The sequence below is a fragment of the Cynocephalus volans genome, chromosome 16, assembly GCF_027409185.1.
Source record: "Cynocephalus volans isolate mCynVol1 chromosome 16, mCynVol1.pri, whole genome shotgun sequence".
Taxonomy (NCBI): domain Eukaryota; kingdom Metazoa; phylum Chordata; class Mammalia; order Dermoptera; family Cynocephalidae; genus Cynocephalus; species Cynocephalus volans.
In genome coordinates, this window is record NC_084475.1 from 14,096,556 (window position 1) to 14,382,874 (window position 286,319).

Below are 286,319 nucleotides of genomic sequence, written 5' to 3' on the forward strand. Positions count from 1 at the left end.
TCCCGATGTGGCTGAGGAACCCATCTGGGAAACACTATCCCCGATCCTACCCAGCCTCGGGGGGACAGCACCCCCTCTGCCCTCCCCAATGCAGTAACTATCCCTGGGTCATAGGTCATACAGGAAGTTTGGAAAAGAGCTAACATTTATGGCGCTTTTAGTCCGCACCAAGCACTGTGCTACATGCTTTACTTTGATTAAATTGACTTGCTTTTATTCATTCACAGGTAATATATTGTTCCAGGCATTCGAAAGCCATTATCTCACTTATTCTTCCCAACAACCTTAGGGAGTTATCATCCTCAATCCCATCCTGCAGATAAAAAAACCCAAGGCTTAGAGAGTTAAGTGATTCACCCAAGTCACAGAGTTATTAAAGAGAGAGCTGAAAGAAGAATCCAGATCTGCCTGATTCTGAACTCTGGGCTTTTCCCACTCCACTGTATGGGATCAGGGGAGAAACAGAAGCATTGTTGGAGCCCAGGTCTTGGAGATTTGATGAAGACCATGGATGCATGCACGCCCACCGGCTGCGCACAGTTTTGCATATAATTCAGGTTAAAATCTCCCTAGTCTGGGTACCCCATTCTCTACCACTCCAGAGAAAGTACAGATGAATCCTGGGAAATACAGACCAACGTGTCAACCCAGCAGGCTCAACCTGTTGGAAATCCTGTCCTGGTGGGCTGGGGATCAGCTGTTCTCCACTTGGCTCCCCCATCTTCGCCCCCCATCCACCTCCATCCTCATCCCAGATCAAAATGCCTTAGGCCAGGGCAAGGAGATCAGCAGGAAGGTGACGGAGAACGCCTCCCTCACTGCCTAGGAACTGGAGAAACTCAGAGAAGGGAAGGGAAAGAAGCCAAGACTTGAGAATGCCAGGAAATGACAACAGAGGAGTCATGAAGATATGGAGCCAGTGACTCATGGACTTGCAGTGACTTTGCGTGTGTACAGGGCCCTTCCTGGAAACACATTTCCCGGAGCCCACCACCCAAGCAAGCCGCCATCACAGAGGGGAGACCAGGGAAGGTCCCTGGGAGAAGGTCTGGGAGACCAGAGGGAGAGGCGGGAAGGGTGCCCAATGTGGGGGCCCCACTACCCCCATGCAGGGCAGGTCTCCGTCATCGGAAGCGGCCCTACTGCTGGACAGACAGCTGGGCTCCTCCCATCTGCCTCTGTCTCAGAAGGAAGCGGCTGTGCTTGAAATCAGATCTGCCAGGCCTTGTTTGGTTTCACTTTGCTTCTTCCCCTAGAAGCCCAGGCTGGAAAATCTTCCTTCTGGGCCTTGCTAGAACATCTCCCAGTTATGAGTTATTTGTGCCTCAGTTTCCTCTTTTGTTTTTTTCAAAGTGATTGATAAGATCGTGTACCTCCCAGCCTTACTGTGAGGATTAAATCAGCCAATATATGTGAAGCACTTGGCACAGCACTGCAGAAGAGGTGAGCACTATTACCTGTGCGCTGTGATGGTGGCCTTCTAACAGGCTCTGCCTCTCAGCAGGTGCCCTGTGTCTAGGGAGGTGTCGATATAGGGAGGTACGGGGGAGAGTTCCAGCGTACCCAGTGACGCTGTAGCTACTGCCACTCCCCTAAGCTCAAACAGGACACATTATTAGGTACGCACACCTGAGGACACCAAATCCAAAAGGCTCCGGAGTGAGGCATGGGTTGAATCCTTTCAAGTCTGGGGGTCCCCAGGATAATCTGTTGCAGGAGGAAGAGTTCTCTGAGCTGCCCAGGTATAGATTCTGCCCTCCCTCTGTAGTCCCTACCAGAGGTGGAGTCCGGTGGCACTTAGATTCGCTTTCTTTCCTGATCTGACTTTCCTCTTCCCTTCTTTCCCCTTTAACCTTTAACAATGCAGGATGGAGGAGCCTGGCTTCTCTCAAACAGGATTTAAACTCTTTCTGGTTTCAGTTCCATAAGGAAGGGGAGGTGGGAAAAAGGAAACTCCTGCATTCCTCCCCGGGATAAGGGTGTAAGATAACTCAGGAATTTGGGGGCCATGGGTGCTACCAGCTACAAATAATGCACAAAACCTCAACATGATCAACCCCCAATAAAATACTGCCTGTTCCTTTGGACCCAACCAGATTCTCATGAGAGCGATCCATAAATTGTACTGCTAGCCCTTAGGTTCCTTTTGGGCTCTCTCAGCCTCTCTACTCTCTACCGTTTGATCAAGTCTTGAGCCCCATCCCGGGTGGGGGCAGTTCCCTTTCTGCTGCTTCAAGACAGGAGCAACAGCCTAAGGAAAGGAGAAGAGCTGTGCCAAGTGCGGACCCAGGGTAGAAGCTTGCGGGATGGAGAGGAAGGAGGGGCAGGGAAGAGACTCCAGAACGTAGACCTGGCTTCATTGTCACATGTGGGGAGATGCAAAGCTGGGATCTCCAGTGAAAGGAGAATCCAGAGACCCTCACAGGGAGGCCACCCCAGCTGATCTCATCTGCCACTCTGATGGCCAAGGCAGAAGCTGGTGACCGGGGCAGCTGTGGCTAAGCACAGAGATGCCCAGGGATCTCCCCTGCCATGGCCCTGTTGCTTTTCAGATGCCCTCAGCCCCTGGGATGAAGCAAGGAGGAAGAAACACCACATGTGCAGAGCAGTTTCTTACAGTCTGGGTAAGAACTGAAAGCCTTCATTCGTGAACACACCCCAAACTGCCTTCACCTGAGCCCTGAAAGGGAGACGCTTCCTCAGCTCAGGAGGCTGAGTGGAGACCACCAGCACCCCTGTTCCCAGCAAAGGAGGGCTCTGGATGCCAGCATTGCCACCCTGGCATGGAGCCCAGAGCTGCAAGCTGGCAGTGCCTGGGGGAGACTCCAATGTACGTTAGCTGGAAGGAAGCCCAGGGCTCCTTGAGGAGACGTACATGAAGCTGGAGCTTCGCGAGCATGGGGAGCGAGTGGGAATGCGGGAAACTAACGGCTGTGCTTCCTTCACCATGCGGTGCAAGCACAGAGGGCGACGTGCAATCACACTTGAGAGCTCTCCCAGCACTACCGTCCAGTTCCCTGCCCAGAGAAGGCTGGCATGGGCTTGGCCTCCCTGGAGCACCCCAGAAGAAGTGGCTGGAGTTGGCCTTCAGGACACTCTGCCAGATGACTCCTCAAAGTGTCCTCTGGGTCCAGGACCCAAAGCTTAGCTCAGGTCAGCTGTGTCAGCTTCCAGGGCAAGATTGCTCAACCCCCTCCCTCCACCCCCAGGCCTTATCTCTGGCATCAACCCAGCTCTCTGCTCCTCCAAGGGACAGGCTCCTCCCTCCCCCCACAGGGACAAGCTCTCCTGAGTCTGTGAAACATCCAGCCAAAAAGAAAGCTGGAGTTGCTGCCCAGGAGCAGTCCTGGACCCTCTGGCTTCTGATCCCTCCACTCCCAGCCCAATCCAAATAGGGGTGGTAGGGGGGAGAGAAAAAGGAAAAGAGAGAGAGAGAGAGAAAGGGAGAGGCCAGTGTTGAACACCTTACCCGCCATACCTGGGCACAGCCTGTCCTACCCACGGAAATCAATCAACCATTCCAGAGGTGAAGGGGGTTGGAATCCCTGAGCCAGAGCCAACCTGAGGCCCTTCTAGAAAAAGATCCTGACTCGAAAAGAAGGGTCTAAGACTCCTCTCCCAGTTCAACACTGGCCCACCCCCCACCCCTGCTTTATAGATGAGACCCTCTCTGTCTCGTGACTCGCTCTCTGGTCTCCAGTCCAAGAGGCAGCTGGACAGAGTAGGTTGGGTACACACATCGGATTGGGACAAGCATTGGTGGGTGGGCATGAAGAAGAGAGAAATGAGGGGGAAACAGAAGAGGGGTCAGAAAAGAGTGAGAAAGGGGCCGGCCTGTGGCTCACTCGGGAGAGTGTGGTGCTGATAACACCAAGGCCATGGGTTCAGATTCGATATAGCGATGGCCGGTTAGCTCACTAGCTGAGTGTGGTGCTGACAACACCAAGTCAAGGTTTAAGATCCCCTTACCAGTCATCTTTTTTTTAAAAAAAAAAAAAAGAAAGAAAAGAGCGAGAAAAAGGTGGACACTGCAGGCAATGGAAGAAACGCTCAAAGTGGAGGCCTGAGCTACACGGCATACATAAGTGATCAGTCCTCAATGAGCAGGGACACTCTGAACTCAGGGAGACATCAGAGGGGCTGAGACAGCCCCAAATCGCCACTGCTTGAGAATAGGCTCACTTTATTACAGTGGCCCCTCCTAGTCCCTCTAGCGATCACCAGGATCCTTGGGAAGACCCACTCAGTATCTCCCACAGTTCAATGAACCCCCCCTTGTGGAAAGAAGCAGCTGTCCCCAAAAACAGGAGGCTCAAAGTCCAAGTTCAGATGAGATAAAGCACACCAATCAGTCAGGCACACGGCAGCTGATGAGTGTGGGAACCCACAGGGAACCCCACACTCAGCAGGGTCCAGCCACCCAGCAGGGATGGAGCCTCACCAGACTCTGGGGGGTGCCCCGGTATTACCTCGGGGAGCCCTGGGGCTGCCTAGAGTCCCAGCATGGCTTGACTCTGGTCTAGCAAACTCCCTATTTCTGGGAGAAACCCACAGCTCAGCTTCCCCCTCTCTTTGTGCCCTGTTCTTTGTTCTCTTAAAATTCAGTCCATCCTACTGGTGGTCCCCTCCTCCACCCCAGCCTCAGAAAGGGGGCGGGGGCTGCTGGGGCGTTATTAGAAACCCAGACTGTGCAAAGAAGTTGCATTGCAGGAGGTCCCCTGTAACTGGGCCCCTCATTGTTTACACTCCCCGGATGAGGACAGCTTTCTCTGGTCCGGACGGCTGCTGGGGGCAAGAATGAGGGACATTCTCCCCCTAGCACCCAAACCCCTCTAGGGAGGGCAGAGGTCTTCACAGCGAACGGGCCCCCAAGGACTCTGTCACTATTCAACTACCTGTGCAAAGAATGGGCACCGTGGATCCAGCGAGGGATGCGAGAGCGGGTCCGATTGAAAGGGGTGGGTGGGGGCGGTGGCGGGGGAGAAGTTCCGAGACTGAGAAAAGAAAAAGCATTGTATTTCCCCTCCTATCTCCCAGGGAGAAAAAGAAAACTTCCAAAGCCCCGGCCGCAGTATCTCACCAGACAAACACAAGGAACCTGGTTTGAGTTAGCGGCGAGCACCCCTCCCCCTCAGCCAGACACACACATGCACACACATGCACACACATGCACATGCACGCACGCACGCGCGCGCGCGCACACACACACACAGACACATCAGTGTTCTCCCAGGAAGCCAGCCCAGCTCAGCCCTGCAGCCCCGGCTCGCGCTTCCCGCCCAGCTCTCCAGCCTTCGCCGGCCGCCGGGGCACTCACCGGCGGCGGCCCGGATCCCCAGCCGGCAGGGCAGCTCCTGGGGACGCACCAGGAGCAGGGGGCAGTTTTGTACCCCCAGGTGGGGGCGCTCCAGCGAGGGGGCGGAGCCGGAGACGGCCGATCCGCGCTCAACCGCCCCAAGCGGCCGACTGAATCATTAACCAAGCGCTCCCCGCCCGCGACCGCGCCTGGAGCGCTTTGCTGGCGGCGCACCGGGCGCACGGCCCCTAGCGAAGCCGTCTCCTCGGCTCCAAAGGGCGGCCGGCCCAGTTGGGCCCCGCCCCGCCGAGAGGAGCCTCGGCCTCTTCCGAGGGAGGCGGGCGGGCGGACGGGGCGGGAACCTGGGGGGGGGAGGGAAGGGCTCGCAGGGCGGGCGGGGGGTGTTGTTCCCTTGGCCGTTCCCTTCCAGGCAGCGCCTTCCCTTCTTTCTCCCGGCCCGTGACACTGGGTGGCGTGTGCTGCAGTGTGTGTACGACAGCGAGAGCGCGTGTACACGCCTCCGCCACTACAAGGAGAAGAATTCGGTTTTGGTTCATGGAGAACTCCGTGCGCTCACACGCCCCTCACGGGGAGAGCGCGGGCTGCGCGCCGCCGATCGTGGCGCTCCGGCCCACGACGACACACACCCCATTCCTGGGCAAGGGGGTGGACCTTCACCAGCCGGCACCCGCGCCCCACCCCTCGCAGCGCCCTTGGCCAGACCCGCTCTGCTGGGACACACGGTGCGCGGCTCTGGGTCCCAGGCACCCGAGCCGCGCCGCACGCGCCCTGGCCGCAGCCCTGCCACCCGGGCGGGCGCAGAGGACTGAGGGTCTCTGCGCCCTTCTCCCCGCCCCGCGCTCCCCATCCCCGGCGTTTTCAGTCCTCTCCGCCGCATACGGGGGTTCGAGCCCACCCAGGCCTCGCAGGGCGGGGCGGCTGCCACGGCCAGAAGCGGGTGCCCGTGCCTACCTCGGTCCCCGGAGACCCCAGCGCGGGGCCCGCGCGACTGCGCTCTCTCCTCCGTGGGCTCCGCTCGGCGGCCCATGTCAGCGCCCGCGTTTGTTTCCCTCTCGCTCTCGGGCTTTCGGGGCTGGGAGCCGCTGGGACACTCCCCTTCCAGGCTCCTCCCGCACCCCTCCGCGCTGATGTCACGGCGCCGCCGCAGCCAATGGCCGTCGGGAACCTCAGCCCGGCCGCTCGGCCTCCTCGGTTCAAATCTGAAAGCCTGAGGCTCCCCGGGCTCCATGTGGAGCAGCCTGGGCCTGGGGCGCACCCCACCTCTGCGCTCGGCCTGGGGACTCTCTCCGGAGGTCTGGCGCGAGGCCCTCTGAAGGCTCTTCCCCATTGCGAGCAATGACAAGAAACCAGTAACCCCAGCTTGGGTGGCGTGTCTCACTCCTGCTCCCTCCCGGACCCGCAGACCACCTCCTGGCCCCAGAACTGACGGCAGCGGGTGGACTGGCTCTGCCAAGTTCGTTGATTGCATTCCAGACTTGTACTGGATACGAGAGGGGCGGGCAGGACCGGCTGACCTGTCTTTGATCGCCCTACATTCCCAAGTCTGTGGCCTTTGCCGCCAAGGATCTGCGGAGGCTAAGTTGTTTTCCAAGTGAACTTCAAGGGGGTTTAGCTCCTGCGTCCCAAAAGCCGGAATCCCATGAGAAGCAGGGCTTGGGCTCTATTCCTTTTAGAAGAATAGTTCCCAGTTGTAAATGATCCTTGCCAAAGTAATAAATGCCAGCGGTGAAATATTCAACAAAAGGAGTGTGACACAGCACGACGTGAAAGTTCCCCTGCCATTTGCAGCCCCCCTCCCACCTTGATTTTCAAAGGAAGTGGAGGTGGAGGTGGCAGAGATTCCAGATTCCCTTTCCCCAATGTGGCAGTGGGGTCCCTCAGCCTCCTCAGCTCCCACTGGGTGAAACACTCTGCTTTCCTGAGACTTCACTGCCCTCTTTCCCTCTGCTGCAGAAAGCGACCTCCTCTGGAGATTTAACAGTGCGGCCACTCTGGTCCTAAGGTGAAAATCAAATCCAAAAGTAGGTACTTAGATGAGAAAGTGGGGTTCAGAGCAACTTGGGAACCAGACACACGTGGGTTCAAACCCTGGGTGGATTATCTGTCATGGGGGAGTCACTGGCCCCCACCTCCCAAAACCCCGCTGGTCTGGCTCTCCTGTGTCCAGGAGCATGGGATGCATCTACTAGCCTCCCGTGGAGGTTGTGAATGAATGAGATACTAGGTGTGAAAGGCCTTTCCAAACACAAAGCCTCCAGCAAACAGAGTAGGTTGTGGTCATTGACCGGGGGCGGAAGGTGGAAGGTGTCCTCAATAGAAATAGGAGCTGCAATAGAACATGGGGAGAGGCAGGTTTGGAGGCACCTCTGGCTTGGAATTCTAGCTGTGCCATTTACTGGCATCCACCAGCTTCTATATCTGTAAAATGGAAACAGCAGACTCTGCCTACCCCCTTGGGGTGAGCATTAAATGAAATCACCCAAAGAAGGCACTGGCCATTCTCTGGGCACATGTGGCCTTCATTGGGTCCCTTTCCACTGGGGCTTTCCTTCACATTGCTCCCAGGTGGAAGTCCTCCACCGTTCCTGGAATTCCAGGAACTTGCCTCCTGAAATCACACCTTAAGTCTTCTTTGTTCCAAAAAAACTTCCCTGATTTTATCTGAGACATCTCCCTCTTCCCTATCTCTTTCCTTTCATTCTTAATAAATTTTGCTTTTTTAGGATAAGCTGTTAGTAATTTGCTCTCTTCTTTACAGGTATCTTGGGTGTGGCCTTCCTAATTAGATTCCGTATCAATTAAGCATATCTCCAGGACAAAGTCTTCAGGTACCTTTGTAATTCTTCCACCCCTTATTCAAATTCAGGCTCCTCCCAGAAACATTTAACTTTAATGCAGGTTTGCCTGTGGGGACAAAGATGAATAAAGTCCAGTCCCTGTCCTTAGATGCCCACAGTAGAAATAGGCTGCCCAGGTAAGGAGCTGAGTAGATGCTTCCAGACTGCATCCTAGTACCCTGGGGGAGATGATTAAAAGAAAGTGCTAATTTTCCCTGACGTTTGGAATCCCAGACCTGTGGATTTCTTTCCTAAGTATCCACTGAGGCTAAGTTTTGCTTCAAGCTTCTAGGCTAGAGCTGTCTATGGATAATCAGAGGAAATTAACAAAATGAAAATCTTGAGGCTTGAATACCTACCTTGAAATTTCTGGTAAGCTCTAAGCCCCAGACTTTGGGGAGGGATTTGAGGTCTTAACTGCACCTTCAGTGTAACTTGACCTGTAAGCCTTTAGGCCTGGGCGTGTGTCTCTGCCTGTCTTGGGCCGCTGGGGCCTGCCTTTGGGATTTGGCATGCATGGCCCTTGCAGCTACATGGGCCTGCTCCTCCCCAATGTGCCCCCCCAACACATACCTGCCGGTGTTTGTTAATATTGGGTTCTGGGCATTTTTGTTCACATTATCTTGCCCCAGCCTTAAGAGGGTTGGATTGGTTAACTGTATTTCCTTACAGAGAAGTTGGAAGCCATACTTATTCTAGTCTGGTATTTGCCATACAGTGTGACTCTGGGCAGGTCATTTCCCTTTCCCTTCCCATGAGAACACTCTATGACTTTCCATCTCTATCATGAGACCTCCTCCCCCTACTGAGGTGAGACAAGATGGCCCTGGAGTGGAGACTTCAAGGTGTCATCAGCACAGCTTAGGGTTGGAGCCTTGTGTGCACTGACCTAATTCAGTAGCCATCAGCTGAGGGGCCTGGCCCTGGGCTATTCACTCCCATGCCTGCTGGATAGAAGCTCTTTCACTGCTTGGTTCCCTGTTCTTGGGAACCACCTGGAGCTCTTTCATGGGGTTGGGCCAACTTCTACTGAGCAGCTGGGAAAATCCCGAGGATACCAAGCAACTGGCAGAGCGCCTGGGGCTCAGGGCAGGACTGCTCCACACTGTGGGGAAAAGTACATCTGGAGGCTCTTTTTCCCAGGCTCCCGGCCCATGAACCTGGCCCTCTGAGGGAGTTAACACACATCAGTGCTCTGGGGCAGCCAGTACACACCTGAGAGCAGAACCACAGGTTTCTCCCATGAGCCCCTTGAGTGAGAATGGTGTCCGATTTGCATTTGATGTCCAGTGTGGGTTGGCACATAGCACATTTGTCACAGGGATGAATGGGCGGCATCCACAGCCCACGTTCCTCTCTTCTTCCACTTGAAACCCCGGTCTCAGACAGATCTCCGTTTGGTCAGTTCCTTCAGGAGAAGAGCTCTGGTGGCCATCCACAGGGTCAGACATCCTCCCAGATTGGCAGCTCCCAGGGCTCGCAGGACAAATGGCTCAGGGGTTGAGGGTGGCTGCTGTGTCTTAGAGGACCCCAGACCCAGAGGGATGCTGTTCCCCAGGCTGGGGACTTTCTGGGGGCAGGAGGTGACAGTGGAGTTGAGCTGGGCCCAAAGAAGGGTTGAAGTGGGTCAAGGAGTATTGGCATAGCAGAGAGACCGTGGATTCTACCAGGAATGAGTGCAGATTGGGCACGGGGGCCAGGACACCTGGGTCGTACTGACTAGGTGTGTGACTTTGAGGGAGTCACTTGGTCTCCCTGAGTCACATCTGTAAGGAGGGTGAGGTAACAACTCAGACCACAGAAGGTTATCCAAAGGGTGAATGGAGATAAAACAAGTGATCTTGCTTCCTGGACTGTCAAGTCCAACGTAAAACCTCAGTTACTATTACTGTTGCTAAGTCAGGCTTTAGGCTTCTGGGTACTGTGGCTACCCTTGTCTCTCTAGCAGGGAAAGGACAGATGGTGCGGGTGTCCCCACACCCTCTTAGGAGTCCTGTCTGCCCTTGTGCATTGTCATGTTAACAGGCTGCCCCTGACCACTGAGCCGGGATGTTTCTGGAAAGTGGGAGATGATATTAAATGTCTTGCCCAACCAGAAGGGAGAAAACAGTGGGTAGGAACAAAACAGCCAAAGCTCTGGGCTCCAGAGAAAGTTAGTGGAGACTTCAACTAATGATGGTGAGTCTTGGAAGCAGGGACCCAGGAAAGAACGTTTCATGTGGACCTCAGATTTCTGACACTCAGAGCTTCACCCTCTAGTGACTCCTGGGAAAAGTGGGAGAGCCCAGCCATGCTCCTCAGCAGAGGCCACCTCTTGGTGCTCCAAAGGCCCACAAGTCTGAATTAGAAACACAGGCCCTGGAGCCAGAGGACCCTGGGTTCGACTCCCAGCTCTCACTGTGTGACCTGAGAGAAGTCACTTGAGCTCCCTCCGGCTCAGTTTTCTCATCTGTACCATGGGGACCACATGGTCAGAGCTCAGCACAAAGCTCGGGCCACGCTGAGGATTCACTACTTGGACACCAGCTGGTTTCCAAGTCAGACCTTCGGGAGCAAGCTTGGTCCTAAATGTCTATCCTGGCCACAGAATGTTAATGTTTCCCAGAATTGAGCTAACAGAAGAAAATTAACAGCATTATCTGCAAGAGGCAGCAGTCTGGACTTCTGATAAGGAGTCCTGTCAGGCTCTGGTGGGCTCACCCAGAGTGGCCACGTCTTAAGTCCTTGTCTCCGGGGAGGCGCTGAGCAGAGACCCTGTTCTGCTGGAGAATAGCCCCTGATGCCAGAGCCCTCCTGGGCCTCCAGAGAGATGGAAAGAAAAGGAACCAGGTGAGAGGAAAGTGTTCTGTTGGTACCCAGGAAAGGCTTTTCTTCTCCTGAGAGCCCAGCTCGATGGCAAATGTGGCTTTGATAAGGAGCACTTAGAAAAGGCAGGGCTGCTTATTCATCTACTGAATACTTTACCGTATGTTAGAAATTCCACATCTCAAACCTATGGAGTAGTTACTTTTATGATTCCTATTTCTCAGATTAAATACAGAAAAGACTGAGTGACTTGTCCAAGCTTACACAGCTAGTAAATCTAGATCCAAGGTTACAAAAATGTAGGCAGTCAGGCTGTGGCCACAAAGCCACGAGACAGTAGGAAAGGAAGATTCCAGCTAAAGCATGAAAGATCTTGTTGCTATCCTGAGCCATAGGAGGCATGAGAAGGTTGCTAGGGGAGGGGAGACTGGGCATCGTCTTTACCAAGTGGACAGACTCCTCTCTGCCCAGGAAGGTACATTGTTTTGGGGAGAAAGAACTGACTTGCCCGGCTTCGAGGCACTTCTTAGAAGGCCGTAGTAATGGCTCAAATCACCACCTGCTCCCTTACCCTAAGCCACCCCAACCCCAGACCACCACCACACCAAAGACCCCAATTAAATCCCTTCCCAGAGCTCAACGCATGGCCCAGGGGTGAAGCAGAGGCTGACTGAAGCTGACGGTGTCAGTCAGCATCCTCGCCACCGCAATATGATGTGACACCTCTGCCCAGACTTAAAGGAGCCCGCTTAAAGGAGCAGCCCCTCAAATCAGGAGGTTCTGCTGCCTGTGCCTTTTGTTGGGGGTTCTCCTACCTTCTTCCCTCCCTTCGTCCTGAGGCCCCAAGATCCTAGACCCTTGGGCTGGACTTCTGACACTTGTGTACTTCTGTCTGACCCCAGGGCCTCCCTGTACTTTCCCAGTCCCCTGGGCACAGAAAAGGAGGTTTCTCTGGAAAAAAGGGGGCTTTAAGAGACATCTGTCTTGCCCTCCTGTCTAGACAAATCTGCCCCTGAACTCAAGCCAATCAGACTGTGTCTTGAGCCAAGAGCTGCAAAGAAAGGGAGACAAGGGAGAAGGGGCTGGCATGTCTGTGTCCCTCCTCACTATGGGGAGAGAGAGGAAGAGGAGCAGGAAAAGGTGTTTATGGGCTGGGTGTAATGGTCAAAGCTCACCTTTGTGGCTACAGAGTTTGTTTTCTCTTCTCTGGAGTTTTTGGTTTCCTGAGTGTTATTGTCTTGGGTGTGTGTGTGTGTGTGTGTGTGTGTGTGTGTGTCCTTTGGTCCTGGGAAGCCTTCCAGTCATAACAATAACTCATCCTAGTCTGATGTCAAGGCCAATTTACACTTCTCAGCTTGATGGGTTGATGCCGCAGGACTCAGCTTTGTCTATTCCCCTAGCCCTCTGTCACCTCCACAAACCAGTTGGTCTCCAGAAAGCAGCTGTATTTGATGGCAAAAGACATGTTAGGTAAGCTAGCAATGAGGAGTCAGGGAGCAGATTGTGCCAGGCCGGGGCCCCAGGCCCAGACCATCAGTATTTCCGAGTAGCAAGTGAAATCCTGGCTGAGCGCTTGTCCGAGGTCACCGAAAGGCAGCTCGGAGAGAGAGCGAGGGTGAGGAGGGTTAGGAGCCTTGGATTGAACCTATAATAAGCTAATTACATGGAAATTTGCAGAAGAGAACATTTCCCCCTTCTTTTGGAGCAAGTAGTTTGTCTGCTTTAGGGAGAATGACATAATGTTAGAGATCACCTAAGCCACTCACTTTACAGAACAGAAAATAAAATCCAGAGAGGTGAGGTGACTTGTTCAAGGGCACACAGCCAGCTGCTAGCAGAATCTGCGAGGAGACGTGAGCTCTCCTAACCCAGCCTGTGCTTGTTCTGCTGCATGGGTGGCTTCAAACGTCTTATTTTTGTAAGCAGGGGATTCCTTCCCCCCCCCCACAAGTGAAACTGTACAAGAGGTAAAACAGATCAAGATGGTCTTGCTGTGTTTGAAGCGGGGTGAGGGTCCCAGAGCCCCATCTGCTCTGCCTCTTTCAATGCAGTTCTTGGGGTACCCCTGGGAGAGACCCTAAGACTTCAGGACACTGTCTGAAAATCATAACACTAACCTTAACAATAGTGAGCTCTCAGTACATGTCAGTTTCCATAAGATTCGAGGCACGCTTCTAAAACTGTTAGCAGCTCCTTTGATCTCCAAAAGCAGGGTAAGGCCCCACACCAGCAGGGCTGCAGGACTTTTAAGCTTTGCAGAGCTCCCTCTCTACATGCAAACAGTGTCTGTTGGCACCTGGGCTCTTGAAATGGGCTCTTTGCTAGTTGAGGACTACTATTTTGTTCACGCACGCTGTCCCCACCTGGATAATTTTGTCCAGGACTCTACCTCATGTCCTCACCTCTCCGTCCCCCTTTTCATGTCACTACCTCCCCCTTTCCCAGAGGGTGCAGAGGTGGCCTGGCTCCATGCGGGGCAGCTTTTTAGCCTTGCAGAACCCACAGGCAGGCTTACTGGTCTTATCCCAATGCCGCCTGGTGGCCTGTGGGTTGTAGACAGCCTGAAGACTTACGACGTTTGGCATACATAATTGTTCCAGTTACTATTACTGAGAAACAAACTCCTCCAACATGGCCATTTTATTATGGTTTCAGATTTTATGGGTCTCAGGAATTTAGACAGTGCACAGAAAAGAATGGTTTGTTTCTGCTCGCTGATGTAAGGGGTCTCAGCTGGGAAGGCTCGAAGACTAGGGGCAACTCAGTGGCTAGGGACAGAAATCATCTAGATCGCTGTCATTCACATGTCTGCTGGTTGATGCTGGCTGTCAGCTGGGGTCTCGGCTGAGCCGTCAGCCAGAACACCTGTGTATGGTCTCTCCACGTGAGATAGTTAGGGCTTCCTCACAAGATGGCAGCCAAGTGCCAAAACTGAGAGTCCCAAGAGAACCAGGTGGAAACCATCACCTTTTATGGCTATATTAGTTTTCTAGAGCTAAAAAAGTGCCACAGGCTGGGTGGCTTACACAGCAGATGTGTATTGCCGCAAAGTTCTGGAGGCTAGAAGTCCAAAATCAAGGGATTGTCAGGGATGGTTCCTTCCGAGGACTGTGAAGGAGAATCTGTTCCAGGCCTCTCTTGCAGCTTCTGGTCACCTTTGGCATTCCGTGGCTTGCCAAGGCATTACTCCAACCCTCCATCTTTAAAAAAAAATACCTTTTTATATCACAAACTCACATACTGCTGTGTCTGGTCACATTCCCTCCTTCAAGATTTGGGCCTACTGTTAGCCACTTTTTTTATTTTTGTCGGCTGGCCAGCACAAGGATCCGAACCCTTGACCTTGGTGTTATCAGCACCATGTTCTACCAAGTGAGCTAAAGGGCCAGCCCCTCCAACCCTCCATCTTCACATGGCCCTCTCTGTCTTCACATTGTCTTTCCTCCATATGTGTCTCTGTGTCCAAATTGACCCTTTTTATGAGGACACCAGTCATATTGGATTAGGACCCACTCTAATGACCTCATCTTCACTTGACTGTTTGTGAAGACCGTATTTCCAAAGAAGGTCACTTTCCTAGGTAGTGGGGTTTAGGACTTCAACCTCTTTTGAGGGGACACAATTCAACCCATACAATAACCTAGCCTTAAATGTCACATAGCATCCCTTTCCTCAATAGTCACCAGCCCGTCCCCCCCAGGTTCAAGGGGAGGGAACATCGGCCCCACCTTTTGATGGGAGAATTGTCAAGGGTGTGCATGATGGGAGATATTGTTGCAGCCATTTTTAGAAGATAAAATCTGCCACAACAATGTTTAAAAAAATATATTTTTTTAGTTGCTAGTATTTAAGCATAAGGGGAATTTGCATAAAGCTTGATGCTGGGTCTGGAAAAATCAGAAGTTGACAACATCAGCCTCTCGTTTCCCCATGGCAGCAGCCAGGGAGAGCTGCCCCTTGTAGGAGGCCGACTGGTGGGTTCTCCAGCTGACCTACTTGCAGTGTCTCCAGCTCCTGGTCTAGTCACTCTGCGGGGCCGCTGTTTTCTTTACACTCAGCCCGCAAAGGAAGCTCCCTACGGCAGAACCCCAGGAACTGCCCCTAAGGTGAAATCATCTTGCCTTGACGTGAACAACCCCACCCCTACCCCACCTCTGATTCACAGCCCCAGTGTCTGCAGGCTGGTCCGGGCAGGAGGATGAAGCTGGACAAGCACAGGCAACTGGCTGATTACAGAGGCAAGGACAGGGTGGGGGTGGGGAGGCTGGCTGGAAAACTGCAAACAGATGTGGTCATCCTGTCCACCCTGGCAGGGGCCCACCAGCCGCCGCTGCCTCCTTCTACCCCTCCCCCACTGTTCTCCTTGCAAGAAGTGACACTGGGGCTACTTCTGAGGTAGCTTCCCTGACCCCCCCAGTCCCGTCCATCCAAATCTTCTAGAACCTTCCCAGATCTTCCCTGCTATTGACCAAATCCCTTTAGGACAAATGCCATGAAAGTAAACAATGCTGAGATTGCCAGCACTATTTCCATGTCATCCCAGGAGCTTGGAACAGAAGCAATACTTTTCTCCAAAGAAGAGTGCGTTGAACAGAAACTGCTTAGGCCCAGAGTCAGGGCATGGTTCTCCTTGTTCTGGGCCTCCCGCAGGACTGTGGACAAGTCCCTTCACCCCAAGGAGTCAAGTCCTCTTCATGCTCGGACATCTCATGTTTTGGCTGGGACAGTCCCTAGGTATCGGGGATGGGACATCTTAGCTCTGTTACCTTGGGCAGGTTACTTGTCCTCTCTGTGTATCTCGCTCTTGCCTTTGTAAGATTAAATGAGTTAATTTATGCAAAGTGCTTAGCAAAGTGTCTAAGTGTGAGCTGTTGTGAATAGGGGCACGTGCTCTCGATGGCATTTGGTTCTCCTCCACCTGGAGGTGTACTGTTGGGTTCTAATAGAAATGTGCCAATGTGGAGACTTGCCTTCCCCTTGTACTCTCAGAGGAGAGAGAGGGTGGCATGGCCCAGGCACCAGATAGAAGCTTGCCCTCCCTCCCCACGCACCAGGCAAGGTGCCAGGCCAAGAAAGCGACAGGTCCTGCCTCCACCCACAAACGGCCTGGCTGTGCCCTTTCTTCTCCCCCTGCCAATGTGCCCAGAGTTCTCATACTCCCTGCCCTTATCCAGAGACAGCTACAGAGGGTGAGAGCCCCGTCCACCCCCGAGTTTCCGTCACCAGCATCTGTGATCAGTATTTTGCAGGTTGACGGTGAAAGGACGAGTCGACACCAGTTAACGATCCACCAGAGAGGGCTCGTTTATTAGGCGGCACACACACACACATATATAGGGCTTTTAGGGAAGGCTGATTGGCTTAAAATACAATCCCTACTTAGCATACCGCATGGGGCTTGGGGTGAGCTGATTGGTGTGTGATTCGCCCCTGCGGGAAGGAGAGTAGAAGGGCAACCAGCACCATGATGGGGTGTGGCTGAGAAGGACTTATGTGATCAGGGTGTGATCCCTTGGGGCATTTGGGTTCTTACATTCCTCCCTTTTTCTTGTTTTAGGAAAGGGGACGTTGAAGTCATCGAGCTACTTCCTGCTGAACTGGGGCATTGTGGGGGGGGTGGCAAAGGGAGGAAGGTACATAAATACCCATTATGAAACCCCAAAGGAGGGTGGAGAAACAAGTAATTTCAAAAGGGGAAAAGTCCATAAACGTTCCTTGAAGCCACAAGTCGAATATGCACCGGTTCCATTGTTCGTAGTTGGAGACTGGAGGGAGCAGCCAGGCGTCGGTGGCAAGGGCGTGTAGGAATGCGTTTCCTCTGTAAGGTGGTGTCTCTTCAGCATCGGCTGAGGCGCTCACGAGATGAGGCAGGGGGTTCATCGGTACCTAGAAGCTGGTAGTTTCAAAGCAAAAGCTGGTTAAAGGCCTGATTAGAGATTTTTCCCACTTGGGTTTGAAGAAACCTAATGATGCAGGGCAAGAAAAGGCAAGTTATGAGGATAATGATTAGAGGTCCCAAAATGGGCCAAATCCAAGTTAGGATAGGGTTTAAGATAAAAGAAGAAAAGGGGTTAGAACTGGATGTGGTTCGTAGGCTGGAAGCTAAGTCGGTGAGTTTGATGATGTTTGTTTCTACCAGACCAGATTCATTGATATAATAACAGCATTCTTCCCCAAGGAAGACGCAAGTACCTCCTTTTTCTGCGGTGAGGAGGTCTAGTGCTCTACAGTTTTGGAGGGTGACCTGAGCTAAAGAGGTAATTTGTCTCTGTAGAGAGGAAAGAGATTCGGCAGTGGAGGTCAGAGCCCCTTCAAGTGTAGCATTTATGTCTTCGACTGCCCATAAACTGGGTCCTAAGGCTCCTCCCGACAGGCTGGCTCCGACCGCTGATGTTGTTAGGGAAATACCAACCATGATCGGGAGGAAGGCAGCCCTTTTTTTGCCTTGAGGGGGGATGAAGAAGATGGAACAGTTCTGAACTGGTGTACAGAGTGAGTTGAGGGACGATGGTGACAAGAAGGCACGGGGCAGTAAGATTAGGCAGGATGGAGGTAGAGAGGGTTCCATTGCACCAGAAGAAAGAGCCTGGTGGGGCGACGGTGTGGTTATGAATGATTGTGTTAAGATTACAATAAGACGGAGGAAAAGTTAGGGAGGAAGAGTTTCCGATGAAACAGTGATGGGGCAAAAAAGTGTTATTGTGTTTGTTTTCGGGCTCCCAGAGAGGGACGTCCGGAAGGTTAAGGGGTTCTGATGGTGGGGAGGAGGTAACATTGAGAGGAAGGGAAGTGTTTAAGGGGACGGCCGCCAGGAGCGGTCGCATGAGAGATCTGTTGCCAGGTGTAAATGGGTGACCCTGGGGAGCTAGAAGAGGGGCCTGAAAGCTCCCTGGGTGAAATGAAAAGAACAGGAGAAGGCCAAGGAGAAGGTTCATGTCTCCGGAATTGGGGGTAAGGCTGAGGTCCGGGATAGGCGGAGTTTGAAAGGGTCGGTAGGATGAGAGATACACTTAAAAGAATGGTGTGTTAAGTTCTTTTGCAGCTTGTTATTGGAGTTCTCGGTGGCCGAGGGCGGATCCTGAGTGTAAGGCTTCAGCCTGGAAATATGAATCCATGGAGTAACATGATTACCTGGCAGGGCAAGTTTAGCAGCAGTTGGAGTGCAAAGGATGACAGGACGTGGGCCTTCCCACTTAGGGGTTAGGGGGGTTTTGGGTTCTGGGGAAGTGTAGAATACTAATTGGCCTGGGCTGAGTGAAAGGTTATTTTCGGAAAGTGACGGATCTGGAAGTAGCCAGTCCTGGTACTTCCATAGCTCGGTGCGAAGGTGGGAGAGCAAGGATAAGGCCATGGTTGGTGGTATGGGTCCTTCAGTTGCTGTGATCCCTGGGGGTAGGAGGGGCCTACCATTCATGACTTCAAAAGGGGAAAGATTTGAGGGCCTTTTTGGGAGAGCTCTGGTCTTGAGTAGAGTGAGAGGTAGAAGACGGACCCAATCAAGGTGTAATTCCAGAGACAATTTAGTTAGTATGTCCTTTAAGGTTCTGTTGGTTCTCTCTACTTTTCCGGATGCCTGAGGTCGGTAAGGGCAATGTAAGTGCCAGGGGAGAGAGAGTGACTGGGAGAGTTTCTGTATTACCTGGGTGGTAAATTCAGGTCCATTGTCAGATTGAATGGAAGTGGGCATCCCAAATCGTGGGATTATTTGGGAAAGGAGAGTCTGGGCTACGGTGGAGGCCTTTTTATTGGATGTTGGGAATGCCTCTACCCATCCTGAAAAGGTATCAACAAACACCAAGAGGTATTTGAGGCGCCGGACAGAAGGCATGTGTGTAAAATCGACTTGCCAGTTGGCCGCGGGTGTGAGACCTCTGGCCTGGTGGGAGGGGTATGGCCCAGGTTTGAGAGGGGTGTTAGGATTGATATGCTGGCAGATTGTGCATGAGGAGGAAATTTTTTGCAAGGGGGCTTGGTCAGATGGGGTGATTGAGAAGAAGGCTTGTAAAAACTGGGATAAAGCTTGGGGGCTAGAGTGAAACAGGTCATGGAGCAAGCGAAAGAGAGAGGACTTATAAAGACATATTTGGAGTCAGTGTATAAGTTAAAAGTTTTTCCTTCAGCTAGAACACAGGCTCGCGTGGCGGCGATAAGTTCGGCCTGCTGGTTGGTAGTACCCTTGGGTAAAGGTTGGGCCTCTATAACCGAATTAAGGGAGACTATGGCATACCCTGTGTAATGAGTGTTTCCTTCCCTGAATGAGGACCCATCCGTGAACCATGTGAGATCAGCGTGAGATAGGGGTCCCTCAGTGATGGAAGAGAGGTAAGGTATAAAATTTTGAAGGCTTTCTACGCAGCTGTGCAAAGGGGTGTTGGGGGAATCTGGTATAGGCAGTAGGGTAGCCGGATTTAGGGGTGGGCAGGTAGTGATAGGAGGGTTAGGATTCTAGAAGGTGGGAGGGATTGGAGAGCCTTATAGGTAAGGAGGTCTTTTAGGTGATGTGGTGAGAGAATGTTGAGAGGTGCCCTAAATGTTAATTTGGATGCCTCCTTATGCAGTAACTGCCCCACTGCCAGGGCTCTTAAACAGGGTGCCCAGCCTTGTACAGTGGGGTCCAATTGTTTTGATAGGTATGCTACGGGGGCAAAGGAGGGGCCATAATTCTGTCCTAGAACTCCCAGAGCTTGTCCCGTATTTTCATGAACATAGAGGAAAAAGGGTTTAGTTAGATCAGGGAGATGAAGTGCAGGGTCTGTTAGAAGGGCCTGTCGAAGCTTGAGAAAAGGGCGCTGAGGTGAGGAGAGTGAAGGTTCTTCAGGAGGACCCTTACTCATATTATAGAGAGGTCGGGCTAGCAAAGAGAAATTGGGGATCCATGCTCTGAAATATCTGGCTAGACCCAGGAAAGATAGGATCTCTGTTTTGGTTTTGGGGATGGGCAGGTCAGTAAGGAACTGTTTCCTGTCCAGGGTGATTTCCTTCTTTCCCGGGGAGAGGAGAAAACCAAGGTAGGTTACAGACTGTAAGGAGATTTGGGCTTTGGCGGGGGACACTCGATATCCCTTACCCACTAGGAAGTTAAGCAAATGGGCAGTGTCAGCCTGGGATTGTTCCCATGAAGGACTGCATAGAAGGAGATCGTCCACATATTGTAATAAGGCAGACTCTGGATGGTTTAAGTGAAAAGATTTGAGGTCCTGTGCTAGGGTCTGCCCGAAAATATGAGGGCTATCCCGAAATCCCTGTGGCAGGACAGTCCAAGTGAGTTGTTCGGAGTGACGGGAGTGGGGGTCGGTCCATGTGATTTGATACAAGGGGGTGAATGGGAATGACAGCGGCATTAACAAGGCGGAGATCTTGGACAAGACGAAAGGCGCCATTAGGTTTTTCTACAGAAGGCAAAAATGTCTTGAGTATCGGTTTCCAGGGGTATGGAAAAGAAGGCATCTTTTAAGTCCAGAACCGAGAAATGAGTAGAGGTCGCTGGGACCTTGGAGAGAAGAGTGTATGGCGAGTATGGGAGAATTGAAAGGGGAGCGAGTGGGACGGAGATACCCCTTTTTAATAGGTCCTGAATGATGGGGCTTAACCCGAGGAGGGCTGTTGTGGTTAATGGATACTGAGCCTGACAAATATATTTGGAGGGGTCTTTTAGTTTTATGTGTACGGGGGAACACTGGGCCAGAGCAGGGCTGGCAGTGTCCCAAACTGTGGGGTTAACAGGGTGCGTTAGCATGGGTAAGGACTTCTTTGGAGGGGTGGGATTAGTAGGATCTTGGGCTTGAACTAGCGCTAGGAGGAAGGAAACAGGGGAAGAGGAAGAGGACAGGGGCAAAGTAATGGAGACTTGAAGCCGTGATAGAATGTCCCGACCCAACAAGGGGACGGGGCATTGTGGCATGACTAGAAAGGAATGGGAGAAAACGGATTGAGTGCCTTGAAGGCAGCAGGTTAAAAGAGGGGTTTTTTGGGAAAAGATTTGTTTACCTCCTACCCCGACTATAGGAGAGCTGCTGGAGGTGGTGGGGCCTTTATATTCCCTTAAGACCGAAAAGGTGGCTCCAGTGTCCAGGAGGAAAGATATTGGGTGGCCGTCCACAACCATGGATACCCTGGGCTCCTGCTTTGTTATAGAGATGGTCGGGAAGGGCCCAAGGCTCCTTCAGTCCTCCTCAACGAGGCCCACCATAGGTGGTGTCCACGGTTCGGGGGACTGTGGGGCAGTTGGTCCCTCACCCCTTCAGGCAAGGGGGCAATCAGATCCCCAATGTCCCTTCTTTTTGCATTTTGGACAAGGAGTGGTGGGTGGCCTGGGGGTGGGGCAAGCCTTTGCCCAATGCCCTTCCTTTCCACATTTAAAGCAGGCTCCAGGTGGAGGCTTAGAGGTGGAGGCTGTGGGAGGGCGCCCGGGGGGTTTGATAAGCTGGGCCAACATCTGGAAGTTGGCGTGGTCGGCCTTTTGTTTTCGACGTTCTTTTTCCTCCTCCTGATTATGAAAAACCTTGAAGGCCACTGACAGGATTTCGGTCTGAGGGGTTGCAGGACCCTGCTCTAATTTTTTAAGTTTAGTTTTAATGTCGGGGTAGGATTGTGCCAGGAAATAGGTCATAAGGACATGCCGGCCGTCTTCTGAGTTGGGGTCTAAGTTAGTGTATTGTTGAAAGGCCTGAGTTAATCTATTGAGGAACTCGGAGGGAGTTTCCTCCTTTTTTTGGACAATTTCTTGAATTTTTTGAAAATTGACGACCTTGCGAGCTGATTTTTTGAGGCCAATTATTAAGCAAGAGGCAAAACGGTCTCGAGCCTGGATTCCCTGGGCTGTGTTATAATCCCAATTGGGTTCCTGTTCTGGGACTGCTTGGGGGCCTGGTGGGTGATTCGGATTGGTACGATGGGTGTCAGTGGCATGCGTTTGGGCTGTATCTCAGTCCCTGCGGCGTTCCTCGGGGAGGAGGGTATTGGCTAGGAGCATGAAGATGTCATGATGTGTGAGGCTGTAGGCCTGCAGGATCCATTGGAATTCTTTAATGTAGGTGGTAGGGTTGGTAGAGAAAGAACCAAGTCTTTTTTCTAATTCTGTAAGGTCAGCTAGGGAAAAGGGAACATGGACCCTAACTACTCCTTCAGCCCCAGCTACCTCACGTAGTGGGGCGATTGTTAAAGGGGCGGGGGGAGGTCCTCGGGAATGGGTGAAAGGGGGGCTTAGTGGGTCAGGAGTAGGGGAGGGTAAAGATGGGGGAGTGGATGGCGCAGGAGGTGCAGAAGGTGACGCGGATGATGGGGGAGGAGGAGCGGATGCTGGAGGCACTGGGGGAGGAGGAGGTCGGTAGGGTGGGGGTTCATCAGCAGGGTCGAAGGTGGAAGAATCGAGGGGTGACTGTGAAGAGGGTTTACAGGCTAAAAGGACTTGAGAGGGATCACAGGAGGAGCAGAGGGTGGGGTTCTGAGCCAAGAGGCGAAAAGCCTCCATGTAGGGGATCTCCTTCCATTTTTTTAGGCGCTGGCAATAGTTAAAGAGGTCTCGTAGAATGTTAGGATCTAGTGTGCCCTCAGGGGGCCATGTGATTTGATTATCTAAAGGATAATAAGGCCAATCTTGTGTGCAGAATTTGGTGAGGAGTTTGGGCTTAATATCCGGCCTGAGGGAAAGGTTGGTGAGGTTTTTCAGAAGGCATCGAAGTGGAGAGTCCCCTAGGGAGGAGGAGGAAGCGCCCATTCTGGTCTCTTAATGGGAATTTAGACAGAAATCGGACAGAGATTTAGTGATAGGACAGATCCTTCGGCCTGTTGGGAAAGGCGGGATCCTAGAGGGCATCCCCAGTAGGTCACGTCAGTCCTGGCAGGTTCAGGTACGAACCAGGAGGAAAGAAGGGAGGTGTGGGTCGTCACTCAGACCTCCACTTCTCTAGGGCAAAAGCCCGGTGCCTGAAGGAACCTAGCGCCAGGATTTTCTGGTCGGGTCCCGGACCCGGGAAGTGGAGAGAAGAGGGTGGTGGACAGGAGGGTGAAAGAGAGAAGGAGAGAACAGAATGGGGCTTTTAACCTCCAACAATGAAAGTAAAAGTTTATCAGGGCTTTGGAACTTGTTATAGTTTGGGAATTTATGGTGGTCATGAAGACTGTGGTGGGGTGGGGTATGGGCGTTAGGGGCTACTGGACGATCTAGACTCCCTGTGGTAGCCTGAAAAAGGGCTGGTGCCCTTTAGGAAAGGGGGCTTACCTAATAATGAGCCGGTGGTGAGTGGAAGGAGCCAGCACCGAAAAGAATGGACGAGGGTGGACCGTCAATGGTGAGCGGTGGAAGGGAGGCCGGTCCTGGCGGGACGGAGTTCCCGAGGGGCGACTTGGAAAGTGCTGCCGCTGCAATTCGAAAAGTGTTACAGCTCGAGGGAGCCCTGAGGGGCGACTTGGAAGGTGTTGCCGCTGCAATCCGAAAAGTGTCGCCGCTGCCGCTCGAGAGAAGCTCTGTCCCGGGTTTTGGCACCAAATGAAAGGACGAGTCGACACCAGTTGATGATCCACCGGAGAGGACTCATTTATTAGGCGGCACACACACACATATATAGGGCTTTTAGGGAAGGCTGATTGGCTTAAAATACAATCCCTACTTAGCATACCGCATGGAGCCTGGGGTGAGCTGATTGGTGTGCGATTCGCGCCGGAAAGGAGAGTACGGAAGAGAAGGGCAACCAGCGCCATGATGGGGTGTGGCTGAGAAGGACTTATGTGATCAGGGTGTGATCCCTTGGGGCATTTGGGTTCTTACAGATGGCAGGTGAAGGTTTTTCCCAACCTCAGGGAATGATTGTTGCTTGGCTTTTTGTTAGTGGTGGAAACAATTTAAAGAAAGGGGTGGGGGGGGTTGGGAAGAAACAGGAAATCAAGCATACCACAGTTGCTAATTTAATTCTGGGCTGGCCTGACCCCTTGACCTTGGCGTTATCAACACTATGCTCTAACAAGACCAAGGGTGGTGGGAGCAGAAGGGAGGTGCGAGGTCCCAGAGGTGCCTGGCCCTGGGATCCTGCCAGCCTCTGCGGGTTCATTGAACTTAAACTTGCAGAGATAAAGATGCACAAGGGAGCTCCAAGGAGAGTTTCTTATTCATTCCCTAGGGCTGCTGTAACAAATCACCACAAACTGGGGAGCTTAAAACAACAAAAATTTATTCTTTTACAGTTCTGGAGGCTAGAAGACCAACGTCAAGGTGCTGCAGGGCCGTGCCCTCTCTGAAGGCCCTAGGGAAGGATCCTTCTTTGTTCCAGTTTCGATGGTTCTGGACCACCCTTGACATTCCTTGCTTCATGACTCTAATATCTGCCTCTGTCTTCACATGGCCTTCTCCTGTGTGTGTCTATGTGTGTCCTCTCCCCTTCTTATGAGGACACCAGTCACTGGATTTAGGGCCAACCTAATCCAATATGACCTCATATTAACTAATTACATCTGCAAATACCCTGCTTCCAAATAAGGTCACATTCTGAGGTTCCTGGTGGGCATGAATTTGGGGGGAAGGGACACTTCAACCTCCTACACTAACCTTGACTGCCTTATCTGGGGGTCACACCAGAACCCCAGAGAGGTTCCAGCAAGTGTGGGCTTCACGGACAGCCACTTCAGACTAGGTGTTGACAAACTCCCCACGCCGCCTGTTTCTGTATGGTCCATGAGCTAAGAACAGTTGTTACATTTTTAAGTGATTCAGAAAAGATAACCAGAATGATATTTCATTACATGTGAAGATTACATGCAATTCAAATTTCAGTGTCCAAAGATAAATTTTAATTGGAACACAGCCAAGCACATCCATTTATGTATCATCTATGGCTGCTTCCGTGTGACAATGACAGCAGTCCTGTGGTCTACAAAACCTGTAGTATTTACTGTCTGGCCATTTAGTGAAAATGTTTGCTGATCCCTGAGGACACTGTTATCCTGAAACAGATTCCTGCTTGGTCTGCGGCCCACCCAGAGTTTGCACCTGAGAGCCTTGGTTGCCTCCTCAGGTTCCGGCAGCATCTGAACCCTGGGCAAAGGCTGTTTAGTGGTTAAAAGAGGGGACACCATGAAGCCAGGTAGGCCTGGGTTCAAATCCTGGCTCTGGCACTTCCGTGGCAGGTCCCTTCACCTCTCCACAAATAGGTGTTCTTATCTGTAAAAGGGGAAGTGAAATTCCTTATCACGGGACTGCTGCAAGGATGAACTAAGGTACAGGAAGGGCCTTCAGTGCCATGGTGGGTATGGTGCCTGCTCAGCCACACTCAGCTGCTGCCACTTCATGCAGCTCTGGCCAGGTCAGGAGGTCGCAACAGAAAACCAAAGACCTCTCCCGTTCTGCAATGCACCAGAAAATCCCACCTATTCTGCTGGAAACTCCCAGCAAGACTTTTGGGTCTAATTTCACTTTTTATAGACATTGAGAAAAGAATGCAAGAAAGGTGCGTATCATCTGCTTTGAGTGCAAGAGTGGAACTTTCCATGGGGATACCGAAGCCAGTAGGCAGTACTGCTGTGGGCCTCTGAGTTGCTCCTCCTGTCCACACCCCACCTTGCCCCGGGCCCCATGGGGAGGCCGCCCCATCTGCCCTGCATCCCAGCACCCTCTGAATCCCCGCTGGTTTGGACGGTAAGTACCCAGGCAGGAGAATGGCAGGTGGCAAGAGAGCAGTGTATTAGCCCGTTTATGTTGCTTATAACAAAACACTTGGAACTGGGTAATTGATAAAGAAAATGAAACTTATTGCTTAAAGTTTCTGAGGCTGGGAAGTACAAAGTCCATCTGTTGGTGGTGACAGTGACCCAGGGGTCTCCCATTGCAAGATGGTGGAAACGAAGAGAGCAGAGAAAGCAGAGAGAAAGACAGACTCTCTTCTTTTAAAACCCTCAGAACCACACCCCTGACTATCATTTTTAATCATTCACTACTGCATGGTCCCTACAATCCAATCACCTCTTCAAGGCCCCACTTTTCAATTACCGTAATAGGATTCCCCACCCTCTTAACAGCCACAGTGGGGGCTAATACATAAAAATTGGGGGGACACAATTCAAGCATCACAATTCAAGGAGTTTTGGGGGGACATAATTCAATCCATTGCAAAAGGGGTTGGGAGTGGCTCATTCCCCAGCACCCTCCCTGCCCCTGTTTTTGGCATCTCTCCCTCCGGCCTTCTCTGTCTGCAGGTTCCAGTAACTTCTTCCTCCATGTACTGCATCAGAACTGGGATGGCAATGACACCCAGCTGTCACTGACCCTGGGTCCTCTAGTACCTGTTGTAACTTCTCAATACCTTACCTTCAGCTCCAAGAGTGGTCTCTTTATGAAACTCTCCTCAAATGAGCCTAATTTGAGTGCATCAACACTTCCCAGCTTGACTGATATACTCTGAAAGCCTGGTTTAGCTCTCTCCACAGAGAATGCCGAATTTCTAAAGATTCAGAAGTTTTCCCTTGATACCATGTCCAGCTAGGAAGGTCCCAGAGCCGCGTAGGACACGACTTGGTAAGGGAGTAGAAGTCAGGAATGATCAAGGTGGAACTGTGCCTAAAGACAGAAGCTCCTAGATGATTCCACATAAGTCATTTTATCCAGAAACAATAGCAGTAATCCCACACACATGAAGAGCATCGGATGGCTTTCAAATCGTGTTCACACAGGATCTCCTTTCTAACACCCACATGCTTTTCTGTAAGGGATTCAGAGTGGTGGTTATCAGCATCCCCATTCTCTGGAAGGAGAAAACTGAGGTTCTGAAAGGTTTGCACAAGCCCCCATGTGTGGCATAGGGCTGGGACTTGAACCAGGTGGCTGATTTAGCAAATAAAAATAGAGGACCCTCGCTTAAATGTGAATTTCAGATAAACAACAAATATATGCTTTAGGATAAGTATATCCCATGCAAAGTCTGGTTTGTATTTTATCTGGCAGTCCTAACTTGAGCCCAGGTTTCTGATGTTCAAGGCCTGTGTTTTCTGCTACATCAGGTCTGCTGACTGTTAAGATTCCTGAGAACAGCCTTGCACTGGTGTGGATTTACCCAACTTTCTACCAAATGTCAAAAACAATTGGTCAGTCTTGGGGAATGGGAGAAGGGATGGGGGCAAGAGAGATCTTATGGAAGGATGATGTTTTCTGCTTTCTTAACAAGACCCTGCATCGGAAAAGTCAGGGCAATTTCCTCCAGACATTACTGCATGTGTCGTGGAACCCTCTATAGGGAAATGTGGCCTGGGGACAGCACAGAGCAAGTGGCAGGACATAGGGTTTGAGAAAGCAATAAGAGGAATGAGGTTCACTCTGGATCTGGGGTTGTAGTATCCCATCCTGGCTGGACCAGGACTGAGTAGCAGATACTGGAAGAAATTTGACTCACTGGTTCTTCCGTGCTGCCTGCCTAGCCCCGAATCACAACTTGTATCCAGGAGATGGCCCCTGGAGCTCTCCCAGACCTTCGATTTGGCAGTCCCATGGCCCATCTGTGGGACAGGATAGAAGCTGGGCCAGCAGCCAGCTTACGTCACTCATTAGTAGGGGGACCAGAAAATGTATTGACCAAAGCGAAAGGGAGCATTATTAATAATTACACCTGGACAACAGGTGTAAACCAGGACCTAAGGTAACCCTACTCATCACCCACTTTATCTGGCTGAGCAGATCCCAAACCGAAGAGCCTTTTTGAGACTAAGTTGGTGCAGGCAGTTGGAGTGGACATGTGCAGAGGGGAGGTGCAGCCAGCTTCGAGCCCCATTACCCTGCAGCACACCCACCCTAGCTGGTTTAATGTGGGCACTAGGTTGGCCGTGTCTATGCAACCAGCCTCCACGGCAGATTTCAGGGGGTAATGAATGGCCAAGGATGTCATTGCATCTAGAGCTCTCTGGAGCAAGGGGTAATGTTCCTAGTCTTCGACCCCTGGTGCCCACTGGAGTAACCAGATCTTGGCTGAAGCTCCAGTTAAGTATTAACAAATCCCAAACCCAAAGGGCTTGGTTGACTTGTGCTGTCAACTTTGGGAGAAAGTGAATCAAACACTATGTGGTTATTTGCATGTCTGTTTCCCAGGGTGCTGCTTAGCTTCTGAGCAATTGTCTTTATACAGCCCAAATGGTCCCTAAACGGGAAGTGGTAAAATCTCCTGGATTTCTCTGGAGTCTCGCAGGGCCCACATCCAATAGGGATGGTTGCAGTATATGCTGGGAGCCTCGGAGCAGGCTGTGAGGGCTGCCTGACTTGAGTCTGACAGAGCCACTCCGGCCTGACCAACCTGGAGCTGACTGCTCAGGGCTACCCAGGGCTTACCTTCTTTACCTTCTCACATTGTGTCTTCACAGAACCTCCCATAATCTCCAGAGTAGGCTGCTTCAATCAATCCCCCTGCCAGAAGCTAGGATGTCAAAAATGCAGCCACTTTCTCCATCTGTTGACTCCAGCCAAGCCTCTTTGCCAAAGTCCTTTGCCGTCAAGGTCAGGAAACAGAAAGAGTAGCTCTGCTGTTTTGGGGCTTGACCTTCCATGTGAAGGAAAGAAACTGGGATGGGGGGCAGGGAGAACCCCTCAGGAGGGTACCTCTGCCTAACAGGCTACTTCTCTACACCTCACTCCATGAGTCGGATGCTAGAGGAGGCAGAAGGTGCACTCGTTCCACGGATGCAGGAGTGGAGGCTGGTAGAGGCTGACCTCAAGTTCAATCAGAAGCTGGAATTAGTGGGAACCCAGGTATGCCAACCCCATACTCTTTTTTGGTGAGTGCAGCTAACCAAAAGTGAGCTTTTTTGTTGTTGTTTGTTTGTTTTGTATTTTTCCCTTTTAGCAACTCCGGGAGTTTTAAAAAGAGAAACTCCACTGAGTTCTGAGAGACCTTCCTGAGTTTTTCCAGGTGATGTGACCTTCTGTCAGGGGAGAGTAGTCTATGTACAATGAAAACCAGGATGTTATCTCACAACTGTGTTTCCTTGGCTTTGGAAAGCATCATTTCCTCCCCCCACCTCCCCCACACATCTACTTCTTTAGCAGATTATTTATTTATTTTTGTGGCTGGCTCTACGGGGATCCAAACCCTGGACCTTGGTGTTATCAGCACCATGCCTTAGCAGATTTATCTTTCTCTCTCTCTCTCTCTCTCTCTTCTTTTTTCTTTTTTTTCTTTTTTTGGGGGGGGCCTAGGCGTTGTCCCCCACTTCCCTAGTGCATTTGACTGGATGTGAAGCTGTAAATGGCCAAAGTCCATGCCAACTGGCCACAGTGAGGGAGGTGCCAGCCTCAAAATGAATGAGGAAGAAGATTGTAATTAAGGAATACGGCGAGGTTTCTCAAAGGTCTAGAACAAAAACACTTTCTGTGTTTGCTGTACTTTTTGGCGTTCAGAGTTATTGTACTTGATCTTTATAACAATCTGATCTGCGGTAGGTCAGGGATCACTCATTTTCTCTGAGAAAAGGCACTTAGAGTTTCACTGTTTGCAAGGGACCATTCTAGAATCAGAACTCACTCCCCTGACTGCAGGTCCAGAATGTCGTCCATGTTATTATCCTTTAACCAAATATCCTCAGAGCAGGGGGCGTGAAGCTGCTTCTAATGTGGGGTGAGTTCCAAGTTATGTGTAAGGTGAGAATTATATGTAGTCAAAATTACCCTTGAAAAATCTTTTCATCAACTGGAAAACTGGCCATAAAGTTCAGTATACATGGTTTGTACTGTAGTGTATCCATAAGCTCTCTTATCTGATTGCCTCTTAACCAACTAGTCATATGAATTGATGCTCATTATGACTTCTGCAAAACATACAGCTGCCCGTAGTCCCCTGAATGCTGAAGGTGGTAGGCTGCTTTCTGCCATGGCTGTACCCTTCTGCTCAAACTAAATTCAGTTGTATGTTTACAAAGAGCCAATTATCACTGTTCCCAAGCTTGTTTATGCCAGTTGTACTTTTTATAGTAATTACATAATTTAATTAAATATGATGTAAGTGGATAAAATCAGAGTAGTTCTTTCTCTGAAAATTACATTGAATGCTTTGGAAAAGGGATGTTTTGGTAAAGGAAAGCTGCAATAAAATAAAATAAAATAAAAGTGTTGAATTAGCCATGGGCAAGAATTGTAAAATATTAGGAGAAGATCATAAAATCTAGGATTCTGCTCTCATACCAATCCATAATTTCTATATGTTCTTGCTTTACTTTAAAGAAACAGAAAATAGAATGCACTGATCATGCATTAGAATGTGATTTATGCAAGACAGACAATAATAAAGAACTCCATACTTTGATCCCATTCTCAGAAAAAGAATAATGCTATGGCCCAACATCAACAACAGATTGATGAATGAATTTGCATTTGTGTGTTTTAAGTAAAAATAAAGCATTCGTGGCACATATATATATATATATGTTCTGCACATATATATAATTTCTTGTTTAATTGTTTTGATTAGCTGAGCAGCCTCTATATGAATAAATGTCTGATGAACATCATACAAGAATGTAGATGATATAAAATCAGTGTACGCATTGAGTGGCATTATATACACTATTAAAATGATTTATCCTTCACTCTTTCTCTTAATTGAGTCATATAACTTAATTTATGTGAGAGAAGTGTGGCACAATGCAACACCACTGTACTCATAAATTCAGCCGACCAAGTCCCAACTCTAAACCTGGGTGGACTAACTGGGTTAGATTCACCAAACAACACAGTGTTTCTCAGGACATCAAGGTCACTGGGACCTAGGGTGCTAGCTTTGTAGAAATTAAAATAAAAAGGGGCAAAGAGCTTGCCTTAAAATATCAGAGGCAGTGTATGTCTCAAGAGCCAGACTATGTTAGTACAAACCCTGGCTCGACCACTTCCCCAGGGCAAGTTACTTAATCTCTCTGCTACGGTTTCCCCCATAGGGGGTTGTCACAAGGATTCCATGAGTTAATAAATGCAAAGAGATCAGAACAGTGCCTGGCACAGAGTGAATGCCATGTAAGCGTTAGCAATTGCTGTTGTTAGTATTATTATTAACTGCTACCATTTGCACAATACATCTGAGAGGCTCTTATCCTAAAAGTTTAAAATAAATAAAATAGTGCACTTCACTGGAAGCCACAGATTCCCACCCACCTATGAATTAAGAGAGCAAATATGTCAGACCCTTGAATCTCTGCAAAAGCACAGCATGGCTAAAAATGTGTTTGGGGAATGAACGGTTTGAGCATGATACTGGGGTAGGGGTTTCCATTCACCTTCCAGGGAAGAAAAGAACGACTGTTGCTTCAGAACTCCAAAAAAAAAGTTTATTTATAAAATACTGACAGTTTGACAGGACGTGGGACTTCTCGTGGTATATATTTCAAATCAATCTTTCTTACCTTTCATTTAAAAAATAAACCTGCTAACAAGCTATATGACATAAAGATATATATTTTTTTCTTACAGATAGACACCTGCCATAATGAATTCTCTCCCCATAATTTCTCGTTATATCTTTTAAATCAAAAAATAAAGATTTGTGTTGATTTTTGTTTTTGGAGTCTCTATGGGTGAAGAAAGGTAACACGTTTAAACGCTTTTGGTTATTCTTATGGAAACAAAGAGAAGCAGGGTGATCTCAGGGGCACCCGTGGTCAGGGTTGCTGCGCTGATGTACCCATGGTTGCCCCTGGACAGGACCACACAGAGCACTCTGGAGTGGGTGGTGGCTGCTCAGATGGTCCCTCCTGCACCCTCCTGCCCACTAGAGCCTCACCTAGGGCAGGTCCTTCAGATGTGCACTCTGCGGAGGTAAGGGAAGCTGCTGCCCAGAGTGGCATTAGAGGAGGCTCTGGCACCTTGAGAAGCACTGCCCAGGGAAGCGTGAGCAGCGACAGAAGGCCTCGAGGCAGTGTGTGCCAGGCGGGGCAGCCCCCCCACTGTGTCCTTGCTTCCTCTGAATCATGGCAGTGTCAGGTTTGAGGGAAGGGGGACAGAAGGGGAAGCAGCCTGGGTTTGCAAACTCCCTGGAACCGTAGGAGGAAGGTGCTTCTGGAACCCAGAATGTCTTTTTGGTTTGTCTTGGCAGTCTGGGTGTGGAGCTGATGTGAACTCCAGAGCCACAGCCAGGAGGGGAAAGAGCAGCCTGGTGTGTCAATTGTGGGCTCCTAGGTGCAACACCAGATTTCCTTAGGGCACAGCCAGCTAATGCCAAAGGTGCTAGGTGTGTCCTCATACGAACTTGCTTTGGGTGGAGTCACATGGGCAGGGGCCTGGCATCAATGACCCAGGAAATCAAAGGCCAGGAAGGCTCTGTTTTACCATGGGCAGTGTCAACCACACCCTTCTCATGTGGCCAGGTATCTGGGAGGAGGATTAGGAGCCTCCACTGCCCCAGTAGGTATGTAAACAAGGGCAAAGAGATATTTCCTTTAAAAATCTAGTGTTCCACAGCTGGGGACTTGGGCGTCCAGATGTGGCTGAGGTGGAGGCAACATTTCAGATGGGTTGGCAGTGACTCGGGGTGGGATTGCCACCTGGGGCCCAGCCTCACTTCATGGGCTCAAGAGCTCTGGTTTACACAGTGTCCTCATCCTCTCAGATGACAGATTCCAGTGGCACCCCAAGGGCAAGTGACCCAGATCACCTGTGCCTCACAGGGGAGAGACAGCTTCAGCCATCGGAGGTGTTGCAGGAGCCTCTTTGCTAGCACATGTAGATGTGTGTTCTGTGCATATCCGTGTGCACACACGTGAGCACAAGCATGCATGGACACCATCCCACGTGTGCATGTGTGTGTCAGCATGGGTGCAAATGAGCATTGGGGAGGGGGAGGGGGAGTATCTTAGTGCACCAGGTGATTCATTAAAGGCAAAGGAAAATTGGCCTCATGGGCAATATACACACATACACAATGTTTTACTCAGCCCTGCTTCCTCCCCCCAAATCCCTCACTGGGCTGGACTGAAATAATGCAATCTGGGAACTTCCTTAAATGGTTAAACTCTCAGGAGACAGGGAAAAGGACGAAGTTGTTTAAAAAAATTTTAAAAAGATGAGAGGAATGGAAAGAAAGCGCATCAGCATGACCACAGTGGCAGCTGCAGATGTGCTGCCATGGAAACGCAGATGCTGGGGCGGCGGCGTCCAGCGAGGCCCTGAGCACCTTACCTTCTGGAGGAGCAAACCCTCAGCTCTCTGTCCTCCTTAAAGCTTGTGCTTCCCTTCCAAGGACCCTTGGGGGAGAAGCCAGTGTTCAGGCACTGGAGCTGGGTCAGCCTGTCTGCTGAGCCATCTTCTAACATGTCCCCATTTGGGAGGGGCCCATGGCTGGGTGTGCCCCCTCAGGTCTCTGACCCTGACTTTCCTCCCCAGTCAGTGTCCACTGCACAGCAACCGATTTGGGGTTGGTGGAGAGGACTATGAGCTCACTCTTCCCTTGTTCCTCAAATCCTTCCTCTAACTCTTCTCACTCCTCCAAAAAGGGCATCTCCTCCTCTTGAGCTGGGCCAGCGGTGCCTGTGTTTGGCACACCCAGTGAGCCCTGCCCTGCTAAGGGCTCTACGCTGAATTAAACATCCTCTGCGGTGGGGGTGGGCCTCAGGCCTGCTTCATAGGCTGGCTGAGGTCTCCGGGGGGCCTCGGACAACCCAGGAATCACAGAGAAAGGCTTCCTTCCCTAAACCCTTGCATCTGGAAATATCAAGCTGATGGCACAATCCAGGCCAGCAGAAGTGGCTTTTTAAAGAACATTCCTTGGAGCAGATTCTGTGTATGTAAAAGCTTTTCCTCCCATCAGCTATTCTTGTCCCATCTGACCTGCCCCTCCTGGCCAGTCTAGTCATACATCTCGGTGTTCTGTCCAGTTGGACAGGGCCTTCTAACTGGCCCCTCTTCGCTCCCAGCCCTGGCTTAGCCTGGAAAATGCTAGTGGGAGCGGGGTCTTCTACTCTTTATAAACTGGGTGCTGAGCAGACTGGGCATGCTCTGGGCATTCCAGCCTCTGGACCAGGGACCGGGGTCGCCCCTCTGGGTTCCTGTGCTGCTGCGCTTAGAAGGCTGTGGGCTGACAGGGACAGGGACAGAGATCTGAAAGTGAATGTGCAGTTTGGCTCAGAGGACCTCTTGGAGAGAATCCCTAGGCCCCTTTCCTTGCACATGCATGGGAGATGTGTGTGTGTGTGTGTGTGTGTGTGTGTGTGTGTGTGTGTGTGTGTGTGTGTGTGTGGTGTGGTGTGTGTGTGTGTGTGTGTGTGTGTGTGTGTGTGTGTGTGTGGTGTGTGGTGTGTGTGTGTGTGTGTTAGGAGGAAGATATCTATCCAGGGGAGAGTGGTGTGTCTGCCCAGATGCCAATTCCTCATCTCTGCCTAGCTCCCCAACCCAGGCAAGCTGACTTTCCTTGTTCCAGCAAGTTCCTATTTCACTCCTCCTTTAAGGATGGGGCAGATGGTACCTGGATCAGAAGAAGAGAACAGTCAAAGCTTCATTCTTACGTTCCTGACTTCCTGCAATGCATTACACCTAATTATCCCACGGTGCCAGGCCAGTCACCTCAAACCTCTGCTCCCCAAACTTCACCTCTTCCTGTCTGTGCTCAGGAAAGTGAATTCCAGCCCAGGGAGGCAGGGATCGTTGTGGGGGACACTTTCCCCCACTCCTCGGGGACCTCTTCCTTGGATTTACTTTAAAAGAAATAGGAAGGAATAAGGAAGTAGCTAAGCAAATTCTCACCCTTTGGTTTTTTTTTTTTTTTCCTTTTTGCTAAATAAACCAAATGCTTGATGGAGAAGTTGAATGAGGGAGGTGGGAAGTGGAGGTGGTCGAGGCAGGGCAGGGGTCGGGCAAGGCCATCGGATGGCTGCCAGTGATGGCATGGATTGGGATGGGGTGGGATGGGGGCTTGGGAGGGAGGTGCAGAGAAAGAGGGTGGCTTTGCCCCAGGGGATACCGATCCTTTGAGCAGAGGAGCAGCGGGTCCTGGGACCTAGCCCATGTCGGGGGGTGGCAGCTGGCTGGATGTCTAGAAGCTTCTTCCTCCCTCAGCCATGCCGGTCTCACCAGCCCTGCAGTCTGTTGTCTTCTCTCCCTCTCTCTCCAGCGGCGCAGCCCAGGTTGCATCCACTGCAGCAGCAAAACGGCCACTTCCCCAGCTCAGTGCAATTCCCGCAGGAGCAGCGAGCCCCACAGTCGTGACACCAACCAGTTGCTGGCCACAGACATCTCTCGTGGCTGCTTCTGCCTCCCCCTCCACATCAGCCTGGCTGGCCCTGGAATCTCTGGAAAAATAAACTCGGGAGGTGAAAAGTTGACTTGGTTTCTTGGTGTTTTTGTTTTCTGGCAGGCGGTGCAGGGAGGGGTGACAGAGGAGTTTGGTGCCATTTTTCTTTCTTTCTCTTTCCTCTTCTGACATCAAACAAATGATGAAAATCCTGCTATAGGAGCCCGGGAGCCAGGGGCGAGGCTGCTGGGGGGGCGGTAGAGGGTGCTCTGCTGACTTGGGGGGTTCGGGGGGTTCTGGGGCGTTGGAGTCCGACTGGCCTTGGGTCGAAAGAGGCTACCCTGCTGGGTGCTGTTGCTGTTGGCGATGGTGGAGTGGTCCGGCTCGCCTGAGTCGCTCTCCGTGTAGCTGTACGCCTGGGCCCGCGAGATGCCCTTCTGCTGCCGCCGCCACGAGTTGTAATAGGTGGGGTCGCTGATGTAGTGGTTGACAAAAGAGTGGGCCTTCTGGTGGCTGGGGTCGACTTCATACTCACTGTCGCTCCCCTGGGGGGACAGAGAATCAGGGATGTCAGTGGCCCTGGGGGAAGGGTCATCGTGGTCAGGGCTGGAAGGCACAGAGCGCTCTGGTTTGAATCGAGACTTGGACCGTGGGCATCTCTGCCCCTCGCTGCCACGTGAAATCATGCCCTGTCGTGCCACCGTCTGCTTCCTTCAGAGCAGATCCTGCACCTGCAGCGTCTACCACAGAGTTGGCACTGAGCCGTAGACACTTATGTGCATTGGGAGACCTGAGTTCTCTCTAACCTTATTTTCGATCATGTTGATTCACAGAACATAAAGTTAATCATCTGAAAAAGTGCACGATTCACTGGCATTTAGCACATTGCAGTGTTGTGCAACCGTCACTTCTAACTCCAAAACACTTTCATCACCCCAAAGCAAAATCTTGTACCCACTAAGCAGTCACTCCCCATCCCCTCCCCTCAACTCCCCCTGCAACCACTAATCTGGTTTCTGTCTCCAGGGGTTTACCTATTGTGGACATTTCCTATAAATGGAGTCATACAATACATGACCTTTCATGTCTGGCTTCTTTTGACTTAGTATAACATGTTCAAGGTTCATCCGCAACACTGAGTCGCATTTTGGTCCAGCCTCTGATTTGCTTTGCGGTTGGGGACAAAGCCAGAGCCAGATTAATATCTTACGAGGCTCCAGGCCATGGAAAAATGCTGGTGGCTTCCCATGTGCGATCCAAAATAAAAGCCACACTCAGTTATAAAATAAACATGAGAAAAATATCAGAAAGGTTCCAAATTTTCACATGATAATGACTTTGAAGCTTTTTTCCTGGAAATATAAAATATTCAATTATTCTTAAATTTGGGGGATGCTTTGATGTCCTAGGCACATCTCCCTTTCAGGGAAATCAACTGCAAGGCAAGTGTCAATGTGGGTTGTAAAGGAAAATCAGAATTGTAGAGCTAAAAATATCCTGAACCCCTCCCCCACCAAGCTCTCAGCAATGTTTTGAGAACTAAATAAGACAACAGATGGAAGACCTTCAGAACTCTCTGGAAGAGATGAGCTCTGAGTTTTGTGAGCAGCACACTGCCAATGAAATATAGCTCAGGGACCCCACCCAGGCTTCTCACCCCCCTCCAGTTACTGCCCCTGCCTGGGAGCAGTGAGCTAATTATATCAACCGCAGTAAAACATAGTTTGGGGGATAAAAACTGCAGTAAGAAAACGCAGTTGGCCCAATACAAATGAGTTTGGGATGATCTGCTGTGTCCTGCTTTACAGGTAGAGAAAACAAAGCAGTGACCTTAACCACAGGGTCTGCGCTATGGGAAATGGACAGCACGACTTGTTCTCAGGAACTCAGAGTCCTCATAACAGCTAGACCCTCAAGACACACTGAAATAGAGCTCCCTACACCCTCATAACGTACACTGTCTGCTTCTGTAGAATTGCTTGCTTAACCTAAGTAACTCCATTTTGCCCCCTGCCTGACCTGCAGACTACCCCCCCCTTCTGCATGAGAAACCATTGACCTTCTCATAGAAACAAAAACCATTGCATAGGAACAGGAGCCATACACAGTGCATTATCACACGGGAACAGGAACCGTACACAATGAAAACTTGTATGCTTGAGTGCTCGAATGGCTCATTCTAGGCTCTATGACCTAGCTCCCTAGCTTGCTTTGTGCACCTGGTCAATCCCGTGTGCCAAGGGGATGTAGTTTTTGCCTTTAAATACCCTATAAGACCAAAGCCCGCGGCCGCTCTTCCTTGGTTGCTCCTTGGGAGACAGACGCTGGCCAGCTGGAGTGAATAAACTGCCCTTTTCTGCACGAGTGGCGTGTAAGTGCATTTCTTGTGGGAGGGTGCCTCCCAACAACACAGCTACCACATACAGAACTACAATGGTACCAGGACCAACGACCAGAGGAGGCACCCTGCCAAGCGGGAGCAAACGCTGCCTTGCATTACCGTATTTGATTTTCGCACCTCTGGGCTGTAGCTACTATTGCTACGTGAGTACTGATGCTGCGTGGGTACTGATGCTGTGGGAGTGCTGTTGAGAACACAAGTGCAGGAAGGCTGAGGGTTTGGCCCAAGGAAATGATCTAGCTGGGCTTGAACTCAGCTCTGCCTGATTTTCTAAGGCCCACGCATGCTCCCAACTTCTACACTCCTGCCTGGAGGCCACAAGATGGGAATGACAGCGCCCACCCTCCCAGTGGAGATCGAATGCTCCCTAGTCCATCTGCTAATTTATGTTCCCTGGCCCCTGCCCTCCCTCTCCTCACCCCTGCACAACCCCAGCCACTCTCCTGACTGCTGCCAGCCCCACCCCCCAGGACCTCAATCTTTTTGGCTGGCAGAGTGGCTGACCAAGACAATGGCAGGTCCCTCAGTGGCTCCCCCCATGACACAATGCAGCACAATACAAGCCCCTTTCTTTGCCTGCTGTCCAGCTGCCGCCCAGAAGAACAAAGGGGATGCACAAGCGGGGGGCTCCATATGATCAGGGTGGGCTCCTGGTCCTGGGGACGCGGCCAGGCTGGCTAGAGGCAGGAGCAGCTTGAGGGAGCTATGGTAGGTGCCCTGAGGCAGGAGGGTCTGTGAATGTGGGCACGAGGGAGGGGTACCCACAGTTCTCCTTACAGGTTAGGTCTCTCCACTCACTACTTGGCTTGAACAGTTGCTAGCAACATCTCCAGAGGTTCTAGAACTTCGGTAGCTCTAGGCCCCCGTCCTGGAGAAGAACCCCAGACCATGGCGGGCCCCTCCCATGGTAAATGAGTCTCTGGGGTGAGAGGTGATTGTGACATGGTGAAGCTCCAACTCTAACCCTTGCCAGGGGGCAAGTTTGGACCCATCACTCAGGATCTCTCAACCTCAGTATCTTTGTCTGTAAAACGGGTAGATCCCTGCAGTGCACAGGGTGAAATAAGCTAACATGAGAGTCCACTGTAAAAGGTATTACTAGAGAAAAAGTGAGGGTGGGCCTGGGCCGGAGGGGGCCTCGAAGCCCCCTTGGGAGGGATTAGAAAGGGCCTGGGAGCCAGGAAGGCTGACTCAGTGCTCAGGCAGCTGGAGAGTAAGAAGGTTCAGGGCATGTCTTGGGGGCAGGGTGGGGAGTGGGCCTCTCTGGCACTCCCGGGGCCCCAGATCTTAAGGCCCATGCATTCCAATCATCACTGTCCCATCAGCTGCAGTCTGTTGAGCACCTACTGGGTGCAGGCACTCTGTGGGCAGCATTCCTAATGGGGATGGAAGGCTAGAGAAGAGCTGGGAGCCCAACAGAGCCGGCGGCGATGGGGATGGAAGGCTAGAGAAGAGCTGGGAGCCCAACAGAGCCGGAGGCGGCGCTGCAGGAGGGGCCCGGCGCAGAGAGTCTGGTCTGCTCCTCCCCCAGCTCTCCAAAGCCCAAGGAGGGGGTCTCTGCCTAGGCTCCCGCCTCCATCTCCCTGAACATCTGTTTCTTTTCGGGGTGGGGGTGGGGTGAGAAGAAAGCAAGCCAGAGGGGACCAGGGGCTCCTATTGCAGCCCTTGGTAATTGAATGCAGCTTCCCAGTAATGGGCCCGGCACAAAGGGGCCTTTCAGGGGCCGTCCCTGCCAGGCCATCAAGTGACTGCCTCAGCTCCCTGGCCTCTTAACAGCTCCTCAAAGCCACTCAATCAGCAATTACTAAGGTCTGGGGAGGGGAGCACAGACTCCAGGCCTGGTGATGGAGCAGAGAGGGGGCCAGAGGAGGGAGGACCCTGAAAAAAAGACTGAAACAAAAAAGAGGGAGCAGAGCCAAGCTCTTTTGCTTCTTTGTTCATCTCTGGCTGAAAGGACTCCTGCACCGGACTCGGCAAGCGACGGAGTGGAGAGCAGTCCTGGGCTTGGGGACGGTGTAGAAACCCTGGGGCCAGGCAGGGGGCCCTTAACTTGTTGGATCTCATGAAGTCTGGGAGAAATGCGTTGCCCCAGATGACAGGGAAGTCACCCGTGCGTGCGGCTCCTTTGGAGACTGGAAGCTGGAGCTCTCACCCCATCTGTGGACCCTGGGGCTCTCCGCACCGATTCCAGGCTGAAGCCTGGCCCTGCATCTGCGCACAGTGCCCCAGCCTGACCTGTCGGGTGCCTTTACCCGAGAGCCAGTAGGGCCTCTCCTGCAGGGGCTTCAGTCTGCTCAGGATTAGAGACGGGGTGGGGTTGTACTAAGTGTCTCCTGGGCATCTCTGAAGAACTTCGCTGGATGTCTCCTTGAGACACTATTTTGTCAGGGCTCTGGGCTCCCTGTGCTGGTAATCTCCCAGGAATATCCTTTGAAAAGTGTCAGCTCAAACACTATGTCATGTGTGCTACCTGGGCCCTTACAGGTAAAGTGAAGCCAATGTGCGCCCACCCCTCAGCTGAAAGAGATGTCTGTGGTCAGGGGCTTTGTGGGAGGTCACTGGGGTGGGGTTGGGGCCAGCGAAGCCCTCTCTCTTTCAGTCTCCCCTCTGTGCCGGGAAGCTGGGCGAGGCAGGCTGCAGTAGACACGACCTCCAGAGCCAGCACCACCTAAATTTGAATCCCAGCTGCCGGCATTCTGAGCTCTGTGACCAAGGGCACACTGCCTGATTTCTCTGAGCCTCAGTTTCCCTATTACACGGGAATCATCCCATGTGCGTGGTGGGATAGTTAGACATTAGATGAGAATGTATAAAGCACAGGGCTTGGCACGTAGCAGGTGCCTGATGTACAGCTCTGCCTTCCTCTCCCTGGACTCTGTCTGCCCTGCAGTGTGTGTCTCCTTTGGCACAAGCTCAGGCTGTCAGGGGCTGTGTGGGTCAGGCTAAGGAGGAGCAGGAGATGAGGCTCTGCCGAGCCTGATGAACAAGGACAAACAGTGACAAGAGATCAGCGCCACTCAGCAGGAGGGCAATGACAGAACACGACCACCTCTCCAGCCTCCAGCAAACTCTCACTGCTCCCTTCTGTGCAGGACCCAGTCCCGTTCACACTGCAAGGCCCAGCTTGAATAAAGGCCACCTCCTCCAGGCAGCCCTCTGGGAGCCTCTAGGTGGAGTGGCCTTTCCCCCGGGCCTCCTCTCAGTGCTCTAGCTGTCCCTGCTCCACAGGAAACAGAAAGTCACTTGTTTGCCACTTTCTTCCTGAAGTTAGTTACTGTGGTTCTGTAATATTTTAATGGGAAATGGAAACATGTGATTACACACATGTGGTCTCCCCTAATAGACTGTAGCACACGGTAATGTAACATTCATAAGAGTCTGCCTTGCACACTACTGGAGCCACCACACATAAGCAGCGTCTGGTACTGTTTAGTGCATGAGCAACAAATAGTTGTTGTATAAATGCACCAAGGAATGAATGAATGAGCTCCATGGAGAGCCAAGCCAGCGCTGACTCCTCCCAGGTGCCACACAGGGACCGACCTGTGCATGGCGCACAGCAGGTATATAGGGCAGATGTGACAGGGAGCTATGGGGGTAGGGGTGGTGGCGCTCTCTGATTCACTATTCCTCATCATCATTATCTGAAAACAGCTATAACACCACCAGAGCCTCCCAGAGGACTCTGAGCATGAAGGGGCATCATTCACGAACCATCCTTCGAGTCCTTCCTGGCTCCTAGTGAGCGCCCCATAAATGTTGGCCAGTACGACTGGTGCTCAATAGTAATACGCAAAATACGACTTGTCCTATGGTTTCTTCTTACTTTGTCATTCAGGCTTAATGCCATTCCATGAACTTGAAGGGGCCGTCCATGATATTGCTAAGAACTGAATAACAAGATTAGAGGGTGTATACCGTTGCCTTGGAATTTCTTTTCCATTGAGATTTATTTGTGTGCCAAATATACTTATTTTTTTCTACCAAACTTGGGCTCTTATTTTGAGAATGGAGTTGGAATGCAGCCATACTGCATTTTTAAAAGCTCCATCAAACAAGCCACAGGCTCTTTAAATCTCCAGTCTCTGGGTGCGCTACTCCCTACGCCTGGAGCCCCTTCTCCTGCAACCCTTGAGGAAAAGCGACTTTGCGACTCCAACCCTACTCCAACCCTTCGCCCACAGCCGTATTATGGTCTCTCTCACACCATATCATGTGTGTTTGTTTATAAGTAAAATGGACTTTTTGTTTATTACCATATCACAGGAAAATGGCTGGGCAGATTTCCACCAGTTTTGGAGAGTAAGTTTTGGGTGGTCTGACTTAGAATGTAAACCAGGAGGCATATGCCAAACTCACTCTCCGAAGGCCTGGGGGAGGGAAGACTTCAAATAGATAGGCAGTCATTCTCCCCAGCAGCTGAAACCGAGGGGCCCCCTGTGGCTGCTAATCCTTAGGGACGTAACTTGCATAAACTGTCACGGGTGGGAGAACTACCAGCAGATCCACCATCAGCCCCAAATGAAAGTCACATGGCGGATGCCCTGCATTCCAGACACTGATTTGTAATCAAGCTGCTTATCACATGGGTGGGTACCAGCAGGATTTACTTATTATCGTGTTTAACGGGGACAACAGAGGAAGGCCAGCTTCTCTGTCTCCAAGTCTGTCCCCTCCAGCCCTGGGTGGCAGGGCCATATCTTGGTCTCAGAATGTGCCCAAGAGAGGAGCATTGAGAAGCCAGCACTGCCCCTCCCTCTGCACCCACTGAGCTGCCTGCACTGCCTTGGGAAGATGTGACATCCAGGTCTCATTAGCTGTTAAAGCACAAACTCCAACCTGACCCCAGAAGCACGGAAGAAAGAGCTCTGGCTGAAGCAGGGTCCTGTTTTCCCCTTGCTCTTGCAATTCTACAGTTGCAGAATCATACAGCACTCTGTCTCCGTCCTCTTGGTGACGCCCAGGGTGGTGGCTATTTACCAACAGGTGTGGATGCAATGTAACATTTTAACAATGGGTACGGAATACCAGTGCCCTGGAATGGGGACCTGGGTGACTGATGGCTTCCCAGGCTGAACATTCTCAGCGTCTTCCTGGGTGCTTCTATCTCTGAAGATGCCAATGGTCTGGCAGTAGCCTCCTGGAACCTAGACTCCCTAAGGTCACCCTAAAGCCAAGTGCCTGGTTTTCAAGAACAATTCTAGAGCGAACAGACCCAAATCATCCTGCATGCCTTTTCCAGAGCTGCTGTGTTGAGCCCGGCACTGCACCGGCTTGACTTCATCTCACTTAGCGGTCTTGTAGCGGCCCTTTGGACAGACGGTACTTCCGGCCTTGTGGGCTGTGAAGGGCCCTTCCAGGTCCCATAGTCATGGAGGGGCAGAGCTGGGATTTGAGCCCAGGCCTTACGCACCAAACCGCAACAACACCCACTTTTCAAATGTGTGTCTCCCCGCTAAAGCAGCCCTCTGAGAAGGCTGGAGAATCATCCCAGTGACCTCATTGTCCAAAGCTGCTTGGGGGGTCTTCTTAGGGAGCAACTTTAGTGCCTGTAGCACTGTCCTCCGAGTGTCTGTCTTTGTTCTTTAAGGGTGGGTTTGAGTTTTTTTGTTTTTTTCAAGAAAATCCATAGTTACTCGTCAAGTGTGTCAAGTTGAGGAGTGAAGTGTTTGGTTCTCTTGAGTGTCTTGTCAGCAGGTTCTGGAGGCTTTTCCAGAAAGGTCTACGGTGAGGGTGACATGACTGGCCCATGGGTAGGCTTTGGGACAGGGGAGAGGGAAGGGCCTGAGCCGAGCCTGCAGTCTGAACGCCTGTGTGCAGGGTCTGGCTCAGAAACTTGGGAGCTGGAATCTCAGGCTTGTACTTTCTGGCTGTTGGTTCTGAGCCAATTCACCTAACCTCTCTGAGCCTCAGTTTTCGCATCTGTACAAAAAAGACGACACCAACGCCTGTCTCAGAAGGTTGCTGCTGTGACATGTGTGGTGCAGCACGTGGCCCCTGGGGATGGGGCAGGTGCCATCAGTGTTACTGTAAAGGGGCCACACTCCTTTGAACGTGTGTTTGGGTGTTGGTCGGAAAGGAATAATAACTTTACACCACACGTTTTCGTTTCTCTGTCCTGCTACCCTGTACTTGGTCTTGAGTCTGTTCCGGTTGATTAGCTTCCCTGATGACTTCTCATTCTTTTAACAGGTGTTTATAGAGTGCCCACGTACTCCATACCTGGCACTTGACCTTGAACTTCTTGCACTGTTGAAGATGCTGGAGATACATCAGAGATCCAAAATGTCACAAGTTCCTGCCTTCACCCAACCCAGCCGAGCCCCAACTCAAACCCTGACCCATCCCAAACTCTACAGGCAGGCCTCGAGAGCCTGGCCTGCGGTCAACTGTCCCCCAAAAGAGCTTGAGCATTCCACTGTGACGACTGCCTTCTGGAACCCAGAGAGCTTCCTCTCTCTAGGGTATGTGCTCCATGGGAGTGACAGTGTTCGAGTGACAGGTCAGTTCTGAACAAATCAGAACAATGGCTAAGTGAAGGATTCCAGGCTCTGTCTGTCTGTCCTGGGGGTAACTTCTGATGTAGGATTGTCTTAAGCACAGGGATTCTTCACCCAGCAACTTCTTTAAGGCTAGGAGGCTCCGGCATGGCCTCATGGCCATAGGCTGACTCTGCGTTCCTGTGGGGGTCCTTCAGCTCGTGCAGGGATGGCGACCAAAAGCTGGTGAGATATACAGGCAATACCTTCTGCACCGAGAGGGCTTACTGCCTGAAAGGTCAGTGCCCAGCCAATGCACTCTGCAGAAGGTCGAGGGCAGCCGCACAGAGCAACACAGGAGGTCCCTCCTGCTGGCCCCTCTCTCCACTGATAGGAGCATGGCTCCAGGAGTCCCATGTTACAGCCCCTTGGGCAGAGGGAGCCTCTTTACATTTTGAATTCTACCTTGAGTGTCTAGAATCTAAATGCTGGTCATCATTTTCAGGGATTAAATAAAAAAAGAAAAATCACACTTCAGGAAAAGGACTCAGACCTCCATGAACCAGCCTTGGGAATTCCCAGTATCTATGTGGCTACGAAGAATTAAATACTCATAAAAAGATGCCATAACCTGAATCACATGGATTCAGAGCAGCTTTGTCTCCCCATCAAATCACAACTAAGCCAGGCAAAGTTGGGATCACTGTCCCTGCCAGCTTTGAGCGGGGGAGTTAGGTCCAGTCTTCCCGGCTCTGCCAAGCCCACTGGTAACCCTGGAGTTGAATAAAACAGCAGCAAATGAGACGTCCTCAGTCTGTGGCGCCTGCAACCAGACCCCAGGCTCCCTGGCACCTCCTACCCAGCGAAGAGCCCTGCTCCCTGCTGGCACCTCTTCCTCCTCTTCCTCTCCCAGGACCGGACAGAAAGGTCCAGGGTGTGGGAGGCAGAGGCCTTTCACGTCCCCTTCCTCAGCAACCACTGGGCTTGGCTGAGGGGGCTGGGGTGGGAGGCTGTAACATTGCATCACTGGAATGCACTTGGCTCCTCCACCATAGCCCGGAACAGTGTCCCCACATGACCCACCTAGTGGCAGCTCTCTAGAGTTCTGTGTCTCCTGGAGGCACCGTCCCCTCAGTTAATGTAAAAGCTGACATTTATTGAATGGTCCATGTGTCAGGCCCTGGGCTAAGGTCTTCTGTGCCTAATCTCAGTGAATCCTCCCCACAACCCCACCAGAGAACCTGTTGTCATCCCTGCCTGTTCTACAAATGGAGAAACTGAGTCTCAAAGAGGTCAACTAGTATACCCAGAATGTCCCAGATCATAGGCAGAAGAGCAAGGTCTGAACCCAAAACTAAATGCCTTGCCGGTCTACACAGCTTCCCATCCTCAGGGCTCTGGTGCACCCAGCCCGCTGTTTCTGGAGCTCATTCTCACCCTGAGTAGTTAAATTGAGCAGTTCTCCAGGCCTCTGCCCACTCAGGGCTGGGTGTCAACTTTCTCCTTGCCTTCAGCAAGCTTCTTTGCAAGCCAGAGCTACTGAGTAGCAGTATGTGGGGCCACTCCTGCCATTCAAGAGGACCGTGCTCTTGGAGGGTGGTCTGATATGATCAAAGTTCCAGGGACCTCAATAGCACTGTGCAAACATTGAGCAGAACTTGGGAGGTGGCAGCTGGCCCACATCTGATTTCTGCGTAGTTTCTTGGGCCCATTAGTCTTTTCAGTCGCAGGAAGGAAAGGCAGGAGGGAAGCTTATGAGATGGGCCGCCCACCTAGGCCTGCACCCTAAAGCCGTCCACCTTCATTGCCTCGCTCTGGGAAGGGGCTGCTCCCCTCCCCTCTGCAGGGCACCTGGGCTTCCTGCCCCTCACCTGAGAGTCAGAGATTTCTGAGGGTTTCTCAGTCAGGCTGCTGCTCTCCGCTGGGATGAGGTCATTATACTTGGTGACATCCTCATCAGAGTAGTGGAGGCTGCCCGGGCTGGGCCGGGGGGGAGACCTAGAGAGAGTCGGGGGAGTGGGGCTGAGAGGTGGCCTCCCACAGAGCAGCCTCCCTGGCTGGGGAGACCCCAATGAGGCCTGGAGGAGCACAGGCCCATGGGTCCCCTCCGTTTTTGGTCCCTCCTCCTTCCCAGGTCCGCTTTCCATAGGCCTGGGCCTTGCAGAGAGGGGCCTAGAGAAGGAGGGAAGAAATGGGGTTCTAAGCTACTGCTGCCTTGGCCACATGCTGGGTGAATAGGAGGGGGCATTGCCACCATGGCTGGGTTCCCATGGCTGGAGCCTGGGACAGGTTGGGTGAAAACGGGATTTCTGTACATACGCAGTGGTGCAGAGACACCCAGGGGCCTCGGTGTGTGTGCACTGTGGGTGGGAGAGGCAGGGCGGGGCAGGGGCAGGTGAGGCCACCAGTGAAATTTCCCCTTGTCACATGTGGCAAGGCCCTGGAGCCAGACTGGCGGGGCTGCCGTGGCCATGCTGGCCCCAGCTGGGCCTGCCACTGTGGCCTCAAACAGCTCTTTATTTGGCAGGCTGGGTTTGGCGGGGGATGAGAGCTGGCCTTGCCAGCCTGCGAGCCCCTCCCTCTGTCCTCCTGATGAACACACACATCGCTTCGTCCCTCCAAGACGGAGACAGAGAGGAGCTTTGTGAGGGCCCCGAGAGAGGCTTGACTCCCCCTGCTTACTGTTGCCCCCTCCGGTGAGCTGGGAATGTGAACAGCGCTGGGGCAGAGGCAGGAGCCCCTCCAGCTGCAGCCTGCAATCTCTCTTGAGCTCCAAGGGGCATAAAACTGCCACATCATATCAGGGGAGGGTCAGGTGGGCCCCAGCAGCTGTGCCTGCCCTTGGACACGGGCAGTCCAGTGGCCACAGGGAATGGGGCCGAGGAGGGGCCTGGGGTCAGAGAGAAGTCAGGAGAAAACAGACGCGGGGTGTTTGTTTCCTCACCGGCTGCATCCAGATGGATGCTGCCCTTGGGGTAGGATGGTGGTGGGAGATTGTCCCCTAATGGGGATAAATAAGGACCCAGGGGAGAGGGTTTCTACACTTTCCTGGATGCGGAGGAGGAAAGTATAGAAACCCTGGATACGGGAGATCCTGGCACCTTTCCCTGAGGTGTATGTGTCTTGGCTAGGCCCGTCTCACCTCGGAGCAAGCCACGATCTGCCTGTTACCAGAGCAGCTGGCTCCAAGCAGCAGTAGGTTGGTCTGCAAAATTTTGCAAGTTATTTGCATTCTGCTGTGATTGGCAGGAACCCTTAGTAGCCACCTCCTTGTGAATTTCTCCCCAGTGTGCCCTCAGCTCCAGGCTGTAGCAGGTCTGGTGGGACCAGTACAAGCCCCTGGTGGCACTGCCTGGCCCAGCTGTGTCTTTCTGGTGACTGTTCCTAACCCCTGAGCTTGAATGCTGTTTCCCAGGACAGGGTAAGGCCACGTGGGCCCTGCCTGCTCTGTGGCCCTCCCCAGCATTCTCCACACCCGGGCACTCCTGGCCCCCACACCTGGTCCCCACACCTCCATCCTCCCATCCCCCACGCAGAGGGCCCCCTACCTGGTGTACAGGCCATTCTTTCGGCAGAAGGAGTTCTTGACCGAGAGCCGCCGGTTGTTGAGTTCCAGGGCAGGGAAACTGCTTTCATCTAAGCTCATCATCTCCCCGTGGCCAAGGGCTCCAGACTTGGCACTGTTGCCTAGAGGGAGATGGACACCCTTTAGACCATGTGGCCTCCCCTCTCCCATTCCACTCCCCACGTGGCTGCACTGTGCCCTCTTTCTCTTGTTAGAGTTGGGACCAACATAGGAGACAGAGATTATGTAGGAACTCCAGGCGCCCCACCTATCAGAGCAGGTGCATGGCCAGAGAGAGACCTGCCCTGGCCGAAAGGGAGGCAGACACGTGACAGTCACGTCTGCCAGCAGGGCTGTGCTAGCTCACTCACCAGAGTCACTTTTCTTGGCATGCTTCTTGCTCTGGCCTCGGATGATGAGCACAAAGACCAGAAGCAGGATGAATATGAGGCCGACCAGGGCGATGACCACCAGGAACCACCACTCCTCGTAGAAGGGGTCGGCTTTCTGGGCTGGAACATGGATGGGAGGTCAGGTCCAGGGTACTCAGACCCTTCCTGCCTCCAAAGCCCTGCTGCAGCTGGGGCCCCAGGAACTGCTCACAGGGTTTATGGGAGGCAGGGTCTGTGCCCGCTGGACGAGGTACAACCTAGGACAAGGTTGGTAAGGACGGTTTCATCTCAAGCACCTGCTCTGATCCGTGACGACTGCCTCCAGGGCTGTTTTGAGAAAGGCTCTGAGGTTGCTTCCAGACTCACCAGGAAGAGAGCTGGGACTGATTAATAATGTCTGTCAGGGACACAGGAGGGGACGGTAGTAGTGTGCTAGCTACTTTTTCTTTCTTGCTTTTCTCTTTACCTAGGGGCTACCTTCATAGGCAGACCCATATTTTTGTGGGGAAAGGTGCTTGTCTGGCCTACAGAAGGCCTGGGAGGGCTTTTCCCAAGGTTCAGTTTGGACTGAATCTTTCTCTGGTGGCAGAAAGCAGAGGGACTCGGTTGGACACAAGGGTGTCTTTAGAATGCCTCTTCTGGGCAGAGCTCTCCTTCTTTCAAAACCCCCAGTGCTGTGCTTTCTGTACCCAGCCAGGACTAATCTGTGTTGCTGCCAACAGGGGTCTGGCTCTTCTATTTCAGTCTTGACATAGAGAACTGTGATTTGGTTCCATCAGTCTGGGCAAGAGGGAAGGTGTGTGGGAGGAGGCTGTGTTTCTGGAACTCATCCAGCACATAGAAATGTTGAGTTGTACCTCTGCCTCGGGGGAGGGGGGTTCTTAGTATTCAAAGTGGGTAGTAATTAGATTTTGGGTCTTGAGTTTAGATATCAGAGTCCTCTGTGAGCTCGGAGACATGCCAGATGGGAAGAAGCAGCAGAGGAAAATAGACAGGGTGGCAACCCTGCCCCAGCTGGGCACTGCCAGGGTTAGCTGCTGCCCCACGGGCTGCTGGCCCTGTCTGCTTTTTGGGGGGCAATTTCCATGGACACACAGGTCATGGCCTGGCATCCTTGAATCTCCTGGGTGATGAGCTCATGGGAAGCTCTCATGTGGGGCCCACTGTTTTACCCCTACCCAGAGCTCCTGGAGTCCTTAAAAGGGAACCCAAAAGACCCAAGGCCCCCAGTTTCCTGTAGAGTTGAGAGCTGACTCAGCACCAGTGCTCTGGAAACTGGAGGGGACAGTGCATTTTGGTCCCACCCAGATGTTTCTGCTGCTCCAGTGCCTCTCCTCTGTCCCTCACCACCCAGCATCTGTCACCAGTCTTACGTGGGGCACCCCCACCCCTCATCCCATAGACCGGTACCTGGCACAGACTGGGAGGGGCTGCTGGGGGTGCCAAAGCCGTAGTCGTTGACTGCGATGACCCGGAAGTCGTAGCTCACGCCTGGCTTGAGGATGTCCATGCTGAATGTGTAAGAGCTCACCTCCTTGGGGATGTCTTTGATGAGGATGTCCCACAGCCCCTCATCTGCAGGAGCACAGAGAGGGGGACACCCCATGAGGTGAGGGGGAGCCTCGAATCCTGCCCCAACCCATTCCTAACTGTGGCTCCCTGAGTGCAGGGCCTGCCTGGTCTGCCCTGCTCAACACTGAATCTCCGATGCCTGGTCCTCAGCTGATGTTTTTTAAAAAGACACATTTTGGAATGTCTGTCTCTCATTCTTTTTATGAAAACACCTGTAATACATTAAAGAAAAATGTACTATGCAGAAAATACTGTCACAACCAATGCAATACCACCATCCAGAAAAATGTACTCAACATTTTAGCACCTGTGTAGGCAGAACTCTGCATATTCTGTCTTCCATGTCCTTAAAAATGGTTGCTGAACGTCACTTTAGGAGGCTGCCTAAGATTTTACTATATGGGAATCCCTTCCTTTACTTAACCAGGCACCTATCTTTCTAATCCCTTTTCCTATTGAAAACATATATGTAGTGGCCTCAGACAAAAATAAGAGGACTTTACTTTTTATTTAATTTTTTAATACAGCTGCAGGAAAGATTTGGGTTGCCTGAGAGGGTTTGGCTAAGTTGTCTGGATTGGATGGGGCCCAACTTTGGCTATGTCCTTTCTTAGGAGCAGAGATCAGAGGACAAAGGGTGTCCACACAGGGCCAGAGGATCCCTCATCTGTTCTCCAGCCCATGTTGCCCCAGCCACCCTGTCCTTTGAGCTCCTGAGCTTCCTTTCAGGCCCCTTATCCCTTTGTCAGCAGCCCTATGGGTCTCACCCCTGTGGGACATAACTTATCCCCACCCTATTCAAAGGGAGCGGTGGGGGCACTGCCTGTGCAGGAGTAGAGGCAGGCACCACCCCAGCCGGGGCATCCATCATTGGGGGGCATCCATCTCGCAGTGGGGTCCTGGCCAGATGCTCTGGGTAGGGCCAAGGGGCCAGTCCTGCCCTTGGAGAGACAGGAGTCTTCCTGCTGGTGCTTGTGGAGGCTGACTTGGGAACCAAAGTGTCAAACCACTGGAGGTCCTAGTCAGATCCCCTCTTCATAGGGATAAGAGGCTAGTCTCAGGAGTACCTCACAGGTCTTCCCTCCTGTTACTTCCTCCAGGGAGGTCACCCAGTGGCTGCCAGGGAGCAAAAGACCCCTGACTCCCACCAGCACGCCCTGCCCCAGCACCTCAGCTTCACCCTGTCTGCAGCACCATCTCGTCTGTTTGCTTCTGAACTCCTGGTAAGAGCTGCTCTCCCAAGCTCTGCTCCCCCAGCTCCAGCAGGGCTGCTCCTGGGGGCTGATGGGTTTTATGTTTTCCTTCCCACACTTTTTTACAGACCCAGCCATGTTAATCAGTCAAGAACCTGAGCGGAGGTACCACACTCCCTGTCATGGTTTCTGAATTTGTCCTAAGTGTGTGCTAGGACCTTCTGAGAGCTGCCTCTCACCTTCCAGTGTAGACCCCTCCAATCTGGGGAAGGCTGTGGGGCTCCCGAGCCCTGGCCTCATCACTGGTCATTCTGAGCATCTGTCTCATGCACATCCCGTCTTTTTGTTTGGTGTCTCTCTGTCTCTCTCCTGCTAGGCTGTGACGCCCCCCAAAGGCAAGGATCATGCCTAATCTGTCTTCGTAGCCCAGCACCGAGCACAGGCACCTTCTCAGTGTTTGGTGAATAAGTGAGTGGAAAGCTTTCTTCCCGGGGATTTTCATAGCATGACATGCCCAATTTCAGTGTCTCATGCTTTGAAATGCAGGTCTTGGGGTACTTTGATTTCTCTTCGAATAGTGGTCATAGTGATGATGATGACACAGCCGATGACATTTATTCCTGGGTCATATGCACGGCAACGGTGAGGGGGAGGAACTATTGTCCCCATTTTACAGATGAGGAAACCAAGGCTTAGAGAGAGCTTAACTCGTCTTCCCAAGGTCTCACTGCTGTACGTGGCAGAGCTGGTGTTTCTACCACGGGCCGTCTGACTCCTGGCACCAAACTTCCCCTGGGTGCCCAGAATAGTACCGTGGACAATCGGGAGCAGAATCGGTGTTTGCCGAATGGGCTCTGCTCACCGAGGACACTGCTGCTGGCTTCCAGAAGCCGGGGCCTCCTGCCTGCTGTTCAACCCCCCTCCTTCCACTCCATACAGAGACAAAGGGTGGGGCTGGGGCAACCAGGCCAGGCCAGAAGCTGCTGGAATGTCATGCTGTGGCTCTGGCCTCCAGCCTGGAGGCTGGCTGATGTGCAGGGCCGGTTCCACTGCCCGGCCCATAAATCCCCTGGGTGAATCCCCCCTGGGTCTGCAGTGCCTGGCAGCTCTCTGGCTTGGAGAAAGTGAGCATGTTTAGCTTATTCTGCATAGCACAAAGCACAGACAATTCAGCAGGGAGTGTAGGACAAGAGTATCGTATCCTGAAGATGAGAAGGGTGTGCAGCCAGGGGGCACGGAGGGGAGGAGACGGCCTCCCTGTAATAACGTGCTGCTCTCAAAGAGTCTCAGGAAAGGCCGCAGCATGTCCTTGTCCACTCTCATGCCTTCCGTCTCCCTCCCCTTGCCTGGATACTGTCCTGTTGTCAGCTCTCTGGCACTGCTCCAAGTCCTGGCCATTCATGGGGTCCTGGCTAGGTCCTCCCTTTTATACTCAGTCCTTGATTCCACCTGTTGAACCAAGTCACGGCCTCCAAGCTTGGAACACCAGCATCTCATGCTGGGCCTCCCAGTGAACACTGGAAAATCCACAGGGCCAAGGCCAGGGCCAGCATTCCACAGCTTGGCACCCTGGTCTGCCAACTTGGGTGGAATAAACAGGCGCAGGCCTGGGTTGGGAGAAGCATGCTGTGGTCTCCTGGCCAACTCGGCAGCCGGTGCCGGAGGGCCAGGGAGGGGCCATCTGGAGTAGGGAGAGAGCCAGCCCCACGAGCATCCTCCAGCAAGGCGGTGGATCTGAGCAGCGAGATGTATTAGCTATTTGCAACTGCAAATTATTAGCACAAGATTAAGGCAATGATGGATGGTAGCTGCTTGCAGGAACTACTAGAATTAGGAACTCTTTGCTATTGGGGGTGATTAGCAGTCAGCTACCCGAGGTATTAACAGTTAGTCACTGGGAATTTCAATATTCCCCATTAGGAGTATTTGCTACTGATATGCTTGACAACTCCCCTCCTGATAATTATTTGCTGTTTGGGCTGGAGCAACAAAGTCTTTTTTCTCTTTCTCCACTTCAATCACCTAACCACGGATCCATGGAATACAAAGAACAAGCCTCCGGCTCCTGCTGACTCTGGCACCTCTGATTAACTTGAAAACCTAGCAAGACAGGGAGCGGGCGGGCAAGAGCTCCCGGGAGCCGGGAAGCTGGTGTCGGGAACTCCCTGAGACAGGAGCGGAGCGGGGAGCAGCCCCCAGTGGCTTATCAGTCGCTCATCTCCTGATGGCTCTGGAAGTTCTTGTGATTTGATTTCAGGCATGACAGGAGAGGTTGGTACAATTACAGGAGCTGCTGAGACAGCTATGCTGGCACAGACAGGACTTGAAGAGGCAGCGAGCACCTCCTAGGTTATGGGGCCTCGGTCGGTGGGGTCACGTGGAGGACGTGCTGCTTAACCAGTGTGCGCCAAGATCTCGCTCCTCTGGCTTCTTGAATGACCCTCAACCTGAGTTGGACCTCACCTGGTGCTAACAGCTGTTCCCTGGGGGCCTCCTGGGTGTTCCTTAACCAACAGGGAACCCCCGTTTCCCATTCCCCAACAGGACCCTCTCTAGCTTCACTGTAGGAACATAAACACCTCCTCAGGAGGGGGACAGACACATGTGCCCCAAGTGAGGGACTCAGGAAGGAGGGAGAAAGTGAGCCTGGACTCTCAGCCCCAGGGGAGAGACAGTCTAGCCAGGGAGGGGCCCAGCTGGGGTGGAATCGCACCTGAAGGCCGGGCCTCTATGACGTAGCGGGTGATGGGTCCTTTGCCGGGGTCTCCACTGGACCAGTGGATGGCAATGGCCGAGCTGTACCTCACAATGATGGGCACTCCAGGCGGTCCTGGGGCACCTGCAAACAGCACACGGTGGGCAAGGGGGTGTACACAGCCCAGATGGCCACCCAGTTGTCCATGTGCTTGAAGAGGAGGAGGGACTGGGCGGTGAAACCAACCCCAGCCGAAGAGCCTCTGGGAAACCCTGCAGGTGCCAAGGCCTGAGGTGTGTGTCCCAGGCCAGGCCGGCCAGGATCTGACTACTGTCCCTTCTGGGCCACCCCCACAGCCCCCATTCCAAATGCCAAGTCAGGAGAGGGCACCTGAGATGTTGCCAGAAAGATCTCTGGAGTAGAGTCGGGGAACATGGATTTTTAGTTCCAGCCCAGAAGTGGGTCTCTGCCCGTTTCCTCATCTGTGAGGGCTTTTGGAAGGTAAGGCTTGAAGGGATATGGCATGGGGGTCATAGAGGTGGGTGGGAGGACGGCAGAGTGGACCCATGGATAGATAGGAGGGGGTGGCTTTGAGAGGGCTGAAGGGCCCCCCAACAGCTCTCCTTGTGTGTGATGGTCATGTCCTCTCTGCCTCTTGCCTGAAACCTCCCTACTCCCAACTACATTTGCCATTAGGTTAGGCAAGGAGAGAGGGGGCTTGGGCCCTAGGAAGCCACTGCTTGGAGGACGGAGGTGGGAGTGGGCTTCCTGCCGGCTCCTAGTGTGAGGCGTGTCGGGGCAGCCGCCTGGTCCAGCAGCCAGCAGGGAGACGGAGCAGGAGAGGGGAGCTCACGTCTGCAGTACGAGCAGGGAGCCGGGTTATCTGTCCGTGAGGGGTCCTGAGCCCCTTCTTCTCTTGGGGGTGCCCTGCCAGTGCAAGCCCTGGTCCTATCCTCTGGGGTCTTGTTGCCCCCCGAGTCCCAGCCTCATGTGCTGTCACCCCCACTAGATGTGCAGCTCTGCACCCAGAACACAGCACACAGTAGGAGCTTCCCATGTGCTTGTGGGACGAGGAAACAAGCCAGTGCATGAGTAGGCAGGTAACTGTCTGGACAGACGGCCTCTATAGACACCCACAGGGACAAGAGCCAAGGGCTCAGCATCTCAGGGCACAGGAAAGCTGGAAGGCCAGGCAGAAGGCAGAGACTCTCCTGGCCTCTGTGTCTAGTCCTCCCTTCCTGAAGGAGCATCCTTCCTGCAGCCGAAGGGCAAAGGCTGCTGACAGACGGGGCATGGGGAGGCACAGCCTGAGGGAGATGTGGAAGGGCAGGGGTGGCCCTCAGGACAATGCTCAGGCCTGAGGGAGGGAGCTGTCCCTCTTAGACCAGAAGCTTCCAGTGCATGCAGCCTGGTCTGGAGGGAAAAGGACAGCCTGGCTGCGAGTTCTCCCTGCAGCCCCTCCTCACCCACGCCGACTGGGCGAGGCTCGGGTCTCTCTCTTTCGGAGTGCCCTCTACCACCTCATCTGCACACCTGCCCTCCTCTCCCTCTCCCCAGCCTGGGACACTTCCACCCTCAGGTTAGAACAGCCTGTCCCCTGGATGGACAGCCTTCCTCTGTTCCCACACTACCACCGCTGCCAGCTTCTCTTCCTGCTTTTGTTTCTCAGGGAAGTTGGCTCAGGTGCAGGGGGCAGGCCTGGGGCAGATGGAGGGGGGCAGCTCCCGGCAAGCTTCCTCCTAGGCCCTGCAGGCTTTGTTCTAAGGGAGCTTGGGAGCCGGAACACGGGGATGAGGTGACCAGAAAGGGAAAGTGAAGAGCAGCCAGCCTGAGCTGTCAGGGGAGGAGCCAGGCAGGCAGGTGAAAAGGTAAAAAGCAGGAAGAGGCAGGCTCCCCAGGCCCAGTGCACCTCCTGAGGCCTTCCAGGGAGAGCTGGCCGAGGAGGCAGGGTGGAGGAGGAGATGGGATTTGGGGGGATCTTTGGGATGGGCTGTGTACTTTCTTAGGGAGGGAAGTAGCAGGGTGGCCCGGGAGGTGGCTTTTGCATTCAGGATGGGACATCCTGCGCCGGTGATGGGGACTTTGGAGGGCTAAACGTTGATCATTGCAGTGGCTGGGGGAGAGGAATGTGGGAGGTGGGGGGACATTTAAAGGAGGTGGTTAAGGGACACTTCATGGGTAGGACACACAAATAGACCTGTGGAAATACAAAATGGCACGTAGTCTAAGAGCATCTACAGCAGAGGAGGCAGGGAGGAGATGGGTAATGGGGGGACGGCAGGGCCTGGCTGGGAAAAGGCTGCTGGCTCCTCCATCAAAGTGTTTCTCAAGAGGCCGCCTACTCAGAACCTGGGGCTCTGGTGATAAGCGCAGGTGGCTGGGCCCCGCCTCAGCCCCAGGAAGTCAGGATCTCTGAGCATCCTCCCTGGCAATGTGCATTCTCACAAGAGCACCCTGCAAAAGATGGGAAGATGGCTCTGGCCAGGCCAGAGGCAGGGGGACCTGCCAGGATGCATCCTTCTGGGGTGGAATAATTGAGGCCAGCATAATTGGGGGGCAGGAGGGGAAGAAAGGAGCAAGTGGCATGAAGAGGCCTGGATGTGTGCTCTGGGCCTAAGGAGTGGGAGATGGGGAGGGGCCACTCCAGTGTTTGTGGCTTGAGGAACACCGAGGCACTGATGCTATTAACCAGAGGGTAGAACCAGGAGGAGGGAGGCGGAGGGAGGGGGGCCCGGAGGCCAGGTGAGGAGTGAGCTCTGTCCCCAAGCTCTACTCTGTGTCTCCAGGATCTAGCACAGCTCTTGACCCCTGGGGGCCCCTTCTGACTTGAGGAGCTGAGCCACGGTGCAGAGAGCAGCAGCTCACATGTGGCCCCATTGCTCCCTTACCTTCTCCCGGCCCCGTGGTGACATTGGCTTCGATCTCCGGTCCGTAGGTAAAGGTCTTGGCTCTGATGCGGAACCTGTAGGTCATCCCCTCTGCCAGGTCCTTCACCTTCAGCCACAGAGGGCTGCTCCCCTTCACGTCCACGGTCACAATCTTGCTGACTCCTGAGGGGAAGCACATTAAGTGGGGGTCGTAGGGTCCACCGAGGCTGCTGGAGGCCATGGGGGAGGGGAAGCAGCAGTTGTCTGAACCCCAGAGGCTGGCTGGGGCCTCGGCCTTGAACTCAGGCTGAAATGTCCCCCTACCCCCCACAGCAACATCGCCCATGCTGCATGTCTCAGAACATGGCCCTGCAAGCTGTTCTCATGAGAAGGGGCTCCGTGGTTAAATGAGTTTGAGAAAAGCTACATACTGTCCGTCTATCAAATAACCACAGGGTCCTGTAACATCTGGAGGAAAAGAAACACCATCCTGTTTATTTATCCACTGTACCCCAGATAGATTTCACCCCACTTTTTCCCCCTATGTAACATCCCACAGAGCTAGAGTTCTGAGGGTCATCTTTCAGGAAGTGCTTTGTCAAGGTGCCATGAGTCCAGAGTCAGAGGGGACACACTTGCGACCAGCTCCTCCAACTGAGCCCCAGCTCAGCTCTCAGCTTCACGCCCCCATCCTCTCGTGCCAGTGACAGCCCGGAGCTCACGGTGCACCCTCCATCTCCTGCCCCCAACAGGCTTTTTAGGGCAAAGTGAGGGTGCCTCAGAACCCCAAATCACAGCACTAGGGGGGAGGCCTGGGCAAGCTTTCAGGAGGGGGGAGTCTGCATGGCACAGATCTAAACACTCCCGACTGCCAGCCTCCCCGAGCACTGGGCCTGGGTTTCATTTCCCGTGTCCTCTGAGCACGAAGGCTGACACTGAGAGATGAGCTTCGCAGCCAGTGGGCTGGGTGCAGACCCCAGCACAGGCCCCAGGTGTCTTCTGGCATGTCCCTTAGCCTGGCAGCAGTTGGTTCTACTGAGTGAGGGTATGTGCCCCTGGCACGTAGTAGGTGCCTGATTTATTTATCAAGTGAATGAATTATTGACTGATAGAACAATGTATGCTCAAGAGGGCCTTTCTGAGGAATAAAAGACCCCCTGGACCAGAAACAGAAACCCTGGGTTCCTGCTCCTTGACATTTCTGAACAAACCCCTTATCTGCCCGGGCTTTGGTTTTCCCTACAGGAAAGCGGGCTGCTGGGTGCTTGTGAAGCTGGGTTCTGCAGGCCTGAGCCCAGGGATGAAGCATGAACTGGGGTATAGACAATGTGCTGGCCAGGCCAGGCATCATCTGAGCACATTTTTTACATAGGCTTTTACAGGGAGGGCAGGAATACGTAAACATGTGCAGTCCATCCACGTGGTCCAGATCCTGCTGGATGAGGACACAGAAAGCAAAGGGCTCACAACTCTCAAGATGGGCAGTCCCTGGACAGGCCAAGTGGAGGCCCCTGTGAGGAGAGCTTGTCTTGGCCTCCTGCATCTTGTCTCTGTGACCTCTGTCCTCAGCCCTGTTTGGGTCCTGCACCTGACTGGATCTCCTCCTGGGCCCGGCTCCCCCTCTGTGTTCTAACACACAGCTCCACTTTGCAGAAGGAGCTGCTGGCACCCAGGTGGTGGCAGGGAAGACTGAGGGCCTTTGTTCCCTTGGCTTGACCTAGAACTGCTGGCTGCAGCCACATTCCCAGGGCCCCGCCCCTTGTTCTTGCCAGGCCTGGTTGTTGCAGGGGACTGAGAATGATGGGGGTGACCCCAGAGGCCAGCCACACCCCCAACACCTCACTGGAACCAGACCCAGGCAGTGAGGGGCCCTGTCGCCTCTGTCCTCATAAGATGGTTGCTGGTAACAAAATAGTGGTTTCTGGGCACTTGGCTCTCCCTGAGAGATTCACATCAACAGTGGCTAGGCAGCCCTTTGGGGCTAGAAAGCTGATTTGCATCAAGTGTCTGGTGTCCACTGTCAGGGTCAGCACGGCCCAGCCCGGGAGCCTGGAAATGGGACAGGGTCCTGGCTAGGGCCTGGAGGATGGGGTGTGGGGTGGGGGCTGTGAGGAAGGGGTCTGAAGATGACTCCATTAACAGGGGGGTTCAGCATATGAGGGAGATCATTTGCAGAGCAGGGCTCTGGATGAGAGGGTCACAGATGGCAACAGGGGTACAGTGACCCACAACCTCGTGCCTCCCTGGGGAGAGGTTCCAAGGCTTTGATCAGATTCTCAAACAGGTTCCTGACCCCCAAAAGGTAAAGAAGGACTAACCCGGAGTAAGGCTGGGAACTCTAGGGTTTGGGAGGTGGAAAGGACAGGGGAAGACTGTCAGGGGTGCCCCTTCTTTACGACCCATCTTGGGATGCTCTATTCTGCTCACATTTTCCTTCCTCTCTTCCCTACTTCGATGACTGACGGGGAAGAAGATAGTTAAAAATTCTCTGCCTGGACGTTGGGAGACCTGGGTTGCTGTTCCAACTTCCCCCTCACTTTGCTGTGTTTCACCACTCCCCCTGTCTGGGGTCCCCATTTATAAGATGAGGAGACCCTCACGGAATCTAACTCATGTGTAGGGACTGTGACAGGGACCCCAGATGAGAAAAAGCCCCTGTAAAGCAAGGGCCTGGGAGCCGTGATGGCGGGGTTCCCACTCACCATCCACTGGGGTGCAGGGCTCGTACACCAGCCGGTAGCCCTCCAGGATGCCATTGGGGAACTGTGGGGCTTCCCAGGACACGTTCACTGAGGTTGTGGTCAGCTCGCTGAACTTGACCGAGCTGGGAGCGCTGGGGGCTGCGGGAGACAGCACAGGGTTTGTGTTTCCTCCTCTGTGGACGTTCAAAGCGTCGGGTTTGGCTGCAAGGAACTAGCAGAGTGTTTGGGTCTGGGCCCGGGAAGCACAAGAGAGCAGCGCTTTGTGCAAGAAGAGAGAAGGAGGGGTCACTAGGGGCCACCGGTCCCCCTTCCTCTCCTCCCTTGATGTCGTTAGCACTTGGCTTTTCAATTTCAGAGTCCTGAGAACTGGGAAAAAAGGAAACTTAATTTTTTTCTAAAGTTGGAGAATTCAGGCTTCTTCTTGCTAAGTGGTTCTGAGCCCAGGCTACAGTGCGACAAGCCGTCACACTCCCAGGGTCACCGTGGGGCAAGGCCATTTTCTGGCTTTGTGGGGTTCCTCTTTTGGCTTCTCTGAGGGGAAAGGAAGCGGGTGTCTGGGCCTCAGAACATTAGGTGGGTGCCAGAACTGCAGCAGACGTGGCCTTTCTCTCATCCCTGGGCTCCAGGGCTCGTCACGGAGGCACCATGCTGTCACCAGGCGCCAGGGACAAGGACAGCCAATCCCTCCGGAAGAGACATTTTCTTGGACTGAGAATCCTGGAGTGACCCTGAAAACATCGGGGCGAGGGAGGGGGCTCTGTGGGGGAGGACAGGGAGAAGGGAAGGAAGCATCCCAGTCTGCAGTATCCCCAGTCCCCAGCTGGCCGGGGCAGGAGGACCAGGCTGCTATTGTCCAGCACTGCCCCCCACCGAGCCAGGGCTAATCCGACCGCTTCTGGCTCCAGCTCCGGGAGGCCACGTCAGTGAGCTGTCTTTGCAGGAGGGAGGCAAGCTCAGGGGGCCCTTCCTGCCTCCCCTGGGCTAGAGGGATGTGGGACAGAACACTTTGTCTGGCTGCCACCGCAACGGAAGCTTCCAGGCTCCCAGGGGCTCACATCCGGCCAATGACATGGACAGAGTGGTCGGAACAGGCAGACAGACAGAAGGACTTGCACATTTGGTAGCTCGGGCTCAGCCAAGCCTCAGCCAGACCCTGGGGAGCCAGAGGAGGGAAAAGGTTTCCCTGGAGCCAGGGCTTGTCCCTAAAGAGGATCATAATTAGGAACAGACTCTGTGTAAAGAGCCATTTGCAGCTCGTTAAGAGCCACATGTAATTGACAGTGCAGGAAGCAGCAGGTTAGAAAACACTCTTATGGGAGGCCAGGGCAACAGGCTTATCTTCAGATCCAGGAGGGGAGAACTCCTGGTGCTCCCAGAAACTGGGCTCCAGCCCCTGCTCCCCCACTGACCTGGGCAGGAAGCACGACTTCCAGGCGACGCTTGCTCATGTGCACTCTCTGCAGGGCTTGCCCTGCACACGTGGGCAGGGGGATTCTTAGCATCGCCCTTCGCTCTGCCTGCCCCACCGTCCCGCCTCCTCTCTGGCCTCCCTGCCCCCATCCTCCCCTCCACCAGTCTGTCTCCTGCACAGCAGCCAGAGTGATTTTTTCAAAACATAAACCAGATCCTGTCGCTTCAACCCTCTGATGACTTCCCATTGCGCTTAGAATTAATCCCAATCCTAAACCCCTAGACCCTCTGTGAGCTGACTCTCTCTCCTTTTCCTGCAAACCACCTGGCTTTCTCTGTTTCTCTAATTCCTCCGGCCACCAGGCCTTTGCACCTGCTGTTCCCTCCACCCAGAACCCTTCCTCACCCCGACCCCTGCCACCTACAGAACTTCCCATGCTGGCTCCTCCTCATTCAAACCTCAGCTCAGATGTCACCTCTCAGTGAGCTTTTGTGTGCACCTGTCCAAAGCCATCCACCCATCTCCTGTCCCACCCTTAGGTCACCAGCCCTTACCACCATCTATTTACGAGGGCGGGGACCTTGCTGGTCCCACTCACTGTTGTGTCCCCAGCATCAAGCAGAGTGGTGGCTCATGGAAGACACTCAACAAACATTTGTGGAATGAACAAAGGCAGGGAGAAATAAAAGTCAGGTGGGCACAGGCGGGGAGCAGAAGTGGGTTGGCCATCAGCAGGGAGGGATGCCTGAGACAAGGGGGGAGCACTGGCGAGGTCTGTGGCTTTTCGAGGCTTCATGGGGACAGCACTCTGGAGGGTGTCTCATGCGGCCTGGGTACCAAGCCCAGATCCTAGCAGAATAAGGCAGCTGCCTCTGCTCTTCCCAAAAGCCCAGACCCCAGGTGGGTCCTCCTGCAGCCCCTGGGGCAGATCTGCCCCTCCCCAGGGCCCTTCCCCCACCTGCTTGCTGGGTCTGGCCCTGGGTGGGGCTGCTCCGTGGCCCGTCCCCAGCGGCGTTGAAGGCTGCAACGCTGACCATGTAGGCAGTGTAGCCGGTCAGGTTCTTCAGCTTCACACTATTCTCAGCCAGGAAAAGCGTCTTCACCCGCTCTGTGAGGTTCTGCCGCTGGGCTTCCCAGAAATAAATCTGTGGGCAGAGAGGATTACGGGAGTGAGGGGGATGGAGACCCTGGGCTTCTCCCCTGCCCCTGCCTGATCCAGGGTCTTCAGAGACACCTTCAGTGTTGTGAGTTGCCCAGGAAACAGCATAAAAGTATTTGAGAGCTGTTTTAGAACCCCTTCCAGAACCTTCCTTTTCAAGACCAAGACCCTATTTGCTGCTAGACTGTAAATGCACAGCCCGTGTAACTGTGTTCACCGCCGTGCCTGTAGGATTTAGCACAGCACTGGCACATCAACCCTCAGAACAGAGCTCCTGGAGGCATAAGCCAATTCTGTCCCATGGGAGCCTGAGCCGGGGAGATAAGTGCAGTGTAGAGTCCCCAGCTGAGTGGGGTGCCAGGGCCGGCAGCATCACATCACCTGCGAGCTGGTGCGGGATGTGGGGTCTCAGGCCCATCCTGGGCCTGCTGCAGCAGCAGTTGCAGGTTAGCCAGACCCTGGTGATGCACCCACACACTACAGTTTGCAAAGCCCCCAGGGATGCACCTGCATGGTACAGTTTGCAAAGCCTGCTTCAGAGGAAGGCCTAGGCTAAGATGACAGGTGGCCTGGGGCTGAATTCTGGCTGCACTATTTACTAGTGCTGTGCCTTGACCAGGTGACTTCTCTGAGCCACAGTCTTGTAATGTAAATAGTCGGGTTAAGGACACTTACTTCCCAGGGTCAACATGAGGGGTGAAGGCCGTAAGGACTACAGAATATGGCACACTGCCTCCCATGGGGTACTTGGTCAGCCTCTGAAGGCAACGTGTGGCTGCAGAGTTTTAGGCCAGTAGCAGAGCAGCTGCTCCACAGTGCTTTCAATGATTTCATATTCAGCGGGGGTTAATACTCTTAGTTAGTGAAGCATGGAAGATTCTTAAACTAGTTTTAGAACTTTGAACTAAAGCCATCTAGAAAGCGGCAGGTCAGTCCCAAGCCACGTGGAGAATGGGAGATCGTTTGGTGCCACCTGCTGTCCAAAGAGGTTTCTGCGAGCTACTGGCTTAATTTCTCAATTTCCCTGTAGGAAGCTGAATAAAAGTGAGCAAGAGCTAATAGAAGTGTCCCCCACTGGCATGTGTGAATGACAGTTAGGACATCTTGCTACCATGAAATCCCTGCTTCTCTGCAAACTCCCCCAGCCTCTTTTTACAGACTCTTCTTGTATGGGTAGATGAGGTAGTCATTCATTAAGTCCCTCATTTGCCTATTCACAGTAATTGGGATACAACAGTAAACAAAGTTCCTGCTGATTTGGTGTTCAGGAGAAAGGTCAAGGCTAGCACTAAAACTCTGGGTGTTATCAGTACATAGGTGGTATTTGATGATAAGCGAGAGCTGGAAGAAAGTGTGAGGTCAGGAAAAGGCATTAAAAGAGGAAATATATTTCAGAATGCTTTTATGTCCCCTCCATGGGCGATACCCACCTCAGGGAAAACACAGTGATGTGGGAGAGGGAGGGTCAGTGGCTGGAGTCATGCTCTTAGTTAGGGGAGTGGTCAGCGTCTGGCGCCCTGGAGCAGCACCCGTACATAAGCAATCACCCTCCGTAGGTGCAGCTTACTTGTGTGCACTCAGTTCAGCAGACCTTTGCTAGACAATGACTAACAGAAAGAGGGACGAACACTCATGCAGAGGGCACAAAGGTGCTGAGACCAGCACAGCCGAGTGGTAGTGCATACCACTGGGTAACTGGGTGTCTGCTAGAATGCACGCTCCAGAGGGAAGGCATCTTCATTTGGCTCCCTGGGGACCCAAGCACCTAGACTCATGCCTAACACATTGCTGGTGCTGAATAAATATTTGCTGGATGAATAAATGCCTTACATAGACAAGGGCAGGCATAGGACTGTACCATTATAATCAACACCTTGCACCTGCTATTCTCAATGCCCTCCCCTTTCTTTTTTCCAGCTTTATTGAAGTATAATTGATAAATAAAACTAGTATATATTTAAGGCATGCAACGTGATGTTTTGATATATGTATACATTGTGAAATGATCACCGCAATCGAGATAATTAACTTATCCATCACCTCATAGTTACCCTTTATTTTTTTTCCTGTAGTGAGAACACTTAAGATCTACCCTCTTAGCAAATTTCAAGTGTACAGTACAGTATTATTAACTATCATCTCCATGTTGTGTACTAGGTCCCCAAAACTTACTCATCTGTAAAATTGAAACTTTGTGTCTTGGACTAACATCTCTCCACTTCGTCTCCCAGCCCCTGGCAACCACCATCCTATACTCTCTGCTTCTGTGCGTTTGATTATTTCAGATTCCGCATGTAAGTGAGACCATACAGTATTTAACTTTCTGTGTCTGGCTTATTTCACTTTGCCTAATGTTCCTTGGGTTCATCCATATGGTTGCAAATATTAGGATTTCCTTCTTTTATAAGGCTGAATAATATTCAATCATTGTGTATACAAAGGGTCTTCAAAAAATTCACGGAAAGATGTGTATGATGTTTTAATTCCATTTCTCCATGAACTTTTAAAAATACTCTTGTATATACCACATTTTCCTAATCCATTCATCCAACAACAGACATTTAGGTTGTTTCCACATGTTAGTTGTTGTGAATAATGCTGCAATGAACATGGGAGTGCAGATACCTCTTCAAGATCCTGATTTCAATTCCTTTAGGTATATACCCAGTAGTGGGATTGCTGGATCATATAGTAGTTCTATTGCTAATTTTTGGGGGGAGCCTCTATACTGTTTTCTATAATGGTTGTGCCAATTTACATTGCCACCAACAGGGTGCAAGGGTTCCCCTTTTTTCCACACCCTCGCCAACACTTACCTCTCGACTTTTTGATAATAGCCATCCTAACAGGTGTGATGTGATATCTCACTGTGGTTTTGATTTGCATTTCATAGATGATTAATGATGTTGGGCATCTTTTCATATACATGTTGGCCATTTGTATGTCTTCTTTTGAGAAATGTCTATTCAGGTCCATTGCCTCATTTTCTGAGTTGTTTTCTTTCCATTAAGTTGTTTGAGTTCCTTATATATTTTGGCTATTAACCCCTTATCAGATGCATGGTTTGCAAATATTTTCTCCAATTCTGTCGTTTGTCTCTTCACTCTGCTGATTGTTTCCTTTGCTGTGTCCCCGCCCTTTCTTGCTTCATGCATTTCTCTGGCTGTTTTTAAGATTCTCTCTTTGTCTTTGAGCTTTGCCAGTTTGACTCTATAATGTGTCTTGGAGAGGCCCTTTTTGGACTTAATCTGTTTGGGGTTCTTTGAGCTTCCTTGATCTGTAGGTCCGTGTCTCTCCCTATACCTGGGAAGTCTCTATTATTATTTAGTTGAATAGGTTTTCAATGCCTTTTCCTTTCTCCTCTGCTTCTGGAACACCCATGAATCAGACGTTTGTGTGCTTAAGGTTGTCTGCTAGCTCTCTTAGATTTTCTTCATTTTTAAAAAAAGTTATTTATTTTTGTTCACCTGGGTTATTTCAAAAAGATCATTTTCAAGGTGAGAAATTCTTTCTTCTGCTTGCTCTAACCTGCTGCTTAGGACCTTGGTTGTGTTTTTTTAATATTTTAATTTTTTATTCCTTCAGCTCTAGGAGTTCTACATTCTTTTTAAGGTATTAATCTCTTTGTAAATTTCTTCCTTCGTAGACTGGATATCTCATTTAATTGTGTTGTCTAACTGAGTCTTCTTGTATCTCATTGAGTTTCCTTAAGATGGTTGCTTGGAATTCCTTTTCAGTCATTTCAAGGGTTTCCTGCTCTATGGGGTCTGGTACTTGAGAATTACTGTATTCCCTTTGGTGGTGTCACATCTTGTTTTTTTTTTTTTTTCCTGTTTCAAGTATCTCTGCATTGATGTCTGGTCATCTGGTAGAGCAGTTGCTTCTTCTATTACTCCAGAGTGGGCTTTGAGGAGAGAGACTTCCTCCCGTAGATGCTTTATATCGACTGTTGAGTAAGGTATTGTTTTAGTATTGGATCCTGATAAACACTACAGTGTTGAGTACAGATGTTTTATATCAACTGTTGAGTAAGGTTTTGTTTTAGTGTTGGTTCCGGATAAAAACTATAGTAGTGTAGCCTTTGTGTGGGTACTTTGGCTGTATTCAGTGTTGGAGCTGTGTGGGTCTCCATGGCCTAGGCACCAGAGCACTCAGTGATTCCTTGCTGAGGTTAATGACACTGTGTTGGTTAACTGAAGATGTGGGTGAGCTCTCGAGTTCTTGGGAGAAGTGCCTAGGTGCTCTGTTGCTTTTTGGCGGGGGTGGGTGATCCTGGGCTGGCTTGTTGGCACCCTGGCTAGTGCCCTGTGACCTTGATGGGTTCACTGGGGTATACTAAAGCTCTCAGTTTGAATGGGTGACCCTGAGGGGCTTTCCCTCAGTTCTTTCCTACAGGCAGAGGCTCCTCCTGGGTCCTTGCTTCCCCTGGTTGGGGGATGGGTTGCTGGTGATGGGGAATTTTCTTTCTTACTCTACATAGGCATCCTGGGTTTCTGTATTCTTGGGGGGTTCCACATGTGTCTCTCCCCATATCAAGGCAGTCATGTGGGCTGCACATGTTTCTCCCACCCCCAGGTGTGCTGCTGCATGTGGCAGTGTAATTCTCCCTGTGAGTTGGGCCATTGGGTCATGGGTCTGTGTTTGCTCACCTCTTTCCCCAGGCTCTGCCGGTGACTCTCCTGTGTCAATGCAGTTGAGTGGTCAGTCGGCCACCTGCATAATGTCTGTGGCTGCTGCTGTGGCAGCGAGCTGACCTTTTGGCAGCAGTGGCTGTGGTGGTGGCTATGGCAGACCACAGGTGTGCTCCTGCCATCTTCTGGGCAGGGGTCTGCCCGTGGCAGTACCTGAGGTCCTTGGGCATGTGCATGCCATCTGCTGGGCCTACAATCCATGTTCTTTTCCATGCTTGATTCATCAGCAAATTCTACCAGCTCTACTACTAAAATGCAACCGGAGTGCAACCACTTCTCACCACTGCTGCCAACCTGTGTGAGCCACTATTATGCCTCACCTCTATGATTCAGCTGCCTCTTCATGGTTTTCCTGCTTTCCCCACTTCAGACTATGCTCCCCACAATAGCCAGTGTGACCCTCTAAAAATCCAAGTCCTCTGTGACTATCTCACTCAGAGTAAAATCCAAGCCCTGCGGGCTCTGGGGGCTCTGGACCTGGTCACTGTTCTTCCCATCACGTTCCCCCCAACTCATGCTGGGGACATACAGGGTCTTTGCACACTCCAAGCACCCCCCTACCCCAGGACCTTTCCTCTTCTTTCCCGTCTTTCTAGAATGTTCTTCTCCTCGGTCCATGTGATTCACACACTGTTCTCCTTTAGGGTTTTGCTCAGATACCACCTCATTAAGTTCTTTCCTAATGACCCTATTTAAAATTTCAGACCTCCATCTGGATCTGCCTCTCCCCTTCACCACTTAATTTACCACCATGTGGTGGTATTATTTGGTTTGCACATCGACGGTCTTCCCCTAAAATTTAGGCTCCTGTTGTCTCTTTGCTCACTGCTTTATTCTCAGCACCAAGAACAAACCTGAGCACAAAATAACTGCTCCCTAAACATGAGTCCTTGCAGGACTGAAAGACTAGATCTCTAGGAATGTCCATGAATGTGTATGTTGCAGCTCAGTCTGATGACCCAAGTGCAGTATCATTCTAGCTGTGCTCATTGGTTGATGATGTTAATTCATCATTAATGTGAATGAATGTTGACCTTAATCCGTTGGTTAACACACGTCCAGGAGGCAGCAATTCCCATCTCCCCAGTTCATGTTCATAGTTGCTGCTTGGGTTTGGATGATGTGTTTAGGAACTTGTAGATAGCTGCTGTGTTATAGAGGGTGGAGTGCACCCACACACTTCCTAGGTCTGTATGTTAACTTGCAACTTCCAAACCTCGACAGTCTGGTGCTGTCAAACTGTTGCTGGCTCCGCCTGGCCCCTTTTTCTTCCTGTGGGAGGCATATGCTAGGGGGTGCAATATTTAGTTTTCCAAGCTGGTGCTCCTGGGCAAAGACTTGAAGGGTATCATCCATCTTTACAGCTTCCTTGGCAAGACACCCTTTCCACCTCCCCACTCCTTCATCTCCAATGGAAAGAGACTCCTATCCCAGATTCTGTCTTAAATCGGCACTACTTGTATGAACAAGCTGTGTGACCCGAGCAAGCTCTTCATCTTTGCTGAGACTCAGTTTTCACCTGCGGAATGAGGGGCTGGGCCAGGTAAACCATGAGGTCCCTTGTGGCTCCCACATCCCCCATCCTGGGCCATTACACTGGGGCTATTCTCTGGAATAACATCCGACTGCGAAGAATTAATGTCGGCTGGATGCTGGTGCAGGAAGCTGATCTCAACATGGCCAAGGGCTGTGAGTTCCAACTGCTCCAACCAAAGAGACACATTCCTCTTTCTCTTGTTTCTAACCACTTCCTCTAGTGCTTGTGTGTTCAGTGCTTCCTCTCCACCCCTCGCAGGCTGACGGCCGGCCGGTGGACCTGGAGTCTGACTCTCAGCTACCAGCTATTTTTGTAACCTCACCAGGCCACTTAAACTGGGTCTTTGTTTCCTTATCTGTATATAGGGCATACAAATCCATAACCTACCAGCTTTATAGGACTTTCAAAAAGATTAAAGAGTTCCAAAGGGCTCTAGTGGATATTAGAGGCAAACTGAATCCCATGATAACACATGACATCACCCAAAATCTAGAAATGATTTTTAAACAGAGATTGCCAAATACCAGCCAGTGGTACTTTGCTCATTGGCCATCCAATTAGAAGCAATATTATAATTAGGGGGCCAAATGACCCCTAGGAGGGGTTTTAAGATAAGTATGGGGCTGGTGCTGATGGGATGCGGTGCTGCTCAGAGACATGTGAGCTGAGGTGTGGCTGGGGTTTCTTGCATCTGAGCTCAGTCTGCCCTTAGGACAGTGGAGGGGATCAGTGCTCCAGCTGCACAATACTTCTGTGAATTGGAGGCAAACAGCCAAGGAGGCAGGTGTACAGCAGGGCTGAAGGGGTGGGCACTTGGTGGAAGGTGGAAGGGCCTGGGGACCTCCCCTACTACCACCCATGGGTCACTTCCCAACCCCCACCCTGGCCCCTTGCCCCTCTGCACCCCTTTGCTCTGCTGGAGCACCCCATACCATACCTTGTAGCCCTGGATATCTCCATTCTGGCTGTCCAGTGGGGGTGGCTCCCATGTCACATCCAACTGGGTGGCCGTGGCACCGTGGACGGCCACATTACGAGGCGCTGCTGTGGGCACTGTGTGGTGTGGAGGGTGGTGAGTGAGTGAGTGAGTAGACTCTGGGGAGGGGGAGGTGGGATGGGGACCCCAGATCCTGCATCTCTCCTGGCTGGACTTGGTGAGGGTGGGAAAGGCATGCTGTGGCTGGACAGGGGACAGGGCAAGCGGTGCTCACCTGCCTCCCCTACAAAGACCTCCTGCGGGGGGCTCAAGGGCCCCTCGCCCACGGCGTTGTACACGCTCATCCGTATCTCGTAGCGCCGGTGCTTGTTCAGGTCTGTGGGGGAGAGTGGGGGAGGGGGAACACACAGAGGTCACCGTCCCTGCTGGGAAGGAGCCTGCCATGGAAGGTGGAGGCTGTAGGGGGAAGGATGAGCATCCCTGCAATTCTAGCTCCCTGTGTGAAGGTTCAGGAAAACATGGGCAAGAGGTGGGGCCTCCGGGGGGTGCTCAGTCTCCTGCCCTGAATCTGGACACAGGATGATGCTGGATGGCCTCCTGGCTGAGGGTGACCATACCATTGATTGCCCAAATGGACACTTTTGAGACTGAAAGGGGCAACATTAATATTTACACTGGGACAACCAGTGTAAACCACAACTGTCCTGAGCACAGCAGGCCACCAGGCCACGCCCTCCCGGTCTGTCCCCTCTCTTTCCCACCATGGCAGATGCCCAGAGTCCCCAGCTCCAGGACCCCACCCCCACCCCCAGCCCCATCCCCCAGGTCTTTATGTGGCAGTGGGGGGCTTCAGTCCTAGAGAAGAGGGCTTATTGGATGGGAATTCTGGGATAAAGAAACCTCATGTTTTTGCCAAGCCTGGGGTGCTTGGGTGGGGATGCCGGCAGAGGTCGGGAGAGGGAAACAGCTACAGGAAAAGGGACTCAGTCACCCTGGGTGGGGGTGGGGGTGGAGTGGGGGAAGCTGCCCCTGCAGGGGGTGGCTGGCGTGCTCTCCCCTCTCCACTGTCCTCTCTCTGGGCTCCCTTCCTCTTCTCCCTTCCCCAGGGTTGAAGTTCTCTCCTTCCACGGGACCCAGAACCAGGGGTGTGTGTCACCCTGGCTGAGCCGGCTCTGCAGCCTGTGGTGGCCACTGGTTGAGGAAGGAAGAAGGACGACACACTTGTGCTGTTTTCCCTCAAGCAGGAGGTCAAGGCTCTGGGCCTTTGGAAGAACCATGGCTGGGACTTCAGAAACAAAGCAAGAGCTGGGAAATGTGACCAGCAGGAGCACGGCCTTGGTCCCCGGAGAAAAGACAGAAGCTGGTGCACAAGACTGCTGCCTGCTCCCTCCAGGAGGGGGGTCTCAACGGGAAGGCACAGATGGGTGGAAAAGTGCCTCGGACGGTACAAGATGGGCAGCAGCGACGCAGGACCTGCCCGCCGGCCCACCCTGCAGCATCCAGCAGCACCTCCTGTGGACCTAACCTCACTGTCCACCGCCCACGGAGCACAAAGCTGCAGACTTTCCTCTTTCATCCCGCTCCCAACAGAGGCTCAGCTTGGAGGAGGCTGCCCCTGCTAACCACCCCTTGTGTGTGTTTGGGAAAAGTCACATGTGTTAAGGGTGATTCCATGCTTCAAGCACCCCAGGGTGCACATGGTGCACATGTTGCAGCCTGTGGTCAGATGTTCCCGAGGCCCCACTCCCCACCCCTGTGGAAGGCCTGGGCCCGCGACGGGAGCTGCCATGCAAGGAGACTTACTGTCCAGCTCGTACTGCGTGAGGCTGGGCCGGCTCAGGTTCCGCATGGAGTACAAGGCTATGGGGTGGGGGCGGCGGAGGGGGCGGAGGAGACAGCAGACAGAGGAGGTTAGTGCACACACATGCCCCGCCCACAAAGAAACCCGGCCAGGGGGACGGGGTGGGACAGAGAGGGGCTGGCAGCGGGAACAGGCAGAGGGAGAGTGTTTCTTGATCCCTGATGCTGAGTTAGGGGCCAGGATGGGAATGGGGGTGCTGGGGGGAGGCAGCTGGTAGGCACTGGCCAGAGGTCACGGGGTATCTTGAGCTCCTCGGAGCTCGGCACCCCTGGGGACAGCTCAGGGGGACCTTCTATTTCCAACTCCGCTCCCTTGTTTCAAGGTAGGGCTCCCGGAAAACCACCATGAAATACTAGAGTCGTTAATTTCCTCATATGAACCAGAAACAATTTTACTACCAGGAAATATGACTGCATTATACACAGGCAATATAAAATCACAATCACGAGCACATGTTGGCAGAAAAATAAAAAAATAACACAAACTGTTGGATCAGCGACTTCCAAGTTTTTCTATTAATATTCCTTTGCTATAGGGTCAATCATTTTGTTGTCTGCTAACACTTGCGAGAAGACGAGCACGAAAGGCTGAAGAGAATTATGGGAGGAAACACCAAAATGGAGAGGATCTTAAATTGCTCCCCCTCTCCTGCTAGTCTCTCTTTTGGTGAGTGGTGCCACCAGCTGCCTGGGTACCCAAATCCTTCAGGGCTCCTCCCTGTCCCCTCCACGAATCAATATGGCACCCTGTAGTCTGTGTCCACAACACACCATCTCCCAAACTGGCTTTCAGTTCCATCTAGAGCCTGCCACCTTGGTTCCAACCTCCTGCTCTCTGGCCTATGTTTCTGCAACAGCCTCCTCTGGCCTCCCTGCCTGTGATCCCCCAACTGCATCATCCTCATGCCACCAAAGTGGCCCTCCTAACACAGAAGTCCAGCCACGTCTTTCAAGTGCTTTGACTCTCCCAGGAATCCTCTCCCTGTGATTTCTACCTGGGCTCCATGCTCTCTTTCCTTCCTGCCACAGAGGCAGGCTAGACGCACAAGACCCCGGGGCAGGGCAGTGACTTCCCACCCTGGGGTCCTGCCACTGCTGCTCTTGGGGAGTGACCAGGGGGCTTTGTTCCCTCAGAAGCAAGGTGCTCCTTCCTACATGCTGGGCTCTCCCATCCCTTTGCCTGGTTAACTTAGAATCGTCCTCCAGTGTTAGTGCCAATGTCAATGCCAGGGAAGCTTTTTCTGACCCTGGGTTTAGGCTCTCCTGGGATATTTCCTCCACAGCTGTCATGCCAACGGGCCTTAGACATCTATTTCGGAGATCACTTCTTGAATGCCTGGCTCCTCCTTGAGCCTGCAACCTCCAAGAAGGCAGGGACCCTGTCTGTCTTGATCATGGATGTGCCCTCCAGGGTCTCGGGGCATGTAGAAGGTGCTCAATAAATGCTCGTAAGTGAATGAATGGGATGGGGACAGAGGCACACACGGGGGAGGGAGGCAGGGTTCCAGGTTAGAGTGATTCCAGGAAGCTGAGAGCTTCAGAGGTGAGTGTGCGCCCCCATTCTCCCCCATCCCCTTGGGATGTCACTCACGGGTAAGCTCGGCCCACTTGGCCCCGGGGTTGTTGATGCCTCGAAGAGTGAAGCCCCTCAGCCCTTCGTAGAGCAGCTCCCGGTACCGAATCCGGAAGCCCAGGAGGATGCCATTGACCTTGTCCTCGGCTGGAGGCTGCAGGGAAGGAAGCAGGGGATAGGAAGGCCCCAGATCACTGCTTGCCCTGCTCCGCCCCTCCCTCTCCCCAAGATAACGTTGGCCATCTTCAATTTACAAAGCACGTCCGCAGAGGTTATTTCGTGACCGCAGCGTTCCCTGTGAAGCAGGGGAGGGCAGAAATCACCATGCAATCCTCCTTTCACAGAGCAAGAAACTGAGGCTCAGAGATGTTAAGGAACGTCCCCAAGATCACACAGCATCGTTAGGGCCTGGAGCATGACTCTGGACACATAGTTGTTTTCATGGAGCCAGTTCATGGCCAGGAGCTCCCGCCCCGATTATCAGCCTCCCCGGGCCTCCTGACCCCTGCCTGACCACCTGGCCAACACTTCCTGGCATTTCCTGTGACCTGGGCCCTTTCCCTCCTCTTCAGCACATACAGGGGCAAGTGTGCCTGCCTGCACTGCACTCCCCAGTCCCCCCTTCACATTTTCTCCTTTGCTCCTGCTCCTGTCCACAGCTGGCTTGGAGAACAGGCTTCGGCAGGAGGTGGGAACTATCTTTATGATACCTCTTTTAAAAAACCTGCTGAAAGGGTTCAGCCTTTTATTAGCACCTTAATTACTTCCCTGGCTGCTGCTGGTACCTCCCTGCCCCCTTCCCCACACTGGCCCCAATCTGCTCCAGCCTCATCCTGGCTCACAGCTGTATATGGGTCATCTTCATCTCAGGGAGTGTCCCCTCTGTGAGGCTGGGGAGGGGCCACGGGTCCCTCCTCATTTTGTCTTCAAGGGTTTTCCCTTTAGCAGGGCTGCATCTGGGCAAAGGGTGGTGCCTGCCCCTCTGATCCTGAGAAGCAGGGGCGGGAGTTAGCTGCTCTGGGGCCTCCGTGGGTGGCCTGCTGAGCCAAAGGCTGGACTTTGGAGGGCACAGGAGGAACCTGAGGGCGGAACATGGGCAGCCTGTCTTTGAGGTTCACCCATTGTCTTCCTCAGGCCGTGGCAGAACAGGCAGTGCTCACCAAAGAGTGGGCAGCTGGAAGGGGCATGCAGGAAGGGGCGGGTTTTCTCTGCACCTGAACAATGGGCTCCAGCTGACAGTGACGGACACAGGTCAGGCATGCACACTTGTGCTTGTCTCTCTATTAGGAACCCCTTCACTCACCAGTGGGTCTGGACTTCAGGGAGACACTAGGGACCCTGAGAGTCCCAAGTATTTTTCAGTACACCTAAGGCTAATACACATGGCCCTGTCACTCACTAGCTGTATGACTTGGGGCTACTGGCGTCCCCTCCTGAGTCTCAGTCCTCATCTGCAGAAGGGGATGATAATAGCAGCAGCCTGATGTGAAGACCTGGAGAATGGAATGAGGGATGTGTGTGCGTGTCAGTGTGTGCATAGAATATTCTGTAACATGCACACTCCCGGATTGCTCATGCCTTCTGTGTGCTCTGGGGGCAGAGAACTTGGGAGCCCCAGGCAGCCCTGGTGGGGACTGTTGGCTTTCTGATCTCAGTTTGGGACCTCTCTGCCTGCCGGGTCTTACCTGCCATCGGATTAGCACAGAAGTGGTGGTGTGGGGCGTCACTGAGAGGATGGTGGGCGCTTCGTCAGGGGCTGTGGACAGAGGCACACAAGGGGGCTCTGGGGGCTGGAGCTTCAGCCCCATGCCCTGGGAGCCCACGTGGACCAGATTCTGCTGATACTGGACTGGACAACAGGTCCAGCTTAAGTCACCTTCAATGCCCACCAACCCAATTTCTGCAGAACACAGGGCCACTGTGGAGGGAGAGAGAGACTACGACCTGACCCCAGACCAACCCCAAGGATCCCAGAGCCCCCTCCGCTCTGCCTCTCGGAGCCACAGGCCTCCCCCTCCCACTCACTGGTAGCTTGTGGGACATCAGACACTAAGAGGCGAGGCTGGGCCTGGGATCCCAAGGCCCTGGCAAAGGCCCTTGTGGCCCAAACCTCCTTGGGACTCTGTGCAGGAGCTCAGGAGCCCAGCAAGCTGGTGCCCTTCTCATCTTTGGAGTCCCCTCCCCTTGGAAGAGAATGCCCAGTGCCCAGGAAGTAGCCAGTGAGCCAAGGGGAAGAGACGCAAGTGGGGGAGGGGGCACTGACCGGCCTGCAGGGTGGTCAGTGACTCTGACTCCTCGCTGAATTCGCTGTCCCCAATGTCATTGGTTGCCTTCAGTCGGAACTTGTAGGACGTGAAGGGCTTGAGCCTGTGAGGGGAATGGAATCAGATCCAATGAACCGAGCTGTCTCCTAAAGACCCTGTGCCACGCCTCCACCACAGGGTCTCACTGATCTACCCCTGCTCGGGGAAAGGGGCGGGGTGCCCACCACTACACAGACAGGAACACCGAAGCTCCGACAGGAGCTCTGCCACAAAGGGTACCAGGCCCCCCAGACCATGTCAGCTTGGGATGCCTTTAGCTCCAGTCACCGGCTATAGGTCCCCAAAAGAAATGTCTATACGTTTCCTACCTCAGAGGACCAGGCCACCACGAAAGTGCAAACTCCCTCCACCCCAAAACTGCCTTTCTTAAATTTAGTAAATTCAGGAAGGGTGGAGGTTCTCAAGGGTAACCAGTACTTTGTCTATCAGTCTCATTTCCTCTCCCAGCAAACATCTTTCTTTTTGATTTATTGGGGGTGGGAGAGGTGGGGAGGAAAGTATGGCTCAAAACTCCCAGTCATGTTAACTGGAATATAAAAAAATACAACCCACTGGGAATTAAATTGAAACCAGAATTTCAGAGTGAAGCTCCCCTCTCCTATTAAAGATGCGAGGAACTGCTGCCTGGCTGGGAAGAATCCCTAATGCAGGATGGCGGCTCGTCACTAAAGGGGCTTCTAGGCTGCAGCAATAGATCATTAAGATGCAACCCCAACCGGTTCAGAGAGACAGAGGGAGAGAGCTGGAGGGGGCCAGAGTGGATCAGGAGGCCTCCTGGGTGGTGCTGTCCAGGCTGGGGGGTCCGGGCCTCACCTGTCCACAATGAAGGTGGAGGTGTTGTGGCTCACGGAGGCGGAGTGCAGCGCCCACCTGCCGCTGGGCAGCTCGCGGGTCTGGACGGTGTAGTAGCGCACCGGGGACAGCCCGTCGCTGCCGGGCTCCCAGGACAGCAGCACGCTGCGCGCCTTCACGTCCTCCTGCTGCACCACCAGCTTGCTGGGGGGCTGCGGGCGGTCTGGGGGTGGCAGAGGGGAGGAGAGTGAACAGCGCAGCGGGGCCAGGTGCTGGTGGAGGGGATGGCTTTCTCAAGGGAGGGAAGGACAGCTCTGGGCTCAGGCCTGGAGCCACACTCCTCCTAGGTCCATGCGCATGGGGTCCTGCCATGTTCTATCCGTGTGCGCAGCCTGCACCTGTCTCCTGGTCAGAACCTCCCCTCCGTACACACACACCAAGGACTGGCCATGAGGACGTGTAAACACCCCAGATCCTCTGCTCCTGCCCCGCAGCAACGCTGAGATGGGACCTGCGCTGTCCCGAGTGGGACGGAGCCCACACTTCCCTCTGTGGGACTCTGCTTTACACCACGCCCTCTCTTGGCTTCCTTTTCTCTCCAGCCTCACTTGTCTACTCGCTACTGCAGAGACTGTCAGCCTCGGCACTGCGGCATCTGGGATGGAGCATGCTGCTCTGTGGGGCTGTCCTGTGCCGTGCAGGATGCCGAGCTGCATCCCTGACCTCTGCCCACTCATCGGCAGGAGCACCTTCCACCTGGTTGTAACCACCAAGCTGTCTCTGACAATGTCCCTTGGGGGGACAAAGTAGCCCCCAGTTTGGAACCACTGTCCTACTGGGAACATTTCTTCATCCATCACTTTCACATCAATCGGTGTCTCAGACCTGGGTCTGGGGAACCCACGCTTGGGCGAGATGCATGCCAGCTCAGGGCAGTGGGCCATGGTTGCCAGGGCTCAGGCTGCAGCCCCAATCCTCCATGCAACTGGACAAGGCCAGGGCCATGTGGGGGAGGGGAGAAGGGAAGGATGATGGTCACCAAGCTTCCCTTTAGAAAACCAGAGCAGAGCAGGATCCTAGGGAGGGGACCTCCCAGCTCAGCTCTGGAAGTCTCCCAGACCCCTTGCTGACCTTGACTCTGGAGACTAGAACCCACTTTCCATCTCAGGTGGGGCAGTGTGACTCCTAACTAACTGATCCCCAGCCATCCAGTGGAGAGGCTCCGAGCACCCGGATCGGCTGGGGGTGCCCCTTGGCCACCTCTCAGGCCTCCCCAGCTCCTTGTGGGCAATCACCTCTCTTCTCGGTGGTCACGACCAAGGCCTCGGCAGCCTCTCCCCAGCCCTTGCGGGTCTGGGCTGTGATGCGGAACAGGTAGACAGACTCTGGCTTGAGGCTGGTGGCTGTGTACTGGCGGGCGCTGGGTGCCAGCACCTCCACGGTGGCAGTGTTGGCTGCGGTGGTGTTGAGCCGGTGTGTGATCTGGTAAGCTGTGGGGAAGGAAGGACATGGAGCACACTGGGAAGCAGGGAAAGCTGCCCCCAGAGCCCCGAGGAAGGGTCATCCTTTCCTCAGTCATAGCAGCGTGTGCACTTAGGCCACCTGGGCTGAGGTTTGTGTGCTTGGAGCCATCTTGGTTACTCTCCAGTCTTTAGCTGCCACTTGGGGAGTGTGGATGGTGGGGGGCATGGATAGGCACTCTGCACAGTGTCTGTGAGCCCCATAACAGCCCCAAGTAAGGAAACTGAGGCTCGGAGAGGCCAGACCACCTGCGAGGAAGTGACTGAGCTGCAACACCAGCTTGGGTCTTTCCAGTCTAAAGCGCTCGCCCCTCCACCCCAGACTCTTGTTTTTGGAGGTGTGGCGTTCATCTAGGACAGGCATTGCATGAGGTCGGGACTGGGAACCACCATTTATTTCAAAGGTGAGGGGCTGAGGCCACAGGGAAAGCAGACTTGCTCAAGTTTATGTAGCTGCTGACTTCAACCCTGGGTATACATGTTGGGGGAACCTGGAATGTGAGATGCAGCTTCAGATCTGCAGCCTCCCTCCCCTACGCTCCAGGCCCTGTCCGCCAGCAGTGAGCTGTGCTGAGCCAGCCAGCACGCCCTTGCCTGGCCACACACAGGAACAGCAGCTGAGGTTTATCAGATGACCAGTGCACTGGGTACAGGAGGCATCTGAAGTCACAGAGCTAGCCAATGGTTTTTAAGGGACCTGAACCCTGACCTTGCCCTCCAGCAGATAATCTTACAGACTGATACTTCTAGCAGGAGAAATAAGAGTCAGATCCTGTTGCTGAGGAGATGTAGATACTTCCTGGGCCTTCTCTCCCACTTGCTGACAATGACTTTGTCTCTTTGACGTCTTATACTTCCTTCCTCTTCCTGCAGCCAGGGCATGGGAAAGGATGAAGGCTTACCAAGAATGATGCCATTGGGGGCAGCAGGGGGCTGCCAGATCAACCGCACTGACGTGGTCCTCACCTCCGGGAACAGGATGCCCATGGGTGGTCCTGGGACTGGAGGGGACGAAGGAGAAGGGGTTGAGGCTATGGCCGAGCCCCAGGCTGAGTCCAGCTCCAGCAGAGCAGCCCGGCGGGACAGATGTGGGAAGGGGCCACTCAGCTCTATAAATGTTTGTGGAGTGCTGCTCTGTGCCTGGCACAGTGTGAGGAACCAGGGACACGAAAATGAAATCAATGAGGTTTCTACCCTCAAAATAGGTGTTATTTGGAAGGGACCCAGGCTCCAGCTTCCTTTGGCTCAGTGTCTGTGTACACGCCCCAGGACTGGGCTGCTCTCCAAAACCAAGCAAGTGGGTCTGGACCTTGGTCTGTGCTTTAGAAGGTTCTGCTCTGACTTTCTTCCACCCATGGGGTAGGGTGGCTGTGGGGCAAAGGAAAGACCTGAGCCTGCACCGCCCCTCTCTCTAGGCCTCGTTCTGGAGCCCTGGGATCCTGCAACTCCCTGTCAGGCAGCCCCAAACATATTTCCAGGGTCTGCATGGGCCTGTTCCCGAGATTCACCCTCCTGAGGGTAGACTGTGCACCGCTGGGCTCAGAGATGGCCAAGGGATAGCTGTGTGGGGGATGTGGCTGGAGAATGTGTGCTGTGGGCCAAAGGAGAGGAAGGGAAGGGAACAGGGCAGGAGATGGGGGTGAGTGGCTGGGGGTGGAGGTGGGGGAGGTTTCTTCTTGTGTTGCCTCATTGCAGCACAGAATGCCAAGAAGTCTGAGCTTTGTGAACTTGAACTTGGCCTTCCTGGTCATTTTAAGGGTATATTTGTCAAGGCAGGAGAATAGAACATATTTAATTTAACAGTTCATTAGCTTGATTTATAACTTCAGAACATATAGGCACTTGGTATTTGGGCTTCCTTCTGCACTCTTGTCTGACCCTGCAAATGTTTGTGGCGGGCAGTACTTGGGTATGTGTGTGGGGAGAAGGGAGGAGCCGAGCACGTATCGGCCAGCTTTTCATGGGAGTTTTGCTGCAGGGATGAATGCCTGGTGCCCAGCTGGCAAACAGGACCAGCAGGCTGGTGCCCAGGAAAAATGACTTTCTCTTTCAGAGACCTTTATACTCAAAGTGAACCTGCCCCAGGTGAAAAGGTAATCAACTAGTGCCAAGTCCCTAGCCCTCTGTACACTTGCCCTAGAGAGAGCGGGAGACAGAATCAGATGTCAAAGTGCCCTCTCATTGTCACTTCTTCCTGGGGGATGCACAGGCTGTAATCAGCAGTAGGGCTTGTGGTCCTTAGCGTGGCCCACACCCCACGGGAGGAGCCTGAGGCTATGGCCCCCCTGGAGGCACAGAGTGACCCCAGAGGGGCAAGGCTGGCGGGCAGGAGGAAGGGCAGCACCTCCCGGTCTTCCCCAAGCTCGCTGGGACTCAGACTCACCGTCATCCAGCGTCCGCTCCAGGATGGGAGGGTGGCTGGGGCTGCCGTCTCCGATGCGCGTGAAGGCCAGGACCTGCACCTCATAGAGCACGTACTTGCCCAAGCCGGTGAGCTGGGCACTGCGAGACGAGTTGCCTTCCACCAGCCAGAAGTGGGGCTGGGAGTCCGAGTCCTTCTCCCTATACATCACCTGCCGGGCCCAGCACAGGGTGAGCGCCTTGGGCCTGGGTGTCACCCCCCAGCACCTCTCCTGAGTCTCATCCCCAGGAGTGGGTGGGAAGGAAAGACTTGGGCTCCTAGGAGTGGCTTGGCCCAGAGGGAGCACGGGGTCATCACAGAGCTAGTGTACCCAGAGGGCTGGGGACACACAAATGCACTCAGCCATGGAGCTGGAAGTCTCCTTAAAGAGCATCAAGGTGGGAAGACAGACCAGAGAGGAGTGCGACTTGCTCAAGGTCACACAGCTAGTGGTAGAAAAGCTAGGACATCTAACCCATATCTCCAACTTCCAGGCCAGGGCTAGACCATGTGGCTAAGAGCAGCTTTAAGAGAAATTCTAGAAGATAATGGAAATGGAAAGTGGGCCCATCAGAGCTGAGAGTGAGGCTGGGGGCACCCAGCATGGCTTCCTGGGAGAGGCGGAGCAGCCCCAAGACCCTGGGCCCTCACTGGTGCCTCCCCATCCCTAAGGGAGGACTCCCCGGTTGCCGTGGTGACTGGTGGATAGGAAGCCAGGTGGATCCCCGGCGTCCACTCTAGGAGGCACAGACTCAGCATATAACAAGGACAGGCACCTTGACTGGAGTGGCTGGGGGAAGCCAGTGTAGGGTGCCACCCCACCCATCCACAGACTCACCTTATAGCCAAGCACCAGCCCATTGCGATCAGCCTCGGGGATTTCGTTCCAGCGCACCAGCATGCTGCTAGAGGTGGTGGCCAGCGCTGACACGTTGGTGGGGCCAGAGGATGGGACTGAGGGAGAGAGGGAGAGGAGAGAAGGAACTCAGGACCAGAGTCGACCCTACAGTGGAAGGCAGGTGGAGCAGGACACGGACCCAAGTGGCACAGATGGTCCCCAAGCAGCTGACGATCCTGCTATGATATCTTTTGGTTTTGGAGGGTCGCAGATGCTGTTTCTGAATTCAGATGTGCCTCCCCCATTACCCTCTGCTCAGGCTAATGTTAGATAAGCTTGTACCATCTGCTGGCACAGCAGTGAAGAGTGGGGAAGGGGCCCATGAGAGCCATCTGTCATTTAAAAAGTGCCAGGAAGAAGCCACAGGGTGGACAAATAGGGTTGCTTTTATGCTGGCACTCACATTCTGTGGGAGACCCCTTGCCAGGCTCCCAGGAGCAGCTGGTTGTGTTTCTGGAGTGTTCTGAGAACTAAGCCTTTCCCCGACCCTCCATCTCGGGCTGTCTCAGGCACCACTGTCTGACAGTTAAAGGTGAGGTCAGAGAGCTGGGCAGCTTGGATAGTTAAGGCTGCCTAGCTGTCCCACCAAGGTGGGGACAGTCACAGGGAGGAGCAGGTGCAGGGAGATGAGGCCACAGGGCAGGGCACTCTGCTGTGACACTAAACACAAACAGAGGAAACAAGCTCAGGCTATTTTTGAACAGCTCCAGTCTGTGTGCCCTTGGGTGGCCTGAGGGCAGAGAGACACAGGAGGGGCAGTCACCAGGGCGGCTGGGTGCAACAGGGCCATACCTGACTCTCGGGTCCTGCCCACCACCATCTGGCTCCAGGGCCCACTCCCGATGGCGTTGAAGGCCTGGACCTGGACGCGGTACTCCGTCCACTCCTCCAGGTCCTCGATGGTGTACTCCCGCTCCACGCGGTCCTGCACTACGTGGCTCAGCACCTTGCCGTGGCCATCTGACCGGCTGTACTTGATCTTGTAGCCCACTGACTCGGGGTTCCCATTGTACTCCATCTCGGGAAGAGGCTGCAGCAAGGCAGGGAGGGCAAAGCTGCTGCGAGGCCAGGCCCGCCGCACATAGGGAAGAGCTGCCCTGGTCCAGGCGGGGCTGGGCCTCCTCTTCCAGGGAGCCTTCAGGATTACCCAGCCCACTATCCCACCTCTCAGTGTCCACGTGAGGTGCTGTCACCCCAGGTGTGGCTTAGGTCATGTGACCTGAGTTTCTGATGGCCCATCTCCCTGTCTCTCCTTGCCAGGTTCCAAGGAAAGGTAGCATCCGTCCTTTATTGTGTGTGTGAAAAACTTATTACCCTGCCAGGGGAGTCAGATCTTTCAGGGAGACCCACAAAGGCAGTCTGTCCCACATGCTGATGAGAACTGCCACCTTTGGCTCTGGCTGTCTCCACTGCTTAACTCCCTCACTCAGGCTGCCAACATGCATCTAATTGCCTACGACACCTGCTCTCAGCTCTGGCCTGCCCTTGGAGAAGCGAGCAAGGGGAGAGGGCAGCCTGCCTGTGGATCGGGCACGCATCCGTCAGGAAGTCCTTCTGTCCAGCAATCCAATCTCTCCTGCTGTATTTTCAGCCTCCTCCTCTTTTTGGAGTCTCATCAAAGAAAAAAGACAGAATCCTTTCCTGAGCCTTAGGACTAGGCTGCTGGGGCTGTGGTCAGGTGCAAGGTCATCTGGATGAACTAGGGCAGGGTTGGGAAGCAGCGGAGGTGTATGCATGTTGGGGGCGGCCTGTGTCTGAAGCAGGTGTGAGCCGAGGGCCTTCAGCTCCTGCTCTGAAGGGGACAGAACTGGAGCTGGGGAATCTCCAGCCCTCACCACCACCCCCTTCTGCTTCCCCAGGGGCTCTGAAGGGCCCTTGATCCCCAGGCCCACCGCATCCTGACCCACTTTATCCCATTCCTCCCCTTCGGCCTCTGCCTCACCTGCTCTCTACGCACCCCTCCCCCTCCTGCCCCCTCCTGCAGACACTTAGTGAAGCAGACCAGATGCCATTAGGACAGCAATCGATGGGCCTGAGAGCTGGAGATGGGACCTGCACGCACGCCGCCCCACCTGCTGAGGGAAAGTAACCGGCCATGCACCATTAAGCGGGCCTGAGAGGTGCCAGGGGCCCCGCACAGCGCAGCAATCACCTTTTTATTACCCTTCCAGACCCGCCTTGAGTATCGAACTCTTTAACCTTTCGGTAGTCGGAAACCTTAAAGTGAGATTCAGGAGGGAAGCAGGGAGCCCACCCGACTAGGGGGGAGCAGAGCTGGGAGAGAAGGGGCAGGAGGCCAGCGCGGTAACAAGTGCAGACGGGGCGCCCGCCCGCGGTGCTCTCGGCTGCTGGGCTGGACCGAGACAGCTCTGCCTGGTGCGGCCTCTCCGGGAGGGGAATCATAATTAATAACTGATGAGCGCCACGTGCTTTCATCACCGTTAGCTCTTTTATCAGGCTGTCTGCAAAAGTGAAAGGCAGTAATGGCCCACAGCACGTTGCATTCTGCAAGTTGTGTCCAGTGCAACCAGCAAGAGATCTTCCATGGAAAACGAAGAGTTGTGTGGTCCGATGGGCCGGGCGAGCTGTGTCGAGCAGGCTCCTTCCCAGGCCAGCATTCCCGGTTCTCTAAGGAGCCCTGGCATGCAGTGCTATTCCCCACATTTATTTCTCTAAGGACTCGTTTGCTGCGAGTGCTTCTTGGGACTGCTGGTTGTGGGACCCATGCTGGGAAATGCTGTCGGGGGGTCTAGGGACTGAGGAAGAAATTGTCCCTCCTGGGCCACAGAAGATGAGATGGCAGTATTCCCAGTGACTAGGGCTGTGGATTTTGGGGTACAGACTCCCCAGGTTGGGATCTCAGTCCTCTGTTAACTAGGGGATATGGGAGAATGTGGGGGTCTTGGGCAAATTATCAAAATTCTTGCTGCCCCAGTTTCTTCGTCTGCAAAATGGGAACAAATCACTCCACCATTACAGGTTTGTTGAGAGGACTGAAAGCCTGACTTTGAATAAAGCTCTCAGAACAGCGTCTGCCAGGAGAGGAAACCCAGCCTGTTAGTATTATCACCTGGTGCAGTGTCACCCTGGGGTAATGACCCTCTACACACAACGCTGATCTGCAGGAACAGGCCGAGAGCCTCACGGCCCCTCCCTCACCGCCCCCTCAGTCTCAGAGGGAGTCCCTCGCTCTCTGACTTAGTGTGGTAGAGAACCGGCGTCTGAACCCCAGACCCACCGCTTGGGAGCTGTGTGACCATGAGCAAGTTCCTAACCTCTCTGAGCCTCAGTTTTCTTAGCTGAAAATTGGGAATAAGAATGTGTCCTTTGTAAGATTACTGAAAGGATTACATGGGATAAAAAATTTTAAATGCTTGGTACTTGGCAATGCTCAATAAACAGTGTTTTCTAGCTTTCTCCCCTTGTGTGGGGGATTATTCATTAGGCTGAGTACTTATCAGGCACCTTACCATGTAAGTAAAGAAGAAAGGAAGTTAAAAAAAAAAAAAAAAGGGAAAGAGAAAAGAGCCGTAGGTATTCCGACCTGCATCCCCTCTGAGGTAATGGCAGCTTTGCAGAGCAATGAGGGTCTGTCCCACCCTGTTGTCCTCAAGGGAGCCTCACCATCCAGCGGAGCCACAGGCTGGTCTCACTGGCCGTGCGCAGAGTCACGTTGGCCGGGGCCATGTCAGGGGGCGCCTGGAGGGTCTGGATCTTTCTAGAAGGCTGACTGGGTGGACTGGTACCTACGATGTTCACCTGGCGCATGCGGAAGCTAGGGGTGGAGGTAGGGGGATGAGCAAGATGGCAAGGGCAGGAGGTCAGGGCCAGACCCCATCCCAGTCTGGGCAGCCCTCCCCTGCCCTGCCCCATTTACCTGTAGTAGGTGAAGGGGTTGAGGTCGGGCACCTCCATGGAGCGGGCATCGGGCTCATTGGCGAGCTGGTGGATCAGCAGCCACTCCTCTCCCTCCCCGACCACACCCACCTGGAAAAGGGACCACCCTTAGATCTGTCCAGCCTACAGGGCTGAGATGGAGGTGATCTGAGCCCCAGCTCCTAGGAGGTACAAGCTCTGCCCAAGGAAGGTCTTGGTTCAATCCCTGGCTCATCTGGAGGGCACCAAACAGGGCCACCATCCTTCCAGGCCCTTAAATGTGACTTCGAGTATAACTCTGAGCCCTCCTGCTTTGGAAGCTCATGGAATGCTTGTTATAAACACATTCCTAGGCCCTACCCTAGACCTGACCAATCAGAACCCCTGGAGTTGGTGCCCAGGAATCTGTGCTTTTAACAAGTGCCTCAGATGACCTTAGGGTGCTTCTAAAAACCAGGCTGCTCCTCACACCAGCTAAATCATAATCAGAATTGCCAGGGGTGGGACCCAGGTGTCGGAACTTCTGAAGGTTCCCCTGATGATCCCAGGGTGCAGCCAAGGCTGAGAATCATGGGTTTAAAGGACTGCAGGCAGCAACTGGTTATTTTTCCAGGTGACCTGGTCACCACCCGGCCCCAGGAGGAGACTGGTAGATGTGGATGTTTTCACATGCACAGGCAAAGTGAAGGCAGAGATAACATTGGGAACCGTGGGCAGTTTTGGCATATTTGGCCATTGATAGTTGCATGTGAAAACTCACACAGCTGGAAATACACACATGATTTTGCACTCCAGGGCATGGGGATGCTTAAGGCCAGGGAGCAGGCTTCCCGGGCCCCAGGGCTGCCCTCCAGCAGGCTTTACCTGGGCCTCCACCAGCCAGCGGGAGATGGAGGTTTTCCCATCATAGCCCGGCCTGAACTGCAAGGTCACAGAGCGGGGGCCGATGTTGGAAATGCCCAGGTTGGTGGGGGCCCCTGGGAGTTCTGGAAAGAGAGAACAGGGAGGGAAAAGAGATTAGGTGAGAATGTCCCTCTACTTCGAACAGGGTTTTTGGAGAGGGTCGTATGTCACACTTGTTCAGGAAACATCCCAGGAGAAGCATGGCCAAGGCCTCATCCCACCAACACAGCCTTCGTTCCTGTGTCTTACGAGACACTATGTTCATACCAGGAGGCTGAGACAGATTTAGGGGCTGAGGGGACCTCCCAGGGCTGAGAGAACGCTCCCAGGGCCAGTAAGTAGGGGTGGGGTATGCAAGGGGCTTCTTCCTGGCAGTTTTGGATGTGAGTGAGGGAGTTGGATCTGCACAAAACCAGGCCCGGCTCAGAAAGAAACCACATGGGATCAGTCCTCCTCTCCATCTGCACGCAGCCCTGCCACCCCTTCCAAGCCTAATAGTGGCTGAGGGAGGCTAGAAGGACGGTGGGGACAGAAGGCATCTCCTATTTTTCCATCCAGGAAACCTGGGGCTCTTGGAGCACAGGAGAAACAGAAAGAACACAGATTCTGAAGTCAGACTGGGTGAGTTTGAATCCAGCTCCACCACTTCTAGGCTGTGTGGCTTTGGGCACGTTACCTACCTCTCTGTGCCTCAGTGTCCTCCTCAGTAAAATGGAAATGATAATGGCAACACCTACCTCAGGGTTGTTGTGAGGATTAAATGAGTTGATGTATATAAGCTCTTAGCTCCATGCCCAGCGAGCTCTACATAAATCCCCGTCAGTGTGACTGTTATCATCACGGGGGTTGGCCAAAGCTCAGGGATCTCAGCCATCTCCACGGGTAGGTCGAGGGATTCTGGCCAGGTCACACAAGCATAGCCTTGCTGATCTGGACAGGACCCCATGGTTATCTAGTCCAACTTCCCAAATATACAGATGGGGAAACTGAGGTACAGAGGGGACACTTGACTTGCTCAAGGTTGCAGAGCTTGGCAGAAGCAGAGTTGAGACTAGACCTCAGCTTGCTCTTTACCCCAGGCCTAAGATTCTTCCCGCCGTGCTCTGCCAACTCCCCAAACAACACTCCCACGAGTTGTATCCAATTTGGACTTTTTGGGTGACAGTGAGAACTCTTCCCCTGAATTGGAGATATGGTTGCCTGATGTGGAAATTGGTGTGGGATGGGGGTGAAGGGCAGAGTCGTCCTGCTTTTCTGAGAATTAGCCCCATGGAATCTCCATCCAGACACCTGGTATCTGGGAATTAAGCATTCTCTGGGGAGCCCAGGAGTCCCACCTGGAGGGCAGGCACCTACCTGGAGGCACCCCTGAAGAGATGGTTGAGGCAGACACCTGGCCCTGGCCCTTCGAAGTCATGGCGGCCACCTCAATGGTGTAGGTGGTGAGTGCGGTGAGGCCCGTGACGCGGTACTCCAGGGTCACGTTGGGCAGGTAGTGGGTCACACGGGTGTTGGTTCGGTTATACTCCTCCCAGGAGATCCGGTACCCTGGGGAGAGGCCCCAGTGGTGGCATGAGCTTGGCTGTGACCATAGCTGGCCTTGACCTTCCTGCTCTACACTCACTTCTTCACTGGCTTGCAGTTAGATCCACATTGGGAACAAAGGGGCCAAGGGAGGTGGGGGCTGCTGGCCGCATGCCAGGGCCCCAGGTGTAACCTCGGGGGGATGCCACCACTGGGTGGGGACTGCAGGAGAGACAGCAAGTCATTGTGGCAGCCACCGAGGTCTGTGGCTGAAGACCTGGGGCCAGAGACTCTGGGATGTGTTATGGAGAGCAGGCACTGAGAGCCGCCCCTGAGGGTTTCTAAGAAAGAGCAGGTCGGCTGGGAGGGTCTGGATGAAAACCAGCTCGAAGGCAGGGGGATGTGACCGTTCCCGGCTCTGTCCCACCCTCTGGTTCAGAAACGCCATGGTGCCTACCTGTGAGGATGCCATTCTTCTCTCCTGGCTCTTGCCAGCTGACCTTCAGCGAGGTGTCCAGGATTTCACTGAAGCTCAGATGTCCCACAGGCCCAGGCACTGTACCCCAAAAGGGCCCCCCACCCAACCCAATGCTAGTTAGAGCCAGAGAGAAACCACCGTCTGCAAGACCATGGTGTCCCGGGGTGCCCAGCATGGGAGACAAGACCAGGACTGCCTTCTGCCCAGCATGGGAGACAAGACCAGGACTGCCTTCTGCCCTGAGCGTCCAGCCTGGCCTTGGGTGGGGGTGGGGGTGGGGCTGGGGCTGCCTACCATCCTCGTGGGTGCGCACCAGCTGGGGGGCACTGCGGGGCCCGTCTCCGGGGGTGGTGAAGCACAGCACCGAGGTGAAGTACTCAGTGAACTTCTTCAGGCCAGACACAAAGCCCACGTGGATGCTGTCTTGAAAGTTGGGCCGGGCGGTCACCATGGTAGCCTCCTCTTCCTGCTCTGGCTCCCAGGCGATCAGCTGGGGAGAGGCCAGCAATTCAGGCAGGGCAGCAAGAATGTTCCAGAAAAGAACAGGCCTCTCCCACAGGCTGGGCCAATGGACAGAGAATATCTAGGAGCCCAGGTCCCTGTGGTCCCTCCTCCCAGGGAACCCATGGTAACTCATGGGCCACTGGAGCCCTGTGTTCCTGGGAGTTCATTTTGGTGGCCGCTCCATTTCTTGAGGCACTGACTCTGCGAGGCACGGTGCTGGGTACTCCCCATGGGTCATACCTTACTTGATTCTCACAGCGACCCCGCGAGGGAGGCATTTTACCAGGACTGGCTACACGATTTGCAGGGCCCATGCAAAATGAAAAGGGAGGGTCCCCTTCTTCAAAAATCATTAAGAACTTCACAATGACAGAAGCAGAGCATTTAACCAAGGGTGGGGCCCTTCTAAGTGCGGAGCCCTGGGTGACTGCAGAGTTTGCAGACTCAGGAAGCTCGCTCTGTATTTTACAGATGAGCAAAGTGAGGTTCAGAGAGGCTGAGTGACCTACACTATGTCACACAGCTAGGGGGAAGCTGAGGTTCTCAGGCTCCAACCCCTGAGCTCTTACACCTTTCTCTATGTGAACCGGGGTAGTTCTCTCCTGGAGTTCTCCAAGGGTCACTTCCTATAGAACTGGGAACTTTAGTTTGTTGAGTAGATTTCATCCTCTTGCTCCAATTTGGAATTTCAATCTTAAACATCACCTAGAGTCAGGTGTAGGCAAGAAAATCCCAGTTGGACATTCATTGCTTTCTCTCTCATCTTCCCTCTGCACATTCCACCCGTCAGTCACCCAAGTCTCTTGCTTTCCCTCTTTTTTTCGTGGCTGGCTGGTACAGGGGGATCCAAACTCTTGACCTTAGTGTTATAATACTGTGCTCTAACCAGTGAGCTCACTGGTCAACCCCTGCCCCTTCTGTTATCTTGCCCCCTGCTCTGTCACCTCATGCGCCTGTTTTCTGGGCCCTTTATCTGTCTCCAGCAATGACAGCTGGTCTTGGAGATTTCCTCATTTATCTGAAGTTGATTAAATAGCAATTAATGGTGAAAAGCAACACTTGATGAGTTTTAATAAGCAGGGGTATTTATAGATATAAAACGATACCATGCCAATGTCTCCTGATTAACTCACGCCAATAACAATGCTTAATCTTTTCCTTTTCATGGCTGTGTGTTTATAAAAGATGTTTTGAAATTTAATTGGTATTGTGAAAAGATAGCCTATAGCAAGTTAATTAGACACTAATTAGACCCCAAAAATACTAATCAAAAATACTAAGTGGCATTTAATAAGTATGTTAAATATCCTCCTTATTTCACTTATCTTGTTTCATAGCAATTAAACCGCTGAACTTCTTTGGAGTAGATTAAGAAACAAATTTAATGTTTTAATTTAATTTAATTAATGTAAATTTGAATTAATTATGCTGTTAGAATTAATTGTGTGGTGTGTTTCTCAGCAAGTGTAAAATCTGGGTAAATATTATTTTATTGGGCTTAGGCCAATTACAATCAGTACTATTCTTTACAAAATAGACATGGCAAAGTCCCTTAAAACAATATCACCAGGCCTTGCCCACAAAAATGACCCAGAAGAAATGCACAGGGTAAGAGAAGCGTGGTTTTGTGGGGTTATGACATGGATTTCATTATCCTCCAGTGCCACGCCGGAAGCCCAAGATGGTGGCAGGGCCATGGCTTCCCATGGCTGTTTCAAAATATTTACTCCGGGATGTGAGCCGCTTGTCCTTTTCGAGCTGCACCCAAAGAGGAGGAGGCTTAAGGATAAGAGGCCTCCCCCTCAGGGCCAGAGAAAGACAGTAGAATTGCTTTTTGCATCTTTTATTGTCCTAAAGCACTTGGGCTCTGGGCAGCTGTGGAATGCAACCTCAGTGCTCAAGGAAACTCACAACAGGGCTACCACCTGTTGAGCTCTTACTATGTGCCTGGCCTGGGTTAAGCCCACCAGTGACCAGTCCCATTTAATCATCACAATGGGAATCATTGCTCTATGCTGGTTACAAAGAAGCAAACTGAGGCTCAGGAAGGCTGAGGAGCTTGCACGTGGACCCACCAGGAGCTGGCTTCAGATTTGTGGACCCCGAGATCACAATGATGATCTCTGCCTCCCAAAGGTACACATAGCCCCTAGGGAAGTTTAGGGTTTCTCTGTGTTGTCTCCTGCCTTCTTGTTAATCAGGGCCAGTGTTGATTCACACTGTTAGGTCCTTAGTCTTGGATTCTAAGCAGACTGGGCTCCTCTGAGCAGAGCGATGGGGAATGAGCAGCAGACCTAGGTTCCTGGGACAGGCTATACCCCCTTAGAGAGCAGAGGCCCAGGGAGGCAAATCTTGTAACTGAAGGGTGGTGCTGCTGGTGGGACTGGGGTGGTGGTGGCAGAATGTGCAGCCAGCATCGGGAGGAAGGAGGACATGTGAACCTGAGCTCAGCTTTGTCACTTAATGTGGGACCCTGGGGAAGCCATTCCACCTCTCTGAGCCTCAGGTTATTACAGGGGATAGCAATAGTTACCTTGCTGGGTAGGAGCTGACACAGCGATGTGCCTCCTGTTCCTGGTGCAGGAAGTACATCGTGGGGTTGAGAGTGTAGGAGGGTATGCATGGCCTCTAGCTACTGGATTAAAAAGAAAAAAAGTAGGGCAAATTCTCTCTCTGTGTCTCTCCCCTCTATCTATCTCTTTGGGTCTGCAGAGATTCATATAAAACAACTTGGAAGGCTGTGTAAGAAACCAATAACCCTGGTTACTTACAGTGGGGAGAGTTTGGGGTTTGGGCAGAGTAGAAAGAGGCAGATGGGGGATTGGGGTGGGATGAAGACTTTTTGCTATATGTTGATTTTTTTTTCTTATTTTTTTTTGAATCATACAAACATATTTCCTGTTTAAAAAATTAAATTAAAAAATTTAAAAAATTAACTGAACTGGGGGATTTGGCAATTGCAGCAAAATTATATACACATTTTACCCTTTGACCCAACCATCTCATTTCTGGGTATCTATTCCACAGCTGTCCAGTGAGAACAGGAAAGGATCTATGCAAAGAGCCGTTCAATGCAGAAAGGCCGGTTATAGTAAAAGACTGGAAACAACGAAAATGTCATCACCAGGGGGCTGGTTGAATAAACTATGGGAGATCTGCACAATAGAGCACGATACGCATGTGTAAAAGGAATAAAGAATGTCTTTACAGGATATTTTGTAAATAATAAAAATTTTAAAAATTAATAAAAATTAAAAAAATAAAACCGAGAAAGTGTGGCAATATGCGGTCATTTACCTAAGGAGAGGACACAAGATCACATATGTGTGTACTAGCTTATATTAAAGAAACAAAGAAAACCAAACCAACCAACCAAACAAAAAGCAATCAAACCTATGGAGGAATGAAAGGACCAGGATTGAGGCTGATTTGCTCAGAATTTGCTTCATAGGATTGACTTTGGAACCATGGAAATGTTCTACATAACTATAGAGCAAAATTAAATTAAAAAAAATCAATCCCTAAAAATCGAAAGCAAAATTAAGCAAATGACCCCAACGGCTTACTGAGCTGCAGCAAAATTACACAGAGAGAAACAACTCCGAAAGGCTTTTGCTGCACAAAAACATGAAGCATGTCCCTGGTGGGATGTACCCTAAGAGCAAGAAAACTGCAAATAATCTGAAACTGTTTTCAGTATTCATAGTGCTGATATCACTATTCTGAAGCTGTTCTGTGTGTTTGGATAAAATAGGTGGGTAATTATGTTGGTGCTGTAGGAACTGTACTTTCTGTATGAAGAAAATAGATACAGGAAAAAGGCCAATGAGATTATTAAAAAGCTAGTAGTCCTGAAATTGAATTGGGACTATCAGGATGTATTTTCTTCCTAGATGTCCACGAACAGGGTCTAAAAATAGCAATTCCTAGAGCAAGGAGCATCCCCAAGTGCCCAGATTGTGGTATCTAATTATCATTTCTGACTACTCCTTGAAGAAAAGGCTGATCCCAGGAAACACACTTGTTTATAGCTTGGAACATCTTGTCATACCAGATTGCAAGGAAGCTATCAGAACCTAGGGGGTCATGTCAAAAAGACTCACAAAGCAACTTGAAGAGGTAACAATGGGTCGATGTGACATCTATAAGAATAATAATAGCAGTGCATTGAAACATATCAGATGTGTCAAAAAAAATCCTTAAGTACATAATAATACTACCAACACCAAACCAAGACAAAAACATACCCCGCTCCCAACCCAAACTCATCTGTCACCTTGGAACATGCTAAGGAACCAATTCATTATACTGGAAATTGGTAAGTAACGGAAAAGAATCGAGCATTTACCATGTTTTTCCTAGATGAACTGAACTCTGGGTAACCAAAAAGTTGATACAGAAAAAATTCTTTTTTTTAAAGGATTTCAACTAATAATTCAAGAAGAAATTATAATATTGAATTGCCCCCATTTGGCAACCCCTGTTGAAATAATAGATCATATAAGGACTGTCAATGTCATGATAAAAAAGACAGCCAGAATTTGTGCCTTCTGTTGAAATGCACAGCACCATCTAGGAAGTAATATTTTGAAAAAAATAAAAATCTTCAAACCTGAATCTGATCGGCTTCTAGCTCCAAGTTCCAATTTACTGCAAATATAGTGCTCAGAGGAATGTGTTAAATGACCCCACCGGGATGCAATCGGTGACATCCAGACTGTGGAAAATTCTACAGAGCAAATAAGTTTCCCCACCAAATAAATCATAAGAAAAAAAGAGAAGAGAGAGAGAGAATCTATAGATCAACTGAGACCTAAAAAAACCCCAACTGATTGCAACTGTGTGGACTTCATTTAGATCCTGAGGCAAATAAACCAACTCTAACAGAAATTATGTGGCAATCAAGGAAATGTGAAGCTTGAGTGGACATCTGATGATATTAAACAGACTGTTGATATTTTTAGGCATGATAATGTGGTGATTGTAGTATTGTTTTAAATAGAGACCTTATCTATAATATTTCTCTACAGAAACATTTATAGATGGAATCATACAATGCCTGGGACTTGCTTCCCAATATTCCAGGGGACAGGCAGAGGGCTGGGGGACAGATGGAACACACTGGGCTGTGAGTTGGTAGTTGTCGCAGCCGAGGATGGGCACACAGGTGTCCACTACAGTCTTCCCTCTACTTTTGTAGATGTTTGAAAATTTTCACAATTAAAAGGAGGAAAAAGTCCCTTCTCACTGGAGGTATTCAATGGTCTAACACTGACCTGTGATATATTAGAGGCCAAAGAAGCAGGAAAAAAAATCCCACTTTTATTCATTTGCGCTGCAAAAATATGAAATTATAGTTATTATTACAATTTATAATACCGACATGTCTTCTTTTTAATGTAAATAAAGTGCAGGCTCTAGTTTGAATGGGAGCTCTGCGGTTACCAGTGAATTCCCTCTTGTGCCTCAGTTTCCTCCTTTGCAAGATAGGGTGATGATAATACTTCTCAGGGCTCTTGTGCGGCCTGCACGAGGGAAGAGTGTGGGGACACATTTAGCACACTGCCTGGCATGCTGCCTGGCATGTAGAAAGTGCCTCATGGCATGAGCTCATCCTATCCTTCCCCAGCTCCTGTGCTCAAAACACTGGGCAGCCCATTCCCATTGACCTTCATCAAGCGGTTGCTGGGCGCTGGGCACTGGCTGAACCTGGAATCCGGCAGGTCTCTGCAGTCTCCTCTTGCTCTGGCCATTGACCTAATTGCCCTGGCCACTGGCTGGCCTTCCTGGCCCTCGGGGGAGTTGTTTGCCTTACAAGTTTGTAGCCCAGTCCTCCCATATGTAGAATAAAACTTGTGCTTAGAATTAGAGGCGAGAAGCTAATTGTTCCTAGCTCAGCTCTTCAGTTCCTTTGCTCCTCGGTGATGCTGGCCTCCCCCTCTCTGCTTTCCCTTGAGTCCCGGTTATGAGACTTTTCCAGCCAGCTAGTTTAGTGGCAGCACCCTTGGCCTCGGGACTGCCTCCTTCCTGGGAGTGAGTGGGCTGTGGCTGGGGTGTATCCGGCTCTGGACCATCCCTCCTTTGCTTGCTTGCAACATTAGGAGAAAATTCTCTTCGTGATTTAATCTCAGTCCCTTGTTGTCCAGTCTCCCTCAACTTGCAGTAAGAATGGCTGAGGCTGCTGGTCCTAGAATAATCTTGGCACACATGAAAACACAGTGCAGTTGCTAGTCGCTTCAAGGTGACCAGATCTCTGGGCTCACATGCACAGCCTGCAGCACTCTTCTCTTTGCAGCTAGCTTTCTGGTGGCATGTCCCTCAAATGCTCCGCCTCCACTCCCACATCTGGAGGGAGCAGACGGCGTCCTCCCATCTGCCCCACGTTGCTGGGGGCAGGCACTGCTGCTTCAAAATGCAGTGTAGATCACACACTATGTCATCTATCCTCAGTCTTCTTACAGGAGGATAGGCACGGTGCTTCTTGCAGAATGAGGGAAGAGACCCAGACCCGGGTTCTGGGATGGGATGGTTGAGAAGTCCTCATGGTTAGCAGTTATACATCTAGCAAATTTACTGCTACTACCATTGATTCTCCTATTATGGCTATTACTATTAGTTATGGGACGAATTGTGTCCCTGCAGACTTCCTGTGTCAAAGTTCCAACCCCCAGTACCTCAGAATGTAACTGTATTTGGAGAAAAGCTCGTTAAAGAGGTCATTAAAGTTAAATGAGGTCATTAGGGTTGGCCCTAATCCAACATGACTGGTGTCCTTATAAAAAGAGATAATTAGGAGGACCGGACACAGAGGACACCCACGTGAAGACACAGGGAGAAGACGGCCATCCACAAGCCAAGGAGAGAGCCCTCAGGAGAAGCCAACCGTGCCCCACCTTGACTTCAGTCCCCCAGAACTGTGAGAAAATACATTTCTGTTGTTTAAGCCCCCCAGTCCGTGATGCTTTGTTATGGTAGTCCTAGCCAACCAAGGCACGACCACTACTGCTCCACTTTCTGAGTGCTTGTTATGTGCTTGTCACAGTGCTGAACAAATGACATATTATCTCACGTTAACCTCCCACAACCCTAAGAAATAGGTATCATTGTTATCTTCACCCACAGAGAAAACACTGAGTGTATTTTTAGTTCCACAGCACCTGGAGCAGAGCCTGGAGTAGGTGCTCAATACGTATTTAGTGAGGGACTGAAGCTCAGACATATTAAGGAACGTGTCTGGGAGGCTAGTAAGAGGTAGAGCTGGGATTTTAACCCAAGTCTGCCTGAGTCTCTAATCCCGTGCCCTTAACCACAGACTATGTGGGTTCTTACATAGCCCAAGGAGACATGTCCCAGCAGGTGCCACTGGAGCCATGCCTTGGCGGAAAGAAGTGAACGCTGGACTTTTCTGATGGGGCCATGGCTGCAGTCAGGTTCCTGAGCCTGAGATAGACTAGGTTTTGTTATAACCCAGTCTCACTGAGGATGCCTCCTGCACCGAGTGGCAGTTGGGGCAGGGTCCATATTTCCCATGGCCCGTATGTGGCCTCGGAGAAAGCTCATGTGCCCTTGGCTTTAGTCACGTGGCCTCTGCTTGGCTTGCACCAGTGATTTCAGAAACAGAGGGGGGTTCCCTCTGCCCCCTCCCTCGCCTTCTCTGGGCCTCCCCAGCCTCCACCCTACCCCAGAGAATCTCAAGGTTCCCTCCTGGGGCAAGGAGAGGCCCTGTGTACCTTGTAGCCCTGGTTGATGCCGTTGATGAACTGGGGGCTGGGGGCATTCCAGGTGAAGCGGATGGCTGTGGAATTGGTGGCTTCTGCATGCACATTGCCGGGAGGGACCGTGGGAACTAGAGGACATCAGAGAGACAGGGGTGAGGGAGTGTGGAAGGGCCCAATCAGTCTTCTTGCCCAGTTCAGTAAATACAGGCATGAGGTCTGCAGACTCTCCTTGGCCACCCCCCTGCCCCCCAACTCCTCCCTCGCTGTGTAGATTTAAGATGCCCTCTTACTCTCTCTGGATTACTTCAGGTTTAATAAAACTTTCCTGACCCACCTTGCAGGTTACCAATAAATAAAAGTGACGGGTATGAAAAATGCTCTGGGGCATTTTTCAGGTAGAAGACTAAATGTTGGCTGTTTCATGATCCAGTTAATGTGGAACTTTGTAAAAGGTCCCCGTATCCCTGAAGCCTCTGCCCTCCACCGTGTCTGGTCCCGACTTCCTCTGCATCTTCCCCTCAGTTCTCCCACCCTGCAGGATAGCTGGGTGCAGGGTGGGGATTCCAGCCCCAGAGAGCATTAGGGAGGGCCTGGTTAAAACAGGTGACACGGGTTTGAGGCTCTCAGAACAGGACAGGTATAGGACCCGACAGGTGCAGAACCTGACAGGTGCAGGACCCAGCAGGTGCAAGACCTGGGAGGAAGGGAAGCACTAGCACCTGCAAGGCCACCGTCTCTACCTACCTCCCTGCAGCGTCCACTCAGTGACTTTGCTGCTGTAGACGCCTAGCCCGGCACTGTTGTAGGCGGCCACCTCGATCTCGTAGTTGGTCCAAATGATGAGGTCCTCTAGCAGTAGGTTGTTGACGTCCGCATCCGTGATGTTCTTAAACTGGTACCCAACGGGCAGCCCAGCCAGGCAGTACCTGAGGGAAAAGGCGAGGGGGCAGCCGGTTCTGAGTCGGCTTGCTCAGCCTGGTGCCCGGGGAGGTTCTGTAAAGCAGGGCTGTCCAGTAGAACTTTCTGTGATGGTGGAAATGCTCACTATGTGTGCTGTCCAATAGGGTAGCCACTAACGCATGTGGCTGTGGAGCACTTGAAATGTGGTTAGTGCAACTGAGGAACTGAATTTGAGTTTGATTTGTTTTTAATTAGTTTAAGTAGCCATAGGTGACGAGTAGCCAGGTCTAGGGGATGTGCTCAGATGGTTCTTTTTGATGGGGGATAAGGACATGTGGATAGCTAACCAGGGACGCTGACGATTCCTGGAGATGATGTCACACCTCAGCCTTTTGGGGGTTGTGCTCACTTTTTTCCCGCTCCAGGACAGTGGCTCCCTCTTTTGACAGCACTCACTTAGGTGGAGTGAGAATACCTAGGGTACTCTTTTCTACCTCCAGCATGAAAAAGAATTCATGAAAATAAACAAGTAGGATCTGTATGAGCAAATTTTGGGGGGTTGTTAGCTCATAGGAGAACCACAAAGTATACAACCTTAGAGCCTAATTATTGCAAAATTAGAGGCCCCAAAGTATTTTGATGCATTATAATACTTTATAGCAGTGGTTCTGTAAATCTTAGCATGCATGAAAACCACCTGAAAGACTTTTAAAAGCACAGATTGCTGGGATCTTCCTAAAGTTTCTGGCTCAGTAGGTCTTGATGGGACTTGAGAATGTGTATTTCTGACCAGTTCTCAGATGATGCTGAGGCAATTGGTCCAGGGACCACATTTAGAGAACCATCGCCCTTTAGGATTAACTAAAAACCCACAATAAAACTAACTGGTAAAGGAGCAGCCAAACCAACAATGGTGGCTTCCAAACTTGGGGAACCCCAGCTCCGAGGGTGCACGTGTGCAGCAGCAAGACACGTGACATTGCCTGGCATGTTGCAACCAGCCAGAATTCAGAATATTGACAAGAGTTCTCAGTAACTTCAAAAGACATGCTAATTTTAATTTACGAATACCACATTTTAGTAACCCTTAATAACTCTCTTTGAGGTTACTAGGAAAGTAGTCCTCAGTTGAATATAAAAATGAAAGTCTATATAACTGGGCTTCACTTTCGAGTAAGGACTAAAGAAAGGACTTTGACTTTTCAACCAACTCTAGGCCCGTTAGTTTCTCCACTCATGGCCCATCTTGAGAGAAATCTGGCCTGTGATGGAATAGTCTCAGTCTCCCAGGTGGCTGAACCCTCCAGGAGCCCTTGCTCCTGTCTCCCCTGTAGGTCTCTTCCAATGCCAGCCCTGACATACACAGGCGTGGCCTCCCATACAGCCCTCAGGAGAAGTTATGCGTCTCCTCTCTCAATCACTGTCCCTGGCTACCAAGGCTCTCGCTGCCAGAAGCTCTTCTAGATGTCTAGCCCAAACCCTTCCTAACCCAGGGCAGGCATTGCCTGTCGCCTGGTTCTTCCCAGTGGAGAAGAGCCTGCCATTTGCACTGCTGTCCAACCCACTCCCGGTCTCCCCCCATCCCTTTCCCCTGCTGTTTGGGCTGCCCCTCCAGTCCCCAGGGAGGACATCTACCTGATGATGTAGCCCTTGAGGAGGCCATTCTGGTGGCTCTCGGGTGGCGGCTGCCACTGGATCATGATGGACTGGTTGGTCCGGCCACTGGCAATGACATTCTGTGGAGGGGCTGTGGGGGGCTCCTCAGGGAGAGAGACCCTGGACCGGAAAACACCAAGAGAGGGTAAGTCTTCCCACTCAGTCTCAGGGGTTTAATGGGATACAAGGAGGCCAAACCCTGCTCTGCTCTAGCCCTGGGCGATCTGCATAATTGCTGTGTGCTTTCGGCCAGATCACTTAGCCTCTTTGTAAAAGAGCTATAATGAAGCACCACTGGCCTGTCTTACAGGACTGGTTGGGGCTCAAGTGACACAACAAACATATGAGTTTTTTATCAGCACCACCAAGCTCTCCCAGCTGAGCTAACCAGCCAGCTCATATGAGTCTTTTAAAGACACTATGAAACACTAAATGTGTATATTTTTGGTGCAGTTGAGGGACATGGGCCTCAGTTTCCCATTTGTCTGAGAGGATGCTGTTGGAGCCGATGAAGTCAGGAGTGTTCAAGTATTTTAGAAAGGGGAGTGTTAAAGAGCCACTCCCCAGTTGTCAGGCTGGTGCACCTTAACTGGGCCTCCTTTACTGACCAGCTGAGCCCCACGCTGGGGTGGGGTGGACATGACGTGTGGGTGAGAGCCCAGGGCACCCGTGCCACCTCCTGAAGCCAAGTGCTACCACATTTCTTTCTCTGGCATTGCTAGGGAACACAGTGTTGCACTAAGTGTATTTTTCAACCTGAGTGTATTTTTCACATCTCTGACACATATCCATTAAAAACAAAAGTTAATTATTTTTGATGGATATCTTTTCCTTTTGTTTATTTTTATGTTTTTGCTTTCTGATGGATAGCTTTCCAAAGCACACTGTGCACCCCCGAGTTTTTGTAAAGGATGAAGTAAGGATGATTTAACTTTTTTCTTGGCGACTCAGGGCCATTAGTATGAAGATTCATCAGGAAGATGAATCAGTGTTAAACCGTGGAGCTGCGGGGCAGGAGCGGTGTACGGTGGGCTCCCCTACACATTGAAGCCTCTCTGTTGGAATTCTGCAGCTCCAGAAGGGCCGGGGCTGAGTCTCTTTGTTCCCTGTACCACCCCCAGTGGTCCAAACATGGCTGGCACATAGTAGGTACTCAATAAACAGTGAGTAAAGCAATTCTCCTGTAGCTGCTCTCCATGCTGGCTGTCACCTGTCACTACTCCCTTCTGTTAGGGTATCTTGGCCCCAGGAGTGTCACCCTGGTGAAAGCCAGACACTGAAGCCTACTGGAACAGTGGCAAAACCACGATGATTGATTTAGTGGTCTCTCTGTATGCACCTAAGGGCGTGTTTTAAAGAGCCAAGCACTCAGCTTCGTTGCATAAGATTCATATCATGGTCTTTCTGACCTCTCTCATGATGTCACCTTTCCCAGGAGAAGTGGCAGCTTGTTCGACGGGGTTGTAGAATTTGCCTTCTATGTACATGGGTTTTACTGTGTGATGTTTTGATATGAACTACCTGCTCTTTTATTCCATTCCCATCATTTTACAAAAGCGTTGCTGGACCCCTAACAGGGCCTGGCATCACGCAAGGCATTGGACATGGAGATCTGCAAAGGTCCCACCTCCCTCGGGAACTCTGTGTCTGCTGAATGATGACGGCAGCCCGTGGGGACGTGGAGCAGAAGGAGGGAGGTCTTTGATCTCAGCTCACAGTTACAGGACGACTGCCTTGGGTTAGTGCTTACCATGTGCCCTGCCCCGCGCACAGCGCATTCAATCCTTACCATATCCCTGAGATACTTTTGCCCCCATTCCCCAGAAGCAGAGACTGGAGCCTGCAGGGCAGGGGGAAGCCGAGCCAGGACTCGCCATGTGGGCTTGGCCGTGGGCAGCCCCCCATAGCGCCCCCACCCCTGCCCCTCTTTGAAGTCACAGAGATGCACCCTGGACACCTCCTGCTTCCCTCACCTCTCCGTGTCCTTGCTGAACTGTCCTTTCCCCACGTCGTTGACAGCACAGAGACGGAACTGGTAGGAGCGTGCGGGGACCAATCCCTTGACCGTCACCGAGGTAGCTTCAGGGTCCACACTGGCCAGGAGTATGGTCCAGGGGGCATCTGCAGGGAGAAAAGATGGGGGCAGAAGTGGGCATTTGGGGGGGATGGGACTTGCTTCTTATCCCTATTCCCAGAAGAGACTGGCCAAAGAGAGCCTCCCTACTTGGTCCAGTAGAGGACTGCTATGTCATTTTTCTAGGTCCCATTAGCCTGCGTGACCCCAGGGAGCTGGAGGGTGCAGGAGGCAGACAGGGCTCATGGAACTGAGATGACTTCGTCTTTCTTCCTTCCCAAATTGATGAGCTCTAGGCAAACTGTACGGAAAACACCATTCAGGTGACACCTGCTCATTCTGGAGTTCATAGCTTGGGAACTTGGAGAAAAAAAAAATAAAAATGACAGCCACCACCTTTGAACCTTCCATATGCCAGGCCGCATTGAGCACCTCTCTGCATTACGGTCACACTCAGTTGTCACAATGGCCTGACGGGGAGATACTAGGGCTCCTTTTTCAGATGAGGAAGCTGTGCCGGCCAGAGGGAAGGATTTGCTCAAAGGCCCAGAGCTCGGAAGTGGGGGTGCTGGGATTCCAGCCCAGGGCTGACTCCCCCCCCCAGTCTGAGCTTCCAGCCCATGCCCCTTGCCCGGGCCACACCAGGGGGTGCAGGAGGGGGACGGCGGGAACCTTACTGTTCTCCGACATCTCCAGGATGTAGCGGATGAGGGGGCTGTTGCCGTCAAAGGGCTTGGCCCATGTCAGGTTGATGGCTCGCCTCTCCACGGAGCTCAGAGTTGCCACCGGGTGCTCGGGGGCATGGGGCAGTTGCCTGGAGGAGAGAGATGTGTGCTGGAGCCACCCTGCATGGTCTGCAGTCAGGTGACAGGGACACCAATGACTCAGGTTGGGGGGCCTGCCTTTCTATGATACCTTGTGCTTTGACACACAACTTGACCTTCAGGCCGTCTATCTGGAGGTCCTTCTCTCTGAAATTGGAGCTCATCTGTCTAAAGCCATCCTCAGAACCCCATACCCCTCCCCCGCTCTTGACAAGGGGCCTAACTGAGCTGAGGGAAAGGCCGGGAAGGACGCTTAGGGTGTGTCCTGAGAGAAGGCAGGTGAGCCCAGGTCACACGTGGCCTGGTGACCTGGCAAAAGGGAATTGGGTGGCTCTGAGCCTTTCCTTTGCTGTTGGTACCTGCACCTCCTTTGTCCTGGGCCTGGGAGGGCTACGCTTACCTGACTCGCAGGTGGGCACTGCGAGAGTCGTTGCCTCCAGCTGAGAGTACCCGGCAGGTGTATGTGCCAATGTCCCCTGACCACGTCTGCGAGATGTGCAGGGAGCCGTTTTTGTCCAGGCGGGTACGGGGATTGCTCTCCATGCCCAGGGTAGCCCCATCCTTCTCCCAGACATACCTGAGAGTAAGAAGCAGCACTAAGTGAGGAGAGATAGGGAAGGTTCCTGGGGGTGGGCTCACCCAAACCTTGTCCCAGGAAGAGAGCTCCAAAGGCGGGCAAAGGGTAGTTCCTCTGGGGCTAGTCTTGGTTGGGCAGGGAACTGGGACTGGGGAGGAGGACTGTGGAAGCCCATCATTCCTGTGGGTAGGGGACCACCTCCAGGAGGGTTAACCCATCAAGTCATTATAGGTCATTTACATCTTTGTTTCAGGTTGGGTCATGCATTGCTGCTTTTGGCCAGCACATAAGAGCTCCAGCAAAGGTATTCTTCCAAAGATACTGAAAGATTACAGCTGGAAAAAGAATTAAAGTTTCTGCACAGACTACATTTTGGAATTAGTTTTATGAAGGGAATCATTAGATCAATGCATCACTGTGACAAATTGACTTGTGTCCAAAAAAATCACTTCCGCTCTGGTCAGTCAGTACAAAGGGGGACTTGAGAAATTACATGCATACCGGTGACTGACAATAAGAAATCTCTTCTCTGGAATTGTTCTGAGGCGATACAACCATTATCACTGTCACCAACACTTGGAGTGCCAGCTCCGGGTGGGACATGCCATGCTATCCCCCCAGAGGGGGTGCTGGGATAACTGGATATCGATATGCAGGAGAATGAAACTAGATCCATACCTCTCACCGTATACTAAAATCAACTCAAAATGGATTAAGGATTTAAATATACACCCTGAGACAATAAAACTTCTTAAAGAAAACATAGGGGAAACACTTCAGGAAATAGGACTGGGCACAGACTTCATGAATACGACCCCAAAAGCACGGGCAACCAAAGGAAAAATAAACAAATGGGATTATATCAAACTAAAAAGCTTCTGCACAGCAAAAGAAACAATTAAAAGAGTTAAAAGACAACCAACAGAGTGGGAGAAAATATTTGCAAAATATACATCTGACAAAGGATTAATATCCAGAATATATAAGGAACTCAAACAACTTTACAAGAAGAAAACAAGCAACCCAATTAAAAAATGGGCAAAAGAGCTAAGTAGGCATTTCTCTAAGGAAGATATCCAAATGGCCAACAGACATATGAAAAAATGCTCAACATCACTCAGCATCCGAGAAATGCAAATCAAAACCACATTGAGATACCATCTAACCCCAGTTAGGACGGCTAAAATCCAAAAGACTATGAACGATAAATGCTGGCGAGGCTGCGGAGAAAAAGGAACTCTCATACATTGTTGGTGGGACTGCAAAATGGTGCAGCCTCTATGGAAAATGGTATGGAGGTTCCTTAAACAATTGCAAATAGATCTACCATACGACCCAGCCATCCCACTGTTGGGAATATACCCAGAGGAATGGAAATCATCAAGTCGAAGGTATACCTGTTCCCCAATGTTCATCGCAGCACTCTTTACAATAGCCAAGAGTTGGAACCAGCCCAAATGCCCATCATCAGATGAGTGGATACGGAAAATGTGGTACATCTACACAATGGAATACTACTCAGCTATAAAAACGAATGAAATACTGCCATTTGCAACAACATGGATGGACCTTGAGAGAATTATATTAAGTGAAACAAGTCAGGCACAGAAAGAGAAATACCACATGTTCTCACTTATTGGTGGGAGCTAAAAATTAATATATAAATTCACACACACACATACACACACACACACACAAACCGGGGGGGGGGGGAAGAAGATATAACAACCACAATTATTTGAAGTTGATACAACAAACAAACAGAAAGGACATTGTTGGGGGGGAGGGGGGGAGGGAGAAGGGAGGGAGGTTTTGGTGATGGGGAGCATTAATCAGCTACAATGTATATCGACAAAATAAAATTAAAAAAAAATAAAATAAAATAAAAAATAAAATAAAATAAAAAAATAAAAATAAAAGTTAAAAAAAATAAAAATTAAAAAATAAAAATTAAAAAAAAAAAAAGATTGTTGGGAGAGTGGGTCTGTAACATTTTTTTTTTTTTTTTACCTAAATTTAGAAAGTAGAAGAAATAGAAAAGTAGGAAATACAGATAAGGAAAACTAAAGTAAATAAAGGAAAAAGGAAAAGAAAGCTCAGAAGTTTTCCAATAACAGGGAACCCCAATTAATACTTGAGTGTATATTTTCCAGACTCTCCTACCCCAGTGCTATTGTCTCCTGTGGTCAAACTCCCAGGTCAGATCCTGTCACTGTCACTTAGCTTGATTTTGGGTAAGTTTATTTAAACTTGCCATGTCTTAGTTTCCTCACCTGCAACACAAGGAAACTAATACCACCCACCTCACAGGGTTGCTGGAAGGAGGATGTGAGCTAATTTAGATACTTAGAATAATGCCTGAAACATAGTAAGTGGTCAGTAAAAGTTAGCCATGCATTTTTACTGATACAGCATATTTACATGAGTGATATCAAGCAATTTATCCATCTATCCTCTTTTTCAAGCTGCTTTTTTCACTCAACAAAATATCATAAACTCTTGAATGTGACATTTCTACACCAGGGTTTTTAAAGAGTGCATAGTAATTCAATACGATCACTTTGTAATTTAATCCTGTAATGTTGGCCATCCGGTTTAGTTCCTGATATGATAGTTAATGCTGTGATAAACATTTTTATGGCAAAATATTTACATACATTCCAAATCACTTCCTCAAGGACAAATTCTTGCAGTGAAATTGCTGAGTTAATTTTTAAGGCTTTTAATACGTATTTATGAATTAACTACAGTAATCATCTTTGATTCATCTCTATCTAGAAAAAAATCATCCTTGGCAGCATTTGATGAAATGGGCAGAATTTTACTTAAAAGCAAATCTAGTTGCAGAGAATAATTCCTGCTTAAGTTAACAACCTATGGTAAGCAGACTTTCTTTGCTTCAGGGTGTGATGCTTTAGGCGTCATATTTCACTGTCTGTGAAGTATTTGTGCCAAAAAACCTCAATTTGAATCAAATTAGCAGTTACTTGAATCTAATTAGAAATACAGTGGGTAGAAGAACAAGTTAACAACACCAAGAGAAAATAGTTAGCCAGATCCAGAATGTGGGATATTCTACAGTGGGGTTTACAAACTATGGCCCACTTCCTGTTTGTGTAAATGAAGTTTTATTGGAACACAGACATGCCCATTCCTTTACATGTTGTTGTCTATGGCTGCTTTGGCACTACAAAGGCAGAGTTGCATAGTTGGAACAAAGAACGTATGGCTCTCAAAGCCTAAAATATTTACTCTCTGGCCCTTTGCAGAAATAGTTTGCTGGCCTCTGTCCTGTGTAACCTGGTTTTGCCAACAAATTAATTACACAAAAGCAAAACACAAATGAAGATAAAAACAAAAATAAAAAGGAAGAGTCTTTTCAACAAATGGTGCTGGAATAACTGGATACCCACATGCAAAAAAATGAATCTAGACACAGACCTTACATCCTTCACAAAAATGAACTCAAAATGGATCACACACATAAACGTAAAATGCAAAACTACAAAACTCCTAGAAGACAAAATAGAGGAAAATCTAGATGACCTTGGGTTTGGCAATGACTTTCGAGATATGACACCAAAGGTGCAAGCCATGAAAGAGTTGATAAACTGAACTTCATTAAAATTGAAAATTTCTGCTCTTTGACAGACGCTGTCAAAAGAATAGAAAGAGAAGCCACAGACTGGGAGGAAATATTTACAAGAGACATATCTGATAAAGCACTGTTATTCATATTATACAAAGAACTCTTTAAATGAAACAATAAGAAAACAAACAACTTGACTAAAAAATGGGCCAAAGTCTTTGACAGACACCTCACCTAAGAAGACCAGTATTCATATAAAAAGATGCTCTACATCACGTGTCATCAAGAAAATTCAAATTTAAACAACACTGAGATGCCACTACACGCCTATTAGAATGGCCAAAATCCAGAACACTGGTGACACCCAATGCTGGCAAGGATGTGGAGAAACAGGAACTCGTACTCATGGCTGGTGGGAATGTAAAAATGGTACCATCACTTTGGAAGACAGTTTTGGTTGTTACTTACAAAACTAAACATATTCTTACCACTAGTTTCCATAATAAAAAGTAAAAAATAAACACAAGTAACCCATTAGTCCATTCAATTCAGATAGAGTAGAAATTTTCCAAAATAATCTGCAATTATGTAACTGGCTATTCAATAATTTTGATGAGTGGTTTTCAGGGGTCCTCTTGGCTTCAAATAACAATAGGCAGTCCTCAGGAAATCAAGGATGTGCAAAAATATTTAGTTATAAGACCATTCATAATGACATTCCTTAATATTAGCAAAAATTCAAAAATAATCCAAGAATCTAGCAATAGAAAATTGGTAACGTAAATTATGGACTATGAATCATAACATAACAGAGTTTATACAAAAATATTTATTGACATGGGAAGAAAGTCACAATAGGTTCTTAAGGGAAAAAGCAGATTAAGACACAGTATGTTTCTAGATTTTTAAAAATAGCACCCAGATATTATCACCAATTATCTCTAATTGAGGGAAAAATATATTTCTACCTTTCCTCTTCTCTCCCCCCCCTTTTTTTGCTTTTCTATGTTTTTCTCCTAAAATGGAATGAATTAGCTATTTAATAAGAAAAAGGAAAAATATTTATTGATATTAACAATGGCTAAAAGTGGATTGTTCAGATTTGGTCGAGATCTGGGCTCACATACCAAATAGAAGTGTTTTCTTCCAGAGCTGTTTTAAATGCTTTTCATGCTGGTCACCTGCATCTGCCCAGGCCCTCAGCCCCGGACCCTGGCTTTATTCTGAGAACATGTAACTCAGGATTAAGCGGCCACCATTTAATTTGATTTGGTTGTTTAGATCCTTTCTGTCTGCTCAGGGAACCCTGTTGTGCTTTGCAGCTAGAACAGAATTTTCAATCCTTGGGGACACATTAGAATTATCCAGGGAGCTTTTAAAAAATGCTCAGGTCTGGGTTCCCCCCTCAAGATTTATGTCAAGGAGATGGAGGGCAGCGGAGACGTACCCACCCCCAATCCCTAGTCCGAGGAAGACAGAGATGAGAGATGTGGGGGTCTTGGGCATAGACTTGGCCAATTTGGGGGCATGAGGGATCAATTCTGCTGTCTCCCCACATCTTGAAAAGATTGTCCTATAAGGTTAATTTCATTCTAAGGCAAGGACTCCCTCCAGTAAACTAGAACAGGGATTTCCCACCTGGAGGTCACCGGGAGTCCCTAGAGAGTGGGTCTGCAGATATATTGTAGGAGTTCCCTGAATCCCTTTCTTTGTTCAAGAATTGTCTGCAGAATGAGCAAAATGTACAAGCCTTTCCCAAATATAAGTAGGTGACTTTTTAATAAATGAAATACCATTTAAAGTATTCCTGAATTAATATAGATTTTATTACATTGTTTTTCAATTAATAGATGCTAAAAGTATAGCAACTACGTAATGTGCGGGCCTGAGACTCACAGCAGTATTCTATGTGAGTTCTCTCTGAGGACCTTTTTACAGTTGGTATATTCTTTTTTTTTTTAGGAAAATCTATTAAGCCCAGGAATAAGCAAATTCCGGATTATCTGTTGGCAATGTTCTAACTAAGTCTACGAGATTTCAAGGCTCATGTTTGCATTTGTGCTAATACCACATGATGACGGTCCTAAAGGGTCAATAGTTAATGTTAAACTGGGGCCGGCGATGTATTTTCTGAGAATCGGTGTCTGTCAAAAGTCTACAGCCCCTTATGCTAACCAGGGCTCCCGGGCCTCATTCGGTGTGGCCGCGTAGACTGTCATATGCCCAGTGACCACCAGATGACGCCGCAGGACACAGCTGCCTCCTGGAGTTGCGAGAGGCCATTTCTCCAAGTGGCAGGAGCGCCCGGCCCCTTCCAGCCTCGATGCCAGTTGCTTTGACAGTGATATTGCTCACAAAATAGAGAAGCAACATGTAGGGAATATTTATTTCTTAGGAAGCAGGTACATTTTTTCCTCGGCATTCTGGAGCTCGAGGGAAAGAACAAAGGCATGCTTTCCTGCTAGTTTTAGTTCCTGAAGCCCTTCGGGGGGGGGGGGGGGTGGTTGGCCCAGGTGTCCTCTTCCCAGGCTTGGGAAGGGACCTGGCTCTTCCACCTTTCTTGGATGCTTCTGTCCACGGCTGCTCCTTCCAGCCTCTTCAGTGGCTTCCAGAGTGAGATGGAGTCCCCTGGGGGCCAAGTCCCTTGCCAAAGTCCCGCTTTCCCCAAGGTAGATGGTGGGGGTGACCTCAGTTTGCACACTTCCCCTCACATGCCTCTCTTGGAGGGTCCCCCCGAGAGGTCATCTCCTGCCCCAACCGTATGGCTGCTCCTGTGTCTGTTTACCCAGACCCTCTGCCATCCACTCAGTGGTCAGAGGGTTAAGACTTGGGGAGATGCTATCAGTGATGTCCGGGGCCACAGTGACAGCAACTCCGTGCCTTCTGCTTCTCATCAATCTAAATGCCTTTTTCTTTCCCTGTCCCTTGCGCCCTCCTCTATTTCTCTTTCCTTCATTTTTGTGCGCTTTTGGCCACCGCTACATCTCAGCCCTGCACTCATCTCTGTAAATGGTCCCCCCCGCACACCGGGAGGCTTGGCCCTGCTGGTGACACTTACCTCCTCGGTATTGATGCTCGCCCAGCTACGAGCTATCCCTAAAGGCTTCCCCTCCCCTCTTGCCTGGAGTCGGGGCAACAGCAGAGCGCATACCTGACAGTCACTCGGGGGTCATGGGTCACTCCGCACACCATGGAGGCCTGGGTGCCTTTGATGACACTCTGGTCCTGGGGAGGCTTGGTGATGCGGGTCCGGGCTGAAAGATACAGAGGAGAGAGCGTGGTGAGAGGGATGTGGGCTCCAGAATGACAGGTGTTCTGCAGGCGTGTGGGAGGGACACACGCCTCAGGTGATTCGGGGCCCGTGTGTCTGAACTCTGTGGGTGGACAGGTCTGCCGTAGTCAAAGTCCCAGAGCAGTTGAAAAGAACAAAGTGCTTCTCTGGTACTTTAGTTCATGAAGGCCACATGGTGCATAGAGGTGTGGGGGTTGAGATCAGACAGGTTTCTGGCTTGGTGACGGGCAGAGTGCTTCCCTGGTACTTTGATTCTGGAAAGTTCATAGTGGGGGCTCATCTAACTGGCTCTCACGAACCCATGTAAGGGATGGGGACGATCAGGACTATATTCCCCGAATGTCAGTGGTCAGACCAGGATGGCAATAGGGTCTCCTGGTTTCCAGTCTAGGGTCCAACCAGGATGAAAATAGGGTCTTCTGGTTTCACCCACTAGGCCCCTAGGCTCCGCCTAGACAGGTGGCCCACAGGCACGTGTATCTGGGGAGTGGATCTCAAGTTGGAAGAGGCTTGAGAAGTTCACCTATAGCAAGGGTCAGTAAACTACAAGTTGGGGCCAAATCCGGCAGGTGACTTTTCTGGAACACAGCCATACCCACTGGGTTACGTATCATCTATGGCTGCTGTCTTGATATAACAGAAGTTAATTGAATAATTGCGACAGAGACTATCTGGCCCACAAAGCTTAAAATATTTTCTATCTGGCCATTTATAGAAAAAACTTGCCGATCTCCACCCTAAGGTACGTGAAGATAGCTCTCCTGTCACCTCTATGTCCTCTCAGCTCAGTCAAGCATAGAAAAACTCTCACTCATGAGGCATCGTTAGCAGAACCTTCGCCTTTCTGGTCCCTGGCCTCTGAGTTAATTTGTCACTGTCCTTCTGATAAGAAGAGCTCTGACTGGGACAGACACATGGACGTTGAGAGGCTGGTGGTGTGCGTGCCCTGTAGGTGCTCCTGTGTCATCAGCACCTGCAGGGACACACACACGCATGCACAGCCGTGTAAAGCCCTTGGCTCTGCACACTCACCCCATACGACCAGGTCTGCTGAGGCCTCGTCGACCCCCCGAGAGTTGGTGGCCAGACAGGTGTAGGTCCCTGCGTCGGAGATGTGCGTGGGGCTGAGGAGCAGGCTGCCAGACTCCAGGAGCGTGAAGCGGGGCAGCTGGACTGAGCCACTGGCCAGGATGCGCTCCCCTGTGGGTGACACAGGCAGGGCTCAGCCTACGGCCCCTGGGGACCCTGACATTGCTGCGGGCAGATCTCTGGAGGCTCCCAGCTCTGGAAACACTAGAGGGCTGGGAGGGCGGGTGGTGGTGGGGGCGAGGATGGGGACTGAGGCCCCAACAGGTTTCTGGCTTGGTGATGGGCACTGGGGCACAGGGCACAGAGCAGGCAGCCTGGAGCCCAGGTCTCCTGACACTTCTCCACCCAACACGCTGTCTGCCCTTCACCAGAGATGGTCCCTCACTGTGTCCTTATGCTGGTGAGTGGCAGCCAGGCACAGCCCTGGGAGGCAGCTGGCATCTGGTCCGGGGAGGGGGGGACAGCTCTGACAAGGTGGTGACAGGCATTCTGCAGCAGGATGGTTCTGGAGAGTCACCTTCAAGGGAGCGGAGGAAAGTGATGGGTGGGAGAGGCAAGGAGTCGGGGTGGGGTGAAGAGAGACATGGGTGTCCCCCACCAACAACCCTGGTCAGGACAGCCCTCCTTCTGCAGTGGGACCTAGGGAGGCCTGGTGCCTGGCCCCGTGGTGGGAGGCAAGGGAGGGGTCCTGGCCAGAGAGAGAGCGCATGTGCAGGAGTGAGCCTGAGTTTGTAGGTTTTCGTGACTATGTCTATTGTAGTGAGAGTCCCCGCTCCGTGCAGAGGGGACTGTCCACTGTGAGGTCGGAAGGTCCATTTGCACATGTGTGAGGGCACACTGAACTAGTGAGTGTGTCAGGCAGGCCTGTGTATTTCCATGTCTGGGCACGTGCCTGGGAGTGCCCACCTTCATTCCACAAATGATTATCGAGCACCTACCAGGTGCCAAAGTCTGTTCCGGGCCCTGGGGAGAGGGCAGTGGACAAAAGCATGGAAGGACCCTGACTTCGGGGAGGATAGCAGTCATGAAGTGCGTAAGCAGGTTATTGGGTCTGTGAGGAGGTCGGGAGGGAAGCGGGGAGGGGACGTGGGGAGGCCAGGGGGACCAGGGCGGTGGGTCCTGTGGAGAAGGTGTGTCTGAGCAGGGTCTTGCAGGTGTGCGTGCGTGTGTGCACACGTGTGTACACCAGGGAGAGCTGTGAAGGTGAGTGTGTGAGCACAGAGCAGAGGACACATGCAGGGAGGATGGACTAGGAAGCAGCTTGGGCTCTGCTGGCCAGGCCGTCTGGGGCCCTCTGGGGCCGTCTGAGCTGCCTGGGGGAGGAGAAAGAGCCTCCTGCCTGCACTAACCACCACCGCCACCACCACTATATTAATCAAACATACATCATTTACTGGGCTTCACCTCTTCCCAGATCGTGCAGGCCCTTCACACGCGTGTTATCATCTAGTCTTCGTACCACCTTGAGGTAAGTATATTATTGTCCCCAGTTTACAAATGGGGAGCCTGAGGCTCGGAGTGAGTTGATAATTCACCTGAGGTCACAGGTCTTGGAAGATGCAGAGCTGGGCCCTGAGCCCAGCAAGGTGGCATGCAGTGCATACTGTGATGTGAAAGATGCCCTCTTAGGTTGGGCATGCATGACCTTTACAACTGTCATGGAGAACCCAACCTGGCTGGCTCCAGATCCTAGTTCTGAAGACTGTCCTAAGCTGTCACATGGCCACACCCTCTGAAGAGGGTCCATCCCATCTACCTTTCTGCCAAGTGATAGCCGGCCGGGGTGCCCCCGAAGTCTCACACGTCAGTACCACTGACATGCCGTCGATCACTGTGCTGTCCAAGGGGCCTCTGGTGATGTTGGGGGCGATGCCTGCAAACAGAGACAGTGGGGCCTCTTAGCCACAACCTGGGAGGAGCTCCTATAACCAGAGAGCCAGGGGCCCCTGAGCCCACACAGGGGCAGGTTCTCATCCTCCCCTGCTGTTCTGGCTGCTGTGGGTCGCCCTGCAGGGAAGGATGCAGGCACCCCGATGGGGCCCCAGTGTTGGGAAGAAACCTCTTGGGCCCACGAGGGCTCCCTGCACTCCCTGTGACAGGACCCAGGTGACACCAGTCTCCACTCTGCCTTGATTCTCAGGCTTCTGTTTGGGGGAAACCGAGGACCCCAGAGGGCAGCTCACACCCTCCATGATAAGGTAAACATGATTCATTCTTCATTGAACATGAAACCGAGGCTCTCACTTCTTAAAAGAAAAAAGTGACGGCAAATAGAAGACCACTTTCTAGAAGGCCCCGCCTCGGACAGCTTCATTCAGCTGGTTGAGCCGTGATTCCTCAAGCATCATTACAAGAGTACAACTTCCTTGCTTTGGGTCCCTCTTCCCTAATCCCAGCACTCAAGGAACGATCTTGTCAAATGGGTATGGGAGCAACGCGAAATAGGGACTAAATTCACCTGCACTTACGAGAAGCGAAAGCAAGATGGCAGCCCCTTGGAAGCCGCCGCTGGGGTGAACCCAGCTCCCTCTGCCCTGTGGTGCCCAGTCTGCTGGCCCCTGTGGGTCTGGAGGACGGACACTGCAGGGCTCAAGGAGGACCCTGCACATGCTGTGCTGCTGATACAAAGGGACCGCTAGTACTTTGCACGTGCACAGACCTCTGTCTGCTCAGCACAGTCACTCACGGTATCATCTTTGATGGCTGAACCAGCTCCACTAACCAGCAAAGCAGCTATTAGAGTCCCTAAAAGAGACCCCAAGATGGGAAAGGGATTTGCACAAGGGGGAACTAAGATAAAGATGCTGATTCTTTCCTTTGGAAACAAGAGCAGAGCAGACCCTCTCGCCTGGGATGGGATTGCTCCAGTCCCGCACGGGAACCCAGGGAGAGTCGAGAGGTCAGAGCTGGAACCTGGAGTTTCATAGCTCCTTTTCTCAAAGAGCCAGGGAACCAGTCCTTGGCTCCAGGACATTGGAGGGGATTTCCAGAGGCTGGAGGCTTCCTCTGGGCTCAGAGCTGCAGAAGTGTAGAAGTGGGTGTAACTGGCTAGCGCCACCCAGGCTGCTGGACAAGGGACCGTCTTTGCGACCCTGTCTCTGCACAGTGGAGCATTCTGTCCCCAAGAGGATCTTTGGCTTGGAGGAAAGCTGCACCCTGGGCAGGTGGGGCTTGGGGCCAGGACAAGGGAAGGCCCCACTTACTGGTGACGGCCAGGTAGGTGGAGGTTTGCATCTCGCCGGCTGCATTGCGGGCGAAGCACTGGAACATGCCGGTGTCATCGGGCACCAGCCCGCTGATCTGGAGGCCCCCATCGCCACGCTGCCGGAAGCGGGTCAGCCTCTCCACCTCCACCAGGGCTGCATCCTTGTACCAGGCGATGGAGGGTGGTGGCACACCTGTGGGTGAGACCCCACCATCAGCCTGCCTCCTGCCTCCCTCCCCCCTCACCTCTGAGGGGTGCTCAGGCAGCAGCTGGGGTCGGAAGTCTGCAAGGGGGTCAGCCCCTGATGTGTCTTGGTTTCTAGAACCTTCTCAGAGGCGCCACTTTGGTGTGCGGAGAGGAGGAGGATGTTCTTAGGCAGCAATTCTCAAATTCTTTGGGATGCAGTAGGTGTTTCAAGAAAACGAAAAGGTCCTGGGATCAGTTTAGCTTGGAAATGCTGGATCGGACAAACTTTTCATTTTTTACTGTAATATTTAGCAGAGCCTTTGTGTGCTCTGGGAACCTCCAAGTGCAAAATGCTGCCCATACCCACTTGATCATAGCGCCCTGTGTTGAAGAGCATGCAGAGGGGGCTGGTGTTCCTCAGGAGGCATTCAGAAGCACCCCCCCACACCTGGTCTGCACATGGACCTGAATGGGGCTCCCCCCACCTCTCAGCCTTGCCAGAGCTCGCTCCTCCCAGAGGTATCTCCCAGCCCTCTCCCGTCTCCCTCCGTGTCTCTGCCCAGAGAAGTTCCCCACGCCCTGTGCACAGGAGCACCCCCTCCCTCCTGCCCCCCGAGCCTGTCTGCTTTTCCTTCCCAGCACTTTTGCACCCTTACATTACACAACCCCGTATTTCCCCCATTCTTTCGCATTGCACTGTTTCTGAGATCAGGATGTGTCTGACAATTGACAGCACGTCATAATTTAACTGGCAATCTTTTTTCTTTCTTAGTGGTACATAAAATAATGAGGCGTCTTACAACCCATGGCATTTTAGATGAAATGAAATAAGGAATCTTTGTTTATGAGTTTGCCCAACTCCCTCATGAGAATGTAAGTTCTGAACTAGCAGGGATTTGGTTGTTTGGTTCCCTTTTTCTCTCCCCAGTCCTGAGAATGACACCGGCACGTGGTAAGCCCATGAAAAATATTTGTCTCGTGAATGAATGGATCTTTGCGTTCCTTTCTTGGGGTCTCAGAAGGGGAGTTGTTATCTGTTCCCTTCTGTATGGTCCTCCATCCTGCCAGAGCTACATGGTCCCCTTTTCTCAGTATCGGACCATGTCCCATTGTACACGCTCTTCCCTTTATCAGCCCGGATTTCACCTGGCGGGGCCATCTTTTGGCTCAATGGAATCAGAAGGAGGGAAGGCGGGATGGGAAAAGTTGCAATTCCTCATGATCTCTGACGAGGGGGGTTAAGTAGGAATAGCAGGTGGAAAAGGAGCAAAATGGCCCAGAAAACAGGCAGAGCTTATGAGACACGCTCAGGCCAGATGCACCCAAGGTCTGCTGGTTCTGATATTACAGTAATTTGGCACTGTCTACAACTCTCGAATTATGGGCAATTTGGGTCTGTCACCTGTCCTGAAATTACGGTAATTTGGGTTCATTTGTAACCCTCAAGTTATAGTAACATGGGTTGATTTGCAGCCTGAGATTATGGTAATTTGGTGTGTTTGTTTCCTGGGGTGTCTGCTCACAGCCGCACTGACTCTCTGCTCAGTGATGCGTCCTTGAGAAGGAGGTGGGATTTAGAAATGTCTGGACAAGGACAAGAGAGGCTGAACGTCTGGGATCCTTGTCCCCTTCCATCCATGCCACCATGCTACCTTTGGCCCGACAGGGGATGTCCACCACTTTCTCCATCTCCGCTGTGATGTGCCTCTCTGGCTCCTTGACAAACTGAGGTGGTTCTGCAGGAGGAAGGAACAGGGGAGGGGATCAGATCCACGCTCCTTTTGATCTAGCCACTGTGGGGGTCACCCTTAAGTAGGACCCTAGCCATGCTGCCTCTACCCCTGAGGGGAGCCCCAGAAGCCCCACCCTGTCTCACCGAACACAGAGAGGTAGGCTCCCCGCGCGACAGGGGGGACACTGCTGCTGCGCAGGACGGCCTCACACTCATAGTAGCCGGCATCGCTGCCTGTGGGGTTGGGGATGGTGAGCCGGCGGTTGTAGTCACTGATGCCACCCGACAGTGTCACTCCATCCTTCTTCCAAACGATGTGCAGCTTGATCAGGGGCCTGCAGGGGCAAGGGAAGGCAGGTGTTCAGCTGCAAGGACTCCTGGAGATGCGACAGGCAGGGAGTGGTATGGGGCACAGGCTTGGGGCTCCAGGCTGCCTGGGTTTGCCCACCTCCCTGCCGCTTTCTAGGTGCATGCTCTTGGGCAAGTTCCTTTAGCACTCTGAGCCTCAGTTTCCTCATCTGTAAAATGGGGGCAACTATGCCTGCCACAGGGTTGTTGTGAAGACGAATGCATTGACACAAGCAAAGTGCTTGGAACAGGGTCTAGTGATGCAGGAAAAGTTCAGTGCATGGTGGCTCTGGCCAGGCAGGAAAGCAGAAAGGCTGTGCACCTCTCTCTTCTAATGGCCCCAGTGTGCCATACACCATCCAGCTATAAATCAGGGACTAGGAGGAGTCAAGGGTGAGGGAAAATGACAGGAGACATACCCAATGTTTGGAGAGGGGAAACACAGGCAGAGTGACCTCTGCACCCCCAAACCCACTGAGATGTGGTCTGCCTGGGCACTCCTGTTGAGCCCCTGGTGGACCCCAAACACAGACCTTCCAAAGTGGGTCTGTGCCAGTTCCACGAGGTGTTCCGAGGGGTCCCCTGGAAGAGGAGTTCTGTGGTTGTGCACGTTTGGAAGCGTGGACTGAAGTGAGTTAGGTCTGCACTGCAGGACTTCTCAGGGCTTTTCATGTGCCCGCTTGCACCCTGGAGGCCTTTCCCATACTTGTGAGAAACAAGGTTTCAAGGAGCTTACTTCAGAAACACTGCTAGAGGGACATGCTCTCCAGGCATCTGCAGCTCGAGGTGACCTCAGGATCATCGGCCTAACTCCCCTCCCATCGCATCAGTGTATCTTTATCGACCATTTACAGGGTGTCGGATCAGGCTGGAGTCAGCACTCTACTTATATCCCTTATGGTGAGGGTGCTTCTCAGAACATTCCCATTTTACAGCTGAGGAGACTGAGGCCCAGAGCATGGCAGTGAGCAGGGGCCTCAGGGCATCTCAACTCTGCTGTTGGCCAGCTGGGTGACGTGGGGCAGGTTGCTTGCCTTCTCTGGGCTTTGAGGTAGTGACACCTATGCCATGCAGTTGTTGTCAGGAGAAAGAAGGTCATTTGGGAAGGCACTTAGCACTGTGTCTGCCCATAACGAGGCTGAGGAATTATGTTTCCTAAGAGAGAGGTGAGAGCCGCGTGGGTGAGGAAGGGGCTGCGATGGCTCCTGACCCGGGTCTGCCTCTTGCAAAGCCCACACTCGTCACCACCGTGGGAACTGTCTCCCACGCACGCTTCCTCTTGCACCCCCTGTGTATAAGGAGGGCTCTGCTTCGAGAGGCGACCTGCTCCTCTCCGGGCTGCTGTAAGTGTTGGAAGCAAGTCGACCGTCCCACCAGCCCCAGGTATCCTGGGCTGACATCTGCTTCCCCATAACTTCTGCCTGGGTCCTGGCTCTCTCTTGCTGGGCCACAGAGAATGAGGTGGCCCTGCTTGTGTACAGCAGCTCCCTGACAACAGGAGGCATGTTCCCCTACCGTCCCTCCTCCACTTTCATGGGTCCTCATACAACACGGCTTCCAGACTTTTCTGAACCGTGAGTGCTTCCCTCGGAGCCCAGAGTTGGGGGGTAGCAGCTGGAGCTAGGAGTGACAGGGGGCAAGGGAGGGGGAGCCACCCACCTGGCGTTGGCCACACACTCCATGGTCACCTCTGAGGTCCCGGCCACCACGCTGGTGTTCTTGGGAGGGATGATGATGGTGGGTGCAATGGGGTCTGCGGGTCCCCCTACATCTGGGAGAGGTCAGGTATTAGTTGAGGGAAGAGGCAAGACACCCCATCTTTGCCTGGCCCCGTTAGAGGCTGATGCCTTGGGAGACATTTGTCCTCACAGCATGGAGCAGGTAGCCACCAGAGCAGCCCCAGATCCAAACCTCGGCACCCCGACTCTGGGACTATTTCATCCTTCCTCTTTCTCTGCTGATGAATCACCACACGAGGGACAGCCCACTGGAGACACTGCCAACCTCGAAGACCTTCCCCGCGACTCCTGTAGAGTGACCCATCCTCCCTCCCTTGTCACCTCGTTCTGCTCCTTTGCCTTTGAAATCCTTCTCAGCGCCTGGATTTACCCTGATGGTTCACCACTTCACTGTCTGCCTTCTCCACCAGAATGCAAATTCTCTGTATTGGGTTAAATAGTGTCCCCACGCCCCCGAATTCATACCCACTCAGCAGCTGTGAATGTGACCTTATTTTGAAACAGGGTCTTTGCAGATGTAATTCATTAATATGAGGTCATATTAAAAGAGGGTAAGCCCTAAATCCAATGACTGGTGTCCTTTGAAGAGGATGGAAATTTAGACAGAACCACAGAGAGAAGACAGCCCTATGAAGACAGGGGCAGAGACTGGAATGATGTGTCTGCAAGCCAAAAATGCCAAGGACTGTAGCAACCACCAGAAGCTAGGAAGAGACAAGGAAAGATCCTCCCCTAGTGCCTTCAGAGGGCATGTGGCCCTGCAACACCTTGATTTCAGACTTCTGGCCTCCAGAACTAAGAATAAATTCCTGTTGTTATGAGCCACCCAGTTGGTGGTACTTTGTTAAAGTGGCCATATGAGACTAACACATTTCCTGAGGTGGGAACCTCACAGGTCTTTGTTATAGACTAAATCATGTCCCCCAGTAATTCATATGTTGAAGCCCTAACCCCCAATGGGATGGTATTTGGAGGTGGAGCCTTTAGGAGGTCATTAGGGTTAGATGAGGTCATGGGGGTGGGGCCCCCATGATGGTATTAGTGCTCTTATAAGAAGAGGAAGAGACCAGAGCTCTCTCCCTCCCTCTCTTCACCATGTGAAGACACAGCAAGAAGGCGGCTGTCTGCAAGCCAGGAAGAGAGCCCTCACCAGAACTCGACAAACTGGCACCCTGATCTCGGACTTCCAGCCTCCAGAATGGTGAGAACATAAATGTCTGTTGCTTAAGCCTCAAGCCTGTGGCAGTCTGTTATGGCAGCCCACGCTGACCCCTCTTTTACCAGCACAAAAAAACATAAGGCATCCAGCAAGTGCACAAAAACATCTTTTAAGTGGACGTATGAATGGAACTAGAGCTGTATCATTGTACAACTGCCAGGGCTGGTGGTTGAAATTAAAAAGAACTCCCCATGAGTGGGCTTTATTTAAAAAAAAAAACAAAGCAAAACAAAACACAAAAAACCAAACCCTAAATTCTTCTAACAGAAGTGGTAGCATTTCCTTTCTTATTTTTTCAGTTCTTAAAGAAGTAGCCAGTTTTTTTATCTCTGGGGATCCACACAGGCCCAATATTGGCAGAAACTCCAATATTCTCTGTACACCTGGTTCATGGCTCCTGAAAATACAACCTCTGAGGACTTTTTCTGTCACGACAAATCTATCCAGTTGGCCACTTTCCAGGAGGCTCTGGAGGTAGCAGGCCACAATGAAACTCAGCACCCTGGGGTGACAGTGATGCGACGTCCTTTATGGGGCCAAGAGGAGGGCACTCAGTAGCCCCACTGCCGCTCTGGGCCACCCTGGTCATCCCTGGACAGTTCTTCCTACTTCGACTCTAGGCTGTGCTAGATAAGGCTCAGAAAGAATGCGAATAAAATGTAAAAAATAAAATAAAATGAAGGTGGAAAGAAAGGAAGCATATAAAGCAAAATAATTGCAACAATATAAAAGCCTCATGTAGGTGCCATAAAGAGCGATCGGATTGAAAGCTGCTGATATAGCCGAATCTATAAAAGTGTGCTCTAAGTTGTTTATTACATGCTGGGGCGCGCAGGTACCATGGCCCAGATTAATGGGGCACAAGGAAGAGACAGACAGTTAGAGCCCACGCCGAGCGCCACACTGCACAGCCGGGCAAACAAAGAACCTTCCAGGAAGGCGAGCTCCAGGCGGAGATTAAAAACAGAGGCTGAGGGCTGCCCTGGGCCTTGGGGCTGGCTTGGGAGCAATGGAGGGAGATTGACACCCAGCAAGGGACCCTGAAGCATGTGCCCCCGGGCCTAGGCATGTGGGGCTCATAGGGGACCACGGGGCTCAGGGATCCTGACCCAAGGAGGGAGAGCCTGGGGGCTCAGGAAGACCTGAGTTCAGAGTCTTCTTCGGCTCTAGGTGTCCTGACGGGTGACCTTGATAGGTTACACCATCCCACTGAATCTCAGTTTTCTTTTCTTTTTTTTTTTTTTTTTTTGATAAAGATGACTGGTAAGGGGATCTCAACCCTTGGCTTGGTGTTGTCAGCACCACGCTCAGCCAGTGAGCAAACCGGCCATCCCTATATAGGATCCGAACCCGTGGCCTTGGTGTTATATCAGCACCGCACTCTCCCGAGTGAGCCACGGGCCGGCCTGAATCTCAGTTTTCTCAGTGGCAAAATGAGAGTAAAGATCACTATCTCTAAGGGTTGTGTGAATTCAGTCCCCAGCTCAACAAATCTTTCCAGGGTGAGTGCTTGGTATGTGCCAGGCTGTGTATCAGGCGCCGGAGATTCCCCACCGAGCGAGACAGGCAGGGGTCTGTCCTCACGGAGGACACGGCCTGGGAGGAATTCCTGTCAATGCTGACAGGTTTAATGAAGTACAGACGCATAAATGATGGTCCCCCCTCCTGGGGATCTGCCTGCCAGGAGACCTCTCCCCCTCACCCCCAGGCCAAGTGCTGGGCCAGAGGCTGTTGAGAGGAGAAAGTCCCATGCCCTTGGGGGCTTCCGGACTGAGAAAGAGATCACTCAAGCACTGCCTGGGCACTGGAGTGGGTGGGGGCTTCACGGAAGCTGGAGGAACTTGAATGGGACTCGGAGAAGTGAGGAGAAGAGGCATTTCAGTGAGGGTGGGTGTGGACACGATGCTGCGGTGGCCCTCAGAGCACTAGGACAAATGAAGGGAGGCTAGCCACAGAGCAGGGGTGATGGGTCCGCGGTGGCCCTCAGAGCACTAGGACAAATGAAGGGAGGCTAGCCACAGAGCAGGGGTGATGGGTCCTGGCTCACGTGCGGCCCCTTCCTGGGCCGCTCCCCTTTACCTCCAAGAGAAAATGCTGATTGGATATAGAGCTTTTCCTGGCTGAGCCAGGATGGGTCCTCAGAATCCTTCTTAACCCAGTGCAAGCAATAGATCAGAGCTGGCATGTGAGACAAAACCCATTTTCCATTCTTGCTGGGGGAGTAAAGGCAGACTACATTGGGAGAGGTTAGATTGGGGCCAGATTCCTGAGGATTGACAAATCTGGCTCTGGGATGGACGTTGACCCTAGGTGGTAACAGAGGGGATGACAGACAGGAGGACGGAATCAACAGGGCGTGGTGATGGTCTGGGGGTGGAGGAAGACAGAAGCCCCGATGACAGTTTGGGCCCTTTTTAAGAGGAAAGGGGGAAGCCCGAGAGGAGCTGGTTTTCAAAGAAGGGGGCCCAGTTTGGGTTTTGTCACGCCGAGCTTGAGCTGGTGGCGGGCTGTTGGAATGCGGAGGTTCAGGGATACGAGGTGGGAGCCCTGCTGGTGACAGGGGCTGGTGGCCACTTGCGCACACATGCTAGGTGACAGCAGGAGACTGTCAAGACCCGGGGAGCAGGGACACAGGAGAGACTGAGAGGAACCAAGGGCAGAGAAGCAGACACTGGGTGTGGTCACTCCGGTGAGGAGGAAGACGACGGTGGCAGGGAGAACTGCAAGAAACACAGAGTAGGTGGCAGGCCCTGGAAGCTCAGCGAGTGCGGGTGCCAGGGAGCGGGGCCAACAGGGCCACACGTCTGGAGGGCAGGCAGCTAGCAAAGGTCAGGATGCGGGGACGAAGACCGAGGGTGGTGAGGGAGGAGGAGTGAGTCTTGGTGACTTCTGACAAAGTGAGAAAGGGGACAACAGGATGCCCTTCAGTGGTCAGCAGCCTGGAAGGAAGACTGAGCCCACGAGGACGGAGCCACGAGATGACATGGTGCCAGCTTTGCAGTGTGAGGGGCTGGGGTCCCAGTCCTGGTTTTGGCAGGTACTAGTGAATGTCACTGGAAGTGAAGGACATAACCCCTCTGGCCCCCTGTTGCTCAGCTTTCTTATCTGTGGCCTGTGGACAACTATGATTTGCTCAGCTGCATCTGACAATTGTTATAAGATGAGTTAGGTGAGCCCCGCAGAGTGCCTGGACGGTGGCCGGGACATGGGGGCCCTGCCAGTGGAGGCTTCTGGTGTGACGTGAGGGTAGGACTGAGGACGTCAGAGACAGCCGGGGGGTCGCATGGACTGACCCTCAGCAGGACACGCCTTACTGTCAAGTGCTCTGTGCTGGGAGGGCTGTGCTAAGTCACCTACCTCTCTCCCCAGGTCTCTCGTGACTAACTAGGGTGAGGGGACGGCCTTGAAGTCTTTAGCCTGGGGACCCCTCTTAATACCAAGCTCATGCCTATGGGGGTCCCTTAGGACCTTGTGGTCCCTGCCAACCCCTGCCATGAGCTGGTGCCAAGATATGGGGTCTGGGACAAGGTCACAGTGGCTCAGCCACTCTGTCATGGCTGGGACCATGAAGTCAGCACAGGGTGGTCCTGGAGCAGATCTTGGCAGATGAAGGTTGCTCCAGCCCATGTGGGACATTGGAGGGAACAGGGCCCCAGAGGTGAAGCCACGAAAATCACAGGCAAGCCCAAGCAAGGAAGAGGGGTGTCTTCCACGTGAGCTCCTGACATGGATGGGGCCTGGGGTAGGAAGAGGCATAGGGGGCTCCCCACACAGGGGCCAAGCTGGATCCCACTGCCCCAGGTGCAATTACATAACAGCCATAACAAGACATCTACTGTGATCCGTTCTCCCTGAGTCACCTCATGTAATCCTCCTAGCGTTGCCACAGGCATCACTTTACAGATGAGGAAACTGAGGCTCAGGGATCACAGGACACACCAGGTGGGGCAGCAATGTTAGCCACCCCCGTCTCCTGGGCAGGCTTCCAGATTCCTGTCCTCCAGCCACCAGGAGCCCAGGGTATCCAGGCCTTGTGACCTGTGCCATCCAACACGGGGCCAAGGGCCACATGTGTCTATCGAGTTCTTGAAAAGTGGCTGGTGCCCCTTTGATTCAATGTGATTTAATTTTAACTAATTAATATTTAATTAAAAATGGATCCCCAGTTCAGTCATTAGAGCACTTTTAAGTACCTGTGGAACACCTCGGGCATACAACTTGTCCTTTTCAGATGTGAATTCTATTAAGTCTAAATACAGATCAAATACTTTAGATGAAATTTAGCATCCGAATTGAGATGTGCTGTAAGTGTAAAATAATCACAGATTTCAAAGACTTAGTACCCCCCAAACCGATGTAATATATCTCATTAATATTTTGTACATGATTGTACGTTAAAAGGATAGTATTTGGACATATTGGGTTAAAAAAAATATATGAACAAAATTAATGTTACCTATTTCTTTCTATTTTATAAAGAATGGGGCTACTGGAAAACTTGAGATTACTCGTGTGGCTCACGTTATATTTCCATGGGATGGTGCAGCTCTCATGGACAGGTGGGGAGCCACGACCCAGGCATGGAGTTTTTAGGAGCTGTGACAATCCGTGTGAGGGTTACCCTGGGCAGGGGGCAGCTCCTGGGGTCACTGGCCTTGTTCTTTCCTTCTCCATGTCCAGAGAACATGGGCTCCCCGTGAGGGCTGCTGAGGAGCCAGACTGCCCTGTGCAGAGGACAGGTGGAGAGAGGGGTGGGGAGGGAGTGGTGACGGAGGGAGGGGTGAGGCCTGGGTGAGGGGACCTGGAGTTGGCAGTAGACAAAGTGGCAACTGCTCCTCATAAAGTGGCTGGCAGACAGGCGGGCTGGATTTGTGTCAGTGGGAGGAGCAGGGTTTTGAAGCGCAGACACTCGGGGGAGGAGAAATTAGCTAAAACCAGCTGATTCTGCTCTGGATCCAGTACAAATCAATCACTATATGAAAGTAGAAGCCGAGGGGCAGAGGGGATCAGGAGGGTTGTGGGGTGAGGGGGGGTGGTTTGAAATGGACCAGAGAGTGAACGACCCCATGGTCACCGGGAGAGCAGCTGGGTTCAACTACTGCAAGAAAGAGCTGGATGCTGGAGGAGGAACACAGAGAGAAGGCTCCCTCACCTCGGGTCTCAGGGGAAACTGAGTCACCCAGGAAGATGCCTGGCTTTGACTCTAAACCACTCCAGTATCTCCGACATTGCCTCTTACCAAATGGCCAGATTCCACAAGACTCCAGGTAGCCTGATCACTAGAAAATACATGGGGAAAAGCATCTCCCTCTGATGACTGAGTTCCTTTTTCCTACAGAAACAGCACCCCCTGGCCATACCTGGGTCTCAGGCTGCTGGGACTTGACTGAGACCCTGGCCCAGATCAATGTCAGAGATTACACAATGACCCTGATGGGTCAGGATCCAGAATGGAGCTCTCCTTCCTGCCTCCAGATTTCTTTCTGTGTAGACGGGAACCCGGGTTAGATGAAGGAGGTAACTAGGAAAATGGGAAAGGGCCCTGCTGGAGCTTGGGAGGCCCAGGAATGGAGAGATCAGAGGTTGGGAATGTTCTGGGCTCTCCAGGCACTGGCAGAGAGAGGCTGGGAATGGAGGAAAGGCACGGGAAGGCCCTATGCTTTCCTGCACCCTCACTTTGCTGCTGGTGGGTGCATACCAGGGCGACCACAGATGATAAATGAGACTTGCTGTGCGAGCAGGAGCTGTACAGATGTGGAGGGACGGGAGCATCTGTGCCCCCAGATTGTGTCACCACTCAGCTGCTGCAGGAAGCTCTGGTCTCACCCCACCGTAGTTTGGGACTCCTAGCCTGGGGGCCTGGGCTCCCGCCCCAGCCACCCCAGCCCATCTTCTCTACTCTGGAGATGGAGCAGGGAGGGAGGTCAGGGAGGACACCCCAGCATCTCCAGCACTGCACAGGAGTGTGGCTTCTGTCTCAGTGGGATAAAGGACACTCGAGGAGTCGCCCTTTCATGTGCTTCTCGCTGTGCTCTGCCAGTGTGGAGGGAGCTTGGCTTCTCTCTCCCAGGATGGGCAGAGCGGCTCTTTTAGGCAGGGGCCTGGGCAGAGCGCCTGTGTTCCCATCAGTAGGGACTGCCTGGCTCTGAGCAGAGACGGTGCTTTTCATGTGGCAGCTGAGCAGAGGCAGTTAGTATATTTCTTTAAAAACAAGCTTCCGTCTCTTGGTGTGCTCCCCCCCCCCCCCCCCCCGTTGTCCCTGAGCCCTGGTGGCAGCTGTCATCCACACAGGCACACACACTTTCTCACTCTGTTCCACCCCTCCCCAGGCCTCAGGGGCCCTGAGAACGGTCCTCTCTCCTGATGCGGGAGCTCAGATTTGTCATGGGAAAGGGCTCCAGAGCTCAGTCCCTCCTCGTCTCTGCCCTGGCATGCCCACCCCAGCTGTGGGAGGGCTCCTCCCCTGCCGCCCCCAGCCTCCACGTCCCTCTACCATTCCATCTTCCCAATGAGCCCCTGGAGCACCATTGCCGAGATTTAATGACCCAGTCCGTGATCGGCCCCAGGTCCTGCTGCTTACTTACTCTCCACAGCAAGAGTGACGGGCTGGCTGGTCTTGTTATCCCCGTTCTTGTCATTAACAGCCTGCACATAGTAGCGGCCCGCGTCGGGAGCCACCGTGGACAGGATGACAAGGGTGTTCTCCAGCGTGATGGCTCTGGGAAGAGAAAAAGGACTCTTCTGACCAGGGTCCAAGGGGCTCTGAGCCTCTAGGGGGTGGGAATGGGAAACTGAGGCAGGTGGCCTGACCATACCTCCTCGTCTCCACCTGTCTCCACCTGCCTCCTGGAGCCCCTCCTCCAGACCACCTTCCTGACCCCTTACTGCCTAACTCCAGCCCTGATCCATTTTCAGAGAACCCCCAACACGACGCTGGTGCTGTCAATCAGACCCAAATACAGCCTTTTCATAGCCGGAGGCTGAGACCGTCCACATGAAGTTTTCCCAGCCCCCACCTGAAGGCTGGGCTAGGGGTCTTTCCCACGAGCCCCAGTGAAATTCTGCCCTTTCCCATGTCACAGCATCGATAGCTGTGCATGTGGTGATCTCTGCATCACGAGGGTCCAGACACCTAAATGTTCGCAGAATGAATGAGTGAATGACAGTGAGCGGGTGAGCGACGGTCATGAATTTAGAAATGAGCAGGACCCTTCCAGAATTGGTGTCTTCACCCTCATCCTAAATTTATTTAGGGTGACTCAAAGGCCACAGGTCACCTGTCACCTGTCACATAGACACTCCTCCCTCCAGGCCCCTCTTTGGGTACCAGCTTCCACCCCCCTGGAGTTGATCAGCAGGGGTGGGACCAGCAGTCAGGCTGTGCTGCGGGGCACAGAGACGGGCTACGTGTCCCCAGCCCCGTTCCCTCTGCTGGGTTCCCCTCACGCAGCCTCTCAGCAGGCCCGGGCTCCAGGCAGGAAGCCGGGATCCCCATTAAATGTGGGTGAAATAGCGCCGGGAGCGTTGCCCACGCCGGCTCTGCCAGTCCCCCCTCCGCCCATTCTCCCGATGACAAACAAAACCATTAGTTTGTCAAGTCTATCTCCGGATTTTAATGTGATGTGCCCGAGACAGCTGTTAAACATCCTTAATGTTAGTTTAACAAGGACAAATCCAGTTGAATTCTTTTCAAATTTTCCCATTAGGTGAATGTTACAGAGTTTTAAACAGGCTCTCAAATAAACATTCCCACTAATGCTTCTCCGGCCGGCTCTCTCCCACCCTGGGTGTGCTGGCTTGTTTTGTTTTTTTTTTCCTTCACTCTCTCCTGGTTTTCATGCTTCACATGCTGAGACTCACACCATCAACAGGGCTCTGGGAGAGAAGCAAGCAAGCCCTCCTGCCCCCAGTTCCTAGGTACCCTAACGATGTCTCTTTTATTTTTTCTGGAGAGCTCTTTTAACCTCCAGCTAATGAAGTGATAAGAGGTGGGCCCAGAACCAGGCTAAAATATTTTATGTGACAAAATGGGACAGGGATGGTGACCATGTCCCCTTCTAGGAGTCTCCTGCGGGGGCCCTTGTCCTTTGGTGTAGTGTGTGGGGGTGATCGTGGTTGGGGGAAGGGCAGCTGGGCTGTGGGTCCTCCCCACACAGGGCTCTGGTTGGGGCAGGGGGTAAGCTCTGGAATGGAGCTTTGGCCCAGCCTCTAGGGAGCATGCAACTTTCTCCTTGCTGGGCCTCAGTTTCCTCATCTGTGTAAGGGGTGAAAGCAGTTGTTTGCTAAGATGTCTTCTAGCCCTGAGGTTGAAGGATTCTGATTCCTACCGCTGCTCTGTTCTTTCCCCATTTGGTCCAAGGCCGCCCAGCAGCCCCTGCCTGGCACACAGCCCTTACCTGGCACAGAATCCAGTTTCAGGACTGGGGGACTCTCATGAGCGGCAGTACACTGGGACCATTGGGGTCGCAGCTTTCTCAGCCACCCCATTGCCAAGGTCACTGTAGAAGTGGTTTTGATGAAGCTTCCAATGGACAAACCAGGCGTGGCCTGGCCCACTCTCTAGTTCACCCGCCTGTCCTGAGCCCCCTTTTGGGCTTCAGAGAAGACGGCTCCCACCTCCAATTTCTTCTCTCCTTGACCAGGAAGGCTCCCCACCCCATTCTCTACTTTAGCAATATTTTGTCTATATTATGATCAACCCTTCTATAGTCAGTGGTTCTCACCCAGGAGTGATTTTTGCCCTCCAGGGGGCATTTTCCAATGCCTGGACAACTTCTGGTTGTCATGGCTGTGGGGGTTCTACTAACAACTAGTGGCAGAGGCCAGGCATGCTGCCAAGCAAGCATCTTACAATGCACGGGGCAGCCCCGATGAGGAAGAATGATCAGGCCCCAAATGTCAACAGAGCTGTGGTTGAGACAGCCTGTTCTCGGAGAGGCCCATGGAGTAGGCAGAGATGGCCAGCTGTCCCCTCAGTCTTGGGCTCGCCTTCTACAGAGCTCTGCAGTTGCTGGGAAGACAAGGACACGCTTCCCAGCCTCCCCTGCATCCAGGTGGGGTAGTGAGGCTGAGCTAGTGGGATATGGAGGAAAAGATGTGCACTGCTTCTGGATCTGTCCATCTCCTGCACAATCTTCACATCCTCTCTCTCCCTGCTCTGGAAGGAAAACTGGGAAGGCTTGTGCTGTGATGGCAAAGCTCCCACCAGCCAGGACCCTGCATGACTGTGTGGAGGAGAGCACCCCTCTCCACCCCACTCATGCGAGGACTTCAAATGGGCAAGAAATCACTTCTATGTGTGAGTCACTGAGACTGGGGGTCTATCTGTTATTGCAGCTAGTGCTGCACTCACTAGTACCTGGAGGGGAAGCTCCCCAGACTAAGACCGATGAGCCTGGGTTCGACTTTCCAATGTGGAGTGGAGCAGGCGGCAGAAGGGCCTTCTGACATTCCCTCCCTCCCAGCAGGTGGTGAAGGAAGGTCCCTGGGCTGATAGCCCTCTGCTTGGTGACTGTCCCCTTGATAGACAGACAGGGACCGTCACTGCACTTCACTGCCAAAGTGCACACAGCTCTTTCTGTCACACAGGAGGGCTTGCAGCCCAGTGCATCGAGATGCTCCCACACTGAAAGAGGCTGCATGGAGAATTCTCAGGGGGCACAGCCGGCAGGGCTCAACTTGCAGGCAGGGGCTGGTTATATTTTTTAGCCACACGCCCTGGTTCTAACTTCTAGGCCTTGCCCTTTCCCACTCCTCTGACTGGCCCAGCCCCAGCCCCACCCTCCACCCACTGCTTCTATTAAGCCTGCCCCTTTTTCTCAGCTCCATGGGGCCCAACTGATCTTTTAATTAAGAATAAAATAAGCCATCCTAGCATGTGCCCAAAGCCTGCAGCAGGCATCTCTGTTGGGAATCTTGCCTTCTTTTCAACAATGAGCACCAGGGCACCGGTGAGGTGTGACTGATCCCTGTTTCGGCTTGGCTGTGAGGACAACCCCCTGTAGACAGCGGCACCTTTGTAACCTGTGCTGTGCTCCGGCCCATAGCCTGGTCAGATCCATATCTCCGACACACACACACCAGGGAATTTGCTTCCAGGGGCCTTTTCTGCTCGGTTCTGAATATTAATCCTCTGTAATTGCCAAGATAAAACCACCACAGTGTTCTATCATGTGCAGTAGGGGTGCTGTGGGCGTGGACTGGGGCTAGGGGGTGTGCCACCCAGGGAAGGTGGGTGTGCCCGTGCAGGCCAAGGTTGCTCTGTCCTGGTGCCAGGGAGTGCTGGGAGCAAAAAGGGTGAGTAGAGGCCAGGAATAAGAAAAGGAGGTGGGAAGTGTTAGGAAAGAGATGATGGGAGTGAGGTTGGGAGATGAGAAAGGGTTTCATGTGCCACAGCAAGTGTAGAGGTCAGAGCCCACAGCACGGTGGACATTGCTGATCACTCACGATGCTCCTCCCTGAGTCTGGATGGGGTCTCAGAATCCTTCTCAACACAGTGATCCAGGCAGCCACTACCAGTTGTTCGGCTTACAATAGGGCACGTGGAATAACTTCAGAAAGGGATTTAGTATCAGGCTGGAACTCATCTACCTGTCCGGCACCTGTGTGGCAGAGCATCCTTCTTCTACAACATAATCTCAATATCACATTAAGGATTAACCATGCTCTGCTGGTTTTATTGAACCTTAGTTGGGCCTAACAGGGCATGCTCTGACTCACAGCATGAGTCCCCCTGCCAGCCCGGGGTTCTACTCCAATTCTTCACCCTGCTCTGTATCCACACCCCGTGTTGCCACATGACTTTGCAGGTCCTCTCGCTCATGAGGCAGAGTCTACTTCCTTGCCTCTAGATCTGAGTTTTGCTATGTCCTTGCTTTGGCCAATGAGATGTCAGCAGAGGCTTGAAAAAAATGTATATTTCTACTCCTCTGCAATTGCCAAGAGAACATGCTAGGGCTCGCTGGGGGGACGATGAGACATGTGAGCCTGAGGCCAGTCCAGACTGGTCAATAGCCAGCTGGCCTCAGACAAATGAGAGAGCCCAGCAAGACCAGAACCGCCTGGCCAAGCCCAGCCTAAATCTTCAACCTATAGACTCATTAGAAAAATAATGCTTATTGTTTCAAGTCACAGAGATGTTTGTTATGCAGCCTTTATGTGGCTGTGTACAGCTGATACACAACAGCACAGTGCTTCTCTACCCTGGTGGCACCTTAGAATCACCTGGGAAGCTTTAAAAAATTCTGATGCCCAAATTACACCCCATTTCAACGAAATCAAAATGCCTCAGGAGAGAACCCAATGATGAACATATTTCAAGACTCCCAAATGATTTCAACAGGTGGCCAGTTGAGAATCACGGCACCAGGATTAGTTCTTCACAAGTACAACCACTTCATCACGGCTGTGTGTCTGTTCTCACATATTTTTCACATAGGACAAGAATTAAAGACCCTAAGTCTGAAGTCGGCAGGGCTGGAACCAGCTCCACCACGTACCAGCTGTGTGAGATCTGGTAAAGTAGCAAACTTTTGGGAGATTCACTTTATTGTCTAAAATGGGAATAAAATCAGCCACCTCAGTTGGTTGTTGTGAAGGCCACTCATTCAATACCTATTTTTTGAGCCTGTGTTTCAGGGACAAGAAACAGAATGAGATTTGAGAGGGTCCCCTTCCTCATGGTGCAGCAGCTGTCCTGGAGGGGAGGGGATGTTTGCAGTGTGCCTAGCAGTGTCCTGAGAACACAGCAGCCACTCAATAAGCGGCCACCACTGTTATTACCATGACATTACCATGTTATTGCTGTTATGCTTCCCTCACTAGACAATGCTCCCCAAAGGCAAGAACTGTCCATTTATTTCTCCACTCCCTGCACAGGGTCCAGAGACTAGCACGGGCTCCATGAAGTCTACACGGCAGCTGGAGATGGTCAGGAGAGGGGTGGTCTTCTGGGAGCAGGGGCAAGATAGAATCACAAAGAGGGAAGCCCCGGCTGGCTCCTGACCCCAAGGGGGATGGGAAGGGCCGGGAGGGCAGGCCTGTCCTGGGAGGAAATGCTTTGCTCCACGCCTTCTGTGGAGGTGCGGGCTTTGGCTCCATCACGCCTGCCCACAAGCCAGGCTGCCACAGCCAACACCAGGGGGCACACAGAGGGGTCCTTGTGAACCCCGAAAGGCCTTGTGTTTCCCCGACCCCAGGCCTCCCCTAGCCACCTCCTCCTCACAGCCCAAACACACGCAGCCCTCACCCACCAGTGGACAGCCGGCCACACCCACACGATGTCCCCCTCGCACTGCGGGCCTGAGTCCTGGGCTGGTAACCATGGTGATGGCACCTCTGTATGTGCCTGTTTGGGTTTTTTAAGTGCTCTGGGAGGCAGAATTATTCTTTAGCAGAGAGTACAGGCAGCACCCTGGGATTCCCCGGGGAGGGGACGAGCCTTGGTTTCGTCCTCTTAAGTCCTTGCACGCAGTTTCCGAGAAAGTCAGACTTTCTGCAAAGCCAAACTTCTGTCGACACCCTGGGAGGTCCCCAGTCTGAAGATGTCCCAGAAGAGCTGAAAGAGGCTTCTGCAGAGACGACCCTCCTCAGCATCTGGGGGACTCCACCTGGCCCCAAATCTCCTCCCCCAGGGTTAGCCCCCCCCTTCCACGGTCAGGATCCCCCCAGAGCGGGACACTCACATGCGGCTGCTGGGTGGGATCTTGCGGCCATCCCGGAACCAGGTCACCTGCGGCCGGGGGAAGCTGGCGATGCGTGGGGCACGGATGACGGCGGCTTCTCCGTGGGAGACGCTCTGGTGCTTCTCACCCTCCTCAAAGCTCCCCATGTCTGCAGGGGAAAGAGTGTAAGGACGGATTGGGGGCCGGAGCTCCACCTCAGGGACTGCCCAGCTCCTGGGTTGGGAGCAGTGGCCACAGAAGGACGACGCAGACAGGATGACCACGCAGAAGAGGGATGCCACACTCGGACCACCCCCATCACCCCCTCCACTAACCCATCACTACCATGTGCCCTGCTCTCTGCTCTTGGGGTTTATATCCATTTACATCCACATGTCCTTGGATCAATTGATTCATCCAACGATCATGAGAGGTTGGTCGTTATTTCACACGTTTTACAACCGAAAAAACTGCTCCAATGGGCTCAGAGAGGTTAATTAACTTGCCAAAGGTCACGCAGCCAGGAAGGGACAGAGGCAGGGCAGGATATGAACTCAGACCTCAAGCTCTGGAGTCAGGCAGAGCCGATCCTGCTTTCCTGTCCATAGCGCTGCTTTTGGTACCGCAGGGGTTCAGGTGTGAGGTGTGGGCAGGTTTGGGGCCCTTGTGGGGAGGGAAGGGTGGGCATACTGCAGAGAGTGGGATCTTGGGTGCTCATAAACAGGTGCAAAGATTTGTCTCCTGTGCCTGGTGTGCAGTGTGTGAGGTTGCATGTACGTGTGAACATAAACACTGTATTGCTCTTTTTAAAACAGGCCTACCCCCTTGGCAGATCAAGAAGGGAACATTTATCCTGGCTCTGATGTTCTGCAGCCAGGGGGAAAGCGGAGAGCAGAGGAGACACAGATAGGAAACTCTCCTGGTTGCCTGCCTGCTGGGGTGGGGGAAGGACTGATTCCCAGGCTTGGAGATTGGTTTGGGAAGGAATATTTGTGCTTCACCACAACCCTTGAAAATCAGTGACATCCTTGGTACTCCAGGTGTGGAACATGGGACAGCAGCATGGGTACCTGCTGGAAATGCAGAATGTTAGGCCCCACCCCAGATCCACTGGATCAGAAACAGCATTTGAGCAAGATGCCTGGTAAAGTGTGTCCATATTCAACTGTGAGAAGCATTACTTGTCCCAAACTTGGCTGAGTGTCAGAATCACCTGCAGAGTAAAAAAAATGCTGATGGCAGTCCCAGCCCCAAAGCTTCTGATTTCATTGGTATGGGGTGTGGGGAAGGGGGACACCATGTCTACCACCCCATCCACTAACCCATCACTGTGCTGAGCCTGGACCTGGTCTCGCCATGCCAGCCATTCCTATGGGTAGTAAGGTTTCAGATCCCTGACTTACAGGCCTTAGTTTCCCCATTGCCCAACTGTCCCCTCCCCCCACGTCCTAAGCCACCTGCTCTTCCACCACATTGACTGTGATTCCTCAGATCCCCTAATGCCATTACCTCTCCTTCCACCTGGAGCCCCCCGACCTGGCTGCACCTTAGGGGAACCTTTAACATTCCCTGAGGTCAGAATCTTTTGGGGTGCGTGGGACCCAGACATCAGTATTTCTAAAGCTGCTGTCTTCACTGAAGCCCACGGTTGTTATACTTTGGTGGGTCTCAGAATCACTTGGGACTTGATAAACCCACAAAAACCCTCCCTCCCAGCCAGGGCAAGGAAAGGCGCAGCTTCAGTGCACTTGGGTCTCTGAGTTCTGAACCAGCCTTCTTGCTTTGAAGATTCTACCATACAGCAAAGTTCGAGAACCACTGGCCTCCACCCCCGCTTTCCAAAGCCCTGGACTTAATTCTCTTTTCGGCCCCTTGGCAGCCTCACCTAAACTAATGGTTCTGACCACAATCTCCCTGCAAATGACTCTCATGTCTCCTGCTCTGACTCTTCCTTGAACTCCCAGACCCAATTTCCAGCAGTCTGTTGGGCATTTCTGCCAGAAGGGCCTTCCATCCCTTCCTTCCCAAGTCCTCCTTCTTGCATTCTTAGCACCCTGCCCACCCCGATCACCTAAGCTCAAACTCTCCACGTCTTTTGTGGTGCTTCCCTTTCCCATCCCCCACAAAGTCCTTCAGCAGTTCCTCTGGAATGTCACTTCCATCTCCCAAGGCCCCTCTGTCCCTCAGGCCCTGCCATCAAGCTCGCTCCAGCTACACTGACTCCCATGTGGTCTCCTACATCCGGATCCCCTCCTGCCCATCTTACACACTGTTCCTGATGAATTTTTCTGACCACATGGTCACCCGCATTGCTCCAGGACAGTCTAAATTCCCTTGCCTGGATTCACAGTCCGTCCCTAATCTGACCCTAACCAATAAGTCCTGCCATCTGGAATTCCTTACACCCCACTCCGCACCTCAGGGCTTCTGTTGATGCTGGGACCCTGCCTGGAGTGCTTCCAGAACAAGCCATGATTCACCAAAGCACCACGCAGTCAATGGAGTGTTCAAAAAGTAAAGCCTACTATTGGTATCCTTGTTTTAAATTTGGTAGGCAGTGTGTGTAACAATAGTGGCTTTGGAGTCTTTGAGAACTGAGTTCAAATCCTAGTTCTGTTACTTATTAGCTGTGATGTTGGGCAAAACTTTTGACCTTGATGAACCTTATGGAAAACAGTATGGAGGTTTCTCAAATTACTACAGATAGAACTGCCATATGATCCAGCAATCCTGCTGCTGGGTATATACCCAAAGGAATGGAAACCATCATGTCCAAGGGATACCTGCACTCCATGTTCATTGCAGCTCTATTTACAATACCAAGATATGGAACCAACATAAGGAAAATGTGTTGTATACACACAATGGAGTACTACTCAGCCATAAAAAAGAATGAAATTCTGCCATTTGCAGCAACATGGATGAACTTGGAGAAAACTATGTTAAATGAAATAAGCCAGACACATAAAGAGAAATACCACATGTCCTCACTCATAAGTCAGAGCAAAGAAAGAAAGGATGGATGGAAGGAAGGAAGGAAGGAAGGAAAGAAGGAAGGAAGGAAGGAAGGAAGGAAGGAAGGAAGGAAGGAAGGAAGGAAGGAAGGAAGGAAGGAAGGAAGGAAGGAAGGAAGGCCACAATAAAATGTTGAACTTTCAGAAGGAGAGAACAGACCTATAGTTACTAGAGGTGGGAGAGGGGCAGAGAGAGGGAGGTTAGGGAGTAACTGGGTAAGGCACACAAAGAGTAATTACAATTTGTAATGATGAACATGCTAATAATACTGATTTGATCATCACATGCTGTATACAAATACTGAGAGCCAACTCTGCACCCATAAATATGTATAATCAAAAATAAATAATTTTTTTAGGAAAAAAACATACAAAAAAATGTCCTCTTCTGTAAAATGGAATTAAGACATAGGTTGTACTGAGGTTTACATGAGCTAATATGCGTGTCAGGCTGTATCTTTCCGAAGATGGCTGCATCAATATTTTAGTCTCATCCCACATGCCCTTCTTACAGTGTGATTGATGCTCTTCTCACTGGGAGGTGGGGTCTCTGTCCTTCCCCCTTCAATCTGGGTAGCTTGTGACAACTCCACCAATAGAATGTGCTGGAAGTGATGCTACGTGACTTTCAAGGCTAGATCATCAAAGGATACAGCTTCCACCTGGCTGACCCTCTCCAGCCACTCGTCCTTGGAATGCAGCCACCATTTGTAAGGGAGCTCGATCTAGCCCAAGCAGATAGGGGAACAGCCCACAGGGGAGGAACTGAGGTCCCCAGAGGACAACCAGTGTCAACATGAGACATATGAACAAACGTATGCTCTCAGATAATTTCAGCCCCGTCCTCGAGCCTTCCAGCTGAGACCGCAGTCACTACGAAGCAGGACAAGCTGTCCCTGTGGTGCTTTTTCACAGAATCTGTGAGCATAAGAAATGATTGCTGTACACTGTTATGTTTTGGGATAATTTGTTACACAGCCAGAGAAACTGGAGGAGTATGTAAAAGTGCTAAATATTATATCTAATATTTGCAGCATTAAAATATTGAAATCCTATGCATTTTTCACAATATAGTTTAAGCATCACCTCCTCAACAAAGATTACCCGAAACCATCCGAATAGAATTAAAGAACAAAGACTTGTTCAGCATTTACCCCATGCCAGGTTTCCTTGTAGGTAGATTTCACCTGCATGATCTCATTTAATCATCATGCGAACATGACAAGCTCAATTTTAATAAATATACATTTTTAGTTGTTTATTAATTTCTATTACTTGGCCCTGTGTATAAAAAATTACATCAATAAATCACATTGACTTTAGTTCTTAAGATAATTTTATCTATTTAAAAAACTTTTCACAGAACTCAGAAGATGTATTTGAACAATTTAAAGCAATTTTATGGTAATGGTGTTTCTTTCTCCTTTCTCTAGTTTTATTAGCTCCATTTTGCTGGAGAGGGAATTAAGGCTCATGAGGTAGAGTGGCTTATTCAGCTCTAAGCAGCCAGGGCTGGCCCCAGCCAGCGTCCACACCTGGGCCCCTCTTTGCATTTCCTTCCTAGCCTCTTTCCTGACTCATTTTTGCATTAAAATTCTTCATGCACATTCTTTATCTTTTTCTACTAGGTGGTGAGCTTTGACAGGCAGTTGTATTCAGTTATATTCCCTAGCAAATCCCTGATAGACACCTGTCCCTGTGCTCTGCACACGGTAGGTTATCTCTAAATTTACCCAGTGCTCCTTACTGTGGAAGGTCTGTGATGGGCACTAAAAGACCTGGTCCTTCCCCTTGTGGAGTTTCTAGTCCAGTCAAAAGAACAAGCACAAGCAATCAACTCACAAGCAAACATCCATGACATACTGTGACAACTGAGAACCTTCTCTAGAGTGGGAGGTGGGGTGAGGGTTCTTTTAAACTGAGACATAAATAAGGAGTAGGTGTTAGCTAGGGTGTGTGTGTGTGTGTTGAGGATGTTAGGTCCAGTGTGTGAAGGCAGGAGCTGGGAAAGAAGGTGCAGTCAGGGAAATAAAAGAAGGCCAGTGGGGCAGGTCGTGGGTTTGTTCAGTGGATAGATGGATGTTTGGATGGATGGATGGATGGATGGATGGATGGATGGATGGATGGATGGATGGAGGGCTGTATAGGTGAATGGATGGATGGCTGCATGGATGGAAGAATGGATGGATGGATGGATGGATGAATAAAGGAAAAAGTGGAGGGACAGGTGGTTGTATGTATGTATGTATGTATGTGTGCTTGTATGGTGAGATGGACTGTTGTATGTATGTATGTTTCTATGGTGGGATGGATGGTTGTATGTCTGTTAGGTTTGTAAAGTAGGACAGATGGTTGTATGCATACATGTTTGCATGGTGGGATGGATGGTTGTATGCATGCATATTTGCATGGTGGAATGGATGGTTGTATGCATACATGTTTGCATGGTGGGACGGATGGTTGTACGCATGCATGTTTGCATGTTGGGATATATGGAGGAAGGAAGGGCATAGCTGGCCTTGACCCAGGTGCTGCAGTGGACCCTCTCCTCCACCTCTCCACTCTACAATCTCCCCACCTCACCGTGGCTCTTAGGCCCCCTGTGCCTTTCCATTCTCTCCATTCTACTTTGTCAAATGGGCTTTCTGGGTCTGCTCAGGGAGCCCCTTGCCTAAGCAGAGAGTGTACGTAAGTGTGTTTGTACGCATGCATATGTATGTATGCCCCACCCATACAGAGACATGTGTGCTGAACTGCAGCAGGGAGGTGCTGCACACAGGGAGTCTGTTCAGTTGGACAGTGCAGGAGAGCAGGCTAGAAGAAGGAAGGGCCACACAAGGACAGAGCCTGTGGGTGCAGGATCCCCAGGGAAAATGCATCCACATTAGGGTAGAAACAGATAAGGGCTGACTACATGTACTCCCTGAGGTGCAGGCTTGTTAACACGCCATGGTAGGCCCTGCAGGGCCGATCCAACTTTCCCGACAAATTCCCCCAAGAGCAAAGAAGTATGGGCCTGGGGCACAGCTGAATGTGGCCTAAAAATGATTCTTGATGTCTTTGTTATATCTTAAAATGTCTTGTAAAGTATGCATCCACTTCAAAATGTACTCGTGCTTTTATTTATTTTTAAAACATTTTAAATCACGAAATATGTTATGCATACAAAAAGAGTGAATATAACTACGGGTAGAGTTTAAAGACGAAGAGTAAAATAAACGCTCCTGCACCCGCCACCCAGCTTCAGGGCCAGAACACTAATGACAGCTTGTGTCCTCCCCACGGGGCTCCACCCTGCTCCTCTCACCTCCCCCTCAGAAGTCATTTCTCTTCTGAATGCTGTGATGCTAGTGCTTCTCTTTCAAGTTTTACTACATACAAAAGAATCTTTAAACAATTCGTGGTTAATTTTGTCTGTTTCTAAACACTTCACGGCTAGGATTATTCTGTATGTGGTCTTCTGGGATTTGCTTTTTAGTGCAACATTATTTTTTGGAGTTCCACCCAGGTCCTTGCGCTTAGTTTAGTCATTTTCATGGCTGCACGGAGTTGCACGGAGCGCAACAGCACCGTGGCACTGCACACTTGGTTAGCTTTTGGTGCTTTGCTATCCTGCTAGTGACAGCCTCACAGGGACCTTTTGGTGCACATGGCTAAGAGCATCACCAGGGTATTTGCCTAAATGTGGAATTGCTGGGTTGTAGAGTATGCACACGTTGGTTTTACTGATAATGCCAAACCATCTTCCCAATTTGTATCAATTTCCAATTTACACTCCAGCAGTGACGGGGTTTCCACCAACCTTTGCCCTTTGGTTTTTGCCAATCTGGTGGGCATGAAATGGTATTTTCACTGTGGTTTTTTGTGTTTGTTTATCATAAAAACCATGCTTCTCCCTCCAACCAGATCATATCATGCCTCTGTCCCGACCATCTGTGACTTCATCTCATTCTGGTGACATCCAAAGCACTGACCACAGCTGAGAATGCCACAGTCTGTCCCTAAGGCCCCACCTCCTCAGCTCATCCCTTCCACGTCCCTCACTCTGCTCCAGTCACTCTGGCCTCAGACACACAAGTCCACCCCAGTGCCTTTGCACTTGCTGTCTCCTGGCCTGGAATGACCTTCTCCTGTCTGTGTGATTCCCCCCTTTGCCTCCTTTGAGACTCTGCTTAACGTCACCTCCTCAGAGCAGCCACCGCCCTTCACCACCTTATCAAACGTGACCCCTGCTGTGTCCTCCATCCTTCTCACTTGGCTTCGTTTTCCTTATAACACTTCATTGTTCTTTGTCGGCTGCTCATACAAGCATTATACTCACATGTTATGTGACCACCTTTTAACATCCGTTCCCCCACTGCTTCCTGGAGAGCAGGGTCGTGTGTCTTGTCTGCACCACGCTCACCCAATGAGCCAACCGGCCGTCCCTATACGGGATCCGAACCCGTGGCCTTGGTGTTATCAGCACCACACTCTCCCGAGTGAGCCATGGGCCGGCGCCTGGGGTCGTGTGTCTTGGTTGGGTCCCTGCTGTGTCCTCACAGCCGAGAACAGAGCTTGGCACACAGTGGGCATGTAGCAATAATGGCTGCTTCATGAATGGTTTAAATACTCAGGTAAAACGGGCACTCCAGAAAGACATAATAATGTTATTGTGAACTGTTGCATGGCCCCTAAATACTCTACATTCAATACTCACACCTCAGGTCGAGAATTAAGAGAAACAGGCCTACTGGTGGCATTTTAAGTATCGACCCCAGCCCATGTGACAACAGGCTGGATCGCTTAAGTCCCACTTTATATGAGTGGCTGACAAGCTGCATGGGAGACAGGGAAGCCAGCCAGACTCCCAGCATGGGCAGGGGCCTTTTGCCCCCCAGGGTGTGACGGGTTTGGTGTTGGGGTTCGTGGTTCCAAGTCTGAGCCAAGTAAACGAGGGCTGGCGATAGGGGTTGGGGGGCGTTGCCCTGGTGAGGAGACCATAGAGGCACCCACAGGACCTGGACATGGCGAAACGCCATCTGGAGGGAATCCGTGACTCTGGAAGCCTGTCCCAATCCTGTCAGCCATTCATTCCAATTACCAAATGCTGGAAATTTATGGAGACTCTAAAAACACAAAGAAGAGACTCCGGGTGGGGACAGGAAGGGAGCTGTGGAGCGGGGAAGATGTTTTATTGATTCCCCCTTAATTGCTGTAATTAAAAACATGTAAAGAATCTTTTTAAAACGACTTTGCCATTATCATTAGTTGTTAGTGCAGCTGCCTTGTTAATTTCTCATTAGAACCCAATTCTAAGTACCTCTTTGGGTAGAAGTTTGGGGGCCAGAGACAGGGCCTGCCTGGCTGGAAGATCCCTGGAAAGAGGCCCAAAGGACAGCGGCCACCTGGGAACTGGCTGCTTGGAGCACCAGGACAAAACCCTCTCACCATGTGAGGCAGAAACAGCCCAGGAGGGGAGAGAGAGAGAGACTTGGGAGTGGCGGCCATATCCCACCCACCCCCATAACTATGTGAGTGTGTGTAAGGAGCCAGATGGACAGACAGACACACAGAGGCAAGGTCTGAAGGGCGAAAACCTGGGAGAGCCCCTGGACCTGAACAGGGGAGATGAGTGAGGTGCTGAAGGTGAAAGATTTAAGGAGGCACCCATTCTCAGAGCAGTGCAAGTGCCTCCTTAAATCCTGCGTCCTCCTCCCCCCACCCCATGCCTGACTGCCCTCACTTCCCTCCTCCTCATCCCAGCCCTGGAGAGCAGGGGGAGTGGCTGGGACTGCACCTGCTTAGGTAGTCAGCATGCAAAACGTTGTCAATGTTTATTCCAGGGGCGCTTTTCCAGGTTGGACTCTCAGAGAGAATTGAGTCTACTCCTCCTTGAGTGTTAGGCGTGGGGAGAACAATTTGTGATGGTTTGTGTGCATGGATTCATTAATCTGTGCACCGCCCAGCCAAGTAGGTACGAATAGCAGCATCCCTTTTCACCCACAAGGAAATGAAGGACCAGAGAAGTTAAGAAACTTGTCCAAGGCCACACAGCTTGCAAGAGGTGAGCCAGGATTTGAACTCACGGCTGGGTTCATAACTATACCCTGCCAGGCAGGAGAAGGTAGAAGATAGAAATACCGGCTTTGGGACTCTGGGCTGTCCTCTAACATCTCTGAGCCTCAGTTTCCCCATCTTGACATGCGAATCGTAACACTTGCCTTCCAAACTCTCAAGCCTGTCCCGGGAACACACTGAGGAAAGGCATTTACACAGTTACACTGGAGGACAAGTCATTCTGGAGCCTCCTCAGCACCTCCTTAGGAACGAGGGTGTTTGGACTGCACCTGCCTCTGATTGTTCTGAGTTATCTCAGGGCCCGCGTTCACCTTTCCAGGGTTCTCCTTCCTTTTCCCGCACCCTCTCCTGCTTCCTAGGTGCCCAGCACAGAGCCCTGCATCAGGGGCAGGGTGGCTCTGGGCCTCTTTGAAGGATGGTTCTGCCCAGGCTGGGCCCCATGGGTTCTGACCCCAAGAGTTGCTTTAACCTTATTAACATCAGAGCTGAAATGGATCTCTTTTTACAGGTGAGGAAACTGAGGCTCAGAGAAGGGAAGGGAGGTGTCCAGAGTCCCAAACTAGTCACTGCCTAGGTGGGGGCTAGAATCCATACTTTCTGACCCCCATTCCCACGGTATGGGAATTATTCCAGGCACAAGGGTCATGGCCTGGCACAGAGAAGAGCCCAGGAGCCATGTGTAAGTATGTTTCGTCTGCTGATCCCGCTGACGGCGAAGAAAACCCATGTGATCGGTAGAGTCTGCCCCACCCCCGGGTGCTAGAGGGCGTTCATCCGAGGTGGGCGACAGCATCTACGTGCCAGGGCTGTTTGGACATGGAATATTATAGCCCAGGGGTGTCTCTAGCAGGTCACCCTCACTGTCCTTCCCACGCCTATTTTGATTTTTCTCTTCTTGCCCTCAAGGATTAGAGTAGCGAGGGGGCTATTTTGAAATCCGCAGTCACAGGCTCAAATCCTGGATCTGGCACTCCCTAATTGTGTGACTTAGGCAAGCGATGTCAGCCTGCCTCAGTTCCCTCGACTGTAACATGGGGATGGGGACTTCAACTCTGCAGGATGCAGTGAGGACCAGAGATGGCGGCATGCGCTGACCGGCACAGTGACATGCAGGACAGAGCGCTGCTTGGGGTGGTGATTGCTGGGGGTCTTCTTCCTCTACACCCAGAATCTCAGCGGGGTGGGGGGGATGGTGGATTCCTCAACTTCCACAACTAGAGAGAGGAGCCACCCTCGAGATGAGATGAGACAAGCATGTCCAGCACGGGCGGGGACAGGGGACATGTGCTTCTCTCCTTTGTCCCACCGTAGCCATCAGGGCTGGGTGAAACCTTCTTTAGCTTGTGGGTGGACATTTTTCTCAAGGGCCAGACAAGCATTTCCAGGGCATCCCTAATTCCCTGGCTTTAGGGCCCAAAGGGCTGCAAATAGTGGTTTTCACTTGATGACGTTATGGAGGAGGTGGCTTCAGGACCCACAAAGCCACATGCAGTGTTAGAGGCCAGTTCTCAGTGCCGCTCCCGGGAGCTGCAGTTGGTGGCCAGGAATGGGTTAGCTTGGGTCTCCCTCTCTGCTCCCCTTTCAGCCCTTCAAGGTGCCCCATTTCTTTGCCAGGGGTCTGTAACCACACCTCTACAGCTTAGCAGCAGCAGCACACTACAGCATAGTGGGATGAGGTGACAATCGTGGTTGCCACCGTGTCCGGGAGGTTCCTGGAGCCCAGGGTGATCTGTAGCTCTGCAAGGGCCAAGGGAGCAGGGCGGGAATCCCACTGTGAGAGGTGGCAGAGGGGCAGGGGCCCGGCTGGCAGGAGGGCTCGGGTGAGGGTACTAGCTCTCTGCTCTGCATTTGGCCAGGACAGCGTTTGCTGGAGGCCATTCCGTTCTGTGGCCTCCTTTCTTCCTTCTTCAAATGGTAACATAGAATAGTTTATTACAGAATACTGCAATGACTCCCACTGATTCAGGGGCTACTGTGTGCAGGCAGTGGCTGGGCACTTTGGCACATGTGAGCTCCAGGAATCCTCCTGACAAGCCTGGGAGCTAGGTATTCCTAAATACATTTCACGGACGAGGAACATGAGCTGGGGTGAGACTCAGAGAGGTTGAGTCACTTCCCTGGGGTCACACATCAATCAAGAACAGGATTTGAATGTGGTCTGACTCCAAAGCCCCCCTCTTCATTAAGCCACACTGCCTCTCTTGGTGATGGGGCCCCCACAGCCAGCCAACACTAAGGTGCCCCCAAGCCCTTTCACCTGCACCCTGGGCTCCACAACTGCAGGATCATGAAGCTCCCTCAGGAATTTGGGCTAAGCCCCTGTATGCCGCTGCCACCTGGGGTCATCCCTGGCAGCATCACCTGGAGTGGTCCAGGACCCTTGGACCCTGCAGTGTGGGGGAGGGGGAACTCAGGGAAACTCCATACCTGGGGGGTCTGTGCCTGGGCAGATGGTTAGGGTGTCAGGCAATGCAAGTCCCCCTCTATCTGCTTCTCACCCTGCTCACAGGCTGGGAGCCCCCAGAGGGCAGGGCGAGGTCGGTCTGAGCACGCAGGGAATGCCAGGTGCACCCGGGACCTTATCACAGGCCTCCATCCACCACTGGTGCATCTTGCCTGCTTGCCCAGCAGATAAGCCTGGTGAAACCCATCATGTAGTTTGGGGACAGGAGGACACCCGTGGGTTGGGGACAGGGACCATGCATGTCTGACCTGGTTTTGAGGGAGTACCTGCCATGCTGGGTGTGTGTATGTGGGGAGCATGTATATGTTGGGGGCTGAGTCTCAGGCTCATGGGTGCCTATCACAGCCAGGGAAAGAAGCATTTCAGCCACATGGACACTGACCCCCCTTCCTTTCTCTTTTCATCAGCAGAGCCAACCCAGGGGAGACTGTATCATCTCATCTCAGAGGCTCTCAGCTCCAGAAAGTTCCTATTGTCTCCTATGAGCCAACGGCTTGAAACAGACCCCCAGCCCCTATCCCCCACAGCCTGGACTAAGTGGTGTCCTGGACGGCATTTCCAACTGCACGCATGCACACACACACACACACACACACACACACACACACACACACGTTCTCTCCTGCACCCAGGTGAGCAGAGGCAGACCAGCCCAGACATGCACATCCATGCACATGTATGCATGCACACACATGCATGCATATAAGCAATACATGCACGTACACATACCTGCACATATTCACGCACACACATGAAGACATACAATGCAGGGGCATACGCTTGCACACACACATGCTCACAACACGTATGTTCTCTCAAATACACAGGTGAACAGAGAGGCAGACAGACCCAGACACACATGCATGTACACACAAACATCTATGTGCACACACATGCGCACATACACTCTTGTTCTCTCAGCCCCACGTGAGCAAGGAAGCAGACTGACCCAGACATGCACATTTGCACACATCCATGCACACACACCTGTGTGTACCCACGCACACTCACAGTCTCTCTGGAGGCCCCACCACAGCTGCCCCTGCCCCCTGGACTCTGGGCACTAAATGGGCTAAATGAAGCTCCGTGGGAGACCTCCAGCCGGCTGACAGCTGCCTGAAATCCATCATTTTAATTCAGGGCTTTTCTGCTCCTTGGAGTCAGTTGAGTTGCCGTTAGTGCTGATTTATGGGGACAATCCGTCCTCCACTTTTGATTATGGTTGTTTTCCATAATTATTATAAACACTCTTTGCCTCACTGGAGATTTTCTTTCAGATTTCTCTCCAAGTAGTAGGCTCTCTCCTGTGCTAACTCAGAGGCATGCCCCTGTGGGCTGAGGGTGTCTTTTTTTAAAAAAAATTTCAGGGTTCACTACAGCTCCCCACTCTCCCATGTCCCATGGTACAACCTTGGACCTCTCCCCCTGAGAAAACCTGAAATGAAACAGCCCATAATGGGCCTCAATTCTAGCAGATAGCAGATATTTTAGGAAGGGGGGACAGGTCTAGGAAGGGGATACTGTGTCGTGGGGGAAGGGTGTTTACCCACAAAGGCTTGGGGAAGGTCTCCCACTTTACTTTCTGCCCACCTGGCCCTGCTGGGAACCCCGATTCATGATTCCCCCCACTCTCCTAGAGTTACGGTGTCCACTGTGAGGCATCGCCCAGTGCCCCCCAAAATCACAGGAACCCCCATGATGTTACTGCTCCAGGGCTGAGTTGGAGGATGGAAAAGAAGAGTCCATGGGTGCCCCGGGTGGTCTGCCAAGGAGACTACTGTCATAGCTGGAGGGTTTCCAGATGGCCATTCTGAAGATCCCCCTCCCAAGTGTGAGGCGGACCCTAGAGGAGGCCCTCAAAGCAGGTGGTGAGGCCCCCTGTTAAAAAACAAATTGGCTGGTCCCATTTAAAGAGCACAGAAGAGGTCACTCTCTCCTGGAATGAAGGGCACCAGGGAGCTCTTGGCACTCTAGCCATGTCACGTGGCACTTATCAACTATGTGACCTTGGAGAGTCTGCCACCTCTCTGGGCCTTGGCTGTAACAACCGTAAAATGAGAGCAGTGGCCCCAACCAGTGGGAAGGGCCACCATTGGCACCCAATGGGCGTGGAAGGCCGTGGCTGGATTTGGCTCTGCCCAGAGTGTGGCTGGTGGGTGTGGAACCTGCAGACCCTCTCCTGCTTCACGGCCTGCCCTGTCCCTGGGCCCCCATTGTACTCACAGGCCACCTGGACCTCCGTCTGCCGCTGCAGCAAGGCCCCCATCCGGTTACGCACGATGCAGCGGTAGAAGCCAGCGTGGGTGCGGTCCAGGCTGGTGATCATGTACCTAAAGGACAGACGAGACAGCCAGTGAGCAAGTTAGGCAGCCGCATGGGGGGTGCAGTGGTCAGACTGGGCTTAGAGGTCAGAGGTCGCCGCATCACCCTTTTCCAGAATGAATAGCACCGGAAAGCTCTTGACACTCTGTCCATGTCATGGGATCACAGAAAGGTCCTTATCAGCAGAAGCATGCCTCCCAAAGGCAACAAGGCTCTTGCTCAGCTGCCCAGGAAACAGCCTGCACTTTCCCAAGTACAGGAGGTGCTGTGCCCAAGTCCTTGATCCTGCCATGGCCAGGCCTCCTGGTGCTGCGTCAGCTCTGTTGGAGGCTGCTGTCTTCCCTGCCTGTGACTCACATGACTGAGAAAGGTGGGGACATTTTGGGGGGGGGATGTCAGGCACAGGACTGTGCTGTAAATATTAATTGAAACGGATGGAAGTGACAGAAGCAGGGAAATTTACATGTTTTCCCAAATGCTTAGCATCATACTTTTTAAAAATTATAGACAGCTCCACTGTAGCTTGGTTGGGGGAGAAGGCAGAGCCTTCTGAGCAAGGCAGGCCGGTGGGTCTGCAGGCGCGGGCTCTCAGGCAGGATGCATGACTCCGAGCCAGCCCCTGGGGGAGCCCGCTCCAGGAACACTCCTCACCCCAAGAGCAGCCGAGTCTGGTGCTGGGGGCAGGCATCTGGAGAGCAGGTATATGGCATGCCTGGAGGCAGGGAGGATGCTGGTCATGGGGAGGGGCTTCTGACAGCAAGACGTGTGAAGGGGGCTGGGGACCAGGGGTTAGTTCCTCTGGCTTCCCCTCCATGATCACCTTTCCCATCCCAGGGCAGTGGTCCAGCAGGGCCCTCAGAGGAACAAGGGGTTTGAACCTAGAATAGCTCTCCCCAGTCCTGGGCTGCCCCAGGGTTTGCCCAGCTGCCCTGGTGGAGAAGCTCACTGCCGCTTGCCCCTGCAGTATGCCAACCCCATGGGGAGCAGCCCATTCCTAGGGGATGCCAGTTTTGTTTTCCATGAGTCCTGGCCAGGGCCCATCATCATCGTCATCATCACCACCACCACCACGATGACTGTCATCATGCTCCTGCTCCCAGTGGCAAAGCAACGACGGCCCCCTGCCAAGCACTGTCTCTGCATCAGACACCGTATGAAGTCCTTTCCACTGGTTTCTTCATTTCACACAGCGATTCCCAGAATATTGGATATCATGGGCCAGTAACATTTAAAGAAATGGGGATTGACATAAGACTGTCAACTTTTTACATTGCTAAGATCGTTAAAACCAACCAAGCAAAAAGCAAACAGACAAAAAATCAAGCAAGAACAGCAAAAAATAAATAAATAAATAAATAAAATAAAATAATTTAAAAAGGATAATATTAAAAAGTTCCAGGGAGAGAAAAAGCAATGGAAATGGTCAGCATTCTATGTAAAAAGGACATTTCTGAGATGATAAAAAAAAGAAGCCTGATTTCCACATAAACGCAACTTGAACAAATTTTTGAACTTGAATTTCCCGCAAAGCCTAACACTCCAGCCCGACTTTCCTTGTTCTATGTGGACAGTTGCCAGCTGTCACCGGCCAGCATTTGAGAACCTTGACTTAGTCTCGACACTCACCCCGTGGAGGAGGTACTTTTATCAGCACCCCCATTTCAGAGGTGGGGAAGTCGAGGTTCAGAAATATCTTGGCATGGACCTGTAGTTTTACACGTAGTAGGAGGCAGGGCCAGTGTTCCCCAGAGACTTTCTCACTCCAACCCTGGCGGTGAATGTGGCCCTGAGTGACATTCCAGAGGGTCCCACCTTCCCTCTTGGGACTGCGCACACCTGAATCACAGCTGGGCGTGTGCTGACTTTGCTCTGGCTCAGCAGCTTTACCCAGAACCTTCTGGCTGTCTGAGCCTCTTATCTCTGCCACCGGCTGCAGCTCTTATCTGTCCTTTGCTACTGCACACAGCGTGTTGATGGCAAGATGGAGGGCACCCAAGCTCTGGCAAATCTGTTCCCTACTTACTCCTCATCCTCAACCCCCATCCCAGGTGCTCTCTCTCGCTTGCCACCCCATCTCTCCCGAGGCGAAGGGAGGCAAATCTGGGGAAAACTGTTGGGGTCCCTAAAGCAATGGGTTGATCTAAGAGGCAAGAGGAGAGGCGGGAGAGACAGGGAGATGGGTTGGAAAAGCTCTCTCCCTTTGGAAATGGAAATATCACCCAGATATCATTAAAAAGCACCAGGGAAAGGAAAACAAATAGAAATGGCCAATAAACCCATGAAAGGATGCACAACCTCTGTTGGAAGAAATAATGAAAGAAGTTCAGTCAAAACCACAAGCCCATGTTCACCTATCAGATTGTCAAAGATTTTCAGGTATGGTCAAGCCCAGTGTTGGCAAGAGCGAGGGGACAGGGAAAGAGGACCCTCAGCTCTGTTGGTGGATCTGTACATGGGCCCAGCCTTTGGGGCAAAATCTATCAAGATTAGAATATGTAAGCTCTTTGACCCAGAGGTTGCACTCCTGGGAGGTGGCCTTTTAGATATATTTGCAACAATGTGACAAAAAATATGTATAAGGATGTTCACTGTAGCATTGCCTGTAAGTGCAGAGAGAAACAAAAAAATGGGACGCAACTGAAACGCCCATCAAAATGGAATTGGATCAATAAAGGATGCTGCAGCCACAGCATGAACGAAGAACAGCTGTATGGATCAAGCAGAAAGGCCTCGGAGATGCACAGAGCGTGGAAGGAGGGGAAGCTGGGGAACGGGGCAGGGCTATGTGAGCAAAAACAGGTGGTAGCAGGAGGCTAGACAATATCACAGCCGACTGTCGGGGCCAGGGATGATTACGTTATTCTCATTAGTTGCTGTTTATTGACACAGGCTACCAAATCCTTAGTTTAATATTTAGGATCATGCAAATGGACCAGTATAAATAATTTGAGTTGGTTGCCAAACAAAACAGAACAAAACAAAAACCAGTCAAAGAATAGTCTGATATGATAGCATTTGGGTAGATTGAAATAGTATATGCGCACACACACACACACACACACACACACACACACACACGCACACAACACACATATGATCACAAAACACACTGGTATGTGTATAACATTTTTTTGAGATGGATACTCTAGAACATGTTATCTCTCTTTTGGGAGAGGGATCAGAGATGGGGAGGGAGGGAAACTTTTACTTTTTGATTTTATGTCTTTCTGTGCCATCAAAATTTTCCTTATCGTATGCATATATTGCTTTTATTTTAAAAATAAAATTAAAAAATGCACTTTGTGCATATAACTTAAGTATACATTATAAAAAAGGCACCAGGGGCTCATTGGATCTGGATTTGTTTGCTGATGTCAGTGATGTGTGGTGAAATTTAAAACTTTAATAAAAGTCGATTTCTGCAGAAGATTCGATGTCCGTTTGCTTCAGCCAGGAACCCCCAGGCCCCACTTGGAAGGAAGGCCAGCAGGCTGCTGGCCTGTCCCCTCCCCTAAGGACTCACTGCTCTGTGGTCGAGGGCATGTGCTCCTGGCCCTGCAGCACGGGCTGCAGCCCTCTCTCACTCCTCCTGCCTCCCTCTCACTGGCGGCCTCTCTGGCGCTCCCGCCTGGGAGACCTATTTCCGGCTTGTAGGCAACATTATTTAAAGTCACAGTTCTGCCCAGTGCCTCCCCTACCAAGGAAACCCGCTTCACTCCACCTGAATTGCTGCCCTTGTCTCCCTGCCTCCCAGGCGGGTGGAAGAGGCACTTGGCCAGAGTCTTGGTTTGCAAATCCAGTGCACTGTATGCATCCCCGGTAGTGACAGTAAGAGCACGCATTATTCCCATCATGCCTCTCCTGGGCCTCCAGGACAGATTTAGCCTGCAGCTCTGCCCACCCCCACCCACCCGTGGCTGCCAGCCTGGTAGGGAACTGTCTGAGCCCAGCCCCATTCAGTTCGGCACCAGAGGCAGGGGATGGTGCAGGAGCAGGGCCCATTTGTTTGGAGCAGGGCCTGTTCAGCAGGGCCCACACCTGATCCTCCCAAGGGGAGACGTGGCATTGAAGAAAGTGCCAGGACTTCCGAGTCAGGGAGATTTAGGCTTGACTTTCGCTTTTGCTCTTTCTTAGGAGGGTGACCTGTGAGAGTTATGGAGGCCTTGCAAGCCTTAGTTTCTGCATCTGTAAAATGTGGATACTGATAGCTATCTTTGATTTGAGTATTACGAGAGGCTCTAGACATAAATGCCCGGCACAGGGCAGATGCTGCACAAATGCTTGTTGAATGAGGGAGCAAACGTCGGAGTCATTGGCAGGGACTGGAAGGTACTGGGATGAGGGGGCTCAGGGAGAAGAACAAAGGTGTGGCAGGACCCCTCACCCTAGAGTGGGGACTGATTAAGGTCTCCATGCCAAGCACCAGGGGAGCACAGACTCCTTTGCCTGGCACATTCCTCATCTTCCGACCTCCCAATCTCCAGGTCACCTCCATGAGTGTGAGCCCAGCTCCTGCAGGGATGAGTCACGGTGATGGCAGGTAAATGGCAGCCTCCTCCCAGTTGACCTGCAACCTCATGCTCCATCCAGTGAGCAAGAGCCATAGGGCTGTGGCCTCTAGGGACTGGTGCACACCTGGATTCACCCACCCTTAGGTCCCCTAAAGGACCACTTATTTATGTATTTATTTATTGTAGAAGAATATTCACATGATTCAGGATTCAAAGAAAGACAAAGACAGTACACAGCAAAAAGTCTCTTCCACCCTTGTGGGACACCTGCAGCTGTCCCGTCATCCCTGTCCCCAACACATGGAGGAAACCACTGTTATTACTTTCTCGAGTATCTCTTCAGAGTTTCTTTAGGCGAATGCAAGCAAATATCATCTCCCAACAGTCGACACGGCCTCCTGTGTACACTGCCCCTCTCCTTGCTTTGTGCAGGTGACAATATGTCTTGGAGATCTTTCCACAGCTGTGTGTAGAGCTTCCTCGGGCTTTTCGACAGCCACAGAGGACGGAGGAATCTTCTTCTTGGAGGGAGCTTTGGTTTCTCCCAGTTAGACAGTCAAAGAGAGCAGGTGGGGGAGAGAGGGCTTAGGGGCTGGGCTTGGGGCTGCAGCAGAAAGAAGGCAGCAAAGGAAGATACACCAAGAATCCACACCGCTTCTCTTTATCCATGTCACAGAGTGCCCTGATTTCAACCCACAGGACTCCTCCGGCTTGGCCCACTCTTCTGAAATGGAGGGAAGGGCTCAGGTGGAGGGCACACAATGACAGTGGGGAGAAGGGCCAGGACAGATAATTGGATTTTTAGACAAGAGAAGAGCAGGGGAAAAAAATAACTGCCTAACAAATGTGGCATCTTCTCCAGCACATGGGGAAACACACAATGCCCTTTTTGGTTCAAGTCCTTGAGTGTCACAGTTGATATTTAAAATGATTCTTACTCGCATTAAATAAGATATTTCAATTCCACGAGGCTGTCAGGAGCTGATGCAGACACTAGAAATAATAGGCACACTCTCCTTGTATTGTCCTCGTTAATAAATCAGATGCCTGGAGATGCACATGGTGATGCTCACACGGAGGGAGGGTGGGTGTGGGCGTACACACATGCACACGCACAGAGCACACTCATGCATGCCACATTTTCGCACACACCATTGTTTACACGCACGCACACTCATGCAACCTGTCCACATGCAAACGCACGCACACACATTCTTGCACACACTGGTGTACACATAGCCAGAGCACACTCATGCACACCCACCTACGTGCACATACATAGTCACACACACTGTTGTGCATGTGCGCATACACGTGTGCACGCACACACACTTGTGCACACTGATGCACACATACCCCCACTAGACCTCCTCTCCTCAAGTGAACTGTGACCTCCTCTCCTCAGATGAACTGTGATCAGAGAGAGAAGGCAGCCAGGTCAGCACATCCATGGGAGGGTCAGCAGGAACCCTCTGTGCCCACTGCCTGCAGGTGTTACTGCAGACAACCAAGTCTGATACAGGTTTTGGGGACAGCAGTGGGCAATTCAGTTCAAAGACCTAAGCTTCCTTCCCTCTTCCCATGGGCTTTCAGGCGAGAGGCAGCAAACTCCAGGATCTGTGCATGCTTGTGTGTGTGTGTGTATGTGAATGCTCATGCGTGTTGGTGTGTATACATGCTCGTGTATGTGTGTGTGCATGCTCATGCATGTGGGTGTGTGCATGCTCATGCATGTGGGTGTGTGCATACTTGTGTGTATGCATGCTCGTGTATGTGTGTGTGCATGCTCATGCATGTGGGTGTGTGCATGCTTATGCATGTGGGTGTGCATGTGTGAGTGTGTGTCCTCAGACACCGGGTGAACACCACTGATCCCGTTCTTGCAGCAGGGAGACCTAGGCAGTACTTGAAGAACTGGCCACTGGGGTGGTGGTCCGCTAGAAATAGACTGACTCCATATTGTGAGTTTCCTTTTGCAAAATTCTTTAGGAAAGAGGGCAAAACTCTGTCCAGGGTGATTGAAAGGGAAAAGAACATGTACCAGGTAATAAATAATGATCATAACATTATGTAATTAACATAATATTATTATTATTGATTATAAGAAATGTCCCTGTTCTAAGGGCTTTAACACATATTGATACATTTAGTCCTCACAATACTGTAGGAGGCAGTGCCAATACAAAGCTCAGTTCACAGATGAGAAAATGGGGCCCAGAGATAGGGAGTAACTTGCCCTAGGCCACACAGCTAATAGGCACCTAGTATGTTGGGACAATCCAGTACATACAGAACATGGACCTCAACTGGATTTATACCCGATAGCTCAGGGCCTCTCCTCCCGGATTGTTTGAGGGACAGTTTGACTGTTTACTCTCCTCCCCCATACACATAGAGATTGTCTATGATGGGGGGAGATAGAGGTATTTCTAAACAGGGCCTAAGAATTGGATCTGGGACATGTTAATAAAAAGCTTATGCTAAGTACTGGTTAGTCTAGTAACTGTGCAGACTCAGGAAGGAAATCGATGGCTCAGGAAACCCTTGAGTGGGTCTTTTGATTATGGAAGGATGCTCAGGTATGGAAGGGGTGGAGGCAAAGGCAGCTAGATGGCTGGGTGCGATGAAGTCACTGGAATGTTGAATTCCCTCTCTAGAAGCCCTAAGGATCCAGAACTCATAGTGTGGGGTGAGAATGAGAGAAAGAGAGAGAGAGAGAGAGAGAGAGAGAGGCGGAAGCTCTCTCCCTGCACAGGAAGTAGGTGGAGCCCAAGGCACTGGCAGCAGGCTGGTCCTGTAAGATGATGTCAGGGTATACCCTGTGGTGAGGACTGGCAGGGCAAATTCAGGAACAGTGATTTCTGCTTTTCTATTTTGAGCAGTTTCCGTCCTGTGCTGTAATTCCCCTCCCACATCTTCAATAAGAGTCTGTGCCATGCTCAACCGGCTTCTGCTAATGGTGCTTCCTGGCTGGGAAGGGGGCAGCCGGCGGCAGCAGCCTTGAAAAGGAGGGATTGCGCCAAGATAGGAAATTGATTCTGGAAAAGGAGACTGGAGAGGCGGCAGGTGAGTCCCAGGTGAGGTGAGCACATGGTCCTCCAGAGTCCTTGGGAGGCTGGGGAGGGCCCTGGGCTTCTCCCCTCACAGATGGTGGACATTTGGATAGCAAAGGACACAGTGGCCCTTGGAGGTGGGGGTACTTGGCACAGTGGATGCCATCATCATTTAGAGGACTGCAGGGTGGAGGGGTAGTACCCACAGTAAACAATGGGAAGGAGCCTGACTCTGACTGTGACGGTTGATTTCAGATGTCAACTTGGCTGGGCTAAGGGATGCCCAGATAGCTGATAAACATCACTTCTTGGTATGTTCATAAGGATGTTTCTAGAAGTGATCAGCATTTGAATTGGTAGACTGGATGAAGAAGTGGGCACCGTCCAGTCCACTGAGGGCCAGAATAGAACAGAGAGGCAGAGGAAGGAGATGGGACCACAATCTCCTCCTGCCCTCAGACATTGGAGCTCCTGGTTCTGGGGCCTTTGGACTCTGGGACTTCCACCAGTGGCCTTCCCAGTTCTCAGGCCTTTGAGATTGGACTGAATTATAGCACAGGCTTTCCTGGTTCTCCAGCTTACAGACAGCAGACCATGAGACTTCTTGGCTTCCATAATTTCATGAACCAATTCCCATAATAAGTCTCACATACATGAGATGGTTCTGCTGGTTCTGTCTCCCTGGAGAGCCCTGATTCATGCACTTGTTCTGTCAAATCTGGGGGATCAGGCCGTGCTGGGTCAAAGACATCAAGGTCTGTCCCTTCGGCTGCTTGTGCTCAACCCATCCACCCGCAGGCATATGGGGTGCTGGACTCTGAGAGTCCTGGGTCCACCCCCCGCCATGGTACAGATGAGGAAGCGAGGTGCAGGGAGCAGCCAAGGCTTGCTCAGGCCATCAGGTGGCTGGAGCAGCTGCAGCATGTGGGGATAGGGCTGAGCATGGGGGGCTCCCGAAGAAACCTGCTTCCCGGAAGTGGGAAGCTCCCTAGTTGGCCTCACTCTCCAGCTCTACCAAACTTCTGGGAGTTTTTGATGAAAACAAGCTGTCCCCACCTCTCCAAGTGCTGCCCCCAGCCCACAGGGTCCTTCTCTGCTTTCAGCCAAGATGCTTCCTCCAGGAGCCTTATCTCAAATCCCCCCCGGGATCCACCAGGGATCTTTCCTGCCAGATCTGGCACATTTATCACAATTTAATTCAATGTCCTATTTACTTGCACGTGTCTCCCTGAGGCGGTGTCTTGTAGCCCTCCACACACGTGCACACCATGCCTGCAACAGTGAATTAAATGGCGAGTGTGGAACACCAAATAATGCCCCCAAAAGATGCCCACAACCTAGTCCGCTAAGCCTGTGGCTATATTACCTTATGTGGTATTGTGGGTTGAATCATGTCTCTCAGAAAGATATGTTGAAGTCCTGACTCCGGGTACCTGTGAATGTGACCTTATTTGGAAACAGCATCTTTGCAGATGCAATCAACTTATGATGAGGTCATTAGTGGGGGCCTTAATCCAAATAGGGACACAGACACACAGGAAGAAGGCCATGTGATGATGGAGACAGAGCTTGGATTGATGTGCCCACAAGCCAAGGAGCGCCAGGGACAGCCAGCAGCACCAGAAGCCGGGAGAGAGGCATGTAGTGGATGCCTCCCCTGCAGCTGTCAGGGGCAGCATGGCCCTGCGGACACTGGATTCCAGACTTTCAGTTTCCCGAACTGTGAGAAAATCAATTCCTGTTGTTTTAAGCCATGCTGTTTGTGGTACTTTGTTACAGCAGCACAGGACACTAAGGCACAAGGTTGCAGGGACTTTCCAACTATGATTAAGTTAAGGATCTCTGGATGGGGAGCGTATGCTGGATTAATCAGGTGGGCTCCATGTAATCACAAGGGTCCTTTCCAGAGGCAGGCAGCAGGGTCAGAGTGAGAGAAGGACTTGTGACCACAGAAGCAGAACATGGAGTGAGGTGGAGCCACAAGCCGAGGAATGCAGGTGGCCTCTAGAAGCTGAAAAAGGCAAGAAACCTATTCTCTCCTATGGTCTACAGAAGGAATGCAGTCCTACCGACACCGTGATTTTAGGACTCTGATCTCCAGGACTGCAAGAGAAAACAAGCTCATTGTTGTAAGTCACTCAGTTTGTGGTACAGCCACAGGAAACTAACATAGCCAGCTTTACTCCAGTTTGGGGTGGAGCCAGGAACACTGACAATGTGGGAGCGATGAGTGCAGAGTGGGGGAGGGGGATGCCTTCCGTTCTCTGCTGACCCTTAGGACGTGGGTGGCTGTGGCAGATGTGCTGGAAGGTGGCTGCTCAGAGGAGACATAGTGTCACAGAGCACCTTTGGTGAGTGGCTTGCTCCAGGAGTAGAGGAGATGCAGCAGGGTTTCCCAGCCCTGCCCCGGCCTCCCTGCCACCCCTGAACTTTGCTGGGAGATCCCACCATGCACTGATTGATCCCCAGATGCTGTGGTCAATGAGAGGGATGGCAGTGTTATTGAGCTGCGAACTGCTACCACTGTGACAATCTGTGACCTTCTGGGCCAATAAACTCTCAATGAACAAGGACAAGGACCTTCATTAAACTGTGGTCCATCTGCCCAGGGGGCCCCACAGAGGTCTGGCTGGGCGAGAAAGCAGGTAGAGCAGGAAGCTGAGTGGGCCAGCGAGGCATGATGGGGCAGGCAGGGCAGGGCTGGGGGTCTGGGACGGCCACTCAGCACAGGTGAGTGGGACTGCCACTCACTGGGAAAATAAGCAGGGACCCTCCCGTCAATGACAACTACAACACCAGCATGGGGTCTGAGCCACAACCTTAATATACACTATCTGGTTCATTCCCACATTAACTGCAGGGGGAGGGACTGCTCTCCCCATTAGCGATGGGACCTGGGCTCAGAGAGGTGGAGCATGCTGCCAAAGGTCACCCAGAGAGGAGGCGACAAGTGGGATTGAATTTCAGGCCCATCTGACCGCAAACGTGTCCTTGTCCCAGCCGCCCCCCCTCCCCCGACCTGTCCTGTGGCCATCAGTACCGCTCTGGAAAGGTCTTCTCTTCTCTGCTCCCTCCTGCCTCAGGCCCACAGAGAAACTCTTCTGGGGAGCTGCCCAGACCGTGCCTCGCCCCAGGAGCTGCTTCTGAGCCCCCCTCCAGGGAAATCACTGCACCAATGGGACAAGCGTAAGGACACCTGAGGATCACTGTGCAAAGTAAAACATGACATAGGACATATTTTATCATCAGGAGCAGAAACGAATGAAGAGCCAGAGAAGACAAGCCCAGTCGAGGGTGCAAGGAGCTAAGACTCAGGTTTCGGTTTAAATGATTGGGAAAGAAGAAATTCTAAAGTTTGAGGGGGCAGTGCAGGTATTATTTAAAAAAATAAAAAACCAGAAAAAGTAATTTCCAATTACACTTGGAAATTTCCCGATTGCTCCCCGCTTCCTCCAGGTAGTGGGGGTTGGGGGGAAGCCTTTCTATCCAGTCTCAGCTCCAGGGGCCTAGGGGAGCTCCTGACATCTGTCTTTTCATGCCAAGTGGATCAGAAAGGAATCAAATCAAAACACGTCTGTAAAGAGCCTTCATGGAAGTCAGTCCTCAAGGAACCAAGTGGCTCGTGCTCTGTGGTCTAATCAGGGCAGGCGGGCAGAGCAGCCTCCTCGGCTTTCTTCTCCAGCTGTCCCCAGCCTCCCAGGTGTGAAGGGGAGAAGTGGCCTCCTAATTAAACCTGCGCCAGTGCAGGGAGGGCTGGGCCAGGCCAAGGAGCCCCTTCCCTTCCATTCCACAGCTGTCAGATCCCTGGTGAGAGAAGCCCAGTTTGTTGGGGGAAGCAGGGCACTGGGACATCTAGGGGTACAAGTACCACCAACTGGGGGGGCTTAAAACAACAGAAATGTCTTTTCTCACAGCTCTGAGGCCAGAAGTCTGAAATGAAGGTGTTGTGGGGCCTTGCTCCTGGATGGCTCTAGGGGAGGGTCCTGCCTTGACTTTTCCAGCTCTGGTGGCCCCAGGCGTTCCTGGGCTTTTGGCCGCATCGCTCCGTCTCTGCCCCAGTCATCACCTGGCCTCCTTCTCTGTGTGTCTCTGTCCTCACATGGCCTTCTTTTCTCTGTGTCTCCTCTTCTTATATGGGCGCTGTCATATTGGATTTAGGGTTCACCCTACTCCAGTCCAACCTCATCTTAACTAATTATATCTGCAACAAACTTATTTCCAAATAAGGTCACATTCTGAACCACCAGGGGATAGGACTTCAATACATTTTTTTTTTTTTTTTTTGTGGAAGACACAGTTCAGCCCACAGCAGGGGATCTCCATGGGGCTCTTCAGCCTCATAGTGACAAGGACAGCAGGGGCAGATGGGACCTGAGAGGGTGTGCGTGTGAGGGGAGGTGGGGAGCCCAGGGCAGCAAAGGCTTTTGGGGGGAGGTGCTGTCCAAGCTAGATCCTGAGGGGAAGGCAAGGATGGGCGAGGGGTGCCAGGCACGAGTAGATGCCAGAGAGTGAGATTCTGGGGACAGTGTCATTGAATGTGGTATTGGCCAGAGAAAGAGCGTGGCCAGGGGAGAGGTTGGTCTCATGGCCAGGCCAGTCCCCACAGGGCCTTGTGGGCTGGGTGAAGGGGTTTGGGCTTTTTCCTAAGGACAATAGTACTATGTTGAGGGTGTTAAGCAGGGGTACAAAACAATCCTTGGCCAATGAGAGCCCACGGGCCGATCTACAGCCCACAGCCTCTTTACCATGGGTGTACTGAGAGTAGTTTTTACATTTTTAAATTGTTGAACAAAGTCAAAAGAAGAGTAATGTTTCGTGATAGGTGAAAATGATTTGAAATTCATATTTCAGCACCTGCAAATCAAGTTTTATTGGAACACAGACACGTCCATTGGCTGACGTGTTGTCTAGGGCTGTTTTCGTGCTACAACAGCAGAGTTGAGTAGCTGCAGGAGACTGTGGCCACAAAGCCTGGAATATTCATTATCTGGCCCTTTACAGAAAATGCTTGCCAACCCCAAAATAGTTAGATTTACATGTGTACATGGATCACTCTGACTGCAGAGTGGACAGTGAGTTGGAGTCGGTCAAGGCCAAAGGGTTGGAAGCCAATTCGGTCTTTGCCGTAGACCAGGGGAGACAACAGGGCTGATCATGGGTAATGGGCCAGGGGAGGGTGGAAAGGTGTCTGGCGATGTTGGCACACGGAGGCACCCGATGACCTGGACTGGGGCAGTGTCACTGGACACAGCTGGCTGAGGAGAGAAGAGGGTGAGCAAGTGTAGACTGCAAAGTGTTGGGCTAAAAAGAAGAGAAAAAGGGAAAGAGGCTGGAGAGAGAGTGTGGGGCAGAGGGAGGTTGGTGGGAGGGGCCTTGTTTTCTAAAGATGAGAGACTTGACCATGTTTAAACCTGGGTGAAGGGGAGTGGCCCGCAGGAGAAGCAGGGAGAGGGGACAGTGATGAAGCCAGGTCTTGGGGGAGGGGTGGGGTCCTGCATCCAGGTGGGCGCCGGTCCCTGGCAGGAGGAGCCAGGTGGGGTAGGGTGAACTGAGGCAGGGTGGCAGGAAGTGGGAGGAACTCCTTAGGTGGCTTCTAACTCCCTGGGGAAGGGGAAGAGTGGTGGGCCCGAGGTTGGAAACAGCAGGCGTGGAGGACGAGTAACCAGACCACAGAAACTGCGCCAAGGCCCAGGTGAGGTCGGTACCTCGACTTTGCACAGGTGCTGTCTGCACAGGTGGCAGGCTTTTTGTAGCAGGGCTCAGCAGACTTACAGAGGAACAAGATGGGTTGAAAAGCTGGGATGACCCAAGGCTGGGGTTATTCCAGGAAGCTGGGATGGATGGACAATGATGCAGAGGAGCTAAAGGCACTGGTGAGAAGACAGGCTGAGATGGTGAGGACCAGGTCCACTGGTTAGGGAAGCAGGTCCAGCCAGCAGGGCACTGACCCATGGTGAGGGACGACAGGCAGCAGGCTGAAGGCTGAATCTTGGACCCCACCCTACACCTGCTGAGTCAGAATCTGCATTTAAGGGTGACTCATATGCACATCAAAGCTTGAGATGCTAGGCTGGGAGGTGTGCTCAGAGAGCCAGGTCAAGGAGCGTGGTGCCATCTCATCAGTCCTCAGTTTCTCCATCTGTGAGGTGATTCCGATCACAGTCTGCTGAAGAGTCTGATCCCCAAAGAGTGACAGTCATTAGGAGCCCCAGCTATGGCTTCGGCCAACCCTTTGCTCCAGCCCCACCTCCATCACTTACAGAGCAAGTGACAAGGGGCTGAACCTCATTAAACCCCGGGCACCCCATCTGTATAATGGGCAAAATAAGGGTATCTGCCTTATAGAAAATACAAGTACAGACAGTTCTGCTGTAATGCTTGTTCTGAAACATGCATCTGTTCCAATGCGACTGGCAGGTTAGGGAACGATATGAGCCTATGTGAATTTTGCATTTGCTTATACATGATTTCATCTGTAAGAAACACTAGGTCAATGCAGACAACTGCACCCAGCTGAACTAAGTATGCATGAAACACACACTTCTCTGGTAGCCTCAGCTCACTGCAGGTTTCACCCACCCACACCTGGTGTTACATCTTTCTTGTTGATTTCAGACAACCCTCCTTCTACCACTCAACAATAATGCACAAGCTGCTGTCCTTCTGATGCCCACTTCTGCAAACTTCCGGTCTTTTCCAAGATAAAGTGCCATATGTATTGTACTGTTCACGCACGTCTTAACCATTTAACACGTGTAAAACCGCGCAATCGTCTTTTTAGTTTCCTCTCTTTTTTTTTAATGTGTCACTGATGAAGTTTTTGTTCCCCCAACCCTATTTCTGCCATAAGCCCTCGGTTTTTATGGCACAATTTTGCACAGCGTGGCAATTTTTACAAATGTGTACTGTATATTGCGTTATAGCAGAACTGACTGCAAAATGCTTAGCATGGCGCCTGACATGTGGTAAGCACTCCAGAATCGTGTTCTTATGAAGTGTACTATTTTTATTAATCATTCAACCCACATTGGAGTGCCTGCAATGTGCCAGGCACCGTGTTAGGCACTGCATATCAGCAGTAATGACAACAGCAGCAATAACAATAGCAATACCATCATCTCCCTGTACTGTGGGACCATCAGTTCCTTACATTTACTGCTGCTGCCACACTCTGCTTAGAAACGCACAGCTCCCCAGCTGTACTTTTATCCATTTCTTACTGCTACCCACAAAGACAACAGTGGTGACTTCCCTGGGGGCAGGAGGGAAGGAGTTAAACATCGGGACCCTTAGCACCTCTGACTCCCAGGGAACGTAAGGGAACAAGGACTTAGTCATCTTTTGGCAGGAATGGTGTTTTCATGGCCCCTTTAATTTCCACAAAGCACAATAGCTAATTAATACTAAGGTTGGGGATGGGGGGCAAATGTGCACGGGAAGCATTAACTAGGAGGGACGGTACCAGGTGGGCACTTAGTGAGCTGAGATGGTGTGAACCCTGCCAAGCTCTGCCCAGCTGGCCTGAGCTTCCTGCGGCTGAATCCTGCCCTCTGGTCTGCACCAGGCTCCTGATTTCCCTAGGCCAGATGTTTGTGGGATTACTGAATGTTGATAAGGCTGGAGGATGAACCACAATCTCCCAGAAGCTCCCTGCAACCTGCCTGGCAGGTCGAGAGAAGCTGGGAAGAGGCCTCCCTGGGCTCCCTGCGGTGTCCACTGTTAAAAGCCCTGGCGGGGTGGGGTGTGTGATGAGATCTCCCTGTCCCAGGCAGACCTGACTCAAGGTCAGTGTTTGCTTTCTCTACTTGTGGTGAGGCTTGAGGTGTGGCTGTTTCTCCTCTCTGAGATCTACATCTATACGTACATCATCTCTGTCTATGCCAACATAGCTACGGTAGCTAACTTTAGATTGGCCAACAAAGATGTAAAACAATAAAAACAAAAAATCTGTCATACATATTTCATTTTATTTTTTAAAAAGGACGTTTTTAACACTAGAAGAGTAAGAAGGATGGAGAGTTTTATGTACCATACTGAATGAATTTAGCCTTAGGAGGACCTGCCACATTGCCGTAGTTTTGATCAGTTGTCAGTAGACTTGTTACGACACCACCCGGGGCTTCCTACCTGCTGAGGGAGTACCAGTGTCGGAGACCTGCACCCTCACTCAGAACTTTCCTGCTCTCTCGAGAGTCAGCAGTGTCCTGATTCTTCCGGGGGCCTGTCTCGTCTTCCCAAGCAAAGCTGCTCCCTGTTCTCGTAGCACCCCTGGTACCTGTCGCTCTGCCTTACACGCAGCAGGTGTCCACAAGCCGGGCAGGCCAGCTGCTTGCAGAGCCCAAGAGCACCTGCTAACGCACCCAAGTCCAATCAGCTTGCTTCGCTCTACCTAAGCAGCTCTGCTGTAAGGGTTGGTGGGCACAGGTGGAGAAGAAAGGCTTTTAAATGTGTATTTCACCTGCTGTGTGACCTTGGGCAAGTTGCCTAATCTCTCTCTGCCTCCATTTCCTCATTTATAACCATAATACTAATGTGGGCCAGGCACTATTCTAAGCACTTTACATGAGATGACTTTTCTCCTCATTAACTACCTATGAGGTCAGAATTAATTATATACAAATTTGGCAGATGAAAAAGATAAGAACCAGGCACAGAGATGTTAAGTAACTTGCCCAAGATCACACAGCCAGTAGGTGGCAGAGCCCCAGTAGGCTACCTCTAAATTTTGTGCTCTTCACCACCACATGACAGCCTCTATCCAAAGGTACATTGTGAGGATTAAATGAGATAATACATGAATGAGCTTAGGACAGGGCCTGACCTAAGGCACGTAGTAAGCACTGTCTAAGAGTTAGCTGCTACGGTTATTATTGTTGTTATTACTATGCACGTGTTCATCTGTCCTTGGCCTCGGTCCCTTTAACAGCCCCTGACACCAGGCCCAATACCCTCTCATCTGAGATAAGCTCCTGCCCAGCAAGCTACATAAGGAGCACTGTTGAGCTGGGGCTGTACCAGCACCAGGGGCCAGGAGCTGTGAGCCCCGGGCCCAGAGCAGACTCCTCTTGTCACCCTCTGATACACCTGCTCTGCCCCTGGGCAGCTGGCCCCAGAATCCATCCCTCCAACTCTGACCTTTCTGGTCTTTATCCCGAGTGACTCGCCTCCCATCCCTGCCCATTCTCTCTCTGGGTTTTCCCGAGTCACCCTTGCAGGTGACTTCAGAGATACCTCGTAGGAGAATTAGACCAGAACCATGTGAATGAGGCCATGGGGATCTGCCCGTGAGCTGCCATCTGGGAAAGGTGATCGGTACGGGCCACCAGGCAATAGCCAGATCTGAGCAGAGGCTGGGAGGCTGAAGAGTGTGGCCCTAATATTTTGCAACAACTGCCACCAGGATATGGACCCTATTCCCCCACTCCCTATATCTGGGCTGGCCTCATGACTTGCTTTTGCTAATGGAATATTGTGGACCATTCCAATGCCCGGGCTTCAAGAGCCCTGCAGCTTCTGCATTCATCCTTTCAGATGGTGACCCCGAGAGGCCATGAAGGATGATAAACCACGTGGAGAGAGGGGCCCAGCCCCTGCTGACCACCACCTGGACACAACTCCACGAGCAAGCCCGAGAGTAATGAGCAGAGAAATAATAAATTATGATTGTGTATGCCACCAAGTTTTGGGCTGGTTTTCTAGGCAGCAGTAGATAGATAACTGACCAGAGGCTGTGGCCGGGGTCGAGCAGGGCCCCCACTCTGTGTGATGTCCAGGCGTCGAGGGTGAAGGGGTACCTGTAGTGGCTGGAGCCTCTGGAAGTGCTGGGGTTAGCCTCCAGGGACAGTGCCTGATCCCCTCCAGGGAGATTGTCTTTCTTGGTTCCTACTCTCCATTCTGCAGAAAGAATGGCCTCTTCCTTCCTTGGCTCTTGTGAGCCTCCCAGTGCCCACAGCCCCCACTGCACCCCCTGCCCATACTGAGCTGGAGAATGCTCTGGCATCTTCCAGCCCCCAGAGACTTCCAGTTGGAGCCCAAACCCCTGTTTTTAACCCCCTCTTCCTCCATGGCCACTCCTGAGAGTCTCTGCCACCCCAGGGGACTTGGGCAGCTCCTGGCAAAAGACTGGGGTGGGCAGTTCAGAAACCCCAGCTCCCCCACAAATCAGAGACCCAAAAAGGGGGCTCCTCTTGGGGGAACAAAGACACAGGAGAGAGACCACCTGAGCCCTCCAAAATCCCAAGAATGGGCCTGCAGGAGGGCTCTGAGAGGTACTGGTGAGGAAGGGGAGACAGGCATGAAGGCCGCCCCCAGGAAGCAGGGGTCATTACCAACTCCCCAGGCATCTGTCTAGACCGCTTGCCTGCCTGAGCGCATAACTGAGTCAAGATCTTATTAGTTTCTGTGTCCTGGCTAACAGCCAAGGGGGGGTGGGGGCCGCTGGAAGACCTGGGGGGCGGGGTGGAAGGAGGGAGATTCTCAGGGCAAGCTGGGGCCTCCAGCCCAGCTGTGTGAGTACAAAGAATGCACATCTCATTTCTGTACATCGAACTATCCAAGATAGGAAACGTATGTGCCTGATGGAGACCACCTCTCCCCCCCCTCCCCGAGGACCACAGGCCACGCACACCCTGCGCTGTCCGTGTGTGTTGGTTATCAGGGATTCAGGCCGAACTCAAATATGTCAATTTCAAGTGATGAATGATCAAACCCTTCCTAATTTGCATGTTAAATTTCCTTGCGGTGGAAATAAATAGCCTCAGTTCATCAGAGAAGAGCTTTCCCCGGGAACCTTTCATTAAAGGCGGCAGCGAGGGCTCCATTTGCATGTTCTGCGTGGCGCACTCTGGGGAGTCTGGGCAGACTTGGCCACCGGTCCCCAGGGCTGCCGGGATTGGCCATGGAAAAGTGGGAGGAGGTGGGGGGAGACGGGAGGGCATGGCTGTGCGTGCACACCTGTGCATTCCAGACTGTTCCGTGCAGTGGAGCCGGGGCTGGTCCACATCCCTGACTCCTCCCTAACTTGCAGTGTGACCCTGGACATACCATCGTCTCTCTCTGGGCCTCAGTTCTTGCATCTATAAAGCGGGAGACACAGCAACTGCTTTGTGGGCTTCCCTACGTGGTGTGGACACATGGTGCCTTGGAGAGAGCAGTATTTCCCTGCCTGCCCCAGCTTCAGTATTTCCCTGCCTGCCCCAGCTTCGGAGGGAACTCACAGCTTCATGGAAATATCTTTCTTGTCCCACCCACAATTCTCAGGGCTGTGACCCCCTGGAGTGATCCTGTGAACGCGAACCCTTGGGGGCACCAAAGGAGCTCAGCAGACATCCAAGGCAGGAGAGAGGTCAGGGCAGATCCTGTGGTCCAGGGAAGCCAGGCCTGGCAATGCCCCCATCCCCAATATGGTGGGTCCCTTCCACATCCCCAGGTGCCCAGCCTGATGAGGGAAACGTCACCAATCTAATCAGGGCTTGGCATCTTTGCCTTCTATCATGCCAGAATGGTGCCCAGTGGAGCAGCTGGTGAGCTCTAAGCAGCACTGGGCAGACTCAGGGGGCCTGGGCTTGAGTTCCAATTCTGACATTAATTCACACCTGTGCCCCGGGAAGTCATTTCCACTCGGGCCATGGAGTCCCAGCTGTAAGACAGCCTGGCATAGATGGCAGCTGAAGCATCTGTGGCTGTGTGACCCTCTCAAGGCCCTTGGCACCCCCTCCCCCCTCCCCCCAGCCCTGCTGCCCTTATCTGGGGTCCAGCGAGGCAACGTGACCATTGTCTCCAGCTTCCTCGGGAGGAACCATCACGGAGAGTGAGAGGAAACAGGTTGCTATGGAAACCAAGCCAGCCAAGGCTTTCGAGACTTTTGCTCCTTTTTTCACCTTTCCCCTCACACTTTGAACTTATTAGTCTTAATTGACATAATTACTGCAGCGCCGTCGACCTGAGGCACGGGAGCTGGCTGTGCCCCGCTGCTGCCACCACCAGCCCTGACCCTTGGGGGCTCTCCCCGCCACCTGTCTCCCGCCCATCTGCCTTGCCTGGGCTGTTGCTGCCACTGGCCAACGAATCCGGAAGAACCTGACCTAAAGCCGGAGGTGGCCTCCCATCCCAGGGTGGGTGGGACCGGGGGATGGGCTGGAGTTTTCAGCATCAGGGTTGTGTTAGGACACGTTTCTGGGCAAATGTGGGAACTGGGCTGGGGGTGCCCCAGGTAAACAGGATCCACGACCCTGTGTCCTCTTCCACCAGCAGCCTCAACCTCTCCACCAGCGCTATAGCAGGACTGGCCAGAGCAGCCAGAGTGAATTATTTACATTTCAGGGAGTGGGAGCTGGAACCTTCCACCCCAGGTGAAGGAACATGGGCCTGGCTCTGTCTCTCTGAGCCCCCATCTTCTCATGTGCACAGTGGAGGTGTTATACCTGCCCGGTCTTGCTGTGACCAGGATCAAAGGAAGCACCAGTGAAGTGACCTTGTGTGACAGAAGTGCCAACTACTCGGGTTGTTATGAAAAGAAGAAAGGCCTGGAGAGGCCCTCGAGAGGGATGGGAGGGTGGCCAGCCAGCTCTGTCCTCCTTTTTCCCTTGCTGAGCAGGTCCCTGACCCGAGCATGGTGGGACACCTGCACATGGAAGGGCAGCTCTGGTTCCAGGTGGGAGTCTTGGGGACACCAGCGCCTCACTGTAGGACACTGGTTCTCAATGGCAGCATCTGGAGACATTTGTAGCTGTCACATTTGGAGGGGGCAGCTATCATCATCTTGTGGGTAGAGGTTAGGGAAGCTGCTAACCCCCTGATAGTGCCGGAGACCCCCCCCAACAAAGAACTTCCTGTCCCCCGATGCCAGTAGTGCCGGGCTGAGAAACCCCGCTGTAGTCGTTGCCTGCCTCGTGTGCAGCACAAGGCTGAGGTCTGCAGTTCTTTCACACGCCCCCGTTGTTGGAGGCCTGCTCCCTTGTGCAGATGGGGTTCCCATCAGCCTTCCCACCTTCCCCGGACCCTCAGGAGTGACAGGAGCAGGCGTCCGGGTCAGAGGAAGGACAGCATGCTTGGCCCGGGGCCTCGTTCTCCTCCCAGCCCGCCGCCCCCAGCCCTCCCTGAGGATTACGACATTTCTAAACTCGTTAACTTTTAATTACTACCTTCCTCGTGCCCGACTACACTGGCTCCATGCCACGTACATCTCTATTAAAATTCAATTTATGCCCATCATAACTAATTCCTGCACTTCGGTTTTCTCACCATCAGCCTTCAATTTTCAGACAAGATGTCCAAACTCATGGCAAAATTGAAGTCAGTCTCCAGAGAGGCTGGTGACAGGCAGATGGGATCTGGCTTGGTTGCAGAAGAGGAGGATGTGCAGGAAGAATGAGGTGGGGGCAGCCGGCCCTGCCAGGAGGAGAGAGGTGGGCGGGGGCCGGTATTATCGGTATTATCTCCTTGGTGGCTGCCCAACCCTTTCCGTGTATAGAGCCAGAAGTGACCAGACACTCTTGTGCACGCCTCATCTCGCATGACATTCACAACCACCCTGGGAGGTGGCTACTAGTTTTATTATTCCCATTTAACAGACCAGACAACCAAGGCAGGATGAAGGAATTTGCTCAATGGCACACAGTGCATCAGGGACAGGACTGGAATCACACAGGGGAATGCTGGGGCTGGGCCTTGGGAGATGAGCGAGGCCTTTGCCAGGTGGCCAAGTGTGTGAGGACAGTCCAGGTGGAGGACAGCAGCGAGCAAAGGGCTGGGGGTGTTAAGGGGCAGAGACCACGGGCAAGTGACTCTTCAGCTGCTCAGTGAAGGGAGCTGGTGAGAGGAGGCTGGACGGAGGGGAAGGACTGGGTTATACAGGGTCTCGTGCTCCCTTGAGCAAAATCCTCTAATGGCTGCCACTGCCTGCAGGATGCAGCCCAGAATGTTCTTCCTGGCATCCCAGATCCTCCCTCCACCACTGTGTGCCAGCCGTGTCCACCCCCTTCCAGGGTCCTGTCTGCCTGTGAGGATTCCCTGCACTCTGTGCCTCCTCCACTCGCCCGTCCTCACTCCACCAGACTCCCATGTCCCTAAATCTAGCTGACCGTATCCAGCAGCAGGTGACACAGTTGACCACTTGGTCCTTCTTGAAACACCCTCTTTCCTTCTGTGACCTGCCCAGTCTGCAGGTTTCCCTCCTGCCTCCCGGCCTTTTGGCTTTGTTCTGCTGCTTTTTTTTTTCGTTTCACCTGCTTTATGTGTAACCTGCTCGGCCTGGGAGCCCTTTCCTCTAATGCTGTGTCCACTGTCTCCTTCTGCCCATTCCCAATGTGTCATTGACATTGGTGACTCCTGAGTTAATATCTTCAGCTCAGACCTTTCTGCTACTTGCCTGTTGCACATCTCTGCACGTCTCATCAAACAGCCCAAACTGAGCAGAGCGTCTTCCTGCCAAGCTCTTTCAAGTTCAAGCAACTGTGTCAACATGCCCCTTCCTCCCTCTCCCACACGACCCACTGATCATCGAGTCTTGCTGATCCTACCTCCTAATTCCCCCATTCCTCCCATCTCCACTGTCACCAAGATGGTGCCAGCCATGGCCCCTCCCATCCTGACTGACAGCACAGCCCCAGCTGCTCTTCTCCAGCCCACTTCCTACAGAAATACTTTAAACAGGTGTCTCTGATCATGTCCTTTCCTGGGGAAAAACAATTCAAGGGCTCCACATAGCTTTTGGCAGAAAATACAAGTCCCCTAAGACAGCGTCCAGGCCCCCTCTTGACCCGGCCCCTGCCCGCTTCTCCAGCACCCCACCACTCCGACCTCCATGCCGGCCTTCTTTCGGCTCCTCCAGCCTCAATGTCTGCACACGCTGCCCCCTCGGCACCGCCTCCTGCCACCTCCAGCCCTGGCTAACCCTGCTCATTCTCCAGGTCTCAGCTCCCCCCGTGGAGTCTTCTTGACCTGTACTTTTCCTTGAAAGCACTTCTCAAAACTGGAATCCATGACTACTTGCACCGTTACTTAATTCTGCGTACACCCCTGTGAAGGCAAGGATCTTACTGTCTTAGCACTCATTGCCAGCACCCCTATCTGGTCACAACGGCATGTGTTGATGTGGGTGGGAACCGAGTGACACTGGTGTCTCATGCCGGGAGCACCTCCCTCTCTCACCACTTGTCCACACCCCATGGCTCTTCCCCACTCAGTGCAAGTTCTGCATCTCCCAGGGGCTGCCCCAAACCCCTTTGGCTTCTGCTCATGTCTTCTGCCCCTGCCCGAAACTTCTTTGACAGCTGTTCTCTGGGACATGCACTTGGCTTCATTTACTGTTGCTCCTCAGCTCAGGGGCTTAACAGAGCCAGGTGTGTGCATTGAGCTTCTCAGCGAGAACAAACATTTCCAAATGGCGGTGGGGCAGGCGGGGCAGGTGGGGCAGGTGGGGCAGGCAGGGCTGGCATCGCTTTGAGTATTGCCCTGCTTGCCTAGCTCTGTGCCAGGCAGGTGGAGACCCCAGATCATCACCTGATGAAGAACAAACGTGGGTATCTCCTGTCATTCCTTCATCAGGGTCAGAAGCAGAACGCCTGGCACCTGTCCTTATGAGTTCAGACCTTGGGCAAGAAACAGAACTTGAGCCTTCCCCACAAGCATTGCTGATATTAATTAAGGGTTTGAGAAGAGAAACCTAAGTGAAAGTGACCAGCCTGGGCCTGGCTTGAGGTAGGTGATCGTTTGGAGTATTCATTAATAGGAGTAAACACACATGAAGCACTTAGAACAGGGCTGGTTTGTGGTGAGCTCCGTGTTTTAGCCATGAGGATTTCTCTTCCTGTAGTGGTTTAGGCAGCTGGTGGGGACCATCCCCAGAATGCTGGGCCCTGCAAGTGACACTGTCTTGGGAAATGATGAGCACAGCAAGACAGCACAGAGCATGGGGAGGAACAAAGACTTGGGGTCTTAAAGATCCTGGGTGAAACCTGACTCTCCACATATTAGCTGTGTGACCTCAGGCAAGTTGCTAAACCTCTCTGTGCTGTGATTCCTAGTTATGGAGCAGAGATCATAATTGCACCAATCTCCTAGAACTGCTGCTAGTAAGAGCTTGGCTCGGTTCCTGGCACCCACTCCGGCATGTGTTCTGGTGCCCTCTGGAAAGGTCCCCCAGCCTCTGCCTCCCTCCATCTCTGCTGCCTGCTCTCACTTCTAAGGGGAAGCCAGAGAGAGGCCCAGAGGAGAAGCGAGAGACAAAGCAGCTGGCCTGGGGAGTTTCTCTTCATCCTCTCCTCTGAGGAGTTTCAAAGGCTGCCAGCAGCTCTGCATGTGTCCCCTGCCTTTGTGGCCCTCACCAGGGCTGTCACACACGTCAGGCTCTCTGCCTCAGATGGGCTTTCTTCTCCCTGTGGCTGAACCTGTGCAGTTCTAGACACCACACCTCAACCACAAGGGATGTCAGCCTGGCAGTGGGCTGGGGACCCAGCCTGGGACCAGTCAGATGCCCACCTGGCTCATCTGGGCTCCCCCACCACACACCTGCTCTCCACTCCCCCCAGGGGCAGGACTTGAACTCAGCTGGTCTCATACCCTCTCGTTTGCCCTTAGAGGGAAGTCCTGGCTTCTCACCCCTGGGGGCAGAACAGTGACACATAGTGATGGGGGTGGGGACAGGAGGAGCCTGATCAGGAGACTGTGTGTGTGTCTGTGCAGAAAGAATTACACACTTAGGTCTGACAGGCCTCTTGAATCTACCACTTCCTCTCTGGATGACCCCGGGCAAATTCCAGAACTTCTCTGAGCTTCAGGTTCCTTGTTTGCAAAATGAGGGCAATAACACTCACCTTCTAGTGTTGTTGGAGATGATGTATGTAAAGTACCTGGCACTGAGTGAGCCTCCATAAACATTAGTTCTCCTCTGGGTGTGTGCATGCCTGATTATGCATGGAAATCTGTGTGTGCATGTGTGTGCGTGTGTGCGTGTGTGTGGCATCTGCCTTGCTGATCTTTTTTTTTTTTTTTTTTCCTATTTGATTTTAAGTGTGAGAATAATTATGGGAGAAGGTGTTACAAGGCAGGACAAAATAATCTGGTTGGTGGCTTTGCCAGGGCATGGCCACAAGGACAGGTGGTACCGTCCCTCTTCCCTCCTCCTGTCAGTTCTCGAGCTGGTAGGAGTATCCACAGCCATGCAGTCCTTGCTGGTGAAATGGATGTAAACTGAGTCTGAATTGGTTCAACCTGGGGAGATGCTTCCTGAAGGGAGAGAAGCCAAGGGGAGGGAGTGTGGGAGCACAGTCCGATGGAAGAGGCTCCAGAGGCAACACAAGAGGGCTGGACCTTTGTGACTTTCATGTGAGTTACCATCCCACATAGTAGAAAGTTGCACAAACTCATCTACATGCTTTGCACAGCTCGTAACCTTAAACTTGAATACAAGAGTACATCAAAAAGATTGTGGAAAATTTGTGTTATCTTTCCATTCTATTTTCCACGATCTTTTTGAAGTACTCTTGCACAAGATTGTGAGGAAATCACACACACACTCACACACACTCACACAGACACTTTAGACTCTATACATCCAAATGAGTACCCTGTTCACCTCCCCCCAGCAGTCCCCAACATACACACTAGTAGTCACTTTGTGAATCTGGGTGCCTGGTCCGAGTAGGGGCAGGCAGTGGGGCCAATGCCCACACCTTTGGTGGTGGTGGGGGGGTCTTCCCAGACAGTGTCCCACCACATGAGAAAATGTATCTCATTCCTTTAGAATCAGATTTTGCTTTGTACACAAAGGGTACCCGCCCAACTGTTATAGCCACTTTATTTCTCAAACTGGGAATTCAAGCCTAGTTTCAAACTCATAAAGATCTGTCACCAACAAGGGTCTCTCAAAACACTTGCCAAAGAGGAGTTCCAAAAAAGGACCTGGGTCATTGCAGTGTCCTTAGAATAGGTGTACAACCCCCCAGGTGGCCACTTGGAGGAGAGAGGCTCATCTGCACATGTGATTTCTGGCAGGTTTGTTATCAGATTTGTGCAATGATTCAATCGAGATAGACACCTAGAATAATCCTAATAGATAACATTTACTTCACGTCTCTTGCACCAGGGACAGGGCTTGACCCCTAGAATCTATGTAATCCTTACCATAACCCTCTAAGTAGGCATTACTTTGCCTGATTCCAAGAAGAAAAAATAAACAGTGTGGCTAACTAATTCTGCTCAGGGCTACAGAGCTCATAAGGAGTAGGGGTGTGATCATATTCAGGTGAGCCTAACTCCAAAGTCTACGCTCTTTCCACTCCGACCCCGATGAAGGACGTGCAGTACACTCACTGTCACGTGTACTCAGAAGGATGCACAGTGCCTTAGTGTACATGACACACACACAAATACACACACACCTTTCACCTATTCAGTTACAGATCTCACCAAGACTCTCAGAGACTAGATGTGACTGTAAACTTCTTCCTTTGGAAACAGGATGGAAAACATAGTTAAATTTATGGGGCCGGCCCCGTGGCTCATTCGGGAGAGTGTGACGCTGGTAGCGCGGTGGCCGTGGGTTCGGATCCTATATAGGGATGGCCGGTGCGCTCACTGGCTAAGCATGGTGCGGACCACACCATGCCCAGGGTTCCGATCCGCTTACTGGTCAAAAAAAAAAAAAAAAAAAAAAAATTTATGTCAGCACTTCTAATCTTATTTTCTTTCAACTTGCTGAGTGAATTTAGCCATTTTTTGTGTGTGGAATTTGGATATTATCACCCTACTTAAAGCCTGGGGTTTGTAAAAGACTAGAACATCTCAAGCATCAAGCAGAGGTCAGAAAGCTGTGAGATGAGAACCTGGCCAACCTCCTATGTAATGCAGTTTTTAGTATGCACTTATTTAAAACGTGAACCTAGAACATTTTATTGAATCAAAAACAAGGAAGTACTCAAAATCTAATGAGGACATGTCAAAAGGACCCACGATCCAGCTTGAAGGAGCTCCACTGGCCAAATTTGGGTTAATATGAGCATCAGAATGAACAAAGACACGGACAGGTTAAAACACATTGAACAAAAAATATAATCCATGAGTTCACACTGATGCCAAATCATTTTAAAGGGGGTGAGAAGGGAACAGTCTTTACAAAGGAATGCCAACTAATATAAGTAAAAGAAATAATAGGAAATCTTTCTCCCCCATTGCCCCCAAAACCACCATGGTAATAATTGATTCATGTAAGACTTATCAGTGGATACTAAACCTCTGGGTGGGACCTATGGAATCTCAGTATGCATTTAGATAAACGCATACTGAGAAGAATATTCACACAGTCCTAAGCTCCACAGGTCACTAATCAATTACAAAGGGAAGGAGATACCGTGACACCTTGACACTGGAGAAATATGGTGGACATCACCTTGACCAGTCGATTAAACCTAACATCACCAATAATGGGCCAGGGGCCTTCTAGTATGAAGCATGGAAAAGGACACAAACCCACATAATATTGTTGCCAAGAAGGTTTAATGTGTGTCTAATCACGAGGATATAAGTGGATAAATCCACACTGAGGGGAAATTTTGCAAAACTGGTTGGACTCTCAAAAATGTCAATGCCATGAAATATAAGAATAAACAAGATTTAAGGAGTAAGAGTCATGACAACTAAAGCAACATGTGGTCCTTGATTAGATCCTGTATTGAACGACAGCAACAGCGACAGAAATGACCATGAAGGACACAGGGAGAAATAAATGTCCATTGGGACACATGAAGACATCTGAACGTGGACTGTGCATTAGATAGCAGTATTGAAATTTCCCAAGTGGGAACACTGTGCTGGGGTTCTGTAGGCAAATGCCTTGTTCCTAGGAAGTATTACTTGGGAGTGAAGTTACACGATGTATACAATTAATTCTTAAATAGTTCACCAAAAAAAGCACACGCACATGTGTGTAGGGAGAGAGCGAGCGAGCACGTGAGCAAAATGTCAACAACCGGTGATGGTAAAATGGACACAGGTGTTCATGGTACTATATTTACAAGTTTTTAAAGATTTGAACATTTTCAAAATTAAAAGGTAGAAAGAAAGAAAAAGCTCATGCTGTGGTCCAGGCCCTCCCTGGGGACAGGGTGGTGTAGTGGACACAGGTGGCTTCTATCTCCCCCACCTTTTCCTCTTCTTCTTTTGTCCTCCTTCCTACAATGTTGCTGCAGCGTGGGGACTGCCGCACACAGCAGCCTATGCTTTGGAGTAGACACGTGACGCATACCTGACCAATTGTGGTGCTCCGTGCTGCTGGCCACCGTGATCGATCAGGGATGATCAGAGCCGAGACAGTCAGAATCCTTCCCCGAGACTTTCTAAGTAAAACTCCCAGGGAAGCTCCTTCTGTTCTGAAATCGGGCAGCTGTAGCCTGTGATCCCTGAACTGCTCAGTGTCACTCACCAGGTGAGAATGAAGTCTGAGCCCAGAGGTGGGTACAGCTGAGCAGCCTGGAGGAAAGAGGACCTGGTAGTATATCAAGTTCTTGGTTCTAAGTCCCGAGGTCCCAGAAACTGCCAAGGTTCTGGAAGCTCCAACTTCAGTTCTGTGGTGTACTCACGAGTCCTATGTAAATGATTAGAAGGCAGGTGTAATGGGATGTATTATGAACAGTAACAGGACAGGAGAGAGAGAGGGGTGTGTGTGTGTGTGTGTGTGTGTGTGTGTGTGTGTGTGTGTGTGTGTGTGTGTGTGTGTGTGTGTGTGTGTGTGTGTGTGTGTGTGTGTGTGTGTGTGTGTGTGTGTGTGTGTGTGTGTGTGTGTGTGTGTGTGTGTGTGTGTGTGTGTGTGTGTGTGTGTGTGTGTGTGTGTGTGTGTGTGTGTGTGTGTGTGTGTGTGTGTGACCCCATATGGGAGTAGCAGGAGGTAAGGAGATGCCATCAGGAGCAGGCCACAAAGTTCAAAGGCCATGCCAAGGAGTGCAGACCTTACCTTGTGGGCACAGCAAGTTTTCAATTAGAGGAAAGTCCTGATCAGATCTGAATTCGGGCACAGCACTGCCGCCATGTCATCCTCCCCTTGGGGGCGAGGAGGCAAAGGGATGAGTTTCCCAAGCAGGAGCTCATTTATTTCTCCTGAATAACTTCTACCCAACACAGGTTTAAGATGGAATTTTGTATTCTCCCCACTGCTTTGTTTTCTAGAATTTGCAGAACAAGTTTAGCGGAAAGATTGCTTATGATATACATTACGGAGGCGATTGCAGCAATCCCTCCTCAATGAGAGGCCATGCAGTGGATGACAGAGAATTCCAGTTCTGGAGTCACGTAGCTTATATTTGAAGCTCACTCCACCATCTGACCTTGGATGAATTCTTTAACTTCTCTAAGCCTCAATTTGCTCATTTGTAAGATGAGGAAAATAATTGAACCTGCTTGGGATTGCTGGCAGAACTAAATGACATAAATCGCGGGGCACACACATCACAATGTCCGCCAAACAATAAATTCTTTTCCATTGCCGATGATTATTATCATTTTCATCATCAACAGCTGGATCCTGACTGCTACCTGGATGCCTCCAGGGACAAGAGCTGTTTCCAAAGGTTGCCCATTTCACTGTTGGGCAAGTCTGAGCCTTTCACTGAGCTGGAGTCTGCTTCTGTGGAACGCCCTCTCTTGTGTTCCAGCAGTGCCAAGGTACCAGAAGAGCAGCTCTGAACCAGAGAAAGAACTAACTCCTCCTCCTCCTGGATCCTGCCTCCAGCTCCCAGCCCGAAGGAGTCAAGGGCAGCCTGGGAGGCACCAGCAGCACATGTATGTGCGGTATGCATCTGCACACTCTTGGTATCCTATTCAAACATGTCCACCATCCAAGAGGAAGCAGGGGCTCTGCAGAGACTGTCAAAACTGCCCTGGGAGTGTCAGGTGGCTGTCAGGAGGAGCTCTGGGCTCCCAGTTGAAAACCATCACAAGGGCTGCTCAGGGATGCCCCTCTGGTCTCCTCGAAGGCTTCCTGGAGAACCTGAGGCCCACAGTGGCCAGCACCAGAGGACCTCTTGCTTCCTGGCCCAGCTCTCTCCTCCACAGGAAGGGAAGGTTGTCCTACTAACCTCACCTCTCCTACTCCCTCTTTTGCCAACATGGCCACACTACACCAGCCAGTCTAGTCCAGGGTCAGCACAGGAGGGACCCCGAGGCAGGGGTCACCCCAAACTCTGGCCTCCCTGCTTTGTAAAGAAGGGATGGTTCTCCTGGAAGGACAGATCCTCAAGCAATTAACCCCCCTCCTCTCATTTGCATTCCTGTCCCTGCTGGCAGAGGCAGATTTGTATCAACATCCCCAGGGCAAGACAATCTTGTTTCCCCAACAAAGGCCATTATGCACATCAGGCCCCAGGATTAATCACCAGCCACAGGCTGGGAAACAATAAGAAAGGCCTGGGAAGATAAGAGCAGAAGAGAGGGAGCCACTGGGAAAGGCTGGAGGCCAGGCTGGGCTGGGGAGCAGCTGCTTCCCGCTCCCACTTCTGGCAGCAAAGTGCCTTGACTGTGACCCTGTTCTCTCTTCTCCCCACTGGCAGTGCCCTGAGAGGGAAGGGCCAGCCTGGCCCAAAGCTCCCCTTCATGGACACAAATAGGGAGTGAACACAAGTCCAAAGGCTCTGGGCAAGTCATCTCTGGGCATGTCCCACCTGAATTGTCCCCCAAATAGACATCCCCTCTTTTACTGAGGTTGCCACATGCCCCACCCCTCCATTGGACCCAGGCCCCTCCAATAAAGCCCCTCTAGAGATAGCAGGCTCCTCCTCAGAGAGTAGGTGAGGAAGGGGCTCTGGCCACAGTCATAGCAACATCCCCTCTATGCCCAGTCATCACCTCTGCCCCTGTGCACTGCTGAATGGGCTACCACCAGCCATCCTCTGCTGGGCCCAGTAGGGCGGGGCCATCTCATTCCTGGGGCAGGGTTGCCTTTGCCCCCCACTTCTGTTGCTCCAGCCTCCCAGCTCCTCTGGTTCAGGAGCCACAGGTCCCCATACTGTCACACAAGCCCCCTGCCCGCATACCTGCTTCAGGGCAGGCAGGGCAGTGGCCCTGGCAATCAGGAGGAAGGGGAGGGGAGGTGTGACTTGCCTGTATTCCAGGGAGAACTTGGTCAGCTCCCTGTTGTTGTGGAGCCACTTGAACTCCAGCGGCCAGCTGCCCTCGGCCATGCACGTGAGCACTAGGCGGTTTCCTTCCAGGTGCACCTGCGTCCGCACTGGCTCCGTCTTGAAATATGGGGGCACGTCATCTGCAGAAACAAAGCCATGGGTTATCACCAGCTCAGCCATGTGCTCATTTAGTATCCTAACGCCTGTAGGCAGATGAAGCAGGTGCAGCCAGGTAACTTGTCCATGGTCACGGGGCTGGGAAGGACTTGAACTTGGGTTAGTCTGACTCCAGTGTGAGTCATCCATGCCTCCCAACCAGAGCCCAACTCCACACCTACCAGCCAGAGACCTCTCTGCAGAGACACCCCAACACTCTGACTTGACTCAGAGCCCATCATCCCCGGACCACACAGGCTCAATACCTCTGCTCCCACCCCATACTCTGGCACCTTCTATCTCCTACCCCTTGGGATGCCTGTCCATTCCATACCCTTTGCTCCCTCCAGAGCAGAAGGAAGGAGGGTCGCTCACTGTGCCTCAGCCAAAGGGAATGTAACTTTTACAAGGAAAACAGGGAGGTAGGTTGACCTAAGCTATAGGTGATGAGGGGTTTCCCAAGTCCTGCTCCCCAAGTCTTGAAGCCCTCAAAATCATCAAGAGTAGAATCCATCCAGTGGGTCCCCTCCACTGCTGGACTGCTAGCTCCTTCCGTCCTGAGCTCTGAGCCAACCTGCCTCGACCTCCTCATTCACACACCAGGTCAGCTGCTTGGGAAGAGGAAAACCCACCCTGGGGCTGTGCATGTGGGAAGAAGTGGTTGCCACACCTCTACGCAGAGTCACCCCAACCCTCTGTCCTGACTCAGTCCAGCAGAGGATGAACCCCTGTGGTTTCCTTGACAGAGACAATGTGTTTAGGTCTCAGACTTTAAGGAACTGCTTAGACTAACTGCTTCCAGTGGAAATGGGCCTTTTGCTCTTCTGGCAAGTGGGAGAGAGGGTGGACGTGGAAGGAGATGATGGGGTTGACGAAAGGATGTGGTAAGGGACTCCATGCCCATCAGTGAGACACCTGCTTTTTGGGGATGAGGTGGGGCTGGGGGAAGGAGGCAGCATCTGGTAACTATATCAACATGGACCACAGCACAGCACTGGCTGTGTTCCGGGATGTTAAGGCCTTTGGCATATGCTCATTTTATCCTCTTGGCAGGAACCCCATGACTAGATGGATTATAATCCCCACTTTAGAGCGGGGACACCGAGGCCCTGGAGGTTAGAAACCTACCCAAGTTCAGAGAGACTAGCTGCCGAGGCTGAATGCTGACTGTGCTCCTCTCTCGGTGAGGCTGGAACAGGGACGGGAGGAGGGGATGGACACAAGGCAGGAAGCCCCAGACTCCTGGGGTCTGTGCCCTGGGAAAGAATGCAGAAGAGAGTTCCAGGAAGCATTTGGTTCCAGGACCCAGCTGATCTTGCGAGTGTCTGCTATGTGCGAGGGCTGACCACATGCTGCTAAGCGGCAGGCAGGGATCAGGGCCAGCCCCAGGCCACGCATCTTCTGCTGGCCACATGTGCCCAGAGGGGAAGGCTATGCTCAAAGCCAGGGGAAGCTGCTGGCAGGGCAGGCCCTGAGCATCCCGACCCCCAGGCCAACAGAGTGGTTGGGGGGTGGGGGGGAGTCCCAGCACCCACAGGCCTGTCTGTGTTCACCACCTCCTACCTGCATGGGATGGACAAGTGTTCACCTTTCTGGATCTCAGTTTCTCCACTGGTGGAGACAGGAAGAGATATTGCTATCTCGATGTCATAGGATTGGATGAGATAACAGTTGTGAAAATGCTGGCCCTGTGCCTGGCCCAGAGTAGATGTTCTGCAAACGTTCATTTCTTTCCTGAACACTACAGCATGGGTGTGCCTGCCAGGGAGGGGCTCCATTATGTCATCTTCAGTGCGGGCCCGTGCCCCAGGCACACCTGGTCAGAGAGCTGACTTTCCTCTATGAGCCTGGGGTGGGGGTGGCGGCACCACCAGACATTCTTCTGGTTTAAGAGAGGAAACAAAGCAAAGGAAGAAGAGGAAGGGGCTGCGGAGGGTGGCAACTTAAGGGTGGAAGGATCCCAGATGCCTTGGCAGGCTGGTCAGCCAGCTGGGGCTGGGGCAGCTGACCCTGGGAGCATCAGCGGGGCCTGGAGCCCTGGACCCACAAGCATCCTCTCACCCTCGGATGTCACCAGTATTTTGTGTGTTGCTGTCTCTGGACACATTCAGTCCTTGTTTCCAGGCCTCGCTCTGGGCTCAAGCACAGATTTACAACTCGACAGAAGTTGTAATGCACGTTTGGGGCCCAGGCAACTGACCCAGCAGCATAACACCCCCAAACCCTGCACCACATGCCCAAGGGCTCAGTCTTACAAGTGTATAACTTGTGATGCTTTGGGGGAGTCTTCTTTGAACCTCCACCCCTGCTATGGACCCTCAGTGTTGGGGCCGCCAGAGCAAATCCAGGGCTGGGCTGATAGCAGCTCAGAGTGCAGGTGCAGGCGAAAGGCCCCCGTCTGATCACTGACGTTTCAATCAGGCATCTCTTGCTGCTTGCACATTTTTCCATCGCTCTTAACAACTGTCATGTGAATGCCTGACAGTTGAAAAGTCACCTCTTTTAGAGCCTGGACTCAGGGGAGTGGTCACCATCTCCTGGTCCCCCCATGGGTGCCTGTGCTTCTGGGGACCTAGCCCACCTCTGGCCAGTGGCAGGGAGGGTCAAGAGGCTGGCAGGCACCCATCTGCTAAAGAAAATGGCTCACCGCCTGCCAAGGCAGCCAGCTCTGCTCTCGGCTTAACAAATGGGCACATTCTCACTTCAAAGGCGCATTCATATTCCCCAGCAGCTTTCAAGAGCCCTTTGAATCGCGTTTTTAAAAACCCTCTGCTCGTTGCTGTCATCGCTCGTTTGTTTTAAAACAATAACATTCCCAGCCCCTGAGTGATTAAATCCCTTGGATGTGGGGCTGACACAGAGCCAGAACAGTTACAGGGGGCAGGTGGGCGGGTGTGTTTGCACACTCACACGTGCACATGCGTGTGCACACACATGCTCTGCACCCAGCCTCGCCTCTGCAAACCTGCTCACTGGGCAATCTGCTCCCAGGCCTGCAATACCAGTTCATTCCTCAAGCCCTCCTGAGGGTGCCAGCCTGCATCTGAGTGACTTTTGCTTGAATGGGTTGACTCCAGTGGCTGCTGGAGATAATGACTCTAGAGGAGATGGGTGAGACCCATCCCTGAGAACCTGCTGGGAGAACCTGCATAAGGCCGGCCCCTCCAGAAAGGCCCCTGCCCTCAGGGTACAGGGATCCTGGGAGGGAGGCCCTCCTTGATGGTTTGTACTCATTCAAAAGCAGGAGATGGCAGAGGGACTGGGTGGGTGTGTGCTGTAGAAGGAAGAACACACTGAGGGTGAAAGGATGCTGGTGGGGAGAACAGTGTGTGCATGCGTGTCTGTGTGTTCATGTGTGCATACATGTGTGTCTGTATGTAGATCCATGTGTGTACCTGTGAATGTCAATGTGTGTGCACATCTGTGTATGTGTGTTCAAGTATGTGTGCTTGTGGATCTGTTTCTTTGTGTGTGTGCATATCTGTGCACGTATGTGTGTCTATCTCTGTGTTTGTGTGTGTGTTTATGTGCAGGAACAGATTTCTGTTGTGAATGCACAGGAGGGAACACAAATCACTGACCCTGGAAAAGTTAACTTAACCTCTGCACCTCAGTTTTCTTAACTGTAAATTGGGGATATGTTTGCTGTGAAGATTAAATAAATTAATAAACACAAAGTGCTTAGAACAGAGCCTGGCACATGCTATAGAAGGGGTAACTATTATTACTAATGATCATATATGCAGATGAGCAGATTACACAGAGAGAAGAGTTCATATCATGTTGGCAGGGGCCAGCAGCTCTTCTCAGCTTTAGTCTTAGGATGGTTCAGTATACAATCTGTGCAACTGTGCACAAAAGCCCTGTTAGCCACCCTCTCAGTAGGAAGGGATAACTGAGAACGTAGGAGAATTGTGGACAGAAAGAATCAACATTATAAAGATGTCATTCTCTTAAATGTATCCTTGCTTCAAAAACACACATGTGTGCAAACACATGCGAAGGATATTTTTTAACTAGACAAAGTGATTCTAAAGTTCACATAAAAAACAACCACATGAAATAGCCAACAAAATTCTGAAAAAGAATGGAAAGCAGGGAAGACCAGCACAGGCATTGAACTATATTGTAAAGCTGCTTTAATTAAAACAGTGTGTTCTTGTATGAATAGACTGATGAAAGAAGAGTCTAGGAATTTAGAAATAGACCCAAATACATATGGGGTTATTCAATATATGATGAAAGTAGAATTTCAAATCAGTGGGGGAAAGACCAATTATTCAAGAAGTGGTTTTGGAACAGCTAGGGTGCCATTTGGGGATAAAAAATAAAGTTGAATCTCTTCCTCACACTTTATCTCAAAATAAATGCTGGATGGATCAATGTTTTAAACCTGAAAAATGAAATTCTAAAAGAACTAGAAAAAAATCAAATCAAAGAGGTTTAAAAATATATAATCTTGGCGAAGCAAAGTACTCACCCAGTACTTTCTAAGTACTACACCAATTCCAGAAGATCATAAAATAGATTGATACTTTCAACTACATGAAAATTCTGCATGGAAAAGAAGACAGCCCATAAACAAAAAGAAGTGACAAATTACAAACTGGGGGAAGATATTTGCAACTCTTATCACAGGCAAAGAGCTAATTTTCCTGATATAAAAATGTTCCCACAAATCAATAAGAAAAAGATTAACAAACCGATAGAAAAATGGGCAGAGGATATGAACAGTTCACAGAAAAGAATTACGAATGACTTTGGAATACATGCAAAGATGCTCAGCCGCATGATAAGAGAAAGGCAAACTAAAACTCAATAAGATATTGGTTTTTTCCCCCTACCACATTGGCCAAGATGTAAAAGTATGATACCCCAAGCTGGCCAATGTGTACAGAAACAGGTTCTCTCATACACAACTTTGTGGGACTGGAGCTTGGTATGACATCTGCAGAGAGCAATTTGGCAATTCTATCAAAGCTAAAAATGCACACACTCTCCAATCCACCCATTTTTTCAAGGAATTTTTCCTCCATAGACACACTTGTGCATGAGTGAAATGACAGCATTTCAGAGCCGTACAGCTTGTAACAGCAGCAGCTTGGAAATGACCTGAATGTCTGTCAAGAGGGCACTGGTTAAAGAAACGATTATACCTCCAAACAATAGAGTTCTCTACAGCAGACAGGCACCAGAACAATCTTTGAGAACTACTGTTAAGTGACAAAAACAAGGTGCAGAATCTTCTACGATTTGTGTAGAAGTTTTCTTTCTTTCTTTTTTTTTTTCCCAAGTATAACAATATATTTACTTGTACAGGCATAGGCTCTTTCTAGGAGCTGCATAAGAAACTGATTCCGGTGATGTTTTAGGGAGAGCCAGGAAGCTGGGGACTTGGGTGGGAGGGAAACAACTTTTCACTCTATTCCTCTGTGTAAATTTTATATTGTGGACCACAGGCAGGAATTACTTATGATGAGATAGGTGTATACATGTGCATGCATGTATGTGAACATGCACGGTGAGCAGTCATGGGGTAGCCTTGCCAGGGATGGGGAAAAGGACAGGCCCTCTGTGTGTGATTCAGGGGTGTCACATGGCTGGTGGGGTCCCTGACCACCAGAGCCTGAGCCCCTTGAATGAAGAGCCGCCTTCAGAGGCGAGCAAGAGGCCTCGGCCCAGGGCTTCCATGCAATTTCCCATAACAGGTCAGGGGGCCCCTGATTGTATCTCCCCTTGATTCTCTCATAAATGCCCCCATTGTCAGCCTTAGATTGCAGGCTCCAGGCTAAATGGCCCCACACAGAAACTAATCTCAGCTTTAGCTTCTCTCCTCCCTTCAGCCCCCTACAAAATAATGTCATCTTTCTCTGGGGTCACCAGGCTCCCTCGATCTCACCGCTTCAGGGGACCAGACTTCCCAGCCAGCCCAGCCCTGGGAACCACACCTCCCATGGAGCCATTTCTGCTGGGCATGCCAGCCAACAGGGCGGGTGGGAGAAGTTGGGGAGAAGGCCTCTGCCAGCCATGTAACTGGCCAAAGATGTCCATCTGCCCTCGAGAGCAAGCTTCAAGGAGTACCGGGCTGGACAAATTCCCTTCCCACCCTGAGACATCTGGAAGCCCCTCTCTTTTAGCAGCCTCCTCCCAGGCTCACCATAGGGGCTCAGTCATGGTGAGCTTCCCTGGAATGTTTGGGAATGGGAGCCTGGGATTCTTAGACTTGCAGACTTCTCTCCCCGGCATCTCCTGGTCTCTGCACTCTTTCCTCTGTCCAGGCTTGACCACATGGCCTCCTAATGGTGCCTGGCTTGGAAGCCTGCGCTCCCTAGACCTAGTTGGCTGCAGACCTGAGCAGGCTGGGTCCTAGGTCAGAAGGAGCTGGGGCTCAGAGTGGCCCCTCTCACCAAACCTCACTTCTCCCCAAACTTCTGCTCCTCCTGCTGCTTTGTTCCACACTGTTTATGGAACTCTCTATCCATGAGGCACTTCATGTTCATGATCTCCATTAAAAGTCATGAGAACTTCTCAGGGAAAGCACTACCACTGTCCCCATTTTACAGATGAGCCAAACGACACTCAGAAAGTTTTTGTTATTGGACCTGCCACACAGACATAAAAGCAGATCTGGTGGATTCCAGAGCGCCAGACTTTTCCGTTACAGACACAGGACTTCCCGAAGCTGTCCCACCCTTCATACCCTGACCTGTAGCTTCATGGGTGGTAAGTGAGGGGTGGGAGATATTCAAGGAGGTTGGTGGCCTCTTAGGGCACTGTGTTGAAGCCTCAGGCAGAGGTCATGTGACATTCCTACGCCAGATTGCAATGTCACGGCCCCGGAACTAGATCAGGGGGTGAGGGTGAAACAGGCGTCCTGGCTGGGAATGAGTCCTGGGCACCAGCTGGGAGGACGCAGGAGCAGAAATCTCAGGAGAAATGCTGCACCCAGAGGTTCAGAGGCGTGGGCCAGCAAGGTGCAGGGAGAGAAGACTGGAGTGAAGGAGTCCATTGTACAGAAGACAAACAGCTGCCAGCATGGGGGCCAAGCAGCAGAGGCCAAGCCCAGAGGCCAGAGCAATGGGGCTTCTCGGGAAGAAAAGGCTGAGCTGGGGACCCAGCCCACAGCTCTACTCACCACTTAAGCCCACCCTTTGCCAGAAGTCTGCCTTGAAGGTCCCAGTGGGAGAAAGAAAACTGGGTTTAATTCCAGTTCTTATGCTACCTAAACTTTGACCTGGAGCAAATTCACTACCTGAGCCTCACCTGCCTGAAAACATAGGTGTTCAATCCACGTTAGTCCCTGCCCAACATCCCTCCAAAGCTCAAATGCCTCCCAGAGGCTGCTGGGAAGACCAGATGAGCCAGTGTGTGTAGAGCTGGTACCACAGTGCTTGGTGCCTCGAAGGCGATCAAATGGGAGGGAGATGGGGAGGGGGCAAGGGCTGTTATGATTGCCTCACCCACTTCCTGCTTCTCAGCACTGTCCCCTTAAGGAGTCACAATCTCCTGAATGTCCCACATGTGCGACTTCCAAATGCAGCTCCCTCGAGGCCACTCCAAGCTGGCTCAAGAGATGGGTCTTTCCAGGATGGCTTATAAGGTCTGGAGCAAAGGCTCGATACTGGGGGAGAGAGAAATTGAGCCTCACGAGGGTTTGCAAAGGTCTGTGTGGATTTGTCCCACAATGGAGGTGACTGCTTTTGGTCCCTCTGCCACCTAAATGCAGGTGGAGGACGGTACTAAGCCTGGGAGCTGTCTGTGCAGGGGGCTCAGGAGCAGAGTGCTGCGAGCCCAGGAAGAGGTTGCCATGCCCTGTTAAGCCCCTGCCCTGCAGAAGGATGTCTGCAGAGCACACACAGGGCAGGCCTAGCAGGCACTCTAGCTGCCTGTTGAAGACCACGGGACCCAGGGTTCCCTGCTCTCCCTCCCACCCCCATGCCTGGCATGGTCTGCTGCTCACCAGCCCACTCCCCTCGGCTTCCCTTCCCCTCGTTGCCTCTCCCACAAATGAGATGCTAATTTATGCCCCTCCCCACCTCTCCTTGTCTCCTGGCAGATGCCTGGCCCAGCCTGGGCCCCGGTGCCGCCTGCATGCCAAGTGCTTCATTAGCCAGGAAAGAAGGCTCTCGCCTTCCTTAATCTAATCCTCACCGGTGACCTTCAGGAGCCAGGCACCTTCTGATGTTGGGGGCCTGCGAGGGCCCAGCTAATCAATTATGCCGTGGTCTCCGCAGCTGCTGCCGAATGGATTTCTTGCTCAGAAAAGCGTGTTCAAAAAGCATCTAATGGAACAGATCATCAATTTGTTTGAATACACATCTAATCTGATTAAGGGGGGCCTGGCCACCAGGGCAGCCAGCGCAACTGAGTCTCTACATGGCCCCAGGGAATCGTAAGTGGGGTGGCGGGGCCCGGGAGGGGTACGTGTCCTGAGCCCACCACCTGGCCTTCTTTGGGCTCGGCACATTGTACATCCAGCCAAAAAGTCACAGGGAAAAGAAGAATGAATCTCTAGATGCCAGAGGGCTGGGCCGATGTCTCCTGTCCTTCTATAGACTCGGCACTGGGCACAGAAACCAGGACGAAGAAGATGCTCAGGAAACACGTGGTGAATGAATGACAATAGGCCAACGTGGAAGCCAAGGGACGTGGGTAAAGTCATCTGCAAGGCATGACTAGCTGCTGCCTGTACTGGGTTGAATAGTGTACCCCCAAAATTCATGTCCTTCCTGGAAACCCAGAATGTGACCTTATTTGGAAATAGAGTTATTGCAGATGTAATTTCTTAGGATGAGGTTATACTGGAGTAGCGTGGGCCCTATGTGACCGGCGTCTTTATAAGAGAGGAAGAAACACAGACATGTGGACACACAGGGAGAAAAAGGCCATGTGAAGACAGAGGCAGAGACTGGAGTGATGTCTCTATAAGCCAAGGACAGCCAAGGATGGCTGCAGCCACCAGAAGCTGGAGAGGCAAGGAAGATCTTCCCCTCGAGACTTCAGAGGAAGCGTGGCTCTGCAACAACTTCTGGCCTCCGGAACTCTGAGAATAAATCTGTTATCTGAGGCCATGTAGTTTGTGGTACTTTTTATGCCAGCCCTGGGGAACTAATGCAATACCTTATGGCAACTTTGTCCATCGTTCCACAGACGGCAACCTGGCAGAGAACTGGAGCACTGGGAAGTGAGTCTGGAGCTGGAGTCCTGCCTCGTGGGCCCACAGCTGGTTCTTCCCAGACACACCACGTTCCGCATACCCCAGGGCCTTCGCTCATGCCATTCTCTGCCCCTGGAGGGCCCTTTCTTTACTTCTTTGCTTGGAAAACCTAGGTAGGAACCTGCACAGCATCCCTCCAAAGCTCAAATGCTGTGAACTCTGTGACACTTTTCCTGAAGCCCTCCCCCATGTCCCTCAGATTTTAAAGGTTACCTCCTTTATGACAAGCAGGATGTACACCACAACCACATGTGTGTGATTCCCACACTGGTGTCATCCACTGGAAGGAGGACAGGGACTCCCTCCCCTCGCAGCCCCAGAGCCTGGCACCAGCCTGGCATGGAGAGCCCAGATCCAAGAATGAAAAGGTGGACAATCATGCTGTAGAACTCGGCCAGGTCACTTCCCTCTTGGGGACCGATCATCTCTGGGGATCTCTAGGTTCCTTTCTAGCTCTGACATTGCAAGATCTGAGTAGCTGTTGGGGGGATGACCTTATTGGGCCCTGGAATGGGAACACCTGGGTTCCAATCCGGTGGACTTGTCCACTTGCTAGCTGCTGAGTCTGGGCATCTCTCTCTGCAACTCTGCTGCACCTCATCTCCTTTACTGAAAAATGGGATAATAGTAGTGCCTACCTCATGGACCTATTGAGAGGGGTCAGTGCTTAGACCAGTGTCTGGCACAGAGAAAAAGCCCACAAAAATCAGGCTGTAATTATCCCTCCTCTTTGCTTGCTGTAGCCCCTGCAAGCCTGTCTCACAGCCAGGGCCTCCCACCTGAGCTGCACAGGTAAGTAATGCCGAAGCACCCCAGCCTTGCGTGAGAAAGGATGGCTCTCATTTCTGATGGGTTTATTTTGCAATTAACAGAGGAGAAGGGAGACCTTTCTTACGTTTCACTTGGAGGGTTCAGAGATTAAACTTATATTATTGATTAGAATGTTTTTGCCTAACGGTGCCATTATCATTTTAGTGTATTCAGATTCATTTGAGCTATAAATGTGGTGATAATAAAATTTCCACTAACTCCTGGAATTCCTCCCAAGAAGCTTGGTTGTGCTGCACAGACCACATTCCTCTTCCCCTCAGTGACCCCAAGGCAGGTTGGATTGTTTGGCGCAATTCTCTGCTTTTACAGCTGGGACCTGAGACACCCAGAAATCGATGAAGGTCAAAGGTCAGCTTTGGGGGTCACCAGACTGGCCAGGCCCTAGTGGCTCTGGGGAGACCTGTCCTATGTGCATCTGTCATTCTTCTAGGTGATGCTCTTGAAGGTTCCTGGCAAGGAGCTGTCTCCACCCCATGGAGACCACTCCTCAGCCATCCCCTAACCCCAGGGACTCTGGTGACGAAGAGACATCAGCCTCCCACAGACCTGGAGAAGCCCAGAGCAAGGAATCACAGGCCTAGCGATGCTTCTGAGAACCACAGCCTGGGGGTCTGGAGTGTCCACTCCATTGGCCATCTATGACGCTACCAGACTCGGGGCACAAAAGGCGTGCCATGAGGAGTGGACCAGAGGCCCCAGAGCTCTGGGAGATGTGCTTTCCAGGGGTGACCCCATATTCCTTCTCTTGCCCACCCTAAGAGAAGGGCCATCACCTAAAAGGAGATGGTCCATCTGGCCTGAGGAGGGAGAGACAGGAAGTGGGGGAAGAAAGGAGCTGGGGAGTGGCCCCTGACTTAACACCAGCACCGATTTCCTAGTACAGATGGGAGAGACTGAGCTGGACGGCATGCGTCTTCAGAGGCTCTGCCTCACCACCCTCAGCTGGGGCTTTCTGTCCAATTTCAGTGGCTTCTCTTCTCTGGCATTGGGGCCGGGCAGCTCAGCCCAGGGAGAAAGGAAAAGAAAAGGGGGCATTTGTTGAAGGCCTAATCCACGCCGAACTCCTTATGCTTTCTGCCTTAATCCTCCCGGCCATCTTAGGGGAGCGTGATGCTTACAGCCCTTTTATTTCTCTCATCGGATGCTCAGAGGAGAGAGGTGCCGGGTCACACAGGAGTCAGCAGCAGACCCAGGTCTTGAACCCACGGCCACCACCTCCGTGCAAGGCCTCTGATCCCTTTCGGGTCAGGGCTGCATTTAGATCCCAGGAAAGGAGTCCACAGAGGGGCCTGGGAGCAGGGAAAACCAAAGTGTGAGCCGCTCTCCACGCAGAGGCTGAGAGATGGAACCCGCTGCCAAAGAAGAACACACATTCATCAGGCTGGTGACCCCGGTGTACCGGCGCTTTGTGGTGTGTAACGAAGACCGCGGAGCAGAAAATTGGAGTTCAATTTGCCGTCCATCCCGCACGCAGCGCTCAGCCCATTCCAGTCCCTGGCAGGCACCTCTGCGCTTTATCATAAATAATAACACCACGCGGCTCTATGGCCCTTTCTGCAGTTACAGTCCCCGAGCAATTTACAAGCTGGATTATACACAGAGGCCTACACACGCCTGCACCGCGGGCACACGCCCCGCCACGTGCAGCCCCTCCCCAGCCACTCACAGGGGCCCATGTGCCACTGTCGCGTCCTGGTGTCACCCAGCGAGGGGCTGTTCCCCATCTGGAGAGAAGCAGGCTCTCGGCTACCCCCCGGGACAGTGGGCTCCTGCCCCCACCACCTTCCTAGCCTCTTTCACTAGTCCTCGTGGTTAGCAGGAAGCCCACCAGGCCTGGCAGCCCACCACCCCTGCTGGACCAAGGGCCACAGTCTCTTTCATTCCTCCTGTTTCAGAAAGAGGTTCCAGACCTTCTGCCTCTGATCAGCCGTGTCCCTTTGTCTCCACAAGAAGCCCCATTTCCTTACTCTGAACCTCATGGGGGTGTGTGGGGGGGGCGCAATAGCAACTGAGAACCATGAGTTCAACCTCTCACTAAACAGAGGAGACCCCCGGGGCCCAGAGAGGTGCGGCCACCCACCTCGTGCCTCCACATCGGTGGCTGCTGAGATGAAAGTCCAGGGCTGCTGGTGCCCCGTCTACTACATGGCAGAGCCACGGGAGGGAGGTCTGCCAGGGGGGTGGGCCAGACTGAGCAGGCCTGACACTCTACAGAGGCAGGGGCTTCAGTGCAGAGCACACAGGGCCTCCAGCCGCAGCCTCTTCCCCCTCTCGTGGTCAAATAAAGTAAAACTGAGGTCACATATGGTATAATGCCATTTATATGAAATATCCAGAATGAGACAGAAATCAGATTGTTGGCTGCCAGGGGTTGGGAGAAGGGGAAACAGGGAGTGACTGCTTAATGGGTACAGTGCATCCTTTTGGAGTAATGAAGATGTTTTGAAATAAATTCAGGAGAGGTGGTGGTTGCATATCACTGTGCATGTACTAAGTGCCACTGAGTTGTTTGCTCTAAAATGGTTAATTTTATATGAATCTTACCTCAATCGAAAAAAAAAGAAAAAGACAGATGCAAGGTCCTGCCCGGGCCCATCTCCCCCACCGCCCACAGCACCACAGTCCTAAGGAGGAAGATCATGCAGGTGTTCTAAGTGCTCCTTCCTATCCTAAGGTGTCACCTGGCTCCTGCCTGAACCCCTCCCTCCCCTCGCCCTGCCAGGACACTCTGGAACATGTCCCATGTGCCAGGTGTTGGCTCTGTTCTTTGGGTTCTGGAGAATGAGGCTGGGTTTCCATCAGCCTCATGGGGATGGGGCTAAAAGCCTGTGGCAGTTGTTCCAAGTTAACCCCCACCCCAGCCATGCCCAGGTTTACAGGCCATTTGGAATGAGACAGAAAGCCTTGGCTTTGCAGGTGGACAGAAAGTCAAGCCCCAACTCTGCATTTCCAAACTGCTCGACACTGAGTCAGCCCCTAAGTTTTCTGAGCCAGTCTCCTGGCTTGCACCAGGGGAGTCCCGTGACACCTCCCTTGCTGGGTGTTGTTAGGATTCAGCACTACAGAACTGAATAAAACCCTGGCTGAGGGCTTGGCACATGGGGGCCATATGGAGCCCAGCTCCGTGCCAGGCCTGGTGCTGGTACCTTCAGCGTCTTCTCTCACACCCCACAGAGGAGGTATGGGGCAGGAACCACAAGTGAGCCCCCTTTACTGGGGGGCGACTGAGGCTTACAGAACTGAGTCATGCCCAAGGTCACATAATGGGGGGGGGGGGCTGGTGGAGTTGTGAGCACACACAGACAGTTAGTTTTCTTGCTCCTTCCCCAAACCCAGTGTCATCAATGTCCAACCTGGTGGGTGCAGCTCTGAGAATGAGACCTCTAGGGAGAGAAGGTGGGGCTTTGCCCTGGCAGAGCTCAAGGGCTGGACAGAAGCGCTGCCCACATGCAGGGCAGGAACGAGGACAACCCATCCCAGGCTGCAGCTGCCCCTGCTGCCTACCTTGGCCTGGCCTGGCCTGGCCTCCCCTGCCCCTGTGCATGTGCCCTGGAGGCAGGTGGCTTTTCCAGACAGCAGTCTTCACTCCCCCTACCCCCCCCACCAGCTTGGGGATGCAGAGGGAGTCACTGAAGGGGGATTTGTTAGTGTGGAGGAACAGAGGACAAGTGGCAGGCCCCCCTGTTCCAGGGGGCTGCGGTCATTATCCTCTCCCAGTAACGGACTGGGCTCCCTGCCCTGCCTCTCAGCTCTGCTGCTTTGAAAACCCAGAGCCCATCCATTGTGCATTAGGCGGCCGAACCAAAGGCTGCCGGAGAAGGTGATGGTATCTGGACTCTGTTATTCCCCCCGACAGTTATCCACCCAAGGAGGTCAGCTGGTCTCCTCTCACGTCAGCAGCCCCCCTTGCTTCTCTCGTTCAATGCCATGTCCCCAGATCTGATCAAGCTCCCAGCCCTCTCTGACAGAGCCTGGGCCCCACAGCTGATAGCAGGGAATAGGAGAGAGATGGAGACACTAGGAAATTCATAGCAATGAGAGAGCAGGCCACATTTATCAAGAGCATCTCCACAGTGTCGCAGGTCATGTGGAAATGGGGTTTATGCTTGTGCCTCTGGCCCCAGCCCCTCCTGCGGGTGGGTAAGGGAGGAAGTAGAGACGGAGGCTGGACATTGGGGAGAGCCCTGGGTGGGAGGCCAGGCCCGGGCCCAGCTCTGCCCACAGCCTCTCAACTTTTCTCGTGGGAAGCATTTATGGAGCTCATGTAGTCCAACTCCTCTTGCTGGCAGATGGAGAAAATGAGGCAGGGGAGTTTAAAGGAGGATTTGAGCCCAGATTTTCTGATACAAGTAACCCTGCTCAATTGATAGTGCTTGGCCTCAGTCTTCCCATCTGTCAGGTGGGTATGAGGGCTTAACAGATATCTACTGTCCTCCTCTGAGGCCAGGTTCTGTACCTGGGCTGTCCTGAGGATGTCTGGTTATGTCAGGAGAGCCTCATTTCCCTAAGACAGCCCACACCGTCCTTCTTGATGGAGGTGCTGGTGCTTCTGAATGGTCTTCATGGATTTCTGCTTTACCCCCTATGATGGATTGAATTGTGTCCCCCCAAAAGACATATTGAAGCCCTCACCCCAGGTCCCTGTGAATGTGACCTTATCTGGAAACAGTCTTTGCAGATGTAATCAGTTCAAATGGGGTCATTAGGGGAGCCCTAATTCAGTATGACTGGCAGAGGCAGAGACTGGAGGGGTGTGTCCACAAGCCAAGGAGCCAGAGGGGCAACAAAGGGATTTTCTCAAAGACTTCAGAGAAAGCACAGCCCTGCCGACACCTTGATATCAGCCTGCTCCAGAACTGCGAGACAAGAAACGTCTGTTATTTAAGCCACCCTGTTTGTGGTACTTTGTTGTGGCAGCCCCAGCAAGCTAGCCCATCCCTGAGGCAACACCCTCAAATAACAAGCCAGCACTGGACAGAACCCCTTCCTCTCTGACAGGTTTCCCAGACGCTCCCCCACACGTCCGTTGTCACACCACAAGCCTGGGTGATACCCCTAAACTTCTAGAAGCCTTCTTGGGCTCTGAGCTGTTAGAGGACACATCCTGGTCATTTTTGTAGCTTCGGTCCCTCATCTGGATTCTCGCACAGAGTAGGAGCTCAATAAACGTTGAGAGAGGAGATGAATGAAAGGAATTTTCTCGTTTCCAGGGGCCTCTGTGATGATCCCTGAACCCCTCCCCTCCGGCCTCTCACTTCCCGTTCTCACGGGCCACCTCTCCACGCTCAGGCCTCAACCTGCCCTCCCTGGCCCCAGGGCAGTGTCGTGACAGCTGCTCTGCAGTCGGGCCTGAGCTCAGCTAATGGTGACTGATGACATGCTGTGTAGCAGGGAGCCCACGCAGGGCAGGATTGGCATGTTGGCAGGAGGCACCAGCGTGATCAACGGCCCTACACAGCAATAGGCCATTTAAAATCCATTCCCTGGAAGCCGAGCCTTTCTGGGAAAAAGGGCAGCGTGGCCGCTCCAGCCCCCCACACCCAAGCACACACCCCTTCTTTCTCTGTCACCTCCCCTCCCTCCACTGGCGGAATGGGGATGAGGTGGGTGGGACGTTTAGCTCCTCGTGCTCCTCTTTCTCCTGCCAGAACAGCCCCATCCAGAGAGTGATGCAGGAGCTACACGCTTACCGCCCCCGTCCCTGCTGGTATGGCTGGAGACGTGGCCCTCGGCCAGAGTCCCACCTTCCTAGGGCCTCACGGTCAGGAGGGCCGGGCGGCTCTGTGCTCTCATGAGTGATCCCCGAGCCCAGGGAGTATGACGGTCCCATTGTGCAGATGAGAAAACTGATGCCCAGAGACATGAAGGGACTCAGCCCCGGTCACACCGATGGCGGTGCAGGCTCTGGGATTTGAACACAGGGCTGTGTGTCTTCAGAGCCCGTGCTCTTTCTGCTTTAACTCAGGACATGGGTTGGAAAGGCACCAAAGCCACTGGGTGCTCGTCCTCAACCATACATGAGTGTCACAGGGGCAGGACCAAGGGTTCCACCTTTTTCAGGGGACGTGTTGTTCCCACGGACCTGGGCTGGCCTTGGGATTGCTCGGGAAAGGCCAGGCCCAGTTCCCCGGCAGAGGCCAAACCATCGGGTACAGCACGGTGGAGGCCGTGGAGGGGTCTCAGGAGACCCACTTCCCCTAGGCCCTGTGTGTGTGATCTTGGGCAGCCGGGTGACGTCTCTGAGCCTCATTCCCCTTTAGGTCCCGATGAGTCTCATCTCTGCCACTCCTCCCCCAGGGCACAGAGGAACAAGTGAGAGAAAGCACTTGAGGCAAGAAGAGGGAGAAATAAGGGTCTTGTCACCAGCAGTGTGAGGCCCGTGACAGGCTGTCCATGGGAAGCTGGTCCAGGGAGAGGGAGAGCCCCACAATGGCCCTTAAACGGGGAAGGCCAGGAGGGTCCCAGGAGACCTCTGCCCACCGTCCAGCCAGGCCCAGGCATGGGGGGGGGGGCAGGCTGGGAGCTGCAGTTTGGCAATGGACAAGCCCAGCATGGGAAAGGGAGAGCTTACAGGAAAGCTACAAGTTACTGGAAAGCACAATAAATTAATATAATAGGGCCGTTTGGCTGGTGACAAGGGATAAAACATGTGGTCCAAAAAAGCCCCATGCGAGATGGTGAGAAGGACGAATGAGAAGGGAAGACGGAGTGGGAGAAAGAATGGGACCGGGAATGGGACCCCGCTGAGCCACCCCAGGGAGGCGGTGGAGGGTAGTGGTCCCCACCGTCCCCATCACCTCCTCTGCCTCTCCTCACCGCTCGCTCCCCTTCCCTCAGATCAGCATCGGGTCCAGAGCCTTCCCTCCAGACCGCCCCTGGGGGCAGCTCCTTCATCCCACCTACCAACAAAGTCTCTCTCCCCACCTTGCCCCTAGATTTCCGGTACCCTTGACCCCACCCCATACAAATATTCTCGGCTTTCAGCCATAATGCAGAGTGTGCGTTTCATTCATTCATCCACCCAAAGCTCAACTCACGCATTGCACACATGCTTTTTGAGCACCTACCATATGTCAGCAGATTCCATGGCAAGGAAAAAGGAAGCCTCTGCCCTTGAGGAGCTCGCGGGCACACGGAGAGATGCACGAGCCACTCGGTAGCAAGACATGCACTCACAGAGCGAGGCCCACAAGCCCCAGGCCGGGGGCAGAGGCACAACTTGCTGGGTTGTAAAAGTCCATCAGAGAAGCTGATCTTGAGCAGCGTCCTAAAGGCAGACATGGGAAGACTCATGGACAGAGGGTGCCACGTGTGCAAAAGCCAGGATACACGAGAGGGATGGTGGTTTCTGGGAACTGTAGGTACTTGGGCATGATGGGGCTGCAGGGTGCGAGAGCGGGACTGGGAGGCAGGAAGAGACAAGGCCAGCACTGCAGCCAGAGAGCAGGCCTGGGGAGGATAAACTTAGAGCTAAGCCCTGGCTCCTCCAGTGAGGAGCTGTGTGACTTTGGGCAGATCAGTTAACCTCTCTGAGCTGGTTTCCTCATTTGGGAAGAGAATGAGGTGGGGAAGCAGCGCCTGCTTCATAGTAGAAAATGCAGATGCAGTTTCTGGGTTTTGTATGAATGAATGAATGAATGAATGGATGGTGAGGGTTGGGGTCCCAGAGAATAAAGGGCTTGTAAATTGTGCTAAGGAGCTTGGATGTCATCCTGAGCACAGTGAGTAGGCTCTGTAGATCAGGAGTGTGTGCAGGTGTGTGTGCACATGTGTGTGCATGAGTGTGTGTACACACTGCAGGCCTGTTTGGATGGCAGGATCAGCCCAAGGTCCCACCAGTCTGCGGCTGTCTCCATCCCCAGCCTCTATCAGAGGAGACTACAACACAGTCCATGGAGAAGACAAAGGAGTTGAGGATGGTCTTGAATGACCTCTGATGAGGCTGGAATGAAGGACCCTTGATTTCTCAGCACAGAGGACCTTGAAGTCATGACTCATCTCGCTGACCTTTCTTGCTCAGTGAACACCAACTATGGGCTAGGGCCTGGGAAGCAAAGAGGTGGAGACACAGCCCTGCCCAGAGGCTCTGGCAAGCTGGCTGAAGAGATAGGATTCACACACAAGAGATGATGGCTCAGGGCATGAGGCACCACTAAGCACAGGCTCACTGCAGACGCAGGCACCGGGTGGATGGGTGCTGGGGGCAGAGCAGGGCCACCGGGGATTGGTGGGGCAGTTGGGGAAGCTCCATGGAGGACGAAGGAGGGGCCACCGTGTGAGCCACTGGCTCCTTGGTTAATCCAATGGCATTGGCCTGTCAGCTCCACACCAGAGCGGGGGCAGGATGATGTGGTCTTTGACCTCATGGAGATCAGCGCCTACCAAGAAAGGCAGGTGATAATGGGAATTGCAGAGCGAAGGTGTGTGGAAGCAAAGTGTAGGGGACAGTGAGGACTCATGACACAAAGGAGAGAGAGACCTCCCCGAAAAGTCCCTTTTAAGCCAAGACAGAAGCCAGGCAGAGAGCAGGAGCAGGGTGTGCCAGGTGGAGGGGTAAGAGTAGGTTGGAGAGCTTGGAGAGGTCGGGGAGGGGATCCTGTGGCTGGATCCCCAAAGGCAAGGAGAATGGGAAAGGGAGATGGAGCTGGAGGAGAACCCATGGGCCCCTGCATTGGCCTGATTAGCGAGCCATGTCCAGGACCCAGGGCTTTATCCCAAGAGCAATGGGAAGCCACTGAAGTGACATTGCCAGATCTGCATTGTCTTAACCCTTCCTGGCAGTGCAGAGGGGCAGGGACAGGAGGAAGGGGGTAGAGTCCAAGAGCCTAGCTGGGAGGCTGCCGTTGCAAGAGTCCAGGGCAGTGACGATCTCCCCGGGAGAAATACCTCCTTTGGGGGACATAGTTTTCTTTTCCATCCTATGGGGGGAAGTATTTCCCTGTCCAAGAATGATGACGCTGGGGAGAGAGGAGGTAGTTTAGCTTGGACCCTGGTGGTGGTGGTGGGGATTGGGGAGCTATTTTGGAGGTGGAATCGAGAAGTTGTGTTGGTAGATTGGAGGGGGTGGGGGTTTCCTGAGAAAGAGGAGGAGCCCACGGGGAGGGTGCTGGTTACTGAGATCGAAACGCTCGAGCAGGAGCTGGTTTGGGGGAAAAGATATCAAGTCCAGTTTGGGCATGGTGTGGCCAGTTGGCTAGCCAGAGGGAATATACACGTGGACATCCTGGTCCGGAACCCAGAGAAGGGGCATGGAGCCCTCAGTTAGCACGCAGAGGGGAGAGGCAGCTGCACACCTTACAAAATTTCCCAGACAGAAAGATGACCTAGGGAGTTCTGGGGCCACTGCTGAGTACATCTCCAAAGTCGTACAGAGTCCCTTAGTCCTTCTGGGCCCCCTGGCCTAATTCACAGTCTGTACAGGGACAGTGAAAGAATGAACGTGTATTAAGTACTTGCAATGCACCAGTTTGTCCCTGGTGCTTTAGAGGCATCAAACCGACATGACGATCCTTCAAGGTCATTACCGCTCCTCTAGCAGATGGGGAAGCAGCAGCCCAGTGAGGTTGAGGATCTGTCCAAGGTCACGTGGGAGCGAGCAGCAGAGGAGGGATTCACACTCAGGTCTGGCCAAGTCCTCAGCTCAGGCTCTTGTCCCAAGGAGACCTGCCACTTCGCTAAGCCCCAGGTGAACTGGGAGGGCTGCCTGCACGGGGTCTCCCAGAAAAGTCCCCCTGCTCCTCCATCTCGCTCCCACCCTCTGTTGACTCTTGGACACTGCAGGGCTGTCATCTGGTATGCAAATCAATCTCTCTGTGGCTCACCTACCCACAATGCATTTATCCCTAGAAAGCCAAAGCTTTTATTTCTGGGTGAGAAGAGGAGTCACAGGTAACCCAGGCACCAACCAATGTATCCGTTATCTTTGCACCATGGCACCGACACAGGTAGAATGAGCCAGGGAAGCAGGCCTCGCCCCTGCACTTCTGCCTCTTCTGGGGTCCCTAACCTCTCCCCAACATCTGCAGCCCATTTTGGTGGCTCTCATGGGGTTCGATCACTGACCCCCTCTTCTCTCTTTCTTGAGTCCTCTTAAATCATTTTGGCCACTTGAACCTTTTGTAAATACCTTCTTTTGGGAACTTAGCTTTCTTTTCACTCATAAGGGGAAAATATTTCCTTATCCAGAAGAAAGATGACTCTGGGGAGAGAGGAGGTGGTAGGGCTTCTAGAAAGAAGCACTTACAAGCAGGCACCAGGGAGCCCTGCAGTGAGTCACGAGGGTGGAGGTGGCTGAGAAGCAGCAGGGGGAAGAGCAGGTTGGAAAGCAGAGAGATTTCACGTGGGCCTGCCTCCCCCACTGCTGGCGGGGAGACTTCACCCCTCTGTGTCTTAGTTTTCTCGTATGAGAAATGGGGGTAGCAGCATCGACCTGAAGAGTGGAATGATAATTAAACAAGACAGGCTAGGACGCTGGCATAAGAAGGTTTATGATAAATGATGGCCAAGCTAGGATGGGGGTTGGATAGTGTTTCCCCAAATTCGTTTCCACCTGGAACCTCAGAATGTGACCTTAGTTTAGAAATAGAGTCTATGCAAGTGTAATCAGTTAAGATGATGTCATACTGGATTAGGAAGAGCCTTCAATCCAAGGGCCGATGTCCTTATAAGAAGGCCACGTGAAGACGCAGAGACACACAGGGAAGACGGCCGCGTGTACACGGAGGCAGAAGTTGGAGTGACGCATCTACAAGTCAAGGAACATTAAGAATTGCTGGCAAACACCAGAAGCTGGGAGACAGGCATGGGACAGATTCTCCGAGAGCCTTCACAAGGAACCAACTTTGCTGACACCTTGATTTTCGACTTCTGTGCTCCAGAACTGTGAGACTCTATATTTCTGTTGTTCAAGCCACCCAGTTGGTGGCCATTTGTTACAGCAGCCACAGGAGACGAACGCAGGTGGTAATGAGGTAGTGGGAGAGATGCTTCCTTCACACTGGCCCCAGCCCTGTTGACCAGAGAGGTTGAGTGACATTCTGTATAGCACGGGGGCGGGGGGTGGGGGGAGAGGAAACGTCCTTCCACATCTTCCAACTTGAACAGGGGGACAGCAAGTTTCTTCATGCTTCTTGTGTCAGCTCTGCTGCCCACTGGTGATCTTCCTCCCCTGAGGGTCCGTGGAATATCAGCAACCCTATAAGAAGGGGCAGGAGCAGCAAGCCCGGGCCCAGCCTGGGCAGGGGTGAAGCCTATCTTGTTGGTTGGATGGGAGGGACAGCGTGTAAAGGGCTCCACGTGTGCCACCTTGTCTCACAGCCTTGCTGCCACCTGGCTTCCTCTGACTTTTTCCCTCCTCAAGGCACCATACTACCTTTCAGAAGGGAACCATTGTTGGCAACTGCTAGTGGGAACAACTTGTGACTGCCAGCAAAGCATCTAGCTAAAAACCCATGGGAAAACGTGATGCCCCGTCTGTTTACTCTGACAAGGGGCATCAAATTCCTCCTAATCCCCAGCACCTCGGATGTGGGCGGGACCTCTCTGGGGTGTCTGCTCTACCAAGCACCCCCTCCCTGAAACTCTCTAGTCCTGGGTTTCGATGGAAACCCTCTCCTAGTCCTCCTCTCCGTCCCAGCCTTCCGTTCCCGCCTCTCTGGTCTACTCTTCTTCCTCCTCGGGTTCTGAAATGTGGCAGCTTTCAGCTTTCTGCTCCGATCCCTCTCATGCCGACCACTACCCCTTGGTGAGAACATCCATTTTTCTTTCCAGCTTTCAGCTATCGCCTGGATGCCGATGCCTCCCAGATCTTTAACCCTGATTTCTTGCCAGAATAAGTCAAGTGTATTTTGATGACCTCCGTGCTCCAAAGCTTAAAATATCCAAAGCTGAACTCAGGTCTCTGCAAACTGGGAGAGTCCGCCCATTCTCTAGTACAGTCGGTAGCACTGTTTGTCCAGTTCTGCAGGCCAGAGACGACGGAGGTCATCCTTCCTTCTTGTCTTCCAGGTCCCCACCTCCCATCACCCACTCACCCAGCCCCAGGGCCTGTGAGCCCAGCTGCCACGTTGTGATGCCTGACCTAGCCCTGGTACCTAACAGTGTCCAGCCCACAGTTGGCATCCAATACATATTTTTTTCTAACTAACAAATTAGTTAGTCCTGCCAGGTTTACATCCTAAGTATTCCTTAAACGGACAAGCCACCCCGCTCCATCTCCCTTCATCTCTGACCTAGACTCCATCTGCCAGGCCCTACTGGCCTCCCAGCCATCAGTCATTAGTCCGATCTAACCCTGTGCTTCCAGTTCAGTTTCCTCCAGTGGCACCCATTGCAAATAGGATAAAATACTCCTTAACAAGAAGTCATGGAACCAGACACATGGTGGATGTTCTGGAAATATTGATTAAATGGAAGAACTCAACAATTTGTGATTTTCTACCATAAACTATTCACCCTAAACCCTGTGTCTTCACTCCAGTCAACCCACCGCCTGACTCCCACCCACCAGTCTCCCCTGGACAGGCCATCCCAGCCCCGCATGGCTGAGGTGCATATCTCCATTAGTGCATTATAATCTCCATCAGTGCCTTATAATGAGACCAGTGGTTCTCAAGGGGGGTGATTCAGTACCTGCCCCCACTCCCAGGAGATGCCTGACAATGTCTGAAGATGTTTTTGGTTGTCAAAACTGGGGGGAAGGGGATATTACAGCATCTAGTGGACAGAGGCCAGGGATGCTGCTAACATCCTACAATGCACAGGACGGCCCCCGCAGCAAGAATGATCCAGCACAGAACGTCAGTACAGTGCTGAGACTGAGGAACCCTGGTGTAGACTTGAGCAAGGCCTTGCCTTGGGCCTGCCACATCGAGGGCCTTCCACGCATGTCACTCCACACATGTCACTCTGCCCCAGCCCTGGAGTGAGATCCAATCACTTCTCTAAACTGGAGGCCTGGGCTGCAAGGAAAGGCTGCTGGCTGTCCCCCAGGCCCCAGAGTCGGATGGCAGGGAGGGAGGCAGCGAGAGCACCATCCTTGGGAGAGAAGCTGGCTTCCTCCAGGAGCCAGGTGGATGCGACCGATTTAGCTAACAACTTGCCAGGGCTGTGATAACGTTGCCAGACGATGAAATTGCCCTTCTTACCAGCGCTCACTGCCAGGCTGATGAGACAAACAAGCCTGTTAATTAGGCCTGTAACGGCAGCCGCAAAGAGGATGATTTTTCCAAGGAAACAGGGGGGCTGGAGGCACTTTCTCGTCCCGCCAGTGATGGGGCCTGAGGCTGGGCTTTGTCACTTTCCAGAGAGGAAGGAAGGCTCATGTCCCCATGGCCACACCCCGGGCAGCAGGGAGGGTGGGCCGGAGAGGGCGGTTAGCTGTGTCTGTCTTCAGTCTCAGGCTTCCCAAGGGCAGGGGACAGATCGGTTAACTCTTCTAGGGCCCTCAGCATAGCAGTTTGCCCAGACAGGCACTTAATAAAGGCATTTAATAAAGATGAGTATAAACGTCAAAGGGTCTTCTCTCTTCTAGGTTCCATCTCTCTCTGTTCCTCTCTAGCCAGCTCCCCGCATGTCCGTCTTGCCCTTGCCCTTCCCCAAGCCTCTCCTTCCAGCCCTCTGCATAACCCTCGTGTCCCTATAGGACACAGCAGAGCAGCAGTCCATCTAGCAAGGCCCTGTGAAGTCCTCCCATCAGTGTCCCCTTCGGTCAGTCCGTGTTGATGGGGATGTGCCAGTAACTGCATCCCAATCTGGTTGCTCGGCATCCCTGGTCCTGCAGCAAAGGACACAGGCAGGCATGGAGCCAGGCCATGCTTGGGGACTCCGAGGCTGACAGGCACGGTGGCTTGGCCTGGGTTCAGAGGCAAGTCATCCAGCTGGGAGGGATGACGTCCCCAGAGCAGGCAAGCACATGCCCTGGCAGTCTGTCTGGTCATTGGGCAGTGTCCAGAGAAATAGGTTTGTCTCCCTAGCAAGAATGCAAACAGTCTGGGATACTCCCAGCCCCTGGACACAGTCCCCAAGGCCCTCTAGGGGACATACTCTAGCTCCAAGTCATCACTCTTGCCCATCATCCTGTCCACAGGTGGTGGAGAAGCTCCTTTCCACCTACAAAACACTTTCTGAGGCATTCTGTGCTGCCTCTTGGGCCACACTCAGCTACAGATGCTTTCTTGAAACAGACCCGCCCCCCCAGGCAAACTGGGGAACCCATGTGGGGACGAACAAGCACCTTCTCTGCCCACCCTGTACCCTCCGCAGTCCCTGCTGGGACCCCTGTCCCCAGCAGGGCCCTCCAGCCTGCCCTCCAGCTTCTTCAAGGAAGTGCCTGTCTTTGAGACCGTGCCCCCAAAGAAGGGTCATTATTGCTAATGCCTTTTCTCCCCCATCTGTTGTGATTGTTTACACTCCACTTGCTAATTAGAGACTAATTAGCTGGTGCTGAAATTCATCACTTTCCAAACACAACACTGCAGCAGGAAGAGCACAGCGTGGCAGGGGCAACATCTGCACCTCCGCTGGGAGCCAGGGCGCCGTCCCACTCCTCCTGCTCCTGCTCCTCCTCCTTCCCTCCTTCCCCTCCTCCTCTCCCTCCTCCTTCGCAACCTCCTTCCAACACGTCCCCGTCCCCAGAAGGCCTGGGGATGTCTCCTCTCTCATTCAGGACCCCCAGGACAGCGCAGCATGCGGCTCACGGTAAAGTCTCAGCATGTTCTTGTTGAATGAATGAATGCACATGTGAATGAATGAATGTGGGCCTAAAAGAAGATTCAACAGAAGGTGTGCTGTTGAGGGAAGGGCAGTGAAATTAACTAACCGGCTGGCAGCGGGGAGACATAAAGCTGTTCGCAATTCAGCCAAGGATGATACTGGACAGGGCAGGGGCCTGGGAAGAGGATTCTTGGGGGAGGGCAGTACTAGAGACAATCTAGGCAGAATGCTGGCCTTGCAAGGCCTTTGAGGTAGTGGGTGGGGCGCCAGGGCAGAGTGGGGTGTGGGAGGAAAGACAGATGGGAAGGAGAAGGACAGAAGACAAAGTCACAATAGGAGGGGGCAGAAAGATGTCCGGACAGGAGCAGAGAGAGCGAGAGAGCAGCCGGGGCCATGGGGCAGGCCGGAGGCAGGAGGAGGCGCTGCCTGGGGTGAGCAGGTGTGATTGCATCTGAGAGAAGTTCCTGTGCCTGTGGATTGAAACCGTCCATTTGCATGACAGTCGGGAGTGGAGCAGGCCTGGGCCCTGACCTCCCTCTCATCTACGGGAGTGGCCGCTATTACCCAAAGATCTCTTCTTCTAATTAGGCTGCGGGCATCAGGGCGGCTCCCTGGGCTCTGCATTTCCTAGGCCTCCCTGCGGGGATACTCAGGTCCTCCGGCTGGCCAGGGTTTAAGGAACCCAGGAGAAGGGACGCAGCCTGAGTCTCCCAGAGGTGGTGTCTCCAGCCCAGGCTTGGAGCACAGCTTTAGGATGAGCTGGTGTTCCTCCAGGGAAGCCCCCAGGACAGCCTGGAATCTGGAGGAGAAAAAGCAGCCTCTTGCCTAGTGGCATCCCAGAAGGCACCACTACAGTCCTGACCCTGGAACCACAGGTGACCTTAACCCAAAACCCTCCTCTGCGCCTGATAAGAAGGTGGGCTTGCCCTCACTGTGCATGGGTTGCGTGCACGTCTCATCTGCACCTCCCCACGAGTAGGATTATGGGAGCCACAGCCGCCTGGGCTGGAATCACCCTCTGCCATTTTCTAGCTGTGTGCCTTAGGATATGCTGCATAACTTCTCTGAACTTGCTTACTCATCTGTAAAATGGGGATGTCACTACCTACCTCGTGGGATTGCTGTCAGGGCAAATGAGAGGATAGTTTCACCTTTTTAGCACAGAGCCTGGTGCTCAATATGCACTTGTTGAAGTAATGGTGGGATGGGGCATTCTTCAGGCTGTCGTCTTCCTGTCCCTTCTTACATGTGACAACGTGCCGTGAACGCTTAACACCCCGCTCTCCAGGAAAAATAAGACAGCCCTGATTTGCTGCATTTGCCAGTTTCCCTGGGGTAAATGCTCCCACTGTGGCTGATGTGAAGCTGTCACTGGGACATTGCTGAACAGGGCCTGGAAAGGGGGCACCGGCTCAAGTACCACCACCTGCCTGTCACCAAAGTAACAGGTGGAGCAGAAATCTCTCTATCCATGGACGTGACTGGGCTGATGAGGAACCTGGGTCGGGCCAGATGAGCCCCTGGAACACGAAGCTGCTTTGACCAGGAGTGGGCATTGTCCCGGAGTGGACTTGCCTCTGGGTGGGCATGGGAGGCGGGATGGAGGGGAGACACACGCCCTCTATAAGGACCATGCCCACCTACCAAACATATCCTTTCTTGTAACTCTTCCTCTTCCCTCCCCGCCTATCCGGACACATTTCCTTTGCTCATTTTACACATCTTATAACCTCTTATCATGTTCCACACACTCTGCCTATTCTGGCAAACCAGCCCCGATCCCTGCCCACACAGTTCACGGACCAGAGCTTACCTGGGCTCTGATGCTTGCTCTCACACCTGGGTGTACAACAGGCTCACCTGGAGGCTTGTTAGACTACAGATACACGGACCCTACCCGCAGAGTCTGACACAGCAGGTCCGCGGTGAGGCCCAAGAACATGCATTTGTGACAAGTTCCCAGGTGCCACTGCTGCCGCTGGTCCAGAAACCACACCTGAGAAGTGCTGGCCTAGAGAGCGGTGTGGATCAGCAAGCAGGTGACTGGAACACAGAGAACCGCAAGTCATGCTGGGTTTGGGACGACTCTGGCGTTAGGGAGTTTAGAGGTTGTTTTCCACCCCCAGGAAAGGCTATGGCTCGATTCATTGCAGCTGTTCCACTCCCAAACCCTCCCCAGCCTAGTGCAGAGACATCCAAGCCTTGGGTGGGATAAGGTTTCCACCCCGTACCTCTCTCCCTTCCATGCTCTCTAAGCCCCCAGGCTGTGCCACCGGGACACCTCCCACCTGTCTTTGTAGCAGAACTACGTGTGCCAATGCCTTTCAGGCAAGGGGAGAGCAGAATAAGTAGGCCACCGAGAGATGGCTGGGGCTGCTGGTTATCTCCCTGCTGCAAACCCCAAGCTAATGAGAGGGTCACAGAATCATGCATCACTTTCTTCCCCCTTCTTCCAGGCCCACAGAAGTCCCTTCCATGAGTAAGTCATGGAGGATCTAGCAATACACCCACTGGCCATGCTTGGGGCAGGTGACAAGGGTCCACTGGGGGCCTCTCTTAAGTTGTGAGGTCACAAACAGGGTGGGAAAGGGTGCAGGCAACAGCGCCCAGCCTCCTTCTTTTGAGGGTCCTCCTCCCCCTTCCTGTTGACATTCTAATCTCAGCCTCCTGAGTAACTAATCCCCCCTAATGGGATCAACTCTGTGTCCCTGCACTTTATTTACAAAACGGAGACAGGGAGGCCTTCCTCTAACAGCTCAGAGGGCAGCTGGGCGGGGGGCAGGAATGAAATCTGGGGTGCAGGAGCAGTGGCCCACCCTGAGGCTTTGGGGACTGTGAGGATGGATTTTAGCAGGGTGCTGGCTTGAGTCAGGAGCTTGGGATAACAATGTGTGTGCATGCATGCGTATGCCTGTGTGCGTGTGTGTGTGTGTGTGCGCACGCATACCCACGCGTGTGTGTCCCGGTGCTCAGTTAATACTCAGCCTCAGATATTAATCCCTTTTTATGCAAAGAGACGATGGATGGTAAGCCCCGAGAAATCAAACTTGAAACTCAGCCAGCCTCCCGGCCCGCCCCCCTCACCCCTGCCAAATGGACACGTCTGTTAATGAGGGAGACAAACGGAGAGGCCATCAAAGCAGATTTTCAATCTGTCGATTTCGCTTTGGGGCTTTCAGAACTCGATCTCTCACCTCCCCTGCTGCCCCAACTCCCGCCTGGCCCGCCTTCTGATTCCCACTTTGTTCCCCACCCCCACGCTTTTATCTCCCCAAGTTGGATCTATTGACCCGACTCATAAGGGCTCCTTTCATCGGCTCCAGATCTGCTAATGGACAGGCTGGTGGTGGGAGTGGGAAGGGACAGAGAGGTTGGCCCTGCAGCCCAGAGGATGGGGGACTTGAAGAGAAAGGGAAGTTGGCTGCTGCGGGGTGGGGGGGGTTGCCATAGCAGATGGAGGACTGTGCAGATGGGCATACGCCCAGCTTGGAGACAGAGGAAGATAGAGAAATCCATACCAGCGGGGTAGGGCCCTTCCCTTCTCAAGGTGCTAATTCTATGGTACCTCGCCCTGGAGCATTGACTCAGTTTCTCCACTTTGAATCCATATTGCTCTTCTCCATTGTCTTGCCAGGAGGCACCCTGAACCCATTCTTACAAGTGAAAACGGCCTTGCAGAAAAAACAACCAAACAGCTTCCCCATTTACAAACCCTCTAATGGCTGAAAGAAAACGGGATGAAGTCTGGGGTGGACTTAGCCTGCACTGCACACTAACCCCGCCTGGCACGCAGCACCCATTTAACCCTTCAGAGGGGTGGTTTTATTCCCATTCTGCAGATGACAGGAGTGTGGATAGGAACTTGCTCCAAAGTCACACAGCTGGCTCCTGGCAGACACAGACTGACTCTTGGGGGTGTCAGTTTTCACTGCACTGGGCCTGGCAGGAAGGGCTCAGAGAATATTTGCAGATATAGCACAGACTCAGAAGCCAGACAAACTGGTCTCCAGTAAGTGCCACGATTATGCCCATTGTATAAATGGGGAAATTAGGGCACAGGAAGGTTAAGCAACTTCCCAAAGTCACACAGCTAAAAATTAGTAGGCCAATTCATCTGGCTCCGGAGTCTGCACGATAGCTGCTTCCCCAGGCTCCCTGATGTCTCCTTCACCTTGAACTCCCCTCACCAGCTCCCCCACCTCCACCCCATCTCTCTGCCCCTTTTTAAAGGGATTACTTAGGGTCTTCTGCCAGAAACTCACTGTCTCACCATGTGATTGATGCTAGGGACTTGGGGCCCTAATCCAGGATTCCAGTTTTAAAATGTGCAAGGATAGCTTTTTCAATAAATATAAAAATAAGTAAATGCTCACATTTACATTTGACAAGATGAATGAATGAGCAAACCACCGTCTGGCCTCCTAATGAACAGTCCCGCCCATGCCCGGCCCACATTGGGTGTGCAGGGAGGGGCAGCTCTTGAGAAATAGCATGATTCCTTTGAAAGCACCAAACTCTGCTGGTTAGGGTGTAGAAGAGGAAGAAGATAGAAAGTACATGTATTGGGCACCCAATGTATGCCACAGCCATCTGTTCCCAACCTTCAATAGCTGGGAGGACCTCGGCTGTGGTGTTCCCACTTTCTAGATGGGGGGCCAACCAGTTAGGAGCAGAGTGAGCGGGGCTGGATCCAGGCCTCTGGACTCCTCAGCCCAGTGCTCTGAAGGCCACCCCATCACTGCTGTAACCTTAAGAGGACATAGCTTGTCATCATAAAGTGCCATTCTGATCTTCTCTGCACACCCCAGGAAAATTATCTAGAACAGAGTGACCCCTTCCCCCAAGAGGAAGGGGGCAGGTGACCTCAGGAGAAGGCCAGAGAGGGGACAGGTGAGGTGGTCACTACCATCCTGAGCAGCACCATGCTTCCCTGCCTCAGTTCCTCTGAAGTCCCCATCCTCAAAGAGGAGAGAAACCAGCTTAAGCCCCGCCTTGCCCCCCAAATCTCCCAAGGAACTAAGGAGAAGCCTTGGGGACATTTCCTTGTCACTTGAAATTTGTTTGGCCATCACTCACTGGACAGGCCGAGCAGGGTTCTTAAAGAGAAAAAACAACCATAAATGAGGAGAGCGAGAAATCATTCATGTGTCCTCAAAGGGAGTGAAGTCTGTGAGGGAGGCAGCCCAGGAGGGCCGGGGCAGGGTCAGCGGGAAGGGACAGATGAAACACTCGGCCGTCATCAGCAGTGCTCTGCTGAGCACGGCCAGGAGGGGGAGGGGCTGCCAGGGGAGGGAGGGCGGAGGGGACAGTGGCGGGGAACTGGGAGGTGGTGGGAGGCCGAAGCATGGCTGGGGCTCAGGCCCAGGGACTCTTGATGAAAGCAAGTGACATAGCACTTGCTAGGGTTGGGGACAAAGCATTTTGTGTGGGTGGGAACAAGAATCCTGTAATGGGTTGAATTGTGTCCCCACAGAAGTAATGTTGAGGCCCTCACCCCCGATATCTGTGCATGTGATCTCATTTGGACATAGGGTTTTTGCTGATGTTCCCACGTTAAGATGAGATCATTAAGGTGAGCCCTAATCCCAGAGGACTGGTGTCCTATAAAGAAGAGGGAAGTATGGGCAGAGGAGATTGGACTGACTGATGCTGCTGTGAACCAGGGGATGCCAGGTGGTGGTTGACACTGGAAGCTCAGAGGAGGTGAGGAAGGATTCCACCCAGAGTCCCAGGGGAGCCTGGCTCTGCTGACACCTTGAGTTCAGACTTCTGGCCATCAGAACTGTGAGACAATATATTCCTGTTGTTTTAAGCCACCCAGCTTGTGGTACTTAGTTATGGCAGCCCTAGGACATGAATACAAGTCCCAAGAGTGAATTCTGTCCCTGACTTGATTTCTCCAATAAACCCAAAACCTATACCCCCTGCAGTCTTCCATCTAGAGAGGGCCTGTCACCGTCCACCTGGAGGCTCCCCAAACCTGGAGTCATCCTTGGTCCTCCGTCTCCCACACAACCAGTCCATTAGCAAGTCCTGTGGTCACTTCCACCCAAACATATTGTGGAATCTGCCCACTTCTCTGGCTCACTGTCACCTCTTCCCGGGGTGATGCCTCCTGCCTGTTCTCAGCCTCCATGCTGCAGATCCACTATCCCACAGCCATCAGAAAGCATTTTAAAAAAGTAAACAAGCCCAGTACACTCTCGGTGAAAACACCCTCCCAGCTACCATACGATCCAGCAACATCCCACCTCTGGATATATACCCAAAAGGATTAAACGCAGGGACCCAAAGAGATATGTGTACACCATATTCATAGCAGCATTATTCACAACAGCCAAGAGGTGGAAACAACCCACGTGACTGTCGATGGATAATGGATAAACAGAATGTGGTATGTCCATACAATGGAATATTACTCAGCCTTGAAAAGGAAGGAGATTCTGACACATGCTACAACATGGATGTACCCGAAAAGGTGCCCAATGAATGGAGGAGTGACTGTGAGGGGATGAATCATTGAGTCAAGGACAGAACAGCAGAAGGAAGGGTGGCCTACTGCAGCAGGGAGGTGCCCAGTAATATCCCAGGTTGTTGAGTTGCAGTGAGGAAGGGAGGCTGAAGAAGTTTCTAGGCTCTTTTTCTGGCTTTGGGGCTGGACTGCCTGTAGCCATCAGAAAACTTTGACAAAGCCCTTGGAACCCTTCTGGAGGGCACACCTAGGGGATTATGCAGACATGGCCCCGTGACCACAAGTGAACCCTCATATAAAGGAAGACGCACGGCCCCCACTTAACAAGTGCCTACAGCAGGCCAGGCCCTGCAGGCGCTCTCGCTCATCTCCCATTTACTCCCACACAAAACTGCAGCCCAGAGAGATGAAGCTGTTTGCTGAGCGAGACCCCATGATAAGCAGAAGCTGAAACTCAGCCCCAGTTTGTGGAATCGGAGTCCCGGCTCCTCACCACTAGAAAACCCTGCCTCCTCCACTCCGGATGGCCTCGACACACTCTTGGGGAACTGAATAGAGGTGACAGATTAGAAATACAGAAGCAAGGTTTGGGGAGATATTGCCATATCTGCAGCAAACACAGCTTAAGGTCAGATGCAAGACTGAGACAGAATCCAGAGAGAGAAACCCTCCGACTCAGTGCTAATGGAAGGGGAATTTGATGGTGGCGGTGGTTTGATAAAGTTTTTGTTTTAGAATAGACTTAGATTTAATACAAGTTGTGAGGATAGTTCAGAGAGTTCCCATATACGCTATATTCAGGTGTTAACATCTTACATTACTACTGAACATTTGTCAAAACTAATGAACCAATATTGATACATTCTTATTAACTATACAATCTACTTAGACTCCTTTTAGTTTTTCCCTAATGACCTTTCTCTATCCAGGATCCCATTCAGACACATTACTGTTATCTGTCATGTGTCCTTAGGCTCCTTGGGACTGTGACAGTTTCTCAGATTCCTTGCTTTTGATGACCTTATAGTTTTAAGGAATGCTGGTCAGGTATTTGGTAGAAGGTCCCTCAATTGGGTTCGCTTGGTTTGTTGTAATTCTTAAAGACCAGCAGGAAGAAACATTTTACAAACATGCGCGCGCGCGCACACACACACACACACACACACACACACACACACACACACACACACACACACACACACACACACACACACACACACACACACACACACACACACACACACACACACACACACACACACACACACACACACACACCCATATACTGAATAAAAACACTTTCCTGTGCCCAACTTCTCTCGCTCCTGCTGTAATGATGATACTGCGGTAGCTTCAGCAGGGCTCTATCTTTTAGGACCTCTTTGATGTTCCTAAAAGAATGTGGGACTAGGTCTGACATTTACAAGGGTGCTTCAGAGAGTTTGTGGAAAAATAGATTTGAAAGATAATATGAATCTTTCCATGAACTTTTTGAAGACCCCTTGTATTATTACGCCCATTTCACAGATGAGGAAAGCGAGGCCAGCTAGGAAGGGTAAGCTTAAGGACACCCATCAATCGGCTATGGCTAAGCCCCTAGAGCTCCTTGCCCCAGCCAGAGATAGAGCTGCCCATCTGGGGCCCCCACCGCACACCCCAGCCTCTCCCCAGCATCCCGGCCCTGCTGGCATTTGCCCCACAAACGTGGGCTCGGCCAAGCAAGCTGCCAGTGGGCTGCTGCCAGCTGCTGCCCAACGCTCGCAGTGGGGACACCCCCTCCCCGCTGCTGGCCACCATGGCATGAGCACCTCGGAGCAGCTGTGAGGACAGCACTGGTTGGGGAAAGGCAGCTGGGCCCACAGGGGTTGGGGCATCACAAACGGAGGAGCCCGCAGGGCACAGAGGGGGCACTGCAGTGGCTGAGAAGGGCTGGCTACAAGAGCTCTGTGTCCTTCTGAAAGATGGAACAGTGCCAGACCCTCGCTCTCCCTGCCCTGGAGCGGAGGCAGAGGCATGGTTAATCTCCAAACTGCAGATGACACCAGCAGGACCAAGGCCAGCTCTGACAGCCCATGGGTGCCTCGCAGATGCTCCATCGCCTACAGCACCCTCACCTCCGTGGTACCAGGGCGTGCTGCCCCTCCCCATTTCACAGATGAGGACACTGAGACCTGCGGAGAGGCAAGGTCACCCGCCCATGTCCACTTCACGGCTGGCTTCAAGACCAGAGCTCGCCCCCACCTCCCCCATCCCTCCCCACTGGCTCTGCGCTGCAAGTAGCATATTTACCTTCTTGCTTCAGTCTGCTTTTGTTTGGTTTGGTATCAAAACGAGTTTGCCTGGAATGCACAGCAACAGAAGGAAGGGGCACGGGGCGGGGCCGCGCTGCGGGGCAGGAGGGAGCGGACGTGGAGTGAAAAGCAGCTTGTCACAAACAGAATCCACCCACGGAAAATGCGGGATATATTTAGATGCCAGTGTACGCTCCTATTCCGTTGGCTTGTGGCTCCGTGGAACCCGTATGGGGCTTGGAGTCTGAGGTTTGGGAGGCAAGGCCTGGCCTGCTCTTGCCTGTGTGCCCTTAGGGAAGCCCCAAATCTCTCTGAACCTTAGCTTCTCTGGCTGATAAATGGTGACAGTGGCACCTCCTTTACAGGGTTGTGGCGACGAGGTTTAAATAAAGCAGTGTCTGTGAAGAGCATGTTGCAAACTGCCAAGTGTCATTCAATGGTGAGGTGGTATTTTTGGATTCTCAGCTCCCAGGGGCCTCTCAAGTGCCTGGGACATACCATCCCCCTCACAGTGGAGGGAGGGAGCCAGCCCCAAGTCCCTCTATGGGGCCTGCGGCCTCTCTGTCTGGCAGGGCCACCATCCAATCTGCCCAGGACTAGGGCCTCCTGAGGCAGGTTCCCAGGGACCGGGCATGGCTGGAGAATGAGGCTGAGGTTGGGACTTGCCTGAGAGCAGCAGGGGCAGCTCCTGACATGGATGGCTGCTGCACGGTGGTGGCGGTGGGGGGTTACAAGACAGGGCAGGGCTCCTCCCATCTGTGCTTCCCTGGCACAGCCCCAGCCTGGCCTCCTGGGCACCTGCCCTGTGGGAGCGGCTGGAGAAGCAGCTCAACAGGAGTGAGGGAAAGCCTGCAGCCAGGGGTCTCCCAGCCGGGCTGGGTGGGCATTGAGGGGCCCTCAGCGGCCAGCACCTTGCAGGCCAGGCTGGGCCTCCATCCCCTCCAGTGAGACTGGTGAGCACAGGGCTGGCTTAAGAGACAGCAAGGGGGAGCGAGCCCCCAGGGAAGGGCTCACATGGAGGGGCCAGCTGTGGCGGGGCCTGGGTTTCCAGCCTTTGGCAGTGCAGGGCTAGGGCCCCCGGACACTTGGGTTCATCCCTGAGCTTGCAAGGGACCTGAAGCTTATACACTTTGGTGGCCCTCTTTAAGAACACAAACTTTCAAATACAAAATTAGGTACAAAAGTCCCAAAAGGGCTATGCTGGTGAGGGGCTCTGCTGCTTCTTGGGAAATCCCCTCTGACCCTAGGAGGTGGCTGGAGGTGACTGCCATCCCACAAATGCGCAGAAGTCACGGAACTCACTAGGAAACACACTCCCTCCATGTGCCCAGAGCGCATGACTCTTGCGTCCAGGTGGGATTGGTGTGAGTCCCGTGGGGGGTTGGGTCACGGGTTCTAGGGCCATTCCCCCTCTGCAGCACAGGCAGGCCCCGTTAGAGCTCAGCTTCCTCAACTGTAAACGAGGGGATGGGACAGAGGAGCCTGAGGGCCCTGCCAGCTGTCGTTTGCTCAGGAATCAGTGCCCTGCAACCTTTGATTTATGGAGGACCCTGGGGAGGGCAACCCCCGCATCTCCCTGCCCTCCTGTCCAGGACTCAGGGACTCCAGAGGGCTGAGGAGGGGAGGAGAAGGAGGAGATGGAGTGGACGGAGTGCCCTCCCGGGGTCTGAGGCCACGCCTGGCACGAGCCAACTCACACTGTCCCTCTGAAGTGCAGTGTGGGGAGGGGTTTCCTTCCTCTGTCCCCAAAGGAGGCACGCCAGGGCGGGGGCCACCAGCCACCCACCTCCCTGGGAAAGGATTCCATACACTGAGTACAGACTTGCACAGAGCCCATTCCTCACCTGCCCCTCATCTTCAAAGTGTAGAACCAGAGGCTATTTAAACAACAATGAGCCCGATAATCCCTCCCTCCCCCACTGCACAGAGAATCACCCGTCAGAGGAAAGGATCAGGTTCCCCACATCCTGCCTTCAATCGATACTGGATTATTATTACAGGGGATGACGCAGGCTGGGGAAGTGCACCTGACGCACAGGCGACCGCGAGCCTGAGCCCGGGAAGGGCCCTCGATCCAGGCCAGTGCACGGCGCTGCCCTCCACATGGGGTGGGGGTGGGGGACGGGGTCAGGCCAGCCCCCACCTTCTCCGAGAGTCCAGCCCAACCAGCTTCCATCTCAGAGGGACACAGGGCCAGGCCTGTCCTCCAGGAACACTGAGACATTGGGTGATGATGCTATCTGGCAAGTGTGGACTGAACACCTCCTGGGCAAGGCCATCATGTGACCAGACGGCCACCATGGGGAGGAGGCAGACACTCAGAGCCACCTACAAGTGCTTCCAAACTGCAGGCAGAAGGACATCTGGGGGACACAGGAGAGCTCCAAGGAGGGAGCCATACTTCAGTATGATTTTGAAGATGGTCAGAAAGGGAAGCAAGGAAGAAAAACGCGCGTGAAGCGTTTGGGGAGCAGGAGGCTGTTTCACATGGCCAAAGACCAGGGCACCTGGAGACAAGGAGATGCTAGAGGCCTATCCCAGGGTGATGGTCACCCGTGTTAATGGAGAGGCTTGCCACCTCCTTTGCCTGTGATTAACTCACTTAAATTCTCACAGCAGACCTGTGCTGGCCTGGCACCCTCACCTTTCAGGCTGCAGCTGCGGGGACTTCCTTTGGGAAGCCTTCCTTGATTTCCCAGTGGACATCCGGGGCCTGCACGTGTGTTCTCATAGTTCCCCCTCTTCACAGTGTCATCACCGCCATGCCCTTGCCCATCTCCCTACCAGCTCTGAGTCCCATGAGGACAGGGACTTGCCCGGTTCACTGAACACTGTGTCATCGTCAGAGTCTGCAGCAGGACCTGGCATGTAGCAGGTACTTTATTTATTGGATGGATGGATGGATGGATGAATGGATGGAAGGACGGATGGACAGATGGATGGACAGATGAATGGACAGATGGAAGGACAGGTGGATGGATGTATGGATGGAAGGAAGGACAGATGGATGGATGGATATGTATGTATGCATGTATGTACAGATGGACAGAAGGATGGATAAACGTACAGACGGATGAGGTATGAATGGATAAATGGACAGATGGAAGAACAGACAGATGGATGGATGGTTGAGATACCCAGCAGTCCCAGAATCATGTTATATCATGCCAAGAATCACCTGAGCATCTAACCTAACCCTTCACCTGTCAGGTAGAAAAAGGAGACTCGTGGAGGGGAAGTGGTTCCCATGAGACTTCTGAGAAGATCAGGGGAGGAGCCAGGGCTGGAGCTCAGTCCACAGCCCTTGTGCCAGCACCTGTCAGTCATCCAGGCTGCTGGGCCAGCATCACAGAGATCACTGGGACATCACCGTTCTCCCCACCCATCCTCTGCAGGGAAGGGTCTCCCAAGCTCGCATCCTCTTGTCAAGTCTCTTGCTCCCTTGGGCCTCCACCTGGATGTCATGGTCTCTGTATCTTGTTGCGGTTCCCCTCCCCAAGACATCCCTGCCTCTAGGGAGTGAGATGCAGGGAGCTCACCTCTACTGGACCCACTCAAATCCTGCCTCCCTTTCTTCCCCAGCTGCCCTCTCCCATGCCCACCACTGTATGTAGGTCGGGTCTCAGCAGCGGGAGGGGAACTCTGTGCAGAGCTGATTGTGTCGCCATCTCAGTGAGGCTTGCCTCCTTAATTAATTAATGTATGCTCCTGAGAGCTACTTGAGAGACATGTGGGGTGGGGGTGGGGGGTTGGTGGTGGCTAGGTATAAGGGGGTGGGGGGAAAGGTGCAGGAACAAGGCCTGAGAAGGGAGAAAAGGGAGCGTGTGAGCTAAATGTGCCCTGCTTGGACCAGTCCATGACTCACTTGGGAGAGTGCGGTGCTGATAACACCAAGGCCACGGGTTCGGATCCCTATATAGGGATGGCCGGTTAGCTCACTTGGGTGAGCGTGGTGCTGACAACACCAAGTCAAGGGTTAAGATCCCTTTACCGGTCATCTTTAAAAAAAAAAAGAAAAAAAAAATGTGCCCTGCTTCAAGCAGCTGAAGGGACCAGAAATAGAGGAGCCCTACCCCACGCCACTTCCTCAGGCCGCAGCAGGCTGGTTAGGAACACACACTGGGAGCTTAGGGGACAGCACTGCCACTTCCAGCTGCTCCCCCAGCCTGATTAATGCCAATTAATGGAAAGCCCCACTGGGCTGGATGTGCAGCCCCCAGCAGCTCTCAGGGGGGTGCCCCGCTGCTGCAGGAGGCTGCCCCAGGATGCCAGCCCATCTGTCTGGGACCGGTTCTGGTCTCATTCTTCTGCCTCCCAGTGTGCCTCAGGGCCAGACCCTCCTCTTTCTGGGTTGGGGGCCTCTGCAGCCCCTAGGCTGCCCACATCCTTCCCATAACACTGGAGCTTTCTGAAAAGCACATCAGGAGAGGCCCGAGAAGGGCTGGCCCACCTGGTGAACAGGAAGGGGGCTGAGGAAACAGCCTTGGGGTGGGGAGAGGGTCTCCACGGGGGTTGGGGGCCACATTCCTTCTCTGTCTCTCAGGACTGGGTTGGATCAGACAAGCTGGGAGGTGGCCAGGTTCTGGAAGAGGCAGGCTGCAGGGCGCAGAGGCTCGTGGAACCCAGCCAATCCCCACCATAGACTCGGACCCCGCCTCAAAAGGTGGGGACTAAGGAGAAGTTGGGGAGAAGTGGCCCAAGGAGCTTTTCAGGCAAGAGGGGGTGGGGAACAGTCCTGAGGGGGGCGAGAGAGGCAGGAGATGGGAAGGAAGCCTGGATCGGCCCAGCTGCCCCTTCCAATCCCCGCCCTCCCCAGACTGTGGTGGGGGCAGGCTGAGGTCTCCGTCAGGCTCCTGGTCAGAAGCGAGGGAGGGAGAAAGAACAAACGTGTTTTGAGCAGTTCAGGATAGCAGGGACCGTGCTGGACACTTTTTATGTTTTTGATCTCAATCAGATCAGCTGAAGTATTATGCCTCATTTTACAGATTGAGAAAACTGAGGTCGAGAGAGGATAAGTCATGTGCCTAATGTCACATAGCTAGGAAGCGGCAGTGGTGGCATTCAATCCTGGGGTGGGTGTCTTTCTCTGCTGCTCTGCCTGGGAGCTTGGAGAATTCCTGTGATGCTCCTGCTGAGAGGGAGAGGATTCTGCCACCTGGCCGGTTGTGTGACCTGTGCCTCCGGAAAGCCTCTTCCCCGCCCCACAGAGCGGATCCTCCTGCCAGTGCAGCATCAACACAGCTTCCCTGCTCCTCTCCAAGCCCCTCCCTGCAACCTCTCAGGCACAAGGCAATTATTCCCCTTGGGGCAGGTGACAAATAATCCTGATTGCATTTTTGGGATATTGAAATTGATGCCAAGGTCCAGCCAGCACAGAAGCCAGGAGCACTGGGCTCTCTGTGACTGGCCTCCCTTTGTCCCTCTGCAGACCAAGCTTTCTGGGGTTCCTAATGGCCTAGCTCATGATGCCCAGAGGCCAGTGTGGCCTGCTCCCAGGGAGGTCCTGGATAGCATGTCCTCTCCCTGGGAGGACATGACCTTGGACTCTGTCCAGTCCTTGGACACTGCCTGGGGGAACTGGAGTGGGAGGAAATCAGGGCTTCCTCTCACCCACCAGAGGTTTAGCCTCTGTGTAACTGAAGCCCTTGACCTGCTGCCATCGCAAGAAGGGCACTGGCCTCCTCTGGCCCCAGTTACTGGCTCAGACACCCCAAGACGTGTCATCCACATCAGCAGCTGAAACTGTCAGCTTTCTCCTTCTCAGAGCCACTCTGAGTTTCAATGATGACCCCAGCTGCCTCCTAAAGAGACACGTCAAGGACTCCTGTCACCATGACGCCATCGGGCTTCTGCTTGTTCTCTGAGGCACTGGGCGCCAGCAGCCCCCACCGTGGCTGTTGCTGGCTGGCTGATAAAAGAATGATTTCCCTGCCAAAGGAGAAAACCAGCAAGCAGCGGCCTTTATTCTTGAAGAAGCTCTTAGGCTGACAGAAGAAGCCAGGGTGAGGAGCAGGGAGGGGGCGGAGGAGAGAGGAGGAAGAAGAGAGAAGGGGACCCCCTCCTCCTGGCAGCCTTCCTGGATTGCTGCAGAGCAGGAGGCCAGCCACACGGGGCTGCTCACTGTTTAAGCAAGCTTCCCACAACTTCCTCATTACTCAGGGCTCTGTGGGTACTCTTTGCCCTTTAGTTTGTACTTGCTTAATTAATTTTTAGTTCAGTAATTTGATCCCTCATTCATTCACTCAAAAACCATTCCTTAAGTACCTGGCATGTGCTGGGCATTGTAAATAAAGCTTCAGCCCATGCTATGGAGATGCTCATGGACTGGGGAAGAGGGTGAACATAAACAGGGCTCAGCTAAGGCACCATGAAGTGCTGTGGGGGAAGGGTAAGGGGGCTAATCCCACAAGGAAGGGTCAGGGAAGGCTTCCTGGAGGAGGTGGTGTCTAAGTCAAGCCCTGAAGGATGGATGGGAGTCAATCAAGCAGAAGTGGGGGTGTGCTCTAGGGGGAAGGGACACACACACAATAACCTAGAGGCCAGAGAGAACGTGGCAGGTCCCATGTGCCGGGGAGGAGGGGGGATGGGGGGCAGAGATTGGGGAAGAGTTGGGGGGAGGCCCAAGAGGTGAACAAGGTGATAGGGAGACACTAAAGGTTTTAGCAGGTGACAGATCAGATTTCTGTTTCGGAAAGATCTTGCTGGCTGCAACGTGGAGGCTGGATGGGGGCGGGAGCAGGTACAGACCAGCTGTGATCAGGTAGAGAGATGGTGGTGACCAGAATCCAGAATGAGATAGTGGGTCAGGGCCAGCAGGGATGAAGAGGGGCAGCTGAATTCCAGACACTAATGTGCACCCTCCCGCTGCGCCGCACCGCATCCCTGTGGGACCGAGCCCCATCCAGCTACACCACCAGCCCACATACTACCTGCTCCCCTCCTCTGCGGCTCGCCCCCTGCTCTCTCCTGGTCTAGTGCCCCTGGTTACTTCCGGGTCAGGGTGAGCTGGCCTGACTTGGAAATATGCTTGGTGGAGTTCTGCCCCTGATGCAGCAGGGGCCAGGGGCAGGGTGGGGGGCAGACTGAAGGGTCAGGGAGCCCAGCCACTCTGCTCCAGGGTTCATGGCTCCAAAACATATTCTGCTGGAGGTGACATCTCCAAGAGAGGACTCCTAACCTGCTAGCCCTTTGCCTGTCTGGGAAAATAGCTCCATATTGCAAAATGAGGAGCTGCCCCAGTATGGATGGATCAGCCTGAAATGAAGATCGGAATGAGCTGGGCACGGGCAGGCACTTGTTTGGGGAGGTGGCACAGCACAGTTCAGAGGCCGAAAGGACACAGCTCCCTCTCTTGGGAGGGGGGGAGCTGGGGAGGAGGCTGACAGGAACCAGGGAAGCCCCCAGCTTACAACCCTCCCCACACTGTCCCCTGTAGCCCTCTGCCACTCCTTTCTCCCCCGGGATGCTGACAGGGTAGGTGTACAGTCAGTCCAACTAGGAAAACAGAAATACCTGGTATATTAACATAGAAGGAATTTGCTACAGGGAACTGGTTGCAGGCGATGGGAGAGCCGAGAAGCCAAATAGGGAACAGTGAGGTAAACTAGAGATCCGCAACACAGGAAGCCTCTAGCACCCCCAGGCTGGAGGGTCCAGGGAGGAAGTGGGGTTATTAGAGCCCCAGGAGAGTCACCTGTCCACTGGGAGCTGGTGTCATGAACCGAACACAGACACTCCAAGGGATGCCAGGGGAGGCAGAAAGGGGAGGGGAAACTACCCCAGCTTCCTTCTTCCTCCCACTTCCATCTGCTGCCAGGGCCTCCCATTGGCCAAACCCAGCCAGAAAACAGCTGACCCAGGAGCCCGGGAAACCTGCAATATAGGTCAGAGCATAGGAAAGACCAGGAAAGCATTTGAGAGGTGAGAGCCCAGGCACAGTGCTGGGGGTCAAGATGGCATGCAAGCCAGGGACCCGGGGCTCACCTGCCTTCCTTCCTGCCAGTGCCAAGGACTCATTTGACATTGCTGGGCAGTGGCATCTGGCTCCTCACCAGCTCCTGGTGCCTTGGTGATAAATGCCAGCCGCTCCCACCCCAGCCCGATTCATCAAGCTCCCAGTGGCAGGTTGCAGGGCCACAGACCTTGCCCACCAGGAGCTTAATCTCCCAGACAAAGAACAGAAAGGCAGCCGGAGCAGGAGAGACATGTAACACATCAAGGGCAGTCACCGACTGTCCAGGTCAGCCTGGGAGCCTTGCAGCTCCTGCCAGGGATGGAGAGTGAGCAGCTGATGTCTTTGGTTTTCTCCCTCCTACCATCTCTGGTGCATTGGGGCCTGGAAAGGAAGCCTGGACCTCTTCCAGCCTGTCTCCTGCCTTATGATTCTCTACCTAAGTCATCCTGGACCAAGCAGGCTCCAATACGGCTTTCCTTTCCCCTCCCTCCCTCCCTTCCTTGACATGAATTCAAAGCAACCGATGCTCCGTTTATTATGCTGGAAGCTACAGGTGCAGTAGGGATAAATAGACACACTCCCTGCCCTCATGGTGCTTACATGCATAGCTTCCAGAACCTTCCTCAATCGCCCCCACAAGGGCAGGAAGACCTTCAGAAGGTCTGCCCCACCCACCTCACCCTGCTGCCTTCCAAACAGGGGACACCCAACTCGAGGCTTCCCTTCTCCCTCCAACCCCTTTCAAGTAAAGAGGGAGGTCAGAGAGGAGGGTGGTGGGGAGGGAACTGGATTTGGAGGGCTGTGATTGGCTGTCTCCAGGTTGATAGATGGATGAGGAGACCAACCAAGACTGTGGGGCTGCCAGAGTGACAGGCAGGAGTGACAGGCAGCCTAGAGTCAGCGCCCATGTGGCTGCAGGCCCCTCTGCCTGCCCCCACCCCTCAGCCAGCCGCTCCCCAGTCTGGAGCACAGCTCTAAATCTCTTTGACGTAAAATATCGTTGGAGAGCCGCAGCACAGAGAGATTAAAAAACAATAAAGAGAAAGCGAAACTCTCCACTATAATTACCAGCCTCTAGCCAGCAGCAGCAAAAACGCACTAAAATTTTAATAGGAACCACTGCATTTAATTTAACGACACATTTTTTCAATTACCAGAATAATTGTTTTATTCATAAAATGAGTTTCAATAAAGAGGGTAATTTTCCTTTGTTTTTATTATTCATTTGTGCAACATATTTGAGATAGAATTCCCTCATGTTAAGGCAGCTTGGTAAGGTCTCATGACATCTGTGTCATGAGTTGAAATCGGAGCGGGGCAGGGGACTTCAGGAGATGGACATCCCTATGCCTGGGTGATGGGTGAATGGTAGAGGCGTGGGCCTGTGAGCACCCACCCGGAGCACCCGACCTCCACCCCAGGAGGCTCACTTCCAGACTCATCCCATGTCTCTGGTCCGCATCCCCCTCACACCTTGCTGAGCTCCCCATGGCTACAGGGAAGGGGAGACTGGAAATGCAGTCCTGTCTGCACAGATAGAGGGAAGCCGGAGCTCAGACCCTCCAGAAAAAGCACCCTGCTGAACTGTGCACAGCCAAGGCCAGGACCACGTGGAGGAGTGGGGAAAGGTGGGCGGAGATAAAAGCCTGCCTCTTGCTAGAGAAATGAGAGCACCTGCACATAGGGACCCCGGGGCCTCTCTCTCTGCCTTCCCAGCTTCTAATTAGATCATGATAATGACCAGTGTTTGTTGGGTGCCCATCCTGTGCCACCTGGATTAGCTCCCCAGCCCCCACTGAAGTAGGTACTAGTGCTACAGCCACATGAGATATGGGAAACTGAGGCTCAAACAGGTTAAGTGACTTGTCCCAGATGACATTGGTGGGGTGTGGGGGAGCAGGATCTGAACCTGGCCAGGCTGACTGCAGAGCCTATGGACAATGCTACGACTGTGGCAATTGGTCTCGGCATAGGTGGCTTCTCAGACAGAGGTCCCTCCGCGACTTCCTCTTGGAAGCCGCTCCTGTGCACTTCTCCCTCTGGCTTCATTTACACTGCACTCTAAGCACTCTCCTTGGCAAGCTCTCAACTCAAGAGCCCTCACCCTGAGCCTCCGGCTGGCACTCAGAGATAGCTGGACCAGCTGGAGAGTGGCTATAAAGGAGAGGCTTGGGTCTGTTTGGGTCCTGGGTTCTTGGAGCATCCCAATCCCAGCCCTGCAGCATCGGCTGCAGCTCTCAGGCCAGGGCAGGAGGCTGCAGCATCATGCTGCTTCTCTGGAGGCAGATGAAGGTGGAGGCTGATTTGGGGGCTGGGAGTGAAGGGCCAAGGGGAGCTCGGTGGCCCCCACTCTGGGCATGGAAGTGACGCTGAGCATGAACACAATCTCTGGGGTGTCTGGTCATTCTGAACCCTATTAGAGCCAAGAGGGGGAGAAGGGGTGGGGCAGTTCACAGGGGCCAGGGCTGGGAACCCGAGGCTGGCTCTGGTAGGGAACTTGATATTGACGGGCCATTCCCGCATCAGGGCTTCATGCACGCTTCTTACCTGTTTAATACCCGGGACCCAACAGCAGATCAAACAAGCCTTGCCCGAGGTCACTGGGCTAGGGAGCAGCCCAGTGGGGAGTTGTCCCCAAACCTTGCTTTCTCCACGTGATGCTGTTCCCCACTCCCACCTACCCCCTGCCAGAGCTGCCCTCTGAAAAGCCAGATGTCATAGTGTGGACAGGAGAGGACAGAGAGGAGGGAGGCCTGCAGCCCAGGGTCATGCCTGAGCTACTGCCCCGGGCACACTGTCATCCCGCCTGTGACCTCCCTTCCCGGGCCCACACCGCCTGCAGGTGAGCAGCCTTGGCTCTCTGCCTCATTACAGCACAGCCTCCATCCAGGGACACAAGTCACTCCCTTCCTGGGTGGCTGCAGGTGGAGGGCTGTGTCCAGCCCTCTGACCTGAAGCCTCGGTTTTCCCTGGGAGTTCCCAATGCTGGGAGGAGGAGGTGGGACACAAGAGCGGTGACTTTTCAGGAAGGCCCCCCTGCCTCCCCAGGCGCAAGTCTGGCCTGCAGAAGCCTTCTTCAAGGAGAGACATTTGGTGACCCCAGCACATCCCCCTGGAACCCTGGCTCCTTCCCATTGGGGTATGTCTTCCCTAATGGGGGAGAGGGCAGGAGGACAGAGGAGCTGGGACCACCTATTCCTAACCCTGGAGTAGATCTCCATCCCCATCAAACCATGGCCCCATGCCCCCTCAGGTCTTCTGCTCCTTCCACAGGATGCCCTGATGACCTCAGGCCCCTGAGGTCCCCACCTTTGGAAATCCAGTGCTGTGCACAATGCTGAAGCAGTTAATCAATACTTTACATAAAGGCACAGCATCTGGATGAAGTGGAACTCCTTCTACACAGTCATGGGCCAAACCATGTTCCCCCAAATTCATATGTCAAAGTCCAAAGCTGCAGTGTTGCAGAAGGCCACTGAATTTAAAGATTGGGCCTTTAAAGAAGTAACTAAGGTTAAATGAAGCCACTGGGGTGGACCTTAATTCAATATGACTGGTGTCCTTATAAGAAGAGATTAGGACACAGACACACACAGAGGGATGACCATGTGAAGACACAGAGGGGAGAGGGCCATCTGTAAACCAAAGAGAGAGGCCTGGAGCACAATCTCCCCTCATGACCCTCAGAAGAAAACAGCCCTGCTATCACCTTGACTACTAGGCTCCAGAATCGTGAGAAAATAAACGTCTATTGCTGAAGCCATCCGGGCTGGTATTTGTTACAGCAGCTCCAGCAAACCCGTACACACTCTTTTGTACATCTCTTCCCTTCCTTGGAATCTGTCCTCCTCCTTTCCTGCGAGTGTGAGTTCTGCACATCACGTCCTGGCTCAAAGCCCACCTTCTCCAGGAAGCCTGCTCTGATTAAATCCACTCCTTTCCCTTTAGCTCTGTGGAGCTCTCAGGTGTCCTGTTTGCACAATATTGATTTATATGTATTCATGGATTGTTCTGTAAATATTACTAAGTCAATCGAATGCAGGTTTTATTACAGGATTGAAATGGTGAGCTTTCTACGGCCGAGGCCTGTGTCTCTTCCATCTTCAGGGGCCCCTCTAGGTGCTTTGGGCTCGGGCAGAGGCTTGGTGCTCAGACTGCCTGGGGAGCCAGGCAGGAAGGAAGGAGGAATGCGGAGCTTTACCCTGGTTTGGCCCTCTGACAGAGCTAGTCCCCAGCCCTGCTTAATCCTGGAGCATGTCTTATCTAGCTGTGTGCCCAGCCCTGAGCTAGGGCCTGCAGACACAAGGTCTTGCCCCTAAGAAGATTTCAGTTGAGCAGAGGAGATCATGGGGGCCAGGGAGAATAGAAGGTGTAACAAAGGTACTGTCTGCGCAAGTGAGCCAGCAAGGGCCTCTTGGAGGACACGAGTCTTGACCTGGCCTTGAAGGTGGCAGGATTTGGATTAGTTGAGGGCAAGAGGGAGCTCACCCCAGGTAGGGAGAACAACTTCTAATAGGTGGGGCGTGGGAATGGGAGTCTGGCTGGTCTAGCCTGGAGGAGGTGCATGCATGGAATGCTCACTGGGCCTTGGACTCCACGTGGCTCACCTCATCCTCTGTCTACTGCAATGCTGAGGCCCATGAGAGGAAGGAGCTTGCCCAAGCTCCCTGGTCTTGGCCAGGACTCAACCCTGGGCCTCAAAGGGGACTCGGAGGTCCCTATTCCAGCCTGTGACATAGGGCAGGCAAACATGGCTGGGCTAGCTTGAATCTCCCATCGTCTCCCTCTCTGCCTGAAAGTCCTGAGGCTTAACTGGGGAGGATGAGGAAGGGCCCAGGTGGAGGGAGAGGGAGGACAGGGCTGCCAGGCGCCAAGATCACATAAGCAGCAGATGTTGGCAGATTAGCAGCTCTGCTTCCCAAAGCCACCCGAGCCACTTAACATTCTGCAGGCAGGATTGCTTCTCTTTTGTAAAAAGCAAATATGGACTTGAAATGCTGCAGACTCCAACATCTGGGGAGGCCTGAAGTCTCAAAGCCTTGCACCTTGGGAAAGGGCTCCTGGGCATGAAACAAAGGGACAAGAGGGATGGGGGTATGAGCCCTCCTTGCAGGCCAGAAGCCATGGACAGTCCCTGCAGGGAGGGAGGCAGTGGGCATGCAGAGGGGCCGAGCTTCAGAGGCTCCAGGGAAATGCCTGGGGCTTTGGGAGACACAGGGGCACTTTCCATGGGGCTGGGGCTTGGAGCAGACAATTGGCAAAGCAATGCCAGTCAGTGCAAGTCACCGCCAGGAAATGACACACACAGGGACTATTCCTCTCCCTCTTAATGACACCAGACACTGGGAATGGAGGCAAAGCCACTGAGGCGGATCTCCAAGATGGGAAGCAGCAGGTTCTTTCCAAACAAACAGCTCAACAGAGCAAAACAACAAACAGCTTTAGTTAAACACGAATAATTCCAAGAGGCTGGCGAGCTTTTACTGTAGCGGATTGAATTATGTCCCCCCAAAACTCAATGAAACTTGAATTGTATCCCCCAAGTTTTATGTATTAGAAACTTAGCCCCCACTGTGACTGTTAAGAGGGTGGGAAATCCTACTATGGTAATTGTAAGGTGGAACATTGAAGAGGTGATTAGATTGTAGGACCGTGCCACAGTGAATGGATTAATAATGGTGGTCAAGGGCGTGGTTCTGAGGGTTTTAAAAGAAGAGGAGAGTCTGTCTCTCTCTCTCTGCTCTCTCTGCTTCCACCATCTTGCAATGTGAGACCCCTGGGTCACTGTCGCTACCACCAGATGGACTTTGGACTTCCCAGCCTCAGAAACTGTAAGCAATAAATTTTGTTTTCTTTATAAATCACCCAGTTGTAGGTATTTTGTTATAAGCAACAAAAACGGACTAATACATTTACCCAATGAGTTTGTTTTTTTTTTTAAACAGAGGAAAAGAACTTTCTTGGATTAGGCAGAGCACACCTTATCCAGATGGGCAAGAAACAGAACAGCTCTCTCCCTTGGCCTCATGTGAAGAGCCAGGTGTGGCTGGGCACAGTCTCTGCAGGTGATATTCTCCCGGGTGCAATTGGACCAGAGGCTGTTGGTGGTCGGGCATTTACATGCCACGAGTCGTTTTTGGCAGGGGCATTTACATTTGCCCTACACATGACTTCTCTTTGAAGTACATATTTTAGGGAAAATATTTGCTGAATTCTTATGTAGCCGTTGTTGTTGTTGCTGTATGGTTATTGCCATTCCTGTCCCCTTTGTGACCCTGCTCCTAGTTTTGAAAGGACTTTGGCAAAGGGTAATAATTCCACTGGCCTGGGTGGAAGTGTAGCCCCGTGGCTGTCAGCACCCATCCTGCAGCCAGACTGCCTGAGTTCAAATCTGATCTCTGTCCTCCATTGTCTTTGAGACTTTGGGGGATTTTCTGAGCCTCAGTTTCCTCATCTGTAAAATGGGGGTGGTGATTATAATGGAAAGCCCCTCATAGGGTCTTTTTGAGGACTGTATATGTTAAAACATGTAAGGAATTTAGCACCAGACTTAGCATGGGACTTGATAAAAGTTACTAAGATCAGAACCAAACCTCAATAAATTTCAGTCTTATAAACTGGGAAAAGGCCATGAAGCAGTTAAAAAGTGCAGATGCAGGAGTCGGTCTGCTGTGGGTTTGAATTCTCCAGAATATTCTAGCTGTGCACTGGAGCAAGTCCCTTAACTTCTCCGGGCTTCAGCTTGTTTATCTGTGAAATAGGAATAACGGGAATCCATACCTTCCTTGTAAGAGGTAAACCCTAAATGACAGGAGCTCATGGAATGACACAGCACACAGCAGATGCTCAGCAAATGTCAGCAGGTGCCACAGAACAGGGCCGGCCCGACATTGCCAAGGCCTAGGTCAAAGGCCGTGGAGGAGCTGCTGGACCTCAAAAGAACATTATCCGAGGGTACTTCAAAAAGTTCATGGCAAGATTCGTATTATGTTTTGATTCTATTTTCCCACAAACTCTCCGAAGTACCCACATCAGCTCCTCCTTTCTTTACCTGCCTCCCTCTCTCCCTCCCTTCTTGTTGGCTGGAGCTGTTTTTTCAATATAGAATGACGAATGCCTGGGCCCTTGAGAGCCCAAAGCCTCAAAGCCCTGCCGTTCTAATTTCCTTTTCCTCTAAGGAGAGTTCCAGGAGACTGTGAGTCTTCCTGCCCTGGGGAGGACCTGCCTCCACCTGCAGCACGTGCAGATGGATGGCAGCTCTGGGACCCCGCGGTGCAGTGGCCTCTGGCCCCCACCTGGCTTTGCTCATCCTCTCTCACACCCTCACCACGGGTTCCCTGGAAAACCAAGTCCACTCTCCCCTCTGAAGAGGCCTCCTCTCCCAGCTGCCCTAACCTTCTGCAATCTGCCCCATCCCCAGCACCACGGGCTGGGGGCCTCAGGGGTGCCCAGCAGCACCAGCTCCAAGCCTATGAGCGAACCTCCTTCTGTTGAAGCAGCAGAGGTGAGAATCAGCTATCCAGGGGGAAACCCCAAAGTCCTGCTGGTGGATGGGTAGGGAGTAAAGACGTTTCACCCACAGCGTCACTGTGCAAATGTTGGAGGAGCAGCAAATCTGAGAATCTGTGGATGCGACCAGCTCTGCATAGGGTTCTGCCAGATTTCCTCTGAAGCTTTTCAGAGTTTCTTCACTAAAGACAATGACCCTGCCTAGGCAGGAACAGAAAGAAACTTGGATGCCTTATTCTGAACCTAACTTCAGTAGGAAGGAAGGAAAGAAGGGAGGGAGGGAGGGAGGGAGGACGGTGGGAGGGAGGACGGGAGGGAGGGAGGACGGACGGGAGGGAGGAAGACAGTAAGTGTCAGCACATTTCCTGTGTTTGCAGGGCACTTTAATATGTCCCAGCACTTTTACATCAACTGTACCTCCTTTTATGATTCAGCCTGTGAAGTTCACAGCTCGGGCATTATCAGCCCATTAGACAGATGAAGAAGTCGAGGCCCGAAGAGGTAGAGTGCCTTTCCCAAGCCGCATGATGAGTCAGTGGCAGAGTGAACAGGACCTGGGGACTGGCACTGAGCCGTGTGCCCCTTCGGCCAAGACCCCTGAGGGGACGCTGCTGGTTGAGGTCTCGACCTTCCCGGATGGGGGTTGCTTGCCCAACTCCTGGAGTCCTGGGCCACCAGCCTTCCCCCTGCAGTGCCAGGCCTGCACAGAAAACACCTGCTTCCTGGCTCTGCCTGCAGCCTGGCTGCGGGGCAGGGTCTCATTTCAAAGAAGAAAACATCAGCCACAGAAACAAAGTGAGATGGGAAAACGCACGTGGGAAGGAAAGCCAGCACCTTCTCTGCCCTTTCTCTCCTTTCTCTGCGGGGGGGGGGGGGGGAGAGAAAGCCAGTCTCTGCCACTCTCCTTTGCTGCCCAACTGGAATCTCCTGCCTGCACCAGGGCCCCACAGGCAGTGGCCAGGCCCTGAAAGAATCCGCCTCAGTCAAAGGGCGGAGGGACCCCAAAGGGGAGAGCATGCCAGCCGGGGTCCACACTTACTGCTCGACTCTGGGGAAAGTATCTAACCTTTCTGAGCCTTGGGTTTTCTCCCTGGTAGAGCAGGGATGATAGTAATACCTACATCGTGGAGTGGGATGAGGACATGAGGACTAGACGGGACAGTGTGTGTGAGACACTTGCTAAGGAGCAAGGAGTTGATAAGTGGAAGATGTACTATGATATAATGCGATATGATATCATATAATATAATCGTTGCATTGTAATGTGTGTTTCAATTCCTTCTGCGGGCTCCTGAGAATGAGGACTTTCTGCTGACGTAGATGACAGGAGGCTGGGGAGGGTAGGAAGGTGAAACACTAAGCCCTGAGCAAGATGCAGGGCAGAGGGGGCAGCCCCTGGCATCTGCCATCTGCCGGCCACCTGCCCTGTCCCTTCCTATACTGTATACCGCATTGCGCTGTAGGGTGGCTGCTCTGCATGGCCAGGTGGGCAGCCTGAGCAGGACTGGGCAGGTAAAGCCAGCCCTCCCCTTTTCTTTCTTTCCCTACCTCCCTGTCCCGCTGGAGACAAGTGCCCCTAACACCTGTGCACCAGAGTCACAATGCCACAAAAATCTTGCTGAGATAGGAATGAGATAGGGGTGGAGACAACTCAAAGCCTTTTAGTCCCTCACCTGACCTTCCCAAGGGGGCACCAGCTTGTTGTCACGGCCCCTCAGCAAGCATTTCTTCATCATCTCTAGGCTCAGGGCATCAGCCCAGGGTGGGATGGCACGGGGTTGAGGGGGTCCTCTGGGCTGTCATGCCACAGAAGCACACACAGAACTGGGTTCACATCCAGCCCTGGGCGACCTGCTTAAGCTCTTAGAGCCTCAGTTTCATCATCTGTAGGATGCCATCCTTGCCAGTGCCACCATCAAAAGTCACGAGAATAAATTATAGACAGGTTGTCATTAAAAATACTAATATTTAATAACCAGAAACACATGGGTGCTGCTCGATTGGAATGTCACCCAGGCTATAGGGCTGGAATAGGGCTGGATATCTCCGTTGGGGCTGTGCCAGGTGCTGAAACATGGAGTGTTCCAGAGTTGTCCAGACAACAGGTATTCACTGGCTATGTAAATACGGGAGAACTTCGATATCTGAACAACTGGCATGTTGCTCGGGGAATGGGTCCCACCAACATGGGGACCATTCTCCCCACTTAGACGGTCACTGGGAAGGGTGGTAAGATCACGGGTGGACATAATAGTCTCGTGCACAGCCACTGGCTCGCACCCTTTCCCTGACCCTGAATCAGGAGTACACAGGCTCCCCCATCAGCAGGCAGCGTCTAGACCAGCAAGGACTCGTCACAGGCGCCAGGACAAGTGTGAGGAGCAAGGAGTGAGGTCAGGAAGTGGGTGTGTGGGATGTGAGGTCAGGCTCGCCCTGCTCGGCCCACCCTGGCTGGGCACAGCAGAACTGCAGCTCCCCCCGCTGCCCACAGGCACAGGAAAGAGGAGAGACCCGCCTTGTTCCTGGTCACTCCGCCTAAGCTTTTGGAGACCTGCAGACTGCTCCAGGCCAGACTTCACGACTTGGCATTTCTAGCCATGCCCAAAACAAGGCCAAGGGAGGGGCTGGGGACTATTTTGAGTTTGGAAAGAGCACTGTGGTGGGTGTGAAGGGGAGACAATGACAGGGTTGGCAGGGCTGGGCCTCTTCCACCCACACCACCCACCCTGCCCCATGGTCAGCCTTCAGTCTGGCTTTGGCACAGATGATGACAAGGCCCAGGGGGAAGTGGGAGGTGGAGGAGAGAGAACAAGGGTCTGCAGGAGGGAGAGAAGACATTGGCACGGGGCCAGCAGGAGGCCCCCAGACGGTGACGTGGCTGCAGAGAAGTGGCTAAGAAGACACAGTTCTCCGGGCTGCCACAGAGAAGGGGCAGTAGACTTTCTTCTTTATAAGCCATACTGTGTGGTTGTTGTCATGGGCCCTGGAGATGCATGACATGGGTCATTTGGGTATGTTCAGGGTCACTGTATCACGAACCACCTTCTTACTGTATGTGGCTCAGGGCTGACCTCTGCCCCAGCCTCCAATGGCCACCAGGCTGGACCAGGAGAAAGCAGAGGGGTGGCCTGAGAGGTGGGAGCCAGAGGTCCACCTGGGAATGGTCACTGTGGAGACCCTGAGCTGGCCTCCCCTGGAATGTCTCCACTTTCAAGGACTCTGTTCCAGGGCCGGCAAGTGAGGTACCGGGTGCAACATTTAAGGGAGAAGTGCCAAAAACCTCAGCAATCAAGATAAATAATATCTTAATGTAATAGTTCAAAAACTCCAATTTAATGAAAAAACTCCCTGATGAACAAAATATCAAAATGTTCAATAAAGGCACGCTCCAGTGGGCTGGGCTGGGATGGGGCAGGGGCGAGTGGAGTGAGCCTTGCCAGTGTAAGGACGGGTCCCGTCTTTATCAGACATTTTAGTATTTTGTCCATCATGGAATTTTTGAATTAATTTGCATTTTTAAAAATATTGCATGAAAATATTATTTGTCTTCATTACTGAATTTTGGGGGGGGCATCCTGTCAATTTTACACTTGGTATTGGTCTGTGCTCTTTTAGATCCAATTAACTCATCTGTTTCCCCCACCCCACTTCAAGAATCAGGGCAGGTGAAAATAGGAGAGAACAGCTACGTGGGACCCGAGGGGATCACAAGCCGGATGCTCCTCAAAGGAGGAGACCCGAGAGGGGGTGAGAAGGCAGGTGCAGGAGACGGCTGGCAGGCAGTTCTCAGTGTCTGTCCAGGGTGCTGGGCAAAGGCTTGGACAGGGGACACATGGATGCATGAGCCTTGGGGTTGGGAGCAGTCAGCAAGAAGTGGGAAGAGAGAAAGACGAGCTAAGCACGGAGGAGGGAATAGGAAAGAAGGAAAAACAAGCACCTGGACATACTGTGCAGAGTGTGCCCAGGGCTGCTGCGAACGTAGCCTCCACATTCCGTACACTACGTTAACACGTTCTAAGTCATCTCATCCTAATGGCAGCCTGAGGAGGTGCCTACACTTCCTTTCCCCATTTCACAGATGTGGAAACTGAGGCACACAGAAGCCAAGGCCATAGAGGTGTGTCGAAGCTGGAATGCCAACCCAGGCAGTCTGACTCTGATTGCACCGCTCTACACCGTTCTGGAAAGACAGGAGGAAGACAGGGGAGGGGGAGGACAACTCTGCTCACATATGTCCCTACAGCCAGATGCCCCCACCACGGTCCTCAGACCACTGCTGGCCCGGAGGCTTGGACGGGCGCTACCACCTGGGAGACGCACAACCACCAGCGAGGCTGGATTGAGCTGAAGCCGACGCAACTTCACTCCAAGCCAGAAATTACTCCCCCAGAAGCAACAGGTAAGTCTGATTTTTATAAATCACATTATATCTCAAATACCTTAGGGGAATTCATAACTTACGAAAATTTCTTGTGTGTCCCTTTGTAATTGCTCCTTAAAATATCTCTCGGTTTAAAATTCCACAAGCAGCTTTGCAACGCACCAGGGCTCTGGAAGGGTTTATTCTAAGTACACATTTCTGGAGGAGGGAGAGGTTAATAAATATCCTATTTCAAATGCCCTTAGGTGAGTTTTCTTTTTTCTTCTTTTTTTCTTCCAGTAAATCTTTTTTTGAAAACTTTTTTTGTATTTGCCTTGCTTTATGTTTTTCTGTAAATCTAGACTTTGATTTCTGGGGTTTGCTTAGAGCTGTGTAGCCACTAAGCCACATGTAGCTATTTGAATTTAAACTTAACTCAATTAAAATGAAATAAAATTAAAAATTCAGTTTCTCAGGGCCATCCCTTGGCTCACTTGGGAGAATGTGGTGCTGATAACACCAAGACCAAGGGTTTCGGATCCCTGTATAGGGATGGCCAGTTGGCTCATGGGGTGAGTGTGGTGTTGACTATACCGTCAAAGGTTAAGATCCCCTTATCGGTCATCTTAAAAAAAAATAGTTTCTCAGTCACACCAGCCACATATGACTAGTGGCTACTGTGTTGGGCAGTGCAGGTAAGAGAACATTTTTTTTTTTTTTAAAGATGACCGGTAAGGGGATCTTAACCCTTGACTTGGTGTTGTCAGCACCACGCTCAGCCAGTGAGCAAACTGGCCATCCCTATATGGGATCCGAACCCGTGGCCTTGGTGTTATCAGCACCGCACTCTCCCGAGTGAGCCACGGGCCGGCCCCTAAGAGAACATTTCTATCACTACAGAAAGTTCTACTGGACAGTGCTGGCTTAGAGTTTAAAGTCTACCTCAAAATATGTGTAAGTAAATATTAACACTTAAATACATAAATAAATAAATAAAGTCCACTGGGATCAGTTTCTTCTTAAGATGAGGCGTGTCTGAATTCCCACCCGGGGTCTGAGGCTCTGGGCTGCACAGTCATGTAGACAACTGATTTAACTAATCCCACTGGACACAGGTGAGACCCAGAGAGGTACGTGGTATCCTGCCCTGCCCACTCCCCATGATGAAAGAGACTAAACAGCTGGGATTTGGGCTTCTGGTAAGGGTGGAGTGGCCGCTATCAGCCAACCTCCTCCCACAGACAACATCCATAAACAACTGCTTGAGGCCTTGGAGAGCCACCAAAAGCAGCAGACACTGGAGGGGAGTCAATGCTTAGAAGGCAGGAATGGCACGGGGTGAACAGCCCATGTTTATGGGTTTTTGTTTGAGGTAAGGCTCCAGCCCCTGCCAAGTGGACGGCCAAAATCCAGATAGAAAACCCACAGTCTTACTGGCTTAAAGAACAGGAGGATAAAATTTGGGGCAACCACAGCAACTGGAAAGTTAGGGTGGGAATTCCAGAAAGAGGAAAGCCAGGGGGAGGAGACCCAAATTCTGTGTATAAACTAACCAAATTTTAGGCTGATCTCTAAAACATGTCTGTATGGGCAGACTCCAAGCAGCCTAGCAAAGGTTAGAAGGACTTCAGAGATTTCTGCTACTGCCCACCACAGAGGAGAAAGGATTTGGAGTTTGAGTCCAGCCAAGTTAACTGTTTGCTTTAAAAAAAAAAAAAAATCAATACTTTTCAGATTAATATAACAAAATCCAGAGACTCTACAATGTGTCATTCACAACATCCAGGATACAGTCCAAAATGTTTAGGCACATGAAGGGACAGGAAAATGTGACCCCTGCACAAGAGAAAAGGCAATCAATATGAACTGTTTCAGAATAGCTGTTATATCTATCTTCAAGGACATAAAGGAAAATATACTCATAATAAATGAACAAATAGGAAATCTCAGTAGAGAAATATAAACTCTAGAAAAGAAACACATAAGAATTCCAGAATTGAAAAATACAAGACTTGAAATTAAAAATTCACTGGATAGACTTAACGCAGATTGAAGAGAACAGAAGAAAGAGTCAGTGAATGTGAAAATGGATCAACAGAAAATATCCAATCTGAAGAATAGACAGAAAAAAAATACTTAAAAAAATCCAAAAAAATAATCCCGAGCCTTAAGGACATATGTACAGGTCAAACATACTGTATATTGTAAATAGAGTCCTAGAATAGTGAAGAGAGTAAATGGGGCATAAATAGTTTGAAGAAATAAGGACTGAAAATTCCCCAAATTTGAGGAAAGACAAATTGAAGATTCAAGAGGCTCAATGAGCTCCAAGCAGGATAAATACAGAGTAAAGAGTCATCAACCCAATGATCTGCATAAGGAGTGACCATCATGCTTTACCTTATAAGCTACTGGACAGCAAGGCCCACCTCTCTGCAGACTACATAAAACTTCTGTGGTACATTACATGACAATATTCCTGTCATTTTCCTGAAGAGTGCACAGAGGGTGAAGGCTAAAAAGAACCCAGTAGTGTTAAGTGTCTTTGCATACATTTTCTTAATTTACACTCACAGAAACTTCCTTAAGAACCAGGAACTCTGGTCTCCAATTTGTTTTGCTTATTAATTTACTAAAAACCAAAATCGGCAGTAAGGCTCAGAGACGTTGAGTAACTCACTTATGATCATACAGCTGGTAGGAAGTGCTAGAGCCAGGTTGGAAGCCCAATTCCAAAGTTCATTTTCTTTCCTTAGTATTAGTGTCTATTAACCTTGGTTGCATATTGGAATCACATGGTGGTGGGGAGTTGGGAGGGGGAGATTTCAAAAACAATCCCCATCCCAGAATAATTAAATCTGAATCAGTGAGGGGTTGGGTTCAGGCACTGAAATTTTTTTAAGTCCCTCCATGTGATTTTAAGGTATGATGTGGGTTGAAAACCACTGTTGTGCACTGTGCTGCAGTCTGAAAAATACCAGACAAGAGAGGAAAACTGGGTCAATCCCACTCACAGTGCTAGGTGGGTGGTTAGAATCCTCTGGCAAAGGCCATTAGAACAAAGCTCCAAGCCCCAATCTGTATGTTTGTTACCCTCCTTCCCTTGTCTTTTTACCAGCTTTCTAGGAAGCACACTGCTGTCCCCCGTTCTCAGCTCCAGAAGATACAGGGGTGATAAAAGTGTCAGAGGAGCCTCTCTGCAGTACGGCCTGACTTACAGCAGGCTGCAGCAGTGGACGCAGGACACTTACTCTGGATGAGGGATAAGCAATAAGACTTTAGGGCCCTAAGTCTTCCAGGACTCAGCTGGGGGAAGAAAGAGGGTCAGACAGCCCCCATTACTCTCCCCAGAATCCCTCAGGATTGCTCTACAGTCTTGGGGAGAGAGTGAGACTACCCTGGACAAGGCAGACTAGGGGCAACTGCCACATACAGCAGTCATATGGAGGGGCAAGACCCCGCCTTGCCACCTCCCCACCCTCCCTGTCTCCTAAATGTAGCCTGGCCTCAGCTCCCACCATCCCCTGCACCTGGCCCAGAAACTACACAACCCATAGATTATGAGCTTTTTGTTCTGATCCCCCATATTCCAGCACAGGGTAGATGTTCAATAGTCTCTGAATGCGTGTAAGGATGAATGAGGCAGGCTCCTAATGCTGGCTGGGTGGCTGGATGAGTAGATGGCTTAATTTGTCACTAGATTAGCCAAAACCAAAACAGAACAAAACAAAAACAAAAAGAAGGAAGAGTGACAAATCAAGTATCCCTCTCATGATGGTGGTGATGATTATGGTGATGGTGGTGGTGATAACAATGATGGTGATGGTGGTGATGGTGATGGTGATGATGATGGTGATGATGGTGATGAGGATGATATGGTGATGATGGTGGTGGTGATGGTCATGAGGGTGGTGGTGGTGATGTTGGTGGTGATGGTGATGGTGATGGTGGTGGTGATAACGATTATGGTGGTGGTGGTAATGATGAGGGTGGTGATGGTGATGGTGGTGGTGATGGTGGTGATGATGATGATATGGTGATGATGGTGGTGGTGATGGTCATGAGGGTGGTGATGGTGATGTTGGTGGTGATGGTGATGGTGGTGATGATAATGGTGATGGTGGTGGCGATGACGATGATGATGGTGGTGGTAATGATGAGGATGGTGATGGTGGTGGTGATGGTGGTGATGATGGTGGTGATGGTGATGGTGGCAATGACGATGATGATGGTGGTGGTAATGATGAGGGTGGTGATGGTGATGGTAGTGGTGATGGTGGTGATGGTGGTGGTGGTGATGATGATGGTGATGGTGGTGGTGATAAGAATGGTGATGGTGATGATATGGCAATGATGGTGGTGGTGATGATGGTGATGGTGGTGGTGATGATGATGTGATGATGGTGGTGGTGATGGCCATGAGGGTGGTGGTGGTGATGTTGGTGGTGATGGTGATAGTGGTGGTGATGGTGATGATATGGCAATGATGGTGGTGTTGATGATGGTGGTGGTGATGGTCATGAGGGTGGTGATGGTGATGTTGGTGGTGATGGTGATGGTGGTGATGATAATGGTGATGGTGGTGGCGATGACGATGATGATGGTGGTGGTAATGATGAGGGTGGTGATGGTGATGATGGTGGTGGTGGTGATGATGATGGGGTGGTGTAGGTGACAATGACGATGATGTAGCAGCTACCCTCCACTAAGCACATGTGACATGCTGGCACTAAACATACAGGACCTCACTGCATCCTCACAACCACTCCACGAAGTGTGTTATTTTAGCTCCACTTTACAGATTGGGAGACTAAGGCTCAGAGAGGAAATATCTTTGCCCGTGATAGAACTGAGATGAAAGCCTGTCTGTCTCTAATGCCAGAGCACTTAGGAGTGGCCCTATTCTCTCCATTCCTGTGTTCCTCCCAACTCTCACTGGACTGAATCAAATTTAGCTCTAAATGCCCCCAACCAAGTTGGGCCCCGGCCTCCAGAGACATGGCTGACTCCACATGCCCTGTGCCCCTTTGGGGTTCCTGCTCCCAGGAGCTTCCCCACTCCATCCCAGCCTGTGGCCTGGGGTCAGATGACTATTGTCAGCCCCAGAATGGTCCCCAGTGGCCACCTGTGCTCAGGGAGCTCGGGGCCCATCAGGCCCTTCCGGGCTCATTGATCTCGGTCCTGGGGGACCATGTAAGAGCCCAGCCCAGGCGGCCCCTCTGGTGCTCCCAGAGCCTGTGTCTAACGACCGCAGAAAGCCATTACAGCTCACTTAGCTGTAAACAGCTCTCCACAGCACTCATTAGGGCCACCGAAGAGCTCAGAGAGCTCACTCTTCTCTTTGAATGAGGGGGTGTGTGCCGTGCGGGGGCTATGCCTTCTTACTGGAAATGCTGCTTCCCGCTTAGCCTGTCTTCCAGGAAAGGTGGGCCCAGCTGGGGCCCGGCCAGCACCTGCCCTCTCTTGCCCTCTCTGACCAGGATCTCACCCACCGCAGGGGCTCTCTCTTCCCTGGGGCATTCTCTAGGCTGCAGGGTTCTAGGGACAAGTCAGGCAAAGCCCCAGCTGCTCCCTGGATCACATGGGCCAGGCTTTCCATGCCCAAGGCCGGCCTGACATCCAACCAGGAGAGAAGACAGCTCACAGGACAGACTCCCCTGGGGTGCGCCCAGCACCCTGGAAATGCAGGGCTGGGTGGGCCCCCACACAGACCTCCTACCTTCTATGGTGGGGACATTCCAACCATCTTTGGGAAAGAGGCAGGCAAGACCTTGGGTGTCCAGCCCAGGTGTTCTGTCTTCCATCAAACCGAATAGTGTTAGCCTCAGTCCCAACAAAATCCTATACAGATAAAGTGCAGATGAAACAGCAAAGGGCAGCTGCCCTCATCCAAATGGGAGTGAGGGTAGAGGTCCCAGGCCTTTCTGTTTTGCTGTCCCCTCATTCCCCACCTGTCCCATCCCCTACCTGCCACGAGGGCTGAGGCACCTCTAGAATTCTGGGTTTCATGGGACACGGTTTGATAACCACTGACCTGCACCACGTGCTGTCTGCTCTGGCTGGGGGGGCTCTAACCCACTCTTCACAGGCCAACTCCTGTTCGCCCTCCAGATCTCAACAGCACCCCTCCTGGTGCCCCTTCCTGCCTCTGCCACCTTGTTCTTACTCTTCTCTTCCTTAGCACATGCCACATTTTCTGATTCTATTCTTATTTGTGTAGTTATCTGCTTATTGTCTGCCTTCCCTACCAGTCCCTGAGTTCTGTAGGGGCAGGGACCACCTCATTTTGTCTCATCTCCAGCATGAGCCCAGGGCTAGGCACACAGTGGGCTGTTGGTAACAATCTCATGAATGAAAGAATGAATGAAGGAAGGATCCAAGCAGATGATGTTTGGCTTGCTTTATAGTCTTCTGGAGAAGCAGTATCCACATCTTACTGTCACTGACCATTTCCACGTCTCCAATCCTCATGGCCAACATTTCTTCAATCTGTCCCCTCCCCCACCAAATCTGGTCAGCACCTATTTGTTCTTTATCTTTCGGCTGAGATATTTCCCCCAGGAAGTCTTCCAGCCCCACCAGACTCCCAACATGCCCCCTGTAATGGCCACCTAGTTGTCTCTTTCTCCCTGGACTATGAGGTGGGGGACAGGTGTCTCTAGTATCAACGCATGCCTATGTTCCCAATGCAGGGGGGCTGAGTGAATGAATGAATGGACGAGTGACTGCACATGGCTCTGTTGCTACAGGGCAGTGCCACCTCCTCTGGGAACTGACAACGTAGCCATGGAAAGGCCCCCTTCCATTCTCTACTTCCTCCCAATCAGCCTCCCCTACACATTCCCAGTGCCTCAGCAAACCTCTTCAGAGCGTGTGCTCTGGGCCGGCAGGGACTAGCTGGACAATGAGAAGTGGGTACAGGAGGTGGCCAGGGTCTCTCTGTGTGTCAAGACAATGATCTGGCTAAGGAAGATGATGGAGCCCCTGAGCTCCAGACATCCTGGGCTGGGGGTCCAACCACCAGATTCTTACCTCACTCCTGCACCAGCAATTCCAGGGCCAGTAGATCAATCAAGTTCCCTGCCTTTCCCAATGCCCCACAGGCCACTCTGGGTCCCTTCCCAACCCAATTCCCCTGAGTCTTCTCCATCTCAGGGATGGTCACCTCCACCATTTACCCAGCTGCTAGGACCCCAAACCTCTGAGTCATCTCTGAATCCAATCTTTCTCTCAGGTCCGATCCATCAGCTCAGCACATCCTTCCAGCTCTACCTTCAAAATGCACATTGAATCCAACACTCCTCGCCACCCCTGCGCTGGCACCCTGGCCGGGCCCACCACCATGTCAATTTCATGCATAAATCAGATCATGCCATTACCTGGCTTAGAGCCTCCTGTGGCTCCCACACACATGGGGGAAAATCAAAGTCCACGCTGTAGGGCCAGCCCGTGGCTCACTCGGGAGAGTGTGGTGCTGATAACACCAAGGCCACAGGTTTGGATCCCATATAGGGATGGCCGGTTAGCTCACTGAGTGAGCATGGTGCTGACAACACCAAGTCAAGGGTTAAGATCCCCTTACCGGTCATCTTAAAAAACAAACAAACAAAAGAAAAACCAAAGTCCACTCTGTACTAACCCTCTGAGGCCTCTGTGCGCTGGCCACCAGCTCTCTTCTCTCCAGTCTTGCCTTCACACGGCCACACTGGCCCTCTGTTGCTCCCTGCAAGTACCATGCCTGGCCCTTCACCAGGGCCTTGTGCTCAGGGTGCCCTCGGCTCCTTCTTCTCTCCCTCTTCATCTGGGTCACTGCACAAACGTCATCTCTTCAGAGAGACCACCCGATGCCCCTCCCCACACCTACCTGCCTTCTTTGTGGCCTCCATGGGCCTTGTCCCTTCCTGACACTGCTTCTCATATCGATACACTTCGTTCTGTGCCTGTCCCTTGAGAATGTGAGCTCCGGGAAGGCAAGGACTTTCCTCTGTGTTCAACTTCCTTCCATTATCCCCTAGAGCAGTGCCTGGCACATAGAAGGTGCTCAGTAAATATTTATTAAATGAATGAATATTTTAAAAATCCATTATTGATTAATTCATTGGTCCCTGTTGGTCAAACTTGTCTGTAGAGGCACATCAGACCCCGGCCCCTATCACACCTGACATTACACGCATGCACACACATGCATGCACACACATGTACATGCACACGTGAACACACATGCGCATACATGCCTAACCCCTGATCACTCTCCGTCTCCTTCCTTCTCCTCCTGCACTTTCTTTTTTTTTTTTTTTTTAAAAAAGATGACCGGTAAGGGGATCTTAACCCTTGATTTGGTGTTGTTAGCACCACGCTCACCCAGTGAGCTAACCGGCCATCCCTATATGGGATCCGAACCCGGGGCCTTGGTGTTATCAGCACCACACTCTCCCGAGTGAGCCACGGGCCGGCCCCTCCTCCTGCACTTTCAACCCCTTTGGAGCCAACCAGACTATGAACCTTGTTTTTTTCTCTCCCTTTTCCTCAAAGGAAGAACTCACCTTGTGTGTGAGTGTGTATTGAGGGGGTGGGTGGGGTGGTCTTGGGACCAGGCCCAGCTATCAACCAGGAGACAAAAGTCCCCCCTGAACACAGCATCCCCTCTACTTCTCCTTCCGAACCAATAGATGCGCTAAGTGTCTCATCCTAGATTCTTTAATAAACACTTAATGCCAAGCTGGCCTCCCACTGCCTCTCTTCATGTCTCTAGACATCTTCTATCACCACAGCTGTGCGAGAAGATCAGATGGTCATGTTAATAATGACCCAAGTAAAACTTAACCAAGTGGGCAAGTCCTGAGTCTTGGGAAGTCTCTGGTAGAAACTCAATGGAACCCCCAAGAAATGTCTGGGCTTGAAGGAAATACCAACAAAGAATTCAAGTCCTACACCTTAGCACAGACCAGCCCCGGGACTTAGGGAAGCCACTTGTCCTCTCTGCTCGAGGTTTCAGTGGTGGGTTGGCTAAGGGTTCACTCCTACAGTCTCGAACAATCAACCTTCTCTGAGCCCCTGTTTGTGGGAGGCCGGGCTCTATCCAGGCTTGGGGATCTGGAGGATGTGCATATCCCCTCGGAATCAGTCAGTCCTGGCTCTGCCACTTATCCTCAGGATGACCTGGGCAGGCTACTAAAGCTCTCTGAGCTCCAGACTCCTCATACATATGATGAGGCTAGTGATACCTCCTTCATGGAGCTGCTGCAAAGATCAAAGCCACTGCTGAGGTCTAACTGACCTGAGCTATACCGTGAAAATTCTTACAGTCGAAGAAACCCTTGGGTCTGTCCCTTGTGAAATCCGAATGTGCCCTGATCACTCCAGGGCTCTCAAGAGTAACTCCGAGCCAGCACTTCATTCATTCACTCAATCATTCATTCACCAAATATTTCTTGAACTCTTGCTGAGTGCTGGGCACCGTGCTAGATTGTGAAAGTGGTACAGCTGTAATGGTGTGGATGACACCGTGGGTTCTGGAGAGGACCCGTGGTCACTGCCTTTTGCTAGCCCTATGACCTGGGTCAAAACATGTAATCTGTCTATTCCGTTCAGTCCCATATCTGCAGAACAGGGTAGTTATTACATTTATCTCATAAGGTGGTGGTCAGGATTAAATGAGTTAATATGTGTAAAGCATGCAGGATTGCGTCTGGCACTTGGCAAGTAGGGCATGATTGTTGTCTTTGTAATTATGGAATTAGAGATGAATAGATAATCTCTGTGCTCGAGGATCTCAGCCTGGCGTGGAAGACAGAGCATACACCCAGACAATTCAACGCAGCTGTATAAGGGCTGGGAGAGGGTATGAATAAGAGCTAGGGGCTTGGTTCCTCATGAGGGGGCAGGGGCTGCTCTTGAGGGGCTCGTAGATTCATGGGAGAGATGGGAGATACGGTGAAGAGGAAAGTCAACCACAAGCCCACAGTGTGTGCACCCCACCACGTGCTTGTACTGAGCTGGGACCATGGGGGATGACTTCAGCAGGATAACTGCCCATGGTGGGATAAGGTAGTTTGGACCAAGGCAGGGCCACCAGTTTCTATTGAATAGAACCAAATGGCAGGCAAATTCCCGAGGCAGAAGGGGTTGCCTGGGGCATCTGGGAAGAAGGTAGGCGTGGACAATGTAAGATGGTGAGACAATGAGGACAATGGGAAGGGCATCCTAAGGATGGAAAGGGTGTCCCAAGGGTGGGAAGGGCATCCCAAAGATGGAAAGGGTGTCCCAAGGGTGGGAAGGGCATCCCAAGGGTGGGAAGGGCATCCCAAGGTGGGAAGAGCATGCCAAGCAGTAGAAAGGCAGAAACGAAGGGGTGTGGGTGGGGGGCGGAAAGGTGTTTTCATGCAGAGCCGGGCTGGATTGCTGGAGACACGTGGGGTTCCACGAGAGAGGGTGAGAAATGCAGCCAGGGACAGCTGGCCGGAACAGACTCTCGTCACTGCTGAACATCATAACCTAAGAAAATACAACTTAACGTATTGCAGATAAAAAGCTGCTGCTTTTATAAGGATCCTCGTGATCACAGGTATAGCCACTCCTCTGGAGAGCCCACGGAGAGGCCAGGGGCTTGCCAGCACCTGTAGATCTTCCTCACTTGCTGGCACTGACAGTGAATTTTTACAGTCACTGCTATAAACCTTTCAGCCTTAACTACCTCGCTCAGCTATGTCCATCAACCCCAGGGTACCACTAATGCCGCCCCATTAGTGTCCCCGGCCTTCTGTGCAGTTCTGAGAACATCCCAGATTACCAAGGCCCCGAGGATTCCATGAGAATCTCCGAGGACACACGGTGACTTCTGGATGGCCCGGATCCCACCCCAGCCACACCAGTGCTCCCTTCTAGGGAGTATGTCCCCTATGGGAGGGCCCAGGTTAGGGAACATGACACAGACTGGATATGGAGGCATAGGTAGACCCCAAAGGGCTTTGGAATGACTGTCCTGAAAGGGGTTCCCTTGGAGTTGAAACCCAGGTCCAGAGACAAACAGAGAAGAGGAAGGAGTAACCCCCACAAGCACCGTTAGCTATGGTTTAGGGCTTTTCAGAGACCCATTAACCCTTCAGTTGAGTTTACCCAAAAGATTTTTAAATGGGATCCACTGACGCTAAAGTCCCAGGACTGAGCCCAGTCATTCATTTTCTTATTTACTCAGCAAACACACGCTGAGCACTACCCCATCCCAGGGACTGGACACTGGGGAGACACAGACAAAAAGCTAACGCAGCCCCTGTCCTCAAGAAGCTGAAGCTGTAAGTTTAGTGGGGACGAGGGGGGTCCCCAGCTGGTGTGGAGACTGGAGGGTGATGGTCTCCATCCTTCAGAGCTCCATGGGGACTGGACTGTTCATCATAGGGTCAGGGTCCTCCAGGAGATCATGTCCCTCTTTAGCAGTGCTGGAGCCAGCCTTCCCTGAGAGAGGCAAGGGGAGGGTTAGTGCACGACTCGGGGGCCAGTCTGCCCAGGCGTGACTGGCTACTCCGCCCCTACTAGGTGCGTGATGTTGGTTAAATCCTTGATCTTCCTATGCCTCAGTTTCCTCATTTATAAAATAGGAATGGTAATCATAGGTGTTCAACAGAATAATGCCCCAAAGCTGTCTTAATCCCCAGAACCTGGGAATACGTTACGTTACACAGCAAAGATGGAACAGAGGTGGCTAATCAGACGTCTTTAAAACAGGGAGATTATCCTGGACTATCTGGTGGCCCCAATGTGATCACAACAGTCCTGAGATGCAGAAGAGGCAGGTGGGATTGGTGTTAGTGTCAGAGCGACGCAGCATGGCAAGACTCGGCTGGCCACTGCTGCCGGGAAGGCGGTGCACCTGCAGCCTCTGCAAACTGGAAAGGGCAAGGAGATGGATCCTCCCCCGAGCCCTGGGACCTGTCGACACCTTGATTTTAGCCCAGTGAGACCTGTTTTGACTTCTGACCTCCCAACTGTAAGATAACAAAGTTGTGTTGTTTTGAGCGACCAACTTTGTGGTCATTTGTTACAGCAGCCACATTATAGCAGTACACAGGGTCGCTGTGGCAATGAATGACTCAATGACGCATACCAAATGCATACGAGTGTTATTGTTTGGGAACCATGAGGACACAGTTCTGTAATCCAGGCCTGGGTGGGGGCTCCTACTGGAAACAGTATGAAGTTCCAGGAGCTCTTGGGACAGTGGGACACCCAGGTCAAAGGGCCAGGGGCAGGGACAGAACTTGCTAGAGCACTTTCAGCAGGTAAAGGCGGGATCACCCCTCCACCCAGCCACCAATGCTGGGCTCCCAAGACACATTCTAGGCCGACACCTTTTCCCATTCCCTGACCTGTTCCGGGGTTGTCACAGCCTGCCTGGGCCCTGCACCAGCATTTGCTATGTCTGCCTGGTGTCTCCAAGACACCTCAGAGCCACCACGTCCCATATGCTCCCAGCCATGTCCCCATCTCAGGCTTCCTCTCCAGTGTGGTGTCCCCCAGGGAGGGGCACCCCCAGCCAGCCCATCCCAACACCTCTCTGCCCCTCAGTGCTCTCACGACTCCTCCCGAGCCTGTCTATGTTCCCTCTTCTCCCTGCTGTTCCTCCACGTCTCTCTGCCCTGCTGTCACGGCCCTGGTCCATGCTGCCACTGTCCAGGGTCTCCTGTGTGTCCTCCTCTTCCTCTTTCAGCCCTTCTGCTCCATTCTCCTCACCAAAGTCACAGTCAAAGTGATCTTTTCAAAGTTGAATCCTACCAGGCTCTTAGAATAGAAACCTTGATTCTTATCAGGGCCTATGGAGTCACACCCCTACCGTCCCCTGCAACCTCATTGGGAATGCAACCTCACTTTCTGGAATGTTCTCCAGCACCTTGCCCACCACACAGCCTCTTGGCGGCACCCTGCATCCTTGTGCCCAGGGCTTCTCAGGTGACATTCCCCCTCTCTGGAAGAATCTCTTCCTTCCCCTTCCCCAACTATCATTTAGATCTGGCTCAGACGGTGCTTCCTCAGGGAAGCTTTGATGGACTGAACGGTGCTCCCCAGAATTTGGATGCTGAAGGCCTCCATCCTGGTGCCTCCAAATGTGACCTTGTTTGGAGGTAATTAAGATAAAAATAAGGTCACTAGAGTGGGCCCTAATCCAATATGACTGGTGCCCTTTTAAGAACAGATTAGGACACAGACACACAGAGGGAAGACCGTGTGAGGACACAGGCAGAAGACCTCCAAGACTGTAAGATACAAATTTGTGTTGTTTTGAGCCACCAGGTTTGCTGCCATTTGTTACAGCAGCCATGAGAAACTAATACATCATAGGAGTACTTACCTCATAGGATCGTTGCGGTGATTAATGACTTCATTAGTTGCCACAACAATCCAAAATCCAGAGATAAAGGACTATGAAGAAACCAACCCTAGCAACACCTTGATCTTGAACTTCCAGCCTCTAGAGCTGTGAGACAACACACTTCTGTGACGGCCACCCGAGCACACCACTGCTGACGCCTTCCCTGACTGCTCTCCCGGGGTGTGTTCTCTCTCCTCTTGGATACTGCCATCTCATCCCGTTCTTCTCCCTCTTGACACATTCAGATTCATAATATACATCCTCCTCGCCAAACCACTGACCCCCATTTCCTTCATTGAGCCTCTGAGGACATGGTGTACCCTCCAGGCCGAAATCTCCTACACCCATTCCCTGGTGACAGTGTCCCTCGTAAGTGTGGCCCCCAGCTCTGTACTGTCCCCTGAGCAGGGTACAGTGGGCCGTCCCCTTCCTGGCAAGAACAGTCTTCTTGTCCATAACTTGTTTCTCTGTAAGTAGCACTGGCTCACCCCGACCCAAAGCTGGCTGCGCAGGCATGAGTCCTGTGCCGTCAGCCAGGGCCCCGTGCCCAGAAGGGCCTGTGCTTCATTTGATGCTCTGCTGTGTCCATCTTGAGATTCTTAATACTTTATCTTTGAGCTCATGCTTTGTAAGTGAGATACGTTGGAACCATGGTATGTACGTGTGTGTAGAGGAGACACGCAGAGAAAGGAAAAAGCTTGATGTTCTAGTACCTTTAACTGCGCTTGTGCCTGCTTCTGAAACAAGAGCCCCACAGGCTCATTTTGCACTGGGCCCTGCAAACAATGTGGCTGGTCCCACACTGGACTTAGAAAAAGCCCAAGGCCACGGGTCATTTCCCACAAACTGCTGCTAAGGCAAGTCTCTCCTGCTTACCTATTTCGGGAACCTGACAGAGGAGAATTTGAGTTCATTCCTACCTCCTCACATGACCTTAGTTCTGGTCTGTCTAGAATCCTGACCTGTGACCCACACGCCCACCTGACCCTGCTCGGCCCTGAGAAACATGCCTTCAATGCCATCTTCCAGCCACTGATGGGAACGGGCAGAACCAAGACCTATGCCCCGTCACTGCGCCGAGACCTCCCTTCTCCAGACTGGCATCCATTCATCCACTGTGCTCCCTGAAAAAGACACCACCACCTCGCATCTGCACCCACTCACAGGTGTTACTTGGGGAGGGGGCAGTGAGGCCACTGGCAGAGTCACCCAAGGGTGGCCCAGCCTATGTGGGGGGACCGCACGGCCCATGCTATCCTTTAGGGGCCAGCACAGGAGCCTGCGCTGGAGCTCGGTCCTGAAGCCCGGGCTTGCTTCTGATTCTCCCTCCCCACCCAGGGCCCGTCCTGGGGCTGGGGTGGGAGCCAAGTGGGGAGAGAAGCCCCTCCTCTGTGTTCCTGAGCAGCCCACCTCGGGCTGAGCCGGGGCAGTGTCTGATCTATGGGGGGAGAGAAGAAACCAGGTAGTGCGCGGGGTGCGCGCTGCGCAGACGGGGATGTTTTGCCTTTTGCTCCATGCTGGCAACATCTGGTGCTGCATCCCAGAGCCTGTGGCTGTGACAATTATCAAAATGTTTACTGTGTGTCACTATTAATAATGCAGAAGCCCCGCTAGCCTCCGATCAGAAAAAGAGAATGTGACAGCCGAGGGTCCAGGCTCCTGGGAAGGGCCTGCTCTCCTGCCCTTTCACCCTTGACCCTGCCTAGGAGGCCTCAACGTGGGGAGAGGCTGTGTCCGTGGCAGGGCCTTCAGTTTCTCCTCTCACTCATACTGCCCCTCGAGAAGAGAACAGAACCCCCTCCTCTCCTGAGTGCCCCTCTTCATCCCTGCAGACATAGGCTCTAGAGCTGCCCACCCAGGAAGGCTTCCAGAAGATTCCACCCCCGCACAGCATTGCACTCTTGTTCTGTGTGCAGATGTGTGGACAAGGAGGGCTCAGGTCTCATCAGCTTGATCCCCTCCCCTGCCTGTTCTGAGACATTCTTCCCGCCCCCACTAATTCCTTTCATTCTCTCAAACATGACAAGCTCCCTCCTGCCTGCCCCAGGACCTTTACACACGCTGTCTCTGTTCCCAGGACACTCATTCCATACCCCTTCGCCTACTAACTCATTTTAAATGTCACCTCCTTTGGGAAGCCTTCCTGGACCCCCCATTCAAGGTCACAGATGCCCCTGTTGAATATTTTCATAGAATCTTGTGACTTGCTTTATGGGACTAAATCACTGTAGTAATTAATTTTTAATCTAATACCTGTCTCTTCCTTTAGACTGTACATTCCCTGAGAGCAAACCATGGCTTCTTGCCCATTGCCGTCTTCTTATCATATAGTAGTCACTTAATAAATACCTGCGGGATGAGTGAGAGTACTGAGGATGAACCTGATTCGTGCAGACTTCCCCACGTGCAGCAGCAGTCACCCTGCCTTCAGTCATCCTGCCTTCTGCTCTCCTACTTGAGTGAACACTTTGGGCTGCTGGTGAGTCTTGTATGGGGGTGTTGTCACCCTGTTCCTCTGGAACAGTCCCTGTGTCTCTGTAATGCATCCCATCCCCATTCCAAGGCATGGCCAGTGCTCCCCAAAGCAAAGAGGAGAAAGGGCTCTGATCAACTGTCCTGCACTCAGCAAGCTACTGCCCCCATACCCCAAAGCCTGGGAGAAGTTAGAAGGACTACCCTGTGCAGTGGACCCCAGCTGTGATGACAGTCCTGGCCCTCACCCCTGCTCACAAGCATGTGAGCTCCTGGGCTTTTGTGGACACCTCCTGGAGGGAGGGTACAGGGAAAAGGACTGCTCTTCACAATCCATCTGTGACCCCTGCCCTCAGGCTTAGGGGTCCTGGCATGAGAGTGAGCACATGGGGGGTGGGCATGGGGTGGGATGAGTGCCAGGCACTCCTGTGCCTCTGTGTCAGTCCGCCTGCCACTGGAGACCTGTCCTGCATCCACATGCAGATTTTGACTTCTAATGACAGGACACTGACCATGGAGTCCACCTAGAGTGACTTGATCAGCAGAGGAGGCTTGGGGTAGGGGGAGGTCTGCTCTTGGGAAGAAAGAGCTGCAGCCCCTCCAAGCTAGCCAGGCCTTCATGAACAGTGCAGTGGGGGAGGGGAGGTGGTACCTCCGGCTCCCTGCCCAGCTGGTACCCCAAGCCAAGCAGGCAAACCCTGCCTCCCCAGCTGGATCCTGTGCATTGGCCAACCGAGAGAGCTGGGCAGTTGGGCAGAGATGCTGCGTACCCAGCCTCATTTGTAAGCCTTCTCCCAGCTCCAGGACTGGGAGGCTCCAGGACCAGGGTGTAGGTGGGAGTCGGGGTCAAGCAGGGCTGGCCAGGGTAAGGAGGCAGGAAGCCTCATCAGCAGCCATGCTCAGCACCATCTTTTCCAGGGTTGGGGTGGGGGGTCACCCTGCCAGTGCTTTAGAGACCTGAATGCCCTGGTGCCCAGGGATAGCATGTGTCCTTCCTTGTCCTGAAAGAGGGTATTGGTTGACTCCAAGGATCGGACCGTGCCACCTCTGCACTGTCCTGCTCTCTGACCTGTGTGAAGGAGGCTTCGGAGGGAGGTAGCCCCCTACAAGCACTCCCACAGCACCTTCTGTGACCAGCCACCACAGACCCCAAGCTGCAGGCTCCTGGCTCTGCCACAGACTCACAGAGTGAGCTTGGAAAGAACATGTCCACCTCTGAGCCTCCACTGTAAAATGTGAGGGTCAGACTCCACATCCCAGTGGGATTTCCTGGCTCTGCTTCTGCCCCGGCTGACTCCCTGAGCCTCCCACCACCACATCCCCAGCCCTCAAGTCTCTACAGCAGAGGAGGAGGGGCTGATTTAGAAGAGGAAGACTCAAAGGTCGAAGCCTGTTGATTTGTTACAGGTGATAGATGCTGATGGCTACTCATCTGTGGTTGCTGCTGATTAGAAATCAGTCTTGGATGGAAGATTAAAGACGGGCTGAAGCGGGTGGGGTAGGATCCACTCTCTGTTCAGGTGCTTGGTCCTGCTCTCTGTCATGAGGAAGTCGAGGAGCAGTGACCCGACGCTGGCTTCTCACTGTCTGCATGCCCAGCACGCAGATGGGTGCCAGCTCAGTGAGGCTGCTCAGTCACCCAGCAGGGAAGGTGGTGCAGTTCCTGTTGGAGGTGTGAGGAATTCAAGCTCAGAGAGGTTAAGTAACTTGCCTAGGGCCACACAGCTGAGGTAGAGTCAGGATATGAATCCAGATCCTTTCCCTTATGTCATGTGCTTCCCATCGTGGGAGCCAGAGTCTAGGGTGATTCAGTGAAAAAGGCATTGGGCTGGGAATCAAGGCTGGCCCCCCTCCCCTGCCGTCGAGCTTTGTGCCCTTCGACAACCCAAGGTGTCTTTCTGGGCCTCAGTTTTCCTATCTGTAAAATGGATGATGCAGTGCTTCTCAAGCTAATGTGAACACGAATCACCTGGAGGGCTTGTTATACAGCAGATCACTGGGCCTGCCCCCCCCAGATACTCTAATTTGGTTGGTCCAGAGTAGGTCAATTCTGGTGCTGCTGGTCTGTGAACCATACTCTGAGTAGCAATCAATAGTTTCTCGGGTTTCTTTTGGATTTCAAATGACTGTTAGAAGTTTGGTGTGGGGGAAGTGCCAGTAGGAGGCCTAGGCAGTCATCAGAGCACTCCCAAGGCAAAAATCCCCAATCTCCATCGGCCAGGTGGGGGCTGTAGTGGACTGACTTATGTCCCCCCAAAACTTCCTGAAGCTTGAATTGTGTCCCCAAGTTTTATGTATTAGAAACTTGGCTCCCACTGTGACTGTTAAGAGGGTGGGAAATCTTATTATGGTAATTGAAAGGTGGAGCCTTGAAGAGGTGATTGGATTGTAGGACCATGCAGTAGTGAGTGAATTAAAAATGGTGGTCAGGGGCGTGGTTCTGAGGGGTTTAAAAAAAGAGAGGAGAGTCTGTCTCTCTCTTTGCTCTCTCTGCGTCCACTGTCTAGCAATGTGAGACCCCTGGGTCACTGTCACCATCACCAGGTGGACTTTGGACTTCCCAGCCTCAGAAACTGTAAGCAATAAATTTTGTTTTCTTTATAAGTCTTCCAGCTGCAGGTATTTTGTTACAAGCAACAGAAACAGACTAATACGGGCGCGCTGCCTGAATCCCTGTGATGCTCCCGTCCTCACCATCCCCACCCTCCACCAGGCCTGACTACTCCCTGTACTCAGAAGCCACGTGCCTCGAGTCCATGGGAGCCCCCCTCTGCCCCACCCTGGATGCAGCTCCAGGATCCAGTCGACAGGGGGCAGTAGTGATGAGCAGGAGGGACTCAGGAGACAGGCACTGCAGTGTGTGTAAAGGGGATCCTCCACTAAGGCACTGTGTGACCCTGGGAAGGTTACTAGACCTCTCTGAGCCCCCATGTCCTTGTCTCTAAAACAAGGATAAGACTGGAACTGCATATAGAATATTATCCACATTAAGTGCATACAGCCACATGCACCCATTTCGACTTATCTATACATAGGATGTCCCAGGAAAGGGGCAAGAAATGGATGGTTGGACCTTCAGGGGGAGGTTCACCAGTCACTAGATACCCTTTTAGGAATGTTTGCATTTCTTACTTGCATGCTTGTATTATTCTTCCAAAAATGATTTTCTACCTGCTTCATAGGGCTGTAGCAAGGACTGACGGAGGCGATTCCTACCGAGGGCTGAGTACAATGCCCGGCACCGGTGAGTGTTCGCTTTTCTCCTCCGCCTTACCCCTTCCTGCGCCTCTCCCCCTGGCTGGCTCTCCCAGCCCACCTGCCATCCCCCTGAACCGGATGCCTCTCTCCTTCCTGTCACCCTTTATTTATTTATATTCTCTTCAAAAGGCAGGTGTGTGTGGTTGGATCAATTCATTCCCATCTCTCACTTGGCTCCACCAGCCCCTCCTTTCACCCTGCTCCCCCTTGCTGAGACCAGGAGCGTAAATTCCTTCTGGCTATTAATTAAAAGCAGCCTCTCCCTTAGCGCTGGCGAACTTGCCATAAATTAATAGCAGTCTTCTTAATCAAATCTTATCTCCTCCTCAAGCCATAAACACATGGAGCTTGAATTGGTATCTCTGTGCATCCAGCCATGAAATTTAATTTCTGATGCTTCAGCAGACTGCGTGGGGTGGGTGGGTACCTGTTTGGGGGGCCACCCCAACCTGAGCCCCTGTGGCAGACCCCTGGTCGACCAGCTGGGTTGACTGAACCGCCTTCCCTGACGTCTGGAGGCGGAGCACGCCTGGCTCTTTAAACCTGAAGGTTCTGCAGTTTAGTTGTCATGATTGTAATCTATGGCTTTGTAACAATGCCTTTCAGATATTTTGTGCCACCTGATTCTCATGACAGCTCTATGAGGAAATGGGTTAGGAATATGAACCCCATTTTAGAGATGGAAAACTAAATCTAATAGAGTCAGATCTGGATGGAATTTCTGCTCTGCCACTTTCTAGCAGTCACTCTGACCCTCAGTTTCTTCGTCTGTCCAAGGGGGAAGATAATCTCTCCTGCAGCTTTGATGTGAGAATGGGATAAAGTGTTACAGGTAAAGGGCCCAGCACAGTGCCTGTGCTGTAGCTGCTGCATAGGGTAGAGACCTTCTACTAAGTGACCCCCCCAAGATTATCCATCCAGCTACGAATTGGCAGAACCTGGACACAGACTCTGACTCAAATTCCGTGCCTTTGGAATTCTATCCCCAAGCTCTTGGGTCTAGGTCACTGGGCTAGTTCCTTGGGCAAGCTCGGCTCAGCCTGTCCCCACTCCTGGCCTGTCAAACGCCCATCCCAGCATGTGTCCAGGGCAGAGCCTGGATAGAAGACACTGCTGCCATCCTAGCTGCAGCTGCTAAGTGACTTTCAGCCATCACTACCCTGGGTGCCCCTGGCACCCCTCTCTCCCTGGGTCACTCCAGCATCACCACCCTACTGAGCGACTGAGAGTCTCCAGCAATTTCCCTCTGGCTGCAGGGGAGCCTTGACCATCTCTGCACATTATCTCTGTTACATGAGCAGTGACTCACAACATCTTGTCATGGCTCATTCACAGGCGAGGCAGGATCCACAGCTACTTTTAAAGCCCCTTTTCCCATGCAGAGCTGAGCACTGTAGCTTCTTCCAGCTCTTCTGGCCCTTGGAAAAATGCAACTTCTGTCCGAACATTGCAACCCTCAGCTCCTGGGTAAACAGCCCTCCTTACGCCCACTGGAGCCTCAGTCCGACATTTCTGGATCTGGCTCCCAGACTTCCCCAAATAAGCTCCCCTCTCCTAAGCACGCAGCTGCCCTCCTTCAAGTCTCCCCAGTGCTTTCTGAGTTTGTTGCGTTTGTTTTTCTGTAATCTTCAAGTTTGTAATCTACAATTCTTCACACCCTCAGGGAGGCATCTCTCCAAGAAACTCCCCTCCTGTCCTGTTATCTCTTCTCAGCATCCCGTCGGCCATTAACCTCACCACCTCTAAAGCCAATCACGTTCCCACGATGCTTGCCCAGTAGATCTCAAAGTGGGGTCCCTGAAACAGCTGAAGCAGCAGCACCTGGAAACTTGTTAGAAATGTCAGTCCTGGGGTCTGCCCCAGACCTGATGAATAGGAAATTCTGGGAGTGGGACTCGGCAGTTTGTGTTTTAACAATCCTTCTGGGTGCTTCTGATGCACACTTAAGTGTGGGAACCAATACTCTAGATTGGTGGTCCTCGTTGGGGAGGGACTTTGTCCCCAGGGGACATTTGGCAATGTCTGGAGATATTTGTGATTGTCACAACTGGCACCTAGCAGAGTGTCTGTTAAACATCCCACAATGCACAGGACAACCCTCACCACAAAGAATTACCTGGCCCAAAGTGTCAGCAGTGCTGAGGCTGAGAAACCTTGCAGTAGACCCATGCAGGTTAATCTTGCAATTAACATCTGAGAGTATCATGTGCCCTCTGGAGTTCCCAAGGACCTGCGTAGCACAGTTCCAGGGCAGACACGCAAACAGAGGAACTCTGGGTGATAAAAAGGAAGATACTGGAAGCACTCTTTTCATGCTTCAGGTGCGTACGCACAGAACCCACCTCACTACTGCAGCAGCCTTCAGAGAGCAACCCTCTTCCAATGACCCACTTTACAGATGGGGAACTTGCAGCAGAGAAGCATCTCCTCCAAGGTCTCAGAGCTAGTGAGTAGCTGGGCAGGGGTGGGACTTCAGAGCAACTGAATCCAGAGCTGGGGGCCTCCCATAACGCCATGCACTTGACCTCATCACATAGAGAGGTTTGGTTAATGATCTGTTTAAGCAAGAAAGGACAACTATAGGCATGGCAACTACTGACTCTGTCTAGTTAGCGCCTACTGTATGCTCCTCTCTAAGCAAGCTGCTCTACTGTGTGATGGTGTAGTTCCAGGTTGCAAGAAAGTCACACTCCAGCTCAAAGAGACTGATGCACATGAGTGCACACACGCAACCCTGAAGGACAGCACAGCGTCTCTGTGGGTCTCTTCCAAGGTGCAGGGTTGCAGGTGCTCAACGCATGTGGAGAAATAGAATGGGAGTAAGGGAGGCCCCTCAGGAGAGCTGGGTTTTGAAGTGTGGGTCAGATTTGCAGAGCTGGGAACAGGAGGACAGGAAAACACACAGTCAAGCATGGGGCCTTGGAGCCTGACAGACATGGCTCTGAATCCTGCTCCACCACTACCAGCGACGTGAATCTTAGCCAAGTCATCTCCTCCGCAAGCCTCAGTTTCCTAGTCTGCAAAGTGGGGACATTGTCACTAGCCCCCAGCATTGGGTGGGATGAGAGAGGACGTCCACGGGAAAGCACTCGGTGTTCACTCCGTTCACGATGCTGCTCCCATGTCAGCGCTGGCTGGCACTGAAGCTGGGGTGATTCTGGCCTGGTCACGGGAGACTGGGACTCAAGGTGGGGCATGAGATTGTGCCATGAGGGCGAGAGATCAATAACCAGCCTCGTCCTCATGCAGCAGGAGCAGAGCAGCAAGCTGGCTTCTGAGCAGCCCTGCAGAGCCACTGTGGATTAGCAGGTGTTACAGAGGTGCTAAGTGCCATTAGCACCTAATTACGCCTTTGTCCTTGCTGTAATCAGGTGAACTGAGAAAGGACTGAAAAGGGGAGAGCCTTAAAGAGAAAGCTGGCAGCTGGCAGCTGGGAATATCTGCAAATGTGTCCGTTCCTCTCCAGAATGTGGCCTCTTTCCAATGGCCGGAGGGCCTGGGGGAAACCAGGTGGCCAGAAAGGATGCAGCCAGTTACGGACTCTTAAAACTGACGGCGATCGAAGCCTTGGCTCAGTAGAAAACAGGGAGCCCAGTGGGGGCCTGAGAAGGAGAAGACGTTTGATGAAAGAGGGCATTTAGCAAGATGAATGGGACAGCTGTCTGTGGCATGGATCGAGAAGAGCGACTCGATCAGAGGGGTCGGTTAGGAGGCTGTTACCGTAATCCAGGCACATGCTAGTGTGGCTCAGTACCAGGAACATTGAGCACGGACAGGACTTGCCAACCAACATCTCCTTCCTGGGCATTCACCTCCCCTGTCAGAGATGATGCTCAGAAGCCTGAGGGTCCCATAAGAAAGACACCAATGACTCAGAGCTGGCCTGGCCACCGCCTAGAACACGTGCTGAGACCCAGCAGCACCTGTGGTGCAGAACAGCTCACTCTGCCCCGGCGGACTCAGGGCTTGCTCCTTTAGACGCTGGCCTGTTAGACCCGAGCATTTCACCTGCACAAACCTGGAGAAAATGTGGGTCAGAGACTCTAAATCTCAGGGCCTGGAGGGTCCAGCCAAGTCCTGGAAAATCTGCCCTTCTTCATGGTGACCCCCTGCTCGGTGCTTCTTTGCCTGGTGGCAGCTGGTTCTTATTGCTCCTGCACATCCTGAGGGCAGGGAGAGCCCCACTGAGGTCAGGGACATCCACAGGTGACTAGCAGTGGTTGGGGTGTTGTGCCGGGCTTCTGGTCACCCCCTAGAGCCATCCCTGCTTCCCTGGCCACAAAGACACTCCTCCTGAGCTCCTTGGTGAGGCTGTCAGGTTTAGCAAAGTATAAACACAGGACGTCCAGTTAAATTTGAACTTCGTTTCAGACCTTAGACTGTCAGGGTTTTCAGCAGTCTAAACCTGCAGGACGTACTGTATAGACATGCAATATTGGGGCATGCCTAAATGCTAAAAGATGAATCATTGGTTATCTGAAATTCAGACTTACCCGGGCATCCTGTCTCTTACCTGGCACCCTATCCACCTGGAGAAACCGGGTGCACAATAACTAGAACATGGCATGGAGAATAGTGCGATAGACACTGGGACCACTGGGTCCCCCTTCCAGCTCTCCCCACTAACGTGGGCACACACTGAGTTTTGCGGGAATTGCTCACCTGTGAAACGGGCTGCCTGTGACGGCAGCCATAAGGCGGCTGTCAGAGAAGCCTTACAGGTGGAAAGCGTCAAGCACTGAAAAGGTAAAAGGGGCGGGGGTAGTGCAGTGGAGGTTCAGTTAGGGATCAAAGGCTGCCAAGAGCATACTCGACTTCTCTGTGGACACAGAGCATGTACCACCAAGGTGCCCAGCCACGGTTTCTCACCTGTAAGAGGAGGGAGTTCATCTCCGTGGCCGCTATGAACTTAAAAACCTGATGATAATTCCAGCCTACCTGTCTCGATCTGTCAGTAAGGATGCATCCAGGGAATTGCAATCTGCCTTACCAGTAGCCCCAGCAACACACAAAGCAGAAGGTAAATCCACAGCCAGAAAAAAGCACCAGGTACCGTAGTCCACAGCCAAGCCTTGATGCACTCAGTACCATCACCACAAGGAATGATCAAGACCACTCTGCCCCCATCATGCCAACATTAGAGGCTGGCTACATGTGGCTACCCTGTACCTGCCGATAGGATTATACCTGTATGATTAGAATGTGTAGGAACAGATTTTATCAGGATAATAAAATTAAATGAGCCAAACAGGGTCGGAACCCAGCCAAAGAGGGAGTGTTAGAGGAAAAGAGTCTGCAGCCTTTTTTCATCTTTTAGGCAGGCCGACTGCATGGAGGCTGTGAAGACCTCCCCTCCATGCACCCCCCTTCCCCATGACTCCATCAGCGCCTCCAGCCATCTGTCCCCACCAGTTCCCTGCCTGTTAGCTTGCTTCCATAAATGTGGCTGTCTGGGGTCTAACCAGGGCACCCTAGGAGCTGTCACCCTGAGCCAAGCCAGGGGTGGGAGGAAGGGAGGAGAGGACAGAGGAGGCTGGCCAAGGACGCACAGATAGGAAGGAGAGGCTGGAGGCAGGCATGTCCTGGGGCTTCCAGATTGGAATAAGAACAGGGCCACATGTCAGGGAGGACTTACTATGCACAACACCAAGAGCTTTGGCGAACATACAGCATCAAAGTGTCATAGATGCATGGCTTGTCCACATGTCCTTTACCCAAGCATACTTCAGAGTGTTAACCTCAGCTCACCCCAGTAACACCGTGTTTGCAGCACACAGGGTTGTCCATAGCACAGCTGGTCCAACCTGCTCATTCTACATGTGACAAACATCAGGCCCAGGGAGGATGTGGGAAGGGGCTTTCCTAAACCCACAGCACAAGGGTCCTCCCCTCCTCCTCCTCCCCACCCCACTCCTGCTCCAGGTCTTCCCTCAACAGGCTGGGTGGCCTCCACCCTCATCCTCTGCTCATGTCCATGCCACCTGGACCTATGACCAGTGCAGACGTGGGGCTCTGTGGGCCCCTCTGCCAGCCCTGGATTCAGAGCTGTTCCTAAGGGACCACGCAGGTCAGGGGCCCAAACTCCTGTTCTTCAAGTTGCTGGGCAACTCTGAAGCCAAAAACTCAGGGAAGGGAGGCACAGGGAAGGGAGCCTCAGCACCTGCCCCCACCCTGTCCATGCCACACAGCAACCCACCGCCCACCTCATTGTGCAGACAGGCTCCACCTGAAGGAACTACTATGCTGGGTCAAGGTGGGTGGAAAGGTTCCCTCCAGAGGCCATGGGGCATGTGCATAGGGCCCTGGAGTAACCTGGACAGCATTCACTTTTGGGGGGACTGGGGGAGGACAGGGATGGCCCAGGACTCTGGACCCAGAGGCAGGACACCCAGCTTGGCAGGGCTAGAGCCCTGTGGGAAGGTGCAAATGGCCCCCCAAATTGTACTTCTCTTCTGCAGTGCCTACCCCCCCAACAACCCATGCCACTCGCATGATGCCTACTGATCAGATTTGGGGTTTCTTACACATAGTAATCGGATCACAGGAGGCATTAACTGGATTAGGCAGAAGGCGTCCAGGAGACACTGGCTGAAAGTGGCTATTAAGTAGCATGGGAACCTGGGCATGTGACAGGGGCTGGTTTCCAACCTCATTCTTCCTTCCCTCCTGGAGCAGCAGGGGCAAAGGGGTGCACAGTGAGGGCTTGCAGAGGGCCTGGTTCCTCTGCACTTCTCTCCTTTTATCCCAGGCCCCTCAGTTAGCCTCCCCAGCCACAGCTCAGTGCCCTTCCTTCTCGGAGCTCCGACCATGTGGCCAGATCTGCGTTGGACCCTTTGGTTTTATTATCTCCTTTAATCACCACAGACAATTTACAAGGTAGGTTTCAACATTCCCATTCAACAGAAGGAAAAACAGAAGCTTGGAGGTTAAGAAAATTGCCTAGTAACTCACAGTAATAAATTTGGGATTCCAATCCAGATCTATCTAATATTATTTCCATCTCAAAAACCATCTCCCCAAACCTGGTCATATCAAGCCTCCCTGACTTCTGAGGCCCAGCAGGTGGGCTGTCAACCCTGGCCAGCTTCTCAGGCTGAGCGTTGGGAGGAAGGAGGTGGCATCGGCGGGGATTTGTGGGCTCTAGAGAGAGGTCAGCTACTGGATAGCCCCCAACCCCAATCCACCTCAGGCTGGAGCGCTGTCCTTCCCCAGCCAGCACGAGGGCCTGAGCCTCATGGCAGCCTCAGGGCAGCCCTTCTCCTGGGTATAAAGACGCCCTCCCCTCCCTGGGTTTTGCTCTGGAAAACCCTAGAGGCAAGAACCTGGTGGCTCCCACTGGAGGGTGGAAGGGATAATACATTACATAGTACAGAAGCAAGTTGGAGTCTCAGCGGTATGCTTGCTCCAGCAAGACTCCCTGTGCACCCTATGACAGATAAATGCACACACGCACATGCATACACTACACACATACACATGCACATGCATACACCTACACACACACCACAATGCACACACACAAGTGCGTGCACACATGCTCACACACACGCACACACACACACGCACATTCACACACACATTCACACATGCATACACACAGGCACACACGCACACATTCACACACGCACACACACGTACATTCACACATGCACACACGCATTCACACATGCACAAACATGCACACACACGTGCACACATTCACACATGCATACACACAAGCACACACACACAGTACACATTCACACATGCATACACACAAGCACACACACACACAGTACACATTCACACATGCATACACACAAGCACACACACACACAGTACACATTCACACATGCATACACTCAGGCACAGGCACACACACACACGTCAGGCTCTCTCTTCCCACCTGCTTTATCCCCAGCACCTATCGGCAGCCAACATATATAAATATTCCCTATCTGTCCTGCTGGTTATCTCCCCATCCCGGATGTAAATGCCATGAAAACAGAAATATTTGCCTGTCCCTTTTGTTCCTGCTCCTGTACCTTTGGCTCCTAGAATGGTGCCTGAGATATAGGGGTGTTCAATTAGCATTTGTCCAGTGAGTGAACCTGTGAGCAAGAGGAAGAGTGGGGAAGGGTGCGTGGGAAGGGGAGGATTTGAGGGAGGAAAGCAGGTGTGAGAGAAACACGGGGGGCAGCAGGCTGCGATGGAGGCCAGGCCGGGCTGCCGGTGGGAGAGAGAAAGGCCTCACGTGAAAGACGGAAAGGGGGGGGAGCTGGAGGGGGGGGTGTCTGCTGTGTGGCTCCTGATGGAGGGTGGGCCCAGAGGACACAGGGGCACAATGTTTCCTGGGCCTGGCATGTGGCAGGGCTCGGGAAAGGGGGCCCCTGTGTTGCCCAGAGACCCTGCCCGGCACCAGCCCCCTGCAGGGCCACACGTGTGGCTCTCAGCTCTGCGTGTGACTGTGCCAGGCTGGCCCAGGGAAGCTGCTGCCGCAAGGACATCACTCAGGGCAGCCTTGGGGTGTCATCAGAGGAAATGCCGTCTTTTCCTCACCTGGAACGGCCAGCGCCACAAGCTGCCTCCTAATGAGGTGTAGAGACATGGGAAGGCGGCCCCAGATGGCCCCAGCTGCTTGCCACAGCCCCAGGGACAGGCAGGAAGCTGGGGTACAGGGGGCTGCAGCAGAAGGGGGACCAGAGGGAGTTTGGAGGAGTTCCTGGTAGGGGCAGCATCAATGCAAGTCTGGCCTCTGCCTCCCACCCCTGTCCTCCCTGGAATGCATGAGGACAACCTGGAGGGCAGTGAGGGGCAGGGACCTGGGGGGGACAGGCCCCATCCCTTCGGGCTCCCTGCTGACCAGGACCAGCCGCCAAGCAGCCTAAGGGTAAGATGGACACAGTCCAGGTTGGCTGACCGGGAAGCCCTTGAGAGATATCACAGAAATCAGAGGTCACAGCCTTGGGGGGACACAGTGAGGCTATGCAGTTGGAGGATCCCCCAGTCTTCATGTCCCAGGCAGGTCCCCCCTACCCACCCTGTCTGTGCCAACATGCTAAGCCTGTCCTGGGCAGGGAGATGCAAGTCATGAGTCCTGCTAGAAGGCAGTGTGAAGCCTGAAAGACGGGTCCTGGGCAATCTGGGGCAACAGGGAAACTGGGGAGGGGACCCACAGGGTAGGTGTGAGGCAGTGGGGTCCTCCATGAGAGAATACAACCTGGTATATGGGTCAGCAATCAAGTCCTATTCCCACTCCCACTGGTGACCTGGAGGAAACCCCCCCACCCCCCTGAGGTTGCATGGCATGGTATGAAAGTCTGCTGGAGCTCCACACCTGGAGACCTTGGGCAGGTCACTTCACTCAACCTCTGTGAGCCTCGGTTTCCTTATCTATAAAATAGGTTTGCATAAATGCATAGAAGTAGCTGTTCCAATGCATTTTATTTGTCAGTCTATTTATGCATTTGTATATTTATGCATTCTCCCTGGCTGCCCTGCCCCAGTATCCTGGCTGATTGTGTATCTGGTTCCTGAAGCCCATGGCCTCCCCACTTCCCAGCAGTCTCCAGCACTCCGTGAGCTGTCTCTGATGTCTCTCCCAGCCCCTAAGGAAGATGAGGAGGGGCAGGGACAGAGGACACAGGACAGGGGGGCTGGTCCCAGCTTCTACTGATCCTCCCACCACCACTCTGATCTCCATGCTTCCAGATGACAGGGCCCTGGTGACAGCTCCCTGCCACAGCTGGCAGTGTCTGTAAAAAGGAGGGAGGTTAAGCTGGCTGGAATGAGAGGGGGTAACTTTGTCCTCAGAGGCTGGCCACTTGCAGGACCCTGACCACTCCCTTCCAGGGGACCCGGCTAGCGGGGAGCCCGAAGTCCCAAGGGCCGTCTTCTCACTTCAGTCCACCTGCTCTACATCTGGGGCCAGGCCTATGCACCTGGGGCCAGGCCCATGCACCTGGCCCGCCTCACGTGCATTGCCCCTGTGCCCATTCCTGCCAGCAGTTCCTAAGCTCATCCATGTTTCTCTTGCCCTTTAATGCTCATTCTCCTGACTTGCTTTGAGTATTTTCTGCCTGGTCTCACAGGGTGCTTGCAGGGTGGGGAACCTCCCCAGTGCTGGCTACCTAGTACCTCCTTGCCTAGCCCAGGCCCCCAGCCACCCTCACTCCTGGCACAGGAGAGAAAGCTGACTGCATGGGAGGTGAGAGCAGATGCAATAAGAATTCTGGACGCTGAACACAGAGATCCACTGATGATTGAATCTCAGGCCTGTCACCATTGTCTGACACAGGCACATTAGTTAACTTCTCTGATCTCAGTTTTATAAAACAGGGGATCATAATAGGAGTTTCTGAGATCATGTATGTAACTAGCTGGAGTAGTCCTGGCATGCAGAAAGCACAGTATTGGTGGAATCCTGATGTCACCAGCCATGCTTCTCATCCCAGCTCTCAAGACTCACAAGAGGACAGCCTTCTTTCAGTCTCCCCGCACCCAATCCTTACAGCACTTATTAAGTTACTTAGTTTTTATGATAACCCCACAAGGCTAAGGACTCTCCTTCTACTTCTACAGATGAGAAACTGAGGCTCGCAGTGTTCAGGCCATTACTCTGACGTCATGCAGCCAGCTGGTGGCCGAGTGAAGCATTGCTCTCAGGTGCCCTAAACCTAGAACTTTTCAACACATCTCTCCAGGGGGATGTGCTAGGACCCCCTGCTCCAACCCTGATTAACCCCCATCCTCCCACAACTCGCTACCCATCATTATTTGGGAACCATCTAAGCTTATGCAGAGTTAAAGGGGTCTGTTGGACTTAGACGCAGCCTGCTGAGGTTTGGGGACCAGGTCGGGGGGTGAGACCCAGACCCTAGCCCCCCCGTCCCACCCCTGGTTCAGGCACTTGGCTGACAACCCAGCACTCAATGGCAGCTGCACTGGGCCTGGCGGGGCAGCCCGAGCGGCACCGGCCTCCCCAGCAGCCTTTTTAATTGTTTATTCTCCAACCTTGTTTATGACTCGATAAAATCCATAACACAGATAGTACCGGTCTCCCCTGGCTTCTCTCCCCTCACCACCTGACCAGCTCTCATTCCCTGGTGATGCAGCTCTGTTCTCTATAGAAACCACTTGCTAAACTAGACCCACCTGAAACCCGTCACCGTCAGTAAATGGCCATCCCAGAGAGGAAGCTGGCGGTTAAGAGTGAAATGCCAGGCATAGCGTGGATCGTGGCTCGCTGGCCTCTTTTTTTTTTTTTTTCCAGTGGCTCAAGCCGAATCTGCTGTGAGCAGCAGATTCCCCTCCAGTCCCCAAAGTCTACACCTGTGCCACCTGCGGGGAAAGGTGGGAGGGCCCTGGACAGAATGAGGAGAAGCCCTGGGTTCTGGCCAAGGCCAGTCACCGCCTACCTCTTGGGTAAGTCACAGCAGCTCTCTGGCCTCCGTTTCCATTTATACAATAAAATAAAAGGATTAGGCACCAGCAGCCCCAGCCTGTTTTGTTTTTTCTTTAAGCAAAATTTTAGACAGATCCCCAATAGATGAGACCCCTGAAAACAGACTTTTCTGGTTAAGGAGCAAGTGGGAAATATACCATCCACGGAGTAGGATTAACCCTTCTGCAATATTTCCACCTGGAGCCTCGGAGCTTCCAGATGGCTGAGACTGGATGTTTTTCACTATTGTGTCCTTTACAATGGGCCTGGCCCAGGGATGCATCTCTAGCTGTGCTTAATACATGTGTACAGGAGGCAGGAAGGAGGGAGGGGGAAGAAGGGAGAGGAGGGATGAAGGGGACCGCACATTCATCCACTTTTTTGCTTCTCTCACTTCAAGCAGAGCTCAAAATCCATTCCTTCACCCTAAGCCATGTCTCTCCTTCCTGGGACTTAGGATAAAATCAGAGGTCCTGTCCCAGTCCCTGCCAGAACCCAGTCTGCTCCCGACATCCAGAGAGCTAAGCCGGTGTTCTCCCACCCGGGGGCCAAGGGCTCCTGAGCTGTTGCAAGGTCCTCCAGTGCCAGGTGGGTGCCAAACCCAGTCTGCCAACAGAATCAATACGTCTCACGTGCCTATGGTTATTTGTCAGAAGTGTGTGGCAGCTGTTGCGATGAAGAAGATAAAAATTCATTTAAAAGTGATCCTGGATCCACAGCAGCTTTTTGTCACTGTGTTTTCTCAAGCAGCGGTTGCTAAAGAAACAACCACGAGCACACGGAGATCCCTAAGTCTCTTTGGGAAGGGGCCCTTGCACTGGAAAAGGAGGGGATGCTGCTCCCAGGTGGCCTGAGCCCTTGGCAGCCTGACCCTCCTCTCACCATTGCTGTTCTGTCCAGTAGCTCCCGGTTTCTCTCCGGGAGCCCATGGGTAGCAGCTGTCAGCTGGGCCAGAGGCCACATCTGGAACTCATCCTTTTCATTAAATTAGTGGCTGTTTCCCAAGTTCCAGCTCCTTTGATCCCCCAAAGCCCTGTTCGTGCTGCTAACAAGGACGGTAATTTGTTCATTAAAAATGGGACGCCTTCCCAACAGGCCTCCCTGGCTTCTGCCCGCCCTCGGGGGAAGAGAGGGGGAGAGGAAGCAGGCAGAGCAGCCCCTCAGTCCCAGGGTCAGATCCCCACCCAGGGGGTGCCCAGGGCCTCTCCAGGGCAGAGCCCCATCTGCTCTGGTCACTCAGCCCCTAACTCTCTAAGCAACTCCAATGATGCCAGGGACAGTTTGGGGACAGGCCATCAGGCAGCCCCTGCTGGCTCCTCTCCTGCTCCCTGACAAGCTTTGTGGCCATCCAATCAATGCAGACAACTAGATCTGGCATCAAGTCCCTGTGCAAACCACAGTCCATCAAGAGGCATGTATTGTCCTGAAAACAAACAGTCCCTCTCCCCCAGTGCCCGGCCAGTCCCGTCTCCACTCCCCCGCCTGGGTATCCTTCGCCTGTCCTTGGAGCAGCTCAGACCAACTAATCTGAGGCCGCTCACTCCTTTGCATTCCAATCTCTGTCCAATCTGGACTCGGTCCACCAGGGGACAAGAGGCAGGGTGCCAGGGTCTGGGGACAGGTCCTCATGCACGGGAAGCCACCTAAGAGGGGCCTCAGGGCCTCAGACCTTGTTCCTTTATTAGTGGTCTGAGTTTAACCACATCGACCCCTTGAGGAGGTGCACTGGGTTGAATAGTGTTGCCCCAAATTCAGGTTTACCCAGAATTTACTTGGGAATAGGGTCATTACAGATGTCTCAGGTCAAGACGAGGTCATACTGGATTAGGGTGGGTCTAACCCCATGATGGTGTCCTTCTAAAAGGACACGGAGATGCGCACAGAGAGACGATGATGTGAGACAGAGCTACAGGAGGAAGGCCATGGGACAATGGAGGCAGAGACTGGAGAGATGCAGCGACAAGCCGAGGAGCACCGAAGAGCACCTGCAGCCCCAGAAGGTGGAGAGGGGCGTGGAACGGACTGTCCCTCAGAGCCCCGGAGGGACCCAGCCCTGCTGACACCTTGCTGTTTGGCGTCCAGAACTGTGCTTTAAGCCACCCAGTTTGCAGTACTTTGATGTGGCAGCCACAGGGAACTAATACAGGTGGGTGGGTGGGTTGGGCAGGTTTGGGAAACTGAGGCCCAGAAGTTGGAGTGGTTCACCCGAAGGTCACACAAGGCAGTGTCAGCACTGAGGCTGGAGTTTAGAGTCCCCCTGTTCCCCAAGAGTCACTTGTGAGTCCCAGAGACTGAGAAGGAACACAGGTCCCCAAGCTGTGGCTGCTCTGCTAGGAAGGCCGCCAGGCAGATGCCTGAGCACGGGGAGGCAGGACTGTCTTCCCCCACTGTACCCCCAGCTCCACGCCCAGCTCCTGAAATAGGGCCCCTACACTAGTCCTCATCTCCAAACCAGTGTCTAGGATTCTCTGGTACTTAGCAGAGTTCCTGGTGCCTAGTAAGTGGGAATAAATAAACACATGGATGAGAGAAAAAGAAACCTAAGATTTTTTATGGAGTCCCTTTTCAAAATCCTCCTTTTTTTGGATGCCAAATGGAAGTAAAGTTGGATGACTTTTTCTTCCCTCATTCTCGATCTCTTAAATCTCAAGAAACCCACACAAGGAATTCTGTGTTTGGGTCTGGGCCCTGCCCTTAAGGAGGAGTGTTGATTTAAGGCAGGGTCTCTCAACCTCGGCATGACTGGCAGTTTGGGAGGGATCAGTCCTTGCTGGGGGGTGTCTCGTGCATTGGAGGATCTTTAGTACTATCCTTGCCTCTACCCACGAGATGCCAGGAGCATACACCCTTCTCTCCCCAGGCTGTGACAACCAAAAGTGCCTGCAGACATTGTCACTTGTCTCCTGGGGGGTAAAGTCATCCTCTGTTGAAACCACCCTGTGTTGGCCCCAGGGGGTACAGAGATGAAAGGAACCCAGGCTCTGCCCTCAGAGGTCTCCTTATTCAGTGGAGAGTGGGGGTTGGTGGAACAGGGAGTGTGTGTTCTGGAAGAGGGAAGACCACTACTGCCCAGCCATCCAGTGGCCTGCTTTGCCAAGGAAAAGCTCCCTTCTGAGGGGGTGCCTGGGAAGAAACTGGGTAACCCTGTGCTGGAGAAAGACTTCCTGCTCCGGATAGAGGATGCACAGTGACCACCAAAGTCCCTTCCCATAGAAGATTCTAAAAGACTCCAAGCACCTATCACACTGATATGATGGAGGAATGACTCCTTTCTCTTCTGAAATGCAGCCACTCCTGGGTCCCCAAATGACCCACACCCTGGGGTGCCTGGGATGCTACTAAAGATCCTCCAATGCACGAGACACCCCCCAGCAAGGACTGATCCCTCCCAAACTGACAGTCGTGCCAGAGTGCATGGAGCTTGGGTCCCCGTTGCTCCGACCCCCAACTCTGAATCTATTTAAAGGGCAGCAGCTACTTATGTCTCACAGTTATGGGCTAGGTACTTTTCAAATATTATCTTATATCCCTTCTCCTTAAGGTACTTTGTTAGAGAAGTAGTTTTATCCCTACTTTAAAGGAGAGAAAAAGCAAGGTTCAGAGAGGTTAAGAAGGTTGCCAGAGGTCACACAGCTTGCGAGTGGCAGAGCTGAGATTCCAACCTAGATCTGTCCAGCTCCTTTACAACACAAGTCCTAGCATGCCCAGGATCCTCTGAGGATGTCCCCCATGTGGGCCACTTCCGGGGGGAACAGAGGCCAGTGGTGACCATGAGCATCCCCTAAACAGGAGCCCTGGGAAAGAGGTGTCAAAGGGAGGAGAATGGGGGAGAGAAGAGGGAGCCCCAGAGTCTACCAACTACATCACTCAGCAGGGGACAATGTCCGTCTCAGAACCCAGGGCCAAATGGGCAGCAGGTCCCCTGGAGACTGCCACACAGAGGGAACGCCCGGCCGGGCAGCGCCAAGGCGTCAGCCTCCCTGGCCATGGAGTGTTTATTTCCAGGGCGAGGCCAGGAGTGGTTTCCAGGTGGGGGTCCGTGGAAATAACGTGCTCACAGACACCCTCTCTTGAGCTGCCCTCGGCCGTTCCTCAGGAACAGAGCCTCATTCAGCCCGTCCAGCCCAGCAGACCTGCGGAGCTCACGCCCGCATTCCGGGCAGGATGGAAAAGTCCATTCAGAGAGGAACGCCCGGCGGAGCCAGCCCCTCCACCACCCCCACAGCCTCTCCCAGGAGCACAAAGCAAACACAGGAGACAGGAAAGGGACCTGCCATTTGGGACACCCCCAATTTGCCCTGGAGGAGTCATTGGCACACAAAACACAGCATTGCAACAACACGGGACATGTTATACCACAGAAGAGCAGCGGGCAGGTGGCCTAAAGGAACAAGGGATTGCTTTGGGATCCCCACTGCCACCCCTTGTTCCTCACCCGACTGAGTCCTGGGATGGAAGGCAGGAGGACGGCTAGGAGATTGGCTCCCAAATCCAGGGGAGCTTGATGAGCTATGCAGTGTGAGGGGTGCAGGGGGTGAGGGGATGGGGAGAGAAGGGATCACACTAGGGTTTCAGGCCTAAGCCACTGGGTGACAGGTGGGTCTCTCCCTGGGACAACAGGCACATGGGTGAGGAAATCAGGAGGTTCAGTTTGGGAGGTGGTGCTGTGAGAAGGGGTGGGATACTTTGGAGAAGTCCAGGAGGTCTGGGGCTCATCACAGACATTCTGGCAGGAGCTGTGGGTGGGGATGTCATTGTCACAGTGATGGCAACTAAAGCCATAGGGACCAGGGACACTGGCAAACACCCACACTCAGTGGACCAATGCAGGAAGAGGAGGCCTCAAAACAGGCCTGGGAAGGAGACTTAGAGAGGCAGGAGGAGCCCCAGGAGACTGTGTGTTCTGAAAGCCAAGAAGAAAGGAGAGGTCACCCCTGGGCAAGGCCAGCTACGGGCAAGCAGGCAAGGCTGTCCGAGGGCCCATGGTCTTATCCACAGGGAGATCACAGGCAACCTTGACCGGGATGCCTCAAAGGAGGGGTGGGGGCAGGGGTGGTGGTGGGCAGGCAGCGAGGGGTCCATGGGCACACAGAGAAGGCACCTTCCAGGGGCTTGGAGTGAAGGAAAGAGAAGAGGCTGGAGCGGTCAAGAGACATTGCTAAGATGCAAGAGACTTGGCAGGTGTGTGTGGATGGGAAGGACTCAGAGGCGGAGGGGATGGAGTACAGGTGAGAGGAGCACCTGAACAGGTGAGGGGTCCATCCAGGCTCAGGTGGAGGGCCTGGCCTCAACACAGGAAGAGGGAGTGGAAGAAGCTTGCTGGAAGGCTGGAATCAAGGATCTCACTTGTGAGTTTCTCCGCCTCTTAGGGAAAGCAGCAGGGCCATCCGCTAAGGGTGAACGAGGTGGAAGAGCTAGAAAGAAGGACCCCTAACTCCCGTCTGAGACTCTCCTACTCTCCTTTCCTGAGTCAATCCAGCATCGCCTCCCCCGGGAGGGCTTCCTGGTTTCCTATCACTGCACGAGCTTCCTCCTCCAAACTCTGGCAATACCCAGCTCAGCTCCACGCGCTGACCGCGTGCGTCGTGATGATCTTGCTTGGGTTCCGCACTAACTCTGAGCATGAGCTAATGGGTCACATTCACATGTGTGCCACCAGCCCTTCCTGGCACACGTGGCACATAATAGGTGTTCAAAATGCTTGCTGAGTGACTGACAGATCAGTAGTCTCTTCTCTTGACCCACAGACTCAGCCTACGGTATTCACTGAGTCTGAGCAAGCTGACGCCCCACTCCCCTGCCAGCCCAACGAGACCCCAGGAAACTGGAGTCTGCTTTTTTCTTCCTGTGTTTTAAGGAAAATAAGACGAAAAAAAAAAAAATCCACTCATACTAAACAAAATGCGGTGGCCTTGTTGCAGTGCTGATTGAGATCTAATGAGCAGAGATGGTGCTGTGTTGGTTTTCCTTTGCAAGCATCCTATTTGCTTGGGGAGCTCTTGGTGGGGCATATCATGCTTGTTTCTTATTATTACTTTGCTTCATGCCTCGACTGACATGGATGGAGTCGTGATGAAAGGCTGGAGTTCTCAGAGGCAGCGGCAGGAGTCCAGGAAGGTGGCCAGAGGCAGCCCCTCTGGGAAGCTGGGTGTGGCAGGGGGCTGAGGGTGGGGGTCCACTGTGCCCCTCTTCTGAGGGGGCAGGGGGAGCTGCTTGTGGCGGTGAGGGGGCCAGCCGGTGAGTAAAAGCTGGGAGGGACTTTTAGGGGGATAAGAAAATAACAAGTACCACCTACTCGGTGCCTGCTACATGTCATGTCCTCCGCTGTTTTATATACAGACAGCATCTCTACCCTTACAGCAGCTACGAAGGCAGGAATTGCTATCTCACTCTGCAGATGAGGTTTAATGAGGTAAATTGACCAACATGACGTGGCTAGTGAGTGGTGAGATTAGGTTTCAAATCCAGGTTTGGCTCACTCCAGGGCCTGTTTTCTTTTGGAAAGCCACTATCTCCTCCCCCTATGGAGAATCCAGATTGTCAGCTCCAAGAATGGATGAATCTAAAGAAACAGGAATAGACTCTACCAGGAATGGAAGCTGATATTCTTCATTCTGGAAGCTCCTAGGCTGAGGGTCCAAGAAGACCCTACCAAGGGGAAGGCCCCCACGGCCATGCTGGACAGGACAGTAGCTGGTCAAAGGCTGAACCTCAGGACGATTTTCCAGGCTGCCAAATGAAAAAGCACCAACATGGCCCAATAGCCAACATTTTCCACTGTTCAAGCTCTGGGCTAGACCATGGTGCTAGGCACGTGAGGAGTATGATCCTTTTCCCTTTATTCACTCAACACGCTTTCCGTGAGTGGCCTCTTTGTCCTACGTTCTCCAGGAGAGATGTGTCCCTGAGAAGAGACAACTACCGATTTAAGTGCCAAATAAGAGGTGTGGACAGCGAGTGGTCAAGAGGGCTTCGTAGAATCCTCCAGATCTTCAAGAAGGAAGATAAGAGCTGTCCTCCCCGCTGGACGGCCTTGATGTCAACGAGCCCTAGCAGAAAGCAGTGCTGTGAAGAGCACAGACGGGACATCCATGCTGAGAGGTGCCCCGGCTGGTGGGACTGTCCAACATCTTAACTATTCCCTGGCCTGAGAGCGGGGGAGGCCCCCACTCATTCACTTGTTCATTCCACATCTAGGCAGCTGTTGCACACCCACCATGAGCCAGGCACTGTGCAGGGTGTTTGGTTTGAGGGATAGGATGGAGGTCACGGCTGAGGCGGATGGAGGGAGACGGGAGGCTCAGAGAAGCAACTGAGAGAGGGTCAGACCCCAGGGGCTCCTAAGCTGCTGCAGGGACAACGGCTGTTCCTCTGAGGGTTTTACACTGCAGGCTTGGAGCGGAGGACACAGGCTCTGACTTCTGGTTTTTGTTGTTGTTGTTCATATTTTATTTTGGGAACAGTTTTGGATAACAGAACAGTTGCAAAAACAGAACAAACAGTTCCCATATACCGCATCATCCAGTCTCCCCCTTTGTGAACATGTTGCCTACGATGGTACATTTGTCACAACGAAGGCACTGACACAGATCCATTACTATTAACTACACTCCACAGTGTATTAGGATGTCCCCAGTTTTTCCCTGATGTCCTTTTCTGTTCCAGGATCCCACATTATGCACAGTCATCACGTCTCCTTAGGGTCCTCTAGACTGTGATAGTTTCTCAGATGTGCCTCATTTTTGATGACAGTTTTGAGGTGTACCCATGAAGTATTTTGTAGACTGGCCCTCAGTTTGGATTTGTCTGATGTTTTTCTTGTGGTTAGACTGAGGTTGTGGGTTTTGGGGGAGGAAGACCACAGAAGCTAAATGACCTTCTCGTCACATCGTATCAGGGTACACGCTATCAACATGACTCATCACGAATGACGTTCACCTTGACCACCCGAGTGAGAGAGAGTGTGCCAGGCTTCTCCTCTGTAAAATCACTTGGTAAGTTTCCCTGTCCACGTGTACTCCCAGGACGCAAGTGCGCTGAGTGCAGCCCACACTCAAGGGGTGGGGGATTGTGTCTCTTTTCCAAGGATGACCGTGGCTACTGTCCAGTGTGAGGAGGTTGCTGCAGCAGCTCAAGACAAGGATGATGATGGCTGGGTCCAGTGTAGCAGTAGGGAAGGGGGGTGAGAAGCCACTGAACTCTACATATATGAATAAAATAGATTCCATTCATTAGATTATTCTATTGGCTCCGATGTGGGGTGTAAGAGAAAGAGCAGAGTCAAGTCAGCCTTAAAGTTTTGGCTGCAGACAACTGCACTTTGGCATTGCCTTCAGCAAAGCCTGGGAAGGCTACTGGGGGAGAGCATTTGTGGAGAGATGAGGAGAGATCAGGAGTTTGTAAGAAATACCTTGAGTGTGTTAGGTTGGGATGACTTGGTCATCCGAGAGAATGCAGAGCTGGATAGATAGGTCTGGGCTGGAGGGATACACAGAGCCCTGTGGAGGTCATGGGCATAGAGATAGGATGAGACCGCCAGCACGGGGAAGAGGAGAGGGCTGAGGACTGAGCCCAGGACACCCTGACGCCAGAGGCTGGACTGGAGGAAGGGCCAGCGAGGGAGGTGCCACCCCAAGAGCAGAACCAGGAGAAGACGACGAGGGACCGGGTTCCGGGACTGAGAAACAGCCCCACGAGAGCAGCTTTGATGGAGTGCGGGGGTCGAAGCTTGCGGAGAGTTTAAGAGAGAAAAGGAAGAGGGAAAGTAGAGGCAAGAGGATGAACAACTTTTTAGGACATTTTGCTGCAGAGGAGCAAAGCAATGGAAGGGCAGCTGACAGGGGCACAAGAGGAGGTCTGTTTTCCAAGGTGGGAGGCACTGCAAACATTTCTCTGCGGATGGGAATGACCTGAGAGGGAGGTGACAGGGGCCCTCTTGCCTGTGAGTTTGCTACAGTTCACTAGGGTCTCTCCAAACCATAAGTGGAGCAAAGCACAGGAAGGAAGGAGAAACAGGAGGAGGAGTTGCAGGAGATCCAGGGCTGGGGATGTGCCCCCACCCCAGCAATCGACAGGCAGCTGTTAGCAGATACACACAGCTCGCAAGGCCTGGAGAGAAAGAAGGCTGCGGCTAGTGGGACAGGAGGCATGGGGTGTCCACCGGGCAGCTGCCTGGGAAGCAACTGCCACCATGTGCAAGTGGGCACGAAGGTGTCTGTGCATTCCAGTGCACACCCCTCCGCCCCAGAAGGTGTGGGAAGACCCTCACCCCCACTCCCTCCTCCAAGTCCCCAGGGGATGACACTGGTCTCTTGGGGGTGCTAACGGCCTAGGATGCTTTGGAGCCCTTCAGGGATCCCCAGACAGGAGGTCAAAACTCCCTGAAAACATACCTTAAAAGTTGTGTGCTCATGTACATGCTCATCGTGCATGTGGTTTTCTGGGGAGGGACCACAGGTTTCATCAGCTCTTTGGGGAGAGAAGGGGAGGCCCAGCCAGGCCAAATGCACCCTGTCCCCCACTCCAAGCCCAGAGCTCCCTGCCCTGCCCCATCCTGACACTGCAGAAAGGGGGGAAATCAGTCCATCAGCCATTCTGTGATCAGCCCGACTTTTGTCCCATCACATGTCCCAAGCGGCTGCAAATCCCAGGCACAGTGTGTCTGACTCTCCGTATCTGGGTCACTCACTGGGTCTCTGTGACTCACAGTGCTGCATTGGTGCAATTAAGATGCCGATGGCCAGGAGAGCCGACAGTGCTGCTAAATTCCTCCAGAGTGCTGTGAGAGGAGAGTGTGTGCATGCGTGCGTTTACGGGCCTGTGTGTGCGTTTATGTGCATGTGTGTGTGTTATGTGCGTCCAGGAAAAACAGAGCATGTGAGAGCGGATGTATTTGTGTATGCATGTGTGTTCAAGAACATCTATGTATTGGTATGTGTGCAGGTGGAGTGTGTGCGCATGCATGTGTGTGAGTGCATGCATGTGTGTGTGTGCATGCATGTGTGTGTGTCACAGGAGGGGGAGGACAGGAGCATGGAGATCAATACAGCATGAGGGGTGGCATGTGCTCTCTACCTCCCAACTTCTCAGAATGAACATGAGGATTGGTCAGAAATGAGGTAGAACTTTCCAAGGGATGTGAAATCAGCTACAGGTCTTTATTTTTTATCTTCTGCACAGAGCAAAATTGCATTTACTAGAAATCCAAATAGTTGTGCCCCGTCCGACACTGTGGTCATGCTGCGATTAAGCAGAGACAGCCCAGGGGCTCAGAGGGGCTGTGATGTAACCCAAGCTCACACAGCTCTGAGAGACATACGCTTCGGGTTCTCTCCTAGAAGGAACCGGTGTGCAAGGAGGGAGATTTAGGTCATCCGTGTCCCACCCTGCCTGATGACACTGCTGAGGGATAAAGCTTCTGGGCTCTGTTCCTCCCTTTTCTTGGCATTGGGGCTGTGGCAGGAGACCAAGCTGTGACCCCAGCTTCCCCAGAACCTCCCTCTGGGCAGGACCACCACCTCAGAAAGCCCTACCCACCCGGCACCAGGCACTTTCCAAAGAGGACCACAATGAGGCCAGCGTCCTCTGTCTGGCAGGGTCAGGGCCCACAACCCTCCAGGAGGCCAAGCCAGGACACCACAAGGCTGGGACCGGCCCCTGCTCCTCTTCCCTGTGAACACTAAAGCCCCCGGGACAGGCGCCTTGCAGGGACCCCAATGCCAGTCCTGGCTCAGGTACATGCTTCCCCAGTTCCCACGTGGCCCCTGCTCACGTGGTTGGTGGAATGAGCATAGTGTCACTAGAGCCTGAATTTGAGACCTGGCTCTGTTGTGGCCTGACCAGTGTGACTTTGTGTGAATTACCAAGCTCCCCGAGCCTCAGTTTCCACATCTGTAAACCGGTGGTCCTCACATCTCCCCTCCCCAGCTGTCTGCAGTCATACTGCTTCCCTGAAAAGAGCCCAGTGTAGGGGAGGGACAGATCACTTCCAACCTCCCTGGCTTAGTTCTGATGTGGGCTCTTTGGCTGGATCTAGAAACCAATTAACACAACACAGATTAACAAAAGAAAGCATCCAAGTTTTATTAGTTTTACATGTCCCTGGGATCTTCACAAAAGAGCGAAGTTTGAAGAAGTATCCAAAGCAAGATGCTTTTACACTTTTTAGACAGAGAACAACAATCCTGTGAAGAAATGACAGGACTGAGGGGCTCTGGCCAGGGGCAGTAAATTGTAGGGGAGTCACCAGCAGGTACCTTGGGGGCCATAAAGCTAGCGGAAGATAACGGTTAGTTCGGGAGGTTTGTTTATCCAGTCCATCCGCAGCCCCGTTCCCCGTCTCTGGAGATAAGGGCTATTTTCTCGCCCCAGTACATGGAGGGTGCCCCTCCCAGAGGAATCTTCATAATTGCCACATGCAGGAAAACACAATTCAGCTAGCCCTTTCTGAAACTACAATTTCTCCAATATTTCCAGCTCAAAATAATCACTATACCAATCTGGCATATTTGCGGGTGTCACCCCCTTCACTCCTTTACAGCAAGGGTCTACGCGTCATTAGGGTTCAGTAAGGGGGTCCCCTATCCCCACTTCAGCTTGTGGGATCCACCCAGCTCCATGCCTCTCCCACTGGGACCCACGTCCTTGCCAACAAAGATGGGGCAGCCCAGCCCAGCCTCTGCCCTTCTCCCACCCCGGCAGCCCACAAGGAGGGTGCCACCCCCGGAGTCCAGGGGCAAATCAAGGTGTCTCCCAGCTCTGGGCGGGGACAGGCAATGAGGCCCAACCCTGCATAGGGAGGGGGAGAAGCAGAGAGTTTAAGTACCGCAGACACTCTCCCCCATCTCGGAAGGAGCCCACACTACCCATCAGCCACCAGGGACGTCTCCCCACAGTACAGTTGTGAATTAAACATGCAGCCTAATGAGTTGATTTTATTAGTTTGCAAACGCATTGAGAGCTCGTTATCAAAATAAACATCAATTCCTTTCACCCCTGCCGCAGCCTCTTCAAGCGAAGGGAGATAAACACTGGCATGCGAGGCTGGCCAGCGTGACCCAACTGCACGTGGGTGGCAGACTGGCCCTGGCGGGGTCTCCCCAAGCCTCCCCAGGTTCCTGTGGCCCTGTTGGGGTGGGGATGGAAGAAGAGACCAAGGGAAGGGAGTTCTACCAATAACAAGTCTAAAGGTCCAGGCTTCCCAGGTTCAGCCCCTCCCTCCAGTCTAACCCCTTCAGGATGTGGGGGTGTGGGCAGGAGAGGTCCAGAGGACTAGACAGCCTAACAATAATAATAGTAATAATAATAGCAGCAGCATACTGGGTGTTGTTATATACCAGGCTCCATGCTATGTGTCCTCTGATCTTCCAGCAACCCTATAGGGGAGGAAATATAATCCCATTCTACAGAGGAAGACACTGAGGCCCGCCCAAGGGCATTCCGGGAACAGGGCATGCAAATCGGTTATGCAGTTATCCAGTTATCCAGTTATGCAGGAGTCTTTCTCCTGCAGAGTTCTGTGAAGGCTGGTTTCACCGACACAGCAAGAGTTACTTCCCTGAAAAAGCTCTCCATAATCCTGTGGCTGGGCAGGGGGCAGGAAGACGGACAAGCTGACCTTTGCAAGAGCCCAGGGACCTCTGGGACTCCAAGCCTCGTCTCCCTGGCGACGCCAATGAGCCGCCTGCTCACCTCTCCCTCCCTGGCTGCCCCACTTCCCCCCAGGTCCCTCAGGCCCCAGGCCCCTGGAGAGAAATGTTTCCAGGCTGGCAGAATTAGCCATGAAGGCAGCAGGACAGGGACTGTATTGTTACGCTCTGCGGCCCCTGCTCTCTTTAGAAAGGAGGTTCTAATCCCATTTCATCCGCTTTCCATGGCTGTCAGCTGTTTGCTGGCATTTGGGAGGCAGGTTTCTGAAATCAGAGCCATTGTGCGGCCCCAGCCCCACCCCCACCCCCACCCCCACCCCCACCCGGCGGCCCCTCCCCCTGCATGTGCTCATCCATCGATCACGCTGTCCTGGCCCCTTTGTTGGCGGCCAGCCCCCCTCCAGTGGCATCTCAGGCCTCACCCACCCCCCAGCTGCTCCACCTTTCCTTCTATTTTGGGCCCACAGCAGGACAGAGCAGGGACACATGGGCCAATGAGAAAGAGGAGGGGACCTCCTGGATTCCAAAGAGGAGGACTCAACTAAGTTTCAGCTGCTTTCTGCAAGAGAGGGTAGAGAGGAAGGGATCTATGAGAAGTCAAGGGACTTGTGCTTCTAAATTAAATTAATCCTCCACAGTGCAGCCAGAGATCTCACTATTAAAACCAAAACGAAAGGGTAAAAACCACTGCCCCACCCCTCTGGTGCACAAGATAGAAAAGATGAAGTCCAGCTTCCCCAGACTGGACAATCGGCCTCCATGCTGGCCTCGGCCCTTCCCCGACCTTCACTCCCTCCCCTTCCACCTCTACTTTCTTTGCTTTGCTTTCCCAGCCAGCATGCTGTTTCCAGCCTCCAGGCCTTTGCTCCAGCTGTTCACTCAGCCTGCAGTGCTCTCCCCACCTTGCTCTGCAGGCCTGGTTCCCACCAGCTTTCACAACTGAGCACAGCTAGGGATCGATCCTCCAGAAAGCCTTCCCGAACCCTAGGGTGGACCACACACCCTCTGCCTCTGTTTCCCTAAAAGACTCTATGGCTCTTTTTCCTTAGCACTTCATTTAAATATCATGCAGGATTTACCTGGTTAGAGCTTGTCTCCTCCTAGATTAGACTGTGAGTCTAGGCTAGACGGGAGGTCAGGGACCACAGCAACACGTCCGTCCTAGGCATCTTTGAAAGGCAGCTTGTAAAGGCTGCTCCTAAACTGTTGTGCAAATCGCGGCTGACGTGGAGTAGGTGTTTGATAAGTATCAGCCACCTCTATCGTTACGATGACTCTTATCGTTCTTGTTTTTACTCTCCGGCTCCTTGAACTGTGCCTGGCACACAATGAGCACATGCTCATACTTGATGTTAAAACTGTTGACTCAAGAGGGCAGGATTCTGTTTTAGAGCCTTAGAAAGATACAGCAAGAAGATAGCTGAAAACATCACTGACTTGAACACTCTCCTGTTGCCAATAATGGATTTGAGGCCCCACAAGTACAGTCATTTGTCCAAGCCCTGAATTGGTCACTGGCAGAGCTGAGCCTACAGTCAGGCACCCTGACGTCCCGACAGTGTACTACCCACTGCCCGGATGCTCTCCTCACCAAAGCCTGAGCACACATCAGACTATGTGCTCCTGCAGGGCAAAGCAAGGCTCACAGGTTTCTTTGCGGAATCCAGTTCCTTGCAAAGCACTGAGGGAATGTCAGGATAGGGGCATGTTCACGATGTCTGTGCCACTCACCCAAAAGGGGGAAGCACAGGCGTCCTCCCAGGCTGTTCCTTTATCCACTCCCAGTCTTGCTCCTGTCCACCATATGACCCACCACGTGACCCCAGGCCTTGACAGGGATTGCTGTAGGAGTAGGTCTAGAATAAATCTCTCAGCTGGGTGATGCCCAGGATAAAGGTGAAGTAAGACAGGGTGGTAGGCAAGCTAGTCCAACAACCCTTCAGAGGCCACGTTTCCAAATCGTCATCATGTGAAATAAGCAGCACACACACACAGATACACAACACACACATATGCACACATACATGTGCACACAAAACACAATATACACATACACACATGCATGCACACCCACACATATGTACACAAAACACAATATACACACACACACATGCATGCACACCCACACATATGTACACAAAACACAATATACACACATGCATGCATATCCGCACATATGTACACACACGAGGGTACTTCAAAAAGATCGTAGGAAAATAGAATTAAAAGATAATACAAATCCATGATTTTTTTGAAGTACCCTCGTACACTCACACACATGCACAATACACAAATATGCATACACACACGTGCATGTGAACGCATAACCCACACATACACAGGCACCTACACAGACACATGCACATATATTCACTCACACATATATGTACACAAACACACATGTGCACACACACACACACACCTTTTCCCTCTGCATCTGAGTTTGCCAGTCTGCACAAAGCAGGCACATCGTCCAGTTTGTGAAACAGGTACCTCCTCTTCCCCAGAAGGCCATGCAGGAACCAGAAAGGCAAGCTGCTTGGATATTCCCTTGCAAACTGACCACAGGGCACTGTAAAACCCGGGCTCCGTGCTCTCCCCTCCTCTCCTGAGCTGGGCAAACTTCCATTGCTTGTCACTCCACAGCCTCCCCAGCCCTGGCTCAGAGTCCCAGGCACACGTGCAAGCTCAGGAAGGGGAAGACAGGGAGGAAAGAGGCCAGCTGTTATGATTTCATTTCACTTGGGCAGGCTGACCAACTGCCTCGAGGGCCACTGCTTGCAGTGCTGAGCACTGAGCATGTATTTGTCTTTGTTTGGTTTGTTGGTTTGGTTTGTTTTGTTCTCCTGGCTGAATTATCATGTGGCAGCAGATCCTTTTCCTGGAGTAATAGAGTCTTAGTCCTGGGTGTTTGGGGCTGGGAAAAATGAGCGTTCTGAGATGGTATAAAAGAAAAGATAGGAATCTAACAAGTATGGCTTGTTTTTGCAAAAAATGTTTAAAAGTCCCAAGGATAGAAAACCACTTTCTTCCTCAGCCCAGCTCTTAGGAAGGCCCCTGAAAGATCGGGGGTGCTCAGTGGAGTTGCGAGTCTCCAATGGGGTACTTGGGGACGGGTCAGATTCCAGAGCTCAGGGACAGAGGGGCCCCTTCTGGAGTGGGGACAGCTGAGAATGGAGGGGGCAGGTGGGGTGGGTGGAGAAGCAGCTCTCCCAGGAAGAGTGGAGAGAGAGGGAAAGTGCCGGGACCAGAGGGAGGATTTTCACACACCCCCACATGGCACATGGGAAGTGTTCAGCAAATATTTATTGGATGAATGAAGGCAGCAAGAATGGCCCTGGCCAGGAGCACACTTGTGAGCAGGGTGGACGAGGCAGCTGACCTCACACCAAGCAAAGGAGGTGAAGGGCCATGGCAGGGAGGGCAGAGGGCTCGAGGGGATGATTTCAGTGGCAGCACAAGGTCCTGGTTGCTATCAGGAGGCCTTTCTGCTTGTAGGCCTGGGAGCTCCTGGAGGCCTTTTCTCAGGGAAGTATCGGCCACACTCCCAGTCTGGGCAGTTTTGCGAGGCAAAGAGTCAAAGCTTCTCTTTCCAGGATGGCTTGAACACAGTCCTGCTCTAAGGCAGAGGGGTAAACCCAGAGACCCCTGGGGTTCCTTCTGGCTCCTGGCTCTGATTTTGAACTCCAGGCAACATGGGAAAAAGGTTGCAGGCACCACCGCCACCTATAGACCTCGTCCACCTGGCTGCAGAGAGCGCTGCCTGTCCAACAGACCCAGACAAGAATCTCCAGGGGACAGGGAGCTTATGGGATGGGGGGGGGGGGTAGGGGAGTCCCTGCTATTTGTGTTCTTCTGAGTGATTTAGCACACCCACCAATACCATTCCCTTTCCTGGTGAATTAACTGGCTCTCCTGAAATCATAAATAATTAGTGAGCCCGTCCCTGAGGCCACTTAACAATTTGTGTTTTCAAAGCACTTTATGCCCATTAAGTTAAAGAATTCTTGGTTCACCTCCAGGAGAAAAGGACAATAAGAGGGGGCCCGGAAAAGACCTCTGGAAGTCATTTCATCCATCCATCTGCCTCTAGGATATGGTAAAACCAAACCAAACTAAAACAACAACCCTGCTTTGAGAAAACATCAAGATCTAAATGCCTTAAAACAAAACAGAACCAAGAAAGCAAGTCATAACCAGGGCAAGCTGCTCTCTGATGAGTTAACCACCATACTGCGCCCAGCATGCCAGGAAGCCAAGGAGGTCCTGCAGAGCATGGTAGGCCAGGGAGGGAGGCCTGTTACAGGACAGAGAGGTGGTTATCTTAATCCACAGTGAATGAGAGAGACCTTGAACACATTTCCTCACCTGCAAGTAGAGAAAATAGTAATTTCCTAAGCAAAATCCATTCATTAGCCTGTTAATGACACAGTTCTAATGTTTAGGAATGTCCCTCTTAATGAGCCCCCCTACCATGACCCAGCCACATTTCAAGTTTTGCTTCTGGCTTGGAGCAGAAAGGGCCATTCATGCCAACTTGCCTCTTCCGGTGGAGAGGGCAAGTTCAATGTGTCTGCTCATTCACTTATAACAAGATCCTCCTGAGAGACCATAGAAGGCCAAGCCCAAGGGCCGTGGAGCCAGAAGGAATTGTGGAAACGTCACTCCTTTGCCCTTTTAGAATCACAACCTCTTAATTATTCAGTGAGGAACAATCAAAAACCTACCATATGTCCAGGACAGTGCGGAGAAATGAGAAGAAAAAGGAGTCTCCATTTCTGCCGTGCGAACAGGAAGGGACATTTCCCTCTGGAATCTACAGTCCACTTAGTGCCCAAGAATGGCACAGGGGGACTCAGGAGAGCATGGGCCAGGCAAAAAGCCTTCTACAGGCAAAGTACAGGGAAATTCCCTCAACACCCTGCCATTCTTACTAAGAGTCAAGGAAAGCAATGGTAAGAGAAAGAGGGCAGATGGGTAGAGAGGATCTGCTTCTGGCACAGCCGAGAAAAGCCCTATAAGAGCAACCACCCCACAGCTAACAACTCTGGACTCTGGGCAGAATACCAAAAAGCAGGGCACTGGAGAGTGGACTAAAGCAGATAGAACCTAGAGAGAACTTGTTGCTTGGAAGAAATGGATGGCACAATATGAGCTTTCTGGTTTTTATAGTTTTTTTTTTTTTTTTTTTGACCATTAAGGGGATTGCAACCCTTGGCACGGTGTGGTCTGCACCTCGCTCAGCCAGTGAGTGCACCAGCCATCCCTATATAGGATCCGAACCCACGGCCTCAGTGCCACCAGCGCCGCACTCTCCCGAGTGAGCCACGGGGCCAGCACTGGTTTTTAATATCTTTTAACTTGAGGGCATACTGAACTCAGCACAGCACCAAACCTTCAAGAGAACAAAGCTGCGGTAATCAAAACAGTGTGGTACCACCATAGGAACAGACACAGAGACCAACAGAATAGAATGGAGAGTCCAGGAATAACCCCACACATCTATGGCCAACTCATTTTTAACAAGATTGCTAAGAACCTCAATGGGAAAAACAAGAGTCTCTTCAACAAATGGTGCTGGGATAACTGAATATCCACATACAAAAGAAGGAAGTTGAATCCCCACCTCACACCGTATATAAAGATTAACTAAAAGTGGATCAACAACCAAAATACAAGAGTTGAAACATAAAACTCTTAGAAGAAAACATGAGGTTAAATCTTGATTTTTTTGGATTTAGCAATGGATTTGTAGATATGATGACAAAAGAAAAAACTATAGGATTCGTAGATATGATGACAAAAAAAAAAAGTTGGCCTTCATCAAAATTAAAAACTTTTGTGCATTTAAGGGCATTATCAAGAAAGTGAAAAGACAATCTATAGAATGGGAGGAAATATTTCATATTTTCAAATCATATATCTGACAAGGGTCTGATATCCAGAATATATGAAGAACTCTTAAAACTCAATAGTGCCACAACAAACATGATAAAAACATGGACAAAGGACTTGAGCACAAATTTCTCCAGATAAGACTAGCAAATGGTCAACAAACACTTGAAAAGATGGTCAGCATCATCAGTCATTACAGTAAAGCAAATCAAAACCACAATAAGCTATCGCACCACACCCACCAAGGTAACTGTAATTAAACAAATGGAAAATAACAAGTGTCGGTGTGAAGCAATTGGAACCTTTGTGCATTGCTAGTGAGAATGCACAATGATTCAGTAAATGTGGAAAACAGTTTGGTAGTTCCTCAAAAAGTTAAACATAAAATTACCATGCAACTCATCAATTCACTCCTAGGCATATACCCAAAAGAACTGAGAACAGGAATTCAAACAGATACATGTACACACATATTCACAGCAATATTACTAACAACAGTCAAAAAGGGAAAACAGCCCAACTGTTCATTAACAAATGAATGGATAAACAAATTGTGGTATATACAAGCCACGAAATATTACTCAGCCATAAAAAAGGAAAGAAGTATTAATACATGCAACAACATGGATGGACCTCAAAAACATGTTCAGTGAAAGAAACCAGACATGAAAGGTCATATATTGTGTGATTCCATTTATATGAAATATGCAGAATAGGTAAATCCATAGATATAGATTGTAGATTGGTGGTTGCCCAAGCTAGAAGGAGGGGAAATGGGTAGTAACTGCTTAATGAGTACGGAGTTCTTTTTGGAGGCGATAAGATGTTTTGTAACTACACAGAGGTGGTAGTTGTGCAACACTATAAATGTATTAAATCCTGAATTGTTCACTTTAAAATGGTTAATTTTATGTCATGTGAATTTCACATCAATTAAAAAACAAAACAAAACCCAAAACCTGAAGTAGAAGATGCCCAGTCTGGAATTCAGGGCAATAACAGGCACCAGAAAGTGAGGGTGAATCTTGGAAAGAAGACAGCCAAAGAGAGAAACCCCAAATTCTATGTATAGCTTCTGCCTAAATCTCTGGCTTACCCTTGAACCATTTGTGCTCAGGGCAGATGACAAGTAACTCAGCTGAGGATAAAAGAACTGAACTGAGATTTGAGCTACTGCTCCAAGGGACAGAGTTTGCAGTTTGAATCAACCAAGTAATTCCCACTAAAGCAAAAATGAAATCAACATGTTTTGAAGATTTATAACAGAATCTAGATTCTCCATAACATGTCACAACACCCAGGATACACTCGAAATTACTCCATATACAAAGAACCAGGAAAATGTGACCCACTCTCAAGATAAGAGACAATCAACAAGACTGACCCTGAAATGACTACATGTTGATATTAGCAGACATGAATTTTAAAGCAGCTATTATAACTATTCTCAATGAGATAAATGACAATATACTCATAATGAATAAGAAGATAGTAATCTTTAGCGAGCTAGAAATTATATATGATATATATCCATATGGAAATTTTAGAACTGAAAAATAAACAAAAATTAAAAATTTACTGGATGGGCTTAACAAATCAATGGAGACAATAAAGGAAATAATACACTTGAAAATCTATCTATAGAAATTATTTAAGATTGAAAAAAGTGAACAGGGACCCGCAGAGCAATATTAAAACATCTAAAACAGGTGTTAGTGACACCCAAGAAGGAAAGAGAGAATAAAGCTAAAATAATATTTGAAGAAATAATGGTTGACATTTGCCCAAATTTCGTGAAAAACATAAATTTACCCCAAGCAGCATAATTACAAAGAAAAGCATGTCTAAACATCAGAGTCAAACTTCTGAAAACCGAAGACAAAGAAAAAGGGGACAAAGGACTTTGGGTCCTCTTCTCAGCTACCTGTTCTGTGTGTCCAGCAAGCAACAATGAAGAAGGGCTTCACACAGATCCAGAGATATTCCGTGAGTCCTCCAGAGTCAGCCATCCACCTTATGTACTCTGCTGTACAGGGGTGGCTATGTTCCAAATTTCCAAACTTCAGAAGGCTTTTCCCAGTCTGATTCCTGCTCAGCCATGAGCTGTAAGTTCTTTTCTCTCTGTCAAACAGAGAGGTCAACTAAAGGGGGGAAAAAAAACCCCTTTCATCCCTGGGTTGCCAAAAAGTCAGCAACACATTGGAAAGAGGACCCAGGACCCTCCCTCATGCCCTCATTGTCTCTATGTGCATATTTAGGCTGATTCCCCAAGCTGGATGCAGAGATTAAAACATGGACAAAGGACTTGAATAAAAATTTCTCCAGAGAACACATACAAATGGCCAATAAACACTTGAAAAGATGGTCGACATCGTTAGCCATTATGGTAATACAATACTCCCTCTGTGATCCCCACTTAACCTGCAGCTTGACCTTCTGGATTCCAGAAATTGGGGCTGTTTTCATGACTGGGACAAGTCTTCTTAGCTCAGGGAGGGAAGTTGTACTTCTCAGTCTTTTTCCTCCTCTTCCCCACAGTTCAGTGTTTGAGTAGGGAGGGAGGCAGGAAAGGCCGTGGCTGGTGCTGAGACTGAAACCCACCCATCACCAGAGGCGATCCTTTCTTCTGTGCCTCACCCACTCCCCCCATAGGACAAGAGCCCCAGAAGGACCACAGCAGAAGCAGCTACTCCAGGGGATCTCCCAGATCTGGGATGACCCAGGAGCAATCCTCAGATGCCCCCATGCTTATATCGACATGGTTGGGGCTGGTTCTGGTTTTCAACTTTGGGGGACTTGAACTCCAAAGTCTTCAACTTGGAATTCAAGGGTCTTGGCCACTTGGCCTGTTCTTTGTCATTCCCAGGAGAGGTGGCAGGGCCCTACCCTCTACCTCACCCTGGACTTGACTAATGGTCCCATCTTCAGGCCCTGACCCGGCAGTGCCCTCTGCTCAAACACTCTTCCTGAGCCCGCATCTCTGCATCCAATGATGACACATCCTATGTTTCCAGCTCAAAAGTCCCAGATTTTTTCCTGATTCCCCCAGCAGGAAAGCATCTCTTCCCCATTTGATCATTGCTTCCTATTTCATTTTAATTTATTTAACAAATATTCATGTCATGCTAACTATATTCCAGAAGCTCTTCTAAGAGCATCTACAAATAATAACTGGTATAATCCTCACAACACCCTCATGAAGTTGGTACTACCATCCCCAATTTACAGATGAGGAAGTTGAGGCTATGAGAGGGTACGTTGCTTGCCCAAGGCCACAGAGGCAGTCTGGCTCCAGGGTCCTCACTCTGTCCACCACCTCTGATCTCCACTGCCCTGGAAACTGCTTGAGGATTCATCTATTGGTTGAGTAGAGGGATAGGGAATCCCAGCACTCTGCTCAGGGTCGTGAGGGGGAGAAAGGAGTAAGAGGGAAGGAAGCCCTCCCATCCTTCTGCAGACTCCCAGAGCTTGAGTGGGAGGAGGCTGGGGAAATAAGACCACCATATCCTAACCCAGTTCCCTCTCTGCTCTGCCAAAGCAGGGATGGGGCAGGGAGAACTCAGGTCAGCTCCTTGATCTTGCCTAGTGCTGGGACTCTGACACCCCCAGGGTCAACTTCACCACACCCCACCCTTGCCCAACATCCCAACTCCATCCCATCTGTGGGTCCAGGCAGGGTTGCTCTGCGCTGTTCCCTGGATGTGTAACAGATCCCCGCTGTGTAGGGAATTGCCCTTAAATAAGTGATGAGTTCCCACAAGAGCTCTCCTGTGCTTGTCCCCTGGAGAATTTTCTGTTTTGTTTATTTAAGGGGGTGATTCCTTTTCATGTTCTCCTTCCAGTATCAAAGACAGCACTGAACACAGACCACTAACAAAGCAGGGCCTCTGGGTTGTTTTTCCAGGAGAAACTGCTCCGGCTCCAGCTCACTCCCAGGTTCTCCTGTACTGTTGGTTGGAACAGGGGCAGGGGCAGGGGCAGGGGGCAGGGAGGAGGGTCAAGGAGGAGAGGCAGGAGCAGGGGGTAGGGAGGAGGGGCAGCAGGCAGGGAAGAAGGTCAGTGGGGCAGGGGGCAGGGGGCAGAGGGCAGGGAGGAGGGCTTCCCTCTGAGCACAGAAAACTGGGATTCAAAATAGACCACTATTGGGCAACCGATACCTTCTCCATACATACTCCATGAACACTGATGGAACTGATACCTCCTATTTTAGGAGGGTCTCTACCCTCCTGAATTTTATCTAAAGATAATAGCAATAGCAGCCAATGGACTCTAGTGCTTTGCAAAATTTAATGTGCATATACATATCACCTGGGGATCTTAAGATGCTGATTCTGATTCACCAGGTCTGGGGTGGGTCCTGAGATTCTGCATTTCTAGCCAACTGTGAGTGGTACTGATGCTGCTGCTACAAGTTCTGCCCTCAGCCACTCAAGGAACTGGTGCATCCAAAAGCCCTGTTAACCCAGCTTAACCCGGGGAAAACACAACCGTAATGATGGTGGTTGGTAATGCTGTTAATAGGAATCAGTATTTACTGAGCACCTACTATGTGCCAGGTGCTCCATGCCACCGCAGTGCTACAGAAGGAGCATCACCCAGCCATGCAGGATTCTCCTAATCTCCCTCAAAGAGTCAGCCAGTTGACAGGGAAGGAGGAAACTGGACCTAAGAGGATTAACATTTTCTAGGCAGTATGTATCGCTGCCCCATTTTACAGATGAGGTAACTGAGGCTGGGAGGGCTTTGCTATCCTGCCGAAGTCCCACACCTAGCAAGGGGCAGGGTCAGGATTCCAGCTGAGGTGTGCTCTGGCTTCGAAGACCATGGTATTTGCCCACGGCCTCTCATGAGATACAGAGCCAGAGGCAGAGAGAGCAGCGCATACCAGACAGGACCAGACAAGCAGGCACCTGAGGTGTGAGGCTGGATTCCAAATCCTGCCCCTCCATTTCCCTGCCCCTGATGATCAAGATGGCTGCTGGACACAACTGGAGACCCTCATGGAGAAGTTTCTAGGCTTGCTCGCCATTCTCCTGCCTTACCCTTCTCCTCTGGGGGCCTGAGACAAGAGGGTCCCCTTGCCTCATCAGCTCTGTGAGAGGTAGCAGGGCTCAGGGAAGGTGGCATCATGAACACAGGGTCCTAGGTGGCTGGACCCTCTGCCTTACAGAGCAGGAAACCAAAGCCTGCAGAGGGGAAGGGAATCCTTGAAGGCCTCACCAGCAGGCAGGGCAGGCTGCATGGACCTGTGAAACCCGCAGTCACACCAGGCCCCATGCTTAGTAAAAGGTGAAAGATGTGTACGATCTGAAAAGAAACCACAGTACAAGGACCCACACTTAGAAGGTCCCCTCCTTTGGTTTAATGTCCCCCTGACACCATCTTCAAATGCTTCATAATTTTTTAATAAGGGGCCCGCATTTTCCTTTTGCACTGGTCTCTACACATGACGTTGCCCATCCTGCCAGTGAGTTAGAGAACATGCCAGAGCTGGACCCTACTTCAGAGCTGCTCCCAGGCGCAGGACTGAGCCATGCTGGCTAGACAGAGCGGTGTCTGTCAGGGCAGGCTGGTGCAAGCCCGCAGTGCTCCAGAAGCATCATCCAGCCATGCAAGATTCTCCTAATCTCCCTCAAAGTCAGCCAGTCGACAGGGAAGGAGGAAACTGGATCTAAGAGGATTAATATATTCTGAGCAGTATGTATCACCGTCCCATTTACAGATGAGGTAACTGAGGCTGGGAGAGCTTTGGTATCTTGCGGAAGTCCCACAGCTAGCAAGTGGCGGGAGCAGGATTTGAGCTCAGGTGTGCCCTGGCTTCTAAGACTGTAGTATTTATACGTGGCTGGTGCAAACCCACACCTCAATGGTGGGGCGGCCAGAGCCCAAGGGCAGGAGTAGCAAGGAGTGAGGAAGGACTTTCTAAGGGCTTGTAAAGTGACAACTCAGAATAGTGCCCGAGGGAGGCCCAGAACAGCTCCGTGTCCTTCCCTTTCTGTGGTGACAGACTAATGAGTTGGCCAGGGCTGGGGAGAGGAGGTGAGGGCCAGCTGTCTTCAGGGCCTTGGCCTCTCCAAGGAAACCTCCACCCCAACAATACCCAAACCCTGAGGGCTGGGCGGATGCAGGGCCTCAGCTGTGCCAGCCTGTCCCTGAGGGTCTCTGTGTAACCTGAGCCAAGCTCTTCTACTTGCTTTTGGGACTGGCCAAAGGAGAAGAGAAAAGCCAAGTGGATTTGATTCAGAAGTCCTGGCCCAGCCCGGAAGTCCCAGCTCAGAGGGGAGGCTCCCCTCCATGTCCCCCAGCCCCCACGCATTACTCAGACCTGATGGAAGAACCAAAGCCAAAGCCAAACATTCATTCCTCTGGGGCCACCGTCCCCCGGGAGACAGGTGCTGGCAGGGCTGAGAAAGGAATGTGGAGCCTGGGGCAAGAGAGGGAGAGAGACTTCATCAGGCCCAGCACATTCTAGGAAGACAGCAATGGGGGAGGAAGGAGTGCTCTGGAGTGTTGAGGGCAAGCCAGGGGGTCTGACACCCCTCCACACCCCCACAGGCCTGGCCTATGGCACAGTCATCGAGAGGGTTTTCCGATTTATCCCTGAGCTTGGAACTGCTGTGCTGGTGACAGAGGGGCAGTGTTCAGTCTATTGGGGTGACCTCTTAACCCTTTCCCATTTTGTCTTGCCTGGGTCTAACCAAGAGTCTAATGCTGGCTGGGGGCACAGGATTCAAGGGGAATCCTCACAATATCAGACAACTGGTGAATACCACCAACATAGGCATCTTAAATTTTTTGAACCAGCTCTACTGGCCCACGTTTTGGTTGCTAGGATGGCCACAGCCAAACTGATGGGGGTCGCTGTGAAGACTGAATGCGTCTCTACATGGGAGGCGTTTGGAATGGAGCCTGGCAAGGGAGAGCCTTCTATAAATGGCAGCTATTACTGTGTCTCATCAATTCCAAATGCACAGCTCAGATTCCTGCATGGGGGATGGAGCTGGGGAAGAGGGTCCAGAGAAGTCAGTCCTGCCTGAGGTTGGCTTTCCAGCTAAGGAGAAAACCAAAGGCCAGCAATGGCAGAAGGGTGGAGCCTGCGAAGGGGGCATGAAACCCGGCTCCCAAGCTCTGTGGCTTGAGACCCCTCCCTGGCTTCTCTTGGCTCCATGTCCTCCTCAATAAAATTAGGGAGCCCTTCGTAATCTGACCTTAGTGATTCTCTAAGTTCCCCTACAGGTTTAGCTCACCTGCTGCCCCCTAGGGAGGCTCTGAGACCTGGAGCAGAGGAGGGGTGGTGTATGGGTAGGACCACAACCCCACTGTGCTTTGGCCTGCTGCTTCCATCCCGAAGCTGGCACAGCTTCTATGACACGGTCACCGCCCAAGAGTGCAAGTGTCCCCGAGTGTGGGCACCCTGAGGGCAGGAGCCACATCTGATGAAGCCACTCTCTGTGGCCAAGAACAATCTGATCTCAGTGGTTAGGTACCAGTAAGGAGCATATTTGCTGCCTATAACTGCTGCTTGTGAACAGTGAGGCTGAAAGCAAGGCCCCCGTGTTCCTTAGGGAAGATAGAGGCTCCTCTCGTCTTACAAGACTCAGCTTCAATGTCACCTTCTCCCCTGTGAAGCCCCCGCAGGGGCGGCAGCCTCAGGTGACCCCTCAGACTCTCAGATCACCTGGTTCCCACGTGTACTCGGCACTTTCCACACTGCCCCCACACCACCACGTACTTGACACCTCCACCTGGCCAGGAGCAACTTGAGGGCAAGGTGCTGCCTTAGCTCTTGCTGGATCCTAGACGCCGCCCCTGGCACACAGTAGGAGCTTAGGAAAGGCTTGATGAGCAGACTGAGGCTCGTGGCTTTCATTATCCACCAGCCATTGGGGTTACTTAGCGCTTTTGTCAAATCTGCTTCAGCCACTGCCCTCCTCTCCCAGAAAGAGGCCTCTGGGGTGGCTTAATTTTCTTTTCTTTTAAGGAAGAACATCAGCAGCAAAAGCTTTCTGAGGAAAGCAGAGAGGAATGTGTGGTGGTCACACCCCACCCCCCAGGTACAAGGTACAAGTTCATGAGTGAACTCGATTGCTACAGTCCTCTGAGCTCCAAGCAGACACAGGGTCTGTCAGGGCAGGAGTGGCTCAGCTCAGCCACCCCAGCAGCACCCCTACTCAGACCACAAGGAGAAGCACTTGCTCTTCGAACCTCTATGCCAGCCCTTCTCAAAGTGTGGTCCCCGGACCAGCAACTGCAGCAGCGGCACCTGGAAACTGCTGCTTCTTAAGTATGGGGGTGGGGCCCAGGAATCTGCATTCCAACAAGCCCACCAAAGGCTTCCAATGCCAGCTCTAGTGTGAAACCCACTGCTCCAAGCCTCCTCACCCCTAGCTCCATCAGGAGGCAGGTTACACCTGGGCTGCTCCTTTGATTCCCAAGCGCTTCCAAGGCCTGGCACTCAGTGTCTAGGGGGCTCGCCTTTGCCTCCGCTTGCATTCTAAGACTGGGCTCAAACGACACAGGGCCCCTTCAGCTCTCCCCCAGCAGAGGCGGAAGAGAAGTTGGAGTTGGAGACCTACTCCCCACACCCTGGGGCTGGACATTCCAAGTTCCTGGAGATACAATAAGTTTTAACATTGCAGGAGAGGTGGCAGGCTGGGGCACACAGACAATGGGCCTTATGTTCTTCCCCACGCCTTCCTGCGGGGCTGCTCTGGAACCAGGGCCTTGCACAGGAGGCTGAGCTATCAGAAGCTCCACCATCCATGTCGCTGGTCCTGCTCGCTCTGCCCATGTCCCGGGCTGAGGCCAGGGAGCCCTCAGCACACCCACCTCTTTCCCTGGGGTTCCCTTCTCCTGATGGTTTCCAGCACCTTCTAGGTTCTTCATCCACCACGGCCTCAGGAGAAAAGGGTTAAATGCCAACACCTCCCTTCTCCTTCTCCCCCATGTCCAGGCCTCTGTCTTCCTGGGGCAGGGAGATCTGGCAGTGGACGGAGATCTCCGGCCACCCAAAGCCACAGCCAGAAGCGTCT

The 286,319-nt window shown here is 52.2% G+C and overlaps 2 protein-coding genes across 3 annotated transcripts in view; both read right to left on the reverse strand.

Moving 5' to 3' along the window:
- Window positions 1–6,381, reverse strand: part of CDC42EP4 (CDC42 effector protein 4) — a 22,555-nt gene extending 16,174 nt beyond the window's left edge. Inside the window, exon 1 of one of the 2 annotated variants that reach the window (XM_063080968.1) lies at window positions 6,269–6,381. The gene's annotated coding sequence lies outside the window, so the exon portion shown is untranslated. Of the gene's footprint in view, window positions 1–5,317; window positions 5,506–6,268 lie in introns of those variants that run through there. The other variant, XM_063080969.1, reaches the window with a different exon arrangement.
- A 28,942-nt stretch (window positions 6,382–35,323) lies between these two features.
- On the reverse strand, window positions 35,324–174,908 carry SDK2 (sidekick cell adhesion molecule 2). Its single transcript, XM_063080367.1, has 44 exons — window positions 174,709–174,908; window positions 143,958–144,064; window positions 130,218–130,365; window positions 124,119–124,252; window positions 116,236–116,347; window positions 114,373–114,563; window positions 114,149–114,232; window positions 112,309–112,503; window positions 110,862–110,978; window positions 109,049–109,216; window positions 107,876–107,978; window positions 100,959–101,135; window positions 100,412–100,548; window positions 99,634–99,781; window positions 97,640–97,780; window positions 95,849–96,030; window positions 95,117–95,232; window positions 87,177–87,372; window positions 86,862–86,960; window positions 86,237–86,428; window positions 84,842–84,963; window positions 83,979–84,088; window positions 83,726–83,876; window positions 80,894–81,131; window positions 80,042–80,157; window positions 79,186–79,375; window positions 77,705–77,803; window positions 76,578–76,772; window positions 75,304–75,505; window positions 74,430–74,533; window positions 73,852–73,922; window positions 72,185–72,320; window positions 70,537–70,593; window positions 69,008–69,109; window positions 68,734–68,849; window positions 61,368–61,554; window positions 58,999–59,136; window positions 56,318–56,479; window positions 53,448–53,573; window positions 49,380–49,544; window positions 47,949–48,089; window positions 47,561–47,699; window positions 45,884–46,010; window positions 35,324–35,677 (listed from the first exon to the last, which is right to left on the reverse strand). The coding sequence occupies exons 1-44, from the start codon at window positions 174,906–174,908 to the stop codon at window positions 35,324–35,326; spliced, it is 6,495 nt and encodes a 2,164-aa protein (XP_062936437.1).
- Window positions 174,909–286,319: the final 111,411 nt, after the last annotated feature.

Coding starts and splice junctions, on each gene's coding strand:
- SDK2 (XM_063080367.1), bottom strand. CDS start 174,908: ATGGCTGAGCTGGTGATAACCCATGGCTTTGTTTCTGCAGATGACGTG. Junction 80,158..80,893: donor GGGCAGGACCCGAGAGTCAG/GTATGGCCCTGT, acceptor TCTCTCCCTCAG/TCCCATCCTCTGGCCCCACC. Junction 73,923..74,429: donor ACTGACCACCCTGCAGGCCG/GTCAGTGCCCCC, acceptor CTCTGTCCACAG/CCCCTGACGAAGCGCCCACC.